A 288,358-nucleotide genomic window follows, 5' to 3' on the forward strand; every position below is an offset into this window, starting at 1 on the left:
GTCGAACTCGTTTGGCCGCAGGCCGGACGCCATTTGAACGCGGCGCTGGATCTGGCGGCGTATAACGAGACGGAGACCGGCGCTTCTGTGATGAACGGCGCGGTTGTACATCCACGGCCTGTGGACCCGAGGATTCCCCCTCTGATTCATCCTGTGTCTCCATCTCGGAGTCAGAGCCTGCTGCCTCCGTCATGTCAGCGTCTCTATCCCCATTCGGTCCCGTCACGACCTGCGCAGGCTTCGAGTGAGGCACCAGTGGAAGATTTGGAGGACTACCTTCCCTTGTTTCTGGTCTTTGCCGCTGTTGAACTGAGCTCCGGGGGCGGGGAATCTTTTGCGGGGATGATCTTCTGGACCGGACGTGGTCTACATGTTTTCGCTGGAGACGACCCTGGGCTTGCACTTGGTACGATATAGGGCCCGTTTGGCGAAAGATTACACCAGGAACCCATTGGGCACCACCAGCAAAATTCCGCACGAATACTGGGTCACCGGGCGCAAACTGCCGAATCGGACGATGCCGAGGCAATCCCGGTCCCTGCCGTTCTTGTGTGCGGCGTACTTTTGCGCCAATGTCCGGGAAGACCATACTAAGGCGGGTGCGAAGTCTCCGGCCCATTAGGAGTTCTGCGGGAGCTACCCCAGTCACTGTATGGGGGGTGGTCCTGTACGTAAACAAAAACCGAGCCAGTCTCGTGTCCATTGATCCGGAAGACTGCTTCTTTAGGCCTCTTTTGAATGTTTGCACTGCACGCTCTGCCAACCCATTTGAAGCCGGGTGGTAAGGGGCAGTGCGGATATGGCGGATGCCGTTCATCTTTGTAAACCTAGCAAACTCCTCACTTGTGAATGGAGTGCCATTATCCGTGACCAGCACCTCGGGGAGGCCATGCGTACTAAATGATAAACGCATTTTTTCAATTGTTGCGCAGGACATTGTCCCCTGCATCTTATGCACCTCCAGCCATTTGGACTGGGCGTCAATTAGCAGAAGGAACATGGATCCCTGAAAAGGGCCTGCGAAATCTGCATGTAAGCATGCCCAAGGCCGCCCTGGCCATTCCCAGTGATGTAGGGGCGCGGCCGGCGGAAGCTTCTGATGCTCCTGGCAAATGGAGCAGTTTTGGGCCACCTTCTCAATGTCGGTGTCGAGGCCTGGCCACCAGACATAACTCCGGGCCAACATTTGCATCTTGGTCACGCCCGGATGCCCATTGTGCAAGTCTGATAATATCAGCTCCTGGCCTTTTTCCGGGACAATCACACGCGTCCCCCACAAGAGGATGCCGTCTTCCACGCTGAACTCTGACAGCTTGGAGGAAAATGCCCGCAACTCGCCTGGGAGCTGTCTATGCTGCCCACCATACAGGACTATGTGCCGAACCTTTGACAAGACTGGCTCCGTCTGGGTCCACTCACGGATCTGTGATGCCGTGACAGGCAAGGTGTCCATAAAATTTAGGGTTGCGACCACCTCACCGGTTGTGGGGGTCGACATGGGGCCGGTTGATAAAGGCAATCGGCTCAGTGCGTCGGCATTTGCTATCTGCGTACCTGGTTTGTGCTCCAGAGAATACTCATATGCCGCAAGCAACAAAGCCCAGCGCTGGATCCGTGCAGAAGCAATGGGCGGTATTGGCTTATCCTCTCTGAAGAGTCCCAGCAGGGGCTTATGATCAGTCACGATAGTGAAATGGCGGCCGTACACATACTGGTGGAAGCGTTTCACCGCAAAAACCACTGCCAGGCCCTCCTTCTCGATCTGCGCATACTTTTTCTCCGCTGCAGTCAATGTGCGGGAGGCGAAAGCTATCGGTCGCTCGGCCCCGTTCTCCATCTTGTGGGACAGGACAGCCCCAATACCATACGGGGATGCATCACATGTGACGAGCAAAGGCTTTCCCGGATCATAGTGGGTTAGTAACCCAGACGACGACAATTGTTGCTTTACCCGCCGGAAAGCGGTTTCTTGCGGCTGACCCCAAACCCAGGTGTGATTTTTCTTTAGCAGCAGGTGCAAGGGGGCCAGCGTAGTTGCCAGATTGGGGAGGAACTTCCCGTAATAGTTTACGAGACCGAGAAAAGAACGAAGATGCGAAGTGTCAGTCGGGGTGGGGGCATGTTGAATTGCACGCACCTTCTCTGCGACGGGGTGCAGACCCTCGCGGTCCACCTGATAACCTAGGTAGACTACTTCTTTTGCCTGAAATACGCACTTTGTGTGACGTAAACGGACTCCAGCCTCCGAAAGGCGTCTAAGGACAGCCTCCAGATTTTCCAAATGCTCTTGCTCCGACGTCCCTGTAATCAACACGTCATCTAGGGAGACAGCCACACGTGGTAAACTTCTCAAAATGCCCTCCATAACACGTTGAAAAATTGCGCAGGCAGAGGATACACCAAAGGGCAACCGTGTATATTCATACAGGCCCCGGTGTGTGTTAATTGTTACATATGGTCGGGAGGCAGGGTCCAGCTCCAACTGCAGGTAGGCGTGACTCATATCTAATTTTGTGAATGAGAGTCCGCCTGCAAGTTTCGCGTAGAGATCCTCTATGCGAGGCTTTGGGTATCGGTCGAGTCGGGAAACTGTATTCACTGTAAGTTTATAGTCGCCACACAAGCGAACTGTGGCACCTGGCTTCATTACTGGTACAATTGGTGCTGCCCAGTCAGCAAAACGGACGGGCCTGATAATACCCAAATTCTCCAAACGAGTGAGCTCCCCTTCTACCTTCTCGAGCAAAGCGTAAGGCACTGGGCGCGCCCGGAAATAGCGCGGCGTGGCTCCTGGTTCAACTTGGATACGGGCTACGGCCCCTTTTATTTTCCCCAAACCAGGCTGGAATACCTCTGGGTATTGTCCTAGCACCTCAGTCAACCCTCCAGAAACTGTTTGGAGGATGTGCTGCCATTGCAACCGCAAATGGCGCAACCAGTCCCGACCCAACAGGCTGGGCCCATGGCCACGCACTACGATAAGTGGGAAACACCTCTCCTGGCGTCCATAGACAACAGGGGTCATTGTAGTTCCTGCAATGTCCAGTGGTTCCCCCGTGTAGGTGGCCAACCTGGCCTGTGGGTCAGTTAATGTAAGGGTCTGTATACCCTGCTTGATGCGGTCGAATGTCCTCTGGGCGATCACGGAGACCGCTGCGCCAGTATCCAACTCCATCTCAAACGGGTGGCCATTGACCCGTACTGTCACCTTAATGGGGGCCACACGGGGAGCTGCCACACAATGCAGCTGCAGGCAGTCGTCCTCCGTCTCCACGTCCTCAGGAGTGGTCGCCACAGGTTCATCCACATGGAAGGTACGGCCTCTGGGCTGGTCCCAGTTACGGCCCCTGGGCTGGTGCCAGTTTCGGTCGGAACGACAGCGCCTCTGGCGTCCCCAGGACCGCCGTCCGCGACGGGGTCGGCGCCTACAAGTCTGACACGGACATGGCTCCTCATCCATTGGCTCTGGAGAAGGCTCCCTTCGGGGAGGAATGTCCGATGGCCACTGCCGTTGGTCTGGTCGTTGCCTCGCCCAAGGTACCGCAGGAGTGCGGGGGGACGTTTTTGGGCGGAAAGGGTTGCGCCCCAAGGCATGCACTTCCATTCCCTGTAGCTCCTGTACTCCTTGCTCTGCGCTCTCTCGGGACAAGACTATTTGTATTGCCTGTTGAAAAGTCAATGTTGGCTCCGCTAACAACTTTCTCTGGGTGGCCGCATTGTTAATACCGCAAACCAAACGGTCGCGTAACATTTCTGACAAGGTCTCACCATCGTCACAGTATTCCGCAATCCCGCGTTGCCTGGATAAAAAATCGGCAAGGGATTCTCCAGGGGTCCTCTCAGCGGTATTAAACCGGTAACGCTGGACTATTGTGGACAGGGTTGGGTTAAAGTGTTGCCCCACTATATTCACAAGTTCGTCAAACGTTTTGGTGTCCGGCGCAGCTGGGTACGTAAGGCTCCTAATCACCCCAAACGTATGCGGGCCGCAGGCGGTGAGCAATATGACCACCTGGCGCTCGTTTACGGTGATATTGTTTGCCCGGAAATAGTAACGCATCCGTTGTGTGTACTGGTTCCAGCTTTCCAGCGCAGCATCAAAAACATCCAAACGTCCGTACAGAGGCATGGTATAATAGAAAACAACTTCCAACCTGTATTCAACAAAAATCCAGGGAGGTGGCTTCAGCAGTGTAGACAGCTATTCACTTTTACCTTCGTCGCCAGTTTTGTAAGGGCCCCGAAGAATCCAGCACGAGTTTTAAGGATACAAAATAATAACGTTTATTTACTATAACAATATATACATAACAGTAGCAGTAACTTCCCTTGCTACCTTCTCCTTCCTCCTGGTTCCTGGACTGACCAGCTTATTTATAGTAGGAGTTTCTCCGCCCCCCTCATTGGGGAAGTTCATACTCCCATAGGATTGTGGGATAGTCATTAGTCCCCAGCCAATCGTCAGTAGGCAGGTTATAACAGATACATAGATACAAAGAACATAGGGGCAGGAGGAGGCCTTTTGGCACTTTGGGTCCGCCATCTATCACGACCATGGCTGATCATCCAATTCAATAGTCTAATCCTGCTTACCCCCAGAACCTTTGATCCTGTTCACCCCAAGTGCTTTATATCTAGCCACCTCTTGAATATATTCAATGTTTTAGCATCAACTACTTCCTGTGGTAATTCCACAGGCTCACCACTCTTTGGGTGAAGAAATGTCTCCTCACCTCTGTCCAAAATGGTTTACCCTGAATCCTCAGACTGTAACCCCTGGTTCTGGACACACCCACCATTGGGAACATCTTCCCTGCATCTAGCCTGTCTAGTCCTGTTAGAATTTTATAAGTCTCTATGAGGTTCTCCCCTCATTCTTTTGAACTCCAGCGAGAACAATCCTATCCTAGTAAATCTCTCCTCATATGACAGTCCCGCCATCTCTGGTAAATTGTTGCTCCACTTCCTCAAGAGCAAGAACATCTTTCCTCAGAAAAGGAGACCAAGGGGCAGCACGGTGGGGCAGTGGTTAGCACTGCTACCTCACAGCGCAGAGGTCCCAGGTTCGATCCTGGCTCTGGGTCACTGTCCCTGTGGAGTTTGCACATTCTCCCCGTGTTTGCATGGGTTTTGCCCCCACAACCCAAAGATGTGCAGGCTAGGCAGATTGGTCACACCCCTTAATTTCCCCTTAATTGGAAAAAATGAATTGGGTATTCTAAATTTAAAAAAAAAGAAATAAAGAAAAGGAGACCAAAACTGAACACAATATTCTAGGTGTGGCCTCACCAAAGCCCTGTATAATTGCAACAACGCATCCTGATCCTGTACTCAAAACCTCTCGCAATGAATGCCAACATACCATTAGCCTTCTTTACCGCCTGCTGCACCTGCATGCTTACCTTCAGCGACTGATTCATTGAAATATATATATAGTTGCAGGAGTAAGTATAGTATAGGGAGTAAGTTAAAGTAATTTCCTTTCCTGTAAGAACTGTTTGAACTGTGAACTGTTAAGCTGTTACTTTGTTGTTAATGTGATTGATTCTGAGTTAAAATTAAAATTTGTTTTGACATAAAAGATACCTATTGGTCAGTGTTACCACTTCTAAGGCAAAGTATTCATTTTTCACAGTTTTACAAATTGAAAATTGTTGGGTTTCTTGTCCAGGATCCTAATATCGGAACTGGTCCCTTGCCTGTCAGGCTTATAGCTTGAGGGGTGCCTCTCCACACCAAGCCTGTCTGACCAGAAGTCTCTCCCACTCTTACTGTCTGCCTTTACTCAATGTGTTGGCCAAGTTATGAATGCGCATTTCTTGGCCATCAAGCTCTGGGGTGGGACTCAAACTCAGAGCTTTAGGCTCAGGGGTGGTGACTCTACCCAATGAATTACAAGATGACAGCAAGAGAATAATTGCTAAAATTAATCAAGAGAGGCTAGAAAAAATATCTTCCAAAGAGACTAGTTTGAATTTATATTTATTGACACATTTTTCATCTTTATGGTGGACTTGTCGGCAGCACGGTAGCACAGTGGTTAGCACTGTTGCTTCACAGCTCCAGGGTCCCAGGTTCGATTCCTGGCTTGGGTCACTGTCTGTGCGGAGTCTGCATGTTCTCCCTGTGTCTGCGTGGGTTTCCTCTGGATGCTCCGGTTTCCTCCCATAGTCCAAAGATGTGCAGGGTAGGTGGATTGGCCATGATAAATTGCCCTTAGAGTCCAAAAAGGTGGGGTTACTGGGTTACGGGAATAGGTTGGAAGTGTGGGCTTAAATGGGGTGCTCTTTCCAAGAGCCGGTGCAGACCCGATGTGCCGAATGGGCTCCTTCTGCACTGTAAATTCTATAAATTCTATGAAATTTAGCATTGAAGATTTATTACAGAAAGAATCAATTCCCTTTTAAACACGCAAATTATGCAAGTTAACACTTATTGGAAGAGTTGGTTTAATCATTTGAAATGAAACCTTCACAATACCAATCAGTAGTCTTAACGGATGAAAAACTGTATTGAGATCGTTATTGTGACTGAAATAGGCCTCCAAATATTCAGGGTCAACAATCTGTCTCCCACATCTGACTTGCCCAAAATACACAAGATGAAATATCAGCGATAATTGAATGATCAACAAAATGACTTCCGTGTTCCCAGTTGGGAACCCACAATGGAAGGAAGTACAAGGTTGGAGACAGGACTACAGCACTGTAGTCCCAATTCTCAGAACCATGCTGTCCGTGTGTGCAACTCACACTGGGAAAGTGGAACTAAAACAAATTCACTTTATTGTTGTGAATTACTTGCAGTTATATTTTTGGCACCTGCAGACGTTATTTGGGCTGTATACTACAGCTGATAAATAATCTGAATTATTCAAATGTACAATGTTATCTGGCTTCCCAGGAACCATTAAAAAAAGCATTGTTGCAATAAAAGGCTGGATTTTCAATTGTCGGCACGGGCAAGCATTGGTGTGGGCACGCATTGAGAATTGCGTTCTTGGAAGGCATCACTGGATCCGGAACACATTGTAATTATCAAAGGGAAGGTCAGATGGGAGGTGTATGAGAGGAACTCACACGCCTCCAATTAACTAGTTGTTCAGCTCATTTCTGAGCTCATTAACAAACCTCAGAGGAGCAGTTTGGAATTTTCAATAGGCAGGCACGGGGAGCACGCACTGTCTGGGGCACATTAGGGGGTGAACATTAGTGGTGCGCCATGCCGGCTAATGGATGCACTAGTCAATAGTGGAGAATATTGCTCAGCTGCTCCACCAGTGGCACAGAGTTGTCATCACTGGCGAGTGGTTGGATATCTGCGAGAGATGTGAAGCTGTTGGCATCAATTGTGCAGCAGAGGTAGAAGTCTTACAACACCAGGTTATAGTCCAACAGGTTTGTTTCGAATCACTTGCATCATTGACTTTGTCTATATATATCTTTCTGAAACCCACCTCTTCATTCACCTGAGGAAGGAGCAGTGCTCCGAAAGTTAGTGATTCGAAACCAACCTGTTGGACTTTAACCTGGTGTTGTAAGACTTCTTACTGTGCTCACCCCAGTCCAACGCATCTCCACATCACAGCAGAGGTTGGCAGAGGAAGCCCTGTTGAACAAACAAAGTGCCAACTGAGGGAGTTGAGATGGGAGCAGGGTACCCTGACACTGGTCAGGAGAAGGTCAGAGGAGCAGAGCAATGGGCTGCAGTCAGAAGAAGGTGCTAATCAAGATGTTAGGCATACTGATAATTAGTCCGTTACCTACAAATGACAGGGCACCAAGGTTGCAGGATCTTCACCTATCTTTGACATTTTATCTTTGACATTTCTGCCCTGGTCCACAATGACCTGATGCCTTGGTCCCCCATGGTGGCCCCTACCTGCTGCCATCAAGGTCACTAGCATAGAATTTTTATGTTTTCAGATCCTTTCAAGTTGTGAACTTGGACAGAATCTTGCATTCAGCAGTTCTTCACACCATCAGGCTGGTCACAGATTCCCTATTCCAGAGAGTGGAGGATTACGTCCATTTTGAGACAGGTGGGCGAAGTACAGGCACAGAGGGCATTGGGTTTGCTAAAATCAATGGATTCCCTCAGGTCCAGAGTGTGATCAATTGTTCCCATGTAACCATGCAGGCACCAAGAAGATCAGCCAGCCAGCCAGAGGCCTGAATAGATAAGGTGTCCACTCCATGAATGGAATATGTGATCACAGAAAATTAGGTTTTGCAGGTGTGTGCTCGGTTCCAAGGTATCTCCATCCATAGAATTCCTACAGTGCAGAAGGAGGCCAATCGCCCCATCGAGTCAGCACCGGCCCTCAGACAGATCATTCTACCTAGGCCCACTACCCTGCCCTATCCCACATAACCCCACCTAAACTGCGCATCTTTGGACTGTGGGAAGAAACTGGAACACACGGCGGAAATCAATGCCGACACAGGGAGAATACACAAACTCCACACAGTCATCCAGGGCTGGAATCAAACCCCTGTCTCTGGTGCTGTGAGGCAGCAGTAACAACCACTGTGGCATGATTCCTTCAGGATCTATGTGTGGTTGCTGGAGGATATTTCCTGAAGAGATGTCTCGTGACACCCATCCAGCTCTCGGGTATGAACGGAAAGCAGTGCTACAGCTAAAACCATCTACTGACACAAACCTGCTTGAACTGACCATTGGCATGTTGTAAATGTGCTTCCGTTGCCTTGACCAGGTGAATGGGCCCTCCAGTACAAGCAGCCAGGTTATTTCACATTGTTGCCATTTTCTACGCACTACACTGTGCAGCAATGCAAAGAGGCTTGTAGTTGAATGAAGAGGAGGACCTTCAATGCAACTCCTCCTCGGGCGAGGAAGGGAAGGAGAAAGAAGAAAAGGAAGAGGAGGACAAAGGGAAACCTGTTGCCCAGATATCGAAGGAAGACTGCCAAGGGCTCACAGAAGGGATGCACTGATTCAGCAATGCTGCACATGAGTGTCTCTCAGCCCTATGGCAGATGATTCTGTAACTTCTCCCTTAACCTACATTTCACATTTGACATCCTGCATTAATAAATTACAAGTCTGATCGAAATCATCAACAATGACTATTATTAAAAAAGGATAAATAAATAACAAAACCTAACTGAGAAAACCTCACCCAAATGACCCCCAAAAGTGAACCTAACAGTGTGACAGCTGGAGTTCATGCCAACTTCCCCCGAAGAGGTTGACGCAGCCTGTCCATTGTACTTGCATCCAGCTACGTTGCCTGTGGCTTTCATCCTCATTTTATGGAAGGCTTCGGTTGTTGAGCAGTGGGAGGGGTGGAAGAGCAGGGGGAAGCTTCAGTTTCTGTACGGGGTGTGGGAGGAAACACACACCCCTTTGGCTGTTGAGAAGTTGGGGGAGTGCTTCAGTTTGGGGTCTTTATTTCTTGACTGGGAGGCATGGAAGAACAGGAGTTAAGCATTGGAGAATTGATGAAAAGGCATTTTCGATAGGAAAAAACATTTTCATTGGCTTCTTTTGCAGCAGCGATTAGGCCTCAGAGATCCATCTATTGGGCTCTGCCACCAATAGAAAGAAATGTGAGGATTTAAAGAGACTGCGCTGCAATGGCAGCCATTGTTGCTTTGGAGGTTGTAACTCCCAAAGTCAAGTCTTGCAACCTAACTGGGGTTGATACCCACAGTTTGGAAATCCCTGTTACAAAGGGTGTCACTCTTTCTGTGGAAGTCAGCATGTTGATTCTGCATCCACTCTGAGTGGTGCTGAATACCGTGTCCAGAAAAGTGGCCACTCAATGGAGGAACTTAAATCCCAAAGTCATAATGGAGTACAAGTGTTGTAGGGGTTCCTTCATGCTTCTCTCTTCTCCCTGCCCGCCTTCCCTCCCCTCCCATGGGAAATTAAAGAAGGTGGTGCTGGGAACATGGGTAACTCAGTTGGTGCGCCAGCACATCCAATCCCACAGATGTTCCCTATCTGTGAGGGTGGCTGATATCTGAGTGATTTAACTGGCTACTTTCTCTGCCAATGTTAGGGAGAACTATGGTCACTTGGCCTGTTCGGCTCAGGTAGGTTACCTCACATCTTTTAAAAAGTACCTGGATATGCACTTGGCACATCATAACATTCAAGGCTATGTGCCAAGTGCTGGCAAATGTGATTATGTTGGCAGGTCAGGTGTCTTTCATGCTTCATTTCAGACAAGATGGGCCGTGGGCCTCTTCTGAACTGTATTGTTCAATGATTCTGCGATTCATGTACGTGCTGCTGCATAGAGAGTTCGAAATCATCATCTGGCTGTCACTTGTCATTTAATTTTGAAGACCTTATTGTTTCCCACACTGATCCCACGTTCTCCTGGTCTCTCCTCTGCTGCTGACTTTCGTTGCCACCTCCATCCAGCTTCTATTGATGTTGCTAGGTGGATTTCATCTGGTGGATACCAGGAACAGTCTATCGCCTGTCAGCAACTGCCTTGGCTAACAACTTGAGAGGCACCTGACAAATTTGGGGCTGCCCGTGGATACTTCCCTGCACTAGAGTAAGCCCTCTGTAAATTCTTCTGCATCATCTGTCCTCAGTGACTGGCAAGCTCAGTCATGGCTACCATTTGCCTTTTCGAAGGCTCTGCCATTTATAATTTTTGCCTTCAGACCAGCCCCGACATTACTAATCAGGCGTTGAATTAAGCCGCAGGAAAATTCCTGTACATTTTAGGATCATGGGGAGGTGGTGGCATAGTGGTATTATCACTGGATTAGCATACCAAAGACCCAGAGTAACGTGCTGGGGTCCCAGGTTCAAATCCCACCACTGCAGATGGTGAAATTTGAATGCAGAAAGAAGCTGAAATTAAAAGTCTAATGATGATAATTGTCATAAAAACTCATCTGGTTTGCTAATGTCCTACATGTAACTCCAGTAGCCAAATTTTCTGATGATGGTGACCTTATTGAAACATATAAGTTCCGTGAGGGGTTTGATCGATAGGTGCTGAAGGGATGTTTCAGTAGGGGCTGGCTTGGCACAGTGGGCTGAACAGCTGGCTTGTAATACAGAACGAGGCCAGCAGCGCGGGTTCAATTCCCGTACCGGCCTCCCCGAACAGGTGCCGGAATGTGGCGACGAGGGGCTTTTCGCAGTAACTTCATTTGAAGCCTACTCGTGACAATGAGCGATTGTTAGCATTATCGGTCATCTCCCTCCAAAACAGATTTACCGTTTTGGAAACTGTTGGGGGAGATGGCTCACCAGGGAGGTGGCAGCAGCCAGGTTCATGGCACCATGGCTGGCTCTGCTGCACAGAAGGGCGGGAAAAAGAGTGGCAGAGCTATAGTGATAGGGGATTCAATTGTAAGGGGAATAGACAGGCATTTCTGCGGACGCAAACGAGAATCCAGGTTGGTATGTTGCCTCCCTGGTGCAAGGGTCAAGTATGTCTCGGAGCGGCTGCAGGGCATTCTGGAGGGAGAGGGTAAACAGCCAGCTGTCGTGGTGCATATAGGCACCAACGATATATGTAAAAAACGGGATGAGGTCCTACAAGCTGAATTTAGGGAATTAGGAGTTGAACTAAAAAGTAGGACCTCAAAGGTAGTAATCTCAGGATTGCTACCAGTGCCACGTGATAGTCAGAGTAGGAATGACAGGATAGCTAGGATGAATACGTGGCTTGAGAGATGGTGCAAGAGGGAGGTTTCAAATTCCTGGGACATTGGGACCGGTTCTGGGGGAGGTGGGACCTGTACAAATCGGACGGTCTGCATCTGAGTGGGACCGGAACCAATGTTCTCGGGGGTGTGTTTGCTAGTGCAGTTGGGGAGGGTTTAAACTAATGTGGCAGGGGGATGGGAACCGATGTAGGAAGTCAGTGGGGACGGAAACAAAAGGCAGGAAGGGAGAGTGTGTAAAGCATGACCAGAGAAAGCAGGGCAGAGAGCAAGGAAAGTCTACATTAAACTGCATTTATTTCAATGCAAGGGGCCTGACGGGCAAAGCGGATGAACTCAGGGCATGGATGGGCACATGGGACTGGGATATTATAGCTATGACTGAAACATGGCTAAGGGAGGGGCAGGACTGGCAGCTCAATGTTCCGGGGTACAGATGCTATAGAAAGGATAGAACAGGAGGTAAGAGAGGAGGGGGAGTGGCGCTTTTGATTAGGGAGAACATCACGGCAGTACTTAGAGGGGATATATCCGAGGGTTTGCCCACTGAGTGTATATGGGTGGAACTGAAACATAAGAAGGGAGAGATCACCTTGATAGGACTGTACTACAGGCCCCCAAATAGTCAGCGGGAAATTGAGGGGCAAATATGTCAGGAGATTACAGATAGCTGCAAGAAAAATAGGGCGGTAATAGTAGGGGACTTTAACTTTCCCAACATTGACTGGGACAGCCATAGCATTAGGGGCTTGGGTGGAGGGAAATTTGTTGAGTGTATTCAGGAGGAATTTCTCATTCAGTATGTGGATGGACCGTCTAGAGAGGGGGCAAAACTTGACCTCGTCTTGGGAAATAAGGAAGGGCAAGTGACAGAAGTGTTAGTGAGGGATCACTTTGGGACAAGTGACCATAACTCCATTAGTTTTAAGATAGCTATGGAGAATGATAGGTCTGGCCCAAGAGTCAAAATTCTTAATTGGGGCAAGGCCAATTTTGATGGTATCAGACAGGAACTTTCAGAGGTAGATTGGGGGAGACTGTTGGCAGGCAAAGGGACGGCTGGTAAATGGGAGACTTTTAAAAATGTGTTAACCAGGGTTCAGGGTAAGCACATTCCCTTTAGAGTGAAGGGCAAGGCCGGTAGAAGTAGGGAACCCTGGATGACTCGAGATATTGAGACTCTGGTCAAAAAGAAGAAGGAGGCATATGACGTACATAAACAACTGGGATCAAGTGGATCCCTTAAAGAGTATAGAGATTGTCGAAATAGAGTTAAGAGGGAAATCAGGAGGGCAAAAAGGGGACATGAAATTGCTTTGGCAAATAATGCAAAGGAGAATCCAAAGAGCTTCTACAGATACATAAAGGGAAAAAGAGTAACTAGGGACAGAGTAGGGCCTATTAAGGATCAACAAGGACATCTATGTGCAGAGCCACAAGAGTTGGGTGAGATCCTGAATGAATATTTCTCATCGGTATTCACGGTGGAGAAAGGCATGGATGTTAGGAAACTAAGGGAAATAAATAGTGATGTCTTGAGAAGTGTGCATATTACAGAGGAGGAGGTGCTGGAAGTCTTAAAGCGCATCAAGGTAGATAAATCCCCGGGACCTGATGAAATGTATCCCAGGATGTTGTGGGAGGCTAGGGAGGAAATTGCGGGTCCCCTAACAGAGATATTTGAATCATCGGCAGCCACAGGTGAGGTGCCTGAAGATTGGAGAGTAGCGAATGTTGTGCCCTTGTTTAAGAAGGGCAGCAGGGAAAAGCCTGGGAACTACAGACCGGTGAGCCTAACGTCTGTAGTAGGTAAGTTGCTAGAAGGTATTCTGAGAGACAGGATCTACAAGCATTTAGAGAGGCAAGGACTGATTCGGGGCAGTCAGCATGGCTTTGTGCGTGGAAAATCATGTCTCACAAATTTGATTGAGTTTTTTGAGGGGGTGACCAAGAAGGTAGATGAGGGCAGTGCAGTAGACGTTGTCTACATGGACTTTAGCAAAGCCTTTGACAAGGTACCGCATGGTAGGTTGTTGCAGAAGGTTAAAGCTCACGGGATCCAGGGTGAGGTTGCCAATTGGATTCAAAATTGGCTGGACGACAGAAGACAAAGGGTGGTTGTAGAAGGTTGTTTTTCAAACTGGAGGCCTGTGACCAGTGGTGTGCCTCAGGGATCGGTGCTGGGTCCACTGTTATTTGTGATTTATATTAATGATTTGGATGAGAATTTAGGAGGCATGGTTAGTAAGTTTGCAGATGACACCAAGATTGGTGGCACAGTGGATAGTGAAGAAGGTTATCTAGGATTGCAATGGGATCTTGATCAATTAGACCAGTGGGCCGACGAATGGCAGATGGAGTTTAATTTAGATAAATGTGAGGTGATGCATTTTGGCAGATCGAATCAGGCCAGGACCTACTCAGTTAATGGCATGGCGTTGGGGAGAGTTATAGAACAAAGAGATCTAGGAGTACAGATTCATAGCTCCTTGAAGGTGGAGTCGCAGGTGGACAGGGTGGTGAAGAAGGCATTCGGCATGCTTGGTTTCATTGGTCAGAACATTGAATACATTGGGACGTCTTGTTGAAGTTGTACAAGACATTGGTACGGCCACACTTGGAATACTGTGTGCAATTCTGGTCACCCTATTATAGAAAGGATATTATTAAACTAGAAAGAGTGCAGAAAAGATTTACTAGGATGTTACCGGGACTTGATGGTTTGAATTATAAGGAGAGGCTGGATAGACTGGGACTTTTTTCCCTGGAGCGTAGGAGGCTTAGGGGTGATCTTATAGAGGTCTATAAAATAATGAGGGGCATAGATAAGGTAGATAGTCAACATCTTTTCCCAAAGGTAGGGGAGTCTAAAACTAGAGGGCATAGGTTTAAGGTGAGAGGGGAGAGATTCCAAAGGGCCCAGAGGGGCAATTTCTTCACTCAGAGGGTAGTGAGTGTCTGGAACGTGGTGCCAGAGGTAGTAGTAGAGGCGGGTACAATTGTGTCTTTTAAAAAGCATTTAGATAGTTACATGGGTAAGATGGGTATAGAGGGTTATGGGCCAAGTGCGGGCAACTGGGACCAGCTTAATGGTAAAAACTGGGCGGCATGGACTGGTTGGGCCGAAGGGCCTGTTTCCATGCTGTAAACTTCTATGATTCTATGTCAAAATACTGATTCTGATTCAATGCAGGATCAGGTCCCAGAAGCAAGGTCAGGGAGAGGGGGACACATAAAGTGCAAACACTAGGGTCTGGGCTCTGGGGGACCTAGGGGACAATTTTGAAGATAGTTAAAGAGACAAATGGAAAATCCCATTGGGAGAGGGTCATGTGTTGGACACCAGGCTGGCGAAGATTAGGTAGCTCATGGGTGCCAGTTGACAGTTGGTGGTGACGGGGTCATGTGCTGGGCAGCGGGGAGTGGCAATGAGGTCATATATTGTGGGACTATGGTTGGTGATGACGGGCACAGATATAGAGCATCTCGCAGGCGGTGGTTGAGATTTGGCGGGAGTCACATGTTGGACTGGATGAAGCCTGGGGAGCCACCGGTGATGGGAAGGGGAGGTGGCATAGGCTGCTGAAGAGAAATGGCGGACGTGACAGAAGACCAGACGGGAATCAGAATGGGTGATTCGAGTTACCCCAAACAATATCGAGATGTGCGAATGTGTTCCCTGTTAATCCGGTCCCTGAGCTGGGCTAGGTTGTCAGGGGTTTCTACCTTGCACTGACTCTGGCTGGTGTTAAGGTGGGAAAGGCTTAGTGAGGCCACTAGTGCCTGGCCTCTGGCTTCAAAGACCTTTCTTCTTGAGAGCATCTTCAGATTAAAGCCCATAGAGCCATTAACTTCTGCTGCTTAACGTGGAGACTAAAGGTCCCACGGTGCCTGTTTAAGAACATTTTCCTGGTGTAATAATCAACATTACTCTCTCCAGACTCAAATTATTCAATTTTCTTCACTCACTCCCAATAATTAGAAGGAGTGTGTGGGGGGAGGAGGAGGGGGTGGGGGTGGGGGGGCAGAAACAGGAGAAGCACCAGGGCCCATGAGTTCTCCTAGGCCCTGCCTAGAAATGCTCAGGGTTCCTGATCCAGAGAAAATCCAGTACAAATTCTCTTTAACTACATAACAATAAATGACTATTGTTTCCAATAAGGTTTTACACATAGAACAAAGAACAAAGAACAATACAGCACAGGAACAGGCCCTTCGGCCCTCCAAGCCTGCGCCGACCATGGTACCTGCCGAAAGTAAAACCGTCTGCACTCACGGAGTCGGTATCCTTCCATTCCGATCCTATTCATATCTTTGTCTAGATGCCCCTTAAATGCCGCTTTCGCACCTGCTCGCACCACCTCCCTAGGCAGCGTGTTCCATATATTTATCACCCTCTGTGTATAAAACTTGCCTTGCACATCTGTTCTAAACTTTTCCCCACGCACTTTAAACCTATGTCCCCTAGTACTTGACTCTCTTACCCTAGGAAAGAGCATCTGACTATCCACTCTGTCCATGCCACTCTTAATCTTGTAGACCTTTATCAGGTAGCCTCTCAACCTCCGTTGTTCCTGTGAGAACAGACCAAGTTTATCTAACCTCTCCTCATAGATGATGCTCTCCATACCCGGAAACATCCTAGTAAACCGCTTCTGTGCCCTCTCCAAAGCATCCACATCTTTCTGGTAATGTGGCGACCAGAATTGTACACAATATTCCAAATGAGGCCTAACTAAGATCCTGTACAGCTGCAACATGACTTGCTAATTTTTATATTCAATGTCCCGACGATGAAGGCCAGCATGCCGTATGCCTTCTTGACCACCTTATCCACATGCGTTGCCACTTTCAGTGATCGGTGGACAAGCATTCACAGATCTCTCTGCCTGTCAGTACTCGCAAGAGTTCTACCATTTGTTGTGTACATCATCCATTCAAAAATGATAGTGGAGTTTGCTGCACTACAATTTTACTTATAATAAAGATATATTGCCATTTTAACGAGGAATTTCAAAATACCAAGTTAACTGAATGATCATTACTAATTGTCAGGTCAAATGCACTAGTAAATCAATACAAAGGATATGCTGGTTAATGTATGGTCAAACTAAAGTGTGAATTAATTCAGGAATATGTATGCCTCAGTTCAGGTATCATTCACCATTACACTTGTACTGGGATAAACTTGGGTATTAACATCACCTAGGAAACTAAAATGAGCATTATGTGCCATGATCATAAGACCATAAGGAGTCGGAGCATGAGTAGGCCACTGGGCCCATTGAATCTTCTCTGCATTCCATCTGATTGTAACTGTCACTCCATTTTCCTGCCTGCCCCTTGATCTCCCAGTTGATGGCATAAATAATGAGGCTTTGAGAGTTTCAGCATTGAATTCCATCTAACTAACTTTAACAATTGCAGAACTTACACAATATGAGAGGAAGAACAAAATAATTTGAGTATTTTTTGTAAAAGTAATTAAAATGCAGCAATTCCAGTTCCTGAGAGTAAATACATCTTTAAAAGTGATTGAGTAGTAGAATTAGTTGCTTTGATTGAGAAAATAACTTGATTTATTTAATCAAACAATATTCATGAAATCAATTTAGGAAATCAGTTTAAGGAAGGTAAAGTTGCTCTTTAGGATTGGAAGTGGAGAATATGAAGTATATTTCAAACAATTAATTCAGTGTCATTAGTTTTAAAGCAAAATAAACAAACAATAATAGTTAACATGGCGCTACAGTATATGCAAGGCTATCTGAAGTCAGGTAAAAAAGATAGCCATAATGATGGGTGTTATAACCTGCCTGCTTACCATTGGCTGGGGACTAATGACTGTCCCACAATCCTGTGGGAGTATGAGCTTCCCCAATGAGGGGGGCGGAGAAATCATTAGCAGACTCCCTGTATAAATAAAGCTGGCCAGTTTGGAACCAGCAGGAAGGAGTAAGCAGCAAGCGAGGTTGCTGCTGTTGTGTGTATATATGTTGTTGTAAACAAATGTTATTTCTTTGTATCCTTGAAACTCGTGCTGGATTCTTCGTGGCCCTCACAAAACTGGCGACGAGGGTTAAAGTGAATAGCTGTCTGCACTGCTGAAGCCACCTCCCTGGATTTTTGTTGGATACAGGTTGGAAGTTATTTTCTATTACACCATACCTCTGTACGGACGTTTGGATGTTTTTGATGCTGCGCTGGAAAGCTGGAACCAGTATGCACAACGGATGCTTTACTATTTCCGGGCAAACAATATCACCGAAAATGAGCACCAGGTGGTCATATTGTTCACCTCCTGCGGCCCGCATTCGTTTGGGGTGATTAGGAGCCTTACGTACCCAGCTGCGCCGGACACCAAAACGTTTGATGAACTTGTGAATTTAGTGGGGCAGCATTTTAACCCAACCCCGTCCACGATAGTCCAACGTTACTGGTTTAATACCGCTGAAAGGACCTCAGGGGAATCCCTTGCCGACTTTCTATCCAGGCTACGCAGGATTGCGGAGTACTGTGACTATGGTGAGATCTTGTCAGAAATGTTACGCGACCGTTTGGTTTGCGGTATTAACAATGCGGCCACCCAGAGAAAGTTGTTAGCTCAGCCAACATTGACTTTTCAACAGGCCATTCAAATAGTATTGTCCCGAGAGAGCGCAGAACGAGGAGTGCAGGAGATACAGGAAATGGACGTGCATGCCTTGGGGTGCAACCCCTTCCGTCCGAAATCGTCCCCCCCGCACTCCTGCGGTACCTTGGGCGAGACGACGTCTGGATCAACGCTAGTGGCCATCGGACATTCCTCCCCGAAGGGAGCCTTCTCCAGAACCAATGGATGAGGAGCCATGTCCGTGTCAGACTTGTAGGCGCCGACCCCGTCGCGGACGCCGGTCCTGGGGGTGCCAGAGGTGCCTTCGTTCCGACCGAAACTGGGACCAGGCCAGGGGTCGTACCTTCCATGTGGATGAACCTGCGGCGACTGCTCCTGAGGTCGTGGAGATGGAGGATGACTGCCTGCAGCTGCATTGTGTGGCAGCTCCCCGTGTGGCCCCCATTAAGGTGACAGTACGGGTCAATGGTCACCCGCTTGAGATGGAGTTGGACACTGGTGCAGCGGTCTCCGTGATCTCCCAGAGGACATTCGACCGCATAAAGCAGGGTATACAGACCCTTACATTAACCGACACACAGGCCAGGTTGGCCACCTACACGGGGAACCATTGGAAATTGCAGGAACTACGATGACCTCTGTTTTTTATGGACGCCAAGAGGGGCGTTTCCCACTTATCGTGGTGCGCGGCCATGGGCCCAGCCTGTTGGGTCGGGACTGGTTGCGCCATTTGCGCTTGCAGTGGCAGCACATCCTCCAAACAGTGTCTGGAGGGTTGACTGAGGTGCTAGGACAATACCCAGATGTCTTCCAGCCCGGTTTGGGGTAAATAAAAGGGGCCGTAGCCCATATCCAAGTCAAACCAGGAGCCACGCCGCGCTATTTCCGGGTGCCTTACGCCTTGCTTGAGAAGGTAGAAGGGGAGCTCACTCGTTTGGAAACTTTGGGTATTATCAGGCCCGTCTGTTTCGCTGACTGGGCAGCTCCAATTGTACCTGTAATGAAGCCAGATGCCACAGTTCGCTTGTGCGGCAACTATAAACTTACAGTGAATACGGCTTCCCGACTCGACCGATATCCAATGCCTCGCATAGAGGATCTCTACACAAAGCTTGCAGGTGGACTCTCGTTCACAAAATTAGATATGAGTCACGCCTACCTTCAGTTGGAGCTGGACCCTGCCTCCTGACCATATGTAACGATTAATACACACCGGGGCCTGTATGAATATACACGTTTGCCCTTTGGAGTATCCTCTGCCTGTGCTATTTTTCAACGCGTTATGGAGGGTATTTTGTGAGGTTTACCCCATGTCGCTGTCTACTTAGATGACGTTTTGATCATAGGGACATCGGAGCAGGAACATTTGGAAAATCTGGAGGCTGTCCTTTGACGCTTTTCGGAGGCTGGAGTCCGTTTACGTCGCACAAAGTGCGTCTTTCAGGCGAAGGAAGTAGTCTACCAGGGTTATCGGGTGGACTGCGAAGGTTTGCACCCCGTCGCAGAGAAGGTGCGCGCGATTCAACAGGCCCCAGCCCCGACTGACACTTCGCATCTTCGTTCTTTTCTCGGCCTCGTAAATTATTACGGGAAGTTCCTTCCCAATCTGGCAACTTCGCTGGCCCCGTTGCATCTTCTGCTAAAGAAAAATCACACCTGGGTTTGGGGTCAGCCGCAAGAAACCGCTTTCCGGCAGGTAAAACAACAATTGTCGTCGTCTGGGTTACTAACCCACTATGATCCTGGAAAGCCTTTGCTCTTCACATGTGATGCATCCCCGTATGGTATTGGAGCCGTCCTGTCCCACAAGATGGAGAATGGGGCCAAGCGGCCGATAGCTTTCGCCTCCCGCACATTGACTGCAGCGGAAAAAAAGTACGCGCAGATCGAGAAGGAGGGACTGGCAGTGGTCTTTGCGGTGAAACTTTTCCACCAATACGTGTATGGCCGCCACTTCACTATCGTGACTGATCATAAGTCTCTGCTGGGACGTTTCAGAGAGGATAAGCCAATACCGCCCATTGCTTCCACACGGATCCGGCGCTGGGCTTTGTTGCTCGCTGCATACGAGTATTCTCTGGAGCACAAACCAGGAATGCAGATAACGAATGCCGACGCACTGAGCCAATTGCCTTTATCGACCGGCCCCAAGTCAACCCCCACGACCGGTGAGGTGGTTGCAACCCTAAATTTTATGGACACCTTGCCTGTCACGGCATCACATCCGTGAGTGGACCCAGACGGAGCCAGTCCTGTCAAAGGTTCGACACATAGTCCTGTATGGTGGGCAGCATAGACAGCTCCCAGGCGAGTTGCGGGCATTTTCCTCCAAGCTGTCAGAATTCAGCGTGGAAGACGGCATCTTCTTGTGGGGGACGCGTGTGATTGTCCCGGAAAAAGGACAGGAGCTGATACTAAGAGACTTGCACAATGGGCATCCAGGTGTGACCAAAATGAAAATGTTGGCCCGGAGTTATGTTTGGTGGCCAGGCCTCGATGCTGACATTGAGAAGGTGGCCCAAAACTGCTCCATTTGTCAGGAGCATCAGAAGCTTCTGCCGGCCGCACCCCTACATCACTGGGAATGGCCAGGGCGGCCTTGGGCGCGCTTGCATGCGGATTTCGCCGGCCCTTTTCAAGGATCCATGTTCCTTTATTAATCGATGCCCAGTCTAAATGGCTAGAGGTGCATAAGATGCTAGGCACAACATCCTGCGCAACAATTGAGAAGATGCGTTTGCCTTTTAGTACACATGGCCTCCCCGAGGTGCTGGTCACGGATAACGGCACTCCATTCTCAAGTGAGGAGTTTGCGAGGTTCATGAAGATGAACGGCATATGCCATATCCGCACTGCTTCATACCACCCGGCTTCCAATGGGTTGGCGGAGCGCGCAGTGCAGACATCCAAACGAGGCCTAAAGAAGCAGTCTTCCGGGTCAATGGACACGAGCCTGGCTCGTTTTTCGTTTTCGTATAGGACCACCTCCCATGCGGTGACTGGGGTAGCTCCCGCAGAACTCCTAATGGGCCGGAGACTTCGCACCCACCTTAGTATGGTTTTCCCGGACATTGGCACAAAAGTACGCCGCACACAAGAACGGCAGGGACAGGGTTTATCTCGGCATCGGTGATTCGGCAGTGTGCGCCCGGTGACCCAGTGTTTGTTCTCAATTTTGCTGGTGGTGCCCAGTGGGTCCCTGGCGTAATCTTTCAGCAAACAGGCCCTATATCTTACCAGGTGCAAGCCCAGGGTTGTCTCCAGCGCAAACATGTAGACCACGTTCGGTCCAGAAGACTATCCCTTCCAAAGATTCCCCGCCCCCGGAGCTCATTTCTACAGCCACAGAGATCAGAGACTATGGAAAGTAGTCCTCACAATCTTCTTCTGGTGCCTCACTCAAAGCCTGCGTAGGTCGTTACAGAACCGCTTGGAGATAGAGACGCCGAGATGACAGAGGCAGCAGACTCTGACTCCGAGATGGAGACACAGGACGCATCAGAGGGGAAATCCTCGGGCGCACGGGCCGTGGATGTACAACCGTTACGCCATTCATCACGGAAGCGCCGGTCGCCGTCTCGTTACACACCGCCCGATCCAGCGCCTCGTGCAAATGGTGCCCGGCCTGCGGCAAAACGAGTCTGACGCCCTCCTTCACCAGGATCTTCGGTGGATTCCTTGGACTTTGTGGGGGGGGGGGGGATGTTATAACCTGCCTGCTTACCATTAGCTGGGGACTAATGACAATCCCACAATCCTGTGGGAGTATGAGCTTCCCCAATGAGGGGGGCGGAGAAATCATTAGCAGACTCCCTGTATAAATAAAGCTGGCCAGTTTGGAACCAACAGGAAGGAGCAAGCAGCAAGCGAGGTTGCTGCTGTTGTGTATATATAAATTGTAAATAAATGTTATTTCTTTGTATCGTTGAAACTCGTGCTGGATTCTTCGTGGGCCTAACAAAAATGGGTCATTGCAAATTTAATCTATCATCTGGTCATCTCCTCTGACACCATGCTTAGAACATAAGAACTAGGGACAGGAGTAGGCCATCTGGCCCCTCGAGCCTGCTCCGCCATTTAATGAGATCATGGCTGATCTTTGTGGACTCAGCTCCACTCTCCGGCCCGTACACCATATCCCCGAATCCCTTTATTCTTTAGAAAGGCATCTATCTTTTTCTTAAAAACGTTTAAAGAAGGAGCCTCAACTGCTTCACTGGGCAAGGAATTCCAGAGATTCACAACCCTTTGAGTGAAGAAGTTCCTCCTACACTCCGTCCTAAATCTACCTCCCCTTATTTTGAGGCTATGCCCCCTAGTTCTGCTTTCCCCGACCAGTGGAAACAACCTGCCCGCATCTATCCTATCTATTCCCTTCATAATTTTATATGTCTCAATAAGATCCCCCCGCATCCTACTAAACTCCAATGAGTACAATCCCAGTCTACTCAACCTCTTGTCATAATCTAATCCCCTCAACTCTGGGATCAACCTAGTGAATCTCCTCTGCACTCCCTCCAGTGCCAATATGTCCTTTCTCAGGTAAGGAGACCAAAACTGAACACAATACTCCAGATGCGACCTCACCAACACCCTATACAATTGCAGCATAACCTCACTAGTCTTGAACTCCATCCCTCTAGCAATGAAAGACAAAACTCGATTAGCCTTCTTAATCACCCGTTGCACCTGCACACCAACCTTTTGCGACTCGTGCACCAACACACCCAGGTCCCTCTGCACAGCAGCATGTTTTAACATCTTACCGTTTAAATAATAATCCATTCTGCTGTTATTCCTCCCAAAATGGATAGCCTCACACTTGGCAACATTGAATTCCATCTGCCAGACCCTAGCCCATTCACCTAACCTATCCAAATCCTTCTGCAGACTTCCGGTATCCTCTGCCCTTTTTTGCTTTACCACTCATTTAGTGTCGTCTGCAAACTTTGACACATTGCACTTGGTCCCCAACTCCAAATTGTCTATGTAAATTGTGAACAACTGCAGGCCCAACACTGATCCTTGAGGGACCCCACTAGTTACAGGTTGCCAACCAGAGAAACACCCATTGATCCCCACTCTCTGCTTTCTGTTAGTTAACCAATCCTCTACCCATGCTACCACTTTACCCTCAATGCCATGCATCTTTAGTTTATGCAGCAACCTTTTGTGTGGCACCTTGTCAAAAGCTTTCTGAAAATCCAGATATACCACATCCATTGGCTCCCCGTTATCTACTGCACTGGTAACGTCCTCAAAAAATTCTACCAAATTAGTCAGACACGACCTACCCTTTGTGAACCCATGCTGCGTCTGCCCAATGGGACAATTTCCCTCCAGGTGCCCCGTTATTTCCTCCTTAATGATAGATTCCAGCATTTTCCCTACAACCGAAGTTAAGCTTACCGGCCTATAATTACCCGCTTTCTGCCGACCTCCTTTTTTAAACAGTGGTGTCACGTTTGCTACTTTCCAATCCTCTGGGACCACCCCAGAGTCTAATGAATTTTGATAAATTATCACTAGTGCGTTTACAATTTCCCTAGCCATCTCTTTTAACACTCTGGGATGCATCCCATCAGGGCCAGGAGACTTGTCTACCTTTAGCCCCATTAGCTTGCCCAATACTGCCTCATTAGTGATTACAATCATCTCAAGGTCCTCACCTATCATATCCTTATTTCCATCAGTCACTGGCATGTTATTTGTGTCCTCCACTATGAAGACTGATCCAAAAAGCCTGTTCAGCTCCTCAGCCATTTCCCCGTCTCCTATTATTAAATCTTCCTTCTCATCTTCCAAAGGACCAATATTTACCTTAGCCACTCTTTTTTGTCTTATTTCATAATTTCCCATACCAGCCTCCCTGAACAGGCGCCGGAATATGGCGACTAGGGACTTTTCACAGTAACTTCATTTGAAGCCTACTTGTGACATTAAGCGATTTTCATTTCATTTCATTTCATTGGCTCCTTGTTTGGCCCTTGTTCCACATTGGCTGCAGGGTGACCAGGGATGGGAACTGAATATCCCAGGGTTTTCAGCATTTAGGACAAGCATAAAATAAAAGGTAGTGGCTTGGCACTGCTGGTTAAAGAGGAAATTAACACAGTAGTGAGAAAGGATATTAGCTCTGACAATGTGGAATCTGTATGAGTAGAGTTGAGAAATACCAAGGGGCAAAAAACACTAGTGGGTGTCATATATAAACTCCCAAACTGCACTGGTGAGTTGGGAATGGCATTAAACACAAAATTAGAGATGCATGTAATAAGGGAATATTGGTGATCATGGGAGATTTTAATCTTCACATTGACTGGGCAAATCAAATTAGCCACAGTGCCGTAGAGGAGGAATTCCTGGAGCGTATACGGGATAATTTTCTTGACCAATATGTGGAGGAACCAACTAGAGAGCAGGTCACCTTAGACTGGGTACTGTGTAATGAGAAGAGAATCATTACCAATCTGGCTGTACAAAACCCCTTGGGGATGAGCGACCATAACATGATAGAATTTTTTATCAAGTTGGAGAGTGAAGTAGTTGATTCGGAGACGAGGGTGCTGAATCTTAATAAAGGGAACTATGAAGATATGAGGCGTGAGTTGGCCTTGATAGATTGGGGAGAGTTACTTAAAGGGATGACAGTGGATAGACAATGGCAAACATTCATGGAACGCATGGGGGAACAACAGCAGCTGTTCATTCCTGTCTGGCACAAAAGCAAAGGGGGTAAGAGGGCCAATCCATGGCTTACAAGGGAAATTAGAAATAATATCCGATCCAAGGAGGAAGCATTCAGATTGGCCAAGAAAAATAATAGGTCTGAGGATTGGGAGCAGTGGTATCAAAGAAAAACATATAATAAACATTATATGTCAAATGGCGAAGATGAATGATATCGGCTTATTAGTCATGGCAATATCTATGTAAGATATAAGCTTTATAATATGATCTAAAATGAAAAATCAGTTAAATAAATCCAATTGTTTTATACATGAACAAGGTTAATAATTACATAAGAATAAATATATATGCTTGCGTCTCTTTCATCGAAAACTAATAAGATCTGAGCAGGGATAACAAATTACTCAAAAGCACTGAGAAATCACAAATAGTTTAGTTGAACAGTCATAAATGGTTTATTGGAAAGCACCATTTCAAATATCATGCAACGAGAATTGATATGGTCGACAAACAACATGTGACAGATGGGACTGCATACCGATCAGTGATTGGATGGACAGAACCACCTCGCCTCTTCTACCTGCTGGAAAAATCTCTTTCCGCCTTAAGGCTGATCAGGGTGTTAAGACAAAGCTAGCTACCCTGAATAGCCTCCTTCCTTCATCCTATTTTCGATATTTGATAATTCCATTAAAATTCCACTTAAAATGTCAACATTTACACCATCAGAACTAGCACTGGGTTGCAGGAAGAGAATTGGGACTAACATTGGAACAGCTCTGAATGCATCTGATTTCAGCAGACACGATTATCCAAAAAGTCATCAATATATGACAATTTGCACAACCATGGTCTGATTACATGGTAATGATGGTGTGCTCTGCACTTTATCAGTCTGTATGAGTATCTATTTCCATGTTTTATGCATTGTTGCATTGAAAACAATGTATGATTTAATTATTAATTAATTATAATTTATTACCTGTTCATTTTTTCACTGTTTGCCACCTTCCTCACTTGAAGCCACTGACTCATCTTGAGAGTTGACTCCCCAACTCTCAGATGTTTCATCCAATTGCCTTTTTCAAGTGTGAGGTAGGAAAGTTACTATTTGGTCATAGAGTGCAACACACCTACCCAAAACTCATACTCCCCAATACCTAACAAAAGCACAACTTCCAGCACTGAATAGTGATCAGAAGTACTGACCCCAACTATCCTAACCAGAGTTGATTTAGCTACATAATGACAAAGAACTGAACTTGAGACTTGACAGAATTCCATCGCCCACTTCCACACTGGATATTGCGCTTATCTACTGAGGCATTGAGGAAGCTTTTAATAAGGTGCTGTTTGTACCTCAAGATTAATTTTGAGCTCAGAACATAAAACAGTTATTGAAAAATACATTATAATCTTTTAAAATAAATAGAAGTGTAAATTAATTTTAACTTTTGGACCGTATAGTTAAATGCACTTGTAATGGAGAGTTTCTAAAAAATGTCAGCTCATTAGGATGAAATATTGTGCAGAGTTAACAATGTAAAGCTACAGTACTGAAACATTCCTCGTACACTCAAGCAGCAGCTAGTCTTTATATATATGAAGAATCCAAAATGCAAGAAATGAAATGGCTGAGTAACTTTACAGCCAATGGATTAACTTTATTCCTTTTACATTTTTGGCAACTGCAAATGTTATTGTGTACCACAGTCTTAATCATTTGAATGCACAATGTTATCTGACTTCCCAGGAACCGTGGGAAAAATATGTTTCAAATAAAGTGCCTTTCTCACCCAACAAGTACAATTTATTTTTCTTTCCAGGAAAATATATATATTTAATCCACTTTCTGTGTTATACTGATGACATTGGACTTTGCTGCAAAAGTATAATTTTACTATATTCAAAAATATATTGCAAGTGCAACAAAGGTATTTCAAAATATAAAATCATTGAAATAATCATTAGTTAGAGCAATAATATTAAGTCCAAACCCATTGGGAATTCAACACAAACAATGTGGCAGTTAATGCAATGTTCAAATTCAAGTGTTTCTTTCAATCGTATACATTAGATCATTGTTTACTACACTTGTACCAGGATAAGCTTGGACACTAAAACATTATGAGGAGAATAAGATGAGCATTGTGTACTCTGATCTCAAAATTGATAGCATAATAATGAGGCTTTGAGAGCAACGGCGTTGGATTCCTTCCTGTGACTTAGACAACGGGTGGAGAGAAGCAGAATCTTTTTTTGTGCTTTCTTTAAACTGTGTTAAAATCTAGCAATTCTAGATCTTAAGATATATCTGTTCCATTGAATCTTTGAAAGCGATTCAAGTGGTAATATTTATCACTCTGTCTGGACAGGTAATTTGAGTTATTTAAGTAAAAAATCACTCATAAAATCAGGCGGCATGTGTCACAGTGGTTAGCACGGCTGCCTATGGCACTGAGGACCTGGGTTCGATCCCGGCCCCGGGTCACGGTCTGTGTGGAGTTTGTCCATTCTCCCCGTGTCTGCATGGGTTTCACCCCCACAACCCAAAGATGTGAAGATTAGGTGGATTGGCCACACTAAATTGCCCCTTAATTGGAAAAAAAATAATTGAGTACTCTAAATTTATTTTAAAAAACACTCATGAAATCAATTTTGTAATGGGTAGGTCAGAAGGTCAGAAGTATTTGAAAATTAAGGGAAAGTTAATAATGTAAATAGAGATGGTTTGAGGAAGATACAGATGCTTTAGATCACAGTGGAAGTAGCAAACACAAAGTCTGTTTCAAACAGTTAATTCAATGGCATTAGTTTTAAAATAAATAAAGTACAATAATAGTTAAGAGATGGTTAAGCAAACAAGATGACCACAATGATGACTCATTGCACATTTAACCCAGAGATCAAAGGCAATGGAGGAGGGAGAGCTACTTAATGCTGCAGCTAACCTGCTACTCAAAGCAAGAGATTGTATGATGATATGGGCACAGCACTCAAGCAACAAGCCGAACAATTGAAGACCATCAGAGATAGGTTGAATATAATCCTTGAATTTAACTTTGCTGTTCATTTCCATAGTATAATGTGCATTGATGCTACCTTGTTATACTGAAGTGAATTCCAGGTATGGCTGATATTGTAATATTTAGAATCAGCTTATTGCCATCGTTATAATGCCTTAGGTTATTGATTGATAGTCAGCATCAGTTTAATTTGACCATATTTGGTCAGGTTGCCAGATTCACTCCTATAAAATCAGTTATAACTTGTGTTGTTCTGAAATCACACTAACTTGGGGAATGATTTCAGGTGTGGCCTCTAGCGTGAGATGCAAATTTATTACAATTACGTTCAAGTTCGACGGTGGGAAATGCGGCCTACCAATTAACAGAGGGAGAGGACGATTGCTTACTGGATTTATGCCATGGGGAAACACAGGGCCTTCTCGTGATATTTTGCAGTTGCGCCACAAAACACGCCCAACTCGATTGGATGTGGACAATCTCAGCCCAGAACTGCAATTCACTCAGTGTTGCACTGTGATCTCACTTTGATGAGCCTGGCTTTGGCAAAGGTCTGGATTTCATTCTCCTCTGCAGGCTTGAAGGCAGTGGCTGACTTGCCCGCTGCCAACCTGCTCAACTCTGCAATTTTACCAGTGACAGGGGTAGCACCGGTGTCCTGCCTGTGAGTGGGCCATTAATGACTAATTAAAGATCTTACTGCAACTGGAATTAAACTGGCAGGGAAGAGAACTATGCCCAGCCTCCGAGGAGGGTGGCACTGTCACACAGCCAGACTATTAAAGCAGGCAAGGGTCCACCACTTCCAGTCCTCTGGTGGACGCCTGCCAAGGTCATCATAGACAACAGGATATAGCAGGCAGCAGGCTGCCTCTACCTGGACTGTGGCTGTTGAGTAGTGGCAGGTAGGAAAGGTCAAGAAGATATGGTTGCACAGTGTGGGCACGGGTGTTAATCCTGTGTACATAATGTTAACTAGTATAAATAAACTCCCACCAATGTTGCCCTGACGATGGTTCCTTGTTATGATGAGCAGTGTTCTGTAAATTTGAGGTAAAAGCTTGGTTCCTGCACAAGATAAAGGCAAGTGTCTCAGTCCAGAGCCTCCTCCCTGTGCTGCGTGTAGCCTTCTATGGTTGGTTCCTCAACATACTGAGTGCTGAATTTGGTGCATTTGAGTGCTATAGTGAGAGTTTGGTGACTGAGGGAGTGCTGAATTTGGTGCATTTGAGTGCTATAGTGAGAGTTTGGTGACTGAGGGAGTGCTAAATTTGGTGCATTTGAGTGCTATAGTGAGAGTTTGGTGACTGAGGGAGTTAGGTGAGGAGGGAGTAAGGCGCTCCTTTCATTTATTTCCTACATTTCCGCAAAGAGCGAGAAGGGAGCCAGGAGTTTACAGAGAGTGCAGCTGACTGGGAGCAGAGTCGGAGGGCGGAGGTCCAGTTGGTCCACACAGCAGCTATATTCTGTAAGGTAAGAGGGGATGGAGGCTAGGCCAGTTGCATGCTCCTCATGTAGGATGTGGGTGGTGAGGGATACCACCGGTGTCCCCGCTGACTATACCTGCGGGAAGTGCACCCAACTCCAGCTCCTCAAAGACGGTGTTAGGGAACTGGAGCTGAAGCTGGATGAACTTCGGATCATCCGGGAGGCAGAGTGGGTGATAGAGAAGAATTACAGGGAGGTAACCACACCCAAGGTACAGGACAAGAGTAGCTGGGTTACAGTCAGGGGAAAGAAAACAAACAGGCAGACAGTGCAGGGATCCCTCGTGGCCGTTCCCCTTCAAAACAAGTATACCGTTTTGGATGCTGTTGGGGGGGATGACCTACTGGGGGAAGGCCCTAGCGGCCAGTTCTCTGGCACTGAGTCTGGCTCTGGGGCTCAGAAGGGAAGGCGGGAGAATAGAAAAGCAATAGTAGTAGGAGATTCAATGGTTAGGGAAATAGATAGGAGATTCTGTGGTCGCGAGACTCCCGGAAGGTATGTTGCCTCCTGGGTGCCAGGGCCAGGGGTGTCTCGGATCGTGTCTTCAGGATCCTTAAAGGGGAGGGTGAGCAGCCAGAAGTCGTGGTGCACATTGGTACCAACGAAGTAGGTAGGAAAAGGGGTGTGGAGGTAATAAATGAGTTTAGGGAGTTAGGCTGGAAGTTAAAAGTCAGGACAGACAGAGTTGTCATCTCTGGTTTGTTGCCGGTGCCACATGATAGCGAGGCTAGGAATAGGGAGAGAGTGCAGCTGAACACGTGGCTGCAGGAATGGTGTAGGAGGGCTTCAGGTATTTGGATAATTGGAGCGCATTCTGGGGAAGGTGGGACCTGTACAAGCAGGAGGGGTTGCATCTGAACCAGAGGGGCACCAATATCCTGGGAGGGAGGTTTTCTAGTACTCTTCGGGTGGGTTTAAACTAATTTGGCAGGGGAATGGGAACCGGATTTGTAGTCCAGCAACTAAGGTAGCTGATATTCAGGACGCCAAAGCGTGTAGTGAGGCAGTGGGGAAGGGAACACTGACAAAGGAGAGTACTTGCAGGCACGGAGATGGGTTGAAGTGTGTATACTTCAACGCAAGAAGCATCAGGAATAAGGTGGGTGAACTTAAGGCATGGATCGGTTCTTGGGACCAAGATGTGGTGGCCATCACAGAAACTTGGATAGAAGAGGGGCAGAAATGGTTGTTGGAGGTCCCTGGTTATAGATGTTTCAATAAGATTACGGAGGGTGGTAAAAGAGGTGGGGGGGGGGGGTGGCATTGTTAATTAGAGATAGTATAACAGCTGCAGAACGGCAGTTCGAGGAGTATCTGCCTACTGAGGTAGTATGGGTTGAAGTCAGAAATAGGAAAGGAGCAGTCACCTTGTTAGGCGTTTTCTCTAGGCCCCCCAATAGTAGCAGTGATGTGGAGGAACAGATTGGGAAACAGATTTTGGAAAGGTGCAGAAGTCACAGGGTAGTAGTCATGGGTGACTTCAACTTCCCAAACATTGAGTGGAAACTCTTTAGATCAAATAGTTTGGATGGGGTGATGTTTGTGCAGTGTGTCCAGGAAGCTTTTCTAACACAGTATGTAGATTGTCCGACCAGAGGGGAGGCAATATTCGATTTGGTACTTGGTAATGAACCAGGGCAAGTGATAGATTTGTTAGTGGGGGAGCATTTTGGAGATAGTGACCACAATTCTGTGACTTTCACTTTAGTAATGGAGAGGGATAGGTGCGTGCAACAGGGCAAGGTTTACACTTGGGGGAAGGGTAAATACGATGTTGTCAGACAAGAATTGAAGTGCATAAGTTGGGAACATAGGCTGTCAGGGAAGGACACAAGTGAAATGTGGAACTTGTTCAAGGAACAGGTACTATGTGTCCTTGATATGTATGTCCCTGTCAGGCAGGATGTGGAGATGCCGGCGTTGGACTGGGGTGAGCACAGTACGAAGTCTTACAACACCAGGTTAAAGTCCAACAGGTTTGTTTCGATGTCACTAGCTTTCAGAGCACTGCTCCTTCCTCAGGTGAATGCAGAGGTCTGTTCCAGAAACACATATATAGACAAATTCAAAGATGCCAAACAATGCTAGGAATGCAAGCATTAGCAGGTGATTAAATCTTTACAGAGATGGGGTAACCCCAGGTTAAAGAGGTGTGAATTGTATCAAGCCAGGACAGTTGGTAGGATTTCGCAGGCCAGATGGTGGGGGATGAATGTAATGCGACATGAATCCCAGGTCCCGGTTGAGGCCGCACTCATGTGTGCGGAACTTGGCTATAAGCTTCTGCTTGGCGATTCTGCGTTGTCGCGGGTCCTGAAGGCCGCCTTGGAGAACGCTTACCCGGAGATCAGAGGCTGAATGCCCTTGACTGCTGAAGTGTTCCCCGACTGGAAGGGAACATTCCTGCCTGGTGATTGTTGCGCGATGTCCATTCATTCGTTGTCGCAGCGTCTGCATGGTCTCGCCAATGTACCACGCTTCGGGACATCCTTTCCTGCAGTGTATGAGGTAGACAACGTTGGCCGAGTCGCACGAGTATGTACCGCGTACCTGGTGGGTGGTGTTCTCACGTGTAATAGTGGTATCCATGTCAATGATCTGGCACGTCTTGCAGAGATTGCCATGACAGGGTTGTGTAGTGTCGTGGTCACTGTTCTGAAGACTGGGTAGTTTGCTGCAAACAATGGTTTGTTTGAGGTTGTGCGGTTGTTTGAAGGCAAGTAGTGGGGGTGTGGGGATGACCTTGGCAAGATGTTCATCGTCATCAATGACGTGTTGAAGGCTGTGAAGAAGATGACGTAGTTTCTCCGCTCTGGGGAAGTACTGGACGACGAAGGGTATTCTGTCGGTTGTGTCCCATGTTTGTCTTCTGAGGAGGTCGGTCCGGTTTTTCGCTGTGGCGCGTTGGAACTGTCGATCGATGAGTCGAGTGCTATATCCCGTTCGTACGAGGGCATCTTTCAACGTCTGTAGATGTCTGTTACGCTCCTCCTCGTCTGAGCAGATCCTGTGTATACGGAGCGCCTGTCAGGCAGGGAAGAGATGGTCGAGTGAGGGAACCATGGTTGACAAGAGAGGTTGAATGTCTTGTTAAGAGGAAAAAGGAGACTTATGTAAGGCTGACGAAACAAGGTTCAGACAGGGCGCTGGAGGGATACAAGATAGCCAGGAGAGAACTGAAGAAAGGGATTAGGAGAGCTAAGAGAGGGCATGAACGATCTTTGGCGGGTAGGATCAAGAAAAACCCCAAGGCCTTTTACACATATGTGAGAAATATGAGAATGACTAGAGCGAGGGTAGGTCCGATCAAGGACAGTAGCGGGAGATTGTGTATTGATTCTGAAGAGATAGGAGAGGTCTTGAACGAGTATTTACAAATGAGAGGGGCCATATTGTTGGAGAGGACAGTGTGAAACATACTGGTAAGCTCGAGGAAATACTTGTTAGGAAGGAAGATGTGTTGGGCATTTTGAAAAACTTGAGGATAGACAAGTCCCGGGCCTGACGGGATATATCCAAGGATTCTATGGGAATCAAGAGATGAAATTGCAGTGCCATTGGCAATGATCTTTTCGTCCTCACTGTCAATAGGGGTGGTACCAGGGATTGGAGAGTGGTGAATGTCATGCCCCTGTTCAAAAAAGGGACTAGGGTTAACCCTGGGAATTACAGGCCAGTTAGTCTTACTTCGGTGGTAGGCAAAGTAATGGAAAGGGTACTGAAGGATAGGATTTCTGAGCATCTGGCAAGACACTGCTGATTCGGGATAGTCTGCACGGATTTGTGAGGGGTAGGTCTTGCCTTACAAGTCTTATTGAATTCTTTGAGGAGGTGACCAAGCATGTGGATGAAGGTAAAGCAGTGGATGTAGTGTACATGGATTTTAGTAAGGCATTTGATAAGGTTCCCCATTGTAGGCTTATGCAGAAAGTGAGGCATGGGAAAGTGGGAAATTTGGCCAGTTGGATAACAAACTGGCTAACCGATAGAAGTCAGAGAGTGGTGGTGGATGGCAAATATTCAGCCTGGAGCCCAGTTACCAGTGGTGTACCGCAGGGATCAGTTCTGGGTCCTCTGCTGTTTGTGATTTTCATTAATAACTTGGATGAGGGAGTTGAAGGGTGGGTCAGTAAATTTGCAGACGATACGAAGATTGGTGAGTTGCGGATAGTGAGGAGGGCTGTTGTCGGCTGCAAAGAGACATAGATAGGATGCAGAGCTGGGCTGAGAAGTGGCAGATGGAGTTTAACCCTGAAAAGTGTGAGGTTGTCCATTTTGGAAGGACAACTATGAATGCGGAATACAGGGTTAACGGTAGAGTTCTTGGCAATGTGGAGGAGCAGAGAGATCTTGGGGTCTATGTTCATACATCTTTGAAAGTTGCCACTCAAGTGGATAGAGCTGTGAAGAAGGCCTATGGTGTGCTAGCGTTCATTAACAGAGGGATTGAATTTAAGAGCCGTGAGGTGATGATGCAGCTGTACAAAACTTTGGTAAGGCCACATTTGGAGTACTGTGTACAGTTCTGGTCGCCTCATTTTAGGAAGGATGTGGAAGCTTTGGAAAAGATGCAAAGGAGATTTACCAGGATGTTGCCTGGAATGGAGAGTAGGTCTTACGAGGAAAGGTTGAGGGTGCTAGGCCTTTTCTCATTAGAACGGAGAAGGATGAGGGGCGACTTGATAGAGGTTTATAAGATGATCAGGGGAATAGATAGAGTAGACAGTCAGAGACTTTTTCCCCAGGTGGAACAAACCATTACAAGGGAACATAAATTTAAGGTGAATGGTGGAAGATATAGGGGGGGATGTTCGAGGTAGGTTCTTTACCCAGAGAGTAGTGGGGGCATGGAATGCACTGCCTGTGGAAGTAGTTGAGTAGGAAACATTAGGGACCTTCAAGCAGCTATTGGATAGGTACATGGATTACGGTAGAATGATATAGTGTAGATTAATTTGTTCTTAAGGGCAGCACGGTAGCATTGTGGATAGCACAATTGCTTCACAGCTCCAGGGTCCCAGGTTCGATTCCGGCTTGGGTTACTGCCTGTGCGGAGTCTGCACATCCTCCCCTTGTGTGCGAGGGTTTCCTCCGGGTGCTCCGGTTTCCTCCCACAGTCCAAAGATGTGCAGGTTAGGTGGATTGGCCATGATAAATTGCCCTTAGTGTCCAAAATTGCCCTTAGTGTTGGGTGGAGGTGTTGACCTTGGGTGGGGTGCTCTTTCCAAGAGCCGGTGCAGACTCAATGGGCCGAATGGCCTCCTTCTGCACTGTAAATCCTATGATAATCTATGATTAATCTCAGACAAAGGTTCGGCTCAACATCGTGGGCCGAAGGGCCTGTTCTGTGCTGTATTTTTCTATGTTCTATGCTGGTCTAAAAAGCCATTTCGTACACACTCCAGCAATTCATCTGCCACAGTAGTGTTGCTAATTTAATTTGTCTAATCTATATGTAGATTAAAGTCACCCATGATTGCTGTAGCACCTTGTTAGATGCATCTTGAATTTCCTGTTTAATGCCATCCCGTCACTACTGTTTGGAGGCCTATGGACAACTCCCACTAATGTTTGTGGCTAGCACTGTTGCTTCACGGTGCCAGGGTCCCAGGTTCGAATCTTGGATTCGGTCATTGTCTGTGTGGAGTCTGCAGGTTCTCCCTGTGTCTCTGTGGGTTTCCTCCAGGTGCTCCTCCGGTTTCATCAAGTCCCAAAAGATGTGCTGTTAGGTGAATTGGACATTGTGAATTGTCTCTCCGTGTACCCGAACAGGCGCCGGAATGTGGCGACTAGGGGCTTTTCACAGTAACTTCATTGCAGTGTTAATGTAAGCCTGCTTGTGACAATAATAAAGATAAATTATTATTATTTTCCGCCTCGTTTCTTCTTAGCTGCATGTAGCTTGATTCTGGCTGAGATTCTCCATCCTCGTTCGCGGCTGGGATTTCCCAGTGCCGCTGGATGTGAATGGAGTTTTGGCTGGAATGCCAAATATTTAATTCTCACACGCAACGGGTCCCATCATGGACAAGACCAGTGAATCCCACCCTACATCTAAATTCCCTGAGCTAAAATCCTTTCTCATGATTGCAGTGATTTCATCCTTCCTGAAAATTGGGTACACTTGGGTATTCAGTTCCCAGCATTGGTCATCTCAAAGCCATGTCTCCATATTCACAATCATTTCATGGTTTTGTACACCAATTTGCACTGTTAATTCATCTAGCTTATTGTGAATGTTCTGTGCATTCAGATACAGTGGGTGGAATTTTCCAAAAAAATGGCAAAGTGTCAGGTTGTGACTCCTCTCCAGAAAGGCAGCCGGGTTTTCTGATCAAATCTTCTGAAACACTGTCAAAACACAATCGGGGACGTGATTTGCGCTATCACTCTGCAGGGCTGGGCCTGGTAAGGCTGACTCCACAGAGATCATACTGTCATCATTCAAGAGTGCCCCAAGCTGCGAAGAAAATAAACTCGCATCCACCCCCCTGCCCCCACAGCCATGGCTGCCCCACAAGCATCGGGGTGACTCCCCCTCCCCCACTACAGGAGTATCAGGGGGTACTCTTTTCCCCCCCCCCATACTTTCTGGGCATGAACCTGATCACGTCACTGGTGGAAGTACTGGGGAAGATCAAGTTCTGAAATGTCTCCGACGGAAATCCTGTTATGGCCCTCTTGCAAGAATTTGCGGCCATAATGGGATTTGTGCCCACAGAGAATGGGCTTGCTAAATCTCACCCAGTGCCTTTCGACTTGTCTTTTTAACGTTTTTACACATTTATGGCCCTATTTGCTGCTGGCCCTGGTTTCCTCTGTCTTCCACTTTTGTTTTCTTCTTTCATTTTTATCTTTGTTTCCCTCGCTTGAGTCTCCCCAATTAGGTTCCTATCCCCCACCACTCTAATTTAAACACTCCCCAACAGTAGCAGCATATACCACTGCGAGGTTACTGATCCTGATGGTGTGCAACTCGTCCAGCTAGTACAGGTCGCATCTTCTCCAGAATCGTGCCAATGCCTCAGGAATCTTAAACCTTTCCTCATTCAATATCTCTCCACTCACAAAGTCATCTAGTCTATTCTCGTCTTCCTGCTCTCACTAGCAGGTGGCACTGGGAGCAATCCTAAGGTTACTACTTTTGAGATCCTGCTTTTTAATTTATTGTCCAGCTCCCTGTTATTCAGTTTTCAGGACCTCATCCTACTTCTTCCCTATGTCATTGGTACCAATATGAACCACAACATCTGGCTGTTCACCTTCCCCCTGCAGAAAGTCCTCCAGCTGCTCTGTGACATCCTTGACCCTGGCGCTAGTGTCGCGTCTGCGACCAAGGAACCTGACCTGTACTCCGAATAGCTACAAAACCTAGATCAAAAGCTGGATAAGATCAGAAACACTAACCCTGGTTGTTTTTCCTTTCCTTATCTTGAGACACTGATGCCACTTCATAGAATTTAGTCCATAAGGAGGCCATTCGGCCCATCGAGTCTGCAACGGCCCTTGGAAAGAGAACCCCACCTAAGCCCACCCCTCCACCCAACCCCGTAACCCAGTAACTCCACACAACCTTTGGAAACTAAGGGCAATTTATCATGGCCAATCCACCTAACCTGCACATCTTTGGATTGTGGGAGGAAACCGGAGCACCCGGAGGAAACCCACGCAGACACGGGAGATCGTGCAGACTCCGCGCAGAAGGTGACCCAAGCCGGGAATCGAACCTGGGACCCTGGAGCTGTGAAGCAACTGTGCTAACCACTGTGCTACTGTGCCACCCGATTGTCCTATCCCTGTTGCTACTCTGGCTGAAATGAGCTAACTATGCATAGACAAGGAATGGAATGTGGGTTTTGCCAGCTTAGCATAAACCACTCCGTGCGAGAATATGCATTTCTCCACTGAGGCGTTGGAAAGGCTTTTTTAAAAAGTGGCTTTTTAATGAACTGATGCATTTTATACTTCAAGAGATAGATTTGGCATAGAACATTGAACAAGTATTGCAAAATCCATTTTTATTACAATCTTAGTTTATGAATACACGATTTGTATGAATTAATCTTTAATTTTTGTATCAAATAGTTTAATGCAGTCGTAATGGGATCTTTCAAAAAGCAGTCAGCTCTGGGGAATGAAGGATTTAAAAAATATATATATATATTTTATTCAAGATTTTTGGCCAAACATAACAGTACGTAGTGTTTCTTTTACACAACAATAAAGCAATATAAACAGTGGCCAGTTTTAAACAAATAAATAAATAATATATAAACAAAAACAAAACTGAATGGCAACTGCCTTATCCAAAATAAATACTCTCCAAAAATACAATCCAACAATCCAATATACAATTACCTATAACAAATACCTATACATATACAATAACATCCCTGAGAGTCCATCCGATTCCTCCCCCTCCCACCCTCCCCCCTGGGTTGCTGCTGTTGTCTACATCTTCTCCATTCCCTCTATCTTTCTGTGAGGTAATCGACGAACGGTTGCCACCGCCTGGTGAACCCCTGAGCCGAACCCCTTAACACAAACTTAATCCGTTCTAACTTTATAAACCCTGCCATGTCGTTTATCCAGGTCTCCACACCCGGGGGTTTGGCTTCCTTCCACATTAACAATATCCTGCGCCGGGCTACTAGGGACGCAAAGGCCAACACGTCAGCCTCTCTCGCCTCCTGCACTCCCGGCTCTTCTGCAACCCCAAATATAGCCAACCCCCAGCTTGGTTCGACCCGGACCCCCACCACCTTCGAAAGCATCTTTGCCACCCCCACCCAGAACCCCTGTAGTGCCGGGCATGACCAGAACATGTGGGTGCGATTCGCTGGGCCTCTCGAGCATCTCGCACACCTATCCTCTACCACCAAAAATTTACTAAGCCGTGCTCCAGTCATATGCGCCCTGTGTAACACCTAAATTGTATCAGGCTTAGCCTGGCACACGAGGACAATGAGTTTACCCTACGTAGGGCATCAGCCCACAGCCCCTCCTCAATCTCCTCCCCCAGTTCTTCTTCCCATTTCCCTTTCAGCTTATCTACCATGATCTCCCCCTCGCCCCTCATCTCCCTGTATATGTCCGCTACCTTACCGTCCCCCACCCATGTCTCTGAGATCACTCTATCCTGCACCTCCTGCGTCGGGAGCTGTGGGAATTCCCTCACCTGTTGCCTCGCAAAAGTCCTCAATTGCATGTACCGAAATGCATTCCCTTGGGGCAACCCATATTTTTCCGTCAGCGCTCCCAGACTCGCAAATGTCCCATCTACAAACAGATCTCTCAGTTGTACTACCCCAGCTCTTTGCCATGCTCCAAATCCCCCATCCATTCTCCCCGGAACGAACCTATGATTGTTTCTTATCGGGGACCGCACCGAAGCTCCAGTCCTTCCCGTATGCCATCTCCACTGCCCCCAAATTTTCAATGTAGCCACCACCACTGGACTTGTGGTGTATTTCTTTGGTGAGAACGGCAACGGTGCCGTCACCATTGCTTGTAGGCTAGTCCCCCTGCAGGACGCCCTCTCCAATCTCTTCCACGCCGCTCCCTCCCCTTCTCCCATCCACTTACACACCATTGAAACATTGGCGGCCCAGTAGTACTCACTTAGGCTCGGTAGTGCCAGCCCCCCCCTGTCCCTACTATGCTGCAAGAATCCCCTCCTCACTCTCGGGGTCTTCCCAGCCCACACAAAACTCATAATACTCTTCTCGATTCTTTTGAAAAAAGCCTTCGTGATCACCACCGGGAGGCACTGAAATACAAAAAGGAATCTCGGGAGGACCACCATTTTAACCGCCTGCACCCTACCTGCCAATGACAGGGACACCATGTCCCATCTCTTAAAGTCCTCCTCCATCTGTTCCACCAACCGTGTTAAATTAAGCCTGTGTAATGTACCCCAATTCTTGGCTATCTGGATCCCCAAGTACCGGAAGTCCCTTGTTACCTTCCTCAACGGTAAATCCTCTATCTCTCTGCTCTGCTCCCCTGGATGCACCACAAACAACTCACTTTTCCCCATGTTCAGTTTATACCCTGAAAAATCCCCAAACTCCCCAAGTATCCGCATTATCTCTGGCATCCCCTCCGCCGGGTCCGCCACATATAGCAACAAATCATCCGCATACAGAGATACCCGGTGTTCTTCTCCCCCCCTGAGTACTCCCCTCCACTTCCTGGAACCCCTCAATGCTATGGCCAGGGGTTCAATCGCTAGTGCAAACAATAACGGGGACAGAGGACATCCCTGCCTCGTCCCTCTATGGAGCCGAATATAGTCAGACCCCCGTCCATTCGTGACCACGCTCGCCATCGGGGCCAGAAACAGCAACTGTACCCACCTGATATACCCATCCCCAAAGCCAAATCTCCTCAGCACCTCCCACAAATAATCCCACTCCACTCTATCAAATGCTTTCTCGGCATCCATCGCCACCACTATCTCCGCTTCCCCCTCTGGTGGGGGCATCATCATTACCCCTAGCAGCCTCCGTATATTTGTATTCAGCTGTCTCCCCTTCACAAACCCAGTTTGGTCCTCATGAACCACCCCCGGGACACAATCCTCTATCCTCATTGCCACTACCTTGGCCAGAATCTTAGCGTCCACATTCAGGAGGGAAATGGGCCTGTAGGACCTGCATTGCAGCGGGTCTTTTTCCTTCTTTAGGGGGAGCGATATCGTTGCCTCTGACATAATCGGGGGCAGCAGCCCCCTTTCCCTCTCCTCATTAAAGGTTCTCATCAGTAGCGGGGCCAGCAAGTCCATATATTTCCTATAGAATTCAACTGGGAATCCATCTGGTCCCGGGGCCTTCCCCGCCTGCATGCTCCCAATCCCTTTCACTACTTCCTCCGTCTCAATCTGTGCTCCCAGTCCCACCCTCTCCTGCTCCTCCACCTTAGGAAATTCCAGCTGATCCAGAAAGCACATCATTCTCTCCTTCCCATCCGGGGGCTGAGCTTCATATAATCTTTCGTAAAATGCCTTGAACACTCCATTCACTCTCTCCGCTCCCCGCTCCGTCTCTCCCTCCTCATCTCTCACCCCCCCTATCTCCCTCGCTGCTCCCCTTTTCCTCAGTTGGTGGGCCAGCAACCTGCTCGCCTTCTCCCCGTATTCGTACTGTACACCCTGTGCCTTCCTCCATTGTGCCTCTGCATTACCCGTAGTCAACAAGTCAAATTCTACATGTAGCCTTTGCCTTTCCCTGTACAGTCCCTCCTCCGGTGCCTCCGCATATTGTCTGTCCACCCTCAGAAGTTCTTTCAACAACCGCTCCCTTTCCCTACCCTCCTGCTTTCCTTTATGTGGCCTAATAGATATCAGCTCCCCTCTAACCACTGCCTTCAGCACCTCCCAGACCACTCCCACCTGTACCTCCCCATTATCATTGAGTTCCAAGTACCTTTCAATACACCCCCTCACCCTTAAACACACCCCCTCATCTGCCAATAATCCCATGTCCATTCTCCAGGGTGGATGCTGTTGTTTTTCTTCCCCTATCTCCAGGTCCACCCAATGTGGAGCATGATCTGAAATGGCTATAGCCGTGTACTCCGTCCCCGTCACCTTTGGGATCAGTGCCCTTCCCAAAACAAAAAAATCTATTCGTGAATAAACTTTGTGGACATAGGAGAAAAATGAAAACTCCTTACTCCTAGGTCTACTAAATCTCCAGGGGTCTACTCCTCCCATCTGCTCCATAAAGTCCTTAAGCACCCTAGCTGCAGCCGGCCTCCTTCCGGTCCTGGACCTCGATCTGTCCAGCCCTGGGTCCAGCACCGTATTAAAATCTCCACCCATTACCAACTTCCCCACTTCTAGGTCCGGGATTCGTCCTAACGTACGCCTCATAAAGTTGGCATCATCCCAGTTCGGGGCAGACACGTTCACTAATGCCACCGCTTCCCTTTGCAATTTGCCACTCACCATCACGTATCTACCCCCGTTATCCGCCACTATAGTCTTTGCCTCAAACATTACCCGCTTCCCCACTAGTATGGCCACCCCCATGTTTTTTGCGTCTAGCCCCGAATGAAACACCTGCCCCACCCATCCTTTGCGTAGTCTGACCTGGTCTATCAGCTTCAAATGCGTCTCCTGAAGCATAACCACATCTGCCTTAAGTTTCTTTAGGTGTGCGAGTACCCGTGCCCTCTTAATCGGCCCGTTCAGCCCTCTCACATTCCACGTGATCAACCGGGTTGGGGGGCTCTTTACCCCCCCCCCCCCCTTGACGACTAGCCACCTCCTTTTTCAATCCAGCTCCTCACCCGGTTCCCACGTAGCCGTATCTCCCCCAAGCGGCGCCCCCCCGCCCCGACCACCCCCCCCCCATACCAGCTCCCCCTTCTCCCCAGCAGCAGCAACCCAGTTAACCCCCCCCCCCGCCGCTAGATCCCAAACTAGCGTAATTGCACCCCCCATGTTGCTCCCAGAAGTCAGCAAACTCTGGCCGACCTCGGCCTCCCCCCGTGACCTCGGCTCACACTGTGCGAGGCCCCCTCCTTCCTGCTTCCCTGTTCCCGCCGTGATTACCATAGCACGGGAACAAAGCCCGCGCTTCCCTTTTGGCCCCGCCCCCAATGGCCGGCGCCCTCAGTTCCTCATCCTCCCTCCCCCCCTCCCCCACGACATGGGGAAGAGAGAAAAGTTACAGGGTCGCAGGATTAACAACTTGGGAAGTCATCTCTTCCCTCTTTCCCCCCCCTTCATCCCACATATTCGCCCCCCCCCCCACTTTGTCCCAAACGTTCTTTTTCTGGCCCGCTCACTCCAGTTTCTCCTCGACAATAAATGTCCACGCCTCATCTGCCGTTTCGAAGTAGTGGTGTTTCCCTTGATGTGTGACCCACAGTCTTGCCGGTTGCAGCATTCCAAATTTAATCTTCCGTTTATGCAGCACCGCCTTGGCCCGATTAAAGCTTGCCTCCTTCTCGCCACCTCCGCACTCCAATCTTGATATACGCGGATCACCGCGTTCTCCCACCTACTGCTCCGAGTTTTCTTTGCCCATCTGAGGACCATCTCTCTGTCCTTATATCGGAGAAATCTCACCACTATGGCTCGAGGAATTTCTCCAGCCCTCGGTCTTCGCGACATAACTCGATAGGCTCCCTCCATCTCCAGCGGACCCGTCGGGGCCTCCGATCCCATTAACGAGTGCAGCATCATGCTCACATATGCCCCGACGGCCGCCCCTTCTACACCTTCGGGAAGACCAAGAATCCTTAAATTCTTCCTCCTCGCATTATTCTCCAGCACCTCTAGCCTTTCCACACACCTTTTGTGTTGTGCCTCGTGCATCTCCGTTTTCACCACCAGGCCCTGTATGCCGTCCTCATTCTCGAAGTCTTACAACACCAGGTTAAAGTCCAACAGGTTTGTTTCGATGTCACTAGCTTTCGGAGTGCAGCTCCTTCCTCAGGTGAATGAAGAGGTATGTCCTCATTCACCTGAGGAAGGAGCTGCGCTCCGAAAGCTAGTGACATCGAAACAAACCTGTTGGACTTTAACCTGGTGTTGTAAGACTTCGTACTGTGCTCATCCCAGTCCAACGCCGGCATCTCCACATCATGGCCCTCATTCTCAGCAGCCTTTGCCTTCACGACCCAAAGCTCCTGTTTCTGGGTCTTTTGCTCCTCCTTTAGCCCCTCAATCACTTGTAATATCGGGGCCAACAGCTCCTTCTTCATCTCCTTTTTGAGTTCTTCCACGCAACGCCGCAGGAACTCTTGTTGGTCAGGGCCCCATATTAAACTGCCTCCTTCCGACGCCATCTTGCTTTGTGCCTGCCTTCCTGGCCGCTGCTCTAGAGGATCCACCGCAATCCGGCCACTTTCCTCTCTTTTTTCCATCCGTGTCCAGGGGGGATTCCCTTCTGGATTACCGCACAGTGTTTTTTGCCGTTAAAATTGCCGTTGGGGCTCCTATCAAGAGCCCAAAAGTCCGTTCCACCGGGAACTGCCGAAATGTGCGACTTAGCTGGTCATCGCCGCACCCGGAAGTGATTCGGGGAATGAAGGATTGTGCAGAAGTCAGCAGTCAAACAGTTAATAATGTAAAGCCACAGTAAATAAAGCAATGCCTCATCTCCTCACGATCGCCAATCAATCTTCATATATATAAAGTATTCAAAATACATTAGATGAAATGCCGGAGCCGAATGAACAACCAATACATTAACTTTATTCCAGAAGTATTTTTTGGCACTTGATAATAATAACAGCACTGTACATTACGGTTCATTGGTCCATCACAAAATTTGAATACATATTATCTGACCTTTTAGATAATGTGGAAAAATAAATGTTGGCCGAAGCACAGCTCTTTATCATTTAGATAATACAAATTCATTATCACAAGTTGGAATTTACCCTGAAATAAATTACAAAGAAAAGTGATATTGGGCTTGAAATGAGAAGATGCTGCCAGACCTATTGGGCGGCATTGTCCGTCCCACCAGCCAGCCAATGGGGTTTCCCATTGTGGGCAGCCCTGTGCTGTCGGGAAATCCCTGGGCGTGGGTGCGCTACCGGCGCAAAGGAGAATCCCAACAGCGGACAATCCAGCCCGCTGAGTTTTTTCAATACTTTTTGTTTTATTTCAAATTCCAGCAGTATTTTGCTCCTACAATATGAATGTTCTTCACAAACTTCTTTTTGTGTTGCAGGGAATGGTGGAATGCCCCTGTTGCAAAACAATACTTAAAATCTTAATTAAAGGTACAGTATAATTGTAATAAGGATCCATAACTTTTTTATATGTAAAGACATTGGGCCGGATTCTCTATTTCAGAGACTAATTGCTGATGCTGGGATTGAATTGTGTGAGTTCTACAATCCCAAAAGCGTTGCTGGTCCCAGAGTGATTCATGACATCCTTCTGGGCTAGCAGAGGCGCCACGTGGAACTAGTGCAATTCCAACGAATGTGGCGTGTGATTCGCTGGGGTTGGTATTGACACTCGAGAGCCTGATAAGCAGGAGCTGCATATAGGCACCCCACTCCCCACGCACTCTCATCCCAGCCAAGAAGATGGCACTGGTTGCTGTGGAGAATGCCTATCCCATTGATTGGTCAGCTGGGGCCAGAGGGACCTAGGGGGTGGCCTGGAGAGGCAATCATACAACCTGTGATGCTAAGTTCACAGTGGGCAGTCAGCGGCGTGCGCAGACTCATGGCTGCCTTGCAGGCTGCGGCAATGGTGGTCCGTGCCTCTCCACCCCGACCCCACGGCCCACCTTCTGGCTGCCCCCAGCTACTTCCCCCCCCATCCCGTCAGAAGCCCCCTCGCTAGCGGTACAAGTGTAAGCACACTATAACAATATTGTACACTTTCCATACCCCGTCTCTCTCTCAGCAGCCACAGCGCCTGTTTCCTGATTTTAAATACCATAAGTGAACCTCACCATCGGTAATTCCTCCTGGCAGAGGCAGAGCACCACGGGAGGCCCAAAATTGCCGGGTCAGGCACGTTAATGATATGCCAATGGTATTTACTCTACATTTGCAAGCCCACGCTGGAGTGCAGCGTGGAACGCATTCACACCATTGTCGAGGCACCGGAGCATGGCATTCTGTTATGTGCCCAACGCCGGCCTCAATTTTAGGTTGATGCTTGATTCTCCGCCCTATAGCATTTCCCGATTCTGCCGTTGCTGGAGGGAGAATCCAGCTCATTATATATCCATTGTTAACAGACATTCAGAGAATTTTACAGTGCAGAACATACTTGTTTCAATGTCTGCATTTGGTCACATTTGACAGCTCCTTTGGGCCCTGTAGTGTCAGATTGCTGTGTACTCGCAGGTGGATTAACAGTGAGCTTTGTGCACGAGCAGTGGGAGAAGCCACATCCAGAGTGAGGTGCAGACAGAGTGAGTTTTAAACTTGGGAATTTGAAGCAGATTGGGAATTCGATATAGAGCGGAAGAGTGCCCTTTGCTTTTTCTCCGTTCTTTTAAATCTTCAGAGGGGTGTCTTGTCCGGCTGCAGCTGAGGTTACAAGTGAGAGAGCTGACTTGTAAGTCGTGGGCAAGGTTATAATTTCAAAGTAGGTTTTGTAGTTTATAATCTGTGAGGACCATAATTGGTTGTAACGAATACAAGGAAAGAAGGGCCATAGACAATTGGATATAATCTGATATCAAGCATCTTCCAAAGCTTTAATTAAAAAGGCATGATGTGGGGATGCCGGCGTTGGACTGGGGTGAGCACAGTAAGAAGTCTTAAAACACCAGGTTAAAGTCCAACAGGTTTGTTTCGAATCACTAGTCCTGGCTTGAGACAATTCACACCTCTTTAACCTGTGATTATCCCTCTCTCCAGTCGCTCCATCTGGACCTGAAAAGACTTAAATACCTGCAAAGACTTGCATTCAAAGTATCGTCTTGCATTTTTGACTTTGTCTATATATATGTTTCTGGAACCTACCTCTTCATTCACCTGAGGAAGGTGTAGTGCTCCGAAAGCTAGTGATTCGAAACAAACCTGTTGGACTTTAACCTGATGTTGTAAGACTTCTTAATTAATTTAAAAGGGTAAGTCATGACAGGAGAACTCAAAGCCTTGGTTTGCTCCTCCTGCTCCATTTGGGAGGTCGTGAAAATTTACAGTGCCCGGGCCAGTAGGTGTGCAGGAAATGTCTCCAGTTACAGCTCCTGGAAGCCCGGACTTCAGAGCTGGAAATGAAACCGCGGCTGGGGACACTGTTGAGCATAGATAGACATTTCTGTGGCTACAAACAAGATTCCAGGATGTTATGTTACCTCCCTGGTGCTAGGGTCAAAGATGTCTTGGAGCAGTTACAGGACATTCTGGAGAGGGAGGGGGAATAGCCAGTGGCTGTGGTATACATTGGTACCAGCGACATAGGTAAAAAAAGGGATGAGGTCTTGAGGTAAAAAAAGGGATGAGGTCCTGAAAGCAGAGTATAGGGAGTTAGGAAGAAAGTTAAGAAGTTGCCCCTCAAAAAGGGAATAATCTCAGGATTATCATCACTTGCTAGTCAGAGTAGAAATAGTTGGATGTGTGAGGGTGAGGGTTTCAGATTCCTGGGGCATTGGGACAATTTGGGACCGGGTGCTCCGGTTTCTTCCCACAAGTCCCAAAGACATACTTGTTAGGTGAATTAGACATTCTAAATTCTCCCTCTGTGTACCTAAACTGGTGCCGGAGTGTGGCGACGAGGGGATTTTCACAGTAACTTCACTGCAGTGTTAATGTAACCCTACTTGTGACAATAATAAAGATTATTAACCCAGTTTCTGATTGCCATTGATAGTGAGATGAGTTTTTTTGTGGTGACATTTATTGCAAGGAAACGTATTGGGCTTTGTGGGGCATAAACGGTGATATTTATTGGGGTTTACGCTGGAATATTTATAGCGATTTGTTTCGATATTGATGACAATGTGCTCTCAGGGTAATCATGATTGGTGCTAAAGCCTCTTGAAAGTGTCACCTACACCCAAGAAAAAAATTAGATGTATTGTGTCAATTATAGAAATTGCAATGCATTTTTTGTGAAGGATGTGGCTGTTATTCTTATGGAGGATGTGCTGTTATTCGATTGGCGAAGACACGGTGGCAGTTATTGAGGTGTAAAATATTTCTGGGAGATGGACTACGATACTATGATGAAGGAATATGCTGTGATAGTTTCTGAGAGTTGTAATATTTAATGGGGCTGCTGTGACATTTATGTGAGAAATGCTGGTATATTTATTGGAGCCTGTGTTAATATTCATGAGGCTGTAACACTTATTGGGGTTTATGTTGTGGTGTTTACTGGGCTATTATGATATTTATGGACTTTGGTCTGGAATATTTATGACGGAATGTGATGTAATGTTAATGTATGTGAAAGATATTCACGAGAGTTATGTGATTTTTGTGAGATATGTACTGGGATATTTATAGAAATTTTATGGGATTTACTGAAATGCTGATAGGTTTTTGTTATGATATTAGTGGTTGCTGTGATATTTTGGTGGGATATTTATCAGGGTTCCATTTACGTTTACATTTATCGGGGGTTTTGCCAGAAAGTTTGTGGGAGAAGTGCTGGGGTATGGGAAAGGTTTTGGTTGTGAAATTTATGCAGGATGCATTGTGGTCTTACCTGGGATGGCTGGAATATTTGAGATTTATGTTGTAATATTTATGGTGGGTATGGTGTGATATTTATGTTATCACATTTATTGGAAATGTGCAGGGATATTAATGAGGATGTGGTCTATTCATATGGAGAATATATTGTGATATCTGTGAGCTGTTACTGGAGTGTGAATGGGGATGTGTTTGTTATTTATTAGGTTGCGCTGTGATTATCATGGAAATTTACTATGTTATTTATGGAGAATGTGCTGTCGTGGAATATCGTGGAGGATTGCTGTGATGGCGATAAAGCATTGAACATTTATGGTTTTGTGTCATGCCATTTATGGGGAATATCTTGCAATAGTATGGTGAATGCATTACCCAGTTTATTGGGGTTTGTACTGACAGAATTACAGGCACGCTTCCTGAGATATATGGAAGGAAATCTTTGATATTTAGGTGGTCTGTGCTGGACTAATTATTGAAGTTTATGCTGATGTTTATGGTAGATGTGCTGTGATATTTATTGAATTTGTGCTGGGATGTTTACTGGGATTAAATATATGAAAAGTATGCTGCAGCTTATGAGTCTGGTTGGATTTTTATGTGGAATGTGTCGGCATATTTATTGGTATTTTTGCTGTGATATTGGGGGTTGGACTGTGACATTGTACTGTGCTGTTTATGGGGTGGGAACTGTGAATGTGACGGTTTCTTGGCTCTGGCAGGTGCTGTAATATTCTCCTTTACATGTCTCCATGAAAATAATAAACAAAGATGAACATGATTTTCAAACTCACACTACCAGTGGCACTACATATCAGGGGCTAAGAGGTTCAGTGATTTCACATGATTTTTCATACTTTTAAAATGATAATTTTACCACAAAATTGGAGGCTAATAGGAAATACTCCTGTGGTGCCTCGCTGAAAGTGACATTCCCCTGCCTTTTATTTGTCAAATATTTCTTCATTTTACAAAAGTTATTAATGATTCTGTTACCATCATTACTGTTAACAGGGCAGTCTTACTTTATTGCCACAAAACTTCCAAGCTCTTCCTTCATTATTTTAATGATTATATTTACTTTAATGGATGGAAAACTGTGGGCAGTGTGCTCACAATTTCTTGACATACAAATCCAGCATCAAAACCACAGAAAATTAGCCATTAATGCTATTTTAGCAGTGAGATAGTTAAGGCTCAAATTACAGCAAATTTTAAATTATTTGTAATTGCAATGCTAATGCAGAAAATTACAATACCAGTGCTGATAGTACTATGTTAAATATATAATATTTTGCCATATGATGGCTTAGGAAATCACTCAGTTGTATCAAAACCGCTGTGAAAAGCTATGATTCACAAGGACTGCAATGGTTCCAGAAAGCGGTAAGAAGGGATTGGCAATAAATGCTGGCCTTGCCAATGATGCCCACATTCCAAGAATTAATAAAAAGATGAATGTCAAACTCAAGCTATGTTCAGTTGAGTATGGCAATGCGTCCATCCATGGACACATTCAACCACCATCACAGTATTCAAGTAACTTTTGAAGCATCTCAAATTGTGATTCTCTATCCTACCCACAAGACCATTCATTCATATCCAAGAAATTATTAATCATTCTGATATTAATACTGAAATTGATTTTCACCAAGAGGGCAGGAAAGGTGGAGTCGAAGCCCAACGTCTTTGCTTTATTGTGAAAAGGGGTTTGGGCCAGTCACGGGATTTTCTGCTCCCATTGCCAATCCTGCCCAATGAAAACAGCAGTGGAAAATCCCCCTCAGAATTTCTTTACCAATCTTTACCGTTACACATCTTGCATTGGAACAGATTTACAACAAGGGAGAGTGGGACTTGGTGACAGAGGTGGCTGCCTGACAGTCTGCCCCCTTGACACGCAGTTGAGTTAACTTGAAAACTATTGCAAGTCCTTATATTTCTGATATTCAAAAATTTAAAACATCAAACTTTCACAGTTAACATGTCAAGTACTGAATTTTACCGTATTCACTTGTCATACTAGAGTCATAGTTTTTAGCACATGTTCAAAACAAAGACTTTTCATTATGATTTTTACTTGTGCTCCTTATCCAATACCATCATGTTCCTAATCATTCATATTGTTTATGCTTCTGCATCTCCTTGTAAATCTTTCTATTTGCCTCAGGGTAGGCCACTTTACTGAGTGGCAATTTATAAATGGCTTTGTTGTCACTGGTCATCAGCAGAAACACAAGTGTGGAAAGGCAGAAAGGCCAAGTGCCTGCAGGTAATCCAAACTGGAAAATAACACAAAATTAAAGAGTTACACAGCAACAGCAACCCAATTTCAACAAAAACAGCTGAGTGCTGTACATATTACAAAAACAATCGCCGATTTTGTGTGTTACCAGGTCAAAACAACGGGAAGAAAAGATTAGTTAATACCCTTTGATGACATTGATTAAGGGACAAATGTCAGTGTGGGCAGCTCTCTGCTCTTTGAAAAAATGGTCAGGCAGACCTTGGTTTAGTGTCTTAGACAAAAGACAGAAGGCAGAAATCTCCCTAAAATATGCACAGTGTCACAGCGGACAGAAAAGGTGGAGTCGAAGCTGTTGATCCCAACGCCTTAGCATTGTTGTGAAACATGATTTGGATTTTCCACTCCCATTGCCAATCAAATTACATATGAAGACAGGTCTCTGATGGGCCCAGGAAGTCCAACAAGATTAGCAAATGTGAGTCAGGCAGACGGTGTATGTGATACAGAATGGTGTGTCCTTCTCCAAATCTAGTTGTGTAATGGACACCCTCAAAGGAATTCCCATCCATTCACTATTTTTGTTGGAAATGAAATTGCAACAGGAAGAAAATAGCTGAAAGAAATGGGCTGACCTGGAAATAAATGCCATTTAGTGGGATAAAATCAGGTTCAAGCAGTGCCAAAGAATAAAGCAGCATTAAAAATGCAGAAATTAACATGTTATCCAAAAATTATAAAGTTAAAAAAGTCTCAAGGCAGAGTAGCTTGTCTGTATTTCGCTGTTTACTCTCTCCCTTCCTTCTTGAATAGCGCCATTCATAACAAAATGAATGAATTACCAGCTCACAAGAGAAATAAATATGTATAAGCCATTATAGAGATGTACGTGGCTGTAAGGTGACCGTGGCTGGGACCTGAATATTCAAGGGTACTTGACATTTTAGAAGGACAGGAAACTAGGAAAAGGTGGTGGAGTAGCTCTGCTAATTAAGGAAGAGATTAGTACAAAAGTGGGAATGACCTTCAAGATGCAGATTCAGTTTGGGTAGAAATAAGAAATAGCAAAGGTAAGAAATAATTTGTAGAGTAGTTTACATGTCCCCAAACAGTAACTGCACTGTAGCAAGGGTGTACAGGCAGAAAAAATGGGGGCTTGCAGGAAGGGTATGGCAATGATCATGCGTGATTTAAATTTACATACAGTTTGGTTAGATCAGATGGTTAAATGGAGCCTGGTAGATGAGTTCACAGAGTATTTTCAGGACAATTTCTGAGAACACCATCCATAGCTAACGAAGGAAGTTAAACATAGTCTCAAATTGAAAGAAAGATTGTACGATTCTGCAAAGGTTATTGGTAGGTCCAAAATTGGACAGAAGTAAGAAATCACAGGAGCATGATGAAAAAAACAAAACAGGAGGCAGAAATTAGAGTGAGCATGAGAGCAGAGTGTGAGAGGAAGCAAGCAAAGTAATTTAAAACCAGTAAAAGTTTCGACAAGTATTTGAAAAGGAAAGGGTAACTAAAGTGAGCTTTGGTCCTCTAGAGAGTGAACAAAGAACAAAGAAAAGTGCAGCACAGGAACAGGCCCTTCGGCCCTCTACGCCTGCGCCGACCATGCTGCCTGTCTAAACTAAAATCTTCCACAATTTCGGAGTCAGTATCCCTCTATTCCCATCCTATTCAGGTATTTGTCAAGATGCCCCTTAAACGTCACTATCGTCCTGGCTTCCACCACCTCCTCCGGCAGCAAGTTCCAGGCACCCACTACCCTCTGTGTAAAAAAAACTTGCCTCGTACATCTCCTCTAAACCTTGCCCCTCGCACCTTAAACCTATCCCCCTAGTAATTGACCCTTCTACCCTTGGGAAAAATCTCTGACTATCCACTCTGTCTATGCCCCTCATAATTTTGTCGACCTCCGTCGTTCCAGTGAGAACAAACTGAGTTTATTCAACCTTTCATCATAGCTAATGCCCTCCATACCAGGCAACATCCTGGTAAATCTCTTCTGCATCCTCTCTAAAGCCTCCACATCCTTCTGGTAGTGTGGCGACCAGAATTGAACACTATACCCCAAGTGTGGCCTAACTAAGGTTCTATACAGCTGCAACATGACTTGCCAATTCTTATACTCAATGCCCCGGCCAATGAAGGCAAGCATGCCGTATGCCTTCTTGACTACATTCTCCACCTGTGTTGCCCCTTTCAGTGACCTGTGGACCTATACACCTCGATCTCTCTGACTGTCAATACTCTTTGAGGGTTCACAGTATGTTCCCTACCTGTATTAGACCTTCCAAAATGCATTATCTCACATTTGTCCGGATTAAACTCCATCTGCCATCTCTCCGCCCAAGTCTCCAAATGATCTAAATCCTGCTGTATCCTCTGACAATCCTCATCGCTATCCGCAATTCCACCAACCTTTGTGTTGTCTGCAAACTTACTAATCAGACCAGTTATATTTTCCTCCAAATCATTTATATATATCACGAACAGCAAAGGTCCCAGCACTGATCCGTGCGGAACACCACTGGTCACAGCCCTCCAATTAGAAAAGCACCCTTCCATTGCTACTCTCTGTCTTCTAGGATCTAGGCAGTTTTGTATCCATCTTGCCAGCTCACCTCTGATCCCGTGTGACTTCACCTTTTGTACCAGTCTGCCATGAGGGACCTTGTCAAAGGCCTTACTGGTTTAGCACAGTGGGCTAAACAGCTGGCTTGTAATGCAGAACAAGGCAGCAGCACGAGTTCAATTCCCGTACCAGCCTCCCCGAACAGGCGCCGGAATGTGGCGACTAGGGGCTTTTCATAATAACTTCATTAAAGCCTACTTGTGACAATAAGCGATTATTATTATTATACTGAAGTCCATATAGACAACATCCACTGCCCTACCTGCATCAATCATCTTTGTGACCTCCTTGAAAAACTCTATTAAGTTAGTGAGACACGACCACCCCTTCACAAAACCATGCTGCCTCTCGCTAATACGTCCACTTGCTTCCAAATGGGAGTAGATCCTGTCTCGAAGAATTCTCCCCAGTAACTTCCCTACCACTGACGCAAGGCTCACCGGCCTGTAGTTCCCTGGATTATCCTTGCTACCCTTATTAAACAAATGAACAACATTGGCTATTCTCCAGTCCTCCAGGACATCACCTGAAGACAGTGAGAATCCAAAGATTTCTTTCAAGGCCTCGGTAATTTCCTCTCATGCTTCCTTCAGTATTCTGGGGTACATCCTACAAGGCCCTGGGGATTTATCCACCTTAATATTTTTCAAGACGCCCAAACCTCTTCTTTTTGGATCTCAATGTGACCCAGGCTATCTACACACCCTTCTCGAGACTAACATCCACCAATTCCTTCTCTTTGGTGAATACTGATGCAAAGTATTCATTTAGTACCTCGCCCATTTCCTCTGTCTCCACACATAGATTCCCTCCCCTGCCCTTCAGTGGGCCAACCCTTTCCCTGGCTACCCGCTCTTGCTTTTTATGTATGTGTAAAATGCCTTGGGATTTTCCTTAACCCTGTTTGCCAATGGCTTTTCGCGACCCTTTTTATCCCTCCTGACTCCATGCTTAAGTTCCTTCCTACTCTCCTTATATTCCACACAGGCCTTGTCTGTTTCCAGCCTTCTAGCCGAGAAAAATGCTCCTTTTTCTTTTTAACGAGGCCTGCAATATCTCTCGTTATCCAAGGTTCCTGAAATTTGCCATATTTATCCTTCTTCCTCACAGGAACATGCCGGTCATGAATTCCTTTCAACTGACATTTGAATGCCTCCCACATGTCAGATGTTGATTTACCCTCAAACATCTGCCCCCAATCTGGGTTCTTCAGTTCCTGCCTAATATTGTTAAAATTTGCCTTCCTCCAATTTAGCACATTCACCCTAGGAGTACTCTTATCCTTTTTCACCAGCACTGTAAAAACTTACTGAATTGTGGTCACTGTTGCCAAAATGCTCCCCGACTGAAACCACCTGGTCGGGCTCATTCCCCAATATCAGGTCCAGTACCGCCCCTTCCCTAGTTGGACTATCTACATATTGTTTTAAGAAGCCCTCTTGGATGCTCCTTACAAATTCTGCCCGTCCAAGCTGCTAACACTAAGTGAGTCCCAGTCAATATTGGGGAAGTTAAAGTCTCCCATCACAACAACCCTGTTGCTTTTACTCCTTTCCAAAATCGGTCTAACTATCTGCTCCTCTATCTCCCACTGGCTGTTGGGAGGCCTGTAGTAAACCCCCAACATTGTGACTGCATCCTTTATTCCTGATCTCTACTCATATAGCCTCGATGCCCTCCGAGGTGTCCTCCCGCAGTACAGCTGTGATATTCTCCCTAACCAGTAGCGCAACTCCTCCACCCGTTTTACATCTCCCTCTATCCCACCTGAAACATCTAAATCCTGGAAAGTTTCGCTGCCAATTCTATCCTTCCCTCAACCAGGTCTCTGTAATGGCAACAACATTATAGTTCCAAGTACTAATCCAAGCTCTAAGTGCATCTGCCTTACCTATTATACATCTTGCATTAAAACACATGCACTTCAGGCCACCAGTCCCGTTGTTTTCAGCAACATCTCCCTGTCTGCTCTTCCTCAGAGCCATACTAGCCCTATTCTCTAGTTCTCCCTCAATTTTGTCAGCTTCTGACCTCTTGCTCCGGTACCCACCCCCCTGCCATACTAGTTTAAACCCTCCTGTGTGACACTAGCAAACCTCGCGGCTAGGATATTTATGCCTCTCCAGTTTAGATGCAACCCGTCCTTCTTATACAGGTCACACATGCCCCGGAAGAGCTCCCAGTGGTCCAGATAACTGAAACCCTCCCTCCTACACCAGCTGTTTAGCCACGTGTTTAGCTGCTCTATCTTCCTGTGTCTGGGGAATTAATCCCTAGTGAGTCTGGGGAATTAATAATGGGAATTAATAATTGAAATAAGGAAGCTGCAGAAGTGTTGAACAAATATTATGGGCGGAATTTTTCAAAAAAACGACAAAGGGTAATTTTTGGCATGAAAATCAGTACGATTCCCACTGGTCAGAGCAGCACGATCCAGGCACACAGAAGAAAATATTTTACCCCTCATGAAATAAGCTGCACCTGAGGTACGAAGCATCTGAATCGCTTGCCCTGCGCGTCATCTGAGCACTTCAATTAATTTAAACGGCACTACGGGCAGCACGGTAGCACAAGTGATTAGCACTGTGGCTTCACAGCTCCAGGGTCCCAGGTTCGATTCCCGGCTGGGTCACTGCCTGGGCGGGGTCTGCACGTTCTCCCCGTGTCTGTGTGGGTTTCCTCCGGGTGCTCCGGTTTCCTCCCACAGTCCAAAGATGAGCAGGTTAGGTGGATTGGCCATGTTAAATTGCCCTTAGTGACCAAAAAGGTTAGGAGGGGTTATTGGGTTATGGGGATAGGGTGGAAGTGAGGGCTTAAGTGGGGCGGTGCAGACTCGATCGGCCGAATGGCCTCCTTCTGCACTGTATGTTCTATGTACAGCACTTGCTCTCATTCAAGCCTGGAGGATGACAGCAAGGAAACCAGCTCCTCAATTCACAGAGTGGGCCTTCACCTGTATGCTGTATATAATGGAGAAGAGGTGGGCAACAATATATCCTCGGGCTGGCAGAAGACCCTATAGCAAGGTAACAAATTCCGCCTGGGTGACGGTCGCAGCATTGGTTACTGCTGGCAGCCTGACTCAGGGTGAAGGGGAGTGTGTCCTGAGATAAAATACCTTAAAGCCGGATAGCTAGGATAACACTAGAATAGCTCAGCATAAGTTAGTTTATTGAGGATTAAGACTAATCGTAGAAAGTATACCCAGTAATCATTATTAACCATTAAACATCTATTTTTAGGAGATAGCAGTAACAAGCATTCAAACTCTTGCAAAAAGAAGTGGCCACTATGCATGATGGGATTTAAACCAGCTAACTTGCCCATGTTTTTAAGACAAACAGAATTATACAGAGATAGTGTGGTCAGCAATAACATATTCAGCTCGGTAAGCAGTTCTTATCAGTGCCCCCAACATCCTGTCTCAGACAATCCATGGTGTAAAGAGGAACCAACTTCAGCATCCTGCCTCTAGACGAACAATGAGGTGGGCAGGAACTGGCAGGGATCTACCACCGTGCCTGTAGTACAGGGGCCTTACCGTAATACCCATATATACAATATAATACAACAGTGGTGACTACCACATTCACCCCCTGTTAAAAATGAGTCCAGCGGGGGGGTGGAAAACTATATACATACAGATTGGTTTTAAAATTACAGAGGTTACAAATTTAGACAATTGGGCGCCTTGATCTGTCGTTGAGAGCGCCGCAGTGCTGGTGGTGATTCAGGCGTTGGCTTGGTCTTTGGTGACTCCGGGAGCGTGTTGAAATCCTCTTCATCCCCGGATAGGAGCAAGGGGAGGACGGATTATCCTGGAGCGGGGGCTGCAGTGGGATGCACCAGGGGAGGGGAGGGTGGCGCCGGGGCAGGGGGGGGTGGGGGAGGGGAGGGGTGGGGACCCAGCTGGTGCCAGATCCCTGAGGGAGATTGCGTCTTGGCGGCCATCGAGGTACGTAGGCGTACTGCGGGTTCGCATGGAGTAGCTGTACTCTCTCAACCAACGGGTCCGCCTTGTGGAGCCGCACGTGCTTGCGGAGGAGAACGGGTCCTGGAGCTGCCAGCCACGTTGGAAGCGAAACCCCGGAGGTGGACTTCCTTGGGAAGGCAAAGAGACATTCATGGGGGGTTTCGTTGGTCGCGACCGAATGGAGTGATGTGCGTTGGGGAGGACCTCCTGCCAGGGGGAGGCCGGGAGATTTCTGGACCGTAGGGCCAGCTGGACGGCTCTCCAGACCGTCCCATTCTCCCGCTCCACCTGCCTGTTTCCTCTGGGGTTGTAGCTGGTCGTCCTGCTCGAGGCAATTCCCCTGTTGAGCAGGTACTGGCGCAGCTCCTCGCTCATCAATGAGGATCCCCGGTCACTGTGGACGTAGGCGAGGAAACCGAACAGAGCGAAGATGGTGTTGAGGGCTTTGATGACGGTGGCAGATGCCATATCGGGGCATGGGACGGTGAAGGGGAATCGCACATACTCGTCGACCACATTAAGAAAGTACGTGTTGCGGTCAGTGGAGGGGAGGGGCCCTTTGAAGTCCACGCTGAGGCGATCAAAGGAGCAGGAGGCCTTCACCAGGCGCGCACGGTCTGGCCGGTAGAAGTGCGGTTTACACTCCACGCAGACCTGGCAGTCTCTGGTGATAGCCCTGACTTCCTCGATGGAGTAGGGCAGATTGCGGGCCTTAATGAAGTGGCAAAAGCGGGTGACACCTGGGTGACAGAGATCGTCGTGCAGGGTCCGGAGTCGGTCCACTTGTGTGCTGGCACATGTACCTCGGGACAGGGCATCGGGGGGCTCGTTGAGCTTACCGGGGCGATACAAAATCTCGTAGTTATAGGTGGAGAGGTTGATCCTCCACCTCAAGATTTTATCATTTTTGATCTTACCCCGCTGTGTGTTGTTAAACATGAAGGCAATCGACCATTGGTCAGTGAGGAGAGTGAATCTCCTGCCGGCCAGGTAATGCCTCCAATGTTGCACAGCTTCAACGATCGCTTGGGCCTCCTTTTCGTCAGAGGAGTGCCGAATTTCGGAGGCATGGAGGGTGCGGGAAAAGAATGCCACGGGCCTGCTTGCCTGGTTGAGGGTGGCGGCCAGAGCGACATCTGATGCATCGCTCTCGACTTGGAAGGGGAGAGTCTCGTTGACCGCATGCATTGTGGCCTTGGCGATGTCGGCTTTGATACGGTTGAAGGCCTGGTGAGCCTCGGCTGTCAGTGGGAAAGCGGTGGATTGAATGAGTAGGCCGGCCTTGTCCACATAGTTTGGGACCCACTGGGCGTAATACGAAAAGAACCCCAGGCATCGTTTGAGGGCCTTGGGGCAGTGGGGGAGGGGGAGTTCCATGAGGGGGCGCATGCGATCGGGGTCGGGCCCTAGAACTCCGTTCTGAACCACATAGCCGAGGCTGACTAATTGGTTTGTGCTGAACACACACTTCTTGTTGTAAGTTAGGTTGAGGAGTGTGGCGGTGTGGAGAAATTTGGAAAGGTTAGCGTTGTGGTCCTGCCGGTCGTGGCCGCAGATAGTGACGTTGTCCAGGTACGGGAAAGTGGCCCGCAGCCCGTACCAGTCAACCATTCGGTCCATCTCCCATTGGAAGACCGAGACCCCGTTGGTGACGCCGAAGGGAACCCTAAGGAAATGGTAAAGGCGGCCGTCTGCTTCAAACGCAGTGTATGGGCGGTCCGCCTTACAGATGGGGAGCTGGTGGTAGGCAGATTTCAGGTCCACTGTCGAGAAGACCCGGTACTGTGCAATCTGATTGACCATATCAGATATGCGTGGGAGGGGGTACGCGTCGAACTGCGTGTACCGGTTGATGGTCTGACTGTAGTCAACGACCATCCTGTGTTTCTCCCCGGTTTTCACCACTACCACTTGGGCTCCCCAGGGGCTGTTGCTGGCCTCGATGATACCTTCTCTCAGCAGCCGCTGGACCTCGGACCTGATAAAGGTCCTGTCCTGGGCGCTGTAGCATCTGCTCCTGGTGGCGACGGCTTTGCAATCCGGGCTGAGGTTTGCAAACAGGGAAGGCGGGTCGACCTCAAGGGTCGCGAGGCCGCAAACAGTAAGGGGTGGTAGGGGCCTGCCAAATTTCAGGGTTAGGCTCTAGAGGTTGCACTGGAAGTCCAGGCCGAGTAGCAAGGCAGCGCAGAGGTTGGGGAGGACGTAGAGCCGGAAGCCACTGAACTCTACGCTCTGGATGGTCAGGGTGGCGATGCAGTACCCCCGGATCGCCACGGAGTGGGATCCGGAGGCCAGGGAGATTCTTTGGTTAGCGGGGTGTACTGCGAGGGAGCAGCACCTTACCATATCGGGGTGGATGAAGCTCTCAGTGCTCCCGGAGTCCAGAAGGCAGGATATCTCGTGCCCGTCGATCTTCACCTTTAGAACATAGATCATAGAACATTACAGCGCAGTACAGGCCCTTCGGTCCTCGATGTTGCGCCGACCTGTGAAACCACTCTAAAGCCCATCTACACTATTCCCTTATCGTCCGTATGTCTATCCAATGACCATTTGAATGCCCTTAGTGTTGGCGAGTCCACTACTGTTGCAGGCACTACTACTTTGTTGAAGCGGTCGCGAGGTTGTGCGGTCGAGACTGGTCGATCTTGACCGAGGCGAGACGCGGCTGGTCGTCGGCAGTTGCAGGCGATGAGCGGCCCAATGAGGTGCCCGACGGGCGGGGGTCCTGAGGCGGGTACTATGGCGGCGCCCACGGGCCGCACGTGTCCTGGGGAACGCAGGGTGGCAGTGCCCTCGTGCCGCACGTGTCCTGGGCAGGCAAGATGGCTGTGCCCATTGGTTCTGAGGCAAGCAGGAAGATGGTGTCGCCCACTGGCCGCACGTGGTCTGAGGAGAGGAAGATGGTGTCGCCCACTGGCCGCACGTGGGGCGTCCGGGACAATAGCGGAGATTGAGCGAGCCTGGCACACTGCAGCAAAATGGCCCTTCTTGCCACAGGCCTTGCAGAGCGCGCTCCGCGCCAGGCAGCGCTGCAGGGGGTGTTTTGACTGTCCGTAGAAGTAACACTTGAGCCCCCCGGGTGTTGGTTGGCTGAGGGCGGTTGCTGATGCGGTCCACGATGGGGTGGCTGCTGGCGGGGTCCACGATGCACAGGGGGGCTGGGCTGTGTGGTCGGGGGCATAAGCCTGTACGTTGCGTGAGGTTTCTTGGTCGCCGCAAGGTCAAGCGTGGCCCCTTCTAAGAGGCGCTGGCGGATGTAGTCAGACCCTATGCCCGTAACAAACGCGTCTCTCATTAGCATGAATGAATGTTCAGTGGCCGAAACGGCCTGGCAGTCACAGTCTCTCACATGGGCGAGCAGGGCACGCCAGAAATCTTCCACAGACTCACCGGGAAGTTGGTGCCGCGTGGACAGGAGGTGCCTGGCGTAGATCGTGTTGGTCTGGTGAGCGTAATTCTCCTTCAGTCGCGCCATGGCCTCTGCATAGGTAGGCGCGTCCTGGACGAGGGGAAAAACGTTGGAGCTCAGCCGTGTGTACAGAATCTGGAGCTTCTGTGCGTCTGGGATTGGGTCTGTCACAGATCCGATGTATGCTTCAAAGCAAGCTAGCCAATGTTGGAAGTCGTTTTTGGCGTTGTCTGCTTGAGGATGCAGCTGCAGGCGATCCGGCTTGATGTCGAGGTCCATCTCTGAAAAATCTCTGTGTAATAAATTGGTGTACTATCAATTATGACGAGACGAGAGTAGAATGTAATCGAGGCTTTATTACACAGAGATGTGTGGCCTCCTACAGCAGCTTACGAAATGGCTGTTGTTCGGAGAGCACACACATTTATACTCCGCCTCCTGGGCGGAGCCAGCAGGCAGGGATCTACCCCCGTACCTGTAGTACAGGGGTCTTACCGTAATACCCATATATACAATATAATACAACAGTGGTGACTACCACAGTCCACAAAAGATCAGCCATGATCTCATTGAATAGCGGAGCAGGCTTGAAGGGCCAGATGGCTTACTCCTGGTCCCAGTCTTATGTTCTTATGATGCTCGTTAAGCAAGCTGGGGAGCAGATATGATGGGCTAAATGGCCTCCTTCTGCACCATAGCAATTCTGTGATTCGGTGATCTGAAACACAGAAGATCCTGAGGGAACCTGACAGGATGGATGCTGACAGGATGTTTCCTCTTATAGGAGAGATTAGAATTAGGGGAACACAGTTTAAAAATAAGGGACGTTTTCTGGTGCGGCGCGCCCACGCCGGCAGTGGGATTCTCCTGCCAGCCGGCCAATGGGGTTTCCCATTGTGGGAACCCCCACGCCTTAGTAAAATCCACGGGCGCGAGTGCACTGATGGCAAAATGGAGGATCCCGCCGACAGAGAATCCAGCTGAGGGTCTCTCATTTAACACAAAGAGGTGGAATTCTTTCTCACTGAGGGTCTTTGGTTTGTGGTCTTGTCTTCCCCAGAGAGTGGTGGAGGCTGGGACACTGAATATTGCTGAATCTGAGTTAGATAGATTCTTGGGGCCAAATATTCCAGAGACTGGATGCATGACCAAAGTTCCAACTTCGAATGGGCAATTGCTTTGCTGTCTGGGAGCCTCTGCAAATATTTCTGGCACGCTGTTAGATTTGGAGATTTTAGGCTGTTCTGCAGTTACATTGAAATGTTAAATAGATTAAAACTAGTCTAACACTAGGGTAACTACACAACTGAACCGCCAATCACACCTTGACCTCCCAATTAGCCCCCCATTCAACTATCCCCCTGATCCGAGTGAACTATCCACCGACCCGACTACCTCCCACAATCACCTGATCACCCCCCCAAACCTGCCCCGACTACCTTCACCCGGCCAGACCAACCACCCTACTAACAACCTGGCTACCCCACACCACCCGGCTGCCCTTCCGACCCATCCCATCCACTCTCCTGACCTGACTGCCTCTGATCAACCCCCATTACCAAATCTGACTACTCCGACACATCTATCAACTCACCCGTTAACACATTTAGCCATCGCACCCACCTATCACCTCAACCCCATCCACTTACTCATTATTCACTAACCTTCACCAAACTTGCCTTACGCAGCCTGTGCCAGAAAAAGGCACGCCGATGAAGTTTCCCAATGGATGTTGCGCTGTGCATTTCTGTGAGAGCTGGGCTCAGAAAGTCTCGGTAGAAATGTGCAGCAGCATCAGTCAGGGAGGTATAGGGGGTAAATAGGAAAATAAAGGTCACAATTGGACAAACATGATCTTATCAAATGGCAGAGTGGGCTTGAGGGGTTGAATGGTATACTCCAGCTTCTAATTCATATCTATTTATCACGCTTGTGTTTTATTTGCTGACCTTCAATGTGCTAGGAACTTTCTAGAATCTTCCTCATTGTAAATCCCACAATGTGGGTCTTGGGATTTTGTTGGTTTTTGGTCCCTGAAGAGTTTCTAATACCGTTTCTCTGTTGATATTAATTACTTTAAGTTCCTCAGTCTTATTAGCCTTTTGGTAACAATCTGTTTAGACCGTTAAGTCACCACGATGATAACTTCCCGAAGGTACTTCTGCAATCAGCGATATTCAGCACGGGATTTTCCAGTCTTTCACTCCGGCGGGATCTTCCGGTCTTGCCGGTGAACCCCGCGGTGGAGATGGTGAGCCATGTAAAACACTGTAGACTTTGGCGTGACTGGAAGATTCTACTGGTGGCCAATGGCAAGGCACCTCCACCGTGGGAAACCACGTGGAGGAGGGGCTGAAAATCCCGGCCTCAGTGTTTGCACAAACTGATAATCTTATACTAGTTTACACAAAATTAGCTGAAATGGCAGAAAAGGTCAAACAGGTAGCAATATTAATTTTTTTAGCTGTTATATTTTTAAAACAGGTCCCTAAAGTGTGATCCATCCTTTAAAAGTGCACTTTGTTTTGCCACTGCTTTTTACGAGAGCCCAATTTATACATGTGGACAAAGCAGATGCCACCAGGTGGTAAGTTATTTCAATTTTTGGTTTGAAAATACTAGGCGAAGGGCAGGGTTTTTTGGCCCTGACCGCCGTCTGGATCGCTCAGTCCTGCTGGATGTCAATGGATTTCTGGTGGGCTGGCAAATCTCCCACAGCGGGTCCTGCCATTAAAGGGCTGGGAGTTGAAAAAATCAGCAAAAGAATTAAGGTAGAAGTACGTGTGAAAGCCCATTTTGGAGATAAAGAGTAGGAATATAATTCAAAAAGTGTTTGAGCACAGCCCAATTCTATAGGAAAGGTTGCTATTTTAAAATGAATCTCACGTTTTTGACATTTCATGGTAGCAACTTACCACAGCCATCATGTTCACCAGTGCTTCTCCTAAGTACGCACAGAAAATTGCTATTGGAGGAGATTGAAAAACATTATTTAGTAAATATAATAGACAATGTTAGTTTTTTATAATTAGAACTCAATTGCTGCATTCCACCGAAAATGTCTTGAATACTAATAATCTTTACTTTGAAACAACTTGTGGTGTGTTGTTCCTTTAAAGGCAAGATAAATCATGGCTAAAGGTAAGTGCCCCAAATCGCATTGGTACCAAGTAAGCTGAATTATTACATTTTTTAAAAAGCTGACAAGAAGACTTAATCATTTGATACGAAATTGAAAATAAATTGGATACATTATTTTATGATGGGCTGAATGGCCTCCCCCTGTGCTGTCACAACTCTGTGATACCATCAGAATTCTGTGATACTATCAGATATCTGCAAAACATTTCCGGTCGTATTGGTATCTTTATTGCAACAGTCTTTCATTATATACAGGATTTCTAGTTATCCATTCATCAAAACTTCTCACTCTGTAAAAAGATACATAAAGTTGTTCTTGTCCAAAAACAGGCCGAGGAAAACAAATACAAATTTTGTCACGAGTCTGACATTTTGACTTGTTTACAGTTATAGAAGATAAAAGTCTAATTGGAAACTGCTTTTTTCCTGAGTTGAGTCAGGCAATGGTAGCTGAAGAAATCAAATAAAAATGTTCTTGAATGGTATTATGGAATTTTTAACTGATGCTACCAGGACTGAATACTAGCTCTATTCTGTGAAAGCTGTAACTGACTGGACAGTCCCTCTTCGTATTCTCTCATTAAACAGCTGAACACCCAATTGATTTGTTATGTTCTTGGTGTAACATAAGCGGCTTCCTTGTGGTGCACTTGACAAAGGAAGGTTCAGACGTGGAGATAACTTCAACACGTTTATTAAACTATTTACACTTCTATTACTCGGGTTCGACACTACTGATAATCGTACTATAGCTATCCAGACTGATTAACCAGCTGCTGCAATCCACATGGGGTGTCTGTACTCACTGACTGTCTCCACTGGAAAGAGGCAGATCATGCGTGTGGTGTCCTTTATATATGGGTTGGTGTAATGCCCCCTGTGGTTGTGTCACCTCTGTGTGCATCGTGAATGTCCATTGGCCGCGTCTAACTGATCTATTGGTTGAGTATGTGTGTGAGATGTTTCTGGTGCTCCCTCTAGTGTCTAGCTAGCCTACATGCATTTACATTGATGCACATCACCACCCTCCCACCCCTTTTTATATGTTCATATTTTCTGTACACTTTAAGAAAATTGAACAAAGAACAGGTAGATAAGGTAAGGTATATACAAGTCATGGGAACAGTGATTAAACAATAAGTCCAAATCATTCATGTGAGTCCAAAAACCATCAATCATCATGGTCAAATGTCTCTCTTGGTTATGAACGCCATCAACGTCCCTGTGCCACAGGAACCAAGAAGTGGTCAAATCACTTCGCTGTCTGATTTGGAGTCCCTTTCTTTTTTCGATGTTTGTGATGGTGCTGTCGGATGGTATCTTGTAGCTGATAAGGTGTTGACGTTGAAGAGGTACCATCAACAGTATCATTCGAGGTCATGGACGTGCCATATGTCGAAGTTGGATAAGACTGTACATACTGGTTCTGGCCACATGCTGTGCTGGAAGGGTGATCATGCTGAGAATCGTTGAAGCTTGTCGAATTGGAAACAGAATTGCTGCTCGCATAAATACTTGGTGATGGTGTGAAACTAGAACCGTGCATCTGATGGGAATATGCCGTCTGGCCAGGCTGGGGTGCAGCAAATCCTGGGCTGTAACTAAGGCATCCAGTTTGTAGTGCAGATTGCGCTTGCGGTAGTCCTCCTTCAGTCTTGATTCCATTAGTGGGCAATCCGTAGTGCTGGCCTGTTTGAGAATATGCTGCATAGACTGCTGGCTGCTGCATGCCTGAATACTGGGTTTGTCCAGCATGAGCTGTCATTGGCCGCACTGCTGGTGTGGAAAGAATGTGTGGATATAGCTGTGGTGAATATTGGTGTATTCCTCTTGGACTGTAGCCGCTGCTTGTTATTACTGACCCAGTGTGATTGTTAAGTGATCCATCTCCTGTCGTTGTGGCACCCTGAGCGTGCCATCACTGAGGTTGCGGCGCTCCCTGTCTGGAGTAAAGTCCGGCTTACGTGAATCAGAGACGGCGTTTGGTTGCTTCACATCTGGAGTCTGGTCTGTTTTAACTGAGTCAGTGTTGGTTTGTTGATGCTCCCCGTCCGGAGTCTTAGCAGGTTCACTGGAGTCAGCTGAGATTTCTTGAAGCTGCACGTCTGGAGTCGGAACATGTAGGAATGCATTGACTAGTAGAGAGGTTCGAGCGAATGAGGGTGGAAGTATCGTGGTGTCACCGGAGTCACCAGTTGTCTCACAGTGATCGTCGAGTGCCTCTGTACACTCTAGCTGAGGTCTGTCACTTTGCACATCTTGCATGGGAAGTGGGATGCTGTCGTCAATCGTCTCACATGCCGTGGGTAGAGCCTCAGTAGCTGCTTGTTGTTCACTAGGGTTGGGTAAATTGTCAGAGTCTTCATCTGGTGGCGCAAACAATGTGGGTGGACTGTCATTGTCTTGCTGTTGTCCTTCATTTGGGCTTGGACCGTCATCGTCGCTTTGTTCTTCACTGTAGCATGATAGACCGTCATGGTCATCCTGCTGTGCACTGGAGCATGGTACACTTTCATAGTCTTCTTGCTGTTTACTTGAGCATGGCAGACTTGCAGCGTCTGCCGCTAGTTGGTCAGAGGAGGTTGCTAGACCCTCATGGTCTTGTTCCTGCAAGGACTGCGCGTTTGAGTCTTGCATTGCTTCTATCGTGGAGGCTGTCCACGAGCTCGCAGCGGAGGTTTGTGACACTGGAGTCACTTCTTGTGTGTGAAAGGACTGCGCTCTGGAGTCTTGCGTTTCTTCTATTGTTGAGTCTGTCCACGAGCTTGCTGTGGAAGCTTGTGACACTGGAGTCACTTCCTGTTCATGCAAGGACTGCGGTGTGGAGTCTTGCGTGTCTTCATTCGTAGAGTCGGGAACCCTGAGCGGTGCATGGACCATGCTCTGTGTGGCAGCAGGCCGCTCTCTTTGGGCATGTACCGCTCTCTGTCTCTTGGTTTCAGGCTGTAGCAGCATCCTGCACTCACAAGTTGGCATGTCATATCTGCTGGGCCGAAGATCCTCAAATCCGAAGAACGAATCCGCGTCTGCATCGGATTCAATACGGGGGTCGCCAATGTGCAACACATCTAGTTGCGGTTCGGATTTGGTACTGGGGTAGCCTCCAAGGTGAAAGGTTCGTCTGAGTCGTTGTCTTCTAGGACCATATCATCACTATTTGTGTCGGAGCTGGCATTGGGCTCGCGAGGTCCAGAGAAAATGTAAAGGTCGGTATCAAAATATTCAAGGTCGGAATCATCGGTTTGGGCATAGGTAACTGCTTGTCGCAGGGTTCTTCGGAGGTTAATTTCATTTCCTGGTTCAACTTGTGGCATTGTGCTGTCATTCCAGGTGAAGGAAGGTTGTTTTACAGCTTTAAAAGATTTTTTCTTTGATTTGGGACGATTCCCCTTTAAATAGGCTTGGTCCGGGGCCTCTGACGTCATGACGCATGTGACGTAGCGCGTTGGAAGCGATTGCACATGCGCAGATCGCTGTTCCTTTACCGATGGCCGTTTTTGTGATTGCGCATGCGCGGCGTCTTCCCATTCTGCGTGCTTCTCATTCAACTGCGCAAGTGCAGTCCCTGTGGAAAGTTGGCCGCCGATCAAAATCGTTCTCTGCTCCGGGATCTCGGCATCGTGGTGAGTACTGGCGCTTTTCTTACCTTTTCTTGCTGGTTGGAGTGTGTTTTCTTCACAGTATTTGCCGAATTTGTCCAGGACTGCCTGGAAGTCGCTCCTGTTTTGCCCCTTGGAGAACTTGAATTTTTAAAAGATTTCTTCTGCTCTGGCACCGGCGATGCTGAGGCGAAGCTCTGTTTTTTCAGCTTCGGCCACTTCTTCTAGTTCGGCTGCCACCAGGAAGATTTCAAACTTTTGCCGGAATACCCACCAGCTTTCACAGAGATCGCCGTGGCACTGGAGCTGCTGCGGAACCCGGATCTCGAACATCTTGCCTGGTATCGTTGCTGGTTGTCACTGTACGCTGAGGTATTGCTATGTGGATTGAAACAGTTCACTTCTAGTACCATGATTTGTTATGTTGTAGGTGTAACATAAGCGGCTTCCTTGTGGTGCACTTGACAAAGGAAGGTTCAGACGTGGAGATAGCTTCAACACGTTTATTAAACTATTTACACTTGTATTACTCGGGTTCAACACTACTGGTAATCCTACTATAGCTACCCAGACTGACTAACCAGCTGCTGCAATCCACATGGTGGGTCTAATATTGAATCAACCCTGTGTCTGTACTCACTGACTGTCTCCACTGGAAAGAGGCAGATCATGTGTGTGGTGTCCTTTATATATGGGTTGGTGCAATGCCCCCTGTGGTCGTGTCACCTCCGTGTGCATCGTGAATCTCCATTGGTTGCGTCCTATCTAACTGATCTATTGGTTGAGTGTTGTGTGTGTGATGTTTCCAGTGCTCCCTCTAGTGTCTAGCTAGCCTACATGCATTTACATTGATGCACATCACCACACCAATTTCCATTGCTGGCCCCCAAGCCAGCTGATTTTGCAAATAGTTCCCTGCCCTCAGGTACTTATTGCAAATTTGCCACCACCACTCTCTCCTCAAAACTCGCTCCATCCAACTTCCCTTTCTCTTCCAAAATTCTTGAATATGTTACCCATATCCATGCCCATTTTCCCCACATCTCAAGGTTGTTTGGAATGGAGCAGGCACACGGTTAAATTAGTGGTCGAATACTTAATGCTGTCTTCTCACAACCACACACGTTTGAGTGGGCCAGAGGCAGGCGGGGCATCATGAATAAATGTCAATTTGGGGCCTCTGATGCAAATATGTCGCAATGTCATTTTATTGTGAACTAACAACAGAAAATGCTGGAAAGACTCAGCAGACCAGAGCTTTACGGACTCAAAACGTTTTCTCCCTCTGTTCCTCCCTCCACAGATGTTGCCAAACCTACTGAGCCTTTCCAGCATTTTCTGTTTTCATTTCAGATTAGCAGCATCCGCAGTATTTTGTTTGTATTTTAGTTTGCTTTCATTTTGGAACTGTTTAAGCCTCACTGAATTTATTATTTTCTTTGAAACAGCATTTTGAACATAGAAATTGCCGTATTTGAGAGAAAATGACAGAGTTCTTTTCTTCCTCGAACATTGTGAGCAAATTAACTGCTTGACCCAAAACCATGCCAGCAAAATGCTGACATATGATTTAACCCATTTTAAGTCATTGCTTAAATACATTTTTGTTGTCATTCTATTACAAAATTTGATATAAAACATATTACAGAAAATGATGCTCGGGCATCAGAAGTGGGCACCATACACAAGAGTTTTAGTATTATAGATATATGTACCACATATTATTGCCAAGAGGTGAGTCTGCCACGTCAGAGCATAGAACATTCCTCCCACAGCACTACAGGCCAGGACACAGTTATAGCTCCATAATCCTTGATAGATTTTTTGGAATGGTGAGGCCAAGGATAATCCTAAAAGAAAGTGACAAAGTAAAATAAGAAACTGCTTAGCCTCTTACTGGAAGCTCTTTTTAATCTGATGAAGTACAAATACATTTCTTATTTAATTACCATAGCAAAATAACAAGCCAATGGATATCATATTGCATATTGAGTTTGCACTTATTGTTTGTATAACCAAAACATGGGACACAAATTTAATATCTGCAGCATCACTGAAGGCATTTGCTGGGGTTCCCTGCTCTGCACCCTCTTCGTCCACAGCACTGGCACAGTCATCCTCAGCGTGTGACGGAAGCGCTATCCTGACGTTACACAGATTTACCTGCTGATGTGATGCCAGGCAACAAATTTGCCCATCACTCTGCAAACAACAAGCATCAAGTTTGCACTGAGTGCTGAATTTGGTGCTTTTTGAGTGCGATAGTGAGAGTTTGGTGACCGAGGGAGTATAAGGCTTCATTTTTATCTAAAGTTTAGTCTTTCTTTTATTTAGTTAATTAACTTAAAAGTTGCTGTTTGGTTTAGAAGAAGGTGAATTTTCAATCAGCTTTAAACAGGCTTCTACTTCTAGGCACTTGCAGCTGGAGCTTGTTAATTAGTTAATTGGATTAGGCCAGTTTTTCAGAGGCTAGATTCACAGTATAAAAGTGATCCCCTACAGTGCAGACTTTGTTTGCACTGAGTGCTGAATTTGGTGCTTTTTGAGTGCGATAGTGAGAGTTTGGTGACCGAGGGAGTGCTGAATTTGGTGCTTTTTGAGTGCTATAGTAAGAGTTTGGTGACCGAGGGAGTTAGGTGAGGAGGGAGTAAGGTGCTCCTTCCATTTTGTTTCCGACATTTCCGCAAAGAGTGCGAAGAGAGCCAGGAGTTTACAGGAAGTGTAGCTGACTGGGAGCAGAGTCGGAGGGCGGAGATCTAGTTAGTCCACACAGCAGCTATATTCTTTAAGGTAAGAGGGGATGGAGGCTAGGCCAGTTACATGCTCCTCCTGTAGGATGTGGGTGGTGAGGGATACCACCGGTGTCCCCACTGACTATACCTGCGGGAAGTGCACCCAACTTCAGCTCCTCAAAGACCGTGTTAGGGAACTGGAGCTGAAGCTGGATGAACTTCGGATCATCCGGGAGGCAGAGGGGGTGATTGAGAAGAGTTACAGGGAGGTAACCACACCCAAGGTACAGGACAAGAATAGCTGGGTTACAGAAAGGGGGAAAAAAACAAACAGGCAGACAGTGCAGGGATCCCTCGTGGCCGTTCCCCTTCAAAACAAGTATACCGTTTTGGATGCTGTTGGGGGGGATGACCTACCGGGGGAAGGCCCTAGCGGTCAGGTCTCTGGCACGGAGTCTGGCTCTGGGGCTCAGAAGGGAAGGGGGGAGAATAGAAAAGCAATAGTTGTAGGAGATTCAATGGTTAGGGGAATAGATAGGAGATTCTGTGGTCGCGAGCGAGACTGCCGGAAGGTATGTTGCCTCCCGGGTGCCAGGGCCAGGGATATCTCGGATCGTGTCTTCAGGATCCTTAAGGGGGAGGGTGAGCAGCCAGAAGTCGTGGTGCACATTGGTACCAACGACATAGGTAGGAAAAGGGGTGTGGACGTAATAAACAAGTTTAGGGAGTTCGGCTGGAAGTTGAAAGCCAGGACAGACAGAGTTGTCATCTCTGGTTTGTTGCCAGTGCCACGTGATAGCGAGGCTAGGAATAGGGAGAGAGTGCAGTTGAACACGTGGCTGCAGGAATGGTGTAGGAGGGAGGGCTTCAGGTATTTGGATAATTGGAGCGCATTCTGGGGAAGGTGGGACCTGTACAAGCAGGACGGGTTGCATCTGAACCAGAGGGGCACCAATATCCTGGGAGGGAGGTTTGCTAGTACTCTTCGGAAGGGTTTAAACTAATTTGGCAGGGGACTGGGAACCGGATTTGTAGTCCAGCAACTAAGGTAGCCGATATTCAGGACGCCAAAGCATGTAATGAGGCAGTGGGGAAGGGAACACTGACAAAGGAGAGTATTTGCAGGCACGGAGATGGGTTGAAGTGTGTATACTTCAACGCAAGAAGCATCAGGAATAAGGTGGGTGAACTTAAGGCATGGATCGGTACTTGGGACTACGATGTGGTGGCCATCACGGAAACTTGGATAGAAGAGGGGCAGAAATGGTTGTTGGAGGTTCCTGGTTATAGATGTTTCAATAAGATTAGGGAGGGTGGTAAAAGAGGTGGGGGGGGGGGTGGCATTATTAATTAGAGATAGTATAACAGCTGCAGAAAGGCAGTTCGAGGAGTATCACCCTATTGAGGTAGTATGGGTTGAAGTCAGAAATAGGAAAGGAGCAGTCACCTTGTTAGGAGTTTTCTATAGGCCCCCCAATAGTAACAGAGATGTGGAGGAACAGATTGGGAAACAGATTTTGGAAAGGTGCAGAAGTCATAGGGTAGTAGTCATGGGCAACTTTAACTTCCCAAATATTGAGTGGAAACTCTTTAGATCAAATAGTTTGGATGGGGTGGTGTTTGTGCAGTGTGTCCAGGAAGCTTTTCTAACACAGTATGTAGATTGTCCGACCAGAGGAGGGGCAATATTGGATTTAGTACTGGGTAATGAACCAGGGCAAGTGATAGATTTGTTAGTGGGGGAGCATTTTGGAGATAGTGACCACAATTCTGTGACTTTCACTTTAGTAATGGAGAGGGATAGGTACGTGCAACAGGGCAAGGTTTACAGTTGGGGGAAGGGTAAATACGATGTTGTCAGACAAGAATTGAAGTGCATAAGTTGGGAACATAGGCTGGCAGGGAAGGACACAAGTGAAATGTGGAACTTGTTCAAGGAACAGGTGCTACGTGTCCTTGATATGTATGTCCCTGTCAGGCAGGGAAGAGATGGTTGAGTGAGGGAACCATGGTTGACAAGAGAGGTTGAATGTCTTGTTAAGAGGAAAAAGGTGACTTATGTAAGGCTGAGGAAACAAGGTTCAGACAGGGCATTGGAGGGATACAAGATAGCCAGGAGGGAACTGAAGAAAGGGATTAGGAGAGCTAAGAGAGGGCATGAACAATCTTTGGCGGGTAGGATCAAGGAAAACCCCAAGGCCTTTTACACATATGTGAGAAATATGAGAATGACTAGAGCGAGGGTAGGTCCGATCAAGGACAGTAGCGGGAGATTGTGTATTGAGTCTGAAGAGATAGGAGAGGTCTTGAATGAGTATTTTTCTTCTGTATTTACAAATGAGAGGGGCGATATTGTTGGAGAGGACAGTGTGAAACAGATTGGTAAGCTCGAGGAAATACTTGTCAGGAAGGAAGATGTGTTGGGCATTTTGAAAAACTTGAGGATAGACCAGTCCCCCGGGCCTGACGGGATATATCCAAGGATTCTATGGGAAGCAAGAGATGAAATTGCAGAGCCGTTGGCAATGATCTTTTCGTCCTCACTGTCAACAGGGGTGGTACCAGGGGATTGGAGACTGGCGAATGTCGTGCCCCTGTTCAAAAAAGGAACTAGGGATAACCCTGGGAATTACAGGCCAGTTAGTCTTACTTCGGTGGTAGGCAAAGTAATGGAAAGGGTACTGAAGGATAGGATTTCTGAGCATCTGGAAAGACACTGCTTGATTAGGGATAGTCAGCACGGATTTGTGAGGGGTAGGTCTTGCCTTACAAATCTTATTGAATTCTTTGAGGAGGTGACCAAGCATGTGGATGAAGGTAAAGCAGTGGATGTAGTGTACATGGATTTTAGTAAGGCATTTGATAAAGTTCCCCATGGTAGGCTTATGCAGAAAGTAAGGAGGCATGGGATAGTGGGAAATTTGGCCAGTTGGATAACGAACTGGCTAACCGATAGAAGTCAGAGAGTGGTGGTGGATGGCAAATATTCAGCCTGGATCCCAGTTACCAGTGGCGTACCGCAGGGATCAGTTCTGGGTCCTCTGCTGTTTGTGATTTTCATTAATGACTTGGATGAGGGAGTTGAAGGGTGGGTCAGTAAATTTGCAGACGATACGAAGATTGGTGGAGTTGTGGATAGTAAGGAGGGCTGTTGTCGGCTGCAAAGAGACATAGGTAGGATGCAGAGCTGGGCTGAGAAGTGGCAGATGGAGTTTAACCCTGAAAAGTGTGAGGTTATCCATTTTGGAAGGACAAATATGAATGCGGAATATAGGGTTAACGGTAGAGTTCTTGGCAATGCGGAGGAGCAGAGAGATCTTGGGGTCTATGTTCATACATCTTTGAAAGTTGCCACTCAAGTGGATAGAGCTGTGAAGAAGGCCTATGGTGTGCTCGCGTTCATTAACAGAGGGATTGAATTTAAGAGCCGTGAGGTGATGATGCAGCTGTACAAAACTTTGGTAAGGCCGCATTTGGAGTACTGTGTACAGTTCTGGTCGCCTCATTTTAGGAAGGATGTGGAAGCTCTGGAAAAGGTGCAAAGAAGATTTACCAGGATGTTGCCTGGAATGGAGAGTAGGTCTTACGAGGAAAGGTTGAGGGTGCTAGGCCTTTTCTCATTAGAGCGGAGAAGGATGAGGGGCGACTTGATAGAGGTTTATAAGATGATCAGGGGAATAGAGTAGACAGTCAGAGACTTTTTCCCCGTGTGGAACACACCATTACAAGGGGACATAAATTTAAGGTGAAAGGTGGAAGATATAGGAGGGATATCAGAGGTAGGTTCTTTACCCAGAGAGTAGTGGGGGCATGGAATGCACTGCCTGTGGAAGTAGTTGAGTCGGAAACATTAGGGACCTTCAAGCAGCTATTGGATAGGTACATGGATGACGGTAAAATGATATAGTGTAGATTTATTTGTTCTTAAGGGCAGCACAGTAGCATTGTGGATAGCGCAATTGCTTCACAGCTCCATGGTCCCAGGTTCGATTCCGGCTTGGGTCATTGTCTGTGCGGAGTCTGCACGTCCTCCCCATGTCTGCGTGGGTTTCCTCCGGGTGCTCCGGTTTCCTCCCACAGTCCAAAGATGTGCGGGTTAGGTGAATTGGCCAATGATAAATTGCCCTTAATGTCCAAATTGCCCTTGGTGTTGGGTGGAGGTGTTGAGTTTGGGTATGGTGCTCTTTCCAAGAGCCGGTGCAGACTCAAAGGGCCGAATGGCCTCCTTCTGCACTGTAAATTCAATGATAATCTATGATTAATCTAGGACAAAGGTTCGGCACAACATCGTGGGCCGAAGGGCCTGTTCTGTGCTGTATTTTCTATGTTCTATGTTCTATGAATCTGCAAGATGCGTCATGCAACAGTCTTTTCTAAAGGGACACTTAATTAGTTACAGGTGAAGTGCCTTTAACTTATTTTTGCTCAGGCTGAGTTGGTGGAAGTATTGAGCTGGGTTGTTGAAGTTATTTTTTTACAGTTGGTACTTAGTCAGGTGTTTAAGAGAACACTTGCTCCAGGGGTAGCACGGTAGCACAGTGGTTAGCAGTTGCTTCACAGCGCTAGTGTCCTAGGTTCAATTCCGGCTTGGGTCACTATCTGTGCAGAGTCTGCACATTCTCCCTGTGACTGCGTAGGTTTCCTTCGGGTGCTCCGGTTTCCTTCCACAGTACAAAGGTGTGCAGGTTAGGTGGACTGACCATGATAAATTGCCCTTAGTGTCCAAAAAATAAGGTTAGGTGTGGTTATTGTGTTACGGGGATGGGGTGGAAGTGTGAGCTTAGGTGGAGTGCTCTTTCCAAGGGCTGGTGCAGACTCGATGGGCCGAATGGCCTCCTTCTGCACGGTAAATTCTATGATTCTATGAGGTACAGGGGCAGTTGTTGCAATTCCTCTTAGTCTGCAACATAACTTGGATATGGAATTGAGGAGGCACAGAGGGGAAGGTCTGCAGAGATGGAGGGAAATTTGGATCTTTATAGAAGCCAGGCCCTATCCACCAATGGGATTTGGGATCAGTCCTTCACCTGCCCCAGGACCGATGCCTGAGGTGACTCGGATTCAACAAGAATGTGGTCACTGAACTTTCACCCGATCTGGAGTTCACAGCAGGGTGAGGACAACTTTTCTGGCCGCTGTCAAGGTTAACATTACCCTCAGCATTTACGTCTCTGGGTCCTTTCTGGCGGGAATGATGCTGACAATGGATGAGTGTGGAAGCTGTCAATCACAGCCTTGTTAAAGCAATATCACAGAGGTATGAATAAAAGGCTTGCAGAACAAAGACCTAAGGGGGTTTAAACCCAGCTGGCAGGTATTCTCTTTCGAGGAATTGACAGGTGCTGGTTTAGCACAGAGCTAAAGAGATGGCTTTTAAAGTAGACCAAGGCAGGCCAGCAGCACGGTTCAATTCCCGTACCAGCCTCCCCGAACAGGCGGCGGAATGTGGCGACTAGGGGCTTTTCACAGTAACTTCATTTGAAGCCTACTTGTGACAATGAGCGATTTTCATTTTCATTTCCTCTGCCTGAGCTAGCAGGTGTATTGCCCATGTGAGTGTTAAAGCAGTGAGGTGACATTCTTCATTCGCTGACACTGAAATTGGGTCATACGGATCGGGTGGAGAATAACTCCGACGCTGAAATTGCGGCAGGTGCCGGTTTGACGTCGAATTGCAGTGCTCCGCCTCTTCAAAAACGGCGTCAATGCGATGCATGCCGCATAATTGAAAAAACGTTCGTATATCATTAGTGGGCCCACCTTGCGATTCACCGCCTCCGATGGGCCGAGTTCCCGATGGAGCGGTCCACTCGTGCTCTATCAAATCAGGAACCTGGCATGGTGGCTGCTGAAAGAGAGAGAGGGCACACGGACTGTGTCCAGCATCGCCATATTTCACCGACAGCCGAGCAGCTGGTCGGGGGGCATCTGCCAGGGACGGGGAGAGCAGTGTCGGGTGGCCAGGAGGTGGGCTGTGGGGTTGGCGTGGACAGGTCCGCAACAACAGCCAGCAGGGCACCCATGAGGCTGCGCATGCCGCTGTCAGCTTTAAAGTTGGTGCCCTAGGTCGTTTAGGTGACCCTCCCTGGGGCACCCCCCTGGCCCCAGCTGACCCATCAGCTGTATGGGCGTTCCAGCACAACCTGTACCATCTTTTCGACCCCGATCAGTATGTGTATGGGGGGTGCATTTGTTAAGCTCGACTGCAGCTTGTCAGCCGTACGAGTGTCCATCAAGGACCCGGCGATTCCCACACCATTTGTGGTGGGATTCGATGGGGTTCCACGCGGTGCTAGCTCCTCACCGCTAGCAGAATTGGTGCAGGTGTGGCGCAGATTTTTCTGACATGAAAATCCACGGATTCTCCGTTGGCGTCAACAAATGGAGAATCCGGCCCGTGATCTTTTTCACTGCCTCTGTCTGCACCGCACTCTAGCTTCCAGACTGGGATCTCTCTTCTGGGGAATTTCCAGACTGGCGTCACTCTTCTGGGGGGCATTCAGACAGGGGGCTCTCTTTTGGGGGTACCCAGACAAGCGTCTCCCTTCTGGGCGGCTCCCAGGTAGGGGTCTCTCTAATGCGGGGCATCCAGTCAGGAGTCTCTCTTAGAGGGGCTCCCAGGCAGTGGCCGATGAGGGATAGAGAGGAGTTGGACATGCAGAAGTGTGACCATGGGTTGCTGGTCCTGCCACTGGCAGGGCTGGCTATGGGGGAGGGGGGGAAACACCCACCAGGCCTGGGGGGGTAACAAGGGTGACAAGGAGGCGGGCTGTGGGGTCAGGGACCAGGGCGTCCAGGCATGGACCGCCATTGCCGCGGCCTGCAAGGCAGCCATCTTGCTGTGCACCCCACACACCGGCCACTGTGGCCCGCGGTTGTGCAGAATGACATCGGCCCTTTGCGTGCTCCCACACCACCATTCCTTACATTCCACCCTTGGCGTGGGGCAGGACTTGGCCCACACAAGGGCAAAGTCCACAGTTACAACTGCAGGAGTGTGCCGGACGGGGGCCTCAGAGCATACTGCTGGCATAAGTAAGGCCAGCCCGGTACCGGTACCCCTGGCAGCATGGACAGCCACCAGGGCCTGAAGCCCCGCAGTGCTGGGCACTGAAGGGGTCAGGGATGCAGTGGGCAGGTGATGCACGATCAACGACCACTAAAGCGAGGTAGTAGTCCAACTGAAGGCTTTAATAAGCTAGATGTTTCCCCCAGCAGCTCGGGTACAGAAAGAAGGCTGCTGGGGCGGCACGGGCTCTTACGTGCCTTGCAGGGCGGAGCTACCATACAGTTTGACCAATAGGAAACATACAATATCTACCAATGGTGTTCCAGTATTACCAGGTACCGGAATACCTCTACACAGACTACCACAGCAGGCTGTCAGTGTGAATGGCCGGGGATGGGTGTGGGGATGGAGGCGAGGTTGGAGGGGGTTGGGGAACATGTGGGGGCAGGGTCTGCAGTGCAGAACAGGGCCACCGTGTAGGCTGTTGGACCTAGTTGTGCACGGGGGTATGCACCATGCTAGCACGTCTGACTTTCACCCCCTGCACACAATGAACTTCAGAATTCAACCAGGATTGGTGGCCTTCATCCTAGTCGCCACAGCCCATGGGGGATGCACTGTGGCTGTACGATCTAGAATGCTCGAAGGGGACTCTGCAGCAGTGGAGACTGCCCTAGAGGAACATGAAGCAGCAGTGAGGATGGAGAGCTAGTCGCCCAACAGGCCGAGGAGGAGGAGGTGGGAAGGAAGCGCCGCATAGGCCTTACATGTGCTGGCAGCACCTGGTCATTCGAGGACCTGCAGGACCGGGATGCTGTTGAAGACTCTGGCTGAGCAGGGTGACAGAGCGACATATCTGCCGGATCATGGTGCACCTGGCACAGCAGGGATATGAGGGAGGACACCTGCTCCAGGTGTCCGCCAAGATGACAATCGCCCTGAACTTTTACGCCAAAGGGTCCTTCCAGGCGCCGAGTGGGAACCTGTCCGGAATCTCATAGACTTTGGTGCACAGGTGCATCCGCGCCGTCACGGAGGCCCTATATGCCCGGTCGGCACAATATACCAAATTTAACGTGGACCAAGCCCACCCGGATGCTCGGGCAATGATGTTTGCCATCATCGCCGAGATGCCCCAGGTCCGGGGGTGATCAACGGAATGCATGTCGCCCTACAAGCACTGGCCCATGATAGGCTGGTCTTCACAATCGGAAATGGGTTCAACCCAATGAACGTGCAGCTGGTGTGTGACCATCAGCTGTGCATCATGCATGTCTGCGTTCGATACCCGGGCAGTTTGCCCAACGCCTTCATCCTGGCACACTCTATGGTTCCCAGCCCCTTCAAGGTGCATCCTCAGCTGAGGGTGCCTGGACCGCTCTGGGGGGGCCCTCCAGTATAACGGTGGGAGGGTCTCCCATATCGTGGTGGCCTGCTGCGTCCTCCACAACATTGCACAACAGAGGGGCGACGTGCTGGAGGTGGAGGACGAGGTGGATGAGGGGGAGGGCGAGAATGGGCAGGACATGTGGCCCTGGCAGGACGGGAGGCCGCACAACGTTCCTGGGGGTCACCATCACCAACAGTCTGTCCTGATCCACTCACATTGATGCAACAGCCAAGAAAGCCCAACAACGTCTCTACTTCCTACAGAAGATAAAGAAATTTGGCATGTCTGCATCGACTCTCTCAAAATTCTACAGATGTGCGATAGAGAGCCTCCTATCCGGCTGCATCGCAGCTTGGTATGGCAGCTGCTCAGTCCATGATCGCAAGAACCTGCAGAGTGTGGTGAACGCAGCCCAACGCATCACACAAGCTTGTCAACACCACATTGATTCTGTCTACACATCCCGCTGCCTCAGGAAGGCAGACAGCATTATCAGAGACCCCTCCCACCCAGGCATTGCCTTCTTCCAGAAGCTTCCATCAGGGAGAAGATTCAGTAGTCTGAAGACCCGCACATCCAGACGTAGGAACAGCTTCTTCCCCACAGCTACTAGACTCCTCAATGAAACCCCCTCGGATTAATCTGTTCCCTGCAGGAACACTATTCATGACTCCCTATGCTGCTCTTGCTCATGTAGTGGCTTTGTTTGGCCCCTTGTTCCGCACTGTAACCAATCACTGTTTGTCGATGTACCATTTGTCAATGTTCTCTGTCGATTATTCTTTTTGTCTACTATGCATGTTCTCTCAGCCGCAGAAAAATACTTTTCACTGTACTTCAGTACATGTGACAATATATCAAATGAAACACGCATGGGATGCTCTGATCACCTCTAGGTTCACCGACTAGGGGCGTGGCCATGAAACAGATATCCCATCCCCCCCCCCCCCCCCAACCTGGCCCTCCCTTTAACAGCTCCCTGCACCTCCCTGTCGTGCAACCCCTTCTATGTTTCCTACCTGCCTCACTATGGGGTGTGGGCCCTGGCTTGGCATTAATAGCGGTTCTGGTCCATGGGATGGAGGATGATGAGAACCTGCTCTAGGATGAGCACTGGTACACCGCACCATTTGACAACGCCTGCCGCATGCCCACGGTAGCACTTTCCACCGTCCACCTGGTCCCTGCATGTGAGCTGGCCATTCCATCGCACGGTCTCACTGAACCGTGTGGTAGAGGTGGGGACGGAGGAGGGGGGTGGGGGGGCGGATGGGTCGAGAGGGATTGGGATGGGACACGGGAGCAGTGAGCGGTGGCTGAACTGGGGACCCTGGGCCATGACCACCCCCAATGTTCGCTCAACACTCACCCCCCCCCACCCCCCACCCCCCCAGCACGACCAGCCCATCCCTCACACCCTTCTGACAGTGCACTAGGGCAGGTTGTAACATTGTGCATGTCTTTAATGTGAAGATGTGAACACATATATATACAGCTTTGTGTCCTAGCCCCTAACACTCTCCAATGTGCTGCACCCATGCCAATTTAGCAGGTGTCTACCTTCCCGACCTTAACACTATGCCGAGGTGAATCCCCATCCGGTACATCCCAAGGGGCGGTGCAGACTCGATGGGCCAAATGGCCTCCTTCTGCATTGTAAATTCTATGATTCTATGATCAGGAGTGGAGGTGGACTGCTGTGGTTCTTGCCCTGTGGCCTGTGTCCCCTTTGGTGGCTGTTTTCAGGGCAACCGGGCTGGGATGGGCCCGGCTGCTGTTCAGGTGTCCCAGGTGTCATCGGCACGGGGCCCCATCATCACCTCCTCCTTCGGGGTGCCCGATAGCCACCGGGCTACTCCATGGGACGGGGCTATGAATGGAGCTAGCCATTGCGGCTTCCCTGCCACTTGGCGCTGCGAGTCCTGGAGGGCCACGCCCACCCCGACCAGGGTCTCAATCCTTGCGGCCATGGAGCACAGGGAGTGGACCACATCACTCTGGGACTGCGCCACATCATGCATGTACCACCATCTTCTGGGTGTGTGCCATATCAGCCTGTGACTGTGCCATCTCCCTCTGGCTCTGTGCCATGTCGGCCAACTCCAGGCAATGCCCATGAAGCCCTCAGCCATGACCCGCTGTGACTGGCCCATGCTCTGGAGCGCCGTTGCAATGTCCAAGAGGCCCTGGTACTTGGCTGCCTGTGATAGGAAAGCCCAGTCCTGGGCCTCAGCCACTGCCCGCACAGAGAGCCCAGGCCTTGAACATCCTAACCCATGGCCAAAATCTTCACCACAAGGCCTCCACCATGAATGCCACCCATCCGGTGTTGGTTTGGGTGGTACACATGGTCGGCACCACCTCCTGATCCTGCAGGGGGTTTAACTGCTCCAAATGCATCTTCAAGTGCTGGATGGTTCCCGAAACCTCCTCATGCAGCCCCTGCCTCTATGACTGCATCTCCAGAAGCATAAACCCGTCAAGATGGCAACTAGTCCCTGGGATTGGGCCGTCCTCTGACCATCCGCCCCCTCAGGGTTCCTCCCTCAACCTCCTGTACCGCTGCAGGAGAATGAGGATGAGAACAATATTAGCCATGATTGAATGGCGGAGCAGACTCGATTGACCGCGTGGCCTGATTCTGCTCCTATGGCTTATGGTCTTATGCATGTGTGTGGTGCGTACCAGATAATGCCCCAGGAGCCTCTTCACTAGATTGCCCAACCAAGATGAGTGTCTCTGGGGTGGTGGACGGTGTTGGAGACAGTTGTGACAGGAAATCTGTGTCATCCTGGACTGGTGCTCCGGGGTGTCTCGGGCTGCGGGTGCAAGGCGCCCAGCGGGGTCTGTTTCCTCCTCCTCCTTGCTGCTCTCCTGGGGTTGTGGTTGAGGTTGGGGGCACCAGACGGGCCCTCCTCATTGCCAGGAGATCCTGCAAGACACAAGACAAGGCGCATGATTGGATCGTGTGTTAGGTGGCAGGTGGCGCTGGAGGGGTGGTGTGTTGGGGAGGGTGGAAGGGGCAGTGTGTTTGTGTGTGGGGGGGGGGGGGGTGCGGTGTGGGGTGGTATGATTGCTGGTGGAGGAGGCAGTGTGGGTGTGTGTGTGGAGGGGGAGGGGGGATGGTGGGTGTGGGTGTGGTGACACACATGCCATCTGCAACTCAGTGGGGTCTCACTTACCCGATGCCAACCTCCGCCTCGGTGACCGCCCTATCTCCGGGCCCTGCGATCAGGTGCAGTGCCCGCTGCTCAGCTGCAGTGAAGGGCCGCTGTTCTGTTGGTCCTCCTACGATTTTCTCCCTCTCCCGGCAGTTGTGGGCCGACCTCTCTTGGGGGTGAGGGGGGGGGGGACAGAAAGCGCACAGTGTTAGACAGTGGGACGCACAGGGATGAGTAGCTAGTGGCTTTCCTGGCCAATGCACTTGGCTATGGCGGCGGACATGGGTGCTGACAGGTGGTGCAGGGTGGGTTTCAATCACTTTCCGGCTAGAGGGGAGGATAATGGGTGGGCGTACGGGTGTGTGGGTCAGGGTGAGTGCCAGGGCCTCCCTCAGGAGCTTGTGCAGTTTCTTCCTACGCTGCTGGCCAGTCCTGATGGTGTTGCTCACGGTGCTCATGGCCTCTCCTACATGCACCCAGGCCCGGTGCAGAGTGGCGGGTGGCTGCTGCGCTCCTCTCCGGAGTACAGAGTGGCCTGCCTTTTCAGCACAGCTTCCAACAGTGTCTCCAGTTCAGCCTCCGTGAAACAGGCGGCCATTCTCCTTGCTGCCATATTGTTGGTTGGGATGGTGTGTGTGGAGTGTGGCATGCTTATATGCGGCTACAGATTGTCAGCCTCTCAAATGTCAATCCTGACTCCGGTGAAACAGACACCGTTTCTCATTGAAATTGGTCGTGTTCCACGTGGCGTTGTTGCTCGTCCATTAATGGTTGATGAATTGTTCTGGAAACGGCTCCAATTTTGCTGTTGTAGAACACCACTGATTTAGTCCCAGAGTCACCACAAGCGGGGTCCTCCGCTTCGCCGGCAGCGCACTCACACCCGCAGATTTCCTGATGGCGGGGGGATGCCCACAGTGGGAAACCCCATTGGTCGACCAGAAAACGGGTGCGGCGGGACAGAGAATCCCGCCCTTAGTTTCTGAAACGGAGAATACCGCCAAATGGCTTTGGTCTTCCTCGTACTTAGTTGGATAAAATTTCTGCTCATTCAGATGAATTCAGATGAGTAGTGTGACAGTTTAGAAGCGGTGAAGAGGGTTAAGAATGATAAAGAGCTGGGTAACGATATTGCATGTGTGGAAACTGATGATACGTTTTCAGATGATATCTTTGCGAGGCAGCACGCAGGTGAGAAATATGAGGGCGGGGGTTTAAGGATAGTCCATTGGGGGATATCAAATGATCATGGTGTGGGAGCTGGGGGAGAAGCCACTGTAGGTAATTCTCTGGATGTGACGTCTCTGGATGGCACGTCCTCAAAGTGCTCAGTTATGTTGTAGTGACTGTTTGGCTTTAATAAGATCAATTTTAATGAACTAAACTCATCAATAAAAACTGCAAGTAATTAAGTTACAAATAAACAATGTCGTGTGGAATTCACATCTCTGTAAAAACTTGCTTTATTAGAAACCCCACTGTCTCATCAACTAATCCCATGCTGGTGCTGCATTTAGCACACTCAAAATAATGATGTGTATACTTTGGCTGCCATACCACAATGTGGTGGCAAATGGCATAACATTTATATCCAAATTCCAACTGGGTCCAAATTCCTTTGTCACTCTGTTATTTAAAGATGTATTCTTCAGCAAGTTGCAGAACCTGATCTTCTCTTCATGTATTTGCAAATAAGTTTTCATTTGTTACTTTAGACAATGTATCAGGAATGAAACAGTGCCAAAATAAATTCTTCTATTCTAAATTAGTATGCATTTATATTCTCATGGAATGATTAAGCTTTTGAGGTCAATATTAACTGCACCCATCCACCCACCACCGTCAATGGGAGGCAGCAAGTTGGGAGTGGGGTGGGGGCTGGAGAGTTTTTTTAAATTTAGCGAATGCTAAATAAATAAATAAATAAGCCAAGCAGTTTCTTCTGGTCTTGCTGTGTTGAGTGCGGATAGGCTTCCGCTGAGTCTAATAATAATCTTTATTAGTATCATAAGTAGGGTTACACTGCAATGAAGTTACTGTGAAATGCCCCTAGTCACCACATTTCATTAAATTAGGCCCCTGCAGTGTAGTAAGAGGCAAGAGGATTTGACTCAAGCTGGTGCTTTTTAGAGCCCTGCTTCTGAGCCAAGGGGAGCAGCAGTGTTCTCCATGGCTTCTCAAGCAACCTCCTGCCAATTGTGGTTTCTTGGAGCTACCACAATTGCCTGGCTCCCCCTCAAACCCATGATCTACTGACCCCTCTAATCTCTGACCTTTGCTACTCTTCCTCCCAATTGTAGGCTCTGACCCCTTGCTCCTCACAAGCCCTGACCTACCTTCCCTTTTTCCTTCCTGATTGCTGTGCTCCATTTCACCCAGCATCTCCTGATTCCCGTACCAGCCTCCCCGAGCAGGCGCCGGAATGTGGCGACTAGGGGCTTTTCACAGTAACTTCATTTGAAGCCGACTTGTGACAATAAGCGATTTTCATTTCATTTCATTTTCAATCTCTGCACCACAAACTCCCATTGTGGCCAGCCCATGCTATCGGGAAACCCGCGGACGTGGGTGCGCTGCTGGCAGAGTGGAGGATCACACTGGCGGAGAATTCCACCCCTATGTTTCCCTCACAATTTATTGACATGCACCAATACTTTCCACACTGGTCCCACTAATGTCTCCCTCCTTCCTGACTACCAACCCCGAGGGTGGATACAGTGCTCAATCAGATGCCGATAGCTCTCTATTATGGGCAGAGCTATGATTGCGGTCAGTAATACAGTGAGGCCTATTGTGGGATCCCTGGGCAAGGGTGAGTGAGGCAGGGTTGGGGTTGCATGCAGGCTGTCACTGGCAAAGGGAGAGTCAGATGCAAGGGTAGGGGGATGGCTCTGAATGCGCACCCACCTTTCCCGATGCTGGGATCTTTGATTGGTGTCTGAGTGCCTATGAACGAGGGACTCCCTTCGAGAGGCCACTGGCAAACCAGACAGAGTCTCCTGGGCAGCCTTCAAGAAGCATATGAAACCAATGTAAATTCAGGAAAATTCCTGACCATCAATAAATCTCAATGGGCTCAGAATAATGACCTTAAGTGGTTCCATAATAAGCTTAATTATCCAGTGGGCAGCTGTCCTGCATCACTCCATTTCTGTTGCTGAATCTGTGGTGGGAGGGCTGTTTTGCCGCCCGCAGTAATGGACCTCACTAGCTACCCCCCTGCGATTATGTGTGTCTGTCCATTATCTAGGACACTTTGGCTGGCTATATTAAATCTCAACCATTGTGTGCAAAGATGAGGTCAATTGGGGAGTTTTGGATCAAGGATTGTCTTGAGTCTTTAGGGCCGAAATTTAACAAGAGTGGGTGAGCGAAATAGGTGATATCTCATTTGTCAGTATGGACTCTACATGACATTCAGTTTTATTGTAGTTGAGGAAAATTAAAATTGAATTGTATATTGCCCAAGCCCCAGTTGAGTTTCAACCGCTGTGGTTCTAACAAAATAAAATACTAAATGCAGAAGGAATGGAAGATCACTGTAGTTCCACTATCTGGCCTGGGGGTGTGAGGGTGGGGCTAAGGTCTCATTCCTGCTCTCCGTAGGCCCATTAAGGCTTGTTTAATAAAAGTTTTAAAAATTATTATCGGTTTGAGCCTCTTTTGATCCCATTTCTCCTGCCCACAGTCTTTACCAAGCAGCTTATTTATGCTGTTGAGTTAAAATTGCAGTCAAGTCTCAATGATGTCATCGGGATTGGCATTTCTGTGCAAACGAGGACACCACTAGCTTTTGTCTGGTGTCATTGCCTCTTGCTCAGTTGAGCAGGTTAAAATCTCCCTGGCATCTGGAGAGTGGGTAAATAGCCTTTGTGATTTTAGCTGCCCACCTGTCATCTGTGCCCTGGATTTGAAGGGTAAGAGTTGCCACCCCTGTTGTTATTGTGCAAAGACCTCTTTGTTGGAATACTGTTAGCTGCATCAAATTCATCAAAAGAAATGTTACATTTCTGTTAAATGAAAAAGGCCCTAAGTACACTTCATGTTACAGACACTGTTTCCAGAATCTTTTGTACGAACAGGGCGTAATCTTACCTGCTAGTATACCGAGACTGGATCCAAGTGCAGCATGCAGGCATATGATTGGAGATGAGATAACTAATGCAACAAGGAAAATGCCACCAGCCCATGGACTGTCACAGCCTAACACCTGGCCAACACCCACTGGGATAGCTCTCAGAAGCTGAGTAAAAATTAAGCGGTAGGTCATAATTTGATTTACGCAAGTTTAAAGTACAAAAATAACAGAAGATGCTGATATGAAATCACAACAGTGGTTCAAAAGTTTCATTTGCCACCACTGGAACTAAACAATATTCCCAAATGGCATTGTTTTACTATTTTTTTATTGTTCACTATTTTGTCTCATTTTGCCTCAGAATTTATTTATTTCTCTTCATAGTCTTTTCTTTTATTATGTAATTTAGTTGACTTGATTCTTCCTCTTCTAAAGTCCTTTAGAATCCCTGCCTTTTCCCTGTTTGTTTGAGTACATTCTGAAGTAAGTGAAAATAAAAGTAGAGAGACATGTAAAATGGGCTGCCAGCTCGCTAACTTTTTTCCACTATTGTAGAAACTCAAGATTGGTTCCAAGATGTAAAATTAAGGCTTTTCCTGCCACTTCTCAGAGCCCACAGTTCCTTGTCACTTGGCAACCCCGGAAACAATGGTGCATTATGCAAACAGGAGGGAAACCTCAAGGATGTTACTCCACTCTCCATCACAATTTTCATGCCAGAAGTGATCAGTGACAGTCCCAATGGGCGTGGGGGGAAAAAATAAATCCCAGTGTGGTGTGCGAAGCAGCAGGTAGGTTTCAATGCAAATTTTTCTCCCCAGTCCCTTAAACGCATCCTGCCTGAAATTGTTCAGAATGATGGATGCAAATCTGTCTGGGGAGCCTTGTTAGTGATATAAGTTTGGATCTAGAGCTTTCTCAGTTTCTGAAAGTGATCACAATAAATTTAATACATGTATGGCTGTGAGTGGCAGGTGTACACATTAAATTTGTCCATATCATCTAAAACTCAGAAGACCCATTTTTCTCCCATTTCTCGAGAGAAGTCTTTTTGAAAAAAGTTGTAGACTTTAAATATTGGGCTAATTCTTTTGAAGATAAAATAGATTGGCTGTTCATTGTAGAACCGGCTTTATTTTTTTGCTATTTAAATTAATTGAATGAAAACCAGGAAGGTTCTACCACAGGTGGGTAATGCGTTTAATCCGATTTTCATTTGGATGAAGGAGCCAAAATAAATTACCCAAGTTCATTTAAAGCAACGTAATATGAGTTGCTAAATGCTGTGCGATGATAGATAGCTAAGATACGAATGAGCTACCTTCGATGTTATATCCCCATAAAATTAAAATAATTTGTATTTCTGCCCTCGGAATCAAAAAGCACTTCACTCCGTGTTCTGGAAAGTCTTTTACCTCTTTTTGCTTGTGAACAGGAGTTTAAATAGGCAATCAGCCAAGGTTTGAAAGAGAAAGATGGAAAGGCTTTTGTGGAATGCTAAAACGTTTGAAATGCTGAAAGACGGTGAGCAATCATCATGCTTCAGCCAAAACAGGTGACCCAATGTTGTGACAATTGGGCGCATGATGTACCACAAATTATGTTACAGCGTTTGCACAGTGCTTTTTGAGAGATAATGACGAATTTAATCTGAACGTTTTGAGATTGGAGGTAGAAAGGTGAAGTACTATAACTGAAGCAACCATAACAATGCAGAGTGTCAGCCTGTGAGTAAAATATTAAATTACTTTGGGCATGGATTAACATGTCTGAACTTACTGCAGGTAAACAGCACGATCAAGACAGACAAAAAGGTAAAAATTTGGAGCCATACTATTTGAGTAAAGAAAATAATTTTAAATTTATCAGTTTTGCACATAATATTTTGTTGCAAATACCTAATCCTGCCACGGTCATATGCAAACTTGCTCTGAAATCAATTCATTTTTCCACATTCACATAGATAAGAATCTGCAGAACAATTTTGCTTACCATCGGAACACTGAGTTCTGGCCATGTGGTGTTTAGCGGTCCAGGCATGGGTTGAATAAGAACCTGGGGAAAATGTGGGTTGTCATGTCCTGTTGCAGCCATAAACATTGATAGAAGAATATTAAAAGGCAGCGAGAAAATAGGCAGGTCCCATCGTTCCATTATAGAGGCCAAAGCACTTGAAAGCACAGGGCTGCAAAAACAAATTATTTTTACTGCAAATATGAGCTGGTTAATTTACAAAATGAGTAAGTAGTATGTCCTATTAAAGGTTATGAAGCAGTCGATCTTTCATTCTGAGTAATTTCCTCTGCAGTGAACTAGGACAACCATTTGCATTTGAACAGCACCTTTAATGGGGTAAAACGTCCTGAGGCGCTTCAGGAGTAGTATCAAACAAAACATTGCCATTTAGGAACTATTAGGACAGGTAACTAAAAGTTTGGTGTAAGAGGTAGGCTTTGGACGCGATCTACTGGCCTCGTCATGCCTGACTTGGGACGCGACAAGGACGTTAAATCTGTCAAGAGGATTTACGATGTTCATAGATCTCACGAGGCGTGACTCATATTTGCATATTGAATTGGGTGTTAGTCTCACTTGAATATGTCTGCGCGAGATTGAACGGAGACCTCGCCATGGCGCCGTTTAGCACTGGTTTCCGGGTGGGGGGGTGATCTACCAGGCGATCAGGTGCCCCCAGGTGGTCAGGCTCTGGGCAGAATGGTATCCTGGCACTACCGATGCCACCCGGGCACTGTGGCACTGTCAGCCTGGCACCCAGGCCTGCAGACCATTTCTCCTGAAGACTAAGGGGGTCACCTAGCAAGATGTTGATGGTCAAGCATTCCCTTCTTCCTGGTGACTCCCAGAATGTGTCTGGTAAGTTAGAACAGCGCAGCATTTACTCTTTTCAAATGAACTCCTCAGAGAATTTCCAGAATAACTATCAATAAGAGCCCTGGGGAAGCCTGACGAACTGTCTGAGAAAGGATTCTGATGTGCTTCAGAAGTCTTCATCAAAGCTTCAGCAGCAAGAGAACAGTAAAAGTTTAATATACCTTTAAGTAGTTCTCACAATCGGTGTTAGGAGGGAGCATTTATCCACCAGAATGCCATTCAGCCTGCAGTACTTTGCTCCCAGGGCTAGAAAAAGGTGATGTTTTGTGTATATGAAGCCATATAGGCATTGAAATTACAACATTGAGTCCAAAGATCAATCGATTATGTTTCTGATGTGCACAATTTCCAACGTTAAAATTTAAAAAAAACCCTGTGGCAGCCCCTGCGACTGCTGACTATGCAATGCTGGGAAAGATCTCCCAAAGCCTACCAAACCCTTTCTTGGCCAGAAGACAGGACAATTTTCTGATGGAGGCCAGGAAACCTGCTCCCATCATGGAAAGTATTCTGACACCAGAATATTGACTGGGGTCAGCGACACGATCCTGTGTCGTGTGGAACTCTCCCCTCCATCCGGCACCCCAATCCCAGCCAAAAATGGCTCTGCTAATGCAGAAATTCCTACCCCACAGACAAAAAAAAATCAAGGGGAGACCTCTTAAAGCATATTTGGACCGAAGTGTGCTCATTACCTTAACCTAAATCCTTGAATTAGGGTATTTGCGTAATGCAGGGGAGCCATTACATACATGCTTAGATGTATCACCTTTCTCAGATGGGAGAAGATTTTTTGCAACACCGGATACTTTAGCAAACCCTGTCTGTTCCTGCATCCTGGAATTAATGGCTGCCCTCAATCTGCCAGGCAGACAATTTTAACTCCCAGCGATCAGCAGTGACTTTATTCAGACCAGCTTGGGATGGGAGTCAGGTTTTATTTAAATACTCCTGGGCCTTACACTCCTTGGCGATTGGTTCCTACTTATTTTGACCCCGGTGTTCTTGATTCCCGACCAGGGTCCCAGGTTCTATTACTAGCTTGGGTCTCTGTCTGTGCGGAGTCTGCACATCCTCCCTCTATCTACGTGGGTTTCCTCTGGGTGCTCCGGTTTCCTCCCACAAGTCCCAAAAGACGTGCTGTTAGGTGAATTTGATATTCTGAATACTCCCTCACTGTACTCGATCAGGCGTCGTAGTGTGGCGACGAGGGGATTTTCACAGTAATTTCACTGCAATGTTAATGTAAGTCTACTTGTGACAATAATTATTATTAAAGGTTATTATTATGCGTTAGATTTGCTCCTAAAGACTCTTCAAGCGTTGCTTTTCTTTATGCAAAATAAATTCCTCTACAACCTTGTGACGAACAGCCCCCAAGGTGAGTCACATAGAGGGCAGAGTAGATCACATCTTCAAACAGGCCAGAACGAAGCAAATTATTTGCTCATGTTGGATTAATGATACAAACATGTGGGTGATCCGGGTGATCCGAATATTAAGGAAGGAGGAAAGAATTTAAATTTGTACAGCAGTACCGTTCACCATGGCAGAACAGTAGAATAGTGGTTAGCACAGTTGCTTCACAGCTCCAGGGTTCCAGGTTCGTTTCCCGGCTTGGGTCACTGTCTGTGTGAAGTCTGCATGTTCTCCCCGTGTGTGCGTGGGTTTCCTCCGGGTGCTCCGGTTTCCTCCCACAGTCCAAAGATGTGCAGGTTAGGTGGATTGGCCAATCTAAATTGCCCTTTGTGTCCAAAAACGTTAGGTGGGGTAGTGGGTTACGGGGATAAAGGGGGATAGGGTGGAGGCGTGGGGCTTAGTTGGGTGCTCTTTCCAAGGGCCGGTGCAGACTTGATGGGCTGAATGGCCTCCTTCTGCACTGTTAATTCTATGAACCTATGAACCTGTTCAGGACATCATAAAGTGCTTTTTAAATATTCTTCCATAGGATGTGAACATCCCTGGAAAGGCCAGCATTTGCTACCCATCTTGAACTAAGTGGCTTGCTAGGCCATTTTAGAGGGCAGTTAAGAGTCAGCCACATTGCTGTGTGTCTGGAGTCAATATGGATGCGACCGAACAACCTATTTGTGTCTGACTCGGTGATGCGACAAGGTGCAAAATATTGTGAGAGGCCTCTCACAAGATTTGTGACACTCAGAACACCTCACGAGATCTAACGAGATGCCATATTGCAAATTTGAACCCACAATCCCTTTTGTCTGGGCCAAACTCTGCATTACTAGTCCAGTGACAGTACCGCAATTCCACTATCTTCTCCTGAATGTGCAATAAATAGTATTCAAGTGTAGTGACAAGTGTTTTTGAGGTAACTACAGTAATCAAATTGGGTTCAACAAGCTACAACAGATAGCAGATAAAGTTAGTTTATTTCGGATATGCTGAATGAGGTATAAATGCCAGCCCAGACTCTGGGAGATCTCCCCGGCTCTTTTATGAGTGGTACTATGGAAGTTTTCACATCTCCTGAACAAATCTAGGCGGCACGGTGGCACAGTGGGTAGCACTGTTGTTTCACAGCTCCAGGGTTTCAGGTTCGATTCCCGGCTTGGGTCACTGTCTGCACATTCTCCCTGTGGCTGCGTGGGTTTCCTCCGGGTGCTCCGGTTTCCTTCCACAAGTCCCGAAAGACGTGCTGTGAGGTAATTTGGAAATTCTGAATTCTCCCTCTGTGTACCCGAACAGGAGCCAGAATGTGGCGACTAGGCACTTTTCACAGTAACTTCATTGCAGTGTTAATGTAAGCCTACTTGTGACAATAAAGATTCTTGAAAAAAATTTAAAAACAGGCAAAATGCGCCCCCTCCTCAACTTAGCATTTCCTAAAATGACCCCTCCCCTATGCCAATGTACCGGACTGAGGTAGCAACTCAGGTTAAAGAAATAAAGGAAAAGACTTGCATTATTATAATAGTATTCATGATGTCATGTCTAAGTGCTTTACAGTGTAGTTATTGAAGTGTAGTCAGTGTTGTAGTGTCAGATTTAGGAGCCAATTTGTGCACAGCAAGCTCTTAAAAACAGCAATCTCTTTTTGTGATATTGAGGGACAAATGTTGATCACAATACCTAGGATATTTCCCTTCCAGTTCTTTGAAATAATGCCATGGGATCTTTTACGCCTCCTGAGAGAGTCGGTGGGATCTCAGTTTAATGTTTCATGAGAAAAACAGCATCTCCAATAGGGCAGCACTTGCTCAGAACAGCACCAGCCTGGTGTACTGGGTGTCATTCTCCGACCCCCCAGCCATTGGCCGCCGTGAATTCCGACCCCGCCGCCCGCCGAAGTCTCCGAAGGGAGAAAGGTCGGCGGGGCGTCAATGGCGCCGCACACCTCGGAGAATGGCACGGGTGGGCGCAAGGCAATCGATTTTGGGCCTGCCGATATTGTCCCGTCCGGATGGGCCGAAGTCCCGTCGACGTGATGACGGGTCGCGTCGGCGTAAATCAAACCTCCTTTTAATCGTCGTCAACCTGTGCTCAAGGTTTACGCCGACCAGCGTGGAGGTGGGTGACGGCCTGGGGGTTGGCCGCTGGGCAGGCGATGGCGTGGCCGCAGTATGAATGTGTGGGGGAGAGGTGTGTCTAGGGTTTTCTGTGTGTGTGCACGGCGGGGGGGGAGGGTGGTTAGAGTGGGCTGGGCTCTGGGGCAGTGCCGGGGAGGAGGATGGGGGGGGTCCGTGCCGGGGAGGGAGGATGCGGGGACGGGGTCCGTGCCGGGGAGGAAGATGGGGGGGTCCATGCCGGGGAGGAGGATGGGGGGGGTCCGTGCCGGGGAGGGGGATGGGGGGACGGGGTCCGTGCCGGGGAGGAGGATGGGGGGGTCCGTGCCGGGGAGGGCCCGTGCCGGGGAGGGGGATGGCGGGACGGGGTCCGTGCCGGGGAGGAGGATGGGGGGGTCCGTGCCGGGGAGGAGGATGGGGGGGTCCGTGCCGGGGAGGGAGGATGGGGGGGTCCGTGCCGGGGAGGAGGATGGGGGGTCCGTGCCGGGGATGGAAGGATGCGGGGACGGGGTCCGTGCCGGGGAGGAAGATGGGGGGGGTCCATGCCGGGGAGGAGGATGGGGGGGTCCGTGCCGGGGAGGGGGATGGGGGGACGGGGTCCGTGCCGGGGAGGAGGATGGGGGGTCCGTGCCGGGGAGGGCCCGTGCCGGGGAGGGGGATGGGGGGACGGGGTCCATGCCGGGGAGGAGGATGGGGGGGGTCCGTGCCGGGGAGGAGGATGGGGGGGTCCGTGCCGGGGAGGGAGGATGGGGGGGTCCGTGCTGGGGAGGAGGATGGGAGGGTCCGTGCCGGGGAAGAGGATGGGGGGGTCCGTGCCGGGGAGGTGGATGGGGGAGTCCGTGCCGGGGAGGAGGATGGGGGGGGTCCGTGCCGGTGAGGGAGGATGCGGGGACGGGGTCCGTGCCGGGGAGGAAGATGGGGGGGTCCATGCCGGGGAGGAGGATGGGGGGGTCCGTGCCGGGGAGGGGGATGGGGGGACGGGGTCCGTGCCGGGGAGGAGGATGGGGGGGTCCGTGCCGGGGAGGGCCCGTGCCGGGGAGGGGGATGGGGGGACGGGGTCCGTGCCGGGGAGGAGGATGGGGGGGTCCGTGCCGGGGAGGAGGATGGGGGGGGGGTCCGTGCCGGGGAGGGAGGATGGGGGGGTCCGTGCCGGGGAGGATGGGGGGTCCGTGCCGGGGAGGGAGGATGCGGGGACGGGGTCCATGCCGGGGAGGAAGATGGGGGGGTCCATGCCGGGGAGGAGGATGGGGGGGTCCGTGCCGGGGAGGGGGATGGGGGGGTCCGTGCCAGGGAGGAGGATGGGGGGGTCCGTGCCGGGGAGGGAGGATGGGGGGGTCCGTGCCGGGGAGGGAGGATGGGGGGGGTCCATGCAGGGGAGGAGGATGGGAGGACGGGGTCCGTGCCGGGGAGGAGGATGGGGGGGTCCGTGCCGGGGAGGAGGATGTTCGGGTCCGTGCTGGGAGGGGGATGGGGGGACGGGGTCCGTGCCGGGGAGGAGGATGGGGGGGTCCGTGCCGGGGAGGAGGATGGGGGGGTCCGTGCCGGGGAGGGAGGATGGGGGGGTCCGTGCCGGGGAGGAGGATGGGAGGGTCCGTGTCGGGGAAGAGAATGGGGGGGTCCGTGCTGGGGAGGTGGTGTGCGAGGGCAAGTGAGTTGGTCCACCTGGCCAGGTGCCAGCCTCCAACAGTTGGACCCATGTGGTCCATGCCACCTGGCTGGGGGGAGGAGGGGTTATGGGCAATGATGACATGTCGTCGTTCCCCCCCCCGCCCCAAACCAGGCCGTCATGTTTTTCGATCAGCTAGCGATGATGGCTGCCGTGGCGGCTGCCGCTAATGTCTATGTTTGCCCTGGATGAGGAGGAGGAGGAGGAGCGTGCCAGAGAGGCGGCGCAGGCTGCCGCAGAGGGGCAGGCGGCAGCCGCCCAGGCTGGAGGGACACCTGACCGACAGGACGAGGAGGGGGAGGTGGATATCGCAGCCCCACGGCAACGGAGGCACCCGAGGGCGCCCCGTGTGTACCGGCCCCGGCAGTCATACCAGGACCTCACGGACCGGGAATGCAGGAGGAGACTCCGGATGAGGCGGGAAACCGTGGCACACATCTGCCACCTGCTGGCACACCTGTCACCGCATGGCACTGGCGGGGGACACCCTCTCCCCGTGTCCGTCAAGGTTACGGTGGCCCTGAACTTTTATGCAACGGGGTCATTCCAGGCACCGAGTGGGGATCTGTCCGGCATATCGCAGACATCGGTGCACCGGTGCATCCGGGCAGTGACAGATGCCCTATATGCCATGGCGCACCGCTACATCCGCTTCCCTGTGGACCGGGCCAGCCAAGATGCCCGGGCCGTGGGCTTCTCTGCCGTGGCCGGGTTCCCCATGCTCCAGGGCGCGATTGATGGGATGCACGTCACCGTGCGGCCACCTGCAGATAACAGGGCCGTGTTCACCAATAGGAAGGGAACCTATTCGATGAACATACAGGTGGTCTGCGACCACCGCATGATGATCCTGCACGTCTGCGCCCGTTACCCAGGCAGTGTACACGACTCATACATGTTGTCGCGGTCATCCATCGCCCAGCAGAGGGGCGATGTGCCGCAGGCAGAGGAGGGCAGAGTGGAGGAGCAGCAGGAAGAGGCGCAGTCCTCCCCAGATGAGGGGGATGGGGGCAATAGTCAGGGCAGACCGGCTAGACACGGGCGGGTGGCTGTCCACCGTTACCGGCTGGGCCAGCGGGCACGGGACAGGCTGATAGCCGCCCGCTTCACTGACTAGATGGGCGTGGGAATCGGGTAGTATGGCCACAGACCACACACCATGGCAACAGCCACCCACCCACACCCCCCACCCATCCACCCACCCAGCACCCTCACCCCCCTCCCCAACCCTCCCACCCCACCCGCATGCACACCACCCCCCATTGCCGATCCACCTGCGGCACAACGGCCGGGCTCACACAGTTGCCGGTGGACGCGTGTCTATTACAGGCCATGGAGGATGATGACAACCTGCCCTGCGATGAGCTCCTGGCTCCACATCATTGGACTATGCCTGACCCATGGCCACAGTACCACCATCCACCCGGACCATCCCTGTATGCGGCTGTGACACTGCAGCGCACGGTCCCGTCCTCTGCCCGGGGGGATGTTGATGGCGGCCCAGGGGGAACGGGGCAGACTCACCTGGGGCTGAGGTAAGACCACCCCTCACACACACACACTTGCGCTCAACGTACATGACACCCCCGCACGCTTTGGACAGAGCACAAAGGCAGCTTCTGTAGGTGTAACATTGACTTTAATAACCAAAGGAGTTCATGCACGTGCCCTAGCCCCTAAAACTCATCTGTGCCCTGCACCCGTGCCAACTTACTCAGTGTCTAGTTGTTTGGCCTTACGGACCCTATGACTACGTCTACGTGGTTCCCCAGACGGTGCAGCAGAACTGGAGGTGGACTCCTGTGATTCCTGGCCTCTGACACGCGATCCCTTTGGTGGCCGTTTCCTGGGGCGTCCTGGCCTAGATGGGCCAGGCTGCGGCCCGGGCGACTGGGATGGAGAGCTGCCAGCCTGTCCTGCCCGTTGCCCACCCGATGCACCTGGGACGGAAGGGGGGGGGGGTCCGAGGTGTCGCGGTGTTCCGGGACCTCCCCTACAGGGGGACCCGGGACGGACCACAGCACCTCCTCCTCCCTCGGGGTGCCCGATGGCCCCCAGGCCTCTACATGGGTGGGCGATGCGAACGGACTGGCCATCCGACGCCCCCCCGACATCTGGCGCTGCCAGTCCTGGAAGCCCGTGCTGGTATCGACAGGAGTCTGCAGGTTTGCAGCCATGGAGCTCAGGGGATTGGCAAACCCTGTCTGTGACTGTGTGACGCCGGCTCGCACATGGCCAATGGCGCCGATGCCCTCAGCGATGACCTGCTGAGATTGGGCCATGGACTGCAGAGACTGGGCCATGGCCTGCTGAGACTGGGCCATGGCCTGCTGAGACTGGGCCATGGCCTGCAGAGACTGGGCTATGGCCTGCTGAGACTGGGCCATGGCCTACAGAGACTGGGCTATGGCGTTGAGCACCTCTGCCATCTGCCGCTGGCTCATGGCCTCCTGTGAGAGAGCAGCCATGTCCTGGGCCACAGACGCCGCCTGTACGGAAAGCCCCAGGCCTCGCAAACCGTTCCCCATGTCTGACACCATCGCACCCATTGCCTCCACCGCGGCCGCCACCCGTGCGGTGTCGGCCTGGGTGGCACGTATGACCAGCACCACTCCCAGCTCCTGGACGCGGGTGGACTCCTCCACCTGCGACTGCAGCCGCCGCAAGCCGGCCGTCACCCTCTTCGCTCGTCTCCGGTTCGGTGGTTGCATCGGATCTATGGGTGGGTGTGGTAACTCCAGGGACCCGGGATCCATCTGGGCGGCAGATGTTCGCTTGGGCTGGGCTGCCCTCCGACCGCCCGGCCCCTCTGCTGCTCCTACCTCTGCCTGCTGTACCGGGACAGCTGTGTTGTGCGCACCAGTGAGTGTACCAGACGCCTCATCACTAAAGTGCCCAACCGAGGTGAGTGTTTCTGCGATGGTGGAGGGTGTTGGTGACAGCAGTGGCGTTGTGTCTTGCTCTTCGTCCCACTCTGAGTCCATGGCACTTTGGGGTGGCGGTTCGTCTCCACCCATCCAATCTGTGTCACGTCCGGTATTTCGTTTTCCTGGGTAGTGCTGTCCCGGGTAGGGGTGTCCTGGGTAGTGGTGTCCTGGGTAGGGGTGTCCTGGGTTGGGGTGTCCTGGCTCGGCTGTGACGGGGGCCTGTGGCTGCCCCTCTCGTCGCTGGGTGGCACACGCCTACGTCGTCGCACCCGCACGAGACGGGGGCGTCGTCTCCCTGTTGCTCCAGGTCTCTCCGTCTCCAGTGGTCTCCAAGGGACATCCTGCGGGCGTCGCATGCCGGAGGGTCCGGGTCTCTCCGTCTCCAGTGGTCTCCGAGGGGCATCATGCGGGCGTCGCATGCCGGAGGGTCTGGGTCTCTCCGTCTCCCGTGGCCTCCGAGGGGCATCATGCGGGCGGTCTGCATCTGCGGGGATGGGTGCCTCGACGTTTGCTCCTGCGATACACAATGAAGCATGCATGGTTAGACACAGGCAGTGATCAGGTGATATGGGGGAGGGGGATATGGGGACGGGCTGTCGGTGGCTCACTTGCTGGTGGGCCCCCGACCTCTGCATCAACAACCTCCCGGTCCTCAGGTCCGCCAGCCAGTTCCAGGGCCCTTACCTCGTGTTCGGTCAGTGGCCACTCATCAGCGGGGCCTCCTCCAGTCCTCACATGCTCCCTGGTGTTGTGTGCGCGTTTCTCCTGTGGGGGGGGGGGGGGGGGGGGGGTGGTGGTGGCAGAGGTAAAAGGCAACAGTGTTAGACAGGTATATGAATGCACGCCATCGGTTGCGCGTGTATTGCAGAGGTTAAGGTTAGGTCTGGATTCACTTGGGGAAATGGGGGAAGGAGGGCATGGGGGATGGGGGATATGGGAGGGGGGATATCGGGGAGGGGGAAATGGGGAGGGGGGATATGGGGGATGGTGATATGGGGGATGGGGATATGGGGGAGGGGGGATATGGGGGAGGGGGGATATGGGGAGGGGGATATGGGGAGGGGGGATATGGGGGAGGGGGATATGGGGAGGGGGGAATATGGGGGAGGGGGATATGGGGGATATAGGGGAGGGGGGATATGGGGGAGGGGGGATATGGGGGATATGGATATCGGGCAGGGGGGGGGGGGAGGCTCACCCTGGCTGCTCTGACGAGGTCGTTCACCTTCTTGTGGCACTGGGTGCCTGTCCGTGGTGTCAGGGCCACAGCGGTGACGGCCTCTGCCACCTCCCTCCACAGACGCCGGCTGTGGCGTGGGGCAACTCTGCGGCCGTGTCCGGGATACAGGGCCTCCCTCCTCTGCTCCACTGCGTCCAGGAGCGCCTCCACATCCCGTGACTGGAACCTCGGGGCTGAGCGGCGGGTGGCCATCCGGTCGGGTGTTCCGGTCGGGTGTTCCGGTCGGGTGGGGGGGGGGAGCAGCGCGTCCTGATGAGCCGTCACGCCGTGCGGCGTCATACACGCCGCACGGCGTGACGGCTCATCAGGACGCGCTGCTCCCCCCCCCCACCCGACCGGAACACCCGACCGGAACACCCGACTGGATGGCCGCCCGCCGTGAACCACATGGGCAAGCGCGGATCCCATCACGTTGCTGCTAGCCCATTCCGGGCCGGAGACTTGGCGACGTTTGGAGCGGCGTGATGAAGGTCGGATTTGCGCCGTTTTTGGCGCCGATCGGCGGACTTTGCGCCAATAACGGAGAATTTTGCCCACTATGTTCAAGTGTCTGCAATGGGGCTTGAATCCACAGTCGTCTAACTTAATTCTACATCTGGGTCAAGCTGGCACGTAAAGAAAAATATTGAACTACAAGAAAATATGGATGATGCATGTTGACTGTGCTATCTGGGATACTTGATGTGATGATTGAATTTCCTCAGGGACTTTCCTGCGGAATAACACTGTTGATCAGGGCTATCTCCACAGAGATTACGGGTGAATGTTTTATACAATTGGCTTCCTGGGGGTTCCCTGAAAATAAAGGATAAAAATTGGATTGGGCTCAACATCAAGCACAGAGATCATAACACATAAGCCTAATCCCGTCGAGACCAGAAACACCGAAATTCCATTGAGTCTGCTCATCTAAATGACTGGGACATGCAGCCCAATGCTAAACATGCTGCTGACTGGCTATACCTTAAGGGGTCCCAAGGTGTACAGGTGGTTAGCACTGTGAACAGCTAGCTGGACCTCTTAAAGCAGCCTCCTCATCTGAGAGCCTATCCGCATTCATGCAACAGAACGTGCTGGAACTGTCTATGGAAGGCTTGGCTCGTTGGAGTTTGGAAGGATGAGGGGGACCTTATTGAACATTACAGGATACTGCGTGGCCTGGATAGAGTGGACATGGAGAGGATGTTGCCACTTGTAAGAAAAAGTAGAAGCAGAGGACACAATTTCAGACTAAAGTGACGATCCTTTAAGACAGAGATGAGGAGGAATTTCTTCAGCCAGTGGGTGGTGAATCTGTGGACTCCTTGCCGTGGAACACTGTGCAGGCCAAATCACTGAGTGTCTTTAAGACAGAGATTGATTAATAAGGGGATCAGGGGTTATGGGGAGAAGGCAGGATAATGGGGATGAGAAAAATATCAGCCATGATTGAATGGCGGAGCAGACTTGATGGGCCGAGTGGCCTAATTCTGCTCCATGTCTTTTGGTTTTATAGTAGGGCAATGGATAATGGAGAGAGCTCCCAGATTTTCGGGTGCAGCCCTGGAGGCATTATGGTACACATTGAGAAGGAAATGCAATTAGGCGTTTAGGGAATCTGGCAATGTAGCCAGATTCTACCCTGGGCTTTTCCCCAGGGTAGAGGGGTCAATTACTAGGGGGCATAGGTTTAAGGTGAGAGGGGCAAGGTTTAGAGTAGATGTACGAGGCAAGTTTTTTACGCAGAGGGTAGTGGGTGCCTGGAACTCGCTACCGGAGGAGGTGGTGGAAGCAGGGACGATAGTGACATTTAAGGGGCATCTTGACAAATACATGAATAGGATGGGAATAGAGGGATACGGACCCAGGAAGTGTAGAAGATTGTAGTTTAGTCGGGCAGCATGGTCGGCACGGGCTTGGAGGGCTGAAGGGCCTGTTCCTGTGCTGTACATTTCTTTGTTCTTTGTTGCAAAAAGTTCAATGACCTCACACAATTCAGTAAGATGCATCCATAAAGGACATCTCCTATGCCCGACCAATAAATCTCCCATGCTACTCAATGCCCAGTCCCAATAGTCACCCATCAGCAATCTGGACCCACGCCTAACATTCAGATGTTTCACCTCAATCTTGCATATTTATCGCTGCTGTCAGCCTCACATCTGTCTGTCTCTCTGTTTCCAAGCATGTCCAGCTATTCAGTAATGACAGACACATCACATGAAACTAGTCAACAACGTTCGTCCCCCTCTCTTGCAGGAGATGGCCCATAATTATAGCATGGGTACAGACACAAATGTATCATCTAAGCACTGCACCATGGGACTGGCTGAGGCCCTTGCATTGGCTATCATCAAGAAAATTCACGATGATATATTTCTGCCTTATGGATTTTCTCAAATCTTACTGCCCTCAATCCCATTATCTGACAAGTACAAGATGCAGGTGGTGACTCTGAATGTATTGCTTCCCATCCTAACACATCTTCCTCAACCCTCCCCTTCCCATCCTAACACATCTTCCTCAACCCTCCCCTTCTGCATTTCTGCTTTCAGATATCCAAACATTTATGCCAGGCCAGCCAGTGTCATCTCATCATGAAGGGCGAGAGCTACATCAGAAGTCTGGTGAAGAAGCACTGTCACTTGATCTGACAATCATAGCTGCTAGCTCAGATACTGACACCATAATTTGGAAGGTAGTAAAGAATTAGGATCAGCATGTGATGAGACACTGGGCACAGGTGGGCCAGGGGAAAAGGATAACTTGTGTGTCAGTTCAGCAGCGGACAGAATTGGAGATAAATTCTATTCCAGAGGACTCAACATGAGACTATAGATGGCGTTGTATCCAGGATGTGTGCACACCAAGTTATTTACAGCACTGCCAGGCCTGCCAAAAAGCCTTTTTTTACTGACAAGGGACCAAATTCAATTCGATACAGAACTTTGCACAGAGATTAGAACCCACCATTTCCTGGAAGTAGTGACAAACTCCATGACAGCACTTCTGTACCCACAGGTGATATCTCAATTTCAACTGCAGCGCATCATAAACCTTCCAACATCTGAATATTGCATGGGAACTGTGTTTGTTGCAAGCTCAGTTTGGCTCTGATTACTGCCATCATGGCCAGTAGTCAAAGAAGCAAATAAACTCTCACAGCAGACCATAATCCAACAGATTACTAGAATTGCTGAGACGCTGGCCTGGGGGAGTGCCGTTGGTTCCATGTGACCAAGACATTCGTTAACTTCAGGATGATTGCATTCATCCTCCCACCGCTGCCATGTGCGCTTGCTGTCCCTCAGTCAGCCAGCTCACATTGCTGCCACCTATATAGGCCAGGATTCTCCAGCCATTGGGATTCTCTGTTCCTGCTGGCAGTGCACCTCCACCTGCAGGGTTTCCCGGCAGGGTGGGGTGACTTCAATCAAAATTCCCATTGACAAGCAGCGGGAAGTAGAGAATACCACCACCAGCAAACGGCACTGCCAAGAAAGACGCAGCTGGGGGAGCGGAAGATCCATCCCATGGAGTCCAACGTAGGGTCCTAAAGGATTCAAGCTGCCCACGGTCATTCTGCAAACTCATCTGCAGAACTGCAGCAATGTGATTCACTCTAACTCTCCTTGGAAATGGCCTAACAAGCCACTCAGTTGTATTTGCAGGGACAAACTTATGTCACTCTTTTCTTAACAGCACTACAATCCACGGACTGCAATAGTTCAAGAAAGAGGATCATCATCACCTTCTCAAGGGCAATTACGAATGGGCAATAAATGCTGGCTTTACCAGTGATACACATGTCCTGAATGAGTAGCATAATTAGTTGTGCTCTCTAAAGAGAGATAGATTATGCTGATAAATTTGTATATAGAAATGTTCAATGCAGTGATAAATATCCGTTACTCTTACAATGATCAAAAAATAATGCCCCACCGAATCACTGGACTTGAAATGGTTACATTCTCAATTTATGGTGAAAGTAAGGATTAGTAATGGAAAAAATGAAGAAAAAAAAGTGATTAAACTTTAATAAACCAATAAACCAGGTAGAATGCATCAAAGGCTTGACAACAAGAACGCTGAAGGGGAGAGCTGTGTCTGAAATGGGTTGGAGCTCATTAAAGGCCGGAAGAACAGCATAGATTAGAAAATAGTGTTCAAGTTTGTTTTAAAAAGGTCAGATTTATAATCCTGCCAGCTAGCATGACATTATAGTTGGAAAAACACTGAAGTTAATAGGAAGCGTACAAGCATATTAAACAAGAATAAAGGGAATAATTCCAAACCAACAAGGGGATTATGATAGGTAGATCATGCTGAACAAATTTATTGCTAAGGCATTCGTTCCTTTGAAAAATCCAGACATGATACAGCCACATTATGTATGCAACTATCCTGTTTCCTACATAAGAAACATACCATAAGGTACGATAGCATAGTGGTTATGTTCTTTGATGAGAAATCTGCAGACATCAGTTCACATCCTACCACAGCAGCTGAAGAATTTGAATTCAGTTAATCAAATAACTTGGGAATTACAAAGTTCAGCCCAGAATTTACTCCCAACTTCGCAAATCTGAGTTGAGAGAAAGTGCCACAGATGCTCTTCTTTCTGTTCTGGGTGGGGTGTTAATTAAGTTGGGCCCCCTGCCCCCAGAAAGAGTACAGAGACTGCAGGATGCAGAAGAGGGCTGTGTGAAAGGCCTGCTTCTGTCCTCCAGGACTTTTAAGAATAAATAAAAAAATAGCCCTCTAGTCCTAGCATTCACATCTCCATGCTTCATCCATACCAACTCAGGTCACCTCATTCCCCCAACCCTACTCCATGGCCCTTCACACTCTCCATGTCAATCTCTGCCGCTCTACCAAATTCCATAGCCCATTATACCCCCATGCCAACTTATTGGCATCCCATGCTAACCCATGGCTCCACACATCATCCTTACACCACCCATGCTAATTTACCCAGAGTCCACCATGGGAAGACCTGAGGAGCCAGGCTGAGATTAAATAAAATAAAGTTCCAAGTGTCTATTGCAGACTTTGGTTGCGATTTAACGGAAACATTTCGAAGTGTCATTTTGGGCGCGCTTGGCAAGGTGTTTCTCGACTTACCCATTGGCGAGATCACGGCCCATATTTAATGGCACTTAGTGCCAGAATGGGTCCCCATTAGCTTCTCGCCATTACTGGCTGTCTCACTATCTGATTCACCAGTCACGCGCCTCAGCTTCTCGCCACGAACAAGGGGAAGCTGGTTTTCAACCCTCCCTCACCACTCACTCCCAGTCAACACACAAATATGACTTCTCGCTTTGGGATGCTGACCCGGAAAGTCTTCTGGACGCCGTCAATGCAAGGCGGGACATCCTGTCCCCCTGACGGGGTAGGAGGACCAGCAACAGGGTCACCAATATCACCTGGGAGGCAGTGGCAGTGGCTGTCAGTGCAGGCAGCATGACCAGGAGGACCACCGTCCAATCTCGGAAGAAGATCAACGACCTCCGAACTGCAAGGGTAAGTTACCACCTCTTTCCTGGCATCAGTTCCGCCTGCCACCCCTCAAATTCTCAACCCCGCCCTCCAACAAATCACTGGCCGACACCATGCACCTTCCTCACATCCAATCTTCGTGCTTGTTCCTCAGTATCCCTGGCACCCATCAGCACAACCCCATCATGTCCAATTGCGGAGCCCACACCTGCCACCTGTTGTAGACCCTCCTGATCCATCGCGTGATGGCTCACAATGCCCTCTCTTTGTCCCCACAAGAGAAGATGGCCCAGAATAAGTAGGAAAGGGCCAAGATGGGTGGCAGAGTACCAAAGATCCAAGTCCTCACTCCCTATGAGGAACCGGCCCTGGGAATCGTGGGGTTGTCTGAGGAGAGAGCAGTCACCAACAGTGAGGTTGGCCTGTGCCACAGAGGTGAGGATCCACTGCTTCTTCACCTAGATGACCTGTCTCAACTGAGTTGTTCATGTCAGACAAAATTATCCTTTCCTCTCACTGACCACATCTCCACTCACTCTCAGGATCTCCATCTGATGAGACTGGGCCATCTGGGGTCATCACCCGCCCACCAACCAAGAGACCAGCTCAGAGGAGAGTTCTGAGGAGACCACCAGTGAGGTGTCACAGCTATCACCACCACCTCCACCAGCACAGAGACACACACCTCGATTTGTGACGATAGTGGACTGGCTTCTGGGGCATAATCTGGTGAGCGGCACACAGTTGGGGATGCACATCAGGTGGAGGAAGGAACTTCCCAGGGAGACAGCAGTCAGAGGTCTCTGGGATCCCACGGCTCTGCTCAGTCCTAGTCAGATGCCGAGCCTCTGGACAGGATTATCCCAGAGCTGATGCAGATGCTAGGACACGGCCGTGAGATTCAGGAGGGGATGTCAACGATATTCCATGTCATGTGAGAGTACCTTTAAGAAATGGGTGTTTATCAGTGATGTCAGAGTGTGGGTGGAGCTGGGCTGTCTGTCAGCTTTTTACTTTCGTTTGAGGCTCTTTGCTGCAGGCAATGTTTTCGTTTTGTTTTCAGAGCTGGATAGCTGCAGTCACAGCCAGAAGGTGTATCAATCTCTCTCTGTAATCTAAAGACCATGGGCGTGATTCTCCGACACCCCGCCGGGTCCTTACCGGCAGGACCTGGCTCCACGGGCGGCCTGCAGAGTCCTTGGGGGGCGCGGGGGGGGGATCTGGCCCCGGGGGGTGCCCCCACGGTGCCTGGCCCATGATCGGGACCCACCGATCTGCGGGCGGGCCTGTGCCATGGGGCACTCTTTTCCTCCACAACGGCCGCTGTCAATCTCCGCCATGGCCGATGTGGAGAAGAATCCCCCTGCGCATGAGCTGGGATAGCGCCAGCACACGCTGGTGCTCCCGCGCATGCGCCAACTCGCGCCGGCTGCCGGAGGCCCTTCAGCGCCGGTTGGCGTGGCGCCAAACACTCTGCCGCCGGCCTAGCCCCTGAAGGTGCGGAGGATTCTGCACCTTCGGGGCGGCCTGATGCTGGAGTGGTTCATGCCACTCCTCGGCGCCGGAGTGGCTCGTCCCGCCGGTTCATGGAGAATACCGCCCTGTAAATCGATCCTTTGGTGATTTTACAGTAGTGACTTTAACCTGATGTGCTTCTGTTAAAGGTTTTGTTTTTAAGTCTTATGGATGTTGAAAGGAAAGCTTAAAGGATTACTTAGTGTTGTAGTCTTTGAGGGTTGTATTTGAATTAATGGTAGCTAAGATGTTCACTGTATGTTTTAAAAAGGTTAACTAAAGCAACATTGTTTTGCTTTAAAAAATACTTTTCCATTTCTGCTGTACCACACCTGTAGAGTGGGCCATGTGCTCCCCATACCACAATCTATTAAAAGTTGGGGGTCAGGTGAACTCCATCATACACTTTGGGGTTCTCTAAACCCTGGCCGATAACATCCAGATAGCGCATAACGATTGGGGATTCTAAAGATCACGGGCACAGGTGATGATTCTGACAATGTGTGGCACCAAGGCCAACAATGCTAGGGTGATGATTGCACTGGAAAGCCTGCAGCAAGAAGTCAGCGTCTGAGTGTCCAAGGCATGGCTCAGTCTATGACGACCATGGCTGAGGGCTTTCACATCATGACCCAGACAAAAGATGGACATTGCCAGGGCACTGCAGAATGTGGCCCAGTCACTGAGGAACATACCCGAGGGTGTCAACGCCATGATGCAGACAATGGGAGGCACCAGGACTGGCAGAACCAAATGACAAAGAGGCCCTGGAGCTCACTCCAGTTGCCTCACAATCGCATGGCGATCCCCAGGGCTCTACAGGCACCGTCAGGGAGGAGGAAGCGCATGTTGCCAACCCGGGGCTGCCGCCAAGGAGACGATGGTGGTCTCCAACTTTTCCAAAACCCCCTTCTTGACACCGAGCAGCGGGCAGAACAGGTGACATGGTGAAGCCAGTGACACCTGTAAGTTGGCCGGGGTCCTCCAGCTCCTGGTCGTCCAGAAGACGCCCGCCAAGAGTATAAAAGGCCAGAGGCCACGAAAAGCAGGCTGCCTCCACCTCAGAAGTGCAACCTGGGGACACACCTAGATGTAGAATTGGACCCTGCAAGATCAAGAAGATTGAGGAGTACTGAGTTGTGGTGGTGGTGGGGGGGGGGGGAGTCACTATGTGTAGCTAAGGGAAACAGAAATTTCAATGTTCACTATTAAAACATGTTACCCCTGATACATGTGCAGCTACTGTCACGTTCATCTTCACAGCCGACCTGCTTGTACTCCCATCCCCTTTGCTCTCTTCATGTCGCATTACATTCATCCCCCACCATCTGGCCTTGTGAAATCCTACCAACTGTCCTGGCTTGAGACAATTCACACCTCTTTAACCTGGGGTTACCCCTATCTCTGGATTTGTAAAGACTTAATTACCTGTAATTTAGATAGCAACCTGATTCACGCCTGCGACAAATCTCGATTTTGGCCATTCCTGTTATTTAACCAACGTGCCCAGATCCACACAGGGAGCAACTTGGTGGTTAAATCGCACCTTTAATTTTAAAAATACACTCACATTTATAAAAACCCATTTAATTCATTTAAATTTCAAAGGATTCTTTCAACTACTTCATCCTTAATAAAATACAACAATTCATTCAAGTACTTAATTCTCCATGAAAACAAACATTTATATTCATAACCTCACATTAAAGACTTTATAAAGGCTTGTCCATGCCATGGCCCCCCAGGTCAATACCTGACTCTTCAGACCTCTCTATTCATTTCCCCGTCCCCTTGTTTAAAAGTTGTCAGTAACTGACTTTGAAGATTTTTCAAAGAACTACTGTTGCTAGGATCACGAGTGAGCCAATCAGCAGCAAATGTGGGAGAGAACCAGTCTGAAAAATCAGCCTGAAAAAATGACTCAGTGGGAGGGACAAGTCTGCTGGTGTGGGAGGAAGAGCTAAAGTGATTGTGAGTACCGGACTGGGTGGGGTGGTCGTGGGTGGAGGGGAGAAAATGCCGTGTGGGAGAAGAAACTGGCACAGCAGGGCCAATCCACCGAAGTGGCAACACACTCAGCAGGGAGCAGCCTCACGAGCCTCAGTCGTGACTCGTTGCTTCATGACCCCAGAAAGCATTGTGTTACCTGTTGCTAACCACTGATCACCCTCTCTCAGCTGATAGATCAGTATTCTTGCATGATAAATACCACTTGAGGGTAGCAAGGGCACAAAATTTACTCTGGAAATGGAACTTCAATGTGCATTACTAAGAATATTTCAAAAGCATTATTACTGGGCCTTCAAATGGTCAGAGAGGGAAAAACCTACTTGATCACCTCCTCATCAATCTGCCTGTTGCAGATGCAAATGCCCATGACGGTGTTGGTAACAGTGATCACCGCACAGTCCTTGGGGCGATACCAAGCTTCAGCCAATTCGATTTACTCCACATTATATGAAAAAACAGTTCAGCGCACTGTCCCATTTCCAGATTAAATTTTGTGGTTAGCAAAAAATCCCACATGGCATTTCCTCCCCTCCACCCACGACCACCCCACCCAATCCGGTACTCCAGCGTCGGGGCGGAGTGGCGTGATTCGTGCAGGTCCCGGCGATTCTCCGGCCCGGCCCTGGGGTGAGAGAATCCGGCCCATTCTGTCTACAGGAAACAGAACACATATCTAGCCAATTGCTGCCCCATCAGTTGATTTTGAATTATCAGCGAAGGATTGGAAGGTATTGAAGGCAAATGGTAATTACTCACCAATAATATGCTCACTGATATTCAGTTTGGTTCCAGACCTCACTACACCCTTGGTTAAAACATGAACAAAAGAGTTGGCTTCCAGAGGTGAGGTGAAAAGGACAGCAGGGTGGCATTTGACCCAATGTGAAATCAAGGCAGCCTTGTAAAATTGAAGGCAAAGGGAATCTGGGGAAAATCACTTCACTGGTTAGAGTCATGTCTGCCACAAAGGAAAATATTTGTTGTTGGAGCCCAATTAGTTCAGTCCCGGGACACTGATGCGCAATCAATTGCACAAAGACGCAGATTGGGTACAACTGTGGCTTTATTGCAGTCCGATGCATGGCCTCCTGCTGCAGCTGGCAAAATGGCAGGGCAATGGAGGTCACGCATATTTATACAGAGTTTAGTGGGCGGAGCCAGCCGGCAGGGGCTATCGGCGAACCTGTAGTGCAGGTCCTACCTTACATCCCATAATACAGTGGTTCACCACAGACATCACTGCAGGATGTCATTAACTCGGTTTCTCCTTCAAGAAGGTGCCAGATCTGTGGAGTTTTTCCAGCATTTTCTGTTTTATCCTGAACAGCACTGTGGTATACCAGCTCCTGCCAGAGCTGTTTACTGGCACGGCGCGCCCCCGACAGCGGGGTTCTCTATCCCAGCAGACGGCCTATGGCCACCTTCACGCCATCGGGAAATCTGCGGCCGTGAGTGCGCTGCCGGTGAAGTGGAGGATCCCGCCGGCGGAGAATCCCGCCCTATATTTTTACACATCTTCACAGCAAGTAAAATATTAAAAAAGACTTGGGGGCCTACGAAGAGAGAAAAATAAAAGCACGCTTGAATGTTCGCTTGTAGAAATTTACAGTGTAGTAATAAAGATTTCATACTCTTGCAATTCTGATTCCTTGACTTGTCACGGTTAAATCTCAATTCATGGAGCAAATGGCTAGTAATGGAAAAATTGAAAACAATGTGAGTGATTCAACTTTAATAAATCAATTAAACCTGGTAGAATACATCAAAGACTTGACAAGCTGAAGGGAGAATGGTCTCTGCAATGTGTTGCAACTCATTAAATACAGGAAAAACACCAGAGATTAGAAAATATTGTTCCGGTTTGTTTTAAAAATGTTAAATTTATAATCCTGTGTATTACAGGCATGACATAGTTGGAAAAACACTGAAGTTAATTACAAAGGAAGCAATTCAAGCATGCTTAACACAATAGAGCGAATAACTCCAAGCCAACATAGGGATTATGATAGGTAGATCGTGCTTAACAAATTTATTGCTGAATCAGCGTTCCTTTGGAAAATCCAGACTGCTGTAACACAATAAAGCAATTTTTCTTTCTTTGTCCAGTCTCTTCCTGCCTACATCCATGACTCTTCAGAAGTCCTCCACCATTTTTATAGTTTCTGGTTTTCTGCCTCTAACTGTCCCCTCTTCACCGTGGAAGTACAATCTGTTTATTCCTTGAACAAAACATTCACGCACACCACTCTCCTCTGCTTGACTGAACTTGTCACATTGAACAACTTTCTTCTTGAACTCCAGTCAGTTCCTCCAATTAAAAGGTGTTGCTATGGGAACCTACATGGGTCCGAGTATGCCTGCTTTTTTGTGAAATGTGCAGAACATTCTTTGTTCCAGTCAGACGCAGACCCCCTCCCTCCCTCCCTTTTATTTCCGGTACACTAATGACTATATCGGTGCCATTTCCAAAATGGAAAATATCATTAATTTTGCCTCCAATTGCCACCCTCTTCCCTTTACTTCACCCATCTCTGACTCTTTATTTCTCTTACTCAGATTATGTTGTCTCCATTTCTAGGAAGAGACTATCAACCAATATCCACTGTCCAAAACAGCTACTTTGACCACACTTTCTCACACTCCACCTCCTGTAAGGAGTATATTCCATTCTCCTGATTTCTCTCTCTCTCTGTCGTATATACACCAACAATGTCACCTTTTGTACCAGTGCTTCCAATATGTCTTTCTTTTTCCACAACCAGATTCCCCTGCACCTACCTCCCCTTACCCCCGTAGTGCACCCTGCCTCACTGTGGTCCACAGGTTTTTGAATTTTGTCTGTTCTATTTCGGGCACCTGCTCTCATCTTTCCTCCACTTTCCAGAATCATAAAAGAGTTTAGCTTGTCCTCATCATCCACGCCACCAGTTTCCAGATGTAATGGATCATTCTCTGCTATTTTTACCATCTTCAGTGTGATGCCACCAACAAACACATTTTCCACTCCACCCCGCCCTTCAGTATTCCAAAGGGACCATTCCCTTTGTGACACTCCGCCATGCCCAACATTTCCTCCATTTCCTTTGGCACTTTCTTTGCAAGTGCAGGCAGTAAAGCACCTGCCCTTTTACCTCGTTGCCTCTCGCTTTCAGCAATTTACTTGTACTTTTTTCAATTTAGTATCTTGCATTTTCTGCCCAGAATGTGGTCTCCTCTCTCGTCAGCATAACAAATACATATTAGGTACTTTCTTAGTGGAACAATTCCATTCAGTCCACAATCATAACCCTGATATTCTTGTTACCTGTCATTTTAATTCTCCAGCCGCTCTCACTCTGATCTTTGTTCTCAGTCTCCTACACTGTTCAACAGTCAAAGCTCAATGTAAGTTTCAGGGGTAGCCCCATGGTTTTTGATTTGGCACTTTACAACCTTTCAGATGCAACATTAAGTGTAACAATTTCAGACCATAACCTCTGCCCCTTTGACGTTGTTTTATATAGCAACTGTTGATTCTGTTTTTCCCACTTTATAACTGATTTACACATCCATCTTTTGTTTCTATACTTTTCTCATTACCACTCCCTTTTGATTTGCAGTGTCATCCCTTTTGACATTTAAGGTAGAATTTTATAGGCCACCCGCAGGTAAGAAAGCAGGCAGCTGGACCTATAAAATAGGGTGCCATGTCATCGACGGTATGCCTGCGGCTTGGCCATCCACCTTGCCACAATATTATAATTGATGGGGAAGGCGTTAGGTGGGTGGCTGCCTGTGGCCCAACTGAGTCCGTAAGTGGACAGTTAATGCCCTCTTAAAGATATCATCCCATCGTTCACTACAGTTTAACGGGCAGTTTGGAGTGGCCTGCGCCCAAAGTGTAGCCCGGCAGGTGGTTGGCCAGTGAAGAGGAAGGGCGGGGGGGGGGGGGGGACGACTTATGTCAACTGGAGGCCCCCATAACTTACCCTCCCTGCACCCAACCTGCCGCTCAACCAGCACTACCCTGTCCAATATGCCCCCCCCCCCCTCCCAACTCCTTGCCAAGGCCTGCAATTCTATCTCCTGCAAGATCCCGGACTTTCCTGCTTTCCAGGGCATTCATCGCTGTTCATCCTTCAGGGCCTCCCATAGTGGGCAGTGAGCACCGCTCCTAATGGTGCTGCCATTACCATGGACGGCACGGTAGCACGATAGTGGTTAGAACTGTTGCTTCACAGCACCAGGGTCCCAGGTTTGATTCCCGGCTTGGGTCACTGTCTGTGTGGAGTCTGCACGTTCTCCCCGTGTGCGCGTGGGTTTCCTCCGGGTGCTCCTGTTTTCTCCCACAAGTCCCGAAAGATGTGCTGTTAGGTAGTTTGCACATTCTGAATTCTCCTTCTGTGTACCTGAACAGGCGTTGGAATATGGCGACTGGGGACTTTTCACAGTAATTTCATTGCAGTGTTTATTTAAGCCTACTTGTGATAATAAATATTATTATTATTATTATTGCTTGCCTCTAATTAGCCAGATATTCTAAAGGAACATAGGAACAGAGGTAGGCGATTCAGCCCATTGAGCCTGCAATTAACACTGCAATGAAGTCACTGCGAAATTCAATTGTGTTTTGCTTCTAGGCAACAGCAGGTGAAATTGACCAGAAGAATGTGGATTGACTGGGGAGGTCTCTTGGGAGTTAATGAGCTTGCAGCTGCAGAGGTAATTCGCTTTTCAGGTTGGGGAGCTAACATCATTGCTCGGTGGAGCCCAGAAGGGCACAAGCACTGGGCACGATTCTCCGAAATGGAGACAAGAGTGTTCGCGCCGTCGTGAACGCCATCGCGTTTCACGATGGTGTGAAACGGGTGTGGGGACTACCGATTCTGTCCCCCACAGGGGGCCAGCATGGTGCTGGAGCGGTTCACGCACCATGGTGTGGGGGTTCAGGGGCCGGCCGTGCAACAAAGTAGGCCCGGGGGGGGGGGGGAAAAGAGGTCAGCCCACCGATCGGAGGGCCCTGATTGTGGTTCAGACCCCATCGGAGGCCCCCCCCGGGGCCGAGCCCCCCTCCACCTCCCACAGGCCGCCCCCCCCCCCAACCCTTGTGCAGAGTTCCCGCTGGCAGCGACCAGGTGTGGACGGCGCCGGCAGGACTCTGCTTTTTCTGCGCGGCTGCTCGGCCCATTCGGGCCGGAGAATCGGCGGCCCCGCCGCGTACATCGGCACGCGACCGGTGCCGCGTCATACGCGCTGGCGCAAAGGCCGCTGATTCTCCGCACCTCGGAGAATCGCACGCCGGCATCGGGGCATCGTCATATGCGCTGGCGCAGGGCTCGGTGAATCGTGCCCACTGTGAGTTTTTGGAGAAGTTTTGAGAGAGAGATCAGCTGAATTCTGATCGGCCTGACCCGGAGTCCACTATTCATTTCCAATAGGATACTTAAAAAAAGAGTAATAATATTTTAAAGCAGAGCACTCTTGTCTGAAGACAAGGAAGATGCTGAAACAACCTAGTTGAAGCAGCTATTTGAAGATATTCAGCCAGAATCTGCAGTGGTTCTAACTGGGCCCAAATTTGTCTGCAAAGCAAGTATTGCTCTATGCCCTACTGATTTTTAAGCTGGATATAGAGCGAAATGTTTCTTTTCTTGTTGTTTAATGGGAAATTGTATAGTAGTGTTAACGGGTAATTGTTCTTTTCAAGTGTGAATTTAAAAGTTTAATATTGTATTCATAATTAAATTTTGTTTTAGAAGTACCAAATCCCTATTTTTCCATGCAATCACTCTTGGAGCAAATCATTCTTTCCACATACTCTCAAAATAAACTAAAATATTAGGGTTTTGGTCCAGTATCCCATCCTTTTGTGGTCTGGTCTGGGTTCATAATAAAATGGGGGCTCGTCCGGGATTAGGATTAATATTGATGGAGATGCAAGAAGGAGGAAGTGTTAGTGGTTGTAGCTCAGGGAGAAGAGAAATCCACATGATTCTGAATTTGACATTCCTCAAATTAAATTGAATAATGAGGAAATATTGAAAAATAGGGATAAATTATTGAGTTACCTTTCAGAGGAAAATAAAAATAACCTAAAAGAGTTATTACATTCACATAGTATTTGGGAATAAATTGGAAAGTATGAAAGTAATTATGCATGATGTAGATACAGGAAATCTATTCCCTTTAAACAACATCGATACAGGTTCAATGTTAGCACGGGCACAAAAGGAAAGTGACAACATGCTTAAGGATGATATCATCAAAGTGAGTTGCAGCAATCGGAGGTCACTGATTGTCATGGTACCAAAACCAGATGGAACACAACGATTGTGTGTGGACTATAGAAAAGTCAACGCAGTTACAAAGTCAGATTCGTACCCTATTCCTCGTTTGGAAGACTGTGCTGAAAAGATGGGACAAGCACATTTTATTATCAAACTTAACTTACTTAAAGGATATTGGCAAGTACCTTTATCAGACAGGGAGAAGGAAATTTTGGCTTTTGTGGCCCCAAATGATCTGTATCAAATTATGGTCATGCCATTGGGAAAGAAGAATGCGGCAGCAGCATTCCAAAGATTAACCAACAAGGTCACCTAGAGTCAAAATAAATTGTGCAGTGTCGATTGATTATTTGGTGGTGTTCAGTGAAACATGGAAGGAGCATATAGAATATTTAAAATAATTATTTGATCGATTAAAGGAAGCTGGATTGGTGGTAAATTTGACTAAGAGTGAATTTGCAAAACCTCAAGTCACCTTCTTAGGCCATACCATTGGACATGGTCAGATGTTCCACGGAATGTGAAGACGAAAGCTATTGGAGAATTTCCAATACCACCGACTAGGAGAGAAGTTCTGAGATTTCTGGTGCCTTGCTGATGTTTAAGCTGAATTGAGAGCTGAATGTGTTTTTTTTTTGCTGTTTAATGGGAAATTGCATAGTAGTGTTAAGGGTAATTGTCAGCTGTTCTTTTTGGGTGTGAAGTTAAAAAGTTGAACATTAAAAGGGGGGGGGGGGATGATTTTTCAATTTGTTAATCTTGTGATCCTGTAACTTTTTTCTCTTCCCCATGTTGGTGGTGGGGGGGGGGGGAAAGAGTATGAGGAACTGTGGGAGCCGGTCATTAGGGGCGGGGCCGAGTGGGAAACGCGGGCTTTGTTCCCGCGCTATGGTAATTATGGCGGGAACAGGGACGCAGGAAGGAGGGGGCCTCGCACAGTGGGGGCCGAGGACAAGGGGGGAAGCCGAGGTCAGCCAGAGTTCGCTTACTTCTGGGAGCAACATGGGGGGTGCAACTACACTAGAAAGGGATCTGGGGGAGGGGGGGGGGTTAACTGGGTTGCTGCTGCTAAGGAGAAGGGGGAGCTGTTATGGGATGGGGTGGTCGAGGCGGGAGGGCGCCATCGGGGGATACACGGGTACGTGGGAACCGGGTGAGGAGCTGGGTTAAAAAAGGGGATGGCTAGTCGACAAGGGGGGGGGGGGGGGTAAAGAGCCCCCCAACCCGGCTGATCACGTGGAACGTGAGAGGGCTGAACGGGCCGATTAAAAGGGCACGGGTACTCGCACACCTAAAGAAATTAAAGGCAGATGTGGTTATGTTGCAGGAGACGCATCTGAAACTGATAGACCAGGTCAGACTACGTAAAGGATGGGTGGGGCAGGTGTTTCATTTGGGTTTGGATGCGAAGAACAGGGGGGTGGCTATCTTGGTGGGGAAACGGGTACTGTTTGAGGCAAAGACCATAGTGGAGGATAGTGGGGGTAGATATGTGATGGTGAGTGGCAGATTGCAAGGGGAGGCGGTGGTTCTGGTGAACGTATACGCCCCGAACTGGGATAATGCAAATTTTATGAGGCGTATGTTGGGACGTATCCCGGACCTGGAGGCGGGAAAGTTGGTAATGGGGGGAGACTTCAATACGGTGCTTGATCCAGGGCTGGACCGATCGAGGTCCAGGACCGGGAGGAGGCCGGCAGCGGCCAGGGTGCTCAAGGACTTCATGGAGCAGATGGGAGGGGTAGACCCTTGGAGATTTAGTAGGCCTAGGAGTAAGGCGTGCTCGTTTTTCTCCCATGTCCACAAAGTATACTCACGGATAGACTTTTTTGTCTTGGGAAGGGCACTGATTCTGAAGGTGACAGGGACGGAATATACGGCCATAGCTATTTCGGACCACGCTCCACACTGGGTAGACCTGGAGGTAGGAGAGGAAAAAGAACAGCACCCATGCTGGAGAATGGATATGGGCTTATTGGCGGATGAGGGGGTATGTTTAAGGGTGAGGGAGTGCATCGAAAGGTACTTGGAGCTTAATGACAATGGAGAGGTTCAGGTGGGAGTGGTCTGGGAGGCGTTGAAGGCGGTGGTTAGAGGGGAACTGATATCCATAAGGGCACATAAAGGGAAGCAAGAGGGTAAAGAAAGGGAGCGATTGCTGAAAGAACTTTTGAGGGAGGACAGGCAATATGCAGAGGCACCGGAGGAGGGACTGTACAGGGAAAGACAAAGGCTACATGTGGAATTTGACCTGCTGACCACGGGTAAGGCAGAGGCACAGTGGAGGAGGGCATAGGGTGTACAGTATGAGTATGGAGAGAAGGCGAGTCGGCTACTGGCCCACCAATTGAGGAGAGGGAAGCAGCGAGGGAGATAGGTGGGGTGAGAGATGAGGAGGGAGATGGAACGGGGAGCGGAGAGAGTGATCGGGGTGTTCAAGGCATTTTATGAGAAGTTATATAAGGCTCAGCCCCCGGAAGGGAAGGAGGGAATGATGTGTTTCTTGGATCAGCTGGAATTCCCTAAGGTGGAGGAGCAGGAGAGGGCGGGACTGGGAGCACAGATTGAGATGGAGGAGGTGGTAAAAGGGATTGGGAGCATGCAGGCGGGGAAGGCCCCGGGACCGGACGGATTCCCGGTGGAATTTTATAGGAAGTATATGGACTTACTGGCCCCGCTTTTGACGAGAACCTTTAATGAGGCTAGGGAAAGGGGACAGTTGCCCCCAACTATGTCGGAGGCAACGATATCGCTCCTTTTGAAGAAGGAAAAAGACCCGCTGCAGTGTGGGTCCTACAGGCCCATTTCCCTTTTAAATGTAGATGCTAAGCTCCTGGCCAAGGTGATGGCGACGAGGATAGAGGACTGTGTCCCGGGGGTGGTCCACGAGGATCAAACTGGGTTTGTTAAGGGGAGACAGCTGAACACGAACATACGGAGGTTGCTAGGGGTAATGATGATGCCCCCACCAGATGGGGAGGCGGAGATAGTGGTGGCGATGGATGCCGAGAAAGCATTCGACAGAGTGGAGTGGGATTATCTGTGGGAGGTGCTGAGGAGATTTGGTTTTGGAGAAGGGTATATCGGATGGGTACAGCTGCTGTATAGGGCCCCGGTGGCGAGCGTGGTCACGAACAGACAGAGGTCTGATTACTTCCGTCTTCATAGAGGGACGAGGCAGGGGTGTCCCCTGTCTTCGTTACTGTTTGCATTGGCGATTGAGCCCCTGGCCATAGCACTGAGGGGCTCCAGGAAGTGGAGGGGAGTGCTCAGGGGAGGAGAAGAACACCGGGTATCCTTGTATGCAGATGATTTATTGCTGTATGTTGCCAGTGGAGGGGGTGCCTGAGATAATGCAGACACTCAGGGAGTTTGGGGAATTTTCGGGGTACAAATTGAATATGGGTAAGAGTAAGTTGTTTGTGGTGCATCCGGGGGAGCAGAGCAGGGGAATAGATGACTTACCGCTGAGGAAGCTAACAGGAGATTTCCGGTACTTAGGGATTCAGATAGCCAGGAGTTGGGGAACCTTACACCGGCTTAATTTAACAAGATTGGTGGAACAGATGGAGGAGGATTTTAAGAGATGGGACATGGTGCCCCTGTCACTGGTGGGTAGGGTGCAGGCGGTCAAAATGGTAGTCCTCCCGAGATTCCTCTTTGTGTTTCAGTGCCTCCCGGTGATGGTCACGAAGGCTTTTTTCAAGAGAATTGAGAAAAGTGTCATGAGTTTTGTGTGGGCCGGGAAGACCCCGAGAGTGAGGAGGGGGTTCTTGCAGCGTAGCAGGGATAGGGGGGGGCTGGCACTACCGAGCCTAAGTGAATACTACTGGGCCGCCAATATCTCAATGGTGGGTAAGTGGATGGGAGAAGGGGAGGGAGCGGCGTGGAAGAGATTGGAGATGGCGTCCTGCAAGGGAACCAGCCTACAAACAATGGTGACGGCGCCGTTGCCGTTCTCCCCGAAAAAATACACCACAGGTCCAGTGGTGGTGGCAACACTAAAAATTTGGGGGCAGTGGATACGACATAGGGGAAGGACGGGAGAAATAACCATAGGTTTGTCCCGGGGAGAATGGATGGGGGATTTGGAGCATGGCAAAGAGCTGGGGTTGTGCAACTGAGAGATCTGTTCATAGACGGGACGTTTGCGAGTCTGGGAGCGCTGACGGAAAAATATGGGTTACCCCAAGGGAAAGCATTTCGGTACATGCCCAAGGGAAAGCATTTCGGTACATGCAACTGAGGGCTTTTGCGAGGCAACAGGTGAGGGAATTCCCGCAGCTCCCGACGCAGGAGGTTCAGGATAGAGTGATCTCAGGGACATGGGTGGGGGATGGTAGGGTGTCGGATATATACAGGGAAATGAGGGACGAGGGGGAGATCATGGTGGATGAGCTGAAGGGGAAATGGGAAGAAGAGCTGGGGGAAGAGATTGAGGAGGGGCAGTGGGCTGATGTCCTACGTAGGGTAAACTCGTCGTCCTCGTGCGCCAGGCTAAGCCTGATACAATTCAAGGTTTTACACAGGGCGCATATGACCGGAGCACGGCTCAGTAAATTATTCGGGGTAGAGGATAGGTGTGGGAGATGCTCGAGAAGCCCAGCAAACCACACCCACATGTTTTGGTCATGTCCGGCACTACAGGGGTTCTGGCTGGGGGTGGCAAAGGTGCTTTCGAAGGCGGTGGGTGTCCGGGTCGAGCCAGGCTGGGGGTTGGCTATATTCGGGGTTGCAGAAGAGCCGGGAGTGCAGGAGGCGAAAGAGGCTGATGTCTTGGCCTTTGCGTCCCTAGTAGCCTGGCGAAGGATATTGCTTCTGTGGAAGGAAGCCAAACCCCTGGGCGTGGTGACCTGGATAAATGACATGGCAGGGTTTATAAAACTAGAACGGATAAAGTTCGCACTAAGGGGTTCGGCTCAAGGGTTCACCAGGCGGTGGCAACCGTTCATTGACTACCTCGCAGAACGATAAAGGAAATGGGAAGGTAACAGCAGCAACCCGGGGGGGGGGGGGGGGGCCCGGGCGGGTCATCAGGGGTGTTTTTGTATAGATATTTGTATTAGGCTATGTACATTGGATTGTTTGATTTTATTTTTGGAGAATTATTATTTTTGATATGGCAGTTGCCATTTAGTTTATATATTATTTATTTATTTGTTAAAAACGGCCACTGTTATTTATACTGTTTTACTGTTGTAAAAAGGAAAACCTTTGTAATGTTTTGTTTGGCCAAAAAAATTTGAATAAAATATATATTTTTAAAAAAAAGTTGAACATTACATTCATAATGTTTTGTTTTAGAAATACCAAAGCCCTATTTTTCATGCAATCACTCCTGGAGTGAATCATTATTTCCACACAATCTCAAAATAAACTAAAACATTGTGGTTTCGGTCCACTATCCTAGCCACTGTTGGGGTCTGGTCTGGGATCGTAACACCTGTCTATTACACTTTAATATCCTGAAAACGTAAATCAAACCACCCCTTAAACTTCTAAATTCTGGGAAATAGAACACTCGTTTGTGAAATCTTTCCGTGTAACCGAACCCTTGGAGTCATGAAAACATTCTAGTAAGTATATGCTGCAATCCCTCCCAGGTCAACCTATCCTCCCTAAGGTGCGGTGCGTAAAAAACTCATTGTTCTTTAAATATGTATAGCTGAAGCTTAACTTCTACCCCTTTGCATACTCATCTTCCAGTGTAAAAGGGCAGCACTACATTCACCTTTTTGATTATTTCTTGTACTTGTCCATGATACTTTAATGATCTGTGTACCTGGACCATCAAGTTTCTTTTGATCTCTAATGTTTCTAGCATTTTGTCCTATTCGACACAATTTACATTCAGAGTAGACAGTCTCACACTCGCCTACAGTTTCCCACAGTTTTGCCCATTCACTACAATTTAAACTGTTACCAATGCTGAACATCTTTCTATCATCGGCAAACTTGGATATGTGACTGCCTAGTTCACCATCTATGTTCTAAATAAATATGGTGAATAATTGTGGCTGTGCTTGATGTAATGCCCCTCAAGCTACAAGCCCCTAGCAACAGACAAAAGCCTGACCTGTGCACCATCAGGGTGTGGAAAGGTTGAGAAAGAAAGAGAGAAAGAGAGAGTTAAGGTCCCAAAACAGTAGTAGAACTCCTGGCTCTGACGCAAAATTGTGCATTCAACTCTCATCCAATAGACTTGAGCACCAAATGTAGGCTGACACTTTGGTGCAGTAATGACAAAATGCTGCACTGTTGTTGGTACCATACTTTGATTGAAAAAAGCCGTGGTTGTAAAAGATCCCATGACAATTTTCAAGAGGAGTAGCAGATATTTTCCCATATCAATAGTTTCTTTGTTTGACCATGCCTCAGTTGAAAATGACCACCTCGTTTCGGGCGGGCTAAGGCTCCAACAGATCGGGATCTTGGCCTAATTTCTGGGGCCTCCAACGATTTACAGCAGGGGTACGCTTGAACGGGTGTGGATTTTCAGTCTCTTTGTTGCTATGTTTTAACCATAGTTTGTATTCCAATTCATGCAACTTCACGAATAAATATATTCATTCTTAAGCAAAAGCACAGAATAATTAAGTTATTTTAGTCTCAAATACCAGAATATGTACAAAAGTTGCATGTAAATTATGTGCTCCAGCTGTTCTTAAATATAAAAACAGAGTGCTTCCCATACCATAATACTGACATGACAATCACAGGCAATAGCAGCCACCAATACCAATCTCCTTTATTCGAAAACATGGCCAGTATAAAGCCAACCAAGGTGCCGTTGTATCCATGGAGCCCTGCTTCAATGTCAGATCTGAAATTTAAAAAATAATTTATGCTAACATTTCATAATCCAACATTTTTCAAACAAAGTTATGCTTAAGGAAACAATTCTTTTACTTGATGATTTGGGGAGATTTCTTCATCCCAATGTCTGGGATACTGGTGCAGGAACATGGTGTGCTGGGGAAAATTTACCTTTCAAATAATGGGATCCAATTCAAATTACAGCAGATGACCATAAATAATTGTTGTTCACCAGCCACTGGATTATATTTTGCACAACATTGCTCAATAAACTGGCAAAATAAACCAATCTGCAAGAAACCATGCTTCTTAATATTTCAAAAATTAAAAGCTGGTATCCATATTTCTTTCAATATTTGTGAAAACATTTCCAATTCCCTTTGGAGTATGTGAAAAGAGGACCCGGAGTAACTATCACCTAGAATCGTAGGCGAAAAGAGGACCTGGAGCAGTAATCACCAAAAAGACCTATTCAATCCATCCCTGCCTGTAGCTCCATAGTAGAGGGGATATGTTCTGAGAGAAATCAAAGTGTACCATCACAGGAAAACAGATAAGTGATTGGTGAATATTTTGTTAATTTATCTTTAAATCACGAGTACTTTAGCAGTGATTGTAAGGTTTTACTAGGTGCAGGAAGATTTATCAGCAGTAGTAAAGATTGTTAGGAGGAGCAGTGTATATTAATTATACATGCATTCAGAATTAATTAATAATAAAGATGGCAGGGTGGGTGATGTGGTGTGATTGCAGAATGTGGGAGTTCCTTGACACCAGGTTATTCAGAACAAATATGTCTGCAGTAAGTGTCTGTCACTTTAGGATCTTCGATCAAGAGGTATTGAACTGGAGGCCGAGCTGCAGAGACTATGACGCATCAGGGAGGGGGAAAGTTACTTAGTCACTTTGTACCAGGAGGCAGTCACACCCCTTAGGATAAGCTTTCTGATTTGGTCAGGGAGAGGAAGGTGTGGCTGCAAGTGAGGCAGATCTGGGGAACCACAATGCAGAAGTGAAGGATCCTCACCCATTACAATTGCCCCCAAAATTTGATGTTCTTGCAGCCTGTATGGATGACAGCAGTGGTTGCAGCATGGATGAGCAAACTGATCATGGCACCATGATAGCGGAAGCCATCCAAGCAGGTTGCGAGGGGTAGGGTGGGGGAGTTGGGGGGGTGGAGTTAATAGGAATATGGTGGTTGCAGATAGTATAGTCATGGGGTTAGACACAGTTCTCTGCAGCTAACAGTGGGAGTCCAGATGTCTGTGTTGCCTTCACAGTATCAGGCTTCAGGTCATCCATGGGACAACGGCACTGGTACTGGGCAAAGTGGTAGCTGTGCTGGTGGGAAGATCTTCACCTGAACCTTGCTGGGACTGGTGTTCTGGCGAGCTGTACAACTAGGGCAGTGGAGTAAGCGTTAAACTAAATAGTGGGGCAAGAATTCAAATTTGGGAAGATGTGATCAGAGAAGACTGAAATCTGAATATTCAAGGATACTAGACATTTAGGAAGCACAGGAAGCTAGGAAATGGTGGAGGGGTAGCTCTGTTAATAATAATAATAATTTTTATTGTCACAAGTAGGTTTCTATTAACACTGCAATGAAGTTACTGTGAAAAGCACCTAGTCACCATATTCCAGCGCCTGTTCGGCTATACAGAGGGAGAATTCAGAATGTCCAATTTACCTAATAGCATAAACGATGACATTAGTATAACAGAGAGAGATGGCCTTGGTTCTGGAGGTCAAAGTGCATCAGGGACTCATAGAATCTGTACAATGCAGAAGGAGGCCTTTCGGCCCACTGAGTCTGCATTGACTTGTAGAATCTGCATAGATGGAAGTAGAAATTGCAGAACAAGGTTATTTTGCTACAATTACAATATTCCTCCATTCCCTAAGGGTCTCCTTTCCCAACCTGCAGCTGGGCCGGGGTTTTTATACAACTGGGGCTGTCTTTGTAATGGGGAAACCCCACACCTTTAAAGGGGAAGGCCTGTCCGTCTTAAAGGGAGGTTCACATTCTGGGGACTTCACAGGAAATCGTATAGTCCTGATCCTGGGACATCAATTGGGGTTATAACATGGCCCTTGGAAAGAGCACCCTACTTAACCCCACGCCGCACCCTATCCCCGTAACCCAGTAACCCTACCTAAACTTTTGAACACAAGGGGCAATTTAGCATGGCTAATCCACCTAACCTGCACATCTTTAGACTGTGGGAGGACACTAGGGAACCCGGAGGAAGACCACGCAGAAACGGGAAGAAAATGCAAACTCCACACAATCACCCGAGGCTTGAATTGAACCTGGGTCCCTGGAGCTGTGAGGCAGCAGTGCTAACCACTGTGCCATCCTGATTCGTGTAAAATCAGTATGGGTAGAAATGACAAATAAAGGTAAGAAGCCATTTCTCGGAGTGGTTTATAGGCCCCCTAACATTAACCATATCGTAGGACAAGGTATATAGGAAGCAATAATGGGGGTTTCTGAGAAATGTACAGTGATAATCATGGGTGGTTTTATCTACATATATATTGGATAAATCAGATTAGCAAAGTAGCCTGGATGATGAGTTCAAAAAATGTTTCTTAGAGATTCTTCGAGCAGCACATTCTAGCACCAATAGCAGGCTATTCAAGGTCTGGTAATGTGCAATGAGACAGGATAGTGAAAGCGCTCCTGGGAGCAATGATCATAAAATTATTGAATTTCACATTCCGTTTGAGGGAGAAAGGAGTGGATCTAAGAGCAGTTTAAACTTAAATAAGGGCAGTTTTGAAGGCATGAAGACAGCAGTCTATAGTGAACTGGGAAATTAGTTTAAGAATAAGTCAGTAGAGATGCAGTGACAGACATTTGAGGAGATACTTCAGAATACTCAGAAAAGATACATTGCAGTGTGACAGAAACTCTTGAGGAAAGGACACATATTTTGTTGCTAATGAAAGAAGTTAAAGATAGTATCAAATTGAATGAAAAGGCATTTAATTCTGCAAAGCACAGTGGTAGGTCAGAAGATTGGACTGAATATAAAGAACAGCAAAGAATGATTAAAAGATTAATAAGGAAGGATAAACTGAATTGCGCGATCAACGGCCGCTTTTTGCTTGCGCAATACAACTGGCAGATCCCGTGACGGGCCTCCTGCAGCCTTTACACCCGAGGGATCCACAAGCTCACTTAGAGATCGGGGCACCCTTTCAAATTGGCCAGCTGATCTCGGAGTTCAGCTCCCAGTGCTGAAAAAATTCTAAATGTGGGCTAAATCGGTGAGAAACCCCCCAAGGCCCCCCAAAAATGACTAAGTGTCGTTTGATAGCGGTGGGGAACTTGCTCGGAAACTTCCTGCAAAACCAGCCACACATCAATTTTTCCATTAAATTCCACTCAGTATGAAAGAACGCTGGCTAGAAATATAAAACAGATAGTAATTTCTAACGGTATTTAAAAAGGAAAAGAGTAAGTAAAGTCAGCAATGGTCCTCACAGTCTGGCGAATTAATAATGGAAAATGAGGAAATGGCAATGAACTGAGCAGACTTTTATGCCTGACTTCACTGTCGAGGATATAAATAACATCCCAGAAAAAAAAGTGAGAATCAGGAGGTGCAAGGGAGGGAGGAACTTAAAAATAATTACAATCATCAGGGTACGGAGAAAACTATTAGAACTAAAAGCTGACAAGTCCCCAGTTCCTGATGGACTTTATCCTCGGGTCTTAAAAGAAGTGGCTGCTGAGATCGCAGGTGCCTGGTTTTAAATTTTAAAAATTCCCCAGATTCAGGAAGGGTCCCATCAGGTTGGAAAATAATGAATGTAACTCTTCTATTCATGAAAGGAAGGAGACAGAAAGCAACAGACTACAGGCCAGTTAGCTTAACATCTGTCATGGGGAAATTACTGGGATAGTTATGAAGGTTGTTTCAGTGGGGCACTTAGAAAATCCCAATGCAATCAAGCAGGGCCAACATGGTTTTGTGACTAATGGATTGGACTACTTTGAGGCAGTAACCAGCAACATGGATGAAGCGGAGCCTACGGATGTGCTGCACTTAGCATTTGACAAGGTGTCACATCAAAGGTTACTACGTAAAATAAGATCTTATAATTTAGAGGGTAACATCTTAGCATGGATGAAGGATTGGTTAGTGAACAGGAAGCAGTGAGTAGGGATAAATGGGTATTTTTCGGGTTGGCAAGATGTGACAAATGGAATGCCAAAGGGATCCCTGCCTGCCCTCAACTATTTACAATCTTGTATCAATGGCTTGGATGACGGGACCAAATGCATGGTTGTTAAATTTGCTGGTGACACAAAGATAGGTAGGAAAGCAAGTTGTGAATAGGACATAAGGAGCGGGATTCTCCGACCTCCCGCCGGGTTGGAGAATCGGCGAGGGGCGGTGTGAATCCCGCCCCCGCCAGCTGCCGAATTCTCCGGCACCGGAGATTTGGCGGTGGCAGGAATCGCGCCGCGCCGGTTGGCGGCCGCTGGCAATGGCTCCCCCGGCGATTCTCTGGCCCGCGATGGGCCCAGTGGCTGCCCGTTTTTTGCCGGTCCTGCCGCCGTAAATTAGAGTAGGTACTTACCGGCGAAACCTGGCGGCGCGGGCGGCCTCCGGGGTCCTCGGGGGGGCGGGGGGGGTCTGGCCCCGGGAGGTGCCCCCACGGTGGCCTGGCCCGCGATGGGGGCCCACTGATCCACGGGCGGGTCTGTGCCGTGGGGGCACTCTATTCCTCCATGTCGGCTGCTATTCCTCCGCGATGGCCAACGTGGAGATGAACCCCCCGCCCTGCGCATACGCTGGGATGACGCCAGCACACGCTGGCACTCCCGCGCATGCGACAACTCGCACCGGCCGGTGGAGGCCCTTCGCTGCCAGTTAGCATGGCCCCAAGCCCCTTCCCTGCCGGCCGGCGCCGCGCAAACCACTCCGCGCCGGCCTAGCCCCTGAAGGTGTGGAGGATTCCGCACCTTTGGGGCGGCCCAACACCGGAGTGGTTCACGCCACTCCTTCCCGCCGGAGTTGCCTGCCCCGCCGATTCCCGCCCAAGATATCAGCAGAAGGAAATGGATAGGCTAAATGAGTGGGCCAAAGGTTAGCAGATAGACTATAATATGGGAAAATATGAAGTTGTCCACTTTGGCAGGAAGAATGGAAAAGCAGCATATTGTTAAAATGTACTCGGGTACAGAGAGATCTGGGTGTCCTGGTACATGAATCAGGCAAAGTTAGTATTCAGGTGCAGCAAGTGATTAGAAAGTAATAGAATGTTGAAATTTATTGTAAAAAAGGAATGGAATATAAAAGTAGGGATGTTTTTGTGACACTAATACAGGGTGTTAGTGAGACCACATCTAGAGTACAGTACAGTTTTAGTTTCCTTATTTAAGTAAGGATATAAATGCATTAGAAAGTTCAGAGAAGGTTCACTCGACTGATACCCACGAGGAAAGGTTGGACAGGCTGGGCCTATATCCATTGGAGTTCAGAAGATTGAAAGTTTTTTTTCTTGAAACATAAAAGATCCTGAGGGGACTTGACAGAGTCGATGCTGAAATGATATTTCCACTTGTGGGAGAGACTAAAACTGGGGGACACTTTTAAAATAAGGGGTATCTCATTTAAGACGGAGATGGGAGGAGATGTTTCTCTCTCGGATGGTTATGAATCTTTGGAACTCTCTTCCCTAGAAAAGGGTGGAGGCTGGGTCAATGAATATTTTTAAGGCAGGGGTAGGGAGTTTATGGCTAACAAGGGAATCAAAGGTTATCAGAATGCAGATGGAGGCCTAGCAGAATGCAGATTGAGGCCAAAGTCTGATCAACCATGATCTTATTAAAGAGGGGCCGAATGGCCTACTCATACTCCTAATTAAACTGTTTGTGTTGAAGTTATACTTCCTTACTTCACAACTGGGTTACACAATAACCCATTTATTCACTAACTTGCGTTTTTCTGGTGCCTTTAACAAAATGAAGTGTCAGAGGAATGTTTTTTTCAGAGGGTACTGTAAGATACCATACAGTAAGACGGAGATAAGTGGTCAAAAATATGTTTGAAGGGATAAGTTGTTATGAGGCTTTAAGACTGGCAGGAGGTATAGTAATATTTTCGCATTAGACTAACTAATCCTGATATTATTATTTTTAATCCTACCACCTTAATTCACTAATGCTGGTAATTTGTGACCTTGCATCAGAAACATGAACGATGACCTTTTGTTCAAAAACAAAATAATTGGCTTATGTGTGGTTTGTAATGCCCTTGAAGTGATTTAGTACAAGCTTTCAAATGTGTAAAACTATCATTATGGAGCACCATAAGATGGCAATGGTTTAAGATTTATCCTTGGTCCCATTCAATTCCTCATCTACATGTTATCCCTCATAGAATCGTTACAGTGCAGAAGGAGGCTGTTTGGCCCATCGAGTCTGCACCGACCCTCCGAAGCAGCACCCTACCTAGGTCATGCCCGTACCCTATTCCTGTAACCAGTAAACCCACCTAACCTTTGAACACTACGGGGCAATTTAGCCCGGCCAGTCCACCTAACTTGGACATCTTTAGACTGTGCGAGGAAACCGAAGCACCCAGCGGAAACCCACGGAGACACAGAGAGAAAGTGCAAACTCCACACAGATAGTGACCCAAGGCTGTAATTGAATGTGCCCCTCAGTGATATTGTCTGAATACATGGCAGCCTAGAACTTCAGGTTCCAAAAACCAGAGGACACATATTTCAGGACATTTGCAAAAGGAAAAACCTGGTGATTAGTAATTAAATGCATGGTAATGTGGTGTAAATAGATTCCCTAGTAGCTGTCAAAAGGGAAATGGATCTGTGTTTGAAGTTTAAAAAACTTGCAGGGAAATGGGGAGAGTGGGTTGCATTTTAAAAGAGTAGATTGGGCCAAATGGTCTTCATGCTATTTCTCGATTAAAGGTCACCTCAACATATAGTTGCTTCTTTAATTTCTCCTTTACATTGCTGTCAATTACTCCATGGACCTTTGTGAAACCTTTGGGATATTTACCTATTATAAAGGCACTACAATAAGGATAAGTTATTGTTGTTCAAACTTTTTCAATGGAGCTCATGGGAGTAACTTACATTAATTGGTTGAAACATTTCAGCAAACTTTTAGATCGTGTTCTCAATTACCAAATTTATCAACTAACAAAACAATAACATATCATTTTATTGAGAGATACTGGGGACGAGACTTTCCCATGGATGCCGGTGACCATGCTAATAGGCTAAACATGGCCCGCAGCATGACCCGCAGCATAAACAATGCCCCATATTTGAAAGTAAATACACTAGAAAACACTGAAAAGATTTAATGTCTTTTTCAAAAAAAGGGTAAAAAATAAAATGTATTTTGCAACTGCAAAAGTACCTGTTCTGACTGAACACGAGTGCTGCCAGGTTTGAGAACACTGTTCCCACGACGCCATTCAATGCCCACCATGGATTCTGTAAAATCAGCCCGGCCAAAATAACAACGCCGCTCAACGGATTGTTGACAAACATCACTTGGGCAATTCCACGTAAGTTCCAGTCAATAAATAGAAAGATAACGTTCTGCTCTGCAATATTTTCAGAAAGAAAATTAGAACATCCATTCTGTATTCTAATTCACCCGGTACTTTCACTTATGTGTACATAAACAATCTCTATACCAATACTTTAATCTTAACATTTAAAAGGGAAACTATGGACCTCTTGTCTTCCATCCCAAACCTCTTTCCCCATCCCAAGCACCCTTTCTGATTTTCTGCATTCAGACACCCAACAACAGCCACCTTTGCAGGCCAGCAACTCAGGCGGACGTAAGAGCAATATCACACCACTGACAAAGAAGCACCATTGCTTGATCTGACACTCACAGCCTCAAGCCCAGACTGGCAATGGGCAGACATTAGAGGGTGGTACAGTCAGGTTCAGCATATGTTGAGTGATGTTATGGTGGTCACAAAGGATATGACGGGGGTGGTGGATGGTCAATAGATCTCCCGTGGGCTTTGTGGAATATGATTTCCCTTATTAAGTGGGTGGTATCTCGCCCAATAGGAAATATATGGTGAGAACTTAAAACCTGGACCAGCATCTCCGTGGGTCCCCAAGCTTGGACACATGTGTTTTAAACTGCGGCAGTGGTCTTTTTCATTACTAAAACAAAGGGATTTGTTGTTGGAAGACTGGCCTTGCCAAACCTATTACAAATGGCCGGCAGCCAGGCTTGAGGAAAGGTTTGTATGCTGGCTCAACGAAGGGTGAGGGCACACATGATTTTCGTTCCGGGGTTCTCAGTTGAGGATTCCAATGGGTTGGCATACAGGAGATTGTCGATGAGGAGGCATATTAAGAAATTGGTGGATTGGCAGGCCTACCAGGCGGCCTTCTGTCACTGTCAAGGAGCTTGGAGGAGTCCAACATTGTCCAGAGCTTGGAGTCCATCCTTTCCAGTATAAAAGTTATGGCTAACTCCAGCACTTGTGGACCCAGCTGTGATGCAGCATCTGGTGACCACTGACTCAGATTCCATTGAACCACAGGCAGAAGCCATTCAATGTCTCAATGCAGCAGAGAAAGTTCCGCCTGAGATCATGAGGTTCACCCTTGCAGCAGGCTCAGACTGCCATCATGGCTGCAGAGCTCAGTACTCAAAGAGGCAACAAGCTCTCAGCACAGTACAGCAATCTCTTCTCCAATTGATTACTGGGATTGGTGAGCTGCCCCTTCACCTCCCCAGTGGAATAGCTGTGGCTCTATATGTGGTATTACTGCTACCATTCACCATTGTATTGCATTACATTGTATTGTATTATGTTGATGCCCTTGTGGGCTCCCCCTATGGCTCCGCCCCCTCGGGGAGGTATACAGATCTGCAGCCTGTAGGCGGCACTCAGTACAGAGCAGTCGCAGGCAGGCACAGATCTAACTGATTAAAACCACTGTTCACTTCTACTCATTGTCTCGTGTGAATTGATGGTCGCATCAATTTAATCAGCTACAATATCGCTGTGGAAGCCGCCCTCAAACCTGATCAACTGGAACTCGACCCACAGGTAGCTGAAGCCAAAGGAATCTTTTCGCACTGGCTCCGCTGCTTTTGGCCTATCTCGCTGCCTCCTCCTCGCCCGCCGTCACCAAGCACAGAAGCTGAGTCTCCTGCATGCCCGGGTGAGCCACCGAATCTCCGTATTTATTGAGGAAGCAACCACGTACGCAGACGCAGTTGCGATCCTGAAAAGACATTACGTGAGGCCGGTGAACGAAGTGTTCGCGCGGCATCTCCTCACCACTCGTCGTCAATGCCCCGGGGAATCGCTGGAGGAATACCTACGCGACCTGAGGGTACTCGCTCAAAACTGCAATTACAAGGACGTCACGGCCTCATAGCATATGGAACTTGCCATCCGAGACATCTATGTTGCTGGACTCCGGTCCAACTATGTCAGACAGCACCTGCTCGAAAAGGGCGCCCTCGACCTAGAAGAGACGGTAAAACTATCCACCTCCTTAGAAGTAGCTTTCCAGAGCTTAAATGCTTTCCCCTCCGACCACGTGGGCCCCTCGTGGTCACCCGACCTGAGGGTGTCCCAGGCCAACCCGGGGCGCCGCCCTGCTATTTCTGCGACCGGAACCAGCACCTCAGGCAGCGTTGCCTGGCCCGGAACTCGACGTGCAGCGACTGCGGCAAGAAAGGACATTTTGCCAAAGTCTGCTTGGCCCGACTCAAAGCTCCTAAATCGCAGGCCCGAATCACAGACTCACACGCCCACAGACCCCGCAGTGTGGCTGCGTGCCTGCCGGTACCTCCCACTTCCGACACGTCATCCGCCTCATGCTATCCGTGGGGGCCGCCATCTTTAACTCCGCCCGACATGTGCGACTCATGGGGGCCGCCAACTTGGTCGCCATCTTGAACCCAGACTACATGGCCTTTGAGGCAGACGGCCGCCTCTTCCACTTCCTCAGGGTTCCATTTGGCGTCACCAACGGGGTCTCGGTCTTCCAAAGAACGATGGACCGAATGGTGGACCAGTATGGGCTGCGTGCCACGTTTCCATACTTGGATAACGTCACCACCTGCGGCCATGATCAGCAGGACCATGACGCTAACCTTCAGAAGTTCCTCCAAACCGCCCAAGCCCTCAATCTCACCTATAACAAGGAGAAATTTGTTTTCCGCACAACCCGACTAGCCATACTGACCATTGTACTACATTACATTGTATTGTATTATGTTGATGCCCTTGTGGACTCAGCCATTTGGTTCCCCCCCCTCGTGGGAGGTATATAGATCTGCAGCCTGTAGGCGGCACTCAGTACAGAGCAGTTGCAGGCACGCACAGATCTAGCTGATTAAAACCACTGTTCACTTCTACTCATCGTCTCGTGTGAATTGATGGTATATGAACCTTCTGTTCTCGCGCACTTTCTTTTGTACATTCATAGGATGTGGGGATCACTGGCTTGGACAGCATTTAATGCCCATCCTTAGTTACTCTTGAGAAGGAGAAGGTGGCAGAGAGCTGCCTTCTTGCATTGCTGCAGTCCATGGGGCACAGGTAAACCCACAGTGCTTAGGGAGAGAGTGCCAGGATTTTGACCCAGCGACAGTGAAGGAATGGCAATATATTTCCATGATGTGGAGATGCCGGCGTTGGACTGGGGTGAGCACAGTACAAAGTCTTACAACACCAGGTTAAAGTCCAACAGGTTTGTTTCGATGTCACTAGCTTTCGGAGCGCTGCTCCTTCCTCAGGTGAATGCAGAGGTATGTTCCAGAAACACATATAGAGACAAATTCAAAGATGCCAAACAATGCTTGGAATGCAACCATTAGCAGGTGATTAAATCTTTACAGATCCAGAGATGGGGTAACCCCAGGTTAAAGAGGTGTGAATTGTGTCAAGCCAGGACAGTTGGTAGGATTTCGCAGGCCAGATGGTGGGGGATGAATGTAATGTGACATGAATCCCAGGTCCCGGTTGAGGCTGCACTCATGTGTGCGGAACTTGGCTATAAGTTTCTGCTCGGCGATTCTGCGTTGTCGCGCGTCCTGAAGGCCGCCTTGGAGAACGCTTACCCGGAGATCAGAGGCTGAATGCCCTTGACTGCTGAAGTGTTCCCCGACTGGAAGGGTTGTGTGGTGTCGTGGTCACTGTTCTGAAGATTGGGTAGTTTGCTGCAAACAATATATAGCCAATATATTTCCAGTAAGAAGTCTTACAACACCAGGTTAAAGTCCAACAGGTTTGTTTCGATGTCACCTTTAACCTTCGGAGCGCTGCACCTTCCTCAGGTGAATGAAGAGGTATGTTCCAGAAACATATATATATAGACAGATTCAAAGATGCCAGACAATGCTTGGAATGCGAGCATTAGCAGGTGATTAAATCTTTACAGATCCAGAGATGGGGTAACCCAGGTTAAAGAGGTGTGAATTGTGTCAAGCCAGGACAGTTGGTAGGATTTTGCAGGCCAGATGGTGGGGGATGAATGTAATGCGACATGAATCCCAGGTCCCGGTTGGTGGGGGATGAACGTAATGTGACATGAATCCCAGGTCCCGGTTGAGGCCGCACTCATGTGTGCGGAACTTGGCTATAAGCTTCTGCTCGGCGATTCTGCGTTGTTGCGTGTCCTGAAGGCTGCCTTGGAGAACGCTTACCCGGAGATCAGAGGCTGAATGCCCTTGACTGCTGAAATGTTCCCCGACTGGAAGGGAACATTCCTGCCTGGTGATTGTCGCGCGATGTCTGTTCATTCGTTGTCGCAGCGTCTGCATGGTCTCGCCAATGTACCACGCTTCCGGACATCCTTTCCTGCAGCGTATGAGGTAGACAACATTGGCCGAGTTGGATGAGTATGTACCGCATACCTGATGGTGGTGTTCTCAAGTGTAATGGTGGTATCCATGTCGATGATCTGGCACGTCTTGCAGAGATTGCCATGGCAGGGTTGTGTGGTGTCATATATTTCCAATATATTTCCAAGTCAGGGTGGTGAATGGCTTGGAGGTGGGGTTGTTTGCACGTATCTGTTGTCTTTGCCCTTCTATATGGTTGTGGGCTCAGAAGGTGCTGTCGAAGGAGCCTTGATGAGTTCATCTTGCAGATGGTAGAAACTGCTGCTATTGTGCATTGGTGACAGAGGGAGTGAATGTTTGTGGATGGGGTGCCAATCAAGCATGCTGTTCTGTGCTGGATTGTGTCGAGCTTCTTGAGTGTTGTTGGAGCTGCAATCCAGGCAAGTGGAAACTATTCCATCACACTCCTGACTTGTGCTGTGTGGATGGTGGCCAGGCTTTGCAGAATCAGGAGGTAAGCTACTCGCCACAGGATTCCGAGTTTCTGACCTGCGTTTGTACAAGTATATACACTGAGAGTTCAGTTCAGGTTCTTGTCAATGCTAACCACCAGGATGTTGATATCATGAAGCATTCATACCCCCCAGTGTCACTTCAACAGTGCCCTTGCTGTTGCCCGTCAGCCAATCAGCCTAAACTGCTGCCGCCTATGTTGAGGTGATACAGTCAGACGTCGGCTTCTCAAGGCTTAAACACCAAGCTCAAAGTCATAGAAACATAACAAAATGTTTTATGTTTCAAGCCCTTCAAGCTTGCTCCACCATTCATTAAGATCATGGCTGATTATCAAAGTCAATAGTTTGTTCCTGACTTCCCCCATATACTTTGATCCCTTTTGTCCCAAGAGCTATCTCTAACTCCTTCTTGAAAACATACAATGTTTTGGTTTCAGCTACGTTTTGTGATAGCAAATTCCACAGATTTACCACTCTCTGGGTGAAGAGGTTTCTCCTCATCTTAGTCCTAAATGGTCTACCGTGTATCCTCAGACTGTAACCCCTGGTTCTGGGCACCTTCACAAAGAACCTCCTTCCTGCATCTACCATCTAGTCCTGTTAGAATTTTATAGGTTTCTCGGAGATCCGCCCTCATTCTTTGAAACCCGAGCAAGTATATTCATGACCAACTGAATCTCTTCTCATGTGCCCGTCCTGCCATCCCAGGAATCAGCCTGGGAAACTTTGCTCTATAGCAAGAACATCCTTCCTCAGATAAGAAGACCAAAACTGAACAAAATATTCCAGGTGTGGTCTCAACAAGTCCGTGTATGATTTCAGCAAGACATCCCTGCACCTGTACTCGATCTTCTCACTAGAAAGGCCAATGCACCATTTGTCTTCTTTACCGCCTGCTGCATATGCATGCTTACTTACAGTGACCGGTGTACAAGGATACAACATCGCACAACAGAGCGGGACATGCTGGAGGAGGAGGAAGAACATCAGGCCTCATCTGACGACGAGGATGGCCAGGAAGAACCAGGCATGGAGCCTGGGTTGGCAAGGCAGGCCACCAAACGTGTGCTCCAGGGCCGCTGCACACAGGACAACCTCATCACCTCCAGATTTGCCAACTAAGAGTCATCAATGACCAATCTGGTCACTGGCAGCACCGCCACCCTGTCCCACCTCCCCAGATTCTCCCCCCAAAACCCCATTCGAAGTGGTGCCCCCTTCCCCATAACCGCTCACATCCTCCCCTATCCCTCCCGTCTTCACTCCATCCCACCACCCTAGCCACCCCCCCCCCCCCTCCCCTCCCCACAACCACTCAGTGGGTCCGACCAGCATGACTCCAGGGTGTTGGCATGGCTATGAAGATGGTGAGTGGTGACATGATATTCACTGGGTAAGCTGCCGCACAAGGTGGCCTCACACTTCTGGCCCCGTTCCCTGCCACCTCTCAGGGAGCCCCAGGTGGAACGTTCAATTGTCCTGGGGGCTCTGCCCCATGTTATCCTCCAAAATCCACATCACCAACCTGCCACACCTCAACTACCCCCCCACCCGCCCCTCCCCACCACACCCAGCCCATCTCTTCACAACGCTGAAAGGACTGAGACAGGTCAGAATGTCGGTGAAAAGGTGATTAATCGTCTCTATATACATTATTGTGCCTGACCCCTAACTCTAACCCATGTGCTGCCCCCGTGCCCTTGTGTCTACCCTCCTTATTCCATGGCCTAATGCTCCTTCTGGTTGTGACCCCGGTCTGTACATCAGATGTAGAGACGGCCTGTTGCACATCTCACCCACTGACCCGAGATGCCTTTGGTGGTAGTCCTCTGGAGGGCCTGGACCAGGATGGGCCCGGCCGATTTTCAGGTGTCACAGGTCACGCCCAGTTCTGTCCACTGCCCGTCAGATGCGCCAGTGTTAGGTGTCCGGAATTCAGAACCACTGAGGTGCTCCAGAACCTCCCCTAAGGGAGGAAGCAGCCTCCCCTAAGGGAGGAAGCAGCCTATCACTTCCCCCTGCCTCGGGGTGCTCGTTGGCCCCCGGGCTACTCCATGGGACAGAGGTGAGGCCGGAGTGAACTCCAGAGGCTTACTCTCGCCTCAAGTAGCGTCTCGATGCCCTCAACCATTGAGCAGAGAGACTGGGCCACGTCCCTCAGTGAGTGAGTCATGTTCCTCTGCGCCTCGATCATGTGCCTCTGTGACTGACCCAGGTCAATGCTCTGGATACCCTCAGCAATAACCCTTTGCGACTAAGCCAAGCTCTGGAGCGCCACAGCAATGTCCATGTGGGCGCAGTACATGTCTGCCTGTGACTGGGCTCCCCTGTCCTGAGCCTCAGCCATCGACCACACAGTGTGCCCCAAGCCTTGAATGTCTTGATTCATGGCTGTGACCTTTTGACGAAGGATTCCACCGCGGATGTCACCCATTCAGTGTTGGCCTGGGTACCACACATAGTTGGCATAATCTTGTGTGCCTAATGCTAGTTGGACTCCTCCAACTGCACCTGCAGGCATAAGAAAGTTGCTGATACCCCCTCCTGAAGATTTTGACTCTGCGTCTACATCTCCACCAGTGATGGGATCATATTTTCCAGAAGCACGATACGTGCTCGGACTACAGCTGGTTCCTGGGCTTGGGTAGCGCTCCAACTGTTCGCTCCCTCGGGAGTTCCTACCTCCACCTGATGTGCTGCAGTATGTGTGACATGCGCACCAGATGACCAAAGAGCCTCTTCACTAAAATGTCGCACTGATTTGAATGTCTCTGCGATTTTGGCATTACAGATGAATGCAGTGCTAAGAAATTGGCATCATCCCTGGACTGGTCCTCCCGGGTTATGGCTCGGGGGCGAGGTATCCCAGACGGACCAGCCTGTTCTGTTGGTGATCCCGCAAGATAAAAGACAAGACACATAGTGAGATCTTGGGAAGGAATGGTTTGGGGCGAGGGATGACTAATTTGCATTCAACATAATTTTGCTTTAGGAGCTCACTTGGTTGGCACATGCCAACCTCCGCCTCAGAGATAGCCCTCTTCTGCACCTCCCCGGATAATTCCATCGCCCACTCGGGTTAGAGCGCGGAGGTCCTGGTCCGGTCTTCTCCAGTTCCCTTCGGTTAGGGGGCAAACTTTTCCTAGGGGACATGTAAAAAACATAGTGAGATGCATGGAGGCAAGTTATATAGGGTGTCTGTAGCTGGTAGCATATGTGTGAAAGGCACCTGGCCAGAGGATAATACAGGTGTTGGAGTTTGGTGCAATGTGGGATGTGAGGGAGATGCGGGCAGATGGGTTTTGATTGGCCTCTATGGGAGTGGGGGATGATGTGAAGAGTGAGAGACAGAGTAATGCCAGGGGAACACAGGTGCTGGCTCAGCCAAACTGCCCTAAGGAGGTCATTCATCTTCTTGTGGTACTGCATGCCAGTCCGGCTCACTGCATTGAGCGCATCTGCCCAGGCCCAGTTGACGGCTGCGGGCGGTAGCCACCTGCACATCCTGGGGAAGAGGGTGTCCTGCCTCTCCTCCACCATATTCAACATTCGATCGAGCTCTCCATCATGAAGCTTGATGCTGCTCTTCTCTGAGCCATCTTCTTGGCTGGAATGAGGGTGTGTGAGGAGTGGAGTGCTTATAACCAGGTCAAACTTGTCAAGCTCTCCAGCACCAATTCCGGCCCCAGCGAAATCAACACTGGCAGGAATGAGAATTGCTCCAAAATCACATAGGCAGAGTGCTGGCCCATTAGCATGTCCTGAATTGCTCCAGAAATAGTGTGCCGCATTCAATCAGTCCTAGCATCATAGTCTCCCAAACTGAGAACTTTTTGTTTCTCATCCTCACTCATGCTCTGTGCTCCATCCTCAAATTAATTTTCTCATAATGGGTGTGCCTATACTAATGCCCATTGCTGCGTGGGAAGGCAGTTACTATACTCTCCTAGAGGGGAACAAATATTGCAATGGAATCAGTAACGCAGTTATTTTAATAACTTGACTTGTAATATCTGGTGCAGCATAATGCTGAGGTATGATCAGTTAATAAAAGACAAGTATTAGATGCTGTGAAAAATAGTGACAGGTTAAATAAGCATCCATAATGAGCACTAGTCTGCAGATGGGAAATGCCCTCCTGCATGATCCTCACTGACTGCCTGCACACAAGATGGTGCCAATGTTTTATGGATCATTACCAAGATTCCCTATCACATTTCTTTGTACTTAATGGGTTATAAACTCTCGAGTGCTATTTTTCTGTACTTGGGCAACTTACATTTGCAAGTCACAGAAGTTTGACACGACATAATGTCAATGTGTGGAATAGTTCAGATTATTGTGCAATCATGTACTTCAAAGGGAACATTGCCCTCCATCCACTGATCCCATTCCCTCTCTCCTTAAAGATTCCATCTCACTGGTGCCAATTTGCCTCTCTCCTAAGAGGTCAAAGTATACTTCTCTCTCACATGTTCTAATTTACCTCTCTTCTCGCAGGTCCTATTTTACCTCTTTCATTCATCATTTATACCTCTCCCGACACATCCAATATCTACATTGTTATTCCCTCTCCCGACACAACAGCTCAAGAGAATAGATGAAACGCAAAAGGAGTGGGGAGGATGCACACAGTTTGAAAATCTGGACTTGGATCATAAATAACCTTACAAATCCATTCATTTTGCCAGTTGGCGAAATTAAATTCTCAGTCTCATGAATTTTCCATTAATCTAGACAGCTTCAATTAACCTGTGGTTTCCAGGCTGGTATTTGGTGTTTAGTCAATGTTAAGGTTCATCTGCAACCCAATCTGCATCGTAAACTTTCCCGTCATCAAGAATTAGCTTCTCATTTAGATTAAATCTATTAGACCATAAGACCATAAGACATAGGAGTGGAAGTAAGGCCATTCGGCCCATCGAGTCCACTCCACCATTCAATCAGGGCTGATTTCAACTCCATTGACCCGCTCTCTCTCCATAGCCCTTAATTCCTTGAGAAATCAAGAATTTATCAACTTCTGTCTTAAAGACACTCAACGTCCCGGCCTCCACCGCCCTCTGTGGCAATGAATTCCACAGACCCACCACTCTCTGGCTGAAGAAATTTCTCCTCATCTCTGTTCTAAAGTGACTCCCTTTTATTCTAAGGCTGTGCCCCCGGGTCCTAGTCTCCCCTGCTAATGGAAACAACTTCCCTACATCCACCCTATCTAAGCCATTCATTATCTTGTAAGTTTCTATTAGATCTCCCCTCAACCTCCTAAACTCCAATGAATATAATCCCAGGATCCCAGGATCCTCAGACAATTTTACTCCAGACTTTTGTGTGTTTATCTGGCCATCTGGTCCTGATGGAAAGAAATTGGAGCCTCTATTTTAACTATCCAAAGCCAGGCTATAACATGTATAACAGTGTTGCTACAGCACCTAACGCTCCTTGTGGGACCAGATGGCTCAGTTGGCTGGATAGTCTATGTGGATCAGATTGGTGCCACCAGCACAGGGTTCGACCCCTGTTCCAGCTGAAGTGGAGTTGGACGAGAACTCAATAAGAAGTTGTTGCTGTGAGTCTTTCCGGGCCATCCCAGTTGAGTACTGGAGCATTGAGAGCTTCCAAATGGGGAGAACGCCAGAGTTTTGCTCAAATTCAGGTCTGAAAACCAGATCTTCAACACATGGTAACCAACTGAAGGGAGTTTTCACAAGTCGCTTCCCTCGTGCATAACCCTTGGCCGATTAATCTGGGCATTCTTGTCTTCTGAAGCTTAGTCTGCTGGGGCTCTGAGATTTTGGTCCGGATTTTCACTGAATCAGATTGACTTGGGGATCCTTTGAAAATGGTGAGTGGGTCCCAATTCTGGGATTTCCAATCCCATTCCCAGGATGTCTACCTTTCAGAAGTGCCTTGAAAGGGTGCCTGCTGCTTCCTGCACCCAGCTGGCTCCATTGTGGAGATAGGTATCTTCGAGGGCAGCACGGTAGCCTTGTGGATAGCACAATTGTTTCACAGCTCCAGGGTCCCAGGTTCGATTCCGGCTTGGGTCACTGTCTGTGCGGAGTCTGCACATCCTCCCCGTGTGTGCGTGGGTTTCCTCCGGGTGCTCCAGTTTCCTCCCAGTCTAAAAATGTGCAGGTTAGGTGGATTGGCCATGATAAATTGCCCTTAGTGTCCAAAATTGCCCTTTGTGTTGGGTGGTGTTACTGGGTTATGGGGATAGGGTGGCAGTGGTGACCTTGGGTAGGGTGCTCTTTCCAAGAGCTGGTGCAGACTCGATGGGCCGAATGGCCTCCTTCTGCACTGTAAATTCTATGATAATCTATGACTCCTCTGCGAATTTAAGTTGTGCCAGGTTGTTAAAGTGTTATAGGTCAGACATGTCACAAACCTCAATGTGCATGAGAGGACATAAAAGGAAAGTTCAACAGATCTCCCTCATGCCGTCTGTGCCAGACTTTGCCCTTCCACCCACCCCCAACGTCCCCTCATGTTCCCATGCCAAGCTCTGGCATTACCATGTCCATTGACCCACAACACTTCAGGACCCACTAAATACTTCTGGAACCAATAAACAACACAGTATAAAGTGGTATATGTAAAATAACTGCTTTGAAAAAATGCAATCCATTGATAAATTTCCACTTATACTTGAAGAAAACATCTGGAGGTCAGACATCCAGACCCTTTGAAGTTTCGAAAGCCACTTAATTTATGTCAACAAACATTGTGAAATTGAATGCAGGGAGTAGAGAGACTGAGCGTTCAATCAAACAACATTTCCTCTGGTGAGCAGGTGTTCCATTATTAGAATAGATGGCTGGACTCAGCCAGGCAAAAGAAATTCTGGCATTGCCAGTGACACCCAGGTTCCATGAGATGAACACAGGTTTGGTGAGGAGTGTTGGAAGGGTAGAACGCTCACTTGTTCCAGTGGCATTGACCCTTTTCCTTCACTGCAGGTTGGTTCCTGGTTACCTCCTCCCAGACCACAGTGTTCAGTTGGAATGGTTTCCAGTAGGAAACCCTGGCGAAGGAGACATCGTTCCTTTCTTGCACTGTCCCCAGGAGATGCTCGAGGGACGCATCGATAAAGTGGGATGTCATACCTTGCTGTCTTATCCTGCTCATTCCTTCCTTCCTCCCGTTAGTGAAGACCTGTCCCAACTTTTTCACCCTACCACGGAACGTATAGCAGGAGGGATGATTTTATCCTAGATGTTTGTTTTGCCATTTCTGCAAAAGGTTGGTGCTACCACTCTCTTCTCAACTTCAGGGATTTTGTCTCTCTCTTAAAAGTAGTGTAGCCCTACTGTCAGAGAATCCTTACAGTGCAGAAGGAGGCCATTCGGCCCATAAAGTCTTCTCCGGCCCTTGGAAAGAGCACCGTACTTAAGCCCACGCCTTCACCCTATCCCCTTAATCCAGTAACCTCACCTAACCTTTTGGACACTAAGGGCAATTCACCATTGCCAATGCACGTAACCTGGACATCTTTGGACTGTGGGAGGAAACCAGAGCACCCGGAGGAAACCCACGCAGACACGGGGAGAACGTGCAAACTTCACACAGTCACCAGAGGCCAGAATTGAACCCGGGTCCCTGGAGCTGTGAGGCAGCAGTGCTAACCACTGTGCCACCGTCCCACCCTTGTGCCACCGCATCATGTCATCTCTCTGGTCTAAAAAGAACCAAACCTAATAGATCCACTCATTTAAAATGGACATATTTGGGGTTTCCTGGAGTTTACTTCTGGCAACCCGTGCATATAATTTCAAGGTTTACATAAGCAGAGTTTGTTCTTATCTGGAAATCGCACACTCGGTTTGCTGACGCCAAAATCAGGAAACACAATTGGGTAGAGAATAGCCTCCGATGCCAAAATCGCGGTTGCACGAGCTGAAAGTAAGTAGGCATATCATTAACGGGCCTGACACACGGTGCTCCGGGGGCCTCCACGATTCACCGCCTCCGATGGGGCAAGTTCCCGCCGGCGTGGTTCACTGGTAGATATAAAAATCGTAAACCTGGCATCCTGGCTGCTGAGCGGGAGAGGAGGTAGGAAATGGCGTGGAGTGACTGCGGGTTGCTGACCCAGACATCACGGTGCTGGGCTGGAGGGGGGGGGTGCAGGCCGAGCAGCCAGGGTGCACCTCCCCCCAGGACCGGATATTACAGAGGCAATCTTGCTGACCACCCACCCCGGTCCTGGTTCTACACAGCAACACCAGCCATATGGACGCGACCCCCACCCCGGCACATCACACCACACAACCGGCCGCCATCTACCGGGGGAACACCAAGGGCCATACAGACGGTAGCCCCCAGTGAGGACAGTGCCAGCCAACGGTACCCTTGGCAGCAGGGATGGGCGTCAGGATCAGCGGCACCAACGGGGCCTGGGTGCGGGGGTGGGGACATGCGAGGGCGGGGCCCGCAGTTCCAACCAAGCTACCATGTAGCTGGAACGTGGATGGGCACGGGCGAGTGCACCATGCTAATATGTTAGCCTTTCACCCCCAGCAGAGATTGGCATTCGGACATCAACCCGCAATGCTGGCCGCCCTGGCGCCGGCTGTAGCTCTACAGGATGCCCTGCGGCAACGTGAGCGGAGACCGCTCAGAGAGGAGATGGAGGCTGCAGCATAGGAATGGGCTGCAGAGGGGCAGGTTGCAGCCGCATAGACAGTAGGGCCGGCCATCCAACAGGCCAAGGAGGAGGAGGAGGTGCTGAGGGAGCACTGGATGATGGCCCGTGTGTACCGCAACCGTATGTCACTCGAGGACCTGCCAGACTGCACATGCAGACGGAGACTGTGGATGAGCAGAGGGACTGTGAGACACATATGCCAGATGAGGGCACATCTGGCACTGCGGGGGTATGGGGGTGGGCACCCGCTCCCAGTGACCATCAATGTGATGGTTGCACTGAACTTCAATGTGACGGGGTCGTTCCAGTCGCAAGTGGGGACCTGTCCAGGACTTCGCAGACATCGGCGCACAGGTGCATCTGTGCCGTCACGGACACCCTATATGCCCTGCGGACCAGTACATCCAGTACCATGTGGACCGCGCCCAACAGGATGCCTGGACAACGGGATTTACTGCCATCGCTGGGATGCCCCGGGTCCAGGGGGTGATAGACGGGATGCATGTCGCCCTGCGGCCACCTGTGGATAACAGGCCGCTGTACACAAACAGGAAGGGCTACCACTCCATGAACATCCAGCTGGTCTGCGCCCGGTATCCGGGCAGCGTGCACGATTCTTTCATCTTGGCACACTCCGTGATCCCTGACATGTTTGAGGGGCACCCTCCCTGGCTGCGGGGCTGGCTGCTGGGCGACAGGGGATACCCGCAGCGATCATGGCTGATGACTCCGATCTGAAGGCCATTGACCGACGCAGAGACCCGATACAACGATGCCCACACAGCGACCAGGGGAGTGGTCGAGCTGTGCCTCGGAGTCCTGAAGATGCGCTTCAGGTGCCTGGACCGTTCTGGAGGGGCCCTCCAGTAAGAGGCCAGGAGGGCCGGCCGCCTCGTTGTGGTTTGCTGCGTGCTCATGCATTGCTCATTGCTTTGTTTGGCCCATTGTTCCTCACTGTAACCAATCACAGTTTGTCGATGTACCATTTGTCAATGTTCTCTGTCGATTATTCTTTTTGTCTACTATGTACGTACTGTGTACGTTCCCTCGGCCACAGAAAAATACTTTTCACTGTACTTCGGTACATGTGACAATAAATCAAATCAAATCAAAATCAAATCAAACTCCACAATATAGGCCAGCAAAGGGGTGATGTGCTGGAGGGGGATGAGGAGGAGGAGCAGGCCTAGTCCGACGAGGAGGGTGCGGGGGAGGGGAACAATGACCGGGACATGGGGACCGGGCAGGCATGGGAGGTCCCACAACGCTATCGCCAGCGCTTAAGGGATGCCCTCATTGCGATTAAGTTTCACTGACTAGGGGGGGGTGGGGGAGAGGGAGTGGAAGGGTTGGAGCACGGTCCACCAACGGGGCCTGCATTGGTCCCCCACCTCCACTCCCATCAGACAGAGTACAGAGGCAGGTTTCAACGGTGTTAACAGGTTTTTATTGTGGAGAAATATATCCAGTCTGTGCCCTAACCCCTATAACTCAAATGTAAACTGCACCCGTGCCAACTTAACTGATGTCTAACTTTCTGGCTTTACGGGCCCTAACACTATGCCTAGGTGGTTCCCCAGACGGCACAGCAGGTGTGGAGGCGGCCTGCTGTGACTCCTGCCCTGCGACAAGGGTCCCCGGTGGCGCACGTCTCCTGGGGCGACCCGGTCTCGATGGGCCCAACATTGCTCGGGCATCCCAGGTGGCGTGGTGCCGCCCTGTTCTGCTCGCTGCCCACCAGATTCACCAGAGACGGGGAGGGGTGGGGGGGTTCCGGTGTTCCGACACCTCCCCTGCGGGAGTCACTGGAATGGGCCCCAACACCTCATCCTCCCTCAGATGCACAATGGTCCCCGGGCCACTACATTGGGTGGGGATGCGAGTGGAGCCATCCCCTGAGCCCCTCCTGCCACTGCCAGTCCTGGAGGCCTGCTCTGGTCTTGACCAGGGTCTGCACATTCACGGCCATGGAGCACAGGGATGGACCATCTCCGTCTGCCACCACCCTGAGGGTCTGGGCCACATCCCCCTTGGGTGTGGGCCACGTCCCCCCTGGGTGTGGGCCACGTCCCCCCTGGGTGTGGGCCACGTCCCCCCTGGGTGTGGGCCACGTCCCCCCTGGGTGTGAGCCACGTCCCCCCTGGGTGTGGGCCACGTCCCCCCTGGGTGTGGGCCACGTCCCCCCTGGGTGTGGGCCACGTCCCTCCTGGGTGTGGGCCACGTCCCTCTGGATGTGGGCCTTATCCCTCTGGGGGTGCGTGACAGGCCACCTCCCTCTGGGACTGGGCCAGCCCGCCCAGTGTCTGCGCCACACCGGGCAGTGCCGGCGAAGCTCTCAGCCATGACCTGCTGTAACTGGGCCATGCTGAAGAGTTCCGCTGCAATATTCAGGTGGCTCTAGCACATGGCTGCCTGTGAGAGGGCAGCCCTGTCCTGGGCCTCGGCCCCCGCCTGGACAGGATGCCCCAGGCCTCGAATACTCTGACCTATATCCGACACTGTTGCCCCCATTGCCTCTACCGCGGACGCCACCTGTGCGGTAGCGGCCTAGTTGGAAAGCCTGACTGGCACCACCCCCTGCTCGTGGATGGACTCCAGCTGGATGGCAGCTGCTTCCTGGGCTTCGCCTGCTCTCCGACCATCCAGCCCCTGGGCTGCTCCTACTTCCACCTGCTGTAACGGATGCGATGTATGGTGCGCACCAGTGAGTGTTAGACATTCCGACGCATGCAGCCCAGGGGCTGAGTAGATGGTGGCATCAGTGACCAGGGCACCCGCATTACAGCCGGCATGGGTGCTGGCATGTGGGGCAGGGTGGGAGCTCAGCAGGGAGTTCAGCGGCGTCTGGTGGCCTTCCTTCCGGGCCAGGGTTCAGGATCATCCGCCTCTCCTCAATGGTGTCCAGGGGGGTCTCCAGCTTAGCTGAACTGTGCCACTGCTCTCCTTCCAGCCATCCTGTTGACTGGGACGGTTTGTGTGTGTGTGTGTGTGTGTGTGTGGGGGGGGTGGGAAGGACCGTTTAAGTGCGGCTGCGGCTTATGAGTCTCATGTGTGCCAATCACGGACCCGGCGAATCTGGCGCCGTTTCGCTTGGAACCTCTTGCATTCCACATGGCGATGGTGCAAGCCCATTAGAGTTGTTGAATCGGTGTAGCAGTTGCTCCATTTTTCCTGTCGTAAAACACTCACTGTTTCCACTCCGGCATCAGCACAGTCTCAGAAACGGAGAATCCAGCCCTTCATGTGAGACAAAAGGAAACACTGACCAGGATTCTCCATTCCTGAGGCTAAGGGCCGACACCAACGGTAGTGTTTGACGACAAGAAAATTGGCGTGGATGGTCTCACCAGCGCCATGTGAAACACCGTGGGATGCGCGGAAAACGGTCAGAGAATCGCTGTGTCCTGGGCCGTGCATGCGCAGGGCTAACAAGCTGCAGCCGCGCACACCTACACCCCCACATACGCACCAATCGCACCAGAAAAGATGGCGCCAGCCTTGCTGAACCGCAAACTCGCCCACCCTGACCCCACAGCCCACCCCTCAGCACTCCCCCCAGCCCAAGCTCCCCTGGCCATCGGTATGGATCTGGGCCACATGTGGCGGAGCTGGACACAGTCCACACGCCGGCACGCCAGGCTCACGACCACACGTGCCCTTGCCGTCGGGAACTCGTCCCATCGGAGGTGGAGCATCGTGGGTGGGCTGGCTGATAACGCACCAATGGCGTTGCGACTGTACATGGCGCGTGTCCCAATGACGCCGATTTGGAGGGGGCTGAGCATCGCGAACCAGCGTTTGCCCCAATTCCGTGTCGGGAGCCATTCTCCGCCCGATCGCCGTTCCTGACTTCGCCATTCGGGCTACAGAGAATCCCGTCCACCATTTGTAAATTTTTCACTTCCTTGCTGTGAAGGTGTTTTGGCAATCTGATAGATGTCGGATAACTAGCTCATCAAACAAAATGTGAACTGCTGCATTGAAATGATGTGACTGCATGAAGACCATTCAACTTCGCATGCAATATATGCAGCAGCCAAACACAGTTGACCCACTTTCTCAAAATGAAGAGCATAATGATGCATCCACTTTATTACTCCTAGAACTCCTCATAATCCATGGCCATAAATAAATATGTCGATGAAAAAGGATGCACAAAGCAAGATCACATTATTTTCAGGCAGTTTAATGTGATCAAATTGTCTAAATGAGCAAATTAATTGAATGAGCGGCTGCTGTGGGAAGCGTTCTACATTCCAAGTTGACTGAGTGGGAAAAGGATGAATTTTCGAAAGTCCATGAGCAGTGCTGCAACAACTGGCATTTAAGTAGCAAAATCATCCCAAATTACATTAGAGTTTTAATCATAGAATACCTGGATCATGAGCCGAAACAGAACACATCAGGAGGGCAATCAAACATTTGGTCAAAGACACGGGGCGCCGTTCTCTGGCCTCGTTGCGCTCTCACTCGAGCAAAACGCGGCTGGTGAATAGCGGGAGGCTGAAAACGAGCACCGTGCCAAGCGCCAAACAGTTTGCAATGCAACCGGCCCGCTGCCATAGGCAAAAGCAGGATCTCACCATAATGTGGCGAGAAACCAATTATCACCACTTAAGCCCTATTTCCAAGCAATTAACGAGAGCCACCCCATTAACAACGGCTTCCCGAATGAGTGCTCACGCTGGCACCGATTAGTGTTCCTTTTGAAAAACGAGAACCTGGCCGACGGGCTCCTGTGGGGAGCCGAGGAGATGAGTAGCCATCTTTGCTCACAGGTAAAGAGCCCGGAGGCTTGGGGCTTGTCAGCCCAGTGCTTGGCGGGGGGGTAGGGGTCCCTTGGCTGGGGGAAGAAACCTTTGCAGGGGTGGGCCGCCATGTGAGGGTGGGAAGGGAGGCAACGGAGCACACACCATCATGTCATCCCACAATCATGTGTATCCATTCCGGGACAATCCTTGTCCCTGCCGGTCTGCCACACCGACCACTCCTAACCCATAACCCACTGACTGCCGAGGCCTCTGGCCATGCGGCTGAAGGCTGTTGCTGATAGGGAATTGGCAATCGTGGTTAAGTGAGCACTTCACACAACCCAATTGGATTCCTGTTGGTGCTCGGGCCATGTAGCGTGTGGGAGTCATTGCCTAGCATCCCAATCAGATCTTGATGCCCAGACACTGTGCGAGGTAACACCACACATACAGCAGCTAACATCCAAACACCCAGGGGATGGGTGAGTGCTACAGGGAGAGGACCAGCTCCCCATTCCAGGTGATGTTATGAGCCGGTGTTTGGGGTATAGGGTGTGGGGAGCCCTCTGCGGCCAGGAGTGAGTGGGCAGGGCGCTCCGGGTGGGGAGACATCAATGGGAGAATGGAGTGTCCTGGACTGGAAGCCACCGCTGTTTGTCAGTCTGACAACCTCTCCCAATTCCTTACAGATATTGAACGCTATGGAAGGGATTTTGGACCCAACTGAACATTCCCTAGTGGTGCTGCTGCTCGGTCAGGCGGTCAGGCGGCGGCAGCGTCAACAGATCCTCAAGGAGGCAGCCCACATTCTAGACCCTGCCCCACACTCTTGAGGACCTGGCCGCCCATCAGGCCAGGGAGTGCCCCGGGGGGTGGGGGGGGGGGGGGTGGTGGGGAGTCCTCTGTCGCCACTCTATGGGAGGGGTCCGGGTTGACATTTCATGGTCGGTGACCATAGGGCACTGGGGTTACCCTTGGGATGGAGGGCAGCATGTTCAAGCCCCAGCTGCACTTGCATCATTTGGCTCCGCCAGCCCTGGCGGCTCACCGATGACTGCACCAGCGTGTCAATGTCCTCGGTGATGCTCCTCCGTGTCTGCAGTGCCTTTGCAATACCCACCTGTGGCTGGGACAAACTCTGCAGCCCCTCGGCCATTCCCATCTGAGAGCAGGACCTCATCAAGGTCAGCCTGGTACTGGGCAACATCCCCCAGCGAGTCGGACATTCTACCGAGACCCCCATCCATTGCCATCACCGACTGCGTGATACCTTGGCCACCTTCACTAATGGTCACAATATCATGCATCAGGCTCTCCTCTGCGGTCCCCACCCAAGCAGTGATGGAGTCAGTGTCACGCATTACCGGTAACATCTCCTGCGCCCATAGCCTTCGGGACTCCTCCAATCGGCCATGGACATGCTGTAGTGTCGCTGGCAACTCCCTCTGAATGTCCTGACCATTCCCTATCTTCTCTCTTTCATAGGGTAAACATCTGGCTGGGACCCAGCGAAGTCCTGAGACCCAAAAGACCTCTGACTGCTGGCTAGCCTGGGGGTTCTTGCCTCCACCTGATGTACATCAGCAGCAGTGTGGTGCTCACCAGAATGTGCCCCAGAAGCCTGACCACTAGCATTTCACACTGAGGTGCATATGACGCCTCGATTGTGTCTTCCTCAGACCTCTCCTCCGAGGTGGTCTCTTGGGACGCTGGAGAGGAGGTCATCTGGGATGGACCGGCGTCATTGGCTGGAGGACCTGCAGGAGAATGGACATGTGGTCAGTGGGAAGGATGGATCAGGCAGTATGGCAATAACAACTCGCATTTGACAGGACCACCGGGTGGGGCCCAGTGGTTCCTCACCTCTGTGGCTTCCGTCAACCTCCGTGTTGGTGACCGCCCTTACCTTGGCCTCCCCAGTAACCTCCAGGGCCCGCTTCTCGAAGGAGGTGAGAATTCTTAAATCCGACACGCCTCCGCCAGTCTGGGTCCTCTCGCAACAGTTGTGTGAGAGCTTCTCCTGAGGAGACACAGAGGGCAAAATTAGCCACATGCCTGGTTCACAGTGGTGGGAGGGGGGTGGGTGAAGGGAGGTTTTGGGTCCGCATGCAGAATTTGGAGGTGATACTTTGGTGTCTATTCACTCATGCTGCCTGGTGTAGGTCGTTGACCTTTTTAGGGCACTGGAGGCCAGTCCTCCATGTCACACTCCCAGAGCTTACAGCCACCACCACCTCATCCCAGGCAGCACTGGCTGCTCTGTGGCTCACCGTCTGGGAAACAAGGTAGCACAGTGGTTACCACTATTGTTTCACAGCTCCATGGTCCCAGGTTCAATTCCAGGCTTGGGTCATGGTCTGTGCGGAGTTTGCACATTCTCCCCGTGTCTGCGTGAGTTCCCTCCGGGTGCTCCGGTTTCCTCCCACAAATCCCGAAAGACGTGCTGTTTGGTGAATTGGACACTCTGAATTCTCCCTCTGTGTACCCAAACAGGCGCTGGAATGTGGCGACTAGGGGCTTCTCACAGTAACTTCATTACATTGTTAATGTAAGCCTACTTGTGACAATAAAGATTATTATTTTTAAACAGGTCATCTCTTCTGGCCTCCACCACGTCTAGGAGGCTCCCCAGGTCAGCATCGCCGAATCTTGGGGCAGGTGTTCTCGGGGCAATTGTTGTGAGCTGGCTGATGTTAGCTGAGCAAGTGCTGCTCAACCTTTTTAGCGGGAGGCTAGCGAGTATGGCGCCGTCGAATCGTCTGGTGAGCCTTCATTTGCAGCAGGAAGCCCATGGGGCCTCATTAAGTGGACCAATGAACGTTAAATAGCATTGCTGGATTCGCTGGGCCGAGTGCCAGGAAGCTCGCGGCAGTTCCCGCTCGCTACCACACTTAAATATCTTTCTGGAGAATTGCACCCATAGGATTTAAAAGTGAACGACATCTAAAAATAACTGTTGCAATATCGTAAGCAATGAGAATGAAAATATTTGAATACAATGTAACACTTGCAATATTACATGTGTTATGAGAGAGGCGTTTTCAGAACCCCAAAATGTATTATGGAGTTCAACAATGTATTGTTGCTTTTGCCGCACATGGCTTGTTCTCCAGGGTGGTATTACCATTATGGAGATGTGATTTTTTAAACAAAACAATATTTATTCCATGAACTCAGCTTAACCTTTTAAATAAACATTGAATCACTTAACACCCCTTACTTCAAAGATAACCCTGAAAATAATACAACACTAAATAATCCACTAAATAATTTTTAAAGATAAAGATAGATAGTTTTTTGAAGAATAAAGGGATTAAGGGTTATGGTGTTCGGGCCGGAAAGTGGAGCTGAGTCCACAAAAGATCAGCCATGATCTCACTGAATGGTGGAGCAGGCTTGAAGGGCCAGATGACCTACTCCTGCTTCTAGTTCTTATGTTCAGTTATTCCTTTCAACATCCAAGAGACTTAACACCTTTAAACAGAAACATATCAGGTTAAAGGCATTACTATTAGGAGTTTAAATCACTCAAGTGATCCAGAGATAGTCTTTCATGGCATAGATCACAGCAGATCCAGCTCACTGCAAACACACCCACACAAGCTCTTTTCCACAAAAACTGAAACTAAAACTGCAAAATGGCTGATCTAAAGCCCAGCTCCACCCACACTCTGACATCACTGCATTTCTTAAAGGTACATTGCTTAAACATCCATTTCTTAAAGGCACTCTCACATAACACCTCCCCCCAAGAAAAAAAAATAAACCATCAACTTCAAGATGGTTTCATTTTTCACTTTTGCACCATCCACTAAGAAATGCACACAGTAAAAATACTTTTTCGTTTCACAAAAAAAACCCCACGCAAACAGGCATAATAATATAATCCCGTTCTTCTTCCTCCAACCAAAATCCTTCTCGATTGGCAGTCTCTTTGACCAAGAAAGTCTCTGCACGATCCATCCATTCCTCTACTCCTCGGCATTTCTCTTTAGAATCAGATACTTTAGTTCAATCTGACCACAGAGCCCTTTGCAATTCTCCAATCCAGGAGCATTGGTGATGACAGCTTTCAGTCAGTCAAATGCCTGTTGAAAGTCCCCTGTCCATTCAAATTTTTTACGTTTCTTCAGCAATTCCATCAGTGGAGCAACCACGCTACAAATCCTTTGCACAAAGGTTCGATCAAATTCATTCATGCTAAGAGACCGCATTATTTCCATTCGTCTTGAGGGTATCGGAAACTCCGCAAGGAAAGTGATTCGGGCTTCTCCAAATTTACTTTCGGCGAGGTTCATCACCAAACCCGCTGCCTGAAGTCGTTCGAAGAATTCCATACGATGTTTTAAATGTTCTTTCCATGTCTGGAAGTTGTAATTAAAAGCAGATTGCCCAATTTCTCAATGCAATCCTTCAAACGCGGGATAGGATAAGAGTCCATTCTTGTAACTGCATTCACCTTTCGATAGTCTCCTAACAACCATTGGGTACCGTCTGGTTTAAGTACCATCACTATGGGTGAGCTCCATTGGCTGCAACCTACTTCAATTATGCCATTTTTCAGCATCCTCTCAATCTCTCTGTTAACCTGTGCCAATTTTAAAGGATTAAGTCTATATGGATATTGTTTGATAGGAACAACATTTCCCACATCTACATAATGTACAGCCATTTTAGTACTTACCAATTTATCTCTACAAACTTGCCCATGTGATATCAATAACTCTTTCAGGTCAGTTTGTTTTTCCTCTGGAAGGTAACTTAACAATTCATCCCAATTTTTAAGAACATCCTCAGTTTCCAATTTAATTTGAGGTATGTCAAATTCACAATCATCTGGATTTGGTTCGTCACTTTGAGTTAGAATCATTAAAACCTCCTTTTTCTCTCCTTCCCTTTCAAAGTACCTTTTAAGCATATTCACAAGACACACTCGGTGAGTCTTCCTTCTATCTGGTGTTTTTACCAAATAATTCACCTCACTTAATTTCCTTTCAATCTGATACGGTCCACAAAACCTAGCTTTTAAAGACTCGCCTACCACTGGTTACAACATTAGAACTTTATCCCCACTGACAAAACTACGAACTTTGGATTTCTTGTCCGCTACCCGTTTCATCACATGTTGTGCAACTTTCAAATGTTGTCTAGCCAATTCACCTGCTCTATTTAATCGTTCCCTAAATTTTGACAAGTAATCCAATAGTTTAATTTCCGATTTCTCACCCACCAATTTTTCCTTAATCAATTTAAGTGGTCGTCTTACCTCATGACCAAAAATTAGTTCAAAAGGACTAAATTTGGTAGACTCCCAATTGATTTCCAATTTTTGTTTTAGGAAGCGGTCCTACACAATCGATTAGGACCCTTGTAACAGGTTCCTCAAATGCTGGAATGGGTATTAAGGGCGCTGGTTTTATCACTGCTTGAGGTTTCCCTATCACTTGACATGTGTGACATGATTGACAAAATTTAACTACATCTTTTTTTAAAAATATATTTTATTCGAGTTTTTTGGCCAAACATAACAATACGTAGTGTTTCTTTTACACAACAATCAAGCAATATAAATAGCCGTGGCCAGTTTTAAACAAATAAATAAATAATATATATAAACAAAAACAAAAGAAAAACAAAACTAAATGGCAACTGCCTTGTCCAAAATAAATACTCTCCAAAATTACAGTCCAACAGACAATTACATATACCAAATACCTATACATGTACAATAACATCCCTGAGAGACCGTCCGATTCCTCCCCCCCCCACCCTCCCCCCTGGGTTGCTGCTGTTATCTACTTCTTTTCCATTCCCTCTATCTTTCTGTGAGGTAGTCGACGAACAGTTGCCACCGCCTGGTGAACCCCTGAGCCGAACCCCTTAACACGAACTTAATCCGTTCTAACTTTATGAACCCTGCCATATCGTTTATCCAGGTCTCCACCCCCGGGGGCTTAGCTTCCTTCCACATTAACAATATCCTGCGCCGGGCTACAAGGGACGCAAACGCCAACACGTCAGCCTCTCTCGCCTCCTGCACTCCCGGCTCTTCCGCAACCCCAAATATAGCCAACCCCCAGCTTGGTTCGACCCGGACCCCCACCACCTTCGAAAGCACCTTTGCCACCCCCACCCAGAACCCCTGTAGTACCGGGCATGACCAGAACATGTGGGTGTGATTCGCTGCGCCTCTCGAGCATCTCGCACACCTATCCTCTACCCCAGAAAATTTACTAAGCCGTGCTCCAGTCATATGCGCCCTGTGTAGCACCTTAAATTGTATCAGGCTTAGCCTGGCACACGAGGACGATGAGTTTACCCTACGTAGGGCATCCGCCCACAGCCCCTCCTCAATCTCCTCCCCCAGTTCTTCTTCCTATTTCCCTTTCAGCTTATCTACCATGATCTCCCCCTCGCCCCTCATCTCCCTGTATATGTCCGCTACCTTACCGTCCCCCGCCCATGTCTCTGAGATCACTCTATCCTGCACTTCCTGCGTCGGGAGCTGCGGGAATTCCCTCACCTGTTGCCTCACAAAAGCCCTCAATTGCATATACCGAAATGCATTCCCTTGGGGCAACCCATCTTTCTCCGTCAGCGCTCCCAAACACGCAAACATCCCATCTACAAATAGATCTCTTAATTGTACTACCCCAGCTCTTTGCCATGCTCCAAATCCCCCATCCATTCTCCCCGGAACGAACCTATGATTGTTTCTTATCGGGGACCGCACCGAAGCTCCCGTCCCTCCCCTATGCCGTCTCCACTGCCCCCAAATTCTCAATGTAGCCACCACCACCGGGCTTGTGGTGTATTTCTTTGGTGAGAACCGCAACGGCGCCGTCACCATTGCTTGCAGGCTAGTCCCCTTGCAGGACGCCCTCTCCATTCTCTTCCACGCCGCTCCCTCCCCTTCTCCCATCCACTTACACACCATTGAAACATTGGCGGCCCAGTAGTACTCACTTAGGCTCGGTAGTGCCAGCCCCCCCCTCTCCCTACTACGCTGCAAGAATCCCCGCCTCACTCTCGGGGTCTTCCCAGCCCACACAAAACTCATAATGCTCTTCTCAATTCTTTTGAAAAAAGCCTTCGTGATCACCACCGGGAGGCACTGGAACACAAAAAGGAATCTCGGGAGGACCATCATTTTAACCGCCTGCACCCTACCTGCCAATGACAAGGACACCATGTCCCATCTCTTGAAATCCTCCTCCATCTGTTCCACCAACCGTGTTAAATTAAGCCTATGTAATGTACCCCAATTCTTGGCTATCTGGATCCCCAGGTACCGGAAGTCCCTTGTTACCTTCCTCAACGGTAAATCCTCTATCTCTCTGCTCTGCTCCCCCGGGTGCACCACAAATAACTCACTTTTCCCCATGTTCAGTTTATACCCTGAAAAATCCCCAAACTCCCCAAGTATCCGCATTATCTCTGGCATCCCCTCCGCCGGGTCCGCCACATATAGCAACAAATCGTCCGCATATAGAGATATCCGGTGTTCTTCTCCCCCCCTAAGTACTCCCCTCCACTTCCTGGAACCCCTCAGTGCCATGGCCAGGGGTTCAATCGCCAGTGCAAACAATAACGGGGACAGAGGACATCCCTGCCTCGTCCCTCTATGGAGCCGAAAATAGTCAGACCCCCATCCATTCGTGACCACGCTCGCCATCGGGGCCCTATACAGCAACTGTACCCACCTGATATACCCGTCCCCAAAGCCAAATCTCCTCAACACCTCCCACAAATAATCCCACTCCACTCTATCAAATGCTTTCTCGGCATCCACCGCCACCACTATCTCCGCTTCCCCCTCTGGTGGGGGCATCATCATTACCCCTAGCAGCCTCCGTATATTTGTATTTAGCTGTCTCCCCTTCACAAACCCAGTTTGGTCCTCATGGACCACCCCCGGGACACAATCCTCTATCCTCATTGCCATTACCTTGGCCAGGATCTTAGCATCCACATTCAGGAGGAAAATGGGCCTGTATGACCCGCATTGCAGCGGGTCTTTTTCCTTCTTTAGGAGGAGCGATATCGTTGCCTCTGACATAGTCGGGGGCAGCTGCCCCCTTTCCCTCGCCTCATTAAAGGTTCGCATCAGTAGCGGGGCCAGCAAGTCCAAATATTTCTTATAGAATTCAACTGGGAATCCGTCTGGTCCCCGGGCCTTCCCCGCCTGCATGCCTCCAATCCCTTTCACTACTTCCTCCGTCTCAATCTGTGCTCCCAGCCCCACTCTCTCCTGTTCCTCCACCTTAGGAAATTCCAGCTGATCCAGAAAGCACATCATTCTCTCCTTCCCGTCCGGGGGCTGCGCTTCATATAATCTTTCATAAAATGCCTTGAACACTCCATTCACTCTCTCCGCTCCCCGCTCCATCTCCCCCTCCTCATCTCTCACCCCCCTATCTCCCTCGCTGCTCCCCTTTTCCTCAGTTGGTGGGCCAACAACCTACTCGCCTTCTCCCCATATTCGTACTGTACACCCTGTGCCTTCCTCCATTGTGCCTCTGCCTTACCCGTAGTCAACAAGTCAAACTCTATATGTAGCCTTTGCCTTTCCCTGTATAGTCCCTCCTCCGGTGCCTCCGCATATTGTCTGTCCACCCTCAGCAGTTCTTTCAACAACTGCTCCCTTTCCCTACCCTCCTGCTTTCCTTTATGTGCCCTAATAGATATCAGCTCCCCTCTAACCACTGCCTTCAGTGCCTCCCAGACCACTCCCACCTGTACCTCCCCATTATCATTAATTTCCAAGTACCTTTCAATCCACCCCCTCACCCTTAAACACACCCCCTCATCTGCCAATAATCCCATGTCCATTCTCCAGGGTGGAAGCTGTTGTTTTTCTTCCCCTATCTCCAGGTCCACCCAGTGTGGAGCATGATCCGAGATGGCTATAGCCGTGTACTCCGTCCCAGTCACCTTTGGGATCAGTGCCCTTCCCAAAACAAAAAAATCTATTTGTGAAAATACTTCATGTACATAGGAGAAAAACGAAAACTCCTTACTCCTAGGTCTACTAAATCTCCAGGGATCTACTCCTCCTATCTGCACCATAAAATCCTTAAGCACCCTAGCTGCAGCCGGCCTCCTTCCGGTCCTGGACCTCGATCTGTCCAGCCCTGGGTCCAGCACCGTATTAAAGTCTCCACCCATTACCAACTTTCCCGCCTCTAGGTCCGGGATGCGTCCTAACATACGCCTCATAAAATTGGCATCATCCCAGTTCGGGGCATACACGTTCACCAATCCCACCGCCTCCCCTTGCAGTTTGCCACTCACCATCACGTATCTGCCCCCACTATCTGCCACTATAGTCTTTGCCTCAAACATTACCCGCTTCCCCACTAGTATGGCCACCCCCTTGTTTTTTGCATCCAGCCCCGAATGAAACACCTGCCCCACCCATCCTTTGCGAAGTCTAACCTGGTCTGTCAGCTTCAGATGAGTCTCCTGAAGCATAACCACATCTGCCTTAAGTTTCTTTAGGTGTGCGAGTACCCGTGCCCTCTTAATTGGCCCGTTCAGCCCTCTCACATTCCACGATCAACCGGGTTGGGCGGCTCTTTACACCCCCCCCCCCCCCCCTTGACGACTAGCCATTTCCTTTTTCAATCCAGCTCCTCACCCGGTTCCCACGTAGCTGTATCCCCCCCCCCCAGGCGGCGCCCCCCCCGCCCGACCCCCCCCTCCCATACCAGCTCCCCCTGCTACCCAGCAGCAGCAACCCAGTTAACCCCCCCCCCCGCTAGATCCGAAGCTAGCGTAATTGTTGCTCCCAGAAGTCAGCAAACTCTGGCCGACCTCGGCTTCCCCCCGTGACCTCGGCTCACACTGTGCGAGGCCCCCTCCTTCCTGCTTCCCTGTTCCCGCCATGATTACCATAGCGCGGGAACAAAGCCCGCGCTTCCCCTTTTGGCCCCGCCCTCAATGGCCGGCGCCCACAGCTACTCATCCTCCCTCACCCCCTCCCCCACGACATGGGGATGAGAGAGAAGTTACAGGGTCGCAGGTTTAACAATCTGGGAAGTCTTCTCTTCCCCCTTTTCCCCCCTTCATCCCACAAATTTACCCCCCCCCCCTTTTGTCCCAAACGTTCTTTTTCTTCTGGCCCGCTCACTCCAGCTTCTCCTCGACAATAAATGTCCACGCTTCGTCTGCCGTTTCGAAATAGTGGTGTTTCCCTAGATGTGTGACCCACAGTCTCGCCGGCTGCAACATTCCGAATTTGACCTTCCTTTTATGCAACACCGCCTTGGCCCGATTAAAGCTTGCCCTCCTTCTCGCCACCTCCGCACTCCAATCTTGATACACGCGGATCACCGCATTCTCCCACCTAGTGTTCCGAGTTTTCTTGGCCCATCTGAGGACCATCTCTCTGTCCTTGTATCGGAGAAATCTCACAACTATTGCTCGAGGAGTTTCTCCAGCCCTCGGTCTTCGCGCCATAACTCGATAGGCTCCCTCCACCTCCAGCGGACCCGTCGGGGCCTCCGATCCCATTAAAGAATGCAGCATCATGCTCACATATGCCCCGACGTCCGCCCCCTCTGCACCTTGGGGAAGACCAAGAATCCTTAAGTTCTTCCTCCTCGCATTGTTCTCCAGCACCTCCAGCCTTTCCACACATCTTGTGTTGTGCCTCGTGGATCTCCGTTTTCACCACCAGGCCCTGTGTGTCATCCTCATTCTCAGCAGCCTTTGCCTTCACGACCCGAAGCTCCTGTTCCTGGGTCTTTTGCTCCTCCTTTAGCCCCTCAATCGCTTGTAATATCGGGGCCAACAGCTCCTTCTTCATCTCCTTTTTGAGTTCATCTACGCAACGCCGCAGGAACTCTTGTTGGCCAGGGCCCCATATTAAACTGCCTTCTTCCGACGCCATCTTGCTTTGTGCCTGCCTTCCTGGCCGCTGCTCTTGAGGATCCACCGCAATCCGGCTACTTTCCTCTCTTTTTTTCCATCCGTGTCCGGGGGGGATTCCCTTCTGGATTACCGCACAGTGTTATTTGCCGTTAAAATTGCCGATGGGGCTCCTATTAAGAGCCCAAAAGTCCGTTCCACCGGGAGCTGCCGAAACGTGCGACTTAGCTGGTCATCGCCGCACCTGGAAGTCATTTAACTACATCTTTATGTAGTCTAGGTCAATAAAAATGTTTCTGGATTTTAGCTTGAGTTTTTCTTATTCCCAAATGAACTCCCACTGGTACCTCATGAGCAACTCGCAACACCTCCTTTCTATACCCTACCGGCAATACTACGTAATGAACTTCTGCCCACTTTTCATCCACCTGCATATGTACAGGTCTCCATTTTCTCATCAAGACATCACTTTTACGGTAATAACACTCTGGTATACTCTCAGATTCCTCTTCCGTATATGCTTTCTGATATATCCATTTCATTTCTACATCTTTCTGTTGTAACTCCGCCAATTTTCCTGAACTAAAAATATCCGCCTCATCCTCCACCTGTTCTTGTTCTTTTTCAACCATCTGATCACTCTTTGATTTCTCCTCTTGTCTTAACCTGTGACTTTGCGACCGGGTTACTACACAATCCGGAAAAATCCCAGGATATTCGTCCTTCAACCCTTCAGTTGTCTGATTTTCCACTGGCTTATCAACCACAGTAGGCATCACTCCCACCTGCGATCCAGCTATATCATTTACCCAAGATAAACTGTATTCCTGGACAAGATAGTTTCTCTATTACTCCGACTACCACTTCACCACTCTTCACTGGACTTTCCAACCTTACCTTATATAATGGAACGCTACTCCTCTCACCCTGAATTCCACATATCACCACCTTTTCTGGCAACATTCTTCCCAAACTACATAATTCCTCATCTCTTACCATTAAAGATTTACTAGCCCCTGTATCTCTTAAAATTGTGACTTCTTCACCTGCTCCTCCTGATGCACATGAGTAAACTTTACCCACTCAAGTAAATTATTTAAAGACATCTTATTTAAAGGCACCTTCTTAACAATTCTTCTTGAACAGGCTGTACAATCGTTAGCACCTCCTTCGCTTCCCTTGGGCTTTCCTTGACCACTAACAAATCACACTGTCTTATCCTGTTTTACCACATCCGCCTTCCCAGTGTTTTTCTTCAACCACCAACACTGACTTTACATGGCCTAGTCAGTGAAAACATTTGAAACTTTTAATCTCTTTTCCACCCTCTTGGATTTATTTTTTATTCTGAGGTACACTCTCTTTATTGTCTCCCACCAGATCACCTTTACCTTTACCACTCGAGCATCTCTCATGTCCCCAGTTTCTATCCCTCACTGGCTGAAACTGATGTCGGAAACCAATCTTTGATTTATGAACTAATTCATAATCATCTGCTATTTCTGCTGCTAATCTCGCAGTTTTAATCCTCTGTTCTTCCACACGAGTTCTCACTACATCAGGAATTTAACTTTTAATGGCCTCCAAACGTATAATTTCTCCGAGAGCTTCATATGTTTGGTCTATTTTCAAAGCCCTTATCCACCTATCAAAATTACTCTGTTTGAGCCTTTCAAACTCCATGTATGTTTGACCAAATGTTTTCCTTAAATTTCTAAACCTTTGTCTGTAAACTTCAGGCACTAGCTGTACGTTTCCCTTTACGTCTGCCAATTCTAATCGATTGTCATGTTTCATGGCCATTTTCTGAAGTTCAAACTCCCTCTCGCTATCTTTTTCCCTGAGCTGTATCTCCCTTTCTTTTTGTTCTGCTAGGGCTATTCTTTCTTTTCTCCTTTCTTTTCTCTCCTTTTCTTTTTCCTCTCTCTCTTTCTTTTTCCTCTCTCTCTCTTTTTCCTCTCTCTCTCTTTTTCCTCTCTCTCTCTTTTTCCTCTCTCTCTCTTATTCAAGCCGCTTTAATTCTTTCTCATGTTCCATTTGTTTAATTTGCAACTGAATTTTTGCCATATCTAATGAGTCAGAATGTATCACAGGCAAACGTAAATGCGCAGATACCGCATTAAGTACCTCAACTTTTCGTATTTTGCTTGGCAGTGTTAACTGCAATGCTTTTGCCAAACCTAACAGTCTGTTTTTACTCTTTGAAAGTAAGGTAACACGTGTTATCGTGTCCACCCCCAAAAACTTCTGAGCCTCTGAAAGAGCCATTGTTCACAACACACTTAAACTAAAATACCACACCGGAAAAGCAACACTCCTTCACTGTCTTTAAGTTCACAAAAGCCAATCCAATAGATATACTTTTATCCCCCTCAAGCCCCCAATTGTTATGGGAGAGGAATTTTCAGAACCCCAAAATGTATCATGGAGTTCAACCAACCTCCCCCTTTAATTTATTGTTGCTTTTGCAGCACATGGCTTGTTCTCCAGGTGTGGTATTACCATTATGGACATGTGGTTTTTAAAACAAAACAAGGTTTATTCCATGAACTCAACTTAATCTTTTAAATAAACATTGGATCACTTAACACCTCTTACTTCAAAGATAACCCCGAAAATAATACAACACTAAATAATCCTTCAGTTATTCCTTTCAACATCCCAGAGACTTAACACCTTTAAACAGAAACACATCAGGTTAAAGGCATTACTATTATGAGTTTAAATCACCCAAATGATCTGGAGATAGTCTTTCATGGCAGAGATCACAGCAGATCCAGCTCACTGCAAACACAGACACACCCAAGCTCTTTTCCTCAAAAACTGAAACTAAAACTGCAAAATGGCTGATCTAAAGCCCAGCTCCACCCACACTCTGTCATCACTGCATTTCTTAAAAGGTACATTGCTTAAACATCCATTTCTTAAAGGCACTCTCACATGACACATGTTACCTTATTGTTTGTTCACAAGTCAACAAGAATTTTTTCCTTAAATCAGTTCACATTCTTTTGAGATCTGCATTATTGTTCCTCCACTTAAAAATCCGGAGCTAGAAAGGATATTGGATTGCTGACTGATCCTGAAAGGTTAGCTAGTTTGTCATACATTACAAGTCTTGCCTGTGCGCCCCTTCACATTGAGGATATCTTCCATTGTATTGAGTGACACTACCACGGTACCAAATGGGAGAGATTTTGAACAGATCCAGCAACTCGAGACTTGGTTTCCATGAGGCAGTGTGGGCCATCAGCAGCAGCAGAATTGTACTCAACAACAATCTGTAAGCTCACGGCCGAGCATAAGCATTACCACCAAGCCAACGGATCAACCCTGATTTAATGAAGAGTGCTGGAGGGAATGCCAGGAGTAACACCAGGCATACCGAAAAATGAGGCGTTGAGCTGGTGAAGGTACAACACAGGACTACTTGTGTGTCAACCAGCATCAGCAGCAAGTAATAGACCGAGCTAAGCGATTCCACAACAAACGCATCAGATGAAAGCTCTGCAGTCCTGCCACCTCCAGCCATGAATGGTGGTGGAGAATTAAACAACTCATTAGAGGAAGAGGCTCCACAGATATCGCCATCCTCAATCATGGAGGAGCCCAGCGTATCTGTGAAAAAGACAACGGACAACACTGAAGCATTTGATACAATCTTCAGCCAGAAGTGCTGAGTGGATGATACATCTCGGCTCCTCCAGAGGTCTCCAGCATCAGATACCAGTCTTCAGCCAATTTGATTCACTCCACATGATATCAAGAAACGGCTGAAGGCACTGCATACTGCTAAAGCTATGGGCCCTGATAATATTTCAGCAGTAGTACTGAAGACTTGTAATCCAGAACTTGCCCCTAGCCGAGCTGTTCCAGTACAGCTACAACATTGCATCTACTCGGCAATGTGGAAGATTGCCCAGATATGTCCTGTACACAAGAAACAGGATAGATCCAATCAGACCTACTGCCGCCCCATTAGTCTACTCTAAATCATTAGTAAAGTGATGGACGTGATCATCAAAAATGCAATCACGAGGCACTTGCTTCACAATAATCACAATAACCTGCTCACTATTGCTCTGTTTGGGTTCTGCCAATGCAACATGAACAAGAGCTGAACAGCAGAGACAAGGTGAGAGTGACTGTCTATGGTATCAAGACCGCATCAGAGCAAGTGTGACATCAAGGAACTCTAGCTTATCTGGAATGGGAATCAGGAGGAAAACTTTCCACTGGTCAGTCATTCCTAGCACAAAGACAGATGGTTGTTGGAGACCAGTAATCTCAGCTCCAGACATCACTGCAGGACTTTCCCTGGGGAGTTACTTCTACTCAACTATCTTCAGCTGCTTCATCAATTACCTTTCTTCCATTATAAGGCCAGAAGTGGGGATGTTTGCTAATGATTGTACATTGTTCAGCACCATTTGTGAATCCTCAGATACTGAAGCAGTCAATGTCCAAATGACTTGAACAATATCCAGGCTTGGCCAAACAAATGGAAAGTAACATTCACGCCACACAATTTCCAGGCAATGACCATCTCCAACAGGAGAGGACATTACTATTTGAATCCCCCACTATCAACATCCTGGCGGTTGACCAGCAACTCAAACTGGACTAGCCATTTAAATACTGCGGCTACAAGAACAGGTCAGAATCCTGCAGCTGGTAACTCACCTCCTGACTCCCTAAAGTTTGTCCACTAACTACAAGGCACAAATCAGGAATGGAATGCTCTCCCCTTGCCTGGGCGGTGCAGCTCCACCAACAGTCAAGAAGCTTGACAGCATCCAAAGCAGCCTGCTCGATTGGCAACATTTCCACATTCACTCACCTCACCAAAAATGCACAGTGTAGCAGTGTGTACCATCTACAAGGTGCACTTAAGAAACTCACCAAGGCTCCTTAGACAGCACCTTCCAAATCGATTACCTCTTATCATCTAGAAGAACAAGCATTTCTGTCCATGTTTGGACCAAGGCTGCAATGAGGTCAGGAGAAAAGAAGACTAGCTCTGGCAGCATTCCCAAACTGAGTGACAGTGAGCAGGTTATGTCTGATAGTGCGGCTTGATAGCACTTTTGATGACACCTCTATCACTTTGCTAATGATGGAAATTAGACTGATGGGATGGTAATTGGTTGTGTTGGATTTGTCCTGCTTTTTATGCTCAAGGCATTCCTGGGCAATTTTCCACATTACCAGGTAGATGCCAGTGTTGTAGCTGTGCTGGAACAGCTTGGCTAGAGCGTGTGGCCAGTTCTGGAGCACAGGTCTTCAGTACTATTACCAGAATGTTGTCAGGGCCCAAAGCCTTTTAACTATCGAAAGTCCTGAGCCATTTTTTGATATCACGTGGAGTGAGTCGAATTGGCTGAAGACTGGCATCTGTGATGCTGGGGATCTCCAGAGGGGCTGAGATGGATCATCCACTCGGCACTTTTGGGTAAAGATTGTTGTGAATGTTTCAGCCTAAGGCTTTGCACTGATTTGCTGGGCTGCCCCATCATTAAGGATGGGGATCTTTGTGGAGCCTCTTCCCCCAGTTACTTGTTTACTTCTCAACCATCATTCATGACTGGATGTGGCAAAAGTGCAGAGCTTCGATCTAATCTGATGGTTGTGTTTTTTTTCTCAATCATCAGTAAAGTGATTGAAGGTACCGTTGACAGCGATATTGAGCTGGCACTTACTCAACAATAACTTGCTCTTCGATGCTCAGTTTGGACTCTGCCAGGACCATTCGACTCCAGATCTCATTGGAGACTTGGTTCAAATGTGGGCAAAATAACTAAATTCTGGCACGAAGGTGAGAATGACTGCCTTGACGTCAAAGTAGCATTTGACCAAACGTGGCATCAATGAGCACAGTAAAATTAAACTGATTGAGAACTAGGGGAGAGCGCGGTGGCGCAGTGGTTGGCGCTGCTGCCTCGTGGCGCCGAGGTCCCGGGTTCGTCCCGGCTCTGGGATGCTGTCCGTGTGGAGTTTGCGCATTCCCCTCATGTTTGCGTGGGTTTCGCCCCCGCGGCCCAAGGATGTGTAGGACACTGAATTGCCCCTTGATTGAAGAGGGTGAATTGGGTATTCTAAATTTATTTTTAAAAAGAAAGAAAGAAGAGAACCAGGGGAAAGATCTGCACTGGTTGGAGTCCTACACAGCACAAAGGCAGATGGTTGTGGTTGATGGAGACCAGACCAATTGTCTCAGCTCCAGGATATTGCTGCAGGATTTCTCTAGGGTTGTGTGCTGGGCCCCATCAACTTTTTTGTTTCTTTTGTAGATTTAGAGTACCCGATTGTTTTTTTCCAATTAAGGGGCAATTTGGTGTGGCCAATCCACCTAGCCTGTGCATCTTTGGGTTGCGGGGGCGGGGCCCGCGCGGGCACGGTGGGGGGGTGCGGTCTCCGCTCGGGCGGTGATCCAGAGCCGGGATCGAGCCTGGGGCCTCGGCGTTCTGAGGCAGCGGTGCTGGCCACTGCTCCACCGTGCTACCCTGGCCCCATCATCTTCAACTTCTTATTCTATGGCATTCTCTTCACGATAAGGTTAGAATGTGAATGTTTGCTGATGTTCAGCCATTATGCTCGGTATCATTCATAAGTCCTCAGGCACAAAAGGAGTCCATGTGCATATACAGCAACTACATCCATGCTTCAACTGATAAGGGAAAAGTAACATTCATGTACAAAACTATGGTGCAGCTGCATTTGCAGTATTGCGTGCAATTCTGGTCGCCGCATTATAGGAAGGATGTGGAAGCATTGGAAAAGGGTGCAGAGGAGATTTACCAGAATGTTGCCTGGTATGGAGGGAAGATCTTATGAGGAAAGGCTGAGGGACTTGAGGCTGTTTTCGTTAGAGAGAAGAAGGTTAAGAGGTGACTTAATTGAGGCATACGATGATCAGAGGATTAGATAGGATGGACAGTGAGAGCCTTTTTCCTCGGATGGTGATGTCTAGCACGAGGGGACATAGCTTTAAATTGAGGGGAGATAGATATAGAACAGATGTCAGAGGTAGGTTCGTTACTCAGAGAGTAGTAAGGGCGTGGAATGCCCTGACTGCAACAGTAATGGACTCGCTAACACTAAGGGCATTCAAATGGTCATTGGATAGACATATGGACGATAAGGGAATAGTGTAGATGGGCTTTAGAGTGGTTTCACAGGTCGGTGCAACATAGAGGGCCGAAGGGCCTGTACTGCGCTGTAATGTTCTATGTTCTATGTATAAACGCGTGATTGCGAGTTGACAGCCCATTTGCGTCTGTCTGAATTTTTATTTCCATAAGGAACAGGCTTTCAAATCACGGATACCTATTTTATACTCTTACACAAATCATAGATCAACTAGCTGGGCGGCCTAAACCAGTGAGAGTGAATCTATGTTCACAAAGCTAGTCATTGTGATGACTATTCAGTTTATAAATGGCTTTTTCGGCAGTCTTCTGTGACGAGAGGACACAAGGGGCGAAATTCTCCGTTATCGGCGGAAACTCCGCCGATCGGCGCAAAAAACGGCGCAAATCCCACTTGCGTCACGTCATAAAAATGGGCCGATAGTCTGCGGCCCGAAATGGGCTAGCAGCGACGTAACGGGATCCGCGCTTGTGCAGTGGTTCACGCCGTGCAGCGTCATACGCGCTGCACGGCGTGACGGCTCATAAGGCCGCGCAGCTCCCCCCCACCCGACCGGAACACCCGACCGCAACACCCGACTTGATGGCTGGCCGTCGCTCAGCCCCGAGGTTCGAGTCACGCGATGTGGAGGCGCTCCTGGACGCGGTGGAGCAGAGGAGGGACGCCCTGTATCCCGGGCACGGCCGCAGAGTTGCCCCACGCCACAGCCGGCGTCTGTGGAGGGAGGTGGCAGAGGCCGTCACCGCTGTGGCCCTAACACCACGGACAGGCACCCAGTGCCACAAGAAGGTGAACGACCTCGTCAGAGCAGGCAGGGTGAGCCTCCCCCATATCCCCCCCTCCCCATATCCCCCATATCCCCCCTCCCCCATATCCCCCATCCCCCCCATATCCCCCCTCCCCCATATCCCCCCTCCCCCATATTCCCCCTCCCCCATATCCCCCCTCCCCCATATCCCCCCTCCCCCATATCCCCCCTCCCCCATATCCCCAAGTGAATCCAGCCCTAACCTTAACCTCTGCAATGCACGTGCAACCGATGGCGTGCATTCATATACCTGCCTAACACTGTTGCCTTTTACCCCTGCCACCACCGCCCCCCCCCAGAAGAAGCGCGCACACAACAATAGGGAGCATGTGAGGACTGGAGGAGGGCCCGCTGATGAGAGGCCACTGACCGTACACGAGGAAAGGGCCCTGGAACTGGCTGGCGGACCTGAGGACCGGGAGGTTGCTGATGCAGAGGTCGGGGCCCCACGAGCAAGTGAGCCACCAACAGCCCGTCCCCATATCCCCCCTCCCCTATATCCCCCTCCCCCGTATCACCTGATCACTGCCTGATGTCTAACCATGCATGCTTCATTGTGTATCGCAGGACCAAACGTCCAGGCACCCATCCCCGCAGATGCAGACCGCCCGCAGGATGCCCCTCGGAGACCACAGGAGACGGAGAGACCCGCACCCTCCAGCATGCGACGCCCGCAGGATGCCCCTCGGAGACCACGGGAGACGGATAGACCCGCACCCTCCAGCATGCAACGCCCGCAGGATGCCCCTCGCACACCACGGGAGACGGAGAGACCTGGAGCAACAGGGAGACGACACCCCCGTCACGTGCGGGAGCGACCACCCAGCGATGAGGGGGGCAGCCACAGGCCCCCGTCACATCCGAGCCAGGACACCACAATCCAGGACACCCCTACCCGGGACACCCCTACCCGGGACACCCCTACCCGGGACAGCACTACCCGGGACAGCACTACCCGGGACAGCACTACCCGGGACAGCACTACCCGGGACAGCACTACCCGGGACAGCACTACCCGGGACAGCACTACCCGGGACAGCACTACCCGGGACAGCACTACCCGGGACAGCACTACCCAGGACACCCCTACCCGGGAAGACGAAATACCGGACAGTGACTCAGAGTGGATGGGTGGAGACGAACCCCCACCCCAAAGTGCCATGGACTCAGAGTGGGACGAAGAGCACGACACAACGCCACTGCTGTCACCAACACCCTCCACCATCGCAGAAACACTCACCACGGTTGGGCACTTTAGTGATGAGGCGTCTGGTACACTCACTGGTGCGCACAACACAGCCGTCCCGGTACAGCAGGTGGAGGTAGGAGCAGCAGAGGGACCGGGCGGTCGGAGGGCAGCCCAGGCCAAGCGAACATCTGCCGCCCAGATGGATCCCGGGTTCCTGCAGTTACCACACCCACACATAGATCCGATGCAACCACCGACACGGAGACGAGCGAATAGGGTGACGGGTGGCTTGCGGCGGCTGCGGTCGCAAGTGGAGGAGTCCACCCGCGTCCAGGAGCTGGGAGTGGTCCCGGTCATGCGTGCCACCCAGGCTGACACCGCACGGGTGGCGTCCGCGGTGGAGGCAATGGGTGCGACGGTGTCAGACATGGGGAACGGTTTGCGAGGCCTGGGGCCTTCCGTGCAGGCGGCGTCTGTGGCCCAGGAAATGGCTGCCCTCTCACAGGAGGCCATGAGCCAGTGCCAGCGCCAGATGGCAGAGGCGCTCAACGCCATAGCCCAGTCTCAGCAGGCCATGGCCCAGTCTCAGCAGGCCATGGCCCAGTCTCAGCAGGCCATGGCCCAGTCTCAGCAGGCCATGGCCCAGTCTCTGCAGGCCATGGCCCAGTCTCAGCAGGCCATGGCCCAGTCTCAGCAGGCCATGGCCCAGTCTCTGCAGGCCATGGCCCAGTCTCAGCAGGCCATGGCCCAGTCTCAGCAGGCCATAGCCCAGTCTCAGGAGGCCATGGCCCAGTCTCAGCAGGCCATCGCTGAGGGCATCGGCGCCAGTGGCCATGTGCGAGCTGGCGTCGCACTGTCGCAGACAGGGTTCGACAACCCCCTGGGCTCCATGGCTGCAAACCTGCAGACCCCTGTCGATACCAGCACGGGCCTCCAGGACTGGCAGCGCCAGATGTCGGGGGCGCGTCGGATGGCCAGTCCGTTCGCATCCCCCACCCATGTAGAGGCCTGGGGGCCATCGGGCACCCCGAGGGAGGAGGAGGTGGTGTGGTCCGTCCCGGCTCCCTCTGTAGGGGAGGTCCCGGTACACCGCGACACCTCGGACTCCCCCCCTTCCGTCCCAGGTGCATCGGGTGGGCAACGGGCAGGACAGGCTGGCAGCTCGCCATCCCAGTCGCCCGGGCCGCAGCCTGGCCCACCTAGGCCAGGACGCCTCAGGAAACGGCCGCCAAAGGGATCCGGTGTCAGAGGGCAGGAATCACAGGAGTCCACCTCCAGTTCTGCTGTACCGTCTGGGGAACCACGTAGACGTGGTCAAAGGGCCCGTAAGGCCAAACAATTAGACACTGAGTAAGTTGGCACGGGTGCAGGGCACAGATGAGTTTTAGGGGCTAGGGCACGTGCATGAACTCCTTTGGTTATTAAAGTCAATGTTACACCTACCGAAGCTGCCTTTGTGCTCTGTCCAAAGTGTGCGGGCGTGTCATGTACGTTGAGCGCAAGTGTGTGTGTGACGGGTGGTCTTACCTCAGCCCCAGGTGAGTCTGCCCCCTTCCCCCTGGGCCGCCATCAACATCCCCCGGGCAGAGGACGGGACCGTGCGCTGCAGTGTCACAGCCGCATGCAGGGATGGTCCGGGTGGATGGTGGTACTGTGGCCATGGGTCAGACATAGTCCAACGATGTAGAGCCAGGAGCTCATCGGAGGCGGGTTGTCATCATCCTCCATGGCCTGCGATAGACACGCGTCCACCCGCAACTGGGTGAGCCCGGCCCGTTGTGCCGCCGGTGGATCGGCAATTGGGGGTGGGGAGGGGGGTGAGGGTGCTGGGTGGGTGGATGGGTGGGGGGTGTGGGTGGTCGGCTGTTGTCATGGTGTGCGGTCTGTGGCCATACTACCCGATTCCCACGCCCATCTAGTCAGTGAAGCGGGCGTCTATCAGTCTGTCCCGTGCCCGCTGGGCCAGCCGGTAACGGTGGACAGCCACCCGCCTGTGTCTACCCCGTCTGCCCTGACCATTGCCCCCATCCCCCTCATCTGGGGAGGACTGGGCCTCTTCCTGCTGCTCCTCCACTCCGCCCTCCTCTGCCTGCGGCACATCGCCCCTCTGCTGGGCTATGTTGTGCAGGACGCAGCACACCACAATGATGCGGCCGACCCTATCTGACCGATACTGGAGGGCGCCCCCAGAGAGGTCCAGGCACCTGAAACGCATCTTCAGCACGCCAAAGCACCTCTCGATCACTCCCCTTGTCGCTACATGGGCATCATTGTAGCGGTTCTCCGCCTCATTGCGTGGCCTCCGTATAGGCGTCATCAGCCACGATCGCAATGGGTAGCCCCTGTCGCCCAGCAACCAGCCCCTCAGCCGGGGATGGCGTCCCTCGTACATGCCGGGGATGGATGACCGCGACAACACGAATGAGTCGTGTACACTGCCTGGGTGACGGGCGCAGACGTGCAGGATCATGCGGTGGTCGCAGACCACCTGTACGTTCATTGAATAGGTCCCCTTCCTATTAGTGAACACGGCCCTGTTCTCTGCAGGTGGCCGCACGGCGACGTGCATCCCATCGATCGCGCCCTGGACCATGGGGAACCCGGCAACGGCAGAGAAGCCCACGGCCCGGGCATCTTGGCTGGCCCGGTCCACGGGGAAGCGGATGTAGCGGTGCGCCATGGCATAAAGGGCATCTGTCACTGCCCGGATGCACCGATGCACGCGATATGCCGGACAGGTCCCCACTCGGTGCCTGGAATGACCCCGTTGCATAAAAGTTCAGGGCCACCGTAACCTTGACGGACACGGGGAGAGGGTGTCCCCCGCCAGTGCCACGCGGTGACAGGTGTGCCAGCAGGTGGCAGATGTGTGCCACGGTTTCCCGGCTCATCCGGAGTCTCCTCCTGCATTCCCGGTCCGTGAGGTCCTGGTATGACTGCCGGGGCCGGTACACACGGGGCGCCCTCGGGTGCCTCCGTTGCCGTGGGGCCACGACGTCCTCCTCCCCCTCCTCGTCCTGTCGGTCAGGTGTCCCTCCAGCCTGGGCGGCTGCCGCCTGCCCCTATGCGGCAGCCTGCGCCGCCTCTCTGGCACGCTCCTCCTCCTCCTCCTCCTCATCCAGGGCAACATAGACATGAGCGGCTGCCACCACGGCGGCCAACATCGCTGGATGGTCTGAAAACATGACGGCCTGGTGGGGGGGGGAGGGGAACGACGACATGTCATCATTGCCCATATCCCCTCCTCCCCCCAGCCAGGTGGCATGGACCGCATGGGTCCAACTGTTGGAGGCTGGCACCTGGCCAGGTGGACCAACTCATTTGCCCTCCCATCACCCACCCCGGCACGGACCCCCTCCCCAACCTCCACCCCAGCACGGACCCCCCCCCCAACCTCCACCCCGGCACGGACCCCCTCCCCAACCTCCACCCCAGCACGGACCGCCCCCCCCCCCAACCTCCACCCCGGCACGGACCCCCTCCCCAACCCCCAACCTCCACCCCAGCACGGACCCCCCCCCAACCTCCACCCCGGCACGGACCCCCTCCCCAACCCCCAACCTCCACCCCAGCACGGACCCCCCCCCCAACCTCCACCCCGGCACGGACCCCCTCCCCAACCCCCAACCTCCACCCCAGCACGGACCCCCCCCCAACCTCCACCCCGGCACGGACCCCCTCCCCAACCTCCACCCCAGCACGGACCCCCCCCCCAACCTCCACCCCGGCACGGACCCCCCCCCCAACCTCCACCCCGGCACGGACTCCCTCCCCAACCCCCAACCTCCACCCCAGCACGGACCCCCCCCCAACCTCCACCCCGGCACGGACCCCCTCCCCAACCTCCACCCCAGCACGGACCCCCCCCCCCAACCTCCACCCCGGCACGGACCCCCTCCCCAACCTCCACTCCGGCACGGACCCCCTCCCCAACCCCCAACCTCCACCCCAGCACGGACCCCCCCCCCCAACCTCCACCCCGGCACGGACCCCCTCCCCAACCTCCACCCCGGCACGGACCCCCTCCCCAACCTCCACCCCAGCACGGACCCCCCCCCCAACCTCCACCCCGGCACGGACCCCCTCCCCAACCCCCAACCTCCACCCCAGCATGGACCCCCCCCCCAACCTCCACCCCGGCACGGACCCCCTCCCCAACCTCCACCCCGGCACGGACCCCCTCCCCAACCTCCACCCCGGCACGGACCCCCTCCCCAACCCCCAACCTCCACCCCAGCACGGATCCCCCCCCAACCTCCACCCCGGCACGGACCCCCTCCCCAACCTCCACCCCAGCACGGACCCCCCCCCCAACCTCCACCCCGGCACGGACCCCCTCCCGGCACTCCCCCGGAGCCCAGCCTACTCTAACCACCCCCCCCCCCCCCCCCGCCGCACACACACACACACACAAGCCGAGACACACCTCTCCTCACGCAATCAGTCTGCGGCCACGCCATTTCCTGCCCAGAGCCAACCCCCCAGGCCGTCACTCACCTCCTCGCTGGTCGGCGTGAGCCTGGAGCACCGGGTCACGCCGATGAAAAGGAGGTTTGATTGACGTCGACGTGAACGGTCATCACGTCGACGGGACTTCGGCCCATCCGGAAGGGAGAATATCGGCAGGCCGAAAATCGGCTGCCTTGCGCAGACCCGTGACATTCTCCGCGGCAGCGGCGCCATTAACGCCCCGCCGACTTTTCTCCCTTCGGAGACTTCGGCGGGGGCGGGGGCGGGATTCACGGCGGCCAACGGCCATTCTCCGACCCGGCGGGGGTTCGGAGAATGACGCCCCAGTTGTGCACAAAGCAAAGATCTCATCCTACATTTCCTGAGTCATTCTACTCTTTAAATAGATATCGAGCAGAAAAAATATATAGAAATTACAACAGATCATTTGGCCCAGCAGTCTGTATTGATTTCTATCCTCTGCACAAATAGGAGTGTTATTCCTATGGGCTTTCTAGGATCCCATAACTCCCTCTTTTTCTAGACTATTCTTAAATATTGATATGGGGCTGCCCTTTTGTATTAGAGAGTAACGCAAGGTTATCAGCACTCATTATTATGGAGCAAATTGGACACAAACACAACTTCTAGAATCCTGACATGCAGTTAGACATGGAAATCTGGGGGTTGCTGACTGATCTGTCCTGTTTCTCCACAAGCTTCATCCCTCTGGTACATAATTGATAGATTCAACATTAAAAATAATTTCAAGGGGCGATGTTCCAGCATTACCCATTAAACATACCAGAAGAAATTCAGGCCGGAGAATTCAGGTGTGTAATTTTAATGGTGTGATTAGTGCCATTACTCTCTGGCACTTTTATATTAGTGTGCAGGCTCATTGCTCGAGAATTTAGATATTGTGGAAATTTTGAAAAAAAAAAACTTTTATCTTTTATTTTACGGTTTGTCAGTTTCTAAACTCCCTCTCTTAATATCATCTTCCTTTCCTTCCTTTGCTTATTTAAAATTAATTAAATATTATACGTTATACTTCCGAGTTTAGATTGTTTCAGCAAGATTCTTCAATCGGTTTGATGAACCACACTGATGCTGGCCCTGTTCACATGTCACAGATTCCCTGGGCCCTGTTCACATGTCACAGATTCCCTGCAGAAGGCACCATGCTGGAAATGACTGCAAGGAACCTTAACTTGCTGCTCAAAAACTTGTAAACGACATGGGGAATGAAAATGCAGAGGGTCCTTCGCCGTTGGCAACAGAATTCAAGCTACGGTATCTACTTCAAATTACTATTTTTGGTAAAGCATTTCAAACCGTTATAACCTTCTGTGCAACAATGTTTCTCTTGCTCTTTGGCTGAAATCTATGTTTAAGCTTTAAAAAAATCATTTATGGACTGCAGATGTCACCGGCAAGGCGAGCATTTATTGCCCATTCCTGATTGCCCTTGAGGAAGTTGTGGTGAGCTGCCTTCTTGAACCGCTGCAGTCCATGTGGTGTCAGTACACCCCGGAGGGAATTCCAGGATTTTGACCCATGACAATGAAGGAACGATGATAGTTCCGGATGGTGGTGTCCCTTTGCATCTGTTGCCCTTGTCCTTCCCAGTGGTAGAGGTCACAGGCTTGAAAGGTGCTGGCAGTGCATCATATATATATGGCACACACTGCATTGGTGGTGGAGGGATTGAATGCTTAAGGAAGTGGATGGGGTGTTAATCAAGCAGGCTGCAGTATCGTTGATGGTGTTGTGGTGGTTTTAAAAGTAAGTCTGCAGGCCTTAAGAGGTTCAAACAAATGAAGAGCTTTATTCAGATGTTAACACCACTGGGTGCTGTTACACTGCCCGCTTGCCTGTGCAAGTGGCCAACATTATGTGATCAATCTCTAAAAGTGCAAGGTTGCTTGTGAGGAAACACTAGAAATACCATGACCACTACCTCCCCCGTTGAATCAAAGGACCCTGACACAATTAACAGCATAACATTAACACCAACAGTCAATACGTCAGATGCTTCGGAGGCCATCGTTCTGTATGGTTGTCGGCGAATTTCAGGCCTTTTAATGCTTGCTGCAACTTTGTGTATTTTGCTTAGATTGGATCTTGTCAGAAATCGTCTTAACCAAAGTCAACGTAGTGTTCTGAGGTTGACTTGGTGATGGATTCTCAACTGAGGTACTGCTTTCGCCAATAGATGCGATTCGTGTCAGGTTCTTAGAAAGGTCCAGGTCATCTCTTTGGCACAGCTTGGTTTGGACTCTTGTTTCAGTCTTTGGCAGTTTGGTTCTTGTTTTCAAAAGTTGATCCGCATGTCTTCTCCATATTATATCGTCTTGGGTTTGTACAGACCAGTCCTGTCTGTGCAAAATTGGTGGCAGGTATCCACTTTTCACTTGCGATATTGTTCCTTGCCAGAACCTCTTGACCCTGGCGAAAATTTGCCTTGTTTTCCAGCAGTATGACCTGATCCGGTTGCTTTTTCCTTGATAATTTATTTTATCTTGGGTGGTTTAAGCAAATGGAATGCTGTGCGTAGTTGGCGTCTCACCATCAGTAACGATGGAGAAACTTGGGTTGTTGAGTGCGCAGTACTCCTGTACGTGAGCAGGAATTGAATCAAACTTTTAGACAATGAACTGTGTTACCTTTAACGAATGTTTCACTTCTGTACAAAATGTTTTGTCAGCCCATTGCCTGCGAAAAGATGCATTTTGGATTTTAGTGGTCCTTAGCTTTAGAGAATGATTGATGGTTTGAAACAGAGAGAATCTCAACCACAAATCACACAGTTGATACAATTTGTAAATGCAAGTATGAAAATGTAAATACGCACAGGTTGGTCAGTCTATGAGGAGTAAATCAAATTTTGGTGGCACAACAGAAACCAATGTTTTATCTATCGGGGCGGGGTTCTCCAACCACATCTGCCCGGCCCCCGGAGAATCTCGCCCGAGGTCAATGGAGTTTTCCATTATACGCAGCTCCCCTATGGCGTTCTTGCGGCAGATGGGGGAATTGAGCCCTAGGTGATAGAATATGTTCTCCCGCTGGAGATGAATAACCTCTGATTTGCACTAATGCAGGGAGTGCAAAACTGAGGCAATTCATTATGCTCTGCCATGCAAATTTATGCATGGGGGCAATTGCAAGGGAATCTGTCCTGAATCCCGCTATCTGGCCGCCATTTGGAGAGGGCTGGCCAGCGGCTGGCCCCTCCACCACCACCACGTGATTGTCTGGGTCATCTCCCCGTTTAGAAGGGTGACCCAATACCCATAAGAAAGGCCCCCCACCAGATACCCTCCCATAAGAGCCCTGTCTGGAAGTCCTCCATTACATGACCACTGTATGGCGGCTCCCTATTACAGATACCCCTGCCTGGAAGCCCCCACATCAAAGCCAGTCAAGATTTTGCACTTCCTCTCTTTCTCTGCAGAAAGCACGTAATTGCCTTTGATGTGGTCCAAGAGCTGTCAATCATAACTAGATGTTTATAAACAGTTAGTTTCACTGTAGGCTACGAAATCTACTCAAGCGTGAAGAGAAATGGGATTAAATAATCCAGACAGCTGGTTGTGTGTGCAAGCTGTCAATCACAGCATCACGGTAATCACAGTAAAATCATTTCACATTATGTAAGTGAGCATAGAATCATAGAATCTACAGTGCAGAAGGAGGCCATTCAGCCCATTGAGGCTGTACCAGACCTTGGAAAGAGCACTCTACTCAGTCCACGCTTCCACCCTATCTCCGTAACCCAGTAGCCCCATTTAACCTTTTTGGACACTAAGGGCAATTTAGCATGGCCAATCCACCCAACCTGCACATCTTTGGACTGTGGGAGGAAACCGGAACACCCAGAGGAAACCCACACAGACACGGCGAGAACGTGCAGACTCCACACAGACAGTGACCCAAGCCGGCAATCAAACCTGGGGCCCTGGAGCTGTGAAGCAACTGTGCTAACCACTCTGCTACCATGCTGCCTCAGATCAAAGATCTGAAGGGGTTTAAACACACCTGATGTGGTTTCCCCTTTCTAGGAATTTACAGGTATTGCTTTCTCTGCCTGAACCAGCAGGTATATTGCAAAGGTGAGTTTTAAATCAGTGATTTTTTCACTGTGCCTTTCTAGACTGCTCTGTAGCTTCCAGGCAGGTGTTTCTGTTATGGAGGACGTACATGCAGAGGTCTTTGTAATGGAGGGGGGTGGGGTCGCCGTCTGATGGACTTTGGGGCAACTCCCTAAAAGAGAGTTACCTCCTTAGCCCTTTGTGCGTTCCACCATGCCAGGGCCATGCTGGGAAATACCTAAGTAAATCCTCACCCACTTGAATCCCGGCCCGGAGAACAGAGATGAAAATGAAATGTAAATCGCTTATCGTCACAAGTACGCTTCAATGAAGTTACTGTGAAAAGAGATTCACGCAGGCTTGGAGAATCAAGTGCCCAGCCCATTCCAGCTGACGCGGAGTGTGAACCTTGATGCTGCCGACAGTGACGGGAGCATTGGAACGGGATCGGCACCATTTTGTGATCAATGCTGGATTCTCCATGGTGAGCGGTGGAGAATCCAGTCTCTAATCACTTTTTCTAAAGGAGGCTGTTAATCAGTTCTGACTTGGAGATTATTCCAAACATTTATCACTGACTCCGTGAGAAAAAAAGAATTCTGATGGAGATAAGTTATCTCACCCACTGCCAATTCATATTTGGAAAATGATTTCACTTGAAGTTACAGCAAGCTTGTGTCTGGGGAAACAAATGTTTATAACATTACCAAGGTTTGCATGGTGAAAGAGTCAATATAATGCACTTCCCTGCTGCCAAAGGTCCCAGAATCACAAGTGGAAGATGCAACCAGCAACATGGCATCAAAACCTCCCTGCGCAGAAAATGCCTGCCCTTGGCTTTGCTCCTGTCAGTGGCTTTCTTTGTCTGTAGATTCTGCCTCCAAATGAGGCAACTGAAAACATCCAGTGTCCACAAGACCCTGCATTTCTAGTGATATTTCCAGATGTTCCAGCAGATTCCTGTCAGAATTATAGTGTTCAGCCACCACAAGAGCTGAATAAATTTAAGGACATTGTGTATTATAGCTGTTTTAAATAGACTTCTCACTAATTTAAATTTATTTCCTTCAGTTTTATCATTCATATCTGTATACTGTACCTCAATACAATTAATCTAATATATAACTTTATTGTCCACTACTCCTCTTACTAATTGACTCCATGGTTGTGCACCTTAGTTTGCTGGTGTACATTTCATGTTCTCCTCAGGGCTACTGAACTTTTAAGCTTCCCCCCTCCTCCTTCTGGTTGGATTCAAACATTTTTCTGGTTTTACTGTTTCCAGTTGAAATTGGTAAAACATCCCAAAAAGTGCTGTCAGATGAAATTTGACAAAACCTGGAAAAGTGGACAAGCAAAAAGGTAATATATCTTCAAAAAAGCTGACAACTCAAACCATTTCCCCAGCTTTGTTTGCTATGTCTATTATCTCAGGCTTCACTTATTTCATGCAGTGCTGTTACGTCAAAATGTTTTTGTTAATTCACTTACTTCAGGTCTTGGGACTAAAATACCCAGTTTTTTTGTGAAGCTGCATAATGTTGCTCAAATGCATCATTAACTTTCACCTTAAATTTTTGTTAATGCTCATTGATACTTGCATGCTAGGAATAATCTAGCATTTCACTCCTTGTTAATCACCATGAGCCATTTACATCATCACATGAGTAGCGTTATATAAATACCACTTTATAACCCAGTAAAATAGTCCATTAGTACTTAGCCCTCTGAAAATGCTGCTGTTTTCACACATGTTTATTGTTTGTTAAAATTAGCAAAGACAGAAAACTCAGCTCTATAGTTTCTTACCTTTGAGCCAATCACCAAACATTTTGATTTTATCAATGAAGGATATAATAGGTTCACAATTTGAGCCGACAATCTGGTTATCTTGTTTGATGGCTCTGGTCTCTTCTATATGTCCTCCTACTATTTGGTGCAAGTGTACATTTGACTCCGGCTAAAAATCAAATTCATTCAGAAGAGATTAAAGTAATCATTTTTGAAATTAAATTCAGTAAGCAAATGACAATTATCACAAATACCATGAAAAAGCTGACAAGCACCTTCAAAGCAAATGACACGGTCCCATTAAATACTTAAAACAGCCTCAATAACAGCAGACAAGCTACTCTACAAGCGCTGCTTCAAGACAACTAAATTATTATATTTATTTTCATCAAATTTTATTTCAGGATTTTCTTTGCTGTTTCGTAATCACACTGCGCAATTTGTCTATATGTGAAAACGTAACTAGTTACAACGAAAGTCTGGCTACAATCAATATTCTAGCAGTTTTATCATATTAGGAAAAGAAAGTACACAAAAAAAGAATATTCGGCTGGATTCTCCGGCCACCGACACCAAAATCGCGTTCGTCGACCGGCCGGAGAATCCAAGTTTCCGACGAAATTGGGGGCGGCGCCGCTTTCGTGATGCTCCACCCCCTCCAAAGCGGCATACTCGCAGAGTACGCTGCGCCACGTATCTGCCTGAGGCCCGCCCCCTCATTCCCAATGATGTGGGCCTCTCATGGTCTCACCCGTCGGGAACTCAGCGTGGCGGCTGCGGACTCAGTCCAGCATCGCCACAGTCGGGGGAGAGCCAATCCGTGGGCAGGGGGGGACATTATTCATTGCTGTGGGTACTGAGGGGGCGGGTGGTCCAGGGCGTGCGAGCCGGCCGAAGGGGGGGGGGGGTGCTATTTCGCGGGCTGGGTCCGAAAGCGGCAGCCATGTAGCACGGCGCGGCCCTGCAAGCCACCGTTGTGCGCATACGCGGCCATGGATCCAGCAATTCTCCGGGGCATATCGGCAGCTAGAGCCGGGTGCTGTACGCTGCCGTCCTGCTAGCCCCCAGCAAACCGGGGAAGCGGTGGCCATTTTTGCCACCATTCCCACACCGGCGTGGGGGCATAGCCCCAGAATCGGAGAATCCAGACCACTGCTTTTACAGTGGCGGATTCAGAATTTAAAAAATGTAATATAATGTAAATATGATGCATGAAATCATTTTGTTCAAAAACATTTTTCTAATAACGGTTGGGGTCATGTCATCTGCAAATTTTCATTCTGCACACATTTTTTGGTATTTTGAAGTGGACATAATTAGTTCCACTCCCAATTTTGTGGGGTTTTTTTGCTGGGCTTTATCTTTTCCGTATACATTTATTTTTTCCTGCTGCTCTTCAAATTCGTCGAAGTTCTGTATCTTTACCACTCAAAATGCATGTGCTTATGTAGACCTTGTATTTTGAACCAAGAGAAATGTTATTGAACCCTAAATGACCAAAATGGTGTTTGAGTAGAGACAAGGGGCGAAATTCACCGGAAACGGCGCGATGTCTGCCGACTGGCGTCCAAAACGGCGCAAATCAGACGGGCATCGTCTCCGCATCTTTGGGGGCCGAGCCCCAACATTGAGGGGCTAGGTCGGCGCCGAACGAATTTCCGCCCCGCCAGCTGGCAGAAAAGGCCTATGGTGCCCCGCCAGCTGGCGCGGAAATGACATCTCCTGGGGGCCGCATGCGCGGGAGCGTCAGCGGCCGCTGACGGCATTCCCGCGCATGCGCATTTGAGGGAGTCTCTTCTGCGTCCGCCATGGTGGAGACCGTGGCGGAGGCGGAAGGGAAAGAGTGCCCCCACGACACAGGCCCGTCCGCGGATCGGTGGGCCCTGATCGCGGGCCAGGCCACCGTGGGGGCCCCCCCCGGGGCCAGATCGCCCCGCGCCCCCCCCCCAGGACCCCGGAGCCCGCCCGCGCCGCCTTGTCCCGCCGGTAAGGTAGGTGGTTTAATTTACGCCGGCGGGACAGGCATTTTAGAGGCGGGACTTCGGCCCATCCGGGCCGGAGAATCGAGCGGGGGGGCCCGCCAACCGGCGTGCCGCGATTCCCGCCCGCCCCCGCCGAATATCCGGTGCCGGAGACTTCGGCAACCGGCGGGGGCGGGATTCACGCCAGCCCCCGGCGATTCTCCGACCCGGCGGGGGGTCGGAGAATCTCGCCCAAGAAGTGTACAGAACAAAATGGGCTGCATTGCGCTAAAGAGAAAAATATAATTGAGTTAATGTGTTTGTAAGTTTTGAAGTAAATAAGCTTTTGGGGCTGACATGAATCACACTGTTGGTATTTGCAATGGCATCCTTCTGAGAGGGCATCCAACTTGGAAACACTGGTTTGTGAGTGTATAGTTTTGTTTTTGGAATGATGTGAGGAGTCACGTGAAACTCCAGAGACAATAACCAGCCTGGTAATCATGTAACAATGATTAAAGACTACTAATTAAATTAGACAACTACACACAAACAGGATTGCATACTCCAGGACCATAAGACATGGAGCAGAATTAGGCCACTCCGCAATTCAATCATGGCTGATGTTTTCTCATCCCCATTCTCCTGCCTTCCCGTCATAACCTATGATCCACTTATTGATCAAAAACCTATCTATCTCTGTCTTAAAGGCACTTTGGCCTCCATAGCCTTCCGCGGCAAATAGTTCCGCAGATTCACTACCCTCTGGCTGAAGAAATTCCTCCTCATCTCTGTTTTAAAGGATCGTCCCTTTAGTCTGAGATGGTGTCCTCTGGTTCTAGTTTTTCCTACAAGTGGAAACATCCTCTCCACGTCCACTCTATCCAGGCCTCGCAGTATCCTGTAAGTTTCAATAAGATCACCCCTCATCCTTCTAAACTTCAATGAGTATAGACACAGAGTCCTCAACTGTTCCTCATACGACAAGCTCTTCATTCCAGGGATAATTCTTGTGAACCTCCTCTGGACCCTTACCAAGGCCAGCACATCCTTCCTTAGATACGGGGCCCAAAACTGCTCATAATACTCCAAATGGGGTCTGACCAGAGCGTTATACAGCCTCAGAAGTACCTTCCTGGTCTTGTATTCTAGCCCTCTTGACATAAATGCTAACATTGCATTTGCCTTCTTAACTGCCGAGTGAACCTGCACGTTAACCTTAAGAGAATCGTGAACAAGGACTCTCAAGTCCCTTTGTGCATCTGATTTCCTAAGCATTTCCCCATTTAGAAAATAGTCTATGCCTAAATTCCTCCTTCCAAAGTGCAGAACCTCACACTTTTCCACATTGTATTTCATTTGCCACTTCATTGCCCGCTCTCCTAACCTGTCCAAGTCCTTCTGCAGCCCACCTGCTTCCTCAATACTACCCGTCCCTCTACCGATCTTTGTATCATCTGCAAACTTAGCAACAGTGCCTTCAGTTCCTTCTTCCAGATCATTGATGTATATTGTGAAAAGTTGTGCTCCCAGCACAGACCCCTGAGGCACACCACTAATCACTGGCTGCCATCCTGAAATGATCCCTTTATCCCCACTCTCTGCCTTCTGCCAGTTAGCCAATCCTCTATCCATGCCAGAATCTTACCCTTCTGCGAGTCAGTCAATCCTCTATCCATGCCAGAATCTTACCCTTGACACCATGGGCTTTTAACTTATTTAACAGTGTCCTATGTGGCACCTTGTCAAAGGCTTTCTGGAAATCTAAATAAATCACGTCTTCTGGTTCTCCTTTGTCTAACTTCTTTGTTACCTCCTTAAAGAGCTCTAACAGATTTGTCAGACACGACCTGCCTTTGACAAAGCCATGCTGACTCAGTCCTATTTTACCATGCACTTCCAAGTATTTCACGATCTCATCTTTAATAACAGACTCTAAAATCTTACCAATGACCGAAGTCAGGCTAACCGGCCTATAATTTCCCGTCTTCTGCCTCCCTCCCTTCTTAAACAGTGGTGTTATATTAGCCACTTTCCAGTCCTCTGGGACCCTTCCTGCAACCAGTGATTCCTGAAAGATCATCACCAATGCCTCCACAATTTCCTCAGCTATCTCTTTTAGGCCCTGGGGTGTAGTCCATCCGGTCCAGGTGACTTATCCACCTTCAGACCTTTCAGTTTCCCCAGAACCTTTTGCTTAGTAATGGTCACTGCACTCATCTCTGCCCCCTGGTTCTCCTGGAATTCTGGCATCCCACTGGTGTCTTCCACCATGAAGACTGATGCAAAGTAACTATTCAATTCATCTGCCATTTCTTTGTTTACTATTATTACTTCTCCAGCCACATTTTCCAGTGGTCCAATGTCTATTTCTGCCTCTCTCTTACCTTTTATATATTGGATAAAACTCTTCCTATCTTCGTTTATATTACTAGCTAGCTTGCATTCATACTTCGTCTTCTCCCCCCTTATTGCTTTTTTAGTTGTCCTCTGCTCACTTTTAAAGGCTTCCCAATCCACTGGCTTCCCACTAATGCTCGCCAGTTTGTATGCTTTTTCTTTAGCTTTTATGCTGTCCTTGACATTCCTCGTCAGCATGCCTGGTCCTCCCCTTAGCATGTTTCCCCCTCCTTGGGATGAATTTCTGCTGTGCCTCCCGAATAACCCCCCAAAACGCCTGCCATTGCTGTTCCACTGTCTTCCCAGCTAGGCTCCTTTTCCAATCAACTCTGGCCAGCTCCTCCGTCATGTCTTTGTAGTTACCCTTATTTAATTGTAATACCGTTACATCAGATTGCAGCTTCTCCCTCTCAAATTAGGACAATTAGTATATGAATCACAAAACACACACACGGTTTTTGTAGAACATACCCCTTGTTTCAAAATATGTCTCGGATCCCAGAATTCCTCAACACTTCCCCTTTCCCCAAACAGCATCCGAATTAACTAAATGTATGAATCAGATCCAGGGGTGGGGGTCTCCGGTATCGGCGCGATGTCCGCCGACCGGCGCTAAAAACGGCAAATCAGTCGGGCATCGCGCCGCACCAAAGGTGGGGAATCCTCCGCATCTTGGGGGGCCGAGCCCCAACATGGAGGGGCTAGGCCCGCGCCGGACGGATTTCCACCCCGCCAGCTGGCGGGAAAGGCCTTTGGTGCCCCGCCAGCTGGCGCGGAAGTGACATTGCCGGGCGGCGCTTGCGCGGGAGCGTTAGCGGCCGCTCACGGCATCCCTGCGCATGCGCTGTGGAGGGAGTCTCTTCCGCCTCCGCCATGGTGGAGACCGTGGCGAAGGCGGAAGGAAAAGAGTGCCCCCACGGCACAGGCCCGCCCGCGGATCGGTGGGCCCCAATCACGGGCCGGGCCACCGTGGGGGCACCCCCCATGGCCAGATCGCCCCGCGCCCCCCCCAGGACCCCGGAGCCCGCCCGCGCCGCCTTGTCCCGCCGGTAAGAGAGGTGGTTTAATCCACGCCGGCGGGACAGGCATCCTAGCAGCGGGACTTCGGCCCATCCGGGCCGGAGAATCGCGGGGGCGGGCCCGCCAACCGGCGCGGTGCGATTCCCGCCCCCGCCGAATCTCCGGTGCCGGAGAATTCGGCAACCGGCGGGGGCGGGATTCACGCCAGCCCCCGGCGATTCTCCAACCCGGCGGGGGGTCGGAGAATCTCGCCCCTGATTATAATTACCTCACAATACAAGGCTGATAATCAAGTTGACGAAATGTATTTTCTTGGTCCAGGGAAGATATTTAAACTGCCTTTATGAAGGCTTCTGCACGGCCTTAGCTCCCAGACATCGAAGTGTCTGTAAAACTGGCCTCTCTGCTTCAGAGGAGAGCTGGTAACGAAAGGTGGCACGATTGGCGCGCCTAAGTTAAAGTCCGCTGAATGGCACGTTTGGCCCGGAGAAACATCATGCTATTCAACAGCGCTTTTGCCATTTTTTTTGCCTCTGGGAGATTCTCACTTTGAGGGATTTCCTGCTTGCGAGTTGAAGCTTGCAGGAAAGGCTACTCATGTCCGGTCGGCGGACATCGCGCCGATACCGGAGAATTTCGCCCCTGGATCTGATTCATACATTTAGTTAATTCGGATGCTGTTTGGGGAAACGGGAAGTGTTGAGGAATTCTGGGATCCGAGACATATTTTGAAACAAGGGGTATGTTCTACAAAAACTGTGTGTGTGTTTTGTGATTCATATACTAATTGTCCTAATTTGAGAGGGAGAAGCTGCAATCTGATGTAATGGTATTACAATTAAATAAGGGTAACTACAAAGACATGAGGGAGGAGCTGGCCAGAGTTGTTTGGAAAAGGAGCCTAGCTGGGAAGACAGTGGAAGAGCAATGGCAGGGGTTATTCGGGAGGCACAACAGAAATTCATCCCAAGGAGGAGGAAACATGCTAAGGGGAGGACGAGGCATCCATGGAAGGCTGCCCCAATCTTTCCCCCCCCTCCATCCCTTTTCAGGCCCCCCACGTGTTTTCAAACCCCTGAACCTTGGGGAGGCCACAGGGAATCCCCCCTCATCTCTCCCACCCCATTTACCTGGTAAGGCCGCCTGTGCATGATCCCTGGCAGTGCCAACCTAGTACCCTGGCACTGCCAACCTGTCACTCTGGCACTGCCAAGGTTCCTTGGCTCTAGAGGAAGAGGCAGGCTGCTAGCCTGCCCTGTCCCCGACCACCTGGGGGGTCTCCAATGACCTGGGAGAGCCCCCACCAGGTTTCGTTACACCATCAGCCTCTCTCTTTTCGGGCACAATCGTGCATGTGTGGGGGCTGTAAGTGTCCGCGCACTGCAGCTTGTCAGCCCTGCGCGTGTCCAGCACGGACATGGCAATTCTCCCACTGTTGTTTGCATGTTCCGCGGGTGTTTCACGCAGCTCCAGTGCTAGCCCCTCATCTGTAGTAGAATCAATGCGGGCGCCAATTTTCCATTGTGAAACTCCATGAATCCTCTGTTGGCGTCACCACTTAACATGCATGAACGGATAGTCCAGCCCTTGACTTTAGAAATTAGCATGTGTATACCTCCACTGATCACTGTCGCCCAGGTAAGCTATTTCTACTAATATGTTGATTTACACATTCTGTCTAGCTGACTGCTAATCTCATTACTGGGAATGTTGCATCTCACCATGCTGGCTACTGCTGTCGATAGAAAGATTTCTATCTGTTTCTGGGCAAATTGCATCCTGTCATGCCTTGTTAAACTTGTTTTCCTGTGGTTACTGGGCAGATCCATGACGGGGGCCTTTTGTAAATTTGATAGATATTAAATTGAGCGACTAACTTGTCTCCATTTAATACAATGAAGGCAGCATGCAAACTTCTTACTGCCTGCTGGTTTACATGATTGTGACATTCAGGTAGCATTAATCATGCTGACAAGTGGATGGATTTCTGAACAATGCACAAGGGTTATGACCAGCTCCTACCATTTAAAGGTACCCCTTAAAGGGGAGGTGTACTGTGTGTTGGGCAGGTGCTAGAAGCCCTTTGTGACCTGCTTATGACCTGAGAAAGTCAAAATAATGGTCTGTAATAGGAAAGTGGGCTCCAAGACATTCGCAAACTGCACTGAACGTCTTGGTGGAGGTGATATAAAGCAGCCCGGTTGATTGGCACCCCACCCCGAAAGAGTTACTCTCTCCACCACCATCAGTGGCACTTTGTACCAGCTACAAGATGCACTGCAGGAACTCACCAAGACTCCTCAGGCAGCAGCTTCCAAACCCATGACCATTATTATGAATAATAATAATAATAATAATCTTTATTCATGTCACAAGTAGGCTGACATTAACACTGCAATGAAGTTACTGTGAAAATCCCCTAGTCACCACACTACGGCGCCTGTTCGGGTACACCGAGGGAGAATTGAGAATGTCCAATTCACCTAACAAGCACGTCTTTCGGAACTTGTGGGAGGAAACCGGAGCACCCGGAGAAAATCCACGCAGGCACGGGGAGAACGTGCAGACTCGCAGACAGTAACCCAAGCCGGGATTCAAACCCGGGTCCTTGGCGCTGTGTAGCAACAGTGCTAACATCTGTGCAACCGTGCCACCCATGGGTGCAGCAGATACATGGGAGCACCACCATCTGGAAGTTTCCCTCAAAGCCACTCACCATCCGGACATGGAAATATATTACCATTCCTCCACTGTTGCTGGGTCAAAATCCTGGAACACCGTTCCTAACAGCAGCAGGTAAGAAGTCTTACAACACCATGTTAAAGTCCAACATATTTGTTTCAAATCACTAGCTTTCGGAGCGCAGCACCTTCACCAGGTGAGTGAAGAGGTGGGTTCCACAAACACATTTGTAGACAAAGTCAATGATCCAAGACGATACTTTGCAGGTAATTAAATCTTTACAGGTCCAGGCGGTGCGACTGGAGAGAGGGATATTCACAGGTTAAAGAGGTGTGAATTGTCTAAACCAGGATAGTTGGTAGGATTTAGCAAGCCCAGGCCAAATGTTGGGCGGTAAACAAACATGTTGGACTTTAACCTGGTGTTGGAAGAAGTCTTATTGTACCCAACCCAGTCCAATGTCGGCATCTCCACATAATGCCTAACAGCAAGAACCTACATTACATGGATGGCATGGTAGCACAGTGATTAGCACCGCTGCTTCACAGCTCCAGAGTCCCAGGCTCGATTCCCGGCTTGGGTCACTGTGTGTGCGGAGTCTGAACGTTCTCCCTGTGTCTGTGTGGGTTTCCTCCAGGTGCTCCGGTTTCCTCCCACAAGACACGAAAGATGTGCTGTTAGGTCATTTGGACATTCATTCCCAATTCTCCCTCTGTGTACCCAAACAGGCACCGGAATGTGGCGACTAGGGACTTTTCACAGTAACTTCATTGCAGTGTTAATGTAAGCCTACGTGTGACAATAAAGATTATTATAGATTATTATTATTATTGACTGCAGTGGTTCAAGCAGACAGCTCACCACCACCTTCTCAAGGGCAATTAGGAATGGACAAGAAATGCCCATAGCCCATGAATGAAGAAAAGGAAAGGTGTAAATAAAAAGAGAGGTCCTGAACCTGTAGGGTGCCAGGGAGCCCAGCAAACACATGGTCAGAAGACAGTGGGAGCGGATAACCATGGAGGTCATTGCAAGATTAAGCTTCTAGGAACTGGATGCACCATTGCCAGAAGAAGTTCAATTACTTCGTCCAAGGTTAGTGGATGCATCGTCAAATGCCATATTGTACCAACTGCACCACTAGCCTCATTCATTGCTCAATTAACCTTTCCTATTGGCCAGAAATCAACATTCCCTCACAAACATGACTCATAACTCACACTCGTAGCTTTCATTTACCCTCAAACATTTTGCAAGCCTCATATCCATAGCTATATCTCCAACTATTCACCATGACAGCCACAGCAACCAAATGATGCACAACGGCTGCTTATTTCCACTCTGTTAGAAGACAAAATAGCATACAATGAAAGGCAGAAGAAGTTAAAAAGAAACAGATTTGCATTTGTATGGCACTTTTCACAACCATCAGCCGGGAAACGTTTTTTCTGCAGTGTAGTCACTGTTGTAACGTATGAACTTGGCAGCCACCTACAAGCAGGAAAATCTGTTTTGTAATGCTGATTGAGGGATCAATATTGGCCAGGGCACCAGGACAAACTCCCCTGCTCTTTGGAATAGTGTGGGATCTTTTACATCCATCCTCGCAGCTAAATGGGGCCTGGTACCTTCAACAATGCTCCCCGCAGCCTTCATTTTGTACTCTAACCCTGGAATGAGATTTGATGCACGATCAATTGCACAAATACTAAAGTTGGGTACAACTGTAGCTTTATTACAGTCAGATGTGTGGCCTCCTGCTGCAGCTGGTGAAATGCAGGGCACTGGAGGTCATGCATATTTATACAGTTCTCCGTGGGCGGAGCCAGCCGGCAGGAGCTACCGGCGAACCTGTAGTGCAGGTCCTACCTTACATCTCCTATTACAGTGGTTCACCACATTCACCCCCTGTTAAAAATGAGTCCGGCGGGGTTGACGTGAAACCATATACAATTAGTGCAATTATGTACAGTGGTAGGGAAAGAAAAGTCCATGTTGACGTTCCGGAGTCCGTCACAGGTTCAGCCGATCCGGTGCTTTGGTGCTTCGTTGGGAGCGGCGTAATGGTGGCGGCGAAGTCGGTGCTGGCGGTGGTGGAGGTGGCACCGATGGCGGTGCTGGCCAGTCATCGGGGAACTCCGGGAGCGTGCAGAAGTCCTCTTCGTCCTCTTGTGTGGAAAAGGGGAGGGGGACGGTGCGCATTGGTGGGGGGGTGTGTTGGGGTGGAACCTGACGGTGCCAGGTCCCTGAGTGAGACAGTATCTTGGCGGCCGTTGGGGAACTCAACGTAGGCATATTGAGGGTTGGCATGGAGCAGGTGAACCCTGTCCTCCCAGGGGTCTGCCTTGTGGAGTCGGACGTACCTACGTAGAAGGACCGGTCCTGGAGCAGCGAGCCAAGTCGGGAGCGACACCCTGGATGTGGACTTCCTGGGGAAGGTAAAAACACGTTCATGGGGTGTTTTATTAGTGGCGGTGCACAACAGTGACCGGATGGAGTGTAGAGTGTCAGGGAGGACCTCCTGCCAGCGAGAGGCTGGGAGGTTCCTGGACCGTAGGGCCAGCTAGACGGCCTTCCAAACCGTCCCATTCTCCCGTTCTACTTGCCAGTTTCCCCGGGGGTTGTAGCTGGTTGTCCTGCTGGAGGCTATACCCCTGCTGAGCAGGAACTGACGCAGCTCATCGCTCATGAATGAGGATCCCCTGTCACTGTGGATGTAGGCGGGGAAACCGAACAGAGCGAAGATGGTGCTGAGGGCCTTGATGACGGTGGCAGACGTCATATCGGGGCATGGGATGGCGAAGGGGAATCTGGAGTACTCATCGACCACACTGAGAATGTATGTGTTACGGTCGGTGGAGGGGAGGGGCCCTTTGAAATCCACGCTGAGGCGTTCAAAGGGGCAGGAAGCCTTCACCAGGCACGCACGGTCTGGCCGGTAGAAGTGCGGCTTGCACTCCGCACAGACCTGGCAGTCCCTGGTGACTGTCCTTACTTCCTCGACGGAGTAGGGCAGATTGCGAGCTTTGACCAGATGGTACAATCGAGTGACCCCTGGGTGACAAACGCTGTAATGTAGAGCCCGGAGTTGGTCCACTTGTGCGCTGGCACATGTACCTCGGGAGAGGGCGTCTGGGGGCTCGTTGAGTTTACCGGGGCGATACAAAATCTCGTAATTATAGGTGGAGAGCTCGATTCTCCACCGCAAGATTTTATCATTTTTGATCTTGCCCCGCTGTGTGTTATTGAACATGAAGGCTACTGACCATTGGTCAGTGAGGAGAGTGAATCTCTTACCGGTCAGGTAATGCCTCCAATGCCGCACAGCTTCAACAATAGCTTGGGCCTCCTTTTCGACGGATGAGTGTCGAATTTCAGAGGCATGAAGGGTGCGGGAAAAGAATGCTATGGGTCTGCCTGCCTGGTTTAGAGTGGCGGCAAGGGCGACGTCTGAAGCATCGCTTTCTACCTTGAAAGGCAGTGACTCGTCCACTGCACTCATTCCGGTTGGTGATCCATTTAAACTGTACTGTGGGGTTTCTTCCTGCTACTAAATGCATGCTCAGCTGTGCAAAGTTAAGAAAGAGGATTGCAGGAGCGTTGAGCTACAAAATGGCTGGAATCAAAGTAGTATTACATACTGATTTGTGCCACGACCTCCCTGCTCTGCACAATCCTGGTCACCATTCACGGTGTATGAGTTAATGCCTTCACCAATCTGACATGCAGCAGAACCTATCACATCTGTGCATGCACTGCAGTCACCATTTGAGAGACTGAACAGCATCTGCAGGACCCAAGCAAGGTGTTACCAGTCCAAATTTCACAACATTCACGTTTAACATAAAACTGTCATTTTTATTTTTCCAATTTAAAACTTTTCCACCATGCTTTTTATAAATTCCACTTGTATTATTTTTCCTCTGCTCCTTTTGTAAATTTACTGTACAAATTCTGACCAAATACTTATTACAAAACTTCAATTAAATAACTTGAATATGTGCTGGTAATGCAATGCATCACCATGGAGATACTGGAAATATTCTCATAATGCACTGCGTGCTCATAACTCATATTATACATTTAAAAAAACAATTTGTTTCAATTATAAAACATGCATTTATATTGAATTTTGGAAGTTTTTCTTTACTGAGAAGATAGGTGGTGGCAAAAAAGTTGATTTGTGAGGCTAAGTCTCCTTCGATAGCACCTTCTGAACCTGGTATCTTTCCTGCCAAGGGCAAGGACAATACATGCATGGGGACATCATCACCTGCAGGTTTCCCTCCAAGCCACACACTGTGCTGACTTGTAACTATAATCGCCGTTCCTTCAATATTACTGAGCCGAAATTCAGAAATTCTCTCCAAGAATGCTGTGGATAAACCTACACCAGATGGACTGCAGTGGTTCAAAATGGCATATCACCACCTTCGTGGGTATCCAGTGATTGGCAACAAATACTATCCTTCCCAGAGAAGCTCATATCCTAAGAATGAATAACAAAACATGTTCTGAACATTATTTTTCCACTGTAAATGAGTGAATAGATTGGACCTTTCAGAACTAGCTACCTGCAAATGCACATTGCATCTGGTATCTATTGAAGCAGACTTTTACATAGCATTTAAAAAGTTGTTACATTCATTTCTCATTCAGGCACAATGTTTTTTTGGGGGGGCAGAGCAGAGAATAGACACCACACATTGTAGGTTTTTAAAATTTATTCATTCATTTTTATGGGATGCGGGCTTCGCTGTTGAGGCCAATGTTTGTTGCCCATCCCTAATTGGTCCTGAGAAGGTGGTAGTGAGCTGCCTTCTTGAACTGCTGCAGTGCATGTGGTGTAGGTACACCCACAGTGCTGTTAGGGAGGGGGTTTTAGGTTTTTGACCCAGCGACAGTGAAGGAATGGCAATACATTTCCAAGTCAGGATAGTAAGTTACTTGGAGGGGAACCAGGTTTGCTAAATTCACTCGGGAGGATTTATTCTAGTATGGCAGGGGGGTGGGAACCAGAATGTGAGCTTAGAAGGTGTAATAACTGAAAGGGAAATAGAGCACCAAAATAAAAGAACAACATCACCCTCAGTGTCATGTGACAGTACCTTTAAGAAATGGGTGTTTAAGAAATGTACTTTTAAGAAATGGGTGTTTACCAGTGATGTCAGAGTGTGGGTGGAGCTGGACGGTCTGTCAGCTTTTTACTTTCATTTTAGGCTGTTTGCTGCAGGGTGTGCTTTAGTTTCGTTTTCAGAGCTGGATAGCTGCAGTCACAGCCAGAAGGTGTATGAATCTCTCTCTCTGTAATCTAAAGAATGTAAATCGATCCTTTGGTGATTTAAAATTAATAACTGCTCTCAGTAGTGACTTTAACCTGATGTGCTTCTGTTTTAAAGGTTTTTTTAAAGTCTTCTGGATGTTAAAAGGAAAGCTTAAAGGATTACTTAGTGTTGCATTCACTGGGGGTTGTATTTGAATTGATGGTTGCTAAGATGTTCACTGTATGTTTTAAAAAGGGTAACTTGAGTTCATAGAATAAACATTGTTTTGCTTTAAAAAATACTTTTCCATTTCTGCTGTACCACACCTGTAGAGTGGGCCGTGTGCTCCCCATACCACAATCTATTAAAAGTTGTGGGTCAGGTGAACTCCATGATACACTTTGGGGTTCTCTAAACCCCATAACACTCAGACAGAGCAAAAAAGGTGACAAGTGTGAAAAGGGGAGGTGGTCAATGCAGGATTAATGGTGTTGTACCTAAATGCGCGCAGTATACGGAACAAGGTAAATGAGCTTGTTGTGCACATTGAAATTATTTAAGTACCCAATTCATTTTTCCCAATTAAGGGGCAATTTAACATGGCCAATTAACCTACCCTGCACATCTTTAGGTTGTGGGGGTGAAATCCATGCAAACATGGGGAGAATGTGCAAACTCCACACGGACAGTGACCCAGAGCCAGGATCAAATCTGCGGCCTCGGCGTCGTGAGGCAGCAATGCTAACCATTGCGCCACCGTGCTGCAGCGCACATCAAAATTGGCCGGTACGATGTTGTGGGCACCACAGAGACGTGGCAGCAAGGGGATCAGAGCTGGGATCTAAATATACAAGGATATGTGGCCTATCGAAAGGACAGGCAGATGGGCAAAAGGGGCGTATTGTTAGCAAGGAATGAAGTTAAATCCATAGCAAGGAGCGATATAGGATCAGAAGGCATAGAATCTCTGTGGGTTAAAGTTGAGAAATTGCAAAGGCAAAAAGACCCTGATGGAAGTTATGTACAGGCCCCCTAGCAGTAGTCATGAGGTGGGGCAGAAAATAAATCCGGAGATGGAAACGGCATGTAAAAAAGGCAATATTACAATAGTCATGGGTGACTTCAGTATGCAGGTGGACTGGGAAAATCAAGTTAGTTGTGGATCCCAAGAAAACGAATTTGTGGAATATCTAAGAGATGTTTTTTTGGACCAGCTTGTGACAGAGCCTACTAGGGAACAGGAAATTCTGGATTTAGTGATGTGTAATGAGGCAGGCTTGATTAGGGAACTTAAGCTGAAGGAACCCTTAGGGAGCAGTGACCACCTTCTGATATTGCCCCGCAGTTTGAGAGGGAGGAGCTGCAATCAGATGTAACGGTATTACAATTAAATAAGGGTAACTACAAAGCCATGATGGAGGAGCTGGCCAGAGTTGATTGGAAAAGGAGCCTAGCAGGGAAGACAGTGGAACAGCAATGACAGAAGTTTTGGGGGGTTATTCGGGAGGCACAACAGAAATTCATCCCAAGGAGGAAGAAACATGCTAAGGGGAGGACAAGGCATCCATGACTGATGAGGGCAGTCAAGGACAGCATAAAAGCTAAAGAAAAAGCATACAAGGTGGTGAGGATTAGTGGGAAGCCAGAGGATTGGGAAGCCTTTAAAAGCGAGCTGTGTACAACTAAAAAAGCAATAAGGGGGGAGAAGATGAAATAGGAGTGTAAGCTAGCTAGTAATATAAACGAAGATAGGAAGAGTTTTTTTCCAATATATAAAAGGTAAGAGAGAGGCAAAAATATACATTGGACCACTGGAAAATGTGGCTGGAGAAGTAATAATAGTAAACAAAGAAATGGCAGATGAACTGAATAGTTACTTTGCATCAGTCTTCATGGTGGAAGACACCAGTGGGATGCCAGAGCCCCAGGAGAACCAGGGGGCAGAGAATGCAGTGACCATTACTAAGAAGAAGTTTCTGGGGAAACTGAAAGATCTGAACCTGGACCGGATGGACTATACCCCAGGGTTCTAAAAGAGATAGCTGAGGAGATTGTGGAGGCATTGGTGGTGATCTTTCGGGAATCACTGGAGGCAGGAAGGGTCCCAGAGGACTGAAAAGTGGCTAATGTAACACCACTATTTAAGAAGGAAGAGAGGCAGAAGACAGGAAATTATAGGCCTGTTAGCCTGACTTTAGTCATTGGTAAGACTTTAGGGTCTGTTATTAAAGATGTGATCGTGGAGTACTTGGGAGTGCATGATAAAATATGACTGAGTTAGCATGGCTTCGTCAAGGGGAGATCATGTCTGACAAATCTGTTAAGAGTTCTTTGAGGAAGTAACAAAGAGGTTAGACGAAGGAGAACCAGTGGACGTGATTTATTTAGATTTCCAGAAGGCCTTTGACAAGGCCGCGTAGGAGACTGTTAAATAAGTTAGCCCATTGTGTTCAGGGCATGATCCTGGCATGGACAGGGGATTGGCTGACTGGCAGAAGGCAGAGAGTGGGGAAAAAGGGGTCTTTTTCAGGATGGCAGCCGGTGACTAGTGGTGTACCTCAGGGGTCGGTACTGGGACCACAACTTTTCACAATATACATCAATGATCTGGAGGAAGGAACTGAAGGCACGGTTGCTAAGTTTGCAGATGATACAAAGATCTGCAGAGGGGCAGGTAGTATTGAGCTAGCAGGCGGGCTTCAGAAGGACTTGGACAGGTTAGGAGAGTGGGAAAAGAAGTGGCAGATGGAATACAATGTGGAAAAGTGAGAGGTTATGCACTTTGGAAGGAGAAATGGAGGCAATAGACTATTTTCTAAATGGGAAGATGCTTAGGAAATCAGAAGCACAAAGGGGCTTGGGAGTCCTTGTCCATGATTCTCTTAAGGTTAACGTGCAGGTTCAGTTGTGCAGTTAGGAAGACAAATGCAATGTTGCATTCATGTCGAGAGGGCTTGAATACAAGACGAGGGATGTACTTCTGAGGGTATATGAGGCTCTGGAGTATTATGAGCAGTTTTGGGCCCCGTATCCAAGGAAGGATGTGCTGGCCTTGGAAAGGGTCCAGAGGAGGTTCACAAGAATTATCCCTGGAATGAAGAGCTTGTCGTATGAGGAACGGTTGAGGACTCTGTGTCTATACTCGTTGGAGTTTAGAAGGATGATGGGGGATCTTATTGAAACTTACAGGATACTGCATGGCCTGGATAGAGTGGACGTGAAGGAATGTTTCCACTTATAGGAAAAACTAGAACCAGAGGACACCATCTCAGACTAAAGGGACGATCCTTTAAAACAGAGATGAGGAGGAATTTCTTCAGCCAGAGGGTGGTGAATCTGTGGAACTCTTTCCCACAGAAGGCGGTGGAGGCCAAATCACTGAGTGTCTTTAAGACAGAGATAGATAGGTCTTTGATCAATAAGGGAATCGGGAGTTATGGGGAGAAGGCAGGAGAATGGGGATGAGAAAAATATCAGCCATGATTGAATGGCGGAGCAGACTCGATCGGCCGAGTGGTCTAATTCTGCTCCTAGGTCTTATAGTCTTATCAGTGGTGGTGTTCCGATGAATCTGCTGCTCTTGTCCTTCTAGATGGTATAGGCTGTGGGTTTGTAAAGTGCTGCCCAAGGAACCTTGGTGAGTTCCTCTCAATCACCTGATCTTTTTTAAAAATAAATTTATTATTTCTAAAAATAAATTATTTTTCTTTTCCAATTCAGGGGCAATTTAGCGTGGCCAATCCACCTAACCAGCACATCTTTGGGTTGTGGGGTGAAAACTACACAGACATGGGGAGAATGTGCAAACTCCATGTGGTATTATAGGTATTACGGTTCCTTATAGGCTTAAAAACCATTGGTAGAACGTGTATGCCTGCTATTGGCTAGAGTGTATAATAGCTCCGCCCTGATAGGCGGGGTATAAGAACCCGTGCCGCCCCAGCAGCCCTCATTCTGTCCCTAAGCTGCTGGGGGAAACATCTAGCTTATTAAAGCCTTCAGTTGAACGACAACCTCGTTTTAGTGGTCTTTGATCGTGCATCAATTTAATAAGCTAGATTTTAAGAAGAAAGGATGGAGCTCCGAATCAAGCCGGAGTGTCTGCAACTTAGCCCCCACGCGGCGAACTCAGCGGCGATCTTCAAGCACTGGCTGGCGTGTTTTAAAGGGTATCTCGAGACGGCAGAAAACGCACCCACGGGAGAGCAGAAACTGCACGTCCTGCACTCAAGGGTGAGCCCGGATATTTACACCCTCATCGAGGAAGCGGAAGACTTTGATGCAGCAATTGAGCTGCAAAAGGACACTATATTCGCCCGGTAAACCATACCCTCAATTACGACTCAGGAGGGATGTTCGATAATACAAAGGCTTTAATAACCAGAAAACTAGACAGCTGCCGAGAAGTGTGCTCACTGCACGCTGCCTACTGAACGTAACCTTATATACAGCTTCCTGGGGGTGGAGCCGGAGGCGGAGTCCCCCAGGGTTCCAAGCCCACTCTTAAAGGGGCCCACGCATTAAGGGTACATATGTATAGATATCATTCACCACATTCACCCCGTTTAAAGAAAAATGCATAGTCCGTCGGGGTGAAGTGGAACTACAAGTTCAGTCTTTTGGGTGGTCTGATTGCCCGTGTCGACCTTCTCAGCTCCGGCAGTGGTGCGGCGGATACGGTCGTCCTCGGTGGTGATATATCCGAGAGCACGGTTGTCTGAGCCTTTGCCCGCGTTGGAGAAGGGGGGTATCCGGGGTGACTAGGGTGATTGGTGCCGGCGCCGGCTGGGGGGCGCTATGGGGGGGGGGGGCCCTGTCGGAGTTGACCGCCCATGCGGGGAGGGGAGCGTCGGTGGAAGGGGGGGGGGGGGCGCGAGCCAGCGGGTGCCAGGTCTCGCAGGGAAACGGTGTCCTGCCTGCCGGCGGGGTGCTCGACGTAGGCGTATTGAGGGTTTGCGTGTAATAGTTGGACCAGTGGATCTGTCTTATGGCTCCTCACGTGCCTCCGGAGTAGAACGGTCACGGAGTCGTCAGCCAACGTGGAAGCGAGACCCCAGAGCTGGACATCCTGGGGAAGACAAACGGTTGTGCGGGATCTCGTTCGTGGCCGTACAGAGGAGCGACCTAATGGAGTGTAGGGCATCGGGTAGGACCTCCTGCCAGCGGGCGATTGGGAGACTTCTTGACTGGAGGGCTAGAAGAACAGCCTTCCAAACTGTCGCGTTCTCCCTCTCCACCTTCCCGTTTCCCCGCGGGTTATAGCTGGTCGTTCTGTTCGAGGCGATGCCCTTATTGAGCAGATACTGACGCAGCTCATCGCTCATGAGCGATGTACCCCGGTCGCTGTGGATATAAGCGGGGTAACCAAAAAGGGTGAAGATGCTGTGCAGTGCCTTGATTACGGAGGCCGAGGTCATATCGGGGCAGGGGACAGCGAATGGGAAGCAGGAGAATTTGTCGATGACAGTGAGTAAGTAGGTGTTGCGGTTGGTGGACGGGAGGAGCCCTTTGAAATCCACGCTTAGTCGCTCAAAGGGCCCAGAGGCCTTTACCAGGCGGGCCTTGTCTGGTCTAGAAGTGCGGTTTGCACTCCGCACAGATCTGGCAAGCCTTGGTCATGGCCTTGACCTCCTCGGTGGAGTAAGGTAGGTTGCGGGACTTGATGAAATGGACAAGCCGGGTGACCCCCGGGTGGCAAAGGTCATCGTGGATGGCCCGCAGACGCGTTGGAGCTTTATGCGCGTTGGAGCAGGGCATCGGGGGACTCGTTGAGCTTCCCCGTACGATCGTACGTGTAGATGGAGGGTTCGATCCTCCACCTCAGAATTTTATCATTCTTTATTTTGCACCGTTGTGCGTTATCGAACATAAGGCGACCGACCGTTGGTCGGTGATGAGGGCGAAAGGCGACCGACCGTTGGTCGGTGATGAGGGCGAACCTCCTACCGGCTAGCTAGTGCCTCCAGTGCCGCACAGCCTCCACTATGGCTTGTGCCTCCTTCTCAACTGCAGAGTGTCGAATTTCCGAGGCGGTGAGGGTTCGGGCGAAGAACGCTACCGGCCTGCCCGCCTGGTTGAGGGTAGCAGCCAGGGCGACGTCTGATGCGTCGCTTTCTACTGGAAGGGAATGGTTTTGTCCACCGCGTGCATGGCGGCCTTGATAATATTGGCCTTGATACGACTGAAGGCCAACTGAGCCTCAGTCGTCAGGGGAAAAACCGTGGTCTTAATGAGTGGACGGGCTTTGTCTGCATATCTGGGGACCCACTGGGCATAATAGGAAAAGAGCCCCAGGCACTGTTTGAGTGCCTTGAGGCTACGGGGTAGGGGCGCATGCGGTCGGGGTCTGGCCCTAGGACCCCGTTTTCCATGACATAGCCGAGGAAGGCTAACCGGGTTGTGTGGAACACGCATTTCTCTTTATTGTATGTCAGATTGAGGGCCCGGGCAGTCTGGAGGAAGTTCCTCAGGTTTTCGGCGTGGTCCTGCTGGTCATGGCCGCAGATAGTGACGTTATCCAAGTACGGATATGAAGCCCGTAAGCCGTACTGGTCCACCATTTGATCCCTTGCCCTTTGGAAAATGGAGACTCCGTTTGTGACACCAAAAGGGACCCTGAGGAAGTGGAAGAGCCGACCGGCTGCTTCGAAGGCTGTATCGGGGCGGTCCTCTGGGCGGATAGGGAGGTCCTCTGGGCGAATAGGGAGTTGATGATAGGCCGATTTTAGGTCGACCGTGGAGAATACTCGATACTGGGTGATTTGGTTCACCATTTCTGCTATGCGGGGAAATGGGTACGCATCGAGTTGCGTAAAGCGGTTTATGGTCTGGCTATAATCCACCACCATACGTTGTTTTTCCCTGGAGTGGACTACCAGTACTTGTGCCCTCCAAGGGATGTTGCTAGCCTCTTATGACCCCTTCTTTTAGTAGGCGCTGAACCTCTGACTTGATGAAAGTCATGTCTTGGGCACTGTACCGCCGACTCCTGGTGACGACGGGCTTACAGTCGGGGGTGAGGTTCGTGAAGAGGGGGGGTGGTGCTACATACCGTGAGCGGGGGCAGGGGTCCGCCGAACTTCAGGGTCAGGCTTCGGTGGCTGCACTGAAGACCGAGCAGCAGGGCAGCGCAGAGGTGAGGGAGGACAAAGTTTAAAACGGGCGTATTTGGCGCCCTGGATAGCAAGGTTCGCGACACAATACTCCGTGATTTAGACCGAATGAGACCCAGATGCGAGGGCGATAGTTTGGGAGGCAGAATAGGTGCGCAGGGAGCAGCGTTTTACCGTGTCTGGATGGATAAAACTCTCCATGCTCCCGGAGTCAAAAAGGCAGGGGGTGTCACGGCCGTTGATTTGAACCTGCATCATTGAGTTTCGCAGGTGCTTCGGCCGAGATTGATCGAGCGTGATCGCTCCTAGTTGCGGGCAGTCAGAGTCCTCGGTTGAATCGGACTCGCAAAATGGCCGCCGCCGGTCGCACGTTTTGAGTTTTGAAGATGGCCGCCGCCAAGATGGCCACCCCCATGACTCGCACGAGGCCGATGACACGTCGGAAGTAGGCATGTCCGGCCGCCGCGCGGTCACGTTGCGGGGCCTGTGGTCCCGGGAGTTCGATTTCTGGGCCCGATGAGACTTTTGATTCTGGCCTTTGGGCCCAGCCAGGCAGACCTTCGCAAAGTGCCCCTTCTTTCTACATTCGCCATAGATAGCAGAGCGGGCCGGGCAATGCTGGCGTGTGTGCTGGCCTTGCCCACAGAAATAGCATTGGGGGCCCCCGGTGAGAGCGGGTCGCCACGCGGCGCAGGCCTGAAGCGTGGTCGAGTCTGGAGGGGATCGAGAGGGGTTCGCAAGGTCCGCGGAGTACGTGCAGAGATTATGGTGGGCCGCTTCCGGGGAAGAGGTGAACGTTACCGTGCCTTGGAGGTCCTTCGCTCCGTCTTCTAGGAGCCGCTGCCGGATGTACATGGATCGGATACCAGACACGAAAGCATCACGAATATGTAAGTTCATGTTGACTTCTGCCGTCACCTCTTTATGGTCGCAGTTCTTGGCGAGCGCGGTGAGTCTCTCCAAGTATTCATCTAGCGATTCCCCGGAGCGCTGGCGGCAGGTCGAGAGCAAATGTCTGGTGTGTACCTCGTTTATCGGCTTTACGAAGCGCTTCTGTAGGATTTTGACCGCCATTTCGTACGTCATAGCTTTCTCGATCACGGAGGATAGTCGGTGGCCCACCCGGGCATGTAGTAAGCTCAGCTTGCGAGGTCCGTCAACTTCAGTCTCTGAGGAATTCAGATAGGCCTCAAAGCACCGGAGCCAGTATTTAAATTTTTCAGTGGCTTCCAGCGACCAAATTGAGCTTCGAGCTTTAGACCGCTGTCCATCATGATGTAGTCTGGTTATTAAATTGAGATACCCTCAATTACGACTCAGGAGAGGAGTTCGATAATACAAAGGCTTTAATAACCAGAAAACCAGACAGCTGCCGAGAAGTGTGCTCACTGCACGCTGCCTACTGAACGTAACCTTATATACAGCTTCCTGGGGACGGAGCCAGAGTCCCCCAGGGTTCCAAACCCGGTCTTAAAGGGGCCTACACATTAAGGGTACATATGTATACAGATATCATTCACCACACCCCATCATCGAGGAAGCGGAAGACTTTGATGCAACAATTGAGTTGCTAAAAGGACACTATATTCGCCTGGTAAACCAGGTCTATGCCCGGCATCTGCTTGCAACAAGACGGCAAACCCCTGGGGAATCGTTGGAGGAATTCTACCGCGCACTCCTGGTGCTGGGCAGAAACTGCAGCTGCCTGCAAGTTTCGGCGAGCGAACACACGGAACTCTTAGTCCGGGATGCTTTTGTGGCAGGTATGCTATCGTCACAAATTCGCCAGCGCCTGTTCAAGAAAGACACCCTGGGTCTTAGGGAGGCACAGGCCCTTGCAGGCTCCCTGGACGTGGCCTCCAGGAACGCCCGCGCCTACATTCCTGACCGCGCGGCAGCCCCCTGGGCAGCGTAGAACCCCGCAGCGGCCGACCCAGACTTCCCCCGTTCCCTCGCAGGTCTGCGCTGCAAGGCGGCCTGCCAACCCAGAGGGGCACCGCTGCTACTTTTGCGGGCAGGCCAAGCACCCCCGCCAGCACTGCCCGGCCCATGCATCAACCTGCAGGGGATGCGGCAAAAAGGGCCATTTCGTGGGGGTATGTCTTGCCCGAACAGTGGCCGCGGTCTCCAGCGGCGAATCCGGACCGCCACCACAAACTTCTCCACGGGCCGCCGCCAACCCCATATCCCAGGGCCACGTGCGGACCCCGGGCGCCACCATCTTGTTCCACGGACGCCACGCTCGAGGGTGGACACCGCCATTTTGTGCACCCCCGGCCATGTGCGACCAATGGGAGGCGCCATCTTGGATGAACCCCCAGGACCCCAGCTCAGCCGACCATACACTGCCTGAACAGAATTCTCAACTACTGCGATTGGCCTCGGTGACTCTGGATCAGTCTCGACCTCGAACACTCTCAACCGTTACGACGACCGTTTTCATCAACGGGCACGAGGCGTCCTACTTAATTGACTCTGGGAGCACGGAGAGCTTCATACACCCCGACACGGTAAGGCGCTGTTCCCTCCTCATCCACCCTGTTAATCAAAAAATCTCACTGGCCTCCGGTTCCCACTCAGTGGAGATAAAGGGGTTTTGTTTAGCAAACCTCAGTCCAGGGAAGGGAGTTCAAAAATTTCCATCTCTAAGTCCTTCACCACCTCTGCGTGGCTACACTCCTGGGTTTAGACTTCCAGTGTAACCTTCAAAGTCTGACCTTCCAATTCGGCGGCCCTATACCCCCCCTTACTGTCTGCGGCCTCGTGACCCTCAAGGTCGACCCGCCTTCCGGCCTCGTGACCCTCAAGGTCGACCCGCCTTCCCTGTTTGCGAACCTCACCCCGGATTGCAAACCTGTCGCCACCAGGAGCAGACGCTACAGTGCCCAGGACCGGATCTTTATTAGGTCAGAGGTCCAAAGGCAACTGAGGGAAGGGGTCATTGAAGCCAGTAACAGCCCCTGAAGAGCTTAAGTAGTGGTGGTAAAGACCAGGGAGAAGCATAGGATGGTCATCGTCTACAGTCAGACCATCAACAGGTTTACGCAGCTGGACGCGTACCCCCTCCCCCGCATATCCGACCTGGTAAACAGGATCGCGCATAAGGTCTTCTCCACGGTGGGTCTCAGGTACGCCTACCACCAGCTCCCCATCCGCACGAGTGACTGCAAATACACTGCCTTCAAGGCAGACGGGCGGCTCTATCACTTCTTAAGGGTTCCTTGGTGTCACTAACGGGGTCTCGGTCTTCCAGCGCGAGATGGACCGAATGGTTGACCGGTATGGTTTGCGGGCAACATTCCCGTATCTCGATAATGTCACCATCTGCGGCCACGGCCAGCAGGACCATGACACCAACCTCCGAAAATTTTCCAGACCGCTAAAATCCTTAACCTAACATACAATAAGGATAAATGAGTGTTTAGCACCGACCGTCTAGCCATTCTCGGCTACGTAATGCGAAATGGAGATTATAGACCCCGACCCTGAACACATGCGCCCCCTTATGGAGTTCCCGCTCTCTCACTGCTCCAAGGCCCTGAAACGCTGCCTAGGGTCTTTTAGCTACTACGCCCAGTGGGTCCCCAAGTACACGGACAAGGCCCGTCCCGGATCCAATCCACAGTTTTTCCCCGGTCGATAGAGGCCCGCCAGGCCTTCAGCCGCATCAAAGCAGAAATTGCAAAGGCCACGATGCACGCCATCGATGAGTCCCTACCCTTCTAGGTCGAGAGCGCTGAGTCTGACGTAGCTCTGGCGGCAACCCTCAACCAAGCAGGCAGACCCGTGGCCTTCTTCTCCCATACCCTCCATGCTTGCGAAATCTGCCACTCCTCAGTCAAAAAGGAGGCCCAGGCCATATTAGAAGCTGTGCGACATTGGAGGCATTACCTGGCCGGCAGGAGATTCACTCTCCTCACGGACCAACGGTCGGTGGCATTCATGTTCAATAATGCACAGCGCGGCAAGATAAAAAACGGCAAGGTCTTGCGGTGGAGGATCGAACTCACCACCTACAACTACGAGATCTTGTATAGTCCCGGGAAGCTAAATGAGCCTCCTGACGCCCTGTCCCGCGGCACATGTGCCACCGCACAAGTGGACCGCCTCCGAGCCCTCCATGAGGACCTCTGCCACCCGGGCATCACTCGCATTTTCCATTTCGTCAAGACCTGCAACCTGCCCTACTTGAGGAGGTCAGGACAGCCACCAGGGACTGCCACATCTGCGCGGAGTGCAAACCGCACTTCTACTGACCAGAGAAAGCGCACTTGATAAACGCTTCCCGTCCCTTTGAATGCCTCAGCATGGACTTCAAAGGCCCCCTCCCCTCCACCGACCTCAACACGTACTTCCTGAACGTGATTGACGAGTACTCCCGGTTCCCATTCGCCATCCCCTGCCCCGACATGACCGCCTCCACCGTCATCAAGGCCCTCCATAGCATCTTTGCACTGTTCGGCTTCCCCGCTTACTAGGGGGTCCTCCTTTATGAGCGACGAACTGCGGCAATTCCTGCTCAGCAAGGGCATCACCTCGAGCAGGACGACCATTACAACCCCCGGGGTAAAGGATAGGTAGAGAGGGAGAACGGAACGGTCTGGAAGACCGTCCTACTGGCCCTACGGTGCAGGAACCTCCCAGTCTCCCGCTGGCAAGAGGTCCTGCCGGATGCCCTCCACTCCATCCGGTCACTATTTTATACAACCACCAGTCAGACACCTCACGAACGTCTCCTTGTCTTCCCTAGGAAGTCCTCCTCTGGGACCTCGCTCCTGACCTGGCTGGCAGCACCTGGACCCATTCTGCTCCGAAAACACGTGCGGGCGCACAAGTCGGACCCGTTGGTCGAGAGGGTCCATCTTCTCCATGCTAACCCCCAGTACGGCTACATGGCGTACCCCGACGGCCGACAAGATACGGTCTCCCTACGGGACCTGGCACCCGCCGGAACTCCACGCATATTCCAGCCACCAGTCCCACCCTCTCCTCCACCGTAACACCTTACAGGAGGATCGGTCCTTCTGCCACCCCTGCCTAGGCCCCCCCACCCACCGATGCCCCCCGCAGGCACTCCCTCCCCAGGTCAGCCGTTTTCCCCACCAGCGCCATCTAGGGGTGACGAAGCTGCCATGGAGATCGAAGTCACGCTCCCGGGGTCACAGATGCCCGAGCCTCCACCGAGGCTCCGAAGATCACAGAGGACGACCAGGGCCCCCGATCGACTGATTGCTTCATTTTAACTGTAATCTGTAAATATAAAACACCAAATGTACAATACTACCAGACTTGTAGTTACTAACCACTGCACGGAGGTATTACGGTACCTCCATAACTAATTCTACCATGTTGCCATGTTTTGTAGATTCTGACCACCACCCCCGCCGGACTTTTTTTTAAAAAACAGGGGGCGAATGTGGTATTACGGTACCTGATAAGCTAAAGCACCATTGGTAGAACCTGTAAGCCTGCTATTGGCTAGAGTGTATAATAGCTCCGTCCTGATAGGCGGGGTATAAGAACCTGTGCCATCCCAGCAGCCCTCATTCTGTACCTGAGCTGCTGGGGGAAACATCTAGCTTATTAAAGCCTTCAGTTGGACTACAACCACGTTTTAGTGGTCATTGATCGTGCATCACTCCACACGGACAGGGGCCCAGGGCCGGGATTCGAACCCGGGTCCTCAGCGCTATAGTCCGTGCTAACCACTGCGCCGTGTGCCGCCCAAAATACCTGACCTTTATGCAACTTACAGATCCTGCAATATTCTAACTGAGGAAATGAGAAGTGACAGGACATTTGTGCTGTGTGGTTAATTGTCACATTGAACACTCAGTCTCAGTTGGCAATAAAGACTGGCTGATTTGTGAATAGTTTTCATGACCTCACCCCTTCCTATCACTGTAACTGCTTCCAGCCCATCAATCCCCTGAATTGTGTTCATTCATCTAATTCTACCCTATCATGGATCATATACAGGTATTTCCATCAACACACCAATGGTGGTCACGCATTCCGCTGCCATGGCTCTGAAATTCCCTTCTTAAAACTCTCAGCCTCCCTCTCCAATCTCATTGATCAAGTTTTGGTCATGTCTTAATATTTCTTTGCGGCTCTGTATCAAATAATTTCTGTTTAACAAGAACTCTGTAAAGTGCCTTTGGTGGTATAGAAATGCACGTTGTTGTTGCTGTAGTTTCCTCTTGGCATCAGGCTGATACATAGTTGTCCAAAATGCCAGCACTTGCTCACAAAGAGGGTTTTCCAGGTGCAGTCAGAAGGAACCAAATTAAATCATAGAATGAGACAGCACAGGCCATTCAGCCAATTTTGCCTGTGCTGGCTCTTCCAAGAGCTTCCAATTAGTATCACTTCCATGTTCTTTCTCCATAGCCCTGAAACTGTTTCCACTTTGACTATTCATTCAATTTGGTTTTGAAAATAGCTCCTGCATCTGTTTCCATCACTTCTTCAGGCAGTGTTTCCAAATCACAGTAATGTAAAAAAATGTGTGCCTCACCTCCCTTCTGATTCTCTTGACATATCTACTTAAATCAGCATCCTTCTGCCATTAAACGTTGTGCCACTGGAAACAGTTGCTCTTTACTTACTCTACAAAACCATTCATGACTTTCAATACCTCTACTAAGATCCCTTTTACATTCTCTGCTCGGAGAACAACGCTTTAGTCACTCCACAGGTTCAAATTCCTCATCCACTTCAATAAAACCCTCCAAGGTCGACTTTCGATTGTGTCATTGATTTTTGGTAAGGGTTCATGCGTCAGGTACCTGTGGATTGTGGTGCAATGCAAGTGATCTGTCATAGCTGCAGCTTTGTTCCACAACCCAAGAAAATCCTTCATGGAACCACTTGAGCAATTAGATTCAACACAACTACTTCACTTATTCAAACAAATTACTTGGCTTTATTTTCACACATGGGCTTGTATTTGATTGCATTTATACTCTATTCATTCTGAACCCTGTCTAGGCAGACTCGAATATTCAACTGACTGATTGAATTACAGCACTCTTTAAATTTCTTTAGACTATCACAGGCTGTTAAATTTCTTTAGAATACCACAGGTTGTTAAAAGTAGTATTTCCAAGTAACTCTATGAACGCACCATGAGGAAATAAATACTATAGCACCTCAATCCACCTGGGTGACTCCTACACTTATTCTGGATCTCGGTCCCCCAGCCCTCTTTCTCAACACTAGTCCCAAATGGAGTTAGTTTAGATGGGCGTTTTAGTTGGCATATACCAGTATGGGCCAAATTCTATGATTCTCTCCCCACTTCCTCCACCTTCTGCTGCTTTCCCTCATTCCCCCACCTGCACCCTCCTTGCCCCCATCCCCGTTTCCCCACGTTCCTCCCCCCCATGCTGCCTCCTCAGCCATCCCCACGGTCATCCCATCCACCGACTTTCAGCCCCCACTGCCTCCCCATCCACCGACTTTCCGCCCCCTCCTCGCGCTCTCCCACCCCCTCCTCGCGCTCTCCCACCCCCTCCTCGCGCTCTCCCACCCCCTCCCATATCCACCTGGCCGCACACACCTGCTGCCGCTTCACGGCAGGCGGCCGTTGGTGCACATGCGCAGTTGATGGGCTTTGCGAGGCGTCAACTGTTCGCCGCCGCATCTTTCACATTTCTGACACCAAACCCTACTCCCCGAATAAGAGATACGGTGTGATCACAATCCATTTACAAAATGCTAATATGTAACAGAGAAATTACCCGGACCAGCTTTTCCTCAAACATTGTTCCACTGTTGCCTGGTTGAATGCTGAAAATGCCAGAATGAAAACTCAGTGCCACATTCCTCATCGCACCGTGGCTTTAATACTGGAGCGTGTGCCCGACACTAGATTAACGTGGGACCGCATCAACCCTCGTGACTCTGCATTCAACCAATTGCGAAATTCTTGAAACTCAGGAGACAGATGCGAAGAGGAGAGTTGGGAAGACTGAATAAATTCAGCATTTCCAGCTGTAGGGCAATTTGACTGACAGTGGCTATTGTATTAGACTGGCAGGTTATTTGCAATAGTGAGGAATGCATAATCTGGTTAGTTTAAAATTGTGCAACAACTTGACGGTGGAAATGATTCTACGGAATGACGAGGAAATCAATGGAGCTTAGGAAATCGTGGTTGCATAAATTTATTACCCCCCCCACCTCCGGGAAATTAGATTTGGCAATGGTACTGGACAAGAGAACTCCTTTGCAAAGTAGGACAATGCATTATTGTAATTGGCATACTGGGCTTGTTCATTGCGAACGTTTAACCTCCAAATAACAATTGCCTGCAGTTCTTCCATGTAACTTATTTAGCACATGGCTAAATCGCTGGCTTTTAAAGCCAACCAAGGCAAGCCCAGCAGTAAGATTCAATTCCCGTACCAGCCTCTCCCAATAGGTGCCGGAATGTGGTGACGAGGGGCTTTTCACAGTAACTTCATTTTAAGCCTACTTGTGACAATAAGCAATTTTCAAATAAGGGTGTAACCTAAATTTTGTCTAATATTTATTTGGTGTCAAAGGTCTTTTAAAAAAATGAATGATACCCAATCCTTGTGGAAAATAGGGTTGAAATCAATTCATTTGTTCCAGATTCACATTTCAGAGCCTACGTTCTTCTGGAATGGAGGTGTTGTGGTAAAGCAGGTAGCTTCCCTGCCTCTGAGAAAGTCACTCTGGTTTCAGCCCCATTGAAAGCCAAGAAAAGTACATTCATGGTCAAACAGGTTGAGTCTGTAAATCTTTCAACATATGACAATGGCAGGCTGTAAGAGAGGGAGAGATTCCTGGGCAGCCATGTGTCAGAAAGAATATCGAACTCTCTACCATCACTATTCATGATGTGGAGATGCCGGCGTTAGACTGGGGTGAGCACAGTAAGAAGTCTTACAACACCAGGTTAAAGTCCAACAGGTTTGTTTGGAATCACTAGCTTTCGGAGCACAGCTCCTTCATCAGGTGAGTGAAGTTCCAAAAGCTAGTGACTCCAAACAAACCTGTTGGGCTTTAACCTAGTGTTGTAAGACTTCTTACTATCAGTATTCATAGCTCTGGACCATTGTGTGTTTCCATGAGATAGTGGCTGGCAAGCTGGTGGGGATCAGATTGGTGCCAACACTGAGGGGTTTGAGCATTGTTCTCGCGGGTGTGGATTTGTGACCTGTTTCCTTCCCCAACTCATGGTGATGATCATGGGACTTTGGGTCAGACTTGACTTTGGGTAAAGAACGGAAAAGGTTGGCCTGAGGTTTAGTTTAGAACTAAAGTAAATAGGAATCAGGAGGGAAACTCCCCACTAGCTAGAGTCATACCTAACTCAAAGGGAGATGACTATGGTTGCTGGAGGCCAATTATCTTTGCCCCAGGACATCATTTCTAGAGTCCCTCAGGCTCATGTTCCAGGCCCAACCATCTTCAGCTGATTCATCAATGACCTTCCTTCCATCATAAGGCCTGAAGTGTGGATGTTTGCTGGTGATTGCACAACATTTAGTACCATTTGCAACTCCACAGATGCTGAAGGAGTCTGCCGATATGCAGCAAGACCTAGACAACATTCAGATTTGGGGTGATAAATGGAAAATAACATTTGCGCCACACAAGTGCCAGGCAAAGACCATCTCCAGCAAGAGATTCCTTGGCATTCAATGGCATTACCATTGCTGAACCCCCCATCAACATATTAGGGGTTACAATTGATGAGAAAGTGAACTGGTACAGTCATATAAATACGGTGGCTACAAGAACAGGTTCGAGGTTGGGAATACTATGGCTATTATCTCACCTGCTGACTCCGCAAAGCATGTCCACCATCTACAAAGCACAAGTCAGGAGTGTGATGGAATACTCTCCATTTGCCAGACTGCTGGTCCAACAGTACCAAAGAAGCTTAAAACCATCCAGGACAAAACAGCTCTTTGAATTGGCACCATATCCACCACCTTCAACATCCACTGACTCCACCACTGATGCACAGTGGCAGTATTGTGTATCACCTACAATATGGTTTCCCAAACTTTTCCAGCCACTTTCCCTATTTGACCTCCCAAATGTACAGAAGGAACCCCTGAGAAGCACTCTTATTCTGTTGAAGAGCCAAAAACCCCCCAGAAACGATTGTTTTCACGCAATAGGTACAAACATACAAAAACCTAATTACAGAAGTCCTTTCTATTTCTCATATATATATATATTATAATTAAAAGTTCTATTAAAAAGCATACTTATGTGTTACCATTTTATCATTTTTAATGGAAGGGGTGTTGCTGTTCCTTTGGTTCAAACAGGAAGAATTGCTGGAATGCTGAATTCTCATATTGGACAGACAGACACACACCCTCACATCTCTCTCAGACAGGCACACACACTCTTACCCACACACACTGCACGGTAGCACAGTGGTTGCACTGTTGCTTCACAGTGCCAGGGTCCCAGGTTCGATTCCCTACTTGGGTCACTATCTGTGTGGAGTCTGTACGTTCTCCTCGTGTCTGCGTGGGTTTCCTCCGGGTGCTCCAGTTTTCTCCTACATGTCCCAAAAGACATGCTGTTAGATAATTAGAACATTCTGAATTCTCCCTCCGTGTTCCCGAATAGGCGCCAGAATGTGGCGACTAGGGGCTTTTCACTGTAACTTCATTGCAATGTTAATGTAAGCTGACTTGTGACAATAAAGATTACTATACTCTCTCACCTCACACACACGCTCACATCATATACACACACACACTCTCATCTCATACACTCACACACACCTCTTATATCCATTCATCTCTCACACACACACATGCCTCTCTCCAAGGCAATGCTCCTTCTTGCTGCCCTCCCTCTCACAGGCCCTCCCCCTTCTCACAGATCTCCCATTCCCCAGCTCCCTCCTGCAGATCTTCTCCCTGCTCCCTCTCGCAAATCGCTCCCCCTCGCAGGTCTCTGACCCCACTCCCTCTCACAGGCTTCTCTCCACCTCCCCGCTCCGAACTCCCCCAGTGCTGCTTTCTCTCACAGACTGTGCTTGATCATTCTTCAGCTGTCTACGCACAACCTGATCCAGAAATTGAGTTTCATGCTGTTTCCACCTTGTCCAATTAGAGGCTGGATTTTGATTAGACAAACAGCACGAAATTCAAATTGCATAAGTCAGTTGCTCAACCTGGACTGCTGTAGAATGTCTGGGAGGCTCCCGCAGAACTCTGAGGTTCTGCTGAACACAATTTAGGAACTTCTGGTGTAGATTGGTGGCTTGGACGATTTTAGAATGCTTTGAGACAATGGAAAGATGTTAACAAATGATATATATATCCTTTATTCTGGAACCAGCAGCTGCTGTGTTGATTCTTACAACACTGACTGTGATGACTGAATTGTCAAACAATATTCAGGACTTGAGTTTGCAGCATGGATGGAGAGAGGCAGACTTAAAAGTTTCCACTCTGGGCCCTACTTTTCCAGCATCTTTCTTCTTCTGTTCTCTGGTCTGGAGAAAAGCAGTTTCTTCACATTAAAAGAGGGTTAGGTGGCTCATCGTATGATACCCTCTCACCAACTGACCAGTCACCCAAACATGGTTATAGCTTGTTGATTCCAAGTCCATCGTGTAGACATGATTAAATTATGACTGCTTTAGTTCCATTCGTAGACAGGGTTCAGTACATTCCCCAACCGAAAACCATGGTTTAATCGGGCCAAGCCTGAGGCGTTCAGACATGTGACCCTGACCTATACAAGAAATCCAGCTATGACCTCCGCAAAGTCATAAATGCCAAGAGACAATACCAGACTAAGCTAGAGTCACAGACTAACGTCATGGACTTCGTCGGTTGTGGCAAGGCCTAAACTACATAATGAGCTACAAAGCAAAGCCGAGTAGAATCTCTGGCAGCAGCGCACCCCTCGCAGATGAACCCAATGCAATTTATGCTCGGTTTTGTAGGAAACCATCAAACCATTGTCAACTGCCCCAGCAGCTTCAGTTGCACCCATACCTACCGTCACAGCTTCCAAAGTCAGATCGGCCTTCTTGAAAGTGAACCATCGGAAATCAACAGATCCTGACAGAGTTGCTGGTTATGCACTCAGATCCTGTGCGGACCAACTGGGGGATGTGTTCGCAGACATCTTCAACCCCTCCCTACCCCATTCCGAGGTTTCCATCTGCTTTAAGAAGATCACCATCATACCAGTGTCAAAGAAGAACCAGGCAACGTGCTTCAATGACTACCATCCGGTGTCCTTGACATTGATCATTATGAAGTGCTTCGAGAGGTTTGTCATGAGACACATCAACTCCATACTCCCAGAATCCCCAGCCAAGCTCATATCAAAGCTCCAAAGTCTAGGACTTGGCTCCTCCCTCTGCAATTAGACCTTGACTTCCTGACTCATAGATCACAGTCAGTAAGGATAAACAACAACACCTCCTCCACGATAACCCTCAATACAGGGGCCCCACAAAGCTGCGTACTTAGCCCCCTACGATGCTCCCTATACTCACATGACTGTGTGGCAAATTTGGCCCCAACTCCATCTACAAGTTTGTTGATGACACGACCGTAGTGGGTCGGATCTCAAACAACGATGAGTCCGAGTACTGGAGGGAGATAGAGAACCTATTGGAGTGATGTAACAAAAACAATCTCTCCCTCAATGTCAGCAAAATGAAACAGCTGGTCATTGACTTAGGGAAGCCTGGTATGGCAATTGCTCAGCCCAAGATTGTAAGGAACACAGCCCAATTTATCACGAAAACCCGCCTCCCATCCATTGACTCTGTCTACACCTACCGCTGCATTGGGAATGCGGGCAGCATAATTAAAAGACCCATCCCACCCGGGTTATTCACTCTTCCAATTTCTTCCATCGTGCAAGAGATACGAAAGTCTGAGAATATGCACCAACTGATTCAAAAACAGCTTCTTTCCTGCTGTTACCAGACTCAAAGGGGCACAAAGGGTGATCTTTACCACATGGCAACTCCAAGAGAAATGCAGATAATAGCACCAACCCTTGTACATGGCCTTTTTTGACCTCCGGAAAGCCTTCATTAGTGAGAAGGGGTATATTTGTGGAGCCTCATTCTCAAGTGAGTTGTTTAATTGTCCATCACCATTCACGGCTGGATGTGCCAGGACTGCAGAGCTAACATCCGATGTGTTTCTTGTGGAATCATTTAGCTCTGTCTATTACTTGCTGCTTAAGCTGTTTGGCACACAGGTTGTCCTGTGTTTAAGCTTCACCAGATTGCCTCCTCATTTTTAGATTGATGTTGCTCCTAGCATGCTCTCCTGCACTCTTCATTGAAGCAGGGTTGATTCCCTGGATTGGTAGTAATGTTAAAGTGGGGGATGTGCCAGGCCATGAGGTTGCAGATTGTGGTTGAGTACAATTCTGCTGCTGCTGATGGCCCACAGGGTCTCATGGATGCCCAATCTTGAGTTGTTAGATCTGTTTGAAATCTATCTATTCCATTTAGCACGGTGGTAATGCCACACAACACGGTGGAGGGTATCCTCAATGTGAAGTCAGGTCTTTGTTTCCACAAAGACTGTGCAGTTGTCACTTCTACCGATACTACGATGGTAAGGTAAAGTCATCATAGCCCCAGATGACCATAGGCTGCTTTCCCCTTTGAGGGGAAGAGCTGACAGGTGGTGGTTTAACCTGAGGATCACCACATCTCAGGTGAAGGGCAAATTTGAAGGTGGGCCTTCATGCATAACCTTAGATGATACAGGAATTGAACCAATGCTGCTGGCCTTGTTCTGCATCACACACCAGCTGTCTAGCCCACTGAGCTAAACTGGTAATTAGCAGGAGGTTTCCTTGTCCATGTTTAAACGGAAGCCATGAGACTAGTGGTGGCAGAATAGCAGTGGGCAGCATAGTAACATAGTGGCTAGCACTGTTGCTTCACAGCGCTAGGGACCCGGGTTTGATTCCCAGCGTGGGTCACTGTCTGTGCGGAGTCTGCACGTTCTCCCTATGTCTGTGTGGGTTTCCTCCGTGTGCTCCGGTTTCCTCCCACAAGTCCCGAAAGACATGCTTGTGAGGTGAATTAGACATTCTGAATTCTCCCTCTGTGTACCCGATCAGGCGCCGGAGTGTGGCGACTAGCGGATTTTCACAGTAACTTCATTACATTGATAATGTAACCTACTTGTTATTATTACTATTCATGGGGTCCAGAGTCGATGTTGAGGACTCCCAGGGCAACTCCCTCCCGACGGTATACCACTGTGCCGCCACCTCTGCTTGGTCTGTCTTGTCGGTGAGACAGGACATACCCAGAAATGGTGATCATGGTGTCTGGGACATTGTCTGTAAGGTATGATTCTGTGAGTATGACTATGTTAGGCTGTTACTTAACAGGTCTGTGAGACAACTTTCCCAACTTTGGCACAAGCCCCCAGATGTTGGTAAAGAGGTCTTTGCAGGATCAACACGGCTGGGTTGATGCCGAGTGGTCTGTCCGGTTTCCGTCTTTTTTCGTGCATTTGTAATGGTTGAATACAACTGAGTGGCTTGCTAGGGCATTTCAGAGGGTGCCTAACAGTCAACCACATTGCTGTGGGTCTGGAGTCACATGTAGGACAGACCAGGTAAGGATGACAGGTTTCCTTCCCGAAAGGATATTAGTGTACCAGATGGGCTTTTACGACAATTGACGATGGTTTCATGGTCATCGTTGGACTTTTAATTCCAGATATTTTATTGAGTTTAAATTCTATCACGTGCCATGATGGGATTCAAACCTTGGTCCCCAGATCATCATCAAATGCCCTGGGAAGCACCAAGATTCAAAGGCATCTTGGTGTACAGGTATAACAGTCCCTTAAGGTAGCAGAGCATGTGGATATAGTGGTTAAAAAGGCATATGGTATACTTTTCTTTGTTATCTGAGGCATGGAGTTTAAGAGCAGGAAGGTTATGCTGGAACTGAATAAAATGTTGGTTGTGCCACAACTAAAGTATTGTGTGCATTTCTGGAATCCACATTATAGAAGGAACTTGAAAGGGTGCAGTGGAGGTTGACTAGGGTACTGGAGAATGTTTGCTATGAAGAGAGATTGGATACACTGGGGTTGTTTTCCTTGGAGCAGAGGAGACTGATGGGGGATATGATTGAGATGTATAAAATTATGAGGGGCATAGATAGAGTAGACAGGAAGAAATGTTTCCCCTTGGTGGAGCAATCAATGACTAGAGGGCATAGATTTAAGGTAAGGGGCAGGAGATTAAGAAAGGATGTGAGGAAAAACATTTATGCCCAGAGGAGTGGGAGTTTGGAACTCGCTGCCTGAAAGGGTGGTCGAGGCAAAGACCCTTGTAACATTTAAGAAGTATTTAGATGTGCACTTGCAATGCCAAGGCATACAAGGCTTTTGGCCAAGTGCTGGAAAATGGGATTGGAAATGTTAGGTGGTTGTTTTTTGCCCAGCGCAGTTGCGACGAGCCGAAGTGCCTTTTCTGTCCTGTAGACCTCTATGATTCTGTGACAATCCCTTTGATTTCATGACATCGTTGTCATTTATGTTGCCCCTACCCCATCCCAGACCTCCCCTTATGTTCATCTACCATATCAACAGCTTAGAACACAGAACATAATTGGCATAATTGCTTCACAGCTCCAGGGTCCCAGGTTCGATTCCCGGCTTGGGTCTGTGCGGAGTCAGCACATTCTCCCCGTGTGTGCGTGGGTTTCCTCCGGGTGCTCCGGTTTCCTCCCACAGTCCAAAGATGTGCAGGTTAGGTGGATTGGCCATGCTAAATTGCCCTTAGTGTCAAAATTGCCCTTAGTGTTGGGTGGGGTTACTGGGTTGTGGGGATAGGGTGGAGGTGTCGACCTTGGGTGGGGTGCTCTTTCCAGGAGCCGGTGCAGACTCGATGGGCCGAATGGCCTCCTTCTGCACTGTAAATTCTACAATAAATAACATTTTTACCTCCCATCAGAATTGAAGACGTCATAGTCGACTTGAAACTTTAACTCTTTTTCTCTCTCCACAGGTGCTGCAAGACTTGCTGAGTATTTGCAGCAGTTTCTGTTTTCAGTACTGTTTGTTTAGAAAGCCAGACACTGATTTCCTATTCCTTAAAACCTAGCCTATGCCTAAAATCCAATTAGATTATTCCTATCAATTTGAGATGAGTCATGTTGCTGATCAGGAAGTACCATGTTCCTGCATGACAAACAATTTTTTTTCCTAAAATATAATTTATTCATAAAATCTCTAAAAATAAACATTACAAAAACATTTCAAATTGTCATAACTGTGAAGTACGATAATATTTACATTTTCTCCAGAGGTCCAGATTTACTTGACGTTCTTCAATTCAATAAGGATGACATTGCACACATTTCAATGTTTGCATTACAATTCTTTTCAAAATATTTATATTGGTCATGTTACACACTGCGGTGCTTCAATACAGTCTTATACATTTAATGTTAATCACCCAGACCGAGGGATTTTACACGGTTACCAGCCCCGAGGTATATTTGCTGAAAGGCCTTACAAAGTGGCCTTTCCCCATTGTGCCTTGGCGGTGGCTGCCCCAAGCTTGAGTGCATCCTTTAGCACGTAGCCCTGACATTGGAATGTGTCAGTCTGTAACACTCGGTCGAGGACAATTCTTTGCACTGGAAAATCAAAAAGTTTTGGGCAGACCAAAGAGCATCTTTCACCGAGTTGATGACCCTCCAACAGCAGTTGATGTTTGTCTCGTTGTGCTTCCTTGTACTAACTTGATAGTGTTTTTTGAGGAGGTCACAGATATGGTTAATGCTGGTAGGGCAGTGGATGTTGTCCATATGGACTTCAGTAAGGCCTTTGACCAGGTCCCTCATGGCAGATTGGTACAAAAGGTGAAGTCACACGGGATCAGAGGTGAGCTGGCAAGATGGGTACAGAACTGGCTAGGTCATGGAAGGCAGAAAGCAGCACTGGAAGGGTGCTTTGCTGATTGGAGGGTTAGAACATAGAACATAGAACGATACAGCGCAGTACAGGCCCTTCGGCCTACAATGTTGCACCGACATGGGAAGTCAAAAAACAAAAGCCATCTATCCTACACTATGCCATTATCATCCATATGCTTATCCAATAAACTTTTAAATGCCCTCAATGTTGGCGAGTTCACTACTTTTGCAGGTAGGGCATTCCACGGCCTCACCACTCTTTGCGTAAAGAACCTACCTCTGACCTCTGTCCTATATCTATTACCCCTCAGTTTAAGGCTATGTCCCCTCGTGCTAGCCATTTCCATCCATGGGAGAAGGCTCTCACTGTCCACCCTATGTAACCCTCTGATCATTTTGTATGCCTCTATTAAGTCTCCTCTTAACCTTCTTCTCTCTAACGAAAACAACCTCAAGTCCATTAGCCTTTCCTCATAAGATTTTCCCTCCATACCAGGCAACATTCTGGTAAATCTCCTCTGCACCCGTTCCAAAGCTTCCACGTCCTTCCTATAATGAGGTGACCAGAACTGTACGCAATACTCCAAATGCGGCCGTACCAGAGTTTTGTACAGCTGCAACATGACCTCATGACTCCGGAACTCAATCCCTCTACCAATAAAGGCCAACACACCATAGGCCTTCTTCACAACCCTATCAACCTGGGTGGCAACTTTCAGGGATCTATGTACATGGACACCGAGATCCCTCTGCTCATCCACACTTACAAGAATTTTACCATTAGCCAAATATTCCGCATTCCTGTTATTCCTTCCAAAGTGAATCACCTCACACCTCTCTACATTAAACTCCATTTGCCACCTCTCAGCCCAGCTCTGCAGCTTATCTAAGTCCCTCTGTAACCTGCAACATCCTTCCGCACTGTCGACAACACCACCGACTTTAGTGTCGTCTGCAAATTTACTCACCCACCCTTCTGCGCCCTCCTCTAGGTCATTTATAAAAATGACAAACAGCAACGGCCCCAGAACAGATCCTTGTGGTACGCCACTTGTAACTGAACTCCATTCTGAACATTTCCCATCAACCACCACCCTCTGTCTTCTTTCAGCTAGCCAATTTCTGATCCACATCTCTAAATCGCCCTCAATCCCCAGCCTCCGTATTTTCTGCAATAGCCTACCGTGGGGAACCTTATCAAACGCTTTACTGAAATCCATATACACCACATCAACTGCTCTACCCTCGTCTGCCTGTTCAGTCACCTTCTCAAAGAACTCGATAAGGTTTGTGAGGCATGACCTACCCTTCACAAAGCCATGCTGACTATCCCTAATCATATTATTCCTATCTAGATGATTATAAATCTTGTCTCTTATAATCCCCTCCAAGACTTTACCCACTACAGACGAGAGGCTCACCGGTCTATAGTTGCCGGGGTTGTCTCTACTCCCCTTCTTGAACAAAGGGACCACATTTGCTATCCTCCAGTCCTCTGGCACTATTCCTGAAGCCAATGGTGACATAAAAATCAAAGCCAAAGGCTCAGCAATCTCTTCCCTGGCTTCCCAGAGAATCCTAGGATAAATCCCATCAGGCCCCGGGGACTTATCTATTTTCAGCCTGTCCAGAATTGCCAACACCTCTTCCCTACGTACCTCAATGCCATCTATTCTAATAGCCTGGGTCTCAGCATTCTCCTCCACAACATTATCTTTTTCCTGAGTGAATACTGACAAAAAATATTCATTTAGTATCTCGCCTATCTCTTCAGACTCCACACACAACTTCCCATCCCTGTCCTTGACTGGCCCTACTCTTACCCTAGTCATTCTTTTATTCCTGACATACCTATAGAAAGCTTTTGGGTTTTCCTTAATCCTACCTGCCAAATACTTCTCATGTCCCCTCCTTGCTCGTCTTAGCTCTCTCTTTAGATCCTTCCTCGCTACCTTGTAACTATCAAGCGCCCCAACTGAAACTTCACACCTCATCTTCACATAGGCCTCCTTCTTCCTCTTAACAAGAGATTCCACTTCTTTGGTAAACCACGGTTCCCTCGCTCGACGCCTTCCTCCCTGCCTGACCGGTACGTACTTATCAAGAACACGCAGTAGCTGTTCCTTGAACAAGCTCCACATATCCAGTGTGCCCAACACTTGCAGCCTACTTCTCCGACCTACCCCTCCCAAGTCATGTCTATTGGCATCATAATTGCCCTTCTCCCAGCTATAACTCTTGCCCTGCGGGGTATACTTATCCCTTTCCATCACTAACATAAACGTCACCGAATTGTGGTCACTGTCCCCAAAGTGCTCACCTACCTCCAAATCTAACTCCTGGCCTGGTTCATTACCCAAAACCAAATCCAATGTGGCCTCGCCTCTTGTTGGCCTGTCAACATATTGTGTCAGGAAACCCTCCTTCACATATTGTACAAAAAACGACCCATCTAATGTACTCGAACTATATCTTTTCCAGTCAATATTTGGAAAGTTAAAGTCTCCCATAATAACTACCCTGTTACTTTCGCTCTTATCCAGAATCATCTTCGCCATCCTTTCCTCTACATCCCTAGAACTATTAGGAGGCCTATAGAAAACTCCCAACAGGGTGACCTCTCCTTTCCTGTTTCTGACCTCAGCCCATACTACCTCGGAAGAAGAGTCCCCATCTAGCATCCTCTCCGCCACCGTAATGCTGTTCTTGACTAGCAGCGCCACACCTCCCCCTCTTTTGCCTCCTTCTCTGAGCTTACTAAAACACCTAAACCCCGGAACCTTGTGACTAGTGGTGTTCCGCAGGGATCAGTGCTGGGACCTTTGCTGTTCGTAGTATATCTCAATGATTTGGAGGAAAATGCAACTGGTCTGATTAGTAAGTTTGCGGACGACGCAAAGGTTGGTGGAAGTGCAGATAGCGATGAGGACTGTCAGAGGATACAGCAGGATTTAGATCGTTTGGAGACTTGGGTGGAGAGATGGCAGATGGAGTTTAATCCAAACAAACGTGAGGTAATGCATTTTGGAAGGTCTAATACAGGTAGGGAATATACAGTGAATGGTAGAACCCTCAAGAGTATTGACAGTCAGGGAGATCTAGGTGTACAGGTCCACAGGTCACTGAAAGGGGCAACATGGTGGAGAAGGTAGTCAAGAAGGCATATGGCATGCTTGCCTTCATTGGCTGGGGCATTGAGTATAAAAATTGGCAAGTCATGTTGCAGCTGTATGGAACCTTAGTTAGGCCACACTTGGAGTATAGTGTTTAATTATGGTCGCCACACGACCAGAAGGATGTGGAGGCTTTAGAGAGGGTGCAGAAGAGATTTACCAGGATGTTGCCTGGTGTGGAGACTATTAGCCAAGAGGAGAGGTTGAATAAACTTGGTTTGTTCACACTGGAACGATGGAAGTTGTGGGGCGACCTGATAGAGGTCTACAAAATTATGAGGGGTATAGACAGAGTGGATGGTCAGAGACTTTTTCCCAGGGTAGAGGGTTCAATTACTAAGGGGCATAGGTTTAAGGTGCGAGGGGCAAGGGTTAGAAGAGATGTACGAGGCATGTTTTTTACACAGCTGGTAGTGGGTGCCTGGAACCCGCTACCAGAGAAAGTGGTGGAAGCAGGGACGATTGTGACATTTAAGAGGCATCTTGACAAATACATGAATAGGATGGGAACAGAGGGGTACGGAACCCGGAAGTGTAGATGATTTTAGTTCAGATGGGCAGCATGATCGACGCATGCTTGGAGAGCCGAAGGGCCTGTTCCTGTGCTGTACATTTCTTTGTTCTTTGTTCTTTGTCCCCAGGAACAGCCCGTAGAGCATAGAGTGCTGCGTCACAGAGCTGCTCAGGATGAACCTTGATAAACACCACTGCATCTCTCTCCAGACCTTCTTTGCAAACAATTACATTAACTAACAACTAACTGTGTAGAGGGTCTTCATGATGGGTATCTTGAAAATGAGCCCAGGAGTACAACATATCTATCTTTAAGGTTTTTGTGTTTATTTTTTTTTCTTTCTTGTAAGAAGTAATTTGGAATACAATTTTTGCAGTATTCTATGGTCACCTAACAAATAATAATCTTTATTGTCACAAGTAGGCTTTCATTAACACATAATGAAGTTACTGTGAGAAACCCTTAGTCGCCACATTCCGGCACCTGTTCAGGTACACAGAGGGAGAATTCAGAATGTCCAATTCACCTAACAGCACGTCTTTCTGGATTTATGGAAGGAAACTGGAACACCCGGAGGAAATCCACGCAGACGCAGAGAGAACGTGCAGACTTCACACTGTGACCTAAGCTGGGAATCGAATTTTTAAAATGTCATTCACAAGCTTCAAGAAAACATGCTAATCATCATTCATGATGCAGCACGGTAGCACAGTGGTTGCTTCGCAGCTCCAGGGTCCCAGGTTCGATTCCCGGCTTGAGTCACTGTCTGTGCGGAGTCTCCACGTTCTCCCCGTGTCTGCGTGGGTTTCCTCCAGGTGCTCCGGTTTCCTCCCACAGTCCAAAGATGCGTAGGTTAGGTGGATTGACCATGCTAAATTTCCCTTGGTGTCCAAAAAGGTTATGTGGGCTTACTGGGTTACGGGATAGGGTGGAGGCATGGGCTTAAGTAGGGTGCTCTTGCCAAGGTCCGGTGCAGACTCGATGGGCCGAATGGCCTCCTTCTGCACTGTAAATTCTATGATGCTATGATTTGTAAGAATGGCACATTTACATTTTTCAAGCAGCAAACAAGCTAGCTACTTAACTGATATTAATAACGTGTAGTTATCTTGCTGAGGAGTCGTGGGAATGCACAAAAATGCAGCTGTTACAAAATGCACGATAAAATGTAAAAAATGCTCAGTTTACAGCCAGAGGCTTGGAGGGTGCTGTGGATGGTGTCATGAAGATCTGGATTCACACTATGGAATGAATGAATTCTCATGAGTGATAAATTACTCTGTTATCTTTGTGTTAACGTAAATAATTTACCAATTTTCAATCTCTGGTGTTGAATCATTTTGGGACTTATTTTCGCAGGGACATTACAATTGGCAAACTTATTTTTCAGGAGTTGAGCACAGCTGAACTGCTTGAGTGCACAATGACTGAAGCACCAAATTGACAGTTTAGGGGAGAGTTGACTTAAATGGCTAAACTACAATCTCCCACATTAAATCTCAATGTTCTCACATTTAAATATCTCTTGCTCACATTCTTTTATATTCATGAATTGCAATCATGTGTCATGAGAATTGAGTGTCTTTTGGCATTAGTTGTCTTGCAGACATAGAGAAGAGGAGAGAAACTACAGGGCATGCCATGCATATTTTTCCTCTTCAGACAATTTATTAATCAAGAGTCAGCTTAGAAACCCAGTACTGAGTGGCTACCTGCTGCTACTAACTTTTAAGTCAATGTACAAATCTGCAAATTTGCTTCAACATTGGCTGCAACGTATCTTGGTAAACTGTGAAATACCAGAAAGGGCCTAGAAAGAAAAGTCTCTAATGAAAATTAATTCTGCTCCAATCTTCCTAGCCAGAAGTAATGCAATGCAACCAGAGTCAAAAGGTCATTTGCCACTCATGGAAATGCATTTATTGCTCAGTTCGAGTACACAACTCCACGGTATCATCCATGAGGTTCCTAATGCCTCTGGCAGTATATTAAACATTCTGAACATTTTATCCTGCCCTTTGTAAACATGATATTTTGTGTATTTCTATCACTCCACAGCTAGATGACTACATTTTTTGTCAATTATACTGTTTAAGCAGCATAATAGCTGCTTGTAAAGTATAAAAGTGTGATAACTACAAATGGAAAATGGGTAGCTGGTTTTCCATATCTCTTGCTAATTATATTTCTTCATATCAGTTGCAGGAAAATTATGCAAATCTGCCATTTTGTTAGGAAATCAGTAAAACAAGTGGGCTGGATATTTACCCCATGTGGTGAACACGAAGATCGTCTATCACACTGTTATGGGCCAGGGTTTAGAGAACCCCGAAGTGTATCATGGAGTTCACCTGACCCACAACTTTTACTAGATTGTGGTATGGAGAGCACACAGCCCACTCTACAGGTGTGGGCGAGCAAAATTGGAAAAGTATTTTTTAAAGCAAAACAATGTTTATTCTATGAACTCAAGTTAACCTTTTTAAAACATCCAGTGAACATCTTAGCAACCATTAATTCAAATACAACCCCCAAAGAATACAACACTAAGTAATCCTTAATAACTTCCCAAACAACATCCAGAAGACAAAAGAAACATCTTTTAACAGAAGCGCATTAGGTTTACATTCACTACTGAGAACATTTATAATTCTGAATTCACCAAATGATCAAGAGATAGTCTTTTCATGGCAGAGAGATCAACAGTGCACCTGCTCTGTCTGGCTTCAGCTTCAACACTGAAAATGAAACTAAAACACACCCTACAGCAAACAGCCTAAAACAAAAGTAAAAAGCTGACAGACAGCCCAGCTCCACCCACTCTCTGACATCACTGCAGTAATAAACATCCATTTCTTAAAGGTACTCTCACTACAGATATTTATATACATACCCATTTGTTGGGTATGTATAAACCAGGGGCTGGTTTAGCACACTGGGCTAAATCGCTGGCTTTTAAAGCAGACCAAAGCAGGCCAGCAGCACGGTTCAATTCCCGTACCAGACTCCCCGAACAGGTGCCGGAATGTGGCGACTAGGGGCTTTTCACAGTAACTTCATTGAAGCCTACTCGTGACAATAAGCGATTTTCATTTTTCATTTCATTTATAAACACCCATTTCTTAAAGATACTCTCACATGACACCTCCCCCCGAGAAAATAAAATAAACCATCAACTTCAAGATGGTTTCATTTTTCACCTTTTCACTATCCTTTAAGAAATGCACACAGTAAACTTACTTTTTCGTTTCAAAAAACAGCACACGCAAACAGATATAATAATATAGTCCATTTTTTTTTCATTTTTCTTCCTCCAACTGAAATCCTTCTCGATTGACAGTCTCTTTGATCAAGAAGGTCTGTGCACGATCCGTCCATTTCTCTACGCCTCGGCATTTCCCTTTAAAGTCAGATACTTTAGTTCAATCTGATCACAGAGTCCTTTGCAATTCTCCAACACAGAAACATTGGTTATCACAGCTTCCAGGCAGTCAAATGCCTGTTGACACTCCGCTGTCCACTGGAATTTGTTACGCTTCTTCAGCAAGTCCATCAGTGGAGCAATCACTCTACAAAACCTTTGCACAAATGTTCGATCAAATCCACTCATGCCAAGAAATCGCATTATTTCCCTTCGTCTTGAGGGTATCGGAAACTCCTCAAGGAAAGTGACTTGGGCTTTTCCAAATTCACTTTTGCCTAGGTTTATCACCAAACCCACCTCCTGAAGTCGATCGAATAACTCCATCAGATGTTTTAAATGTTCTTTCCAGGTCTGGCTGAAAATTACCAGATCGTCGATGTATACCGCACAATTAGGTAATCCTGAAACAACTTTGTTAGTTAACCGTTGAAATGTGGCTGGGGCGTTAAGTCTGTATGGATGTTGTTTAAGTCTGTATGGATGCGGGGCTGGTTGCTGTGTGACAGGGGTTACCTGTTGTGGTCGTGGCTGATGACATCTATGCGGAGGCCACAGACCGACACGAAGCACCGCTACAAAGAGGCCCATTGTGCAACCAGGGGTGTGGTCGAGAGGTGCTTTGGCTGCTGAAGATGCGCTTCAGGTGCCTTGACCGTTCTGTAGAGGCCCTTCAGTACCCGTCGGAAAGGGTTGGTCACATGGTTGTGGTCTGCTGTGTCCTCCACAATATAGCCCAGCAGAGGGGCGATGTGCTGGAGGAGGGGGAGGGGGAGGATCACGACAAAGGGCACGCCTCTCCAGGTGAGGAGGATGGGGAGGGGGGGGGGGTTAATGTACGGGACTCGGGGGCTGGACATGGACAGGAGGTTGCCCAATGCCACCGGCCAGGCCAGCAAGCACGGGACGAGTTGATAGCCACATGTTTCACCAAATAGGGGGGCGGTTTGGCTGGCCAGGGACACGGACACCACAGTACTGCACCACCTCACCACCCACCGCCCTCACCTCCCACAACACCCATGAAACCCCCCCTCCCTCACCACCGACCACCCTCACCTCCCACACCACCGACCGACCATACCTCCCACAGCACCGAGGTCCAATGCCCCATGAACGGTGAGGGGGTGCAATACAGGGGCACGCCCTCTGGTTTGCTCCCGCTCCCTGCGGTTATGGGCATTCTTCTCCTGGGGGACACACACAAACATCAGCAGTGTTAGGTGGTCCGACGCATGCAGCCCAGCGGTTGGGTCTATGATGGCATAGGTGCACAGAGCACCCAGCCAATGTGGCTGGCATGGGTGGGTGTGGCCATGTGGGTCAGGGCAGGGGTTGTACCCTCCCCCTGGGGGAGGGGGGGTCACATGTGTGGGGGTAGGGGGATTGGTGCCAGGGGCACAGTGCTGGCTACTCACCCTGGCTGCCCGGTGTAGGTCATTCAGCTTCTTGCGACACTGTTCGCCTGTCCTGGGTGTCGGCCCGACGGCGCTGACGGCATCGCCCACCTCCCTCCACATATGCAGAACGGTGTTGCCTGGGATCCTGCGGCCGGATCCGGGGTACAGCGACCCCCATCTGCTCGATGGCACCCAGGAGCGTGTCGAGGTCGCCATCCCGGAATCTTGGCGCTTCTTGGCGGGCGGCCATCTTCCCAGGGTCGGCTGTGTGTGGGGGGGGGGGGTCGAGATATTTGATTGCGGCGCTGCACCGTGTCAATTACGCGGAGCGCGTATTTAACGCCAGTCTGGAGCCGCACCCCCGCGCTTCTCGTAGCGCCCGTGTTGGCTTCTTGTGGGCCGCAGAATCGGTGCATGATGGGGCCCATTGGCGCTGGCGTGAAACGCTCCGGTGTTTACGCCGGCGTCAGCACTTTGCCACAATATTGGTGAATCCCGCCCATGTGCTCTGAGTTTTCGTCAACCTCGCGTGCTGGCTGCGGACTGTCACAAGTGCCGCCACAGTCGGGAGGGGTAGCTGTTCCACTGACTGAGGGGGCTTCGGCAGGGGCTGGGGGGATGGTGGGAGTGGTCCGGGTGTGCCAAGGTGGGTTACAGGGGGGACTGTCTGGCAGGCCGGGTCCACGCGCGGCCGGCACCACGTTGTACGTCGCAACCGCCGCAGGTATCCGCCATGTGCATGTGCGGCCACGGAACCGGCAATTCTCCGTCCATATCTGCAGGGAAAGCCGGGGGTTTTATGTGGCGTGACTGCTAGCCCCCCACTGGGCAGAGCATCGGTGCGGGGGTGGCACCGACTCTTTGGTCGTAATACTAGACACATGCTCCGGACATAGCCTCCAAATCGGAGAATCCAGCCTTTAGTCTCAGAAACGGAGAATCCCGCCCAATGTTTTTTGCTCATATTCTGTTCACACCTGCTATTCTGTTAACCTCACCATACAATTAACTACTTAGCTCTAATTGTCTTCAACTGAGCACGCTTCACCATGTACTACATCTCTGTATCTTCTTGCTCACCAGTTGTGCTCCCTTGCACCATAATTTATTCTCAAGGTTTTTCATATTTTAGGTCTGTTCTGATAAATGCCAGCCATAATGTTTTCCTTCTCTAAAATAACCTTTGCACTATAAATCAGGGGCTGGTTTAGCACAGGCTAAATCATTGGCTTTGAAAGCAGACCAAGGCAGGCCAGCAGCACGGTTCAAGTCCCATACCAGCCTCCCCGAACAGGCGCAGGAATGTGGCGACTAGGGGTGTTTCGCAGTAACTTCATTTGAAGCCTATTTGTGACAATAAGCGATTTTCATTTAATTTCATATGTTGCAGTGCATTTGACAGAACACTTTATGACAGGGTTACTGCACAGTTTCGCATGTGATTACACACCTCACCATTGAGAATTATAATCATCTGGTGTGCCATCTGGTGGTAAGAAGAGCTTGCAAGAAAACAATTTTTAAAATTTGTTCTTGGAATATGAGCATTGCTGGCAAGGCTAGCATTTGTTGTCCATCCCTAGTTGCCCTAGGAAGATGGTGATGCACCACCTTCTTGAATTGATGCCGTCCATATGGTGTAGGTACACAGATAAAGTGCTGTTAGTAAGGGAGTTTTAGGATTTTGATCCAGCAGTAATGAAGGAATAGAGAGTCTCAGGATGTTGTGTGACTTGGAAGGAAACCTGCAGGTGGTAGTTTTTCCATGCCTTTCTACCCTTTTTCTTAATTTTTGACAAAAGGTCATGGGTTTGGAAGGTTTCCAAAGGAGCCTTGGTGAGTTGCTGCAGCACATATTGTACATAGTACACTCTGCTGACACTGTGGGTCAGTGGTGGAGGGAGTTAATGTGGTGAATGGTGTGGGGGGGAGGTGCTGATCAAGAGGATTGCTTTATCCTGAATAGTATTGAGTTTCCTGAGTGTTTTTTTAGCTGCATTCATCCATGCAAGTGGAGATTATTTCATCACGCTCCTTAATTGTAAATGGTGGATAAGCATTGGAGAGCCATGGAGGTGGGTTACTCACCAGAAATCCCTACCTCTGACCTGCCCTTGTCTCTAGAATCTTTATATGGCAGCTACAATCAAGTTTCTGATCTATGGTAACCCCAAAGATGTTGATGGTGGGTATTCAGCAATGTTAATGCCATTGAACATCAAGGGAAGATGCTTGGGTTCTCTCTTGTTGGACATGGTCATTGCCTGTCAATGTGGTTGACTCTTAACTTTCCTCCGAAATGGCCAATCAAGCTCTTCAGTTGTATCAAACTGATCCAGAAAGGTTTTCATCAAATTAAAACAAGTTTATGCCCTAAATATCCAAACCCAGAAAGCGATGTAAGAAGAGTTTATCAATTGATCTTCGCTTGTATGTTTGATAGTTTTATTTTGTAAATTAGTTTGACATAATTTATCTTTTTTATTTTAATTTATTTCCTTTAGTACATCTAAGTGTGCTGAAATCACCAAATTTATGAAAGACTGCAGTTGTAACTGACTATATCCCTTTATGATGTCTCTTGGGATCAACCTTCCCATCTGAGTTATCACAGAATTATAGAATCCCTACAGGGCAGGAGAAGACCATTTGGCCCTTCGACACTGCACCGGCCCTCTGAAAGAGCACCCTACCGAGGCCCACACCCCCGCCCTATCCCCATAACCCCTCCCAACATTTGGACGTTAAAGGGCAATTTAGTATGGTCAATCCACCTGTGTTTTCTGTGTTGTTTTCATGAATGTTATGATTTATTTTTCATTCTTTATCAGTGAGCTGAAATTGTGCTGTGTGTGATAGAGGCATTTACATTCATTTCTGTGAAATTCCCCTGTGCAATATTTTGTGAAAAGCATTAAGTAGATTGACAATTAATGCCTTAATTTATTTTGAAGGCTGAGAAATGTATTCAAATATATGAATGTAATAACATATTGGGCAGTTTCACCCCATATTTCCTTTCTAGTTGTTTTCCTTAATGATCGTCTTGTTAACACCTCTGTGCCTTCTGCTCACCAGCCAAAGTGCAAAAAGACTGTTCCCCAGTCTCCTACCCATCTGAAAATCAGGCAGTTGCCTGATGAGATCTGCCCTCTGCCTCCGAACGTCCACTAATATCCTTTATTTCCAGGGGCTGGTTGTTTATCCTCTGTCAATCACTTGCCTGAATAGCTCTGGCCAGTGACTGCTGGACAGGTATCTAACATATTCGAGAGGGAATATGGGGGGTGAAATGACAGGTGGGGGTGGTGGTCGCTGTTGAGGTTTGGAGGTATGAAACAAGGGAGCATGGAGATATAAAACAAGGGACCTTTATTTGCAGTGCATTATAATAATAATCTTTATTGTCACAAGTAGGCTTACATTAGCATTGCAATGAAGTAACTGTAAAAAGCCCCTTGTCGCCACATTCCGGCGCCTGTTCGGGTATACGGAGGGAGAATTCAGAATGTCCAAATTACCTAACAACACGTCTTTCGGGACTTGTGGGAGGAAACCCGAGCACCCGAAGGACACCTACGCAGACACGGGGAGAACATGCAGACTCAGCACAGACAGTGACCCAAGCTGGGAATTGAACCTTGGACCCTGGCGCTATGAAGCCATAGTGTTGGCACTGTGCTACCGTGTTGCACACATGGTTGTTCTCTCACATAGTTGTTCATCTCTCTCTGTTTCCCACGCTGGGACTTATGATGTTGTTGAGTAAACTGTACCTCAACCCATTTTAACATCCTGGGCAAATCACATTGACTTTGCTTCAATTCAAATCACTCAGTTTATTGGTTTTATTTTTGTCCAGTCACACGGAATTACAGCTCCAATCTACTATAAATTCTGAATTCTCACACAGTTTATCACATAGTTCCTCGTCACAGTTTCTAAGAGTTTGTTATCAGATATTGCCCATCCAGGGGTAACTGGCCAGATTAATTCTTATGGGGGAAAGTGTTGTCCTCCTCAGAGCTCGGAGTTCTGGGTCTTCAGTCTTCTGCGATGGTTGGTCTTGAATCCTCTCTCCTCCCATTTTCGGTAGGCTTCTCTTTATCCTTCCTGGCTTCCTGTGTATGTTACTTAGTTCAGGCTTCAATGTTCATCCAAACTGTAAGTCACTGGTCCCCTGTAGACAACAGAATACACCTTCGACTGTTTCCTTTGTCCTGCATGTACCCACTCTCTGGGCTGAAATCTGTTGTTAATTACATCAGCTTGGTTCATCATATCAGCTTGGTTGATCATATCAGCTTTGAAAATGCTTAGTCTCGTACGTAGCCTGCTCTGATATCAAAACCATTTTCTCCACTGTCTGCAGTTTCACTGTGCTACATGCTTCTGCTTCTGCTGTTTCCATCTTTGCACTAATATAATCAGGGTTTGCTTTAACCGGCATTGACGTAGGAACTAGAGGTTGTCCCTGTGTCTGATCAGGAGGTGACATGTTGCTTTCCTCAACAGTGTCGGCTGGTGTTGGAGTTGTAGGAAAGGTCAAGACATGATTTTGTAGGGTAAAACCTGCATTTTCCTCAGGCCCTAATTCTGTTCTTCCAGCGAGGAATTGGTCTGCATGTCTCCTCCAGATAACGTCATCTCAAGTCTGGACAGTGTAAGAGACAGATTCAGTCTGTGAAGGATTGTGCAAGACCCCATTTCCCCCCATGGAGTAATTCCTAGCCAAAACTCCTTCTACTTGGTGGAAAACTCTACTTTGCCTTGCTTTCCTGCTATTCCATTTGTACTTGTTGTTGTACGATCTCTTTAGTTTTCGGAGGTTTCAACAGATTGAACGCAGAACGTAATTATCTTTTCATCATTAGTAATGCTGGAGAAGTCTTGGTCGTGGAATGCACAGTATTCTTATACACCAGTTGGAACTTGTTAAGGTGTTTGATCAATGAACCTTGTTTCCTGGTTGCTCTGAAGGTATGTTTCATAGTTTGGACAAAATGTTCTGCTAGTCCATTAGTAGCAGTGTGGTACGGTGCAGACTTAATATGTTGAATACCATTCTCTTGTCAGAAACTTTTGAATTCTTCTGAGACAAATTGAGGTCCATTGTCACTTACCAGTTGTTCAGGGAATGCAAAATGAATTTTGTCCACTTAGCGTGAACATCGACCAATACTAAGAACGTATGTTCTTCAAAAGGTCCCGCAAAATCCACATGTATACATTGTCAAGCCTCTTCAGGCCATTCCCATGGATGCAGCACTGCTAAGGGTGGCAGGTATTTTCCCTTCACATGGTCTAGATTTCTCTCCAATTTCCATTTCCAGGCCACCATAAATAACTTCCCGCTGTTTCCTTCAGGTGTACAACTCTGTAATGCCTCTCATGTAGCTTCTCTAATACTTGTTTCCTTAATGATGGTGGAACAATCACTGTGAGCCCCTGTAGAAGATATCCTGACTGTACTGACAGCGCCAATCTCTTGCAGTAGTAAGTTTCAGGTTAGGTGCTCGTTCTGAAGTCTTCCCTCATAATACCATATCCATTGCTTCTGAGGGTATCAGATCACTCCCGAATGTGCTTTCTCACTTGTTTAGAAATGACTAGTGTGTTGTCTGCTTGTTCAAAGTAGAATATATTCCCGTTTGAGCAGTCTGATGAACTACCTGGCAGTGGTAATCTTAAGTCCATCTGCATTACCTGTAGACTTGATTGTCAGTACTTAATGGTATAAGTATATGCAGCCAAAAGCAATGGCCATCTTTGCATTCTACTTGTAGCAAGTGACAGAATTCCCATTGTAGTCCAATAATGATAGTTAATGGATGATGGTTCGTCAACAATGTGAGCTTTCTCCTGTACAGGAATTGATGGAATTTCATTCATCCAAAAATGATCCCTAATGCTTCCCCTTCAATGTGGGCACAGTTACTTTCAGCTTTGCTCAAGGTTTGAGAAGCAAAAACAATGTGTCTTTCTTCACCCGATGTCATGATTTGAAAGACCACCGCCCCTGCACCGTATGGAGATGCCTCACAAGCTAACTGAAGGGTAACGTAGGATCAAAGGGCGTAAGAACTTTAGATTTAAGTAACCACTTCCACTTCTTGTTTTGGCACAAGAAGCTATGTAAAGGTTTCAGAATTGTTGCCAAGTTTGGTACAAATCTTCCATATTAGTTCAACAATCCCAGGAAGGAACATAACTGGTCAATATTCTGAGGTGCAGGCATCTCTGTCATGGCTTTAACTTTTGAAGGAGATTTGTGAAGGCTATTGGTGTCAATCACATGTCCCAAATTTTATTTTTATTTGTTCATGGGATGTGGGCGTCCATCCCATATTGCCCTTGAGGGGTCAATTAAGAGTCAACCCTATTGCTGTGAGTCTGGGGTCACATGTAGGCCAGACCAGGTAAGGATGACAGGTTTCCTTCCCTAAAGGACATTAGTGAACCAGATGGGTTTTTACGACAATCGACAATGGTGCAATTGGTCACAGCAACCCGAGCTTCAGCCTCTTATTTATCACACACACTTGTATAATCTGTTCTGCCAGCAGATCACGTCCACCAAGACCATTAGTTCGCTGTAGCATGTGTCACGCCGGGTGAAAATGTTTTCTTTCCAACTCTTGCTTTTTCCAACTTTTCTTGGTAGATTTCTTCTCCCCGGGTGGACAGCCAGCATACATTCATAGTCCTCATTGCCAGGAGGTGTGATATTAGGGAACACGGCGGTTTAAAACAACTTAACTTTATTTTCAGTGTGTAAATATGGCTGTTCTCCCTGTTTCCCATACCAAGACTTATGATGTCACTCCTGATGAATACATAAATACAACAGAGCTTCACTAGAGCTAATACGAATTAATGCAAATACATAAAAGTCACCTCTCCCTTATTAATTACTTTAGCTCAAGGTCATCTTTTAGCTTACCTCATGCTGGAATTCATTTGTTACACTTTACTTATCACCTGCATTGATAAGCGGGCAGAAGACGCCATCCTTCTGACTTAGGGATGTCAACACAGATGCCTAAACCTGACACTTCTAGGGATTGTTAATGTGTTTTCTAAAGAGGAAAGATAGAAAAGAGAAGAGAGAACTTAAACAACAAGAAAATAAACCATCTCAGCTCTCAATCCACCTTAAGTACCAATGGCACAGAGGAATACTTGCTTTGAGAAAGAGATCTTTTGACATTGCTTTATAGAAAAGATCCGGGGCATCATTCTCCGACCCCCCGCCGGGTCGGAGAATCGCCGGGGGCTGCCGTGAATCCCGCCCCCGCCGGTTGCCGAAGTCTCCGGTACCGGAGATTTGGCGGGGGCGGGAATTGCGCCGCGACGGTTGGCGGGCCCCCCCGCTCGATTCTCCGGCCCGGATGGGCCGAAGTCCCGCCGATAAATTGCCTGTCCCGCGGCGTAAATTAAAGTACCTTTCTTACCGGCGGGACAAGGCGGCGTGGGCGGGCTCCGGGGTCCTGGGGGTGGGGGCGCAGGTGGCCTGGCCCGCGATCGGGGCCCACCGATCCGCGGGCGGGCCTGTGCCGTGGGGGCATTCTTTCCCTTCCGCCGCTGCCACAGTCTCCACCATGGCGGAGGCGGAAGAGACTCCCTCCACTGCGCATGCGCGGGAAATTGTCAGCGGCCGCTGACGCTCCCGCGCATGCGCCGCCCCGATATGTAATTTCCGCGCTAGCTGGCGGGGCAACAAATGCCGTTTCCGCCAGCTGGTGGAGCAGAAATCCCTCCGGCGTCGGTCTAGCCCCTCAATGTTGGGGCTCGGCCCCCAAAGATGCGGAGCATTCCGCACCTTTGGGGCGGCGCGATGCCCGTCTGATTGGCGCCGTTTTGGGCGCCAGTCGGCGGACATCGCGCCATTTGGGGAGAATTTCGCCCCTGACTTCTGTCAGAAATTCTGGCTGTATGTCTTCAAAAGCTGTTTCAACTAGCTTATCTCAGCCCCCCTTGTCCTCAGACAAGTCTGCACTGCTTTAAAGACTGTTAACTGAACTGCAGAGAGCAAAACCTGACTTGTTGTCCCTGCTTTATCCAGAACTGAACTGAACTGAACTGAACTGAAAATGCTTTCTCAAAAAGGCTGATGCCTTAACTCACCAAGCTGAACATGAATTAACTCCCCAGAGAATCCCCTTAATCAAAACAAAATTGCATTAGCCCAAGCTTTTTGCGATGGTTAATTACTGCTAAAAGTTTTGTTGCTTTTCAAACTAAGAATCTTTGAAAGCCTATTTTTAGCAGTCAAACACACTCTAACCCAAGCTTTTAACCTTTACTTCATCAAATGTTTATAATACATTGCATCTGAAATTCCTACATTCATCACGAGAGATGATTGGTAGATGCCAAGGATTTTAGATGATTCAATGCCGAACAAGGACTGTACAATGCCAAGAGGTTATTGGATAGAGCTCACTAGATAATGAGATGTTTTGGGCAAACTAAAGAATCAAGAATCATAGAAATTCCAGAAGTAGGGCCCTAAGCTCACAATGCTATTGAAGTCTACAACATGAGCAGTGGTTAGGCCTCGGACAGAGTGCTAATTCCAGATGGTGCACATTAGGAAAGATGTCCTGGCCTTGGAGACAGTGTGGATAAAAGTTTATTTGAAAGGCTCCGGGAATTAGGAAGTTCATTTACAAATTTAAGAAAATTGTGAAAAGAGTCAGAAGGCACATGAGAATCTTTTTCACGGACTGAATTGTTATGATTTGGAATGCACAGCCTAAGTAGCTGATGGAAACAGATTCAACAGGAAATTCAAAAATTGAATTGGATATGTATTTCAAAATATAATATTTGGAGGGCTAGGGGGAAGGAGCAGGAGAGTGGAACTAATTAAATTTCTCTTTCAAACAATTAGGACAGGCATGATGGGTCGAATGGCTTCCTTCTATTATTCATTAATTGAGATTTTAAAAAAATGAAGATAGTTACTGGATAGCGGTAACATTGGAGCTCCAGATCCAGTGGCTACTGTGATAACCTGATGTATGAGCTGGACCAAACAACAATTAGCGAATATCTGAAGAAACATAAACAGTAGTAGCAGGGGCTGGACATTAAACTCTTCAAGCCTGCTCTGCCATTCAATTAGATCATGGCTGATTTGATTTTGCTCTCAATTCCACTTTCCTTTCGGTACCCTAAAATGCTTAATGCCCCTATAGATCAAGAATTATTCCTGCAACAGGGAATTCAAAAGATTCACAATCTTGTGAGAGAAATTATAAGCTCAGAAGGAATAGGAGCAGGAGTATGCCATTCGTCCCTCTGGGCCTGCTCTGCCATTTAATTAAACCATGTCTATTCTGATTGTGGTCTTAACTCATTTTCCTGCCTCTTCCCATAACCCTTACCTCCCCTGACAATCAAAGACATGTCTAACTCAGCCTTGAATATATTCAATGGTCTAACCTCCACTGCTGTCTGTGGAAAAGAATTCCAAAGACTGATCCTCTGAGAGAAGACATTTCATTAAAATTGTGGAATTGTTACAGGACAGGAGGAGGCTATTTGACCCATCATGAATGCATTGGCTCTCCAAACGAGCATCATGGCTTAGTGCCATCACCTAACCATTTTCCCATTCCCATGCACATCGTTTCTATTCAAATAATCATCTCATACTTTCTTGAATGTCTTGATTGAACCTGCCTCTAACACACTTCCAGGCAGTGCACTACAGACCCAAACCACTCTTTTTCTCACATCACTTGCTTCTTTTGCAAATCACTTTAAATCTGGGCCCTCTTGTTCTTAATCCTTTTACAAGGGGGAACAGTCCCCTTATGATTTTGGACATCTCCATCAAATCTTCTCTTAGTCTTCTTCTCTGCAGGAAGAACAGTCCTAACCTCTTGAGTCGATCCTCAGGGCAGAACGGTAGCACAGTGATTAGCACAGTTGTTTTACATCGCGAGGGTCCCAGGTTTGTTTCCCAGATTGGGTCACTGTCTGTGCGGAATCTACACGTTCTCCCCATGTCTGCGTGGGTTTCCTCCGGGTGCTCCGGTTTCCTCCCACAAGTCCCGATAGACGTGCTTGTTAGGTGAATTTGGACATTTGGAATTCTCCCTCTGTGTACCCGAATGAGCGCCGGAGAGTGGAGACTGGGCATTTTCACAGTCACCTCTTTGCAGCGTTAATGTAAGCCTACTTGTGATACAAATAAAGATTGTTATTATCATAACTGAAATATCTCATCCCTGGAACCATTCTTCATCACTGCCAACAGATTTCAAAGAAATTATCTGATGCCATCATATTAGACAATTACACTACTCTGAATATGTTGGAAATACTTCACAAGAACATGAATTAAATAAATCAAATAACCTATCTGCAGATTACTAGAATTGCTGAGGCTCCATCCCAGAGGAGTGGCAGTGGTTTCATGGCATTCAAGAGGGCACTTGATGATTACGTGAATAGAAACAATGTGCAGGGGTACAGGAAAAAGGCAGGGGAACTAAGTCATGAAGATTGTTTGTAGAGCTGGTGCAGACTCATTAGGCCAAATGGCCTCCTTTTGAGCTTTATTTATCCTGTGAGACTGTTTTGAATATATAATGCTGAAGAAGTGTGCAATTTTAAAATTTGAAATATATTCCAAATATATTCCTGAACTTTACTCATAGTTGGAACTTTAGACCCTGAAGATGGACACCGAGGTGGATCTATCCAAGCCTCACCTGCAGCGCTTGATTTCAGCCTCTGACTCAGTGGTGAGGGCAGAACCAGAAGCAAGAGGCAGAGATTAAAGAAACAGGAAGCTGAGAACCCAAGAGCAGCAGCGAGAGCGGGACCAGATGTGAGAGGAGAGTTAGGGGTGAGAGAGGGGTCAGAGATGGAACTGAGGTCAAAGGTGGACTAGAGGTAAAGGGGAAACCAGAGGTCAGAGCTGGACGGCACAGTAGCACAGTGGTTAACACCGTTGCTTCACAGCGCCAGGGTCCCAGGTTCGATTCCCGGCTTGGGTCACTGTCTGTGTGGAGTCTGCACGTTCTCCCCGTGTCTGCATGGGTTTCTTCCGGGTGCTCCGGTTTCCTCCCGTAAATCCCGAAAAACGTGATGTTAGGTGAATTGGACATTCTGAATTCTCCCTCTGTGTACCCGAACAAGCGCCGGAGTGAGGTGACTAGGGGCTTTCCACAGTAACTTCATTGCAGTGTTAATGTAAGCCTACTTGTGACACTATAAAAATTATTATTATTATTACTTGAGGTGGACCTGAGGTGAGAGGTGAAACATAGGTCAGAGGTGGACCAGAGGTCAGGGGTGGACCAGAGGAAAGTGGAACCGGAGGTGAAACAACAACTGGAAGGAAGGGGGAACTGGAGGTGAAAGGGGGACTGGATGTCAGGGGAGGACCAGGGGTGAGAGGAGGACCAGAGGTCGGAGGTGGAACTGAGGTCAAAAGTAGACCAGCAGTAGGAGGTAGTCAAGAGGTGAGAGGTGGTCTTGAGGTGAGAGGCGAACCAGAGGGAGAGGTGGACTGAAGGTGAAGGGCGACTAGCGGTCAGAGGTGGGGGATAAAAGTGGCGGCGGAGAGAGAACAAAAAATAATATCAAAGAGTGACGCCGCAGGATAGTAAGAAGATAATTGGTTGGAGTGAGTATTACAGTGCCTTGGGCTGTCTAAGGTGTTAAAACTACGAGCTGAGGAAATAACTCTACTACTTTATTTAATTAATAACTCAACCAAATAACCTAAATAATCATAAAAATAATTAAATTTACTCAGGCTATCATTAATCAAATGAATATGTAGGACTAGAAATTATGTGGCAGACTGTAGCAAATTGCAGTAAATGGGAGTTTGTGAAAAGTGAGACTATCCTGGATTCCCACACCTACAGGAAATGAACCATGACAATTGAATTATCCCTCTTCCCTTCCAAATGCCTTTTGAGCCACCATGAGATAATATTTACGCTGAAACATGGTAAACAACACATCCTATGGGAATCTCAGTTATGGCTGCACAGCACACTATCTTTCCCCGAATTATACAATCCCCTATCACTGCCGCATCTTTATTCTGCTCTTCCCTAGCTTGCATATCCTTCTGAGCCATGGTGGTTTGTGACTGTTCCTGTTGACATTTTCCTCATAGGTAACCAGTACATCACACCTGTTGGATAGGACTAGAGCATGAGGGCCTTCCTTGCATTCTCCTAAGTCCCCCCTCTCTTTCTCCCTAATAATTGCACCCTCCTTTTTTTTTCTGAACTTGTTCTTTCTTCTGAGTTGTGACTATGTCCTGGATATGACTATCCAGGAATTCTGACCATTCTCTTTGGCTTTAGAGTGTCTCTAACTCACGCTCCATCTCAATGACCTTGAGCCAGTTGCCACAGTTTATGTCAGAAGAAACGAACATCGGACAATATCGTGAGTTGAGAGCTAAATCAAGAAGACAAAACTTGAGTCTAATAATCTTTGGATTATTGCCTGAGCTTTATGCAAATTATCATAAAACAGACATATCAGAAGAAACAGCTTGCTGCAGGGAAAATGTCAGAAAGAGGGTCTCCTATTTATTCAACACAGGGAGCAGTACTAGGACCAAAAGGAGCTGTATCAAGGGGATGGAAATTGTGTCATAAGGAAAAGGGTACATATAGAAGTGGCAAAGGCTTTGATTGAGTAAAATAGAGGGAGGGCTGTACAGGATCTGAAATCAGCCGAAACAAAAACACCACAGGAAAGTAGATTACAGGAAAAATAAATTTACTGGCCAGGGAATAAATGAAAGTATGGATTAGCATTGTGAAAGTATGTATTTTTATTTAATAAAATACGAGGAATTGATGTTAAAAATGAGCTAAACTGCATAGAAAGCAATGCAGAATATGCCCATAATGAAACAAGAGGCAATAGTACATTATAATAGAATCACTACAGTGCAGGTGGAGGCCAATTGACCCTTCAAGTCTGCACCAACCCTCTGAAAGGGCACCTTACCCAGGCCCACTCCCCCACCTTATCCCCGGAGGGCGGCACGGTGGCACAGTGGTCAGAACTGCTGCCTCACAGCGCCAGGTTCAATTCTTGCCATGGGTCACTGTTTGTGTGGAGTTTGCACATTCTCCCTGTGTCTGTGTGGGTTTCCTCCGGGTGCTCCGGTTTCCTCCCACAGTCCAAATATGTGGAGGTTAGGTGGATTGGCCATGATGAATTGCCCTTAGTGACCAAAAAGATGTGTAGGTTAGATTAAGAGGTTAATGGGATAGGGCGGGGTAGTGAGCTTGGGTGAAGTACTCTTGGCCTTCCTTTGCACTATTGGGATTCTATGAACCCCACCAATCCTTTGGCAATTTATCATGGCTAATCCACCCAACCTGCACATCTTTGTACATTGAGAGGAAACCGGAGCACCCGGGGGAAACCCACACAGACAGTCACCCGAGGTTGGAATCAAACCCGGGTCCTTGGTGCTGTGAGGCAGCTGTGCTAACCACTGTGCCGCTTACCACCCAAGGTTATGAGAAACTAAATACAACAGGGATTAGTGAAAAATGGATACAGACAAATCAAGACTAAGAATTAAATATTGCAGGGCAGTTAGCCACTGATAAAAGATCATAAATGATCAACCGCACTAATGGGGGTAGTCCACAGATCACTTAACACTGGAACTGAGGTAAAAGAAAAAATAAACAGAAAAATCAGTGAATTTAGTAAATAACAGAATAAAGATTTAGGGAGATTTCAGTTATCCTCAGATAATTGGCCGGAAAAGTAGGCAAGGGAACAATGGAACTTAACTCCGTATGTAAGAAGTCAACCAAGGGAGGTTTTGCCCCTGGATTTAATAATTGCGCATGAGCTGGAGTAGATAAAAGAAGTAAAAATAGGGGCACTTCTGGGTAATAGCGATCATAATGCACTATGCTTTAAAATAATTCAGAAGAACATAATTATGATGAAAAATGTAGTAATGTAGCTGATGTTGATGGTTTAAACATGGAAAAGTGTAAAGGAAAACAATATTGGCAATAGTAAATAGTGGTATAGATCAGCATGGAAAATATTTAAAACAATGTTCAACAAAGTCCAGTAAAATATATTCTGCTAAAAAACAAGAATAAGCTAAGCACTATTAGGCCAGCATGGATAAATAAAAACATAAGGGGAAAATAGACATCAGAAAAGAGACATGCATTAATACATAGACAGCAGGGAAGAAAATGGCAAAGGAGAATACAAAGAGATTTGAAGAGAAATAAGACATAATTAGGAAGCACGAGAGAGAAACTTAAATTAAATTATCATGGAACATATAACAAACTGGCTCATAAGGGAAAAAGCAAAGTTGGGATGGGAATAGAGTCATAAAAAATTGTAATTTCTTTAAAATGTCTGTGGAATCTATAATTGTTTCTAAAAATATTAGAAATGGAATTTGAGGAGCTTGTATCAAATGAGAGGGGATGAATTGTAATTTTCTTGGATAATATGAATACTGGTCCATGTCACCTGGTGACTCTTGATCTGGAAATATACCAACATGAAGGAAGTTAATACAGAAGCTGAGTGGCTGGGAGACACAAAGGAGAGCAGCAGACACAAAGAAGAATTACAAGAAGAGTAGCTGAAGGGCAGAGGTGATCCATGCACATGTGCAGTTACAAAAGAAGGCAGAAACAGCAGGCTGGATTTTCCGTTCAGGAAACAAAAGTTCTCCTGCCGGAGTAGAATCGCTCCTGGTCTGTGCTGGCACTAGGAGCGGCGCACTGGAACGAATCCCTCTCCCTGTCATGCATGGCGTAGAGATCACTGGATTATGTTGGAATTTCACTATGGCTGCAATTCTGAATGGGAGGCCCGATACTGAGGTCCGGCAGCTTGCTCCCGTCCCCCACAGAGTGCAAATCCTGCACCCCCACCGCTGACAAGTAGGGGCATCCTCCCCCTCAACCACTCCTGGAATTATGGATTACCCCTCCACAGCATGCACAGATGAGGTGACCTGACACTCTCCCCTACAACCCCCATCAGCCTTCTCCCAACCCCCAACAGACCCTCCATCAGACCCCCAACAGAGACCTCCATCAGACTGCCAACAGAGACTCCTGCATCATACCCCTAAAAGAGACTTCCCATCAAACCCCCAACAGAGATACCCCAATCAGATACCCAACAGAGAACCCCATCAGATGCTGCCATCCGACCCTCAATCAGAGACCCCTACCTGAAAGCTGAAGAGATGTCCTGGCAGTAGATTGAAAAAGCATTGCATTTTAATTTACCCTTTCATGACAACTGCTGTCTCAGACAGAAATTTTCAAAGTTGTAGCTGTTAGAAGTGTCAGACGCTTTCTGGAAATCCCTTGACAGCCTTTGAAATGCAGATCTTCCAATCAATTTCACACAGCAATACATTTCATTAGCCAGTGATTGACAGTTTCATTATTTCAGAGACAGCGGCTTGGTGGTTTGTTCATTGATCTTTCCCTTCATGCTTGAATGCATTTTCATTATCCTGCTTTGATGCTAACAACAATGCTCATGAACACTCTTGCCATGGTTGACAGCCCTTCATCACATCAAAGGCAGCTACGTGTCGAGGATAGCTATAATCTCCAGAATGATAGAGATGGGTTGGTGGAGTGGGTGATAAAGTGGCAGATGGAATTTAACACCGAGAAGTGTGAGGTCATGCATTTAGGGAGATCAAACAGCTGTAGTGAGGATGCAATAAATGGGAATATACTGAGAGGGGTAGATGAAGTGAAAGTTCTTTGTGTACAGGTACAGAGGTCCCTAAAGGCAGTAGTTCAAGTAGACAAGGTTGTGAAGAAAGCAAATGGAATGCTCTCCTTCATTGGCAGAGGTATAGAATATAGAAGTAAGGATATGATGTTGGAATTGTATAAAATACTGGTGAGGCCACAACTGGAATATTGTGTGCAGTTCTGGCCACCACATTACAGGAAGGATATAATTGCCTTGGAGAGAATGCAGAGGAGGTTTACAAGAATGTTGCGAGGGCTAGAAAGGTTTGGCTACGAGGAGAGATTGGATAGATTTGGGTTATTTTCCTTGGAACAAAGAAGGCTGAGGGGTGACTTAATTGAGGAGTACAATATTTTGAGGGGAAGGGATAAGGTGGACAGGATAAAATTGTTTCCCTTGGTGGAGAATTCTAGAACCAGGGGACATAGATTCAAGATAGGTGGCAGAAGATAAGTAGGACATGGAGAGATGCGACCATGGGCTGCCAGGCTGGACACTGGCCAGTCTGGGGGTGGGAGGGGGCCTGACAGGGCTGGAGAGGGTGATCAGGGATGGGCTGTGGGGCCGGGCTGACCCCTCACAGGACTGGGGTGGTGTCCAGACAAGGATTGCCATTGCCGTGGCCTGCAAGGCAGCCATCTTGCTGCGCACTCCACTGACCACCCACCTTGGCCCCGGTTCTGCAGAGCGACACCGGTTGTATGGGTGTCCCCACCCCACCATCACCGTGGTACCCCAGCCCTCACTCTCCACCTCACCACCCTGCAACTCACCCTCTGCCATTTCACCCCCCAACCAGCTGCCACCTGCCTGTGGGGCATCATGCAGCCCAGCCAAGGGGAAATGCTCACAGTAGCCCCTATAGAGGGGCCCAGGACGGGGCCCTTGGAGCGCACCTCTAGCAAGGGCAGCGCCAGCTGATGGTACCACTGGCAGCAGGGATGGGCACCAGGCCCAGAGGCTCCCACATGCCAGGCACGATAGGGCCTGGAATGTGGGGATGGGGGAGAGGGACATGCGGGTGCAGAGTCCGGAGTGCCAACCAGGGCTACCATGTAGGCCGTTGGACCTGGTTGGGCACGGGGTGTATGCACCATGCTAACATGTCATTCATTCACCCTCTGCAGACAATGTATATTGGAACACAACCAGAAATGGTAGCCTTCCTCCTAGGCGCTGCAGCCCTGGGGGATGCATTGTGGCTGTACGAATTGGCGCTGCTCGAGGAGGAGGAAGCTGCAGCAGCGAGCGTGCCGCAGAGGAACAGGAGGTAGCCGTCCAGAATGGAGAGCCGTCTGGCCAACAGACTGAGGAGGAGGACGCAAAGGATGCACCACATGGGGCCTCGCATGTACCGGCAGCACCTGTCATTCAAGGACCTGCTGGAACGGGCATGCAGTCAAAGACTCCGGCTAAACAGGGAGACAGTGCGACATATCTGCCAGATCATGGCGCACCTGGCACTGTGGGTGTATGGGGGAGGACACCCGCACCCGATATCATCAAGGTGATGATCGCCCTGAATGTTTATGCCAGTCGGCACAAGACATCCACTTCAATGTGGACCAAGCCCACCAGGATGTCCGCGCAGCGGGGCTCATCACCATCACCAAGATGCCCGGGTGATCGATGGGATGCATGTCACTCTACAAGCACCTGCAGGTGACAGGCTGCTCTACACAAACCAAAAGGGGTTCCACTCAATGAATGTGCAGCTGGTGTGTGACCATCAGGTGCACATTATACATGACCGCGCCCGATACCCGGGCAGTATGCATGATGCCTTCATCCTGGTATACTCGACGATTTGAAGCCTCTTTGAGGCGCACCCCCGGCTGAGGGGATAGCTCCTGGGCGCAGGGATTATCAGCTGCAGTTGTGACTGATGACACCTATCTGGAGGTCAGACACCGAAGCGGAGATCCACTACAACGATGTCCATGCCATGACTAGGAGCAAGGTCGAGCTGTGCTTTGGCCTCCTGAAGATGCGGTTCAGGTGCCTGAACCATTCTGGAGGGACCCACCAGTATGGCCTGGGAGCACCACCTGCATCGTAGTGGCCTGCTGCGCCCTCCATAACATTGCGCTGCAGAGGGGCGAAGTGCTAAAGGAGGAGGATGAACACCAGTCCTCGTCCAATGAGTAGGATGCCGGGGGGGGGGGGGGAGAGGATGCGCAGGAAATGGACAGGCACAGGAGGCCGTACAACGTGTGCACCAGGTCCAACACGCATGGGATGCTCTGATTGGCTCCAGGTTCACCAATGGGAGTCCTCTGGGGCGACTGGGCCTCGATGGGTCTGGCTGATGCTCGGGTGTCCTAGGTGGCATGGTGCTGCCCTGTTCTGCCTGCTGCCCATCAGATGAGCCAGGGACCGGAGGGGGGAGTCCGAGGTGTTGAGCTGTTCCGGCACCTCCCCTGGGGGAGTCACCGACGCAAGCCCCACCCCCCCTCCTCCCTCAGAGTGCCCGACGGACCCCCCAGGATACTCCATGGGATGGGGTGCTAGCGGAGCTATCTCCTGAGGTTTCCCCTCCACGTGCGCACTGCCAGTCCTGGTGCCCCACGCTGTTCTTGACCGTAATCTACATGCTCGCGACCAGGAAGTACAAGGAGTGGACCACCTCCATCTGGGACTGCTCCACATCACCCATTGACTGCGTTACCTCCGTCTGTATCTGCGACACATCAGCCAGTGTCTGGGCAATGCCACTGACGCTCTCAGCCATGTCCTGCTGTGACTGGGCCACGCTCAGGGGCATAACTGAGCTTTCCAGGTGGCTCTTCCACGGATTGCCCAAGGGCTTGGACATGCTGAGCCACAGCCAAAACATTCGCTGCCAAAACCTCCACCGTAGATGCCACCTGTGCAGTGTTGGCCTGGTTAGCATGCATGGCCAGCACCACTTCCTGCTCCTTCACACGGTTGGACTCCTCCACCTGTGCCTGCAAGTGCTGGATGCTCACCGACAACCCCTCATGAAGTCCCTGGTTCTGCGACTGCATCTCTACAATCGATGGGACTGTACGTTCCAGAAGCTCAAAACCTGTCTGGACGGCAGCTAGTCCCTGGGGTCGGCCTGCCCTCCCACTGTCCACCCCTTCAGGAGTTCCTACTTCCACCTGCTGTATCGGAGCATGTGTGTGGTGAGCACCAGATAGTGTCCCGGAAGCCTTTTCACTAAAGTGCCCAACCGAGGTGAGTGTCTCTGGGATGGTGGAGGATGTTGGAGACAGCTGTGACGGGAAATCAGTGTCATCCTCGGACTCGAGCTTGTGTGAGGGTGGTGAGGTAATGGTATGTGGGGGTGAGGGCGGTGCAGGGGTGAGGATGCTGCGAGGGTGATGTGGGGGTACATGTGGTGTGAAGGTGAGGGTGATGTGAGAGTGGTGTGGGCATGCTGTTGGAGTGAGGGTGATGTGGGGATGGTGTGGGCATGCTGTTGGAGTGAGGGTAATGTGGGGGTGGTGTGGGCATGCTGTTGTAGTGAAGGTGATGTGGGGGTGGTGTGGGCGTGCTGTTGGAGTGAGGGTGATGTGAGAGTGGTGTGGGCATGCTGTTGGGGTGAGGGTGATGTGGGGGTGGTGTGGGCGTGCTGTTGGAGTGAGGGTGATGTGGGTGTGGTGTGGGCATGCTGTTGGAGTGAGGGTGATGTGAGAGTGGTGTGGGCGTGCTGTTGGAGTGAGGGTGATGTGGGGGTGGTGTGGGCGTGCTGTTGGAGTGAGGGTGATGTGGGTGTGGTGTGGGCGTGCTGTTGGAGTGAGGGTGATGTGGGGGTGGTGTGGGCGCGCTGTTTGAGTGAGGGTGATGTGGGTGTGGTGTGGGTGTGCTGTTGGAATGAGGGTGATGTGGGGGTGGTGTGGGCGCGCTGTTGGGGTGTGGGTGATGTGGGTGTGGTGTGGGCATGCTGTTGGAGTGAGGGTGATGTGGGGGTGGTGGGGGCGTGCTGTTGGGGTGAGGGTGATGTGGGGGTTGTGTGGGCATGCTGTTGGAGTGAGGGTGATGCGGGGGTGGTGTGGACATGCTGCTGGAGTGAGGGTGATGTGAGAGTGGTGTGGGCATGCTGTTGGAGTGAGGGTGATGTGAGAGTGGTGTGGGCGTGCTGTTGGAGTGAGTGTGATGTGGTGGTGGTGTGGGCGTGCTGTTGGAGTGAGGGTGGTGTGGGGGTGGTGTGGGCATGCTGTTGGAGTGAGTGTGATGTGGCGGTGGTGTGGGCGTGCTGTTGGAGTGAGGGTGGTGTGGGGGTGGTGTGGGCATGCTGTTGGAGTGAGGGTGATGTGGGGGTGGTGTGGGCGCGCTGTTGGGGTGAGGGTGATGTGGGGGTGGTGTGGGCGCGCTGTTGGAGTGAGGGGGATGTGGGGGTGGTGTGGGCGTGCTGTTGGAGTGTGGGTGATGTGGGTGTGGTGTGGGCGCGCTGTTTGAGTGAGGGTGGTGTGGGGGTGGTGTGGGCATGCTGTTGGAGTGAGGGTGATGTGGGCGTGGTGTGGGCACGCTGTTGGGGTGAGGGTGATGTGGGCATGGTGTGGGCATGCTGTTGGAGTGAGGGTGATGTGAGAGTGGTGTGGGCATGCTGTTGGAGTGAGGGTGATGTGGGCATGGTGTGGGCATGCTGTTGGAGTGAAGGTGATGTGGGGGTCGTGTGGGCATGCTGTTGGAGTGAGGGTGATGTGGGCGTGGTGGGGGCGAGCTGTTTGAGTGAGGGTGATGTGGGGATGGTGTGGGCATGCTATTGGAGTGAGGGTGATGTGGGGATGGTATGGGCCTGCTGTTGGAGTGTGGGTGATGTGGGGGTGGTGTGGGCGTGCTGTTGGGGTGAGGGTGATGTGGGGGTGGTGTGGGCATGCTGTTGGAGTGAGGGTGATGTGGGGGTGGTGTGGGCATGCTGTTGGGGTGAGGGTGATGTGTGGGTGGTGTGGGCATGCTGTTGGAGTGAGGGTGATGTGGGGGTGGTGTGGGCATGCTGTTGGAGTGAAGGTGATGTGGGGGTGGTGTGGGCGTGCTGTTGGGGTGAGGGTGATGTGGGGGTGGTGGGGGCACGCTGTTGGGGTGAGGGTCATGTGTGTGTGGTGTGGGCATGCTGTTGGAGTGAGGGTGATGTGGGGGTGGTGTGGGCATGCTGTTGGGGTGAGGGTGATGTGGGGGTGGTGTGGGCGCGCTGTTGGAGTGTGGGTGATGTGGGGGTTGTGTGGGCATGATGTTGGAGTGAGGGTGATGTGAGAGTGGTGTGGGCGTGCTGTTGGAGTGAAGGTGATGTGAGGGTGGTGTGGGCATGCTGTTGGAGTGTGGGTGATGTGGGGGTTGTGTGGGCATGCTGTTGGAGTGAGGGTGATGTGGGCGTGGTGTGGGCACGCTGTTGGGGTGAGGGTGATGTGAGGGTGGTGTGGGCGCGCTGTTGGAGTGTGGGTGATGTGGGGGTTGTGTGGGCATGATGTTGGAGTGAGGGTGATGTGAGAGTGGTGTGGGCGTGCTGTTGGAGTGAAGGTGATGTGAGGGTGGTGTGGGCATGCTGTTGGAGTGTGGGTGATGTGGGGGTTGTGTGGGCATGCTGTTGGAGTGAGGGTGATGTGAGAGTGGTGTGGGCATGCTGTTGGAGTGTGGGTGATGTGGGGGTTGTGTGGGCATGCTGTTGGGGTGAGGGTGATGTGGGGGTGGTGTGGGCATGCTGTTGGAGTGAGGGTGATGTGAGAGTGGTGTGGGCATGCTGTTGGAGTGAAGGTGATGTGAGGGTGGTGTTTGCGGTGGGTTGACACATGTGTCATGGGGAACTGCAACTCAGCAGGGTCTCACTTCCTTGCCCGCGCCGACCTTCAGCCCGGCGACTGCCCATTCCTCGAGCCTGCCGGCCATGTCCATAGCCCTCCGCTGTGCTGCGGTTATTGTTGGCTTCACCTGGTGGAGGGGGGGACAGTATTAGACAATCCGACGCATGCAGCCCAGGGGGTGGATAGCTGGTGACTTCAGTGGTCAGGGCACCCGGCATGGTGACTGGTATGGGTGCCGGCATGTGGTGCAGGGTGGGAGATTCTGACGCCCTCCGGTTTGTGGGGTGGGGGTAGGGTTTCAGGTGTGTACAAGTTGGACGGGTGTTGGTGCCAGGGGCACAGTGCTGTCTACTCACCCTGGCCACCCTGAGTAGGTCATGCAATTTTTTCCTGCGCTGCTGGCAGATCCGGACAGTGTTGCTTGTAACACTAGAGGCGCTCACTGCCAATTGCGCCCAGGCGCGGCGAATGGCAGCAGGTAGCAGTTTCCTTGCCGGGCCGCTCAGCAGGGTCACCGGCCTCTCCTCCATGGTGTCCATCAGCATCTCAAGCTCGGCGTCTTTGAACGTTGGTGTCGCTCTCCTCGCTGCCATCTTGTTGGCTGGGATGATGTGTGTGGGGAGTGAAGTATGTATATGTGGGTGCAGCTTGTCAGCCTCCTGAGTGTCAATCCCAGATCTGGTGAATCCCGCACCATTTCTCATTGGAATCTATTATGTTCCACGTGGCGCAGGTGCTAGCCTCTGAACGGTCACTGAATCTGTCCAGGGGCGGCTTTGCTGTCGGTGAAGTCTGCGAATTCTGCCCCGGCGGCATTTAGTCTCAGAAACAGAGAATTCAGCCGTGTATGTTTTCCCAGAAGTGAAAAAATCTTGACCCAGGATGTTATTAGTCGGTCAGTTGAAGAGAAATTCTGGAAAGCTACACCATTGGGGTGGTTGTGATCAAAGGGAGAGGGGATTTGCAGAACTGTGCCTTGAAATTCGAAGGTGGGAGCTGTGGGCATATCGGACTCCTGGCTTACCCTGTGTGAATGAAGACCATCATATAAGTCTGCGGGGAGGGATGTGGGTGCATATGGTTGCGTAAGGTGGATCTCAGATGTATTGACTATTTAAAGTGTAATTTACCTTTTTGTTTGAAGTGCCTGTCCATTTCATGTTGGTTCTGATTTGTGTTAAATGAAGCATGACTGGCGGAACGGTGGCACAGTGGTTAGCACTACTGCCTCGCGGCACCGAGGACCCGGGTTCGATCCCGGCTCCAGTTGCTATCCATGCGAAGTTGCACATTCTCCCAGTGTCTGCGTGGGTCTCAATCCAGAACCAAAAAATGTGCAGAGTAGGTGAGTTGGCCATGCTAAATTGTCCCTTAATTGGAAAAAACAATTGGGTAATCAATTATTTTGGCTTATGGTGGTCCCCCATGGGGATCATAACAAAGGAAGTTAGTTGTAACTGGTGAAAATAGTGACTGGAGGAAACATTCTTGTATTTATTTATATTACTAAACACAAAAGGGAATCACCCAATGGGAGTTGATTTAATGGAAAAAATCATTCTGCTTGGATAGCTGAGCAAAATTCATTTTAGTTCTTTTTTCTAGTTTTGTGTACACCCAGCAAGCAACAAGTGCAGTGAGAGAACCGTGAAATTGTCTTGAAGTGATTTAAAGTGACCAGAAGATGGCAGTGCTGCAAGAAAATACTGGTAACTTCCAACAATAACGGAACAAAGAAGTAAATTAACCACAGAATTTTGATGTAGTCCTCCATTAATCTTCCATAGCAGTAGCAGAATCTATACTTCAGAAAGGTCAACTTTAGAAAAAGTCATAGTTACCCTGTCGTTAAAAAAGGTCAAGAAATCAAAGCCCAGAAACATCCTCAGCGGGATCCTCCGTTTCTGAGACGAGGGGCTGGATTCATCGTTTTTGAGACCAAGTGCGGAGGAACTGTGGTGTTTTACGACAAGAAAATCGGCGCCGACCCCTCATTGATCCTGCGACCAGTAAGGGGCGAGCAGCTGCGCCGAGTAAAACTCCAGCTCCCATGATACAACCGGCTGGAGAATGGCCGGGTCTGTGGCTGCGCATGCGCATGGCGATGGCCTACCGCGGTTACGCCGTAAAACATGGTGCCGGCCTGCCCGGTTCCGACCTGCCAGATAGCGACCCCTGGCAATCGCCTGGCCACCCCCCACCAGGGACCCCAGCCCTTGCGGAAACCACCCCCCCCGACCAACAGCAAGGCTCCAGTCCGAGTGTGGCGACGCTGGACACAGTCCGCAGCCGCCACGCCGGGTTCCCGATCGCTGAGACCACACGTCAACCGCGCGGTCGGGCACTCGGCCCATCGGGGGCAGAGCATCGGGAGAGGGCCTTCAGGTGACGCGCTAATGCCGTTCCAATGGCGTGCGCCGTGCGGCACAATGATGCCATTTTGGAGGGGGCGGAGGGTACAAAACATGCGTCAAACTGGCGCCACCCCCGAATTTGCCGTCAGAAGGGATTCTTCGCCCGACCGCCGATTATGAAATTGGCATTGGGGAACAGTAAATCCCACCATAAGTATTGAAGCCAGGTGGGATTTGCGGACTTCCACGATAGCAAAACTGGTTCCGCACCTGGCCTGATTCAGCGACTGTTGATGGGCGAGCACCAGTGTCACGTGGAACACAATAAATTCCAATGAGAAACGGTGCAGTCCGGTGTGCGATTCGCTGTTTTCGTGATTGACACTCAGGAGGCTGACAAGCTGCAGCCACATATATACCCTTCACTCCCCACACACACCATCCCAGCCAATGAGATGGCAGCGAGGACAGCAACACCAAGGTTCACAGACGCCGAGCTCAAGACCCTCCTGGACGCGGTTGAGGAGAGTCAGACCATCCTGTACCCTGGCCCAGGAAGGAGGCTGTCAGCCGCTGCTGTTCACCATGCCTGGGTGCAGGTGACAGAGGAGGCCAGCGCCACCAGCAACATGGTCCTGACCGGCCTGCAGTGCTGTAAAAAACTGCACAACCTCCTCAGGATGGCCAGGATGAGTAGGCAACACTGCACCCCTGACACCAACCCCATCCTGGCTGGTTTAGCACACTTGGCTAAAGAGCTGGCTTTTAAAGCAGACCAAGGCAGGCCAGCAGCATGGTTCAATTCCCGTACCAGCCTCCCTGAACAGGCACCGGAATGTGGCGACTAGGGGCTTTTCACAGTAACTTCATTTGAAGCCTACTTGTGACAATAAACGATTTTCATTTTCATTTCATTTCATCCCACGCACCCGTGACCCTCCACCACTCGGAAGGCAGTCAAACCCCCACCCTGCATCAGATGCTGGCACCCATACCAGCAACCATGGGCGGGTACCCTTTCCAATGAGCCCACCAGCTACCCACTTCCTGGACTGTCTAACGCTGCCGCTTTCTGCTTCACCCCACCCTCTCTCAGGAGAAGGCTGCCCATAATCACCAAGAGCGGGAGAAAACTGGAGGGGGACCGCCGGCCCTGCGGACCCTCACCGCGGATGGGCAGAGGGCCCTGGACGTTGTCGGCAACCCAAAGGTAAGGGAGGTCGCTGGAGTGGAGATCGGACGCGGGCGAGGAAGTGAGACCCCGCTTAGTTGCAGTTCCCTATGCCACGTGTGTCAACCCCCCCCAACACCACCGTCCTACCACCCATATCCTCACCCCCACATTACACTCACCCCTACATCACCCTCACGCTCATCCCAACCCTCACCCGCACACCACTCTCACCCCCCCTCACCTCCACACCACCCTCAACCTCACCCACATACCACTCTCACCCTCACTCTTACCCCCACACCAACCTCACCCCCCCTGGCCCACGCGGTCTAATCATGCATCTTGTCTGCAGGACCTGCTGGAGATGGTGTGGATCCATTTGGCGTCCCCCGCCCTCAGCCAATGCCACAGCCTGAGCCCCCCCAGGTGCCAAGCAGCAATGAGGAGAGCAGCTTGGACAACAGCCCTCAACAAGACCAGGACATCGCGGAGCTTGAGTCCAAGGATGACACAGATTTCTTGTCACAACTGTCACCAACACCCTCCGCCATTCCAGAGACTCTTACCTCGGTTGGGCACTTTAGTGAAGAGGCTCCTGGGACACTCTCTGGTGCGTACCACACAGCTGTTCCATTACATCAGGTGGAGGTAGGAACATCCAAGGGGGCGGATGTTCGGAGGACGGCCTTAACCGAGGAACTAGTTGCCGTCCAGACGGGTCTGGGGCTTCTGGAATGGGCAGTCCCATCTATAGTGGAGCTGCAGTTACAGAGCCAAGGGCTACATGAAGGGTTGTCGGCGAGAATCCAGCACCTGCAGGTGCAGTTGGAGTAGTGCAACCGTGTGCAGGAGCAGGAGGTGGTACCTACCATGCTTGCCAACCAGGTCAACAGCGCATGCTTGGCGTCTGCCGGTGGAAGCATTGGGAATGAGGGTTTTGGTTATGGCTCAGCATGTCCAAGGCCTGGGGTATTCTGTGTAGGCACTGGCTGAGGCACAGGACAGGGTTGCCGCCTCACAGGCAGCCAGGTGCCACAGCCACCTGGAAATTGCAGCGGCTCTCCTGAGCATGGCCCAGTCACAGCAGACCATGGCTGGGAATGTCGGCGGTATTACTCAGGGGCTGGCCGACGTGGCGCAGACACAGAGGGAGGCGGCCCAGTCCCAGAGGGAGATGGTTCAGTCACTGGTTGATGTGACACAGGCCCAGAAGGTAATGGCACAGTCAATGGGTGATGTGGCGCAGGCACAGGTGGCGATTGTCATGATATTCAGGTAAACATCATAACACATACATACATACATACTGACGGACAGATCAATGGACCAATCAACACACACAACACGACAGCCAATCGCAGGCAAGAGCATACACAGTACAAAATAGGGAACACAACACTTCCTGGGCACTCGAGCAAGAGACGGCTCAGGGCACAGAGCTCATTGCAGGCCACTCAGACATCCACCATGTGCTGAGTGCCACTACAAGATAGAATTAGGAATAGGTCAACAGAATCGAGGGTCATGATCACACCTCAGTAAACAGTTTACCAATGTAAATAGATGTTGGAAATAAAACTGCGTGTACCATTCACAACCGTGTTGGTTCGTCTGTGTAGCAGAGTACCCAACACTTCAGCGATGGTCCACTCCCTGTGATCCATGGCAGCGAGCATGCAGACCCTGGTCGAGACCAGGGGAGGCCTCAAGGACTGGCAGTGCCACATGGCAGGAGAGCTTCAGGAGATAGCTCCCGTCGCACCCCGATCCCATGGAGTAGCCCGGGGGCCATTGGGCACCCCGAGGGAGGAGGAGCTGATGGGGCCCATGCCGGTGGCTCCCTCAGGGAAGGTGCCGGAACACCGCAACGCCTCGGACTCCACCCCATCATCCCTGGCGCATCTGGTGGGCAGCGGGCAGAACAGGGCAGCATCATGCCATCTGGGACACCTAAGCAGCAGCCGGGCCATCCAGGCCTGGTCTCCTCGCCAATGGGGACCCAGGTTGCAGGGCGGGATTCACAGCAGGCCACCTCCACTCCTGATGTACCATCTGGGGATCCACCTAGACGTAGCATTAGTGCCCCTAAGATAAGAGGGTTAGACATCTGTTATGTTGGCACAGGTGCAGGGCACTGTTTAGTTATAGGGGCTGGGGCACATATCTATAAATATTTATGCACATTAAACACCCATTGACACTGTCACAACCTGCCTCAGTGCTCTGTCAAATGAATGTGAAGGGTGGCTGGTCTGGGCTGGCCAGAGAGTAGGGTGTGGGGTGGGGGTTGGTGGGTGGTGGTGGGGGGGGGGGGGGGGGGGGGGTGGGGGGGGGGGAGGTTGTAGGGGTGGAATGCGGTATCTGTGCCCAAGGCCAGTCGCCGCCACCCCCACTCCCCGCCGGACCCCATGCCCTGACCCCATGCCCTGACCATCCTTGCTCTCCCCTGCATCCTCCTAATCGGATTAGGACTGGCGTTTATTCTCCTCCACTAGCACGTCGCCCCTCTACTGCATGATGTTGTGGAGGACGTGGCAGGCTGCCACAATGCGGGCGACACTCTCAGCGTCATACTATGGGCCCCTCCAGAGTGGTCCAGGCACCTGTACTGCAGCATCAGGAGGCCGAAGTACCACTCAATGACGCTCCTGGTCGCTGCATGGGTGTCGTTGTAGCGGACTTTGCCGTCTGTGGCCTTCGGATAGGTGTCATCAGCCACGACCGCAGTGGATACCCATGCCGCCCAGGAGCCAACCCCCAGCCAAGGGGGCATCTCGAACATATCAGGAATCGTCGAGTGTGCCAGAATAAAGGAGTCATGCACAATGCCTGGGTATAGGGCGCAGTTGTGCATGATGCCTATCTGATGGTCACACACCAGCTGTACGTTCATCCAGTGGAACCCTTTTTGGCTTGTGTGGAGCTGCCTGTTACCGCAGGTTCCCGTAAGGCGACATGCACCTCGTCGATCACTGCCTGGGCCCGGGGCATGTCGCCAATGGGGGCGGATCCCTCTGCCCGGGAATCCTGGTGGGCTCAGTCCACATTGAAGTGGATGTATTGTTCCAACCAGGCATACAGGGCCTCTGTGACAGAGTGGATGGACCTGTGCACCAAGCTTTGTGAGATCTTGGACAGGTCCCCACTCGGCGCCTGGAAGGACCACGTCGCATAGAAGTTCAGGGCGACGGTAACCTTGACGGCCACTAGGAGCGGGTGTTCATCCCCATACCCCCACGGTGCCAGGTGCGCCAAGTTCTGGGAGCTATGTCGCACTGTCTCCCTGCTCAGCAGGAGTCTTCTACGACATACCCGGTCCAGCAGGTTCTCGAATGACAGGCGCTGCCGGTACATGCAAGGCCTCATGCGGCGCCTTCTTGGCACCTGTTGGCCGGATGGCTCTCCATCCTCATGGCTGCCTCCTGTTCCGCTGCTGCACGCTCTGCTGCTGCAGCTTCCTCCTCCTCGAGCAGCGCCAGCTCATGCAGCCGCAGTGCATCCCCCAGGACTGTCGCGACAACAGGAAGGCCACCATTGCTGGTTGAATTCCAATTAACATTGTCTGCAGGGGGTTAAAGGCCGACATGTTAGCATGGTGCATAACCCTGTGCCCAACCAAGTCTAATGGGCTATGTAGTGGCCCCAGTTAGCACTGCGGACTCTGCCCCCTCATGTTCCCCCCCATCCCTGCACCCCTAGCCCCGTTGGTGCCAGCACGGTGGGGGGCCTTTGACCCTGGTGCCCATTCCTGCTGCCAGGGGTACCATTGGCTGCAGCTTCCCTTGCCAGTTGTACAATCTGCGGACCCTGAACGGCACCCTCATAGGGACCTAAGTGCCCATGTGGCCGGTGACACTCTACAAAACTAGGGGCCAAGCTGGGTGGTCAGTGGGGTGCGCAGCAAGATGGCTGCCTTACAGGCCACAGTAATGGCGATCCATGCCTAGACACTGCCCCAGTCCCATGGTGGTGCACCCCGGCCACATGGACCATTCCCCCGTCATCCCCTCCCCCTCGGCCCTGGCAGGACCCCCCCACATCCCAGCTGGTCCGTCCAGTGTGAGGTCCGGCAGCCCATGGTCGCGCTCTCTGCGTCCTATCTCCTCTCTCCCCTCATTCAGCCACGACGCTGGTTTCACAATTCTTAAAAGCACAAGTAAACCACGCCGTCGGGAATTCAGCCCATCGAAGACGGAGAATCGCGGAGGCCCCGGAGATTAACGGGTTGGGCCCGCTCATGATGTGCCATCAATGTTTACTGAACAGGCAAATCGGCCGACGTGGAAATCGGCAATTACGATTTGGTGTCAAATCAGCGCCCGCAGTGATTTCGGCGTCAGAACCGATTCTCCGCTCAATCGCGTTTCCAGATTTCCGCATCAGCTGCGGAGACTCCCGTCCCTAGGCTATTTACACCTGATTATTGTTAAGCAATACTTCATATCGTGGCAAAGTTTCCAAATACCAATTAAATATTTAATTACAACAGAACTTTTACTGATATTCCAAACCTATAACACTAGTGTGAAATAATTAAGGTTTTTTTTTGTTTTACATTTTGCTGAGCATTCCCAGGGTGAAAATGAATTTTCTGCTCCCCCCGTGGCTTGCTTTGCGGCAGCGGTGGTGACCTGTCATTGTCCGACAGCGGGTATATCCGCCGGTGTCCTTTCCTAGTTAAAGAAATGCGCTCTTCATGATGTACGACACAATCCCTCACCAGTCTGTTTTGCCTTCCTCCTGTCATTCCAGGTAAACTGTTCTAACCTAACAAACTAATCCCTGAGTATCACTTCCAGTATGAATATTCTTTTGGAACTGGAAAATGACCTTGGCTTTTCTAGGTGAGGCCCACTCATTTCTTTACTTGTGAATTTGGATAATGGTGAGTAAATGGTAAGTAGGTTAGTCAACTCTCAAACCTCACAGCCAAATGCTCCTATAGTCTTAAAACCTACGCAAAAACCTCCGGTGGCGGCTATGAAGGAGTAAGTCGCACATTTGGTGGCTCCCGCTCTGGTCGGACTTTTGGACCTTTTCCCCCGATCTTTTAACGGACCTGAATTGTAGAACGGATGCCAGTGGCAATTCTCTACTTCGGTGCATGGAAAAAAGGACTAGAAGTGTTCGGAAGGGCAGAAATAAGAAGACAGAGAAGACTTGGGCCGTAGTTGCAGCAGGGGACAGCATCGCGGAGGGGCAAACCTCTGGCTTGTCGACCCAGCAGTCTATGGAGCAGCTGATGCAAGTCATCCAGGAGGGCTTTGCTACGAAGAAACGGGACTGCTTGGACTCGATAAAAGCATTGGTTGAGCGGCTGGAGCTCAGATTGGACGCCCAGGATCGGGGGATCCATAAGGTGGAGAAGGCACTGGCTGAGCAGGAGGAGCATCAGACCGCGGTGGAGCTGGAGGTGGGGATGCTGAGGGACCAGCAAAAGAAGCTCCTGGAGAAGGTGGAGGACCCAGAGAATAGGTCCCGCCGGCAGAATCTAAGAATTGTCGGGCTCCCGGAGTGGTCCAAAGGAACGGACGCTGAGGCATATGTCACAGGCATGTTTGAGAAGCTGCTGGGGGATGGGGCATTCTCCCGGCCCTTGGAGGTGGATGGGACTCAAAGAGAACCTGCGAAGAAGTCGCGAATGAGAGATCCCCCAAGGGCTATGGTGGTGAGATTCCACAGGTTCTCGGAGAAGGAGCGCATTCTACAGTGGGCCAAGCAGACACAGAGCAGCAAGTGGGACAATAGCATCCTGCAGGTTTACCTGAGCGTGGAGGTGGCCAGGAGGAGAGCAGGCTTCAATCAGATCAGGGCGATCCTTTTCAAGGAAAAGGCGAAGTTTGGACTGTTATACCCAGCCCGTCTCTGGGTCACGCATGAGGATCAGCACTTCTACTTCATGTTGCCTGAGGAGGCGTTGGACTTTGCGAAAAAGAAAGGGCTGGCGAAGGACTGAGAACTTTTGGACTTGGCTGCAACGTTCGTGTTTCTGTTTTCCCTGTTTTGTTTCTCTGTTTTTGTAAAAGGTTTCTAGTTTTGCTTGGAACCAGCAGTAGAGCTGGGTGAGTATAGGTTTTCATTTGCACTGTTGGGGGATGGTGGTGTGGCTAGTTTTGGTTTTTCTGTTTTTCTGTTGGACAATTGTGTGGGGATTGTTTGATGTTGGAGTTTGTTTGTATGAGAGGGAGGGGAGGGGTGGGGAGGGAGACTATTTGGCACCGGGGATGGGGGCTACCAAGCTAGCTGGGTGAGCTAGCACACGGAAGCGCAGTGGGGGATGTGCATATGTTTGGGTTAGGAAAGGGATTGGGTTACACGGTGTTGTTGCTAGGGAAGGAGGGGTGGTGAATGTTCTGCTGGCAAGGGAGGGACTTGGGCTGAGGGACAGAGAGGAGGTCGGGGGCGGGGGCTGCCTGGGGATGGACCGGTGGAGGCGCGGGCCACGGGCTGGTGGCGCGCCTACAAAAGGGGATGACTGATCGGCAGTGGGGGGGGGGGGGCAATGATCCCCCCAACTAGGCTGATCACCTGGAATGTTTGAGTGTTAAATGGGCCGGTCAAAAGGGCACATGTGTTCGTGCATGTTAGGGGATTGAAGGTGGACATGATGATGTTGCAGGAGACGCACCTTAAGGTAACAGACCAGGTTAGACTCAGGAAAGGCTGGGTCAGCCAGGTGTTTCACCCGGGACTAGATTCAAAGACTAGAGGAGTTGCGATCCTGATCAATAAGCGGGTGGTGTTTGAGGCGGGTAGAACAGTCTCGGACGTGGGAGGTCGGTAAATTATGGTCAGTGGGAACTGGAGGGGGAGCAGGTGGTATTAGTAAATGTGTATGCGCCAAATTGGGATGATGTGGAGTTTATACAGAGGATACTGGGGAAGATACCGGACCCGGACTCGCACAGGTTGGTCATGGGAGGGGACTTCAATACAGTTATGGAGCCGGGCTTAGACGGGTCAAGCTCGAAAATGGGCAGGGTGCCAGCAATGGCAAAGGAACTAAGAGGGTTCATGGAGCTGATGGGGGGGTGGATCCATGGAGGTTTGGGCAGCCGAGGGCAAAGGAGTTCTCCTACACACACGTGCATAAAGTGTACTCCCGGATTGATTTCTTTATTTTGAGCAGGTCTTTCTGGCAGGGGTGGTGGACACGGGGTACTCAGTGATCACAATCTCAGACCATGCACCGCACTGGGTTGACCTGCAGGTTAGTAAAGACAGTAATCAGCGCCCGCACTGGAGGTTAGATGTGGGACTTTTGGCGGATGAAGAACATAGAACATAAAAAAATACAGCACAGAACAGGCCCTTCGGCCCACGATGTTGTGCCGAACCTTTGTCCTAGATTAATCATAGATTATCATTGAATTTACAGTGCAGAAGGAGGCCATTCGGCCCATTGAGTCTGCACCGGCTCTTGGAAAGAGCACCCTACCCAAAGTCAAAACCTCCACCCAACACTAAGGGCAATTTTGGACACGAAGGGCAATTTATCATGGCCAATCCACCTAACCTGCACATCTTTGGACTGTGGGAGGAAACCGGAGCACCCGGAGGAAACCCACGCACACACGGGGAGGATGTGCAGACTCCGCACAGACAGTGACCCAAGCCGGAATCGAACCTGGGACCCTGGAGCTGTGAAGCGTTTGTGCTATCCACAAGGCTACCGTGCTGCCCTTAAGAACAAATAAATCTACACTATATCATTTTACCGTAATCCATGTACCTTTCCAATAGCTGCTTGAAGGTCCCCAATGTTTCCGACTCAACTACTTCCACAGGCAGTGCATTCCATGCCCCCACTACTCTCTGGGTAAAGAACCTACCTCTGACATCCCCCCTATATCTTCCACCATTCACCTTAAATTTATGTCCCCTTGTAATGGTTTGTTCCACCCGGGGAAAAAGTCTCTGACTGTCTACTCTATCTATTCCCTTGATCATCTTATAAACCTCTATCAAGTCGCCCCTCATCCTTCTCCGTTCTAATGAGAAAAGGCCTAGCACCCTCAACCTTTCCTCTTAAGACCTACTCTCCATTCCAGGCAACATCCTGGTAAATCTCCTTTGCACCTTTTCCAAAGCTTCCACATCCTTCCTAAAATGAGGCGACCAGAACTGTACATAGTACTCCAAATGTGGCCTTACCAAAGTTTTGTATATCTGCATCATCACCTCACGGCTCTTAAATTCAATCCCTCTGTTAATGAACGCTAGCACACCATAGGCCTTCTTCACAGCTCTATCCACTTGAGTGGCAACTTTCAAAGATGTATGAACATAGACCCCAAGATCTCTCTGCTCCTCCAGAGGTGTGCGAGTGGCTCAGGAAATGCCTTCAGAACTACCTGCAGGTCAATGACGCGGGGGAAATTTCAGCAGTGGTGGTTTGGGAAGCACTGAAGGTGGTGGTAAGGGGGGAGCTGATCTCGATTCGGGCTCATAGGGAGAAGGTTGACAGGGCAGAGACGGTAAAAGAGATACTACAGATCGATAGGAGGTATGCGGAGACCCCAGAGGCAGGGCTCCTGAGGGAACGGCAGAGGTTACAGGCGGAGTTTAGCTTGCTGACCACAGGGAGGTTGGTGGAGCGGCTGCGAAAGGCGAGGGGGGCGATTTATGAACATGGTGAGAAGGCCAACAGAATGCTTGCACAGCAGCTGAGGAAGAGGAAGGCAGCGAGGGAGATAGGGAAAGTAAAGGATGGTGAGGGGAACCTGGTTGGTGATTCAGTAGGGGTGAATAAGGCGCTTAGAGATTTTTACAGCAGGCTGTACAGGTCGGAACCCCCTACGGGTCCAGAGGGGATGAGGCGCTTCTTGGAGGGGCTGAATTTCCCAGTGGTGGACGGAGAGTTCGTAGAAGGGCTGGGGGCCATAATTGGGCTGGAAGAGATAATGGAGGGTTTGAAGGCCATGCAGGCGGGTAAGGCCCCGGGTCCGGTCGGGTACCCAGTGGAGTGCTATAAAAAGCTCTCGGGGATGCTGGGGCCAGTGTTGTTGAGGATGTTCAATGAGGCAAGGGAAGGAGGGGTGCTGCCCCCAATGATGTCACAGGCAATGATTTCACTGATTCTGAAGCGGGACATGAAGCCGGAGCTGTGTGGGTCCTACAGGCCGATCTCCCTGCTGAATGTGGATGCCAAGTTGCTGGCCAAAATCTTGTCCTCCAGGATTGGGGAGAACTGTGTTCTGGACATTATTGGGGAGGACCAGATGGGGTTTGTTAAGGGTAGGCAGTTGGTGGCCAATGTAAGAAGGCTGTTAAATGTGATCATGATGCCCCTGGGAGGTAGGGAGATTGAGGTAGTGATCGCAATGGATGCAGAAAAGGCTTTAGATCGGGTAGAATGGGATTATATGTGGGAGGTACTGGGACAGTTCGGATTTGGGCGGGGCTTTATTGACTGGGTCAGGTTACTGTATCAGGCTCCTGTGGCAAGTGTGCGGATGAACAGGACAACTTTGGACTACTTTAGGCTGCACCGGGGGACGAGACAGGGTTGCCCCCTCTCTCCACTGTTGTTTGCGCTGGCTATAGAGCCCTTGGCAATTGCTCTGAGAGTCTCGAGGGGCTGAAGAGGACTGGTTCGGGGGGGGGGGATGGGTTTCACTCCATGCGGATAATCTGCTTCTGTACATTTCGGACCTAGTAGTGGGAATGGAGGAAATCATGAAGACTTTAGGGGAATTCAGCCGGTTTTCGGGGTATAAGCTAAACATGGATAAGAGTGAGATGTTTGTGGTTCAGGCACGGGGACAGGAGGGGCGACTGGGGGAGCTGCTGTTTAGGTCAGTAGGGGGTAGTTTTAGGTACCTGGGCACCCAAGTGGCGCGGGAATGGGACCAGCTGCATAAATTGCATGTGGCTCGACTAGTGGACCAAATGAAGGACGATTTCCAGAGATGGGGCGCGCTTCCGTTGTCGCTGGCCGGGAGGGTACAAACGGTGAAAATGACGGTCCTCCTGAGGTTCCTATTTGTATTTCAGTGCCTCCCCATTTTTATTCCACGGTCCTTTTTTAAGCGGGTCAACAGGGTGATCATGGGCTTCGTCTGGGCGGGCAAGACCCCGTGGGTAAGGAAGGTACTGCTCGAGCGGAGCCGGGGAGAGGGTGGGCTGGCGCTGCCAAATTTTAGTAATTATAACTGGGTGGCTAACATAGCCATGATCAGGAAGTGGATGGTGGGGGAGGGGTCGGCGTGGGTGCGTATGGAGGCGGCTTCTTGTAATGGCATTGGTATCTGCGCCTCTGCCGCTCCCGCTGGCGTGGTACTCCACCAGCCCCGTGGTGGTGGCGGCCCTGACGCGGCATGTGGGAGCAGTGGGAGCATCGGTCTGGGCCCCAATCTGTGATAATCACCGGTTTGCCCCCGGGAGTATGGATGGGGGGTTCTGGGTATGGCGGAGAGTGGGGATTGAGAGGATGGGGGATGTGTTCATAGAGGGGAGCTTTCCGAACATGAGGGCATTGGAGGAAAAGTTTGGGCTGGCGAGGGGAAACAAATTCAGATACTTGCAGGTGCGGGACTTCCTACGTAAACAGGTGGCAACTTTCCCGCTCCTACCGCTGAGGGGGATTCAGGACAAGGTAATTTCCAAAGGGTGGGTAGGGGAGGGGAGCATTTCGGACATCTATAAGGAGCTCATGGAGTCGGAGGAGACGCAGACCGAGGAGCTGAAGCGTAAGTGGGAGGAGGAGCTGGGAGGTGCGATAGAGGATGGTTTCTGGGCGGATGCGTTGAGTAGAGTCAATGCGTCTGCAACATGTGCCAGGCTCAGCCTGATACAATTTAAAGTTGTGAACCGGATGAGCAGATTCTTTGGGGTGGAGGACAGGTGTACAAAATGAGTGGGAGGACCAGCGAACCATGTCCATATGTTTTGCACATGTCCAAAGCTTCGGGGATTTTGGCAGGGGTTTGCGGACGTCATGTCCAAGATTTTAAAAACAAGGATGGCGCTGGATCCAGAGGCAGCGATTTTCGGGTTGTCGGAAGATCCGGGAATCCAGGAGGAGAAAGAGGCAGATGTTCTGTCCTTTGTTTCCCTGGCAGCCCGGAGATGGATACTATTAGCATGGAGGGACCCAAAGCCCCTGAAGTCGGAGACCTGGCTATCGGACATGGCTAGTTTAGGTTAGAGTAGGGGGTAATAAGGGTGGGACCTGTACAAAAGGTAAATAGCTTTTGCACTATGTTTATGGTTTCATGTGTTTTGTCTATTTTGTTGTTGTTTCTATACCAAAAGTACCTCAATAAAATGTTTATTTTGAAAAAAAAACTACGCAAAAGTGTTTGAAAAATATCTCAGATATAGTACAGGAAGGTTCCGAAAAATGTATCTCTGAATCCAATAGAGCCAGTAAAATAAGTAAGTATAAATAGTCTTAGAAATAAAAGTTAGAATGTAAAATACGGGACAACATTTGCATTGTGCTGTCCATCTATTTAGGATATGCGGTGTAGGGGTGAAGGTCAAAATGTGAATAACTTAATTCTTGGAAGTCTCTCTACTTTCTCTTCATCTAATCGTCAACTGTCCAACTCTTCAGTTGCTGTGTTACAAATAGAATACTCAAGCTCATCAGTGGCAAGAAATGAACATATATACATGTGCAACTCTGATTTGTGACGTGATGGACAAAATACATATTCGGTACATTTTTAGATGGAAAATAAATAATGACGGTGGCAAAAATTGTAGGAGAGATTGTGAAAATTTGGAATATGTGTCATGAAGTTGATCCTGGTCAATAAAGCCATCATTTAACCTTGGTGTTCAGCTGATGTTCAGAAAGTGCTCCATCTACATTCTACTAGGTTATAATAACATTAAAACTCCTGATTGAATGGGACCTTTAAAACTCACTTCCAACTATCTCTAATCCTGTATTTATTTGGGAAGCAATCCCAGGTCAGAGGTTAGACAGGCTTTGCCTCAGAATGGTTTTCTTTGGGGAAAAGGGTACACTGAGTTATTCTATCGCTTGAAAAAACATGACAAAATACACACAAAGAATTGTACTATGATTTATTACTACTGTTTCATTTGCAAGCAAGGCTCAAGACTAAACTCAGATGTTCTGTGGTTAACATTGAAAGGGATATTGTGTCTGAATGGACTTGGGCAAAGGTAATTATTTAATGCAGCAGAAACTCCAGGCAACTGGCAATGCAATGGTGGGTGTCAGCTCTGGTAAGATCAGAACGTAGAACATAGAACATACAGTGCAGAAGGAGGCCATTCAGCCCATCGAGTCTGTACCAACACATTTAAGCCCTCACTTCCATCCTATCCCTGTAACCCAATAACCCCTCCTAACCTTTTTGATCACTAAGGGCAATTTATCATGGCCAATCCACCTAACCTGCATGTCTTTGGACTGTGGGAGGAAACCGGAGCACCTGGAGGAAACCCATGCAGACACGGGGAGAACGTGCAGACTCCGCACAGACAGTGATCCAGCAGGGAATCGAACCTGGGACTCTGGCGCTCTGAAGCCACAGTGCTATCCACTTGTGCTACCATGCTGCCTGGTCATGGGGTTTGAAGCCCACAATATATCCCAACTGTCCAGTATATCCTAATGTGACCATCCAATGCGAGGGACACTGAGATCTGCAGCATAATCAGTGTCTAATGATCAGTAAGGCCCCAAAAATAATTTAAAGCTAGGACGTCTCTCAATTATGTGACCGGAACATCTGAGCAATTAAAAAAAATCCCTTGCCAGCATTGTTTGGTTTCCTTAGGTTTCCATTCATACCATAAAATGTTAGTCATCATCAGACTGACAACAAAACCACTGCCCTGGCATTCCTAGCACATTATGTTATACTATGAAATAATACAATCAATTAACCTTGTAATTATTGAGTCAGCTTTTCTACAATTAGGGGGAGTTAAACAGTGTGACTCTGCAGATGCTGTGTGGGGCACCAGTATCAGTCTCAGTGGATTAATATATAGTTTAGTGTATCTCTGTTTCTATGGTCTGAAGTATCCTTTGCTAAGATTGCGAAGACTTGAGTCTCTATTGCAACAGAGATGACGCCCAATATAAAGATCAAACATCAATATAAAGGACAAAGTAGGTGCCGGAATATTTTGACTGACATTTCTTTAAGTTTTTAAACAGCGCAGATTTCACACTGAAGCTTCTATTGATTAAATGTTCATAAAATAGTAGCACTGGAAAAAATTACCGTGTGTGCAAATTTGTAAAGTGAACGATTGTTTTTTAATGCTCCGTAATGACTAGCAGATGAACCAAATGTTCCTGATGATATAGTGGCTGGGATTCTCCGATCCCAGTGCGCCCCACTACCACTGCTAGCGAGAACAGAGAATTTCCATTCACTGCAGCGGGAACGGAGAATCCCACCGACGAGAAGGAACAAAGAATTCTGCACAATGTCCTTCAAAGCAAATGGATACTTGATGCACATCTCTACACCATGGGCTTGATTCTCCATCCTGGAGAATAAGTTGGAGTAGTATTGCTCCTGGTCTCCGCCGACATTGGGAATGTTGCCCAGAAGCAATTAAACCACCTTCTCCACGCATGGAGGAGAGTTCGCAATCCTGAAATCAGGCTGCCATTTTGAGTGGGTAGCCCGATACCGAGGACCAGTGGCTGACTCTGTGGAGTCTCTGTTGGGGTTCTGATGTGAGCGTCTTTGTTGGGGGTCTGTTGGGAGACCTCTGTTGGGGTCTGATGGAAGTGCCTCATGGGGGGTCTCTTGGGGGGCCTGATGGGGGGCGTCTGGTTGGCGTCTGATGGAGGGGTCTTATGGGAGTCTCTCTGTTGGGGGTCTGATGGGGGGGGGGTGTTATGGGGGAGTCTCTGCTGGGGGGGGATATGCTGGGCAGCTGGTGAGCAGATTTTCATTGTGAGGGGCCCTCCGATGGACTTTGGGATGCACCTGCATTATGCACAAACCTCCTTGATGCACTGTGGGGTCCACTGCATCGGAGCCACACTTGAAAATACCTGCACTAATTCACGCCCGCATGAATCCTAACTGAGAGGCCCGGAGCATCAGGGGGTCTGGAGAATCCTGCTTCCAGCCCATTAATCAGATGCAAATGTATCATTTTCACTTATTTACATCTTCCCACTATTGCAGGGTGTGTAGCTCATTGTCACCGCTAGCTGAGCGGAGAATCAAAACAAGATCAATGTTTTTCCAGTGCTGGATTCTCCGCTGGATACGGAAACGCGTTAGTGGCAGCGGGCGTGGAAAATCCACCACAATATATCTTCCAGACTATGGGCCAGATTCTCTGTTTCTGATGCTGAGGATCTGTGGCTTTTTATATGGAAAAAATTGGTGCCACCGCCTTACCGATCTTGCGACTGGTGAGGGGCTAGCAACCGCATTGCGTAAAACTCCTGGCCTCCACAAAATAAACGGCCGGAGAATGGCCGGATCCGTGGCCGCGCATGCGCACGGCGTCGACCTGCAGTGGTCGCGCCGTAAAACATGGCGCTGGCTGTGCGTGGATCCGACCTGCCAGTTGGTACCACCCTGGCCACCCTCTGGCCACCCCCACCAGTTCCCTCAGCCCTCGTTGAAGCCTCCCTCGGCCGGCAGCACGGCTCCTGCCTGATTGTGGCGCCGTTGGACTCAGTCTTCACCCGTCACACCGGGTTCCTGCACGGCTGAGACCATAAGTGAAACTGGGTGGTGTCATGATATTCAAGTGAGCATCACAGCACATACACACATACATAGTGATGGACAGATCAACGGACCAATTAGCACACACAACACGACAGCCAATCACAGACAAGAGCATACACAGTACAAAACAAGGAACACGACACTTCCTGAGCAGTCCAGCAGGAGACGGTTCAGGGCAAGGACCTCCAAGCCAGACACTCAGACAGTCACCATGTGCTGAGTACCAGAGTTTGTTATGTAAATAGTTAAAAGAAATAAAACGGCGTTGTACCAATCGCAACTGTGTTGGTTCGTCTGTGTCTCAGAGTACCCAACACTTCAGGTGGAGCATTAGGGTAGGGCCTTCAGGCGTCGCACTGAGCCTGTCCCAATGGCTTACACCGCGCGCCGCGATGACAGCCTTTCGGAGGGGGAGGGGCATATGTAACCTTTGTGAAAACAGGCGCCGCCCCTGATTTCGGCATCAAAAGGGATTCTTCACCTGATCGGCGATTACTAAATCGGCGTTGGGGAATGTAAAATCTCGCCCTATGTATTTTGTATTGACTAAAGTCAGTAATGTGTTATGTACTCTGGGATAACACAGGCTGCAACTGGATGCAGTTTTGACCAAAAGATATTCCAGACCTTGAAGTTAGTTCAATCTGATTTATTGAACCAGGAGCACAGTTCTCTATGAGTTTGACTGTCTGCTAACTGAAGTGTGGTTACTCTGTCTGACTGGACCAGACTAGTTCTTAGCCACGTGCTGGAGGTGTGATACTGTACATACACCCTGACTCACTCTGTAGATGTTTATCAGTGGAAAGAGGCGGAGTGTGAGTGCCTCATGCCTTTTATAGTGAGATACCACCCCTGAGTGTCCTGCCTGCTCATTGGTCATGTCCTGTTCTCTGTGTTCATTAGCTGCCTGTCTGGATATCATTACCTGTATGTTTGCATATCATGACAGTCAGCTCCACATTGCATATTAAAGAAAATATCTAAGTGTTACAACTTGGCTTCTCTAGAAAACCTTTGGGGAAGTAGGAAAGAATGATGATTTTCCTGGGGAAGTGTTATTGGGCAAATTGTTTGAAATTGTGGGCTGACAAAATAAATGTCTGACCTGATGGATTTCATCCGAGGTTCTTAAAAGAAGTAGCTAGTGAGATGATGCATTCATTTTAGTTTTCCAAAATTCTCTAGATTCGAGGAAGGTTCCATTTGATTGGAAAATAGCAAATACTTCTTTATTCAAAAAGGAAGCGAGAAAGAAAGCATTTAACTACAGACCAGTTTGCCTGACAGCTGCATCGGGAAAATGTTAGAAGAAGCTATTATTAAAGATGATGAGGCAGGGCACTCAGAAAACTTCAAGGTAATCAAGCTGAATCATCATGGATTTGAGAAAGGGAAATCATGCTTAACCAATTTATTGAAATTCTTTGAAAGAGTCAGATGTACTGTGGATAAAGGGGAACCGTTGGATGTTTTGTACTTAGATTTCCAGAAGGCATTTGATAAAGTGCCACATCAAAGTTTGTTGTGGAAAACAAAAGCTCATGGTCCAGGGGCTAACATATTGACCAGGGCCGGGATTCTCCCCTACCCGGCGGGGGGGGGGGGGGGGGGGGGGGGGATCCCAGCGGGATAGAGTGGCGGGAACCACTCCGGCGTCGGGCCGCCCCAAAGGTGTGGATATCTCCGCACCTTTAGGGGCCAAGCCCTCACCTTGAGGGGCTAGGCCCACGCCGGAGTTGTTGGCACGCCGCCGGCCGGCGGGAAAGGCCTTTGGCGCCACGCCAGCCGGGACCAAAGGGTCTCTGCCGGACGGCGGAAGTTCGCACATGCGTGGGAGCGTCAGTGGTTGCTGACGTCATCCCCGTGCATGCGCGGGGGGTCACTTCCGCATCGGCCATCGCGGAGGCTATGGCCGAGGTGGAAGGAAAAGAGTGCCCCCACGGCACAGGCCCGCCCCCGGATCGGTGGGCCCCGATCGTGGGCCAGGCCACCGTGGGGCACCCCCCGGGGCCAAATCGCCCCGCGCCCCCCCCCCAGGACCCTAGAGCCCGCATGCGCCACCAGTCCCGCCGGTAAGATAGGTGGTTTGATTCACGCCGGCGGGACTGGCATGACAGCAGCGGGACTTTGGCCCGTCGCGGGCCGGAGAATCGCCGGGGGAGGCCTGCCGACCGGCGTGGTGCGATACCCGCCTCCACCGAATTTGCGGTGCTGGAGAATTCAGCGGGGGCGGGATTTACGTCGCCCCCCGGTGATTTACCAACCCAGCGGAGGGGTCGGAGAATCCCGCCCATGGAGTGAGGATTGGCTGGTGAACAGGAAACAGAGAATTGGCACAAACGGGTCTTTTTCTGGTTGCTAGCTCTAACGAGTGATGTGCCACAGAGATCATTGCTACGGCCTCCACCTTTTATAATTTATATAAATGACTTAGATGAAGGAACTGAAGGTATGGTTGCTAAATTTAATAACCAAACTGTGGTGGTATGTATTAGGGGTATTACGGTACCCTGTGATGCCGAGAGGTTATTGGTGGGTAGACGCTGGGTCCCGATTGGATCAGCCGCCTACTGGCTCCACCCAGTAAGGCGGAGTATAAGAGCCCGGGTTCTCCCAGCAGCCGCATTCTGTAACTGTGCTGCTGGGGAACAAGTCTGTGTAATAAAGCCATCGATTAACTCCATCTCTTCTCGTCTCGTGAGTGATTGATCGTGCTACAATATATTACGCAGACTTAAAGGACATGGAGCTCCGAATCACTCCAGAGTGTCTGCGAATCAGCCCCCACGCGGCAAACTCGGTGGCCACTTTTAAACACTGGCTAGTGTGTTTCGAAGGATACCTCCGAACGGCCACCTGCGTGACTACAGAAGGCCAGAAAATGCAAGTCCTGCATTCCAGGGTGAGCCCGGAAATCTACACTCTCATAGAGGACGCAGAGGATTTCCAGTCGGCGCTCGCCATGCTGATGGGAATCTATGTTCGGCCCGTCAACCAGGTCTACGCACGCCACCAGCTCGCGACGAGACGGCAGATCCCCGGGAAATCGCTGGACGAATTCTACAATGCGCTGTTAATACTGGGGAGAAACTGCAACAGCCCATCGGTTTCTGCTAATGAACATACAGAACTACTAGTTCGGGATGCCTTCGTAGCAGATATGCTCCCGTCCCAAATTCGCCAGCGATTGCTGGAGAGAGACGCACTAGGCCTCAAGGAGGCATGGGCCCTCGCTGCCTCGCTCGATGTGGCGCCACAGAATACCCGTGCCTACGCCCCCGACAGCGCGGCTGCCCCTTGGGCACTGTGGACCCACGCCACGACCGACCGCCTGGGCCCCCCCCACCCCCTCGCAGGACTGTGCTGCCAGAGCGCCAGCCCACCCGGGGGGGGCCACGCTGCTACTTTTGCGGGCAAACAAAACACCCCGGCTGCGTTGCCTGGCCCGCTCAGCACTCTGCAAAGGGTGCGGCAAAAAAGGGCACTTTGTAGCGGTGTGCCAGGCCTGGCGGGTCGCCGCAATCTACCGGGGAGAACCAGGACCCCAAACTCAACCCCCCCAACGATCCATGTGCGGCCAACGGGTCCAGGTGCTGCTGGGGAACAAGTCTGTGTAATAAAGCCATCGATTAACTCCATCTCTTCTCGTCTCGTGAGTGATTGATCGTGCTACAATATATTACGCAGACTTAAAGGACATGGAGCTCCGAATAACTCCAGAGTGTCTGCGAATCAGCCCCCACGCGGCAAATTTTGGGTCCAGGACTCCATACGCACCCGACCTCGCGGCTGCCCCTTGGGCACCGTGGACCCCCGCCACGACCGACCTCCCGGCCCCCATCCCCCCCAACGATCCATGTGCGGCCAACGGGCGCCGCCATTTTGGGTCCCGCACACCATACGCCCCCGACCGCGCGGATGCCTCTTGGGCACCGTGGACCCCTGCCATGACCGATCCCCCGGCATCCCCCCCCCAATGATCCATGTGCGGCCAATGGGCGCCGCCATGTTGGGTCCCGGACTCCGTGCGGGAGTGAGGGGCGCCGCCGTCTCGGGTCCTGGACTCCATGCGGGAAGGATGGGCGCTGCCATTTTGTGCTCCCCCGGCCACGTGCGATCAATGGGCGGCGCCATCTTGTCCACCCCTGACCGTGTGCGACCCGTGGACGCCGCCATCTTGGCTGACGGCCAAGGACCCCGGAATGGACGACTTCACGGGGCCTGAAGAAAATGCCCCGATGCAGCAACAGCGACTGGCTTCGGTGACCTTGGACCAGTCGCGGCCCCGAACGCTCCAAACGGCAACAACGACGGTACTCGTCAACGGGTACGAGACGCCCTACCTGATCGACTCTGGGAGCACGGAAAGTTTTCCACCCCGATACAGTAAGACGCCGTTCTCTTCCGATCCACCCGTGTAATCAAAACATTTTACTGGCAGGAGGATCCCATTCCATAGAGATCAAAGGGTTCTGCATCGCGAACCTCACGGTGCAGGAGAGGGAGTTCAAGAACTATCGGCTTTACGTCCTCTCCCACCTCTGCGCTGCCACACTCCTGGGGTTGGATTTTCAGTGCAACCTCCAGAGTTTAATGTTCCAATTCGGTGGCCCTATACCCCCACTCACTGTCTGCGGCCTCGCGACCCTCAAGGTCGACCCGCCTTCCCTGTTTGCGAACCTCACCCTGGATTGCAAACCCGTCGCCATTAGGAGCAGACGGTACAGCGCCCAGGACCGAACCTTTATCCGGTCGAAAATCCAGCGGCTGCTGCAGGAAGGCATAATCCAGGCCAGCAATAGTCCCTGGAGAGGCCAGGTGGTAGTTGTAAAGACCGGGGAGAAGCAGAGGATGGTCATAGACTATAGTCAGACCATCAATAGGTACACACAGCTGGATGCGTACCCTCTCCCCCGCATATCCGACATGGTCAATCGGATTGCACAGTACAAGGTCTTTTCCACGGTGGACCTTAAGTCCGCATATCACCAGCTCCCCATCCGCCCGAGCGACCGCAAATACACGGCCTTTGAAGCAGATGGGCGGCTCGATCATTTCTTAAGGGTTCCATTCGGCATCACTAACGGAGTCTCGGTCTTCCAACGGGAGATGGACCGAATGGCTGACCGGTACGGTTTGCGGGCTACGTTCCCGTACCTCGATAACATCACCATCTGCGGCCACGATCAGCAGGACCACGACGCCAACTTCCGCAAATTCTTCCAGACCGCAAACGCCCTGAATCTCACGTTCAACAGGGAAAAATGCGTGTTTAGCACCGACCATCTAGCCATCCTTTGCTACGTCGTGCAAAATGGAGTTATAGGGCCCGACCCTGAACGCATGCGCCCCCTTATGTAGTTCCCCCTCCCCCACTGTTCCAAGGCCCAGAAACGCTGTCTGGGCTTTTTCTCTTATTACGCCCAGTGGGTCCCCACTACGCGGACAAGGCCCGTCTGCTAATCCAGTCCACGGTCTTAACCCTGTCGACAGAGGCCCGCCAGGCCTCCAGCCGCATCAAAGCGGATATCGCAAAGGCCACGATGGACGCGATCGACGAATCCCTCCCCTTCCAAGTCGAGAGTGACGCATCCGACGTAGCTCTGGCGGCCACCCTCAACCAAGCGGGCAGACCCCTGGTTTTTTTTTCACGTACCCTCCACGCTTCAGAAATCCGCCACTCCTCAGTGGAAAAGGAGGCCCAGGCATAGGGGACGCTGTGCGACATTGGAGGCATTACCTGGCCGGTAGGAGATTCACTCTCCTCACTGACCAACGGTCGGTTGCCTTCATGTTCGATAATGCACAGCGGGGCAAGATCAAGAACGACAAGATCTTGCGGTGAAGGATCGAACTCTCCACCTATAAGTATGAGATCTTGTATCGTCCCGGAAAGCTGAACGAGCCTTCCAATGCCCTATCCCACGGCACATGTGCCAACGCACAAGTGGACCGCCTCCGAACATGTTCAACTGTGGGTTGACACTATGCTGACTTGACTGGAGACCTGATACTAGTCTAACCAGACTTACTAGCTACCACATGGTCTTTGCACTGGCCAGCTCACTAACTCTGACTGTCTCAGAGGCTAGGTCCCGAGAGAGTGGGAAAACTGGTGCTTTATAGTGGTCGTGTCCTGTCTGGTGATTGGCTGCTCTGTTCTGTGTGCTTACTGGTCATCCTGTGTGTCAATCACTGTCTGTTTGCACTTCATTATGTACATAGATGTATATTATGACATCTCCCCCCCTCTCCTCTCCACCCTCGAACAAAGAATCAACTCCACCCCCCCCTCCGCCACCCCATGCCATCAACTCCATCCCCCCACCCCATGCCTTCCTCCTGTCAAACCCCCATGTCACTCCCGTTAACTAGCCTGCCCAGCTATGCAGAGTCTACACGTTCTCCCTGTGTCTATGTGGGTTTCCTCCGAGTGCTCCGGTTTCCTCCCACAAGTCCCGAAAAACGTGCTGTTAGGTAATTTGGACATTCTGAATTCTCCCTCAGTGTACCCGAACAGGCGCCGGAATGTGGCGACTAGGGGCTTTTCACAGTAACTTCATTGCAGTGTTCATGTAAGCCTACTTGTGACAATAAAGATTATTATGATTATTGCTTGTGATACTAATAAAGATTTTAAAAAAAATTATACCCACCACCAAACACTTTAGGAAGCATACAAAAGACCTCCAAAGCACAATGTCCTCACACTCCTCCCAGTCCATTGTCCCTCATAAATTCCATCACCTCCTCTGGCGTGTTAAAATAAAGCTCTCGCTTCTGGTAAGTCACCCACAACCAGGGTGGGTAAAATACCCCAAACCTCAACTCCTTTTTAAGAGGGCAACCTTAACCCGATTAAATCCGACCCTCATCTTCGTCAGCTCTGCACCCAGGTCCTGGTACACCCATAGCTCACTCCCTCCCCAGGTACATTTCCTGGTCTGCCATGTCCATTGAAGGATCTTCTCCTTGTCCAGAAAGTGGTGCAACTGCATCACCATTGCCCTCAGCGGCTCGCCCGCCTGTGATCTTTCCGTAAGTGGCCTGTACACTCGGTCCACCTCCAGGCCCCTCCCTCATCAATATCTCCAGCATACCTGCCACATTCACAGGGGCCTCCGCACCTTCAACGCCTTCAGGCATCCCAACAATCCTTAAATTCTGCTTCCTGTAGTGATCCTCCGGACTTTCCACCTTCTCCCTCATCGCCGGCTCTCGTGCATCACTTCCACTTCCACCACCAATGAGGTCAACTGCTCCTTGTGCTTCCCCACTGCCTCCTCCACTTTTTGGATCACCAGGCCCTGGGACTCCAGCCTCTGCTCAACTCGCTCGACCCCAGATCTCAGCAGTTCCAACATGTTGGCTCGGTCTTCCAGGGCCTCTTTCATCTGTTGGCAAAACTTATTATTCAGGAACCCTACCAACTCCAACTGCTCCGCCGACCACCAGGTAGGCAACGTGCCCCCTTGACTTCTGCCATATTTTCCTGTGGCGCACCAGGAAGACTCTCTTGCTCCAGCTATTCTTTCTTCCGTGCACCACTCCTTGTCTGCGGATCCATCCACCAACCACCCCAGAGGAGTATTACATTCCTGAGGCACACCTGTACCTTTTGTCCTCAAATACTATGCCCTTTGGGCAGGAGAAAGATGAAAAAAATCCGCCTTGAGTGGTAGCTATCAAATGTGCGACCACTCACTCAATGGTCACTGTGGTGATATGCCTGTGCAAAGTTTTGCATATGGTTATCTATCAATGTATATAGTTATGGATACGACCTACAACCAGCAGGTGGTGATAGAAATCTACCATGTGACTCAAGATCCGACAATTAGTAGTAAGTTGTACAAGAGGTTGGTCACACTAGAAGTAGCTCCAGGAGAATTCACTGAACTCATTTATTTTGTTAAATGAAGTATTCTACTAGTCAAAGAACTGGGTGTTCTGTGTTGATCTTTACCATGACCATAACACAGAACATAATAGTCGCCACTGGACGTTGCTATTTTCCAATCTAATGGAACCTTCCTCGAATCTAGGGAATTTAAAAAAATGTAAACCAATGCATCAACTATTGACCCAGCCCTTATTTCATGACCCGAGAATGACGTTCATCATGACCCGGAAATTTGTCAGCCCACAGCCTCAACAATTTTCTCCATACATCTTCTCTGGTGATCGTAATTTTCCTGAGTTTGTCCCTCCCTTTCATTTCCTGATTTACCACTGCTTCTGGGATGTTACTTATAGCCTCCATAGTGAAGACTGATACAAAATACCTGTTCAATTCATCCGCCATTTCCCTCCTTTCTATTAGCAATTCGCCAGGCACACTTTCTATAGCATCAACGCTCACTTTGTGAGCTCTTTTATTTAAATATCTATAAAGCTTCTTACTATTCGGTAGGACACTGTTGTTTCACAGCACCAAAGACCCGGGTTCAATTCACTGCTTGGGTCACTGTGTCGGGTTTGCACGTTCTCCCCGTGTCTGCGTGGATTTCCTCTGGGTGCTCTGGTTTCCTCCCACAAGTCTCAAAAGACATGCTTTTTAGGTGAATTGGACATTCTGAATTCTCCCTCAGTGTACCTGAACAGACACTGAAGAGGCGCCGGAATGTGGCGACTGGGGGATTTTCACAGTAACTTCATTGCAGGGTTAATGTAAGCCTACTTGTGACACTAATAAAGATTATTATTATTCATCCCTATATTTCTTGTTAACTTTCTCACATCCCCTAATTTTCCCCTTTCTTTTTCTTTTTGTCATTCTTTGTTTTGTAAGGGACACGAAGAGTCCATTGAGTTGGTTGAAAACAAGAGTTTACCTTGTTTTATAATTATTATTATATACAGCTCCAGTAGTTCCCTACTTTGCATTATCTATGGTGTCTTACTGGCTAACTCTATTTATACAAAGTGAATATTGTTAAAGGTTCCCCTGCTCCCTTATCGGGGGAGCTCGTATTCTGCAAGGTCCACGGGGTAGTTAATCATCCCTACCCTGTAAGACTCATGCAGGTTATAACACTTTGCTGTTTTTTTAGCAATGGGTACATGACAATCATATGTAACTAACCTTGATAAGTAACATAAATTATTTAAGGGAATATTTTGCTTAAAGAGATGTGATTAATATTTTGATTAAAATGTTAAACAAAAATGTCAGTGGATTTCCTTTCCATCGTCACTGTGTCTTTGGGGTACGCTTTCCAGTCCCGTTGTCTGTGGGAATCGTAGTGGGCGGGGTGGACAATTTGACGGACCATTTAAAGGCCTGTTCACCTCAGGTGGAATTTTCTGGTCTCAGGGCGAGCATGACTGGACAGTCCCGGCCTTTGTGGTTGTTCAACTCTAAAATAGGTTGAGAATAGCAAAAGTAAACCTTTATTTGAAGGTTAATCTTTATTCTTTGAAAGAAGGCATTGCCTAAAAGGCTTCCTAACCCTTTCTGGTGGTAGAAGACATTGTGGGTTTTCACCTTGATCTGTTAAAGCTATGATACCGTTTTAGCCTATTTTACATTGGAAAGCATCAACAGCAAGTTGAACTGCTGAGCCTGAAGTTGAATCTAAACTGAGTGTTGAATGGTCCTTCAGTCTGTCAACAGCATCCTAGGTCCTATTCAGGGATATTCAGGCTCATGTTTAACAAATCGTTCTGCAACATCTGTATTCTCTTTCAAACCTTAAAACAGTACAGTAAAGGCACAGTAACGTTGAAATAATCTGGATCTGGCCATTAAATGTTTTTGACTTAAGTGTTGATGAGTTTGACAAATTGTATGAAATACATATTGGGTCAAACCATGCTAAGGACTAAACTCAGTGTGCTGACATTCGGACATTTACTTTTTTATTCTCAGCAATGCATTTGTGTAAAACCCATTGCTCTACTCCTGAAAACGTCTGTCCATGTTGCTACATGTGAATTTTCCTTATTGATGAATGAATGAATTTGCCAAACATTGTTTATACAATCTAAAGTAATGATAAACATAATCAACCACATTAATGTCCATGGAACAACAGGAATAATTTGGGGAAGTAGTTGGGAATGTAGTTGGCCAAGAAAGTTTGTTAATCTTGTTATCCACGGCATTTCATTATTTTGGATGATTGCATTGCTCCTGTAAACCCAACCTGTAGAGCAGCCTGCACTACTTTCTGAAAGTAAAATGTTGCATAGATCGTTAGATATAAAGAGAGTTGGTAGGTAGGGTTCTGGGACGGTATTGGAGCCATTTATAGCGGAACAAAGATTATCGGGGGTAGATGGGAATGTGGAATTTGAAACTCAAACAAGTCAGCTGTTATCTTATTGAATGGTGGAGCAGGCTCAAGGGGTTGAATGGCCTATTTTTGATCTTTCTTCGAATGTTCGTAAACAACAAAGATGCCACAGCTTTTCTTTGTGGGCGGAGCTTTGGAAGAACACGCAAAAGCAGTTACAGTGAAACTCATTCCAGGTACCACAAAGAAGAAAGATCAAAGGGGTATCGTCAGATTTTCCACAAATTCCCCAGTTTGAATTGGGATGCGCTGATTTGGTATCTGAATTCAAAATATTTAAACAATTTACAGAGCTATGGTTTCTCGATTCAAGTGTGTATATATGAGATAAACAAACCATAAAAATTCACCTCGAAATTGGAAATCACAGATCATAGAATTTACAATGCAGAAAGAGGCCATTCAGCCCATCCAGCCTGCACCGACCCTTGGAAAGGGCACCCGACCTAAGCCCACACCTCTACCCTATCCCGCTAACCCAGTAACACTACCTAACATTTTTTGGACACGAAGGACAATTTAGCAGACTGGAGAATCCCATCCATCGACTAAGTTGGACGGTCAGTTCAGAATCAGGTTAAACTTACGTATTCATCGACCAGTGTTCATGTCATTTCAACAACAGCCTCCAGAATCCATGGGCTCACTTGATCAGCAGATTCAGGGGAAAAGGCACATACTGTTGGTGATTGCAGCCACAGTCATGCAAGCATTCCAGAAAGACCTGCTGCACAAACCAAAAACATGTCGCATTGACGAGCAACTCAAGCATAGAGGTAAGTACGAAATGATCCTTGCAGGTTGACAAAGCTTTCAGGTCTGAAGTACAATCGCAATTGTTGACACACTCACCAGAACTTCCAAAACTAGTATGACATGTGAAAGATGTGATCTTCCGGATGCATCAAAAGCATGCCCAGCTTTTATTCAATTCTGAAAGACGTGGTAGAAAAGGCCAGTGGCAGCGGCAGTGCACTATAGTGAAGGCTGATACACTAATCCAAACAGACTCCCATACACAATGGGTACCACCAAGCAATAAGAATGGCCATCTGATATCATGTCAGAAAAATATACACAAAGTGATTGACAAGAAAATGACCATGATGCACATGACGAAATGAAGAGCAGTGAGTGCATGTTTCGCACCACCAATCTCATGGAAAACAGAGATACCATCACACTGTCCAAAGTATCTGACCTAAGAAAGTTGGTAACTATTGCTACCTCTGTGAATTCTAAAAGACATCTCTCCACAGTTTTGGAAGACCATGGTGAAACCTACTGCTGTGAAATTTTCAGTACTAAACAGTTCACTCGTTCCATACGCAGGATTCAGAATCTAGGATGCAAATACAATTAATCTTCCTGGATGTCACATCGTGGAAACTGAAGGCCCAGTAATTGCAGGAAAACTGGTATGTTGTGGCCTGATACTAATCACAAGCCATGAAATCCGTCACACATTTCAAGGCATATTAACCTCAGAAACTACTCCTATCACCTCAGTTCATAGCCTAACATTGAAATATCAATGATGTTTCCACAAATTGTCATTTCAAGGAGCTGCAACATTATACTTGTTGGCAAATGTAATTGAATCAAATGATTCACCATAAGTGCAGCATCCACATACAAGACAAGTTGAAGGTCAAATTTGACAAAATGGATAAAGACAGAATCATTGGAAGAGTACAATAGCACACAGATAGGTATGGCTCAGTCATATACGTCATAAAGAAGTACGGATTATTGAGAATATGCCCCAATCCACAATGTTTAAATGCAGCTTTGAAATGTTGTTCTTGTCATGATATGCAGACACACACATAATGATATACAGACAAGCAGCTAATGGACGCAGAGAACAGGACGTGACCAATAAACAGGCAGGACACTCAGGGGTGGGATCTGACTATAAAAGACACGAAGCACTCACACTCCACCTCTTTCCACTGATGAACATCTAGGGTGTTGTTATAATCTCACACCTCCACCACGTGGCTCAGAGCTAGTCTGGTTCAGTCAGTCAGAGTAACCACACTTAAGTTAGCAGAAAGTCGAACACAGAGAACTGTGCTAACAAGGTCTGGAGTATCTTTCTGATCTAAGCTGCATCCAGTTGCAGCCAGTGTTAGACCAGTGTACCTAACACAACAGTCCTTACAAAATATCTACATTAGAAGAGTTAAATCTGAGATTTACAAGTGCAAATTTATTTTTGAAGCTTGTTGCCAAGCATGGTTACTGGTAGTACTGGAAGTCCCAAGAACTTACTACTTTTCATGCCCGATTTGAACAGTACTGATTTAAATGACTCCCTTTTGGGCTATCTGTTAGCTAAGATCCCTTTTAAACTTGCATTGACTGTATTATATGCACTGTGTCAGGCTGTATCTGTATCATGGATGATATTGCTATTGTGGAAAGTACAAGCAAGAACATGACCATAACCTGCACTTACTAATGCAAGCAACACATAATGAAGTATTGGTGCACCATTTACTTTTTAGCAGATCAACCTCTTCAGTTCTATTTATTCCAGTGCTAGCACATATCCCAATCAAAGTAAAATTGAGGATATTCAGGCCATGCTAACTCCTTAAGATAAGAATGATCTTAGAAGATGGCCAGGTCTCTTTCATTTCTTGTCTCCAGACATTCCCAATTTTTCTCAAAACTCTTCACCATGAATGGAATTGTTGAGAATGATTTGCCTTTCCTGTGGCACAAAGACCAACAATACATATTCGAAAGACTGAAACAGTCATTATCTGAAGCATCAACATTGCCATTTTACAATCCTAGGCAGACAACTACCTAGGCAATAGATGCCACACAGAAATGTCCAGGAGCATGCATACTTGATACCCACTAGACACTCTGGAAGGATTAGGGCTGGTGCATTCAGGAGTAATTGAATTTTTAATGGCATAATGAGTGATAATTACCACTGGCTATGAAAATTTACTTTTTCAAACATGGAGTCTCACTCCCACAAAAGTTTCTGAAAAAGTTTTCGAGGTTTTTCTAAGTTTTTCTGCATTTGATTCTATCTTTCCTTTCTCCACTTCCACCTTTCTTTTACAATCTTTGTACTTTCTGCACATGATATAGATTTGATAAATACTTCCTGATTCATAATTCCTGCATTTGACTCTGCAGGCAGAATCTTACCAGTCCAACAGCGGCAGGTTGATACTTATCAACAATAAAGTAGTCACTTTTAGGGGCATGGGTGATGTTGCCATGAACTTTTTAGTGATGGACAGGTCCCCCTGCTGAGGCTCCATCTGGTCAAATACCTGGAGGCAGCCTCCCAGTGACCTACCAATGGACTAGGGCAGCCACCTTGGAATCCATCCCACAACAACTGAGAGTGTCAGAGGGCAACAGGACATCCTATAGAACATAGAACATAGAACATAGAACAATACAGCGCAGTACAGGCCCTTCGGCCCACGATGTTGCACCGAAACAAAAGCCATCTAACCTACACTATGCCATTATCATCCATATGTTTATCCAATAAACGTTTAAATGCCCTCAATGTTGGCGAGCTCACTACTGTAGCAGGTAGGGCATTCCACGGCCTCACTACTCTTTGCATAAAGAACCTACCTCTGACCTCTGTCCTATATCTATTACCCCTCAGTTTAAAGTTATGTCCCCTCGTGCCAGCCATATCCATCCGCGGGAGAAGGCTCTCACTGTCCACCCTATCCAACCCCCTGATCATTTTGTATGCCTCTATTAAGTCTCCTCTTAACCTTCTTCTCTCCAACGAAAACAACCTCAAGTCCATCAGCCTTTCCTCATAAGATTTTCCCTCCATACCAGGCAACATCCTGGTAAATCTCCTCTGCACCCGCTCCAAAGCCTCCACGTCCTTCCTATAATGCGGTGACCAGAACTGTACGCAATACTCCAAATGCGGCCGTACCAGAGTTCTGTACAGCTGCAACATGACCTCCCGACTCCGGAACTCAATCCCTCTACCAATAAAGGCCAACACTCCATAGGCCTTCTTCACAACCCTATCAACCTGGGTGGCAACTTTCAGGGATCTATGTACATGGACACCTAGATCCCTCTGCTCATCCACACTTTCAAGAACTTTACCATTAGCCAAATATTCCGCATTCCTGTTATTCCTTCCAAAGTGAATCACCTCACACTTCTCTACATTAAACTCCATTTGCCACCTCTCAGCCCAGCTCTGCAGCTTATCTATATCCCTCTGTAACCTGCTACATCCTTCCACACTATCGACAACACCACCGACTTTAGTATCGTCTGCAAATTTACTCACCCACCCTTCTGCGCCTTCCTCTAGGTCATTGATAAAAATGACAAACAGCAACGGCCCCAGAACAGATCCTTGTGGTACTCCACTTGTGACTGTACTCCATTCTGAACATTTCCCATCAACCACCACCCTCTGTCTTCTTTCAGCTAGCCAATTTCTGATCCACATCTCTAAATCACCCTCAATCCCCAGCCTCCGTATTTTCTGCAATAGCCTACCGTGGGGAACCTTATCAAACGCTTTGCTGAAATCCATATACACCACATCAACTGCTCTACCCTCGTCTACCTGTTCAGTCACCTTCTCAAAGAACTCAATAAGGTTTGTGAGGCATGACCTACCCTTCACAAAGCCATGCTGACTATCCCTGATCATATTATTCCTATCTAGATGATTATAAATCTTGTCTCTTATAATCCCCTCCAAGACTTTACCCACTACAGACGTGAGGCTCACCGGTCTATAGTTGCCGGGGTTGTCTCTGTTCCCCTTTTTGAACAAAGGGACCACATTTGCTGTCCTCCAGTCCTCTGGCACTATTCCTGTAGCCAATGATGACATAAAAATCAAAGCCAAAGGTCCAGCAATCTCTTCCCTGGCCTCCCAGAGAATCCTAGGATAAATCCCATCAGGTCCCGGGGACTTATCTATTTTCAGCCTGTCCAGAATTGCCAACACCTCTTCCCTACGTACCTCAATGCCATCTATTCTATTAGCCTGGGGCTCAGCATTCTCCTCCACAACATTATCTTTTTCCTGAGTGAATACTGACGAAAAATATTCATTTAGTATCTCGCCTATCTCTTCAGACTCCACACACAATTTCCCATCCCTGTCCTTGACTGGTCCTACTCTTTCCCTCGTCATTCGCTTATTCCTGACATACCTATAGAAAGCTTTTGGGTTTTCCTTGATCCTTCCTGCCAAATACTTCTCATGTTCCCTCCTTGCTCGTCTTAGCTCTCTCTTTAGATCCTTCCTCGCTACCTTGTAACTATCCATCGCCCCAACCGAAACTTCACACTTCATCTTCACATAGGCCTCCTTCTTCCTCTTAACAAGAGATTCCACTTCCTTGGTAAACCACGGTTCCCTCGCTCGACGCCTTCCTCCCTGTCTGACCGGTACATACTTATCAAGAACACGCAGTAGCTGATCCTTGAACAAGCCCCACTTATCCAGTGTGCCCAACACTTGCAGCCTACTTCTCCACCTTATCCCCCCCAAGTCACGTCTAATGGCATCATAATTGCCCTTCCCCCAGCTATAACTCTTGCCCTGCGGTGTATACTTATCCCTTTCCATCATTAACGTAAACGTCACCGAATTGTGGTCACTGTCCCCAAAGTGCTCTCCTACCTCCAAATCCAACGCCTGGCCTGGTTCATTACCCAAAACCAAATCCAACGTGGCCTCGCCTCTTGTTGGCCTGTCAACATATTGTTTCAGGAAACCCTCCTGCACACACTGTACAAAAAACGACCCATCTATTGTACTCGAACTATATCTTTTCCAGTCAATATTTGGAAAGTTAAAGTCTCCCATAATAACTACCCTGTTACTTTCGCTCATATCCAGAATCATCTTCGCCATCCTTTCCTCTACATCCCTAGAACTATTAGGAGGCCTATAAAAAACTCCCAACAGGGTGACCTCTCCTTTCCTGTTTCTAACTTCAGCCCATACTACCTCGGAAGAAGAGTCCCCATCTAGCATCCTCTCCGCCACCGTAATACTGCTCTTGACTAGCAGCGCCACACCTCCCCCTCTTTTGCCTCCTTCTCTGAGCTTACTAAAACACCTAAACCCCGGAACCTGCAACATCCATTCCTGTCCCTGCTCTATCCATGTCTCCGAAATGGCCACAACATCGAAGTCCCAGGTACCAACCCATGCTGCCAGGTCCCCTACCTTGTTTCGTATACTCCTGGCATTAAAGTAGACACACTTCAAACCACCTACCTGAACACTGGCCCCCTCCTGCGACGTCAAATCTGTGCTCCTGACCTCTATACTCTCATTCTCCCTTACCCTAAAACTACAATCCAGGTTCCCATGCCCTGCTGCATTAGTTTAAACCCCCCAAAGAGCACTAACAAATCTCCCCCCCAGGATATTTGTGCCCCTCAGGTTCAGATGTAGACCATCCTGTCTGTAGAGGTCCCACCTTCCCCAGAAAGAGCCCCAGTTATCCAGAAATCTGGATCCCTCCCGCCTGCACCATCCCTGTAGCCACGTGTTTAAATGCTCTCTCTCCCTATTCCTCATCTCACTATCACGTGGCACGGGCAACAACCCAGAGATAACACCTCTGTTTGTTCTAGTTCTGAGCTTCCATCCTAGCTCCCTGAAAGCCTGCCTGACATCCTTGTCCCCTTTCCTACCTATGTCGTTAGTGCCAATGTGGACCATGACTTGGGGCTGCTCCCCCTCCCCCTAAGGACCCGGAAAACACGATCCGAGACATCACATACCCTTGCACCTGGGAGGCAACATACCAAACGTGAGTCTCTCACGCTCCCACAAAATCTCCTATCTGTGCCCCTGACTATAGAGTCCCCAATTACTAATGCTCTGCTCCTCTCCCCCCTTCCCTTCTGAGCAACAGGGACAGACTCCGTGCCAGAGGCCCGTACCCCATGGCTTACCCCTGGTAAGTCGTCCCCCCCACAAGTATCCAAAGCGGTATACTTGTTTCTCAGGGGAACGACCGCAGGGGATCCCTGCACTGACTGCTTTTTCCCAGTCCCTCTTACAGTTACCCACCTATCTCCAATCTTTGGTGTAACTAATTCCCTGAAGCTGCTATCTATGACCCCTTCTGCCTCCCGAATGATCCGAAGTTCTTCCAACTCCAGCTCCAGTTCCCTAACTCGGTCTTGGAGGAGCTGGAGATGGCAGCACTTCCTGCAGGTAAAATCAGCAGGGACACTAACTGCATCCCTCACCTCAAACATCCTGCAGGAGGAACATTGCACTCCCTTCCCTGCCATTCCTCTTACTTTCTACCAAGATCTGGCTAACAACTAAATTAAATTTTTATAAAAAATAATAATAATATAATAAAATATGGTACTTACCTCAGACCAATGGGTTTTATTATTAGGTTAGAGGAGGAGGGCGGGTGGGAGACACTACACGTGTAGTGTCTCGGGTTTCCTCTCCACCAGAATTTATTGGTGAGGGTCTTTTCAGACGTCCGCGGGTCGACTTCCTGTTCCCGCCTAAAAAACTAATTTTAAAAAAAAGAAAAATTCTCAGCTCCTGCTGAAATTGACTAACCAGCCACCTCCACTCGCGCCGAAACCGACTGGCCTGCCCCTGCAAAGACAAGTGCTTTTAAAGGTTGACTTACCTCCCAGCAACCTCCTTCCGCACTGCTCCCGCTGAAACTGACTCACCAGCTGTTCTCCCGCCGAAATCGACTGGCCTGCCCCTGCAAAGACAAGTGCTTTTAAAGGTTGACTTACCTCCCAGCAACCTCCTTCCGCACTGCTCCCGCTGAAACTGACTCACCAGCTGTTCTCACGCCGAAATCGACTGGCCTGCCCCTGCAAAGACAAGTGCTTTTAAAGGTTGACTTACCTCCCAGCAGCCACTTCCACAATGCTCCCGCTGAAACTGACTCACCAGCTGATTCTCCCGCCGAAATCGACTGGCCTGCCCCTGCAAAGACAAGTGCTTTTAAAGGACAGACTTACCTCCCAGCAACCACTTCCGCAATGCTCCCGCTGAAACTGACTCACCAGCTGTTCTCCCGTCGAAATCGACAGCTGCCAGACTATCATTGTGGAGGGGAGCTCCTATGGAGGAGCTCCCCTCCACAATGATAGTCTGGCAGCTGTGGCCACACTTATTTATCCTGATTTTTAAAATCTGCTTCTGACAATTCCTATTTATGACAATGGCAGTGCCCACCTCTTCCCCCAGTGGAGCTGCTAACCACTCCAGCCTCAGGCATTCCAATTGATCCTCCTGCTGCCATAGCCGCCCACCAGCCTTAATTGATCAGAGATCATGGAGGAAGCCTGCTAATTTGACACATTTACAGGACTCTTAACCAGGGGCCTCACTACCCTCTAACTCACCCAAAACTTTGGTATCAAAGAGACAGAACAAACTATATATACAACTTCCACTTTATGTGGAATACCTTTCTTAACCCACTATACTATAGTCAGACCCACATGCAGGAGGTCATCCCCACGTATTAAGCCTGCTGAATGACTTCCAGTGACTGACCAAACCACACTTCCTGGTTGCAGCCCTATTGTCCTTAAGAGTTGTGGATTTAAAGCCCTTTCTAATCCCGGTCTTTCTGCGTACAAGGTAATGTCTTAAATGAAGTCATCCTGTTTGATTATCAATCCCACTCTGGCCATGCAAAGACCACCTGCATGGATCATTTCCTGCTCTCAGCAGTGATTACTGCAGGTACCCGCCAGCAATGGATTTGATTTCTCTATCTTGGTAAAGCAAACCATTCACACATACCTGAGAAGCCATTGTCTAAGTCAGTTTGTAATCAGGGTGTCTGGTGGTGAGCCACCATCCCAGTGGTGTGTCTGTCTGTCTGTATGTCTGTCTGTGTGTGTGTGTATGTGTCTGTCTGTCTGTGTGTATGTGTGTGTGTCTGTCTGTGTGTATGTGTGTGTCTGTATATGTGTGTGCGTGTGTGTGTTTATTGTCATATTGTGTGTCTCATGAGGATTCTTTAATCTGATTGGATGATGAACCTTACAGTTTCTTGACATGCTCAAAGATGCCATAGATGCCCGTTTTTTGTCGCAAAAATATACTTTATTTGTAAAATATTTAAAAGAACATTTTAAAATGGATATCACAACAGATGCAATAATATTTAAGTTTTCTGTCCAGATCATGTTGCATTCTGAGACATTACAGATATTTCAAAATGATCATATAGAAAGTATTTAAGTTGTCTGTTACATGTCTCATCCCGTTTCACAGAACAGACTCTGGACCAGTAGATGATTTGTGGTGAAGAGCAAGGCTTACTGGTTCTTCACCTCCTGGAGATCCTCCTTCACACCAACCCCAATTGACTGCAGCTGGAGCATATTCTGCATGTTTTTCTGAGGTGGCAAGATTTCCTCCCATCTCTGTCTTGCCTTCTGAACACCTTTGAGGATGAGAATCCTCCTGCTGTTCTCCTTTATTGCCTCCCAGGGACTCAAAGAGGGGTTTCGCGGTTCTCCAATCTTTGTAATCCCTTTTAGAGTTCCTCCATGTTCTTTGGGGTCAACAGTTTCACATTTAACTTCCATGTTCCCTGCCAACCCTCTGGTCCTGCTGTAAGTTTGGGGGCAGCACGGTAGCATTGTGGATAGCACAATTGCTTCACAGCTCCAGGGTCCCAAGTTCGATTCCGGCTTGGGTCACTGTCTGTGCGGAGTCTGCACATCCTCCCCGTGTGTGTGTGGGTTTCCTCGGGTGCTCCGGTTTCCTCCCACAGTCCAAAGATGTGCAGGTTAGGTGGATTAGCCATGCTAAATTGCCCTTAGTGTCCGGTGGGGTTACTGGGTTATGGGGATCAGGTGGAGGTGTTGACCTTGGGTAGGGTGCTCTTTCCAAGAGCCGGTGCAACCTTGATGGGCCGAATGGCCTCCTTCTGCACGGTAAATTCTATGTTAATCTATGTTCTATGCTCCTGGCATATTAGTTTCAATCTTCCCAAGTTATTCTGGCAAACCACCCAGCCAGGATACACATTCACAGTCGTCTTTGATGGTCTCTTGTTTTTTAAAAAGTGACAGTCAGTCAGGAGGGGGGCAATTCAGAGAGTGCCATATTGGATCAAATAATGGTTAAGAGTAGGTTTCCACTTAACATTGTGGAACACTTGGTGAAATGAACGGCAGCTGACATTCCTTTACTGCTGACTGTAAAATTTGGACTTTCATTAATTTACTGTTTGTTTATCCTTGTACAAAGATGGCTGCATGTGTGAATTTGTTTCCCTTCAGTCCGGATGAAATTATCAATCGAACACCAAGTTTCTTAATCATTTGTTTATTCTCGGCCGGAGCTACACTACTGTATCTCGGAGAGGTACAACAGCAAGCCAAAGTTAATACATCCAACAGCAGTTTATATGCATTTTACGACACAGTTTCTTTTCTGAGAACAGCCCCCTGGCATTCTGTCTGTGCTTTCAGCTCAGTTATAGTTATCTTTAAAGTTAGGAACCATCCAAGGCCATTACTGCAGTTTGTCTGGTACAAAAGCAGAAGTGATTACAAAGCTTGCTACAAAGCCTGCCTTGTCGTTCCAGCTCACACAAAGCTCTATTTGACATTCTATTTTCCCACAGATCTCTATTTTATCTTGAGCCAAAGTCTCATTCCCCCCTGTTATCATTTCATGATAACTTCTAATCCATAGCCATTCATCTCAGTCTCTCCCATTCTATCTGTGCTTCTATCATTTTCTTATGTTCCTCAGCACTTTCTTTCACATCCATTAACTCTTGAAGGCTCACTTCATGTTGCTGTATTAACTGTTGAGAAATTACTGCTGCACCGACACTTTTACACAATCATTTCATTAGGAAGCTAAGCATAATTATTACAAGTATTAGAACTACCATGATCATTAATCCATGCACTAGGTAAGACCCCCATGATCCAGCAAACAACCAATCTAGCCACACATCTCTTGATGTTTCATGCAGTTTCTTAACCTCTTTGCAGATATGATCCACTAGGTGGGTGATGTTCTCCGAACTATCAGGGATGTAGGTGCAACATTCCGAACCGATCACGGCACAAGTCCCACCTTTGTTTGCAAGGAGGTAATCGAGGGCCATTCGGTTTTGTAGGGCTACGGTTCTTATTGCCACCATTTCATCATTTATCTCAGTCAATGCTTCAGTGGTGTCATTTGCTACCTCTTCCAGGATTTTTGCTACCTTCCTTATTTCCTTTATTGCAAGAGCTACCCCGATAGGGGGATCCCAAAGTATTGTTGCGTTTCGGTTATTGCGCTCTTTTGTCGCTTCATCATTTGGTAATGGTCGCCTAAATTGGCGAGGTGGTGTATAAATGGGACTACATACCCCAGATAACAGGATCCCGTCCAATTCTCTGGCAGCCAGGGATATGCCTTGGGGCCACAAATAAAGTACGTCCCATTGTACGAAGTGAGTTTGTCCACATCAAACCCTTCAGCCATCAGGGAGTACTTGAAGGTACCTGTTCCGTTAGCGTATGGGACGTCCCGTGTACACCCATAAAACTGAGGAGACGTATATACGGGATAGACCTCGGATATGTTGGCCACTACAAATTTGTGCTCGCATTGACTAGCACCTACAAATATCCCTTTAACCACATTCCTTACTAAACATATTATTCCCATTGGTCTTCCCATGTTGGTGGTATTAGTGAGGGTAAGAAACAGAGGCTGGTGGGATCTGTTATAACTTGGTTGGTACCACATCTCAAAGGTGTTCATTGGATAGCCCCCCTCTTTCCAAGGTCTTGGGGATCTGGGGAGAAACAATAAACTAGAAGCTGCCCCGCCGTCTGGGTGTCTTACCATAGATGCAATTCTTATAGTCTGGGGGATTGACGAGTACCATTCTGGTAAATATACCATTCTACTGTTTCTGACAGGTTAAGCGGAACAGGTCTGAGGGGGATCCCTCCCTTAGCATGGGTCGGGATATGTGTGCATACCCAGCAACCAGAAACATTCATATCCTTTGCGTACACATATGACATATACAGATACGTGTTTACATGTAATTCCCTTTTTTTCCGCAGCCTTACCCTCCCTTGGTCAACGCATCCCAAGGGTAAAGTCTTATTTTTGTTTCTGCAGCTATAGTCCCATTTACAGTTGACCCAATGACAGGGTAGGTTGCCCTTAGGCACTCCACTGATGAGTATGGTCCAATTGCATCCTTGTACGTAGGCCGAACATCCGTTCGCAGGGGTCACGTTCCGAAGTCCTTCTCCTGAGCCTTGACTGGTGCATTGTAAGGTGTTTCCTCGACAGAGGTGATGAGTCCGTCTTCCCTTGGGGCCACAGGTTCTTCGCTTGGCCTCTCCTCCCGTTTCCAAAAGTCCCAGCAGGGTTACGATAATAAGTGTGGCCTTCATCCTTTAAGTGATGCCGGAGTTATTACCTAGGGCTCGAAACAGAGGGTTATTCTCTATTGCATTTTCACAACCTTACAATGGTGGATGTGGATCCAGGCATTTCTGCCTTCCACTTTTACAGCAGTGGGAGTAGTGAGTAGGACCTGGTGTGGTCCTTCCCATCGGGGTTCTCATCCTTTCCTAACCCAATTACGAATCAGAACATACTCCCCCGGATTAATAGTGACAGAACTGGACAAGGGAGGTAACTCCTCATAAGCAGCTCGTACCCGTGAATGGAGGCCTTTTAGTACTTTAGTCAAGGCTATCACATAGTTGGCCATTTCAGTGGTCATATGGTGAAACTGTACTTCCTTAGGTTTCCCTTCAATATAAAATTTCGGCGGGACTCAGTCGTGTCTTTCCAGCTGGGGTTGCACGTATTTGGAAGAGGGCAATAGGCAATAATTTGAGCCAAGTGGCTCCAGTCTCTGCCTGTAGTTTTGCCAGTTTCGTTTTTAATGTCTGATTAACCCTTACTATCATTCCCGCTGCTTGGGGTCGGTATGCGCAATGTAATTGTTGTTTTATTCCCAGCTGAGTACAAAATTCCTCATTGATCTTTCCCACAAAATGAGGTCCATTATCAGAGCTTAATCGATATGGAATCCCAAATCTAGAAACAATTTCTCGCATCAAAACTTTTACTACCGTGGAAGCTTTGTTATCTACAGTGGGGTAAGCTTCTATCCATTTACTAAATACATCAACAATAACCAATACATATTTATAACATTGGCATCTTTCCAACTCAATGTAATCCATCTGGAGTGTCTCAAAGGGACCTTCCGGTAACGGGGTTTTACCCATTTCACAGGGTACTGCTTTTCCAGGGTTATACTGCTGACATACTAGGCAACGACTGCTAATGTTTTGCGCTATGTCCTGCAGTCTTGGATGCCACCAAGTCTTGCGCAATACATCACCTGTAGCTTGCGCACCACAATGAGTTGCAAAGTTAACACATTAACACATTCGGTGACCCAGGCTGCTAATGCATCGGGCATACAAGTTTGCCCTGCTGGGGTGACCCACTATTTGTTTACAGGATCATAACAACATCCCAATTCTTCCCATAGCCTTTTTACACAGGCAGGAGCGTCCTCCTGTAACTGAATGACGTCAGTGATGGTCGGCATTGGCTGTTCAGAGGGAGACTGACCCTTCAGGCTTTTAGTCTGGCTCATCATTTTTGGTACCACCATGTCTTTTAAGCGAGAAGCCTCTTTGGCTTGGTGGTCCGCCTGCTGATTACCCGCGTCCAGCAGGGTTTTGCCTATCGTATGGGCCGCAGCTGCTTAGAATGTTCCGGATACTGTTCGCAAAGAGTCTGAAGTGCGCTTCCACTATCAGAGGTGCTATCCAGAGTATTACCCATTGTCTCCTATCCTCAGATGATCCTTATGGTTACTACTTAATTTTGATAGCGATCCTAAATCGCTTATTCAATCAAGAATTTAAATGGGGTTATCCTGCCCCGTTACCCAATCAAGAGGCTTAGGCAATTGTTCGAGTGTTCCGACAGGGTACATGACGGTGAAACCCTGTTTATTGTGGAGTTTAAGGCGTCATCCGCACCTGATGGGAAGTACTATAATTTGGACGGAGTTATCCGTTCTCCGCTGTAGCCAATAGTCAACCCGGAGTGTCGAACAAGTCAAGACACTGGTTGAGACAATCACTTGTTTTAAGGGCAACCTTTTATCGCGAAGGTACCAAGCAACCAAAAGGATCATCATCAGCCAAGCACCTTTCTTCAGCCGAGGGCCTCTAACCCTCGCGCACGGGCCTTTAACCCTAATTCGAAGAGGGCTCTAACCCCTTACGGGCCTCTAACCCTGTCTCGAACAGGACTCTAACCTCTTACGGGCCTCTAACCCTGATTCGAAGAGGACTCTAACCTCTTACGGGCCTCTAACCCTGTCTCGGGCCTCTAACCCAGACTGTAACGGGTTCGCCGGACTGACCTGGATCTCGTAAGAGTCTCTTCAGAAACAGACGGTAGGACTAGGTCACGCTCGGTACAGCGGAGGGGGAAACCAAAGTGGTAGCAAGGGTACTCACATTTGGGGGCCCGATCCCTCCTTCGCCTCCGGACACGATCTGTCAGTTACACCGACTACTCCTGGCGAGGCTCCTTGAGATCCCACCGCTGCCACCAAATGTGAATTCGTTTCCCTTCAGTCCGGATTAAATTATCAATCGAACACCAAGTTTCTTAATCATACGTTTATTCTCGACCGGAGCTGCACCACTGTATCTCGGGGAGGTACAACAGCAAGCCAAAGTTAATACATCCAACAGCAGTTTATATACATTTTATGACACTGTTTCTTTTCTGAGAACAGCCCCCTGGCATTCTGTCTGTGCTTTCAGCTCAGTTATAGTTATCTTTAAAGTTAGGAACCATCCAAGGCCGTTACTGCAATTTGTCTGATACAAAAGCAGAAGTGATTACAAAGCTTGCTACAAAGCCTGCCTTGACGTTCCAGCTCACACAAAGCTCTATTTGACATTCTATTTTCCCACAGATCTCTATTCTATCTTGAGCCAAACTCTCACATGCACAACAACAACTACACCCCATAAGTAATCAACTGGCTTTAATGTGCTTTAGGAAGTACGGAGAGAACAATATGCAAAATAAATACATGTTAATTTAAATTGCGATAATCTGGTCTTATTTTCTCCACTTAATTGAAGTAATAGCCTGAGTTCATCCTATTTATACCATTTAATAATTTGTACAATTTTAAAATTACATTTTAGGGTTTTCTTTCCCTTTTTGTTCTGAATTCTTTGCCTCATGTATCTTAGACTGCTCGCACAAATGAGTCATGACTTCAAAATCTTTCACTGGTGTTTTCAACAGCCTAGATATCTAAGTAAGCTTTTTGTAATATTCCAAGGATGACAAATAGTTCTACTTTCTGATCACTACTTTCAACTAATGAAATTAACTGATGCCTCCATAGCATCTCCAGTCATTGACAAGAGAATGAAGTACCATACTTTTAGTTTAAAACTGTTAAGCACCTTTATTTAACAATCAAAGAATAAGCAAGTAAATAGCATCCACACAATAGAGGTGAATCTTTACACTATACCTGTTAATATTTCAATTCCCAAGATAAAAATAATAAAATGGGACACCTCTATATACCAAACCTACATTTTGGAAATAACTTTTATAGACCGTGTTTTGTTACTATTGTTTCTGTCTATAAACAAATCAGTAGCAGGATGTAAATTGCAGTAACTATTGACTTGCCACTGGAAGTCCACCTTTCAGGTCTTCAGGCAGACATTGAGCTAGTGCTCGCATTGGTAACAGCTCCACCTATTCACCCACCTGTTCTCAGTTAATATGCTGTAAAGGTTTGGGAAACACTTTGACAGCATTTCAAAGTGAGTTTTGGCTACTTAGACAATTTTAGTTTGTTTGTAGTGGCTACACAATTGACTGAACTCATAGAGGCCTCTGGCAATGCAGCTTTTTATCTACGTGGGGATCCTTCTAGCAATCATACCCTAGCTGGAGGCAAAAAGCTGCAGCAATAATTTGAGTGAATTAAAAGTCGGCAGCCTTTTCACTCCTGAACTCCTGACATGACTTTGAGGGAGTCCATCAGAACAGCTACAAACATGGTTGAGGTCAGAATAAGGGGCGGGATTCTCCCCTACCCGGCAGGGCGGGGGGTCCCGGCAGGATGGAGTGGCGTGAACCATTCTGGCGTTGGGCTGCCCCAAAGGTGCGGATTTCTCCACACCTTTAGGGGCCAAGCCATCACCTTGAGGGGCTAGGCCCACGCCGGAGTGGTTGCCGTCCCGCCGGCTGGCATGGAAGGCCTTTGACGCCACGCCAACCGGGGCCGAAGGGACTACGCCGGCCGGCGGGAGTCCACGCATGTGCGGGAGCGGCTGCTGATGTCATCCCCGCGCGTGCGCAGGGGGGTGTCACCTCCGCGCGTCGGCCATCGCGGAGGATATGGCCGACACGGAGGCAAAAGAGTGCCCCCACGGCACGGGCCAGCCCGCGGGTCGATGGTCCACGATCGCGGGCCAGGCCACCGTGGGGGCACCTCCCGGGGCCAGATCGCCCCGCGCCCCTCCCCCGGACCCTGGAGCCCGCTCGCGCCGTCTGGTCCCGCCGGTAAGGGAGGTGGTTTGATTCACGACGGCGGGACAGACATTACAGCAGCGGGACTTTGGCCCATCCGGGCCGGAGAATCGCGGGGAGGGGGGCCCGCCAACCAGCGCGGCGCGATTTCCACCTCGGCCGAATCTCTGGTGCCGGAGAATTCGGTGACTGGCGGGGGCGGGATTCACGCCGCCCCCCGGCAATTCCCCGACCCGGCGGGGGGTCAGAGAATCCCACTCCAGATCTGTGTTACAACCATGCCCTGGAGATTTTTTTATTACTTTGTGGTGGCAGAGATATTCTAAATCGCAAGTTCCAGTGCTTGAACCCTTCAGTGTGACCAAGTA

The 288,358-nt window shown here is 49.1% G+C and overlaps 1 protein-coding gene across 1 annotated transcript; it reads right to left on the reverse strand.

The window, feature by feature from the left end:
- Positions 1–44,784: 44,784 nt before the first annotated feature.
- LOC140409064 (urea transporter 2-like) lies at positions 44,785–203,738 on the reverse strand. The gene is made up of 9 exons (XM_072497134.1): positions 203,625–203,738; positions 175,459–175,609; positions 126,748–126,937; positions 119,212–119,340; positions 86,989–87,181; positions 85,014–85,161; positions 68,342–68,476; positions 62,802–62,851; positions 44,785–49,894 (listed from the first exon to the last, which is right to left on the reverse strand). The coding sequence occupies exons 1-9, from the start codon at positions 203,712–203,714 to the stop codon at positions 49,727–49,729; spliced, it is 1,254 nt and encodes a 417-aa protein (XP_072353235.1). The 5' UTR covers positions 203,715–203,738; the 3' UTR covers positions 44,785–49,726.
- Between the last annotated feature and the right edge of the window lie 84,620 nt (positions 203,739–288,358).

This window comes from Scyliorhinus torazame, chromosome 3 (genome assembly GCF_047496885.1).
Source record: "Scyliorhinus torazame isolate Kashiwa2021f chromosome 3, sScyTor2.1, whole genome shotgun sequence".
NCBI lineage: Eukaryota > Metazoa > Chordata > Chondrichthyes > Carcharhiniformes > Scyliorhinidae > Scyliorhinus > Scyliorhinus torazame.

Coding starts and splice junctions, on each gene's coding strand:
- LOC140409064 (XM_072497134.1), bottom strand. CDS start 203,714: ATGAGGAATGTGGCACTGAGTTTTCATTCTGGCATTTTCAGCATTCAA. Junction 126,938..175,458: donor GTTTGGTGATTGGCTCAAAG/GTAAGAAACTAT, acceptor AAAATATTGCAG/AGCAGAACGTTATCTTTCTA. Junction 68,477..85,013: donor CAGTCTCGGTATACTAGCAG/GTAAGATTACGC, acceptor ACTTTCTTTTAG/GATTATCCTTGGCCTCACCA.